At 40.7% G+C, this 288358-nt stretch overlaps 1 protein-coding gene across 2 annotated transcripts; it reads left to right on the top strand.

Annotated features, from left to right (window-relative positions):
- The first annotated feature begins 130408 nt into the window (after positions 1 to 130408).
- LOC126470180 (segment polarity protein dishevelled homolog DVL-3) lies at positions 130409 to 253117 on the top strand. Of its 2 annotated transcripts, XM_050097835.1 has the most exons (15): positions 130409 to 130985; positions 131238 to 131307; positions 137384 to 137490; positions 145836 to 145921; positions 159932 to 160000; positions 169339 to 169521; positions 181541 to 181784; positions 183771 to 183899; positions 186673 to 186800; positions 202911 to 202997; positions 229479 to 229613; positions 237767 to 237934; positions 238790 to 239020; positions 247037 to 247339; positions 252593 to 253117. In XM_050097835.1, the coding sequence occupies exons 1-15, from the start codon at positions 130825 to 130827 to the stop codon at positions 252601 to 252603; spliced, it is 2112 nt and encodes a 703-aa protein (XP_049953792.1). In that variant the 5' UTR covers positions 130409 to 130824; the 3' UTR covers positions 252604 to 253117. The 2 variants fall into 2 exon arrangements, with proteins under 2 accessions (XP_049953792.1, XP_049953791.1); XM_050097834.1 differs by lacking the exon at positions 252593 to 253117 and having other exon boundaries at positions 247037 to 250780.
- The last annotated feature ends 35241 nt before the right edge of the window (positions 253118 to 288358 follow it).

The following is a 288358-nucleotide window of genomic DNA, read 5'->3' as shown; positions in this document are numbered from 1 at the left end:
TCCGTGTGCTTGGGCGACACGGAGTGTTCTCGCATTAGTAGGATAAAGTCTGAGATTGACAGATCCTTCCCACATTTTCCTTGACCAATTCTCCACGTAACACGGTCGATAATTTAATCTGCAACTGATCAGAAGTATGAGGGTTGTACACCTACTACATTCCACGTCTCATGAAGGAAGCTGTGTCCATAACCGCTGTTCAGCGAAGACTGTTATACAAATCAGTCTTACCAACAGAACCCATCGAAATACACAAGATCTGTCCGAGTGCCTGAGTGTCATGGAGGGTAGCGCCTCTTATGGGTGTATAGCAGACGTGAGAGTGCTTTAACAGATGGTTAAGAAAAAACTTGTGGTTTATACATGTTGGGGCTCCAGATGATGGAGTTTGAAACATTTCACACAAATAAACTGTGCTATCAATTCTGAAACATTAGCTCACTGTCTAGAGTGAGTACCAGGAAAGTACCAGTATGAGAGAAATAAATGTACAGCGTAAGCACACACACTTATGGCTACACGGTTCTGAACCTAAAAATGCTATATTGATAAAGTCATATAGTTTCCAAAGTATTAGTCGTACAGAAGGAAACGTTTTTAATACTTTAATGCAGGATGTATTTGTCCAACATCAGACATACAACCACCCTGCAAGTATCCTACCCCAATCACTACGGCGACAAACTTTAAAATGATAAAACTACTTCCATCTACACTATTATGGTGTCCTAGGAAGGCATTTTCAGTGTATATATACAGACCGAGCTGCTTATAAACCAACTAGAATGAAGTTAGTAGACTGCTGTTCTGTTTCTTAGGAAATTAATGGTTTTTACGTGCCTTTTTAAGTCAGAAACGTATGTGGCCTCAATCACACTTGGCCATATCAGTTGTGCTTTTTATTTGTAGTAGTATCAGTTTAGATGGGTGCAGCTATGTGTCGCTAGGAAAAGCCGACATGAATGTTTCCGATAGCTGATAAATTGAGGCACCACCGACGCCCCACTGCACGAAAATGCGCACAAGGAAGCAGCAACTTCTTACGATCGAGTAAGCACAGTCTTTATTGCTGTTTACAGTAGCATCACCACGACTCTGGTAGCATTCCTCCTGCACAAAGAAGTCCCGGTTTGATGGTAGGTACTTTTGCTCATGTTTAGAATAATGTAGCAATTTCATCCTAACACCACGTCTCTCGATTACACCCCCATCACAAAATTAAAGATGATATATGTGACATCGGTCCTCTCTCCTACAGAACACTAGGGAATGGCTTAAGTCTGATAGATGCATTGATTCTTCTCCTTAATACTTAATGAATAACATTGCTTGTGAGGACCAACCATAATTCTGTAATATCTATATCCGACTGCATGTGTGAGAACACAGTTATGGATTGGGATACATATGTTTTGCCTGCTTTAATATAGCATCTCTGTGTAATACTTATGTGGCCTCTATTGAAGTATGTGTTACGAAAACCCATGTAGTTTATAGGGGGAGGTAGAGGGTTGAAACTGAATGCAGCCGGAGCATAATTTTTAAGCTTTTCTCGGTCTTGAGTGTCTAGGTACCCAACTCAGTTCCTTGCATTTCATGGCACTGTTTCTCTAATTTTATGTATTCTAGGTCAATTTACGTAATTTTGCAAAGTTTTTAGTGATTTTGCATATTTCGTCGTATTTCCGTCAATTTTACGTATTTACCATAAATTTGTCGTAATTATACCAGATTTTCCTCAATTTTTACCGGTTTTATGTCATTTTTCAAAATTTTTCGATATTTTTCCGTATGTACATGGTAATATTGCTCGCATACCGATGCGTTGTTTGATTTTATACAAGGATATTTGCGTGTCCTATAGACTAGCCTACTAAAAAATCCTAAGAATTCCCTTTTTACCGATGATCTACACGCATGCATTTTAGACAGGAATATCACGGAAAGTATAGTAACATTCGCCTTGTACCTAGATGAGACTCAATGAGTGGTGCAGATTGGAAACTCGCAGTCTGGGAAAAATCCATGTACTCTTTCGACAAACCAGAGAGCTTGTCTGCAGGCTAATGAGCAATGCACTTAATGGAAACTCGAAGTCTGGCACAGTTCTACACATTCATCTGACTTCCACTTTACTGTGCAGGTATCTGCAACAGAGAGCTGATAGGTGTACAGAGTTGATTTTTGCTGCTGATCTGATTTTTTCCCCATAAGTATATGCTATTATTACTTATCAGATGAGCTTCACTGCTTTTGCTTACATCTTCCAACTCTGATACACACCTACAACCATGCCAGGACATCTACAAACTATAGATTTTGGGTATTTTTTTATCCTAGTAATAAGTTATTCGTTGGTTGCCTGTGTTTCGATTGCAGTTAGCGTCCTGGAAAGTGAGAGTTTCCCTTTCCCATACTTACAGAATGCGCATGCATGGCAACACAACTTATAGACAAAACAGTCAGCAAGTTATGAATTCTAACCACAACCGTCTGCCGCTCACAGCTCTACACACATACATGTAGAAACTATGCATACATATTACCAATCCCGAAGTCTCGATTTCAACCACTTGTACGTTATTTTCGACAGTGCTGCAACACCGCAAATATCGGAAAACTCTTCGCAAAACGATTCTGTAGAGGATGTAAGCACATTTAAATTCGTACGCTAAAGAGCGTAACATCTGCAATGCAAGTTATATTATCAACATTTCGTAACTATATTGTCTAGTGATTCTTGAGTTTCTCCCGGCGTATTTGATAGTCAAAATATCCACGGGTGTGCTGCCGGTCAATAGTGTCCAACGGGCACAATATTTCGGCGATCATACATGTCGCCATCATCAGGTGAACTGACGGACTGAGCTCCTGTGAACGTGCCGGCACGGAGATCCGTATGCTATGGCTGCTCAGAGGCAACTGGGTTCGGTCGCTCTCGCTCTCGCTCTTTACCTAACGAACCTGCCCTGGTTCGTTGAGGATGCAGGCTAAGCACTTGGTGCTACTCCTGCTAGTCCTTTGGGTTAGAGATTTTTGCCTGTCTTTATGGTCTGTCCATTCTGGACGCTCTTGGCGTCCTGAGTGTGTTCCTATGTGTTACTCCCGTAACAGATCAGGCCAACGTGTAGTTGGCCTGTGGTGTATTTGTTGGCCCAGGTCCTTTACGAGCCGGTTATGCGAGGTTTCGGCCTTCGCATAGAACAGCCTGGCTGACTGTTGGAACCTATTTCTGAGGAGCGGAATGCCTGTTTGCTCGTGTAATTGAGCTGTGGAGTACCGCCTAGGGAGGCGCAGAGCGAGCTTCAGGGCTCGATTCTGCACCCTCTGTAGTGCACCGATGTGTACATCAGCTGCATTTCCCCACAGCACTGTCGCGTACTCGAGCACTGGTCGTATGAGTACCAGGTAGAGCGTGATGCCATGGTATGGGGGAAGGGTTGATGTGGGGTTTAACAGAGGGTACAGGACTCTTAGTCGTCCTATAGCTCTGTCCCGGACTTCCTGGACGTGTGGTCGCCATGTGAGCCTTTGGTCAAGAGTGACCCCGAGGTATTTTCCGGTCTTGCTCCATGGGATGGGGCCTCCCATGATGCTGACCGGTTGGAGATCGGGTGGCAGTGCTCTTCTTGTGAAGATCACTGCCTGGCTCTTTCCGGCATTGTACTTCAGCCGCCACTTTGTCGACTACGCGCCCAGGACGTCACAGCCTATCTGGAGTTGCCTCCTGGTCTCCGCTGCATTCATGCTCCGCACGAACAGCGCTGTATCGTCGGCGTATAGTGCCATCTTTACTCGCGCTGTCTGCGGGGCGTCTGCAGTGTAGGCTGTGTACAGTAGGGGGCCTAAAACAGATCCCTGCGGTACTCCTGCTCTGATTTGCCGTCGTGTTGATTTTCCGTCGTCTAATCTGACGTGGAAGGTCCTTGCGTCCAGATATGATTTGATCAGCACTCCGTGTGACGTCGGTACCCCGTGTACAAAGAGCTTGTACACGAGGCCGTCGTGCCACACGGAGTCGAAAGCTCTGGTGACGTCTAGGAATACCGCCCCTAGGTATTCCCTCGTCTCCAGAGCCCGCATGGCTTCCTCGACCAGTCTCAGGAGCTGGTGTGTTGTGGAGTGGCCGCTGCGGAAACCAAATTGTTCATCTGGGATGACACCTTCCTCTGTGAGGTGTTGGAGGAGCCGTTTGGCGTACAGACGCTCGAACACCTTCGAAAGTGAAGGGAGTAGGCTGATCGGTCTGTAGTTGGAGGCATGTCGTGGGTCCTTGTTTGCTTTGGGGAAGGCTACCACTTCTGCGTGTTTCCACTCAGAAGGGTAGTTCCCTGTACGAAGGACCCAGTTGAATAACGCTGCTAGTGGCTGGTGAGCCCCTGCAGGTAGGTTCTTAAGTAGCAGGTTGTCTACTCCGTCGCTGCCTCCTGCTTTCCTGGTGTTGAGCGTCTGTAGTTCCGCCGCGACTTCCTCTTCCGTGATTGGCTCTATTTCATCACCCTCCTCTCGCGATGTCAGGAAGATAGGCAGTTGCTCCTCTACTCTACGGATGTGTTCCAAATCGAGGTGGTCTTCGACAGGCGTGAAAGACGCCTCGAAGTGGTCAGCCAGGCTGCTTGCTTTTGCGTCAGGGCTACAGATGATGTCCTGTCCGGCATGTAGTGGGGGGACCCGTTGTCGTCGGCGCAGGAAGGACTTGACCGTGCGCCAGGCGCTGCCGTCCTCTGGGTTTAGTGTTTCCACTAGGTCGGCCCAGTTTTGGTTTCTGTATGCCTCAACTGCAGCCTTGATCTCTCGCTGCATGCGATTGAGGCGGTTTTTTTGTGGCTGGTTGGCGTGTGAGTTGCCATTCCCTGAACACTCGGTTTTTCTCCCTGATCGCTTCACGTATTTGAGGTGGGAGGCGGCGGGAGTGATCTGGCTGTTGTGGTGGTGGCGGTGGGGTAGCTGCTTCGGCTGCTTGTAGTAGCTGGCGGTTTAGTAACCGCAGGGCAGCTTCGGCGCCCACTTCGTCCACGTTTGGTGCGTCTACTAGAAGGTTGGTAACGCCCTCTTGGTACCTGTCTAGGTCCATGCGCCTGTAGTTTCGGCGACGCGGTGGTACTGCTGTGCCTACTATGTCTATATCGTAGACTACCGGCACATGGTCTGACAACAGGGCACATCGAGTACTAGCTGTTACGTGTTGCTCTATTCCCTTCATGAGGGCGATATCGAGCACGTCTGACTGTCTACGGCCCGGGAAGATGGTGTGCTCGTATGGCCCTAGGATGTAGGCGCCATTCCTAAGTGCGGCTCGGAGGAGTCGGCGGCCGCTGATGTTTGTGAGGCGCGAGTTCCATTGCGTGTGTTTCGCGTTGAGGTCACCCGCAATGAACACTCGCCTCCCCATGGTCAGCAGCTCGTCGAAGTCGGTCGGCTCCAGATTGCCCCTGGGTGGTCTATAGACCGACACGAACGTGATCTGCCTGATGGCAGTGTTCACGTTCACCCCGGTGGCCTCTAGGGTGTTGAGGTCTGGTAGGTGCGTCTGGTGGTGTTTGATTGTCCTTTTGACGTAAACAGCCGTGCCTCCTCCGGCCGTTGGCCTGTCGTAGCGGTAGCAGGAATAATTTGCTACTCTGACGTTTACGCCTGGCTTCAGATGAGTTTCGCAGACGAGGCAGATGTCAATTGCCTCGTCTTGCAGAAACTGTCTAAACTCGCCTTGCTGGCGGTACAGTCCGTTTGCATTAAAGCCACAAACGGTGAGTCCATGGATGAGGCCATTATCCATGGCAAGGCGTGGGGGGGACGGTACCGGCCTGGAGGGCCGCCGTGACTGCCGTGACCAATACTGGCAGTTGTTGTAGCAGAGTGCTGAGTGAGTGCAGGAGTGCACTTAGCTCGTTCGGCTCTGCTGGTATAGTATGGGTGGCCGCAGTTGCGGTCGGGGGTGCCTGTGTGGCAGAGTTTGGCTCTGCAGGCGTTTCTGGTGGTGGGTTGGCGCGGGATGGGCGCTCTGTGCGCTGTTCACGCCTTCCTGTCTCCGCCTGAGTGGCGGCTCGCTGGGCTGGGGGGGTGGCTTCGGCTGCTTCAGGTGTTGTGGTCGCGTTTGCTACCTGACGGGTTTGTTGGTTTGCCTTGGTTCCCCTGGTGGCCGAGGCGAAGCTGATACCTTGCTGTACCTTACGCGATGTCACAGCTTTCCCTCCTTTTCCTGTGTTCCGTCTGAAAGCAGGACAGCCCCTGTAGCTAGCCACGTGGGGCTCGCTGCAGTTACAGCACTGCGGTTTCTCCTCCAGTGGTTTTTTGCATTCTCTGCTCTGATGTGCTCCCGCGCATTTTACGCAGCGGGGCGGCATGGAGCAGAAACGGGACACATGGTCCATGCCCTGGCATGAAAAGCATTGCGCTCTTCTGCCTTTTGCTCTGAGTGGTTCCACCTCTACCCCCACTCGAGCAACCTCCTTAAGTTGGAAGATTTTTCTTGCTTCTATGTTGTCTGGCAATACAACCAGGAACAGGGGCATGTCTCTCCTGGTCCTGGGTGATTTCATGAGGGTGACTGACTGGGCACTGTAACCCAGCGTGTGCAGCTCCTCTTTGAGATGGTCTGGCTCCATCCTAATAGGAAGGCGCCGGAAAACCACCTTTAGGAGTTTAATGGGTTCTGCGTTATGCGTGTAACAGCATAACCCGTCTTCCTGGATTATAAGCATGGCCTTCCTGTATTCGGCCATGTTTGAGAGCGAGATCCTGTATAGATCGTTCCCTTGCCATCTTATTTTTGAAGAGGATGTCACCCTTTGAACTTCTCTAGCAAGAACCTGAAGGTGTCCTTCCAGAGTGGGACGATTGGCGGGGGGGGCAGGTAACTTTTTGGCTTGTGGTGCCTGCTGCTCCGCTTCCATGGTCTCTTCTTCAGGTGGCTCTGAAAAAGAGTTGTGCGTCCCTATTGGCTGCACCGGTTCGAGCTTTTTTGCCCGCGCCGTGTGCCGCCGTTTTGGGACGACAAATCCCTCTGCGTCTTCGTGGGCGGTCTCGTTGTCGTCAGTGGCGCCCTCTGGCGCGTGCGGCTTCTTCTTCTGTTGTAGCCTGTTAACGGAAGATGCGCATGCGGACGACTCATCGTCGTCAATCGCGTCTGCAGGTCTCTTTCGAGACGGTAGCGAGTGTTCCATGGCCTCTCCCTCCCGGATCAATTGTTCCAGGTTGGCCTCTGGAATGACCTCACTCGGGTGAGGCGCAGCTGGCAGAACAGCAGCCTCTTGATTGGCCTGTACCGTTGGGGGGGGCCAGCAGGGCCGATTTAAATACCCTCCGCCCGCGGCGCGCTCCCTCCGCCGTCCGCGCCCCGCGCCACGGTCGCGCGGTGGAACAAATTGCGACGGCGTCTGAGATGACGTCGGTGTGATGGCTCTGTCCGCCGTGGTCGTCACAACTATACGTTTGCTCGATTTACTCTTGATTAACCCAATCGCTGGTTCCCAAGCCTTGCTAAGATTATAGCCACAGTCACGGTTTATGAGGTCGTCATTGGTGCGAATTTCGATGGCCTCTCTAACAACGCTGTCCCAGTATCTCGACGTCTGTACCAGAATCCTCGTGCGGTCATACTCCATGGCGTGATTTTCCGACAAGCAATCTTCAGCGACCGCCGACTTGCTCGGATACATCAGTCGAGTGTGCCTCTGGTGTTCACGGCATCGATCCTCGACGGTACGCATCGTTTGACCAATATACGACTTGCCACATTGACACGGAATCTGGTACACGCCGGCCTTCCTCAAACCGAGGTCATCTTTGGCGCTCCCCACCAGTGCACGAGTTTTATTTGGAGGACAGAACACAGTTCCGACCCGGTGTTTCTTCAGAATGCGGGCGATTTTCCCCGAGAGTGCGCCTGTGTATGGAATAAATGCAGTGCCTACCTCCTCCCTCGTGACTTCATCCATCTCAACAGGTTGTGCTGCAGTGGTTGGGCGGAGAGCACGTTGAATCTGCCACTCTGAGTACCCATTTTTTCGAAATACAGTTCTCAGATGTTCCAATTCCTGGGGTAGACTCTCTGCGTCAGAAATAGTGCGCGCTCTACGTACTAGAGTTTTAAGTACCACATTCCTCTGTGAAGGGTGGTGGCAGCTGTCTGCGTGTAAATACAGATCAGTGTGCGTTGTCTTCCGATACACCCCATGACCTAGGGTGCCGTCAGCCCTTCTCTTCACCAAGACGTCAAGGAAAGGTAATTTACCCTCCGTTTCAGTCTCCATAGTGAATCTGATGTTGGGGTGTATGGAGTTTAGACGTGTAAGGAAGTCAAGGAGTTTATCCATACCATGTGGCCAGATGACGAACGTGTCGTCCACGTAACGGAAAAAACAAGTAGGTTTCCATACGGATGACGACAGGGCTTCCTCCTCGAAGTTCTCCATGTACAAATTCGCTACCACCGCTGAGAGTGGGCTACCCATGGCGACTCCCTCCGTTTGTTCGTAGTATTCTCCATGAAATTACGGAGCAAATGGTAAAACTCCTAAAACTGATCGCGCTACCAGCTGTGATGTGTATTACAGTGCATCATCCCACATCAGTGGTGTCTTTCCCATCCAATCCATCCACTGTTATGCTGTTGATTACTGCATAATGACTGACTGACACTGCTTGGTTGAGGTGGAAACATGGTAGAACCCTAGATATCTGGTATTTGACACTGTCGAGCATGGGATTAAATGTATATATCATCACCTTGAGACAGTTGTTTGGAAGTGTTCTTCGATGCTGCAGACTCGTCCTTTTTCCATGCACTGCTATGCCCTGCACTTTTTTTTTTTTTTTTTTTTGCATCCATAAGATAACAGTACCTCTGTTTATTTCCACTACCTCGCATTGGTTATGAACAGCATCTTCTGACGATGGTCGACACCAGAACAGCAATCATGTACATGATTTCAAAATGAGGAATATAGATCGTCACCTTTGGATAGCTCTTGAAAACGCTTTACAATGCAGCAAACACTTCCAGTTTCCACATGTTGCGATGTCTTCCACATTTTTGTCAATGAGAAACATCACCTCTATGTTTTATTTCTACCAATATGTGTGTTGTGGGAGCTGCATAGTTTACACCATGCGATGTACAGCTTTCTGTGAGAGTCAATGGATCGAACGTGTTAATGTCGGTTTAGCACCTGACACAGACCTTGAAGTCATGGTTGGAAAACAAAGTGTATTGTGGTGTACAAAGCTGTAGTCATACGCGGCTTGTATGTCTTACAGGCGAAAAAACATTGTATTAAACTGCTTATCAAGGAATAATACAGGAACCGACTCTTATGATAGTTAGTCTGTTGGATACGGTCTTCCTCCAGCGCAGTCAACAAAACTTTGCACAGATCTGTGCAAGTAACTTCGACTATTTGCCTCCAGTTCCAATGGAGCAATACGTGTATATGTAATACGCTCAATGTCACCATGCAGACAGCATTTATTTTTCTGCCGGCCGGTGTGGCCGTGCGGTTAAAGGCGCTTCAGTCTGGAACCGCGTGACCGCTACGGTCGCAGGTTCGAATCCTGCCTCGGGCATGGATGTGTGTGTTGTCTTTAGGTTAGTTAGGTTTAATTAGTTCTAAGTTCTAGGCGACTGATGACCTCAGAAGTTAAGTCGCATAGTTCTCAGAGCCATTTGAACCATTTATTTTTCTATATATTGGAAAAGAGAGAGGCGGTAAAATATTACAGGAGGTTCTATTAGAAGGAGTGGTCTAACTGGTTAAACTTTGGATGCATATACACTCCTGGAAATTGAAATAAGAACACCGTGAATTCATTGTCCCAGGAAGGGGAAACTTTATTGACACATTCCTGGGGTCAGATACGTCACATGATCACACTGACAGAACCACAGGCACATAGACACAGGCAACAGAGCATGCACAATGTCGGCACTAGTACAGTGTATATCCACCTTTCGCAGCAATGCAGGCTGCTATTCTCCCATGGAGACGATCGTAGAGATGCTGGATGTAGTCCTGTGGAACGGCTTGCCATGCCATTTCCACCTGGCGCCTCAGTTGGACCAGCGTTCGTGCTGGACGTGCAGACTGCGTGAGACGACGCTTCATTCAGTCCCAAACATGCTCAATGGGGGACAGATCCGGAGATCTTGTTGGCCAGGGTAGTTGACTTACACCATCTAGAGCACGTTGGGTGGCACGGGATACATGCGGACGTGCATTGTCCTGTTGGAACAGCAAGTTCCCTTGCCGGTCTAGGAATGGTAGAACGATGGGTTCGATGACGGTTTGGATGTACCGTGCACTATTCAGCGTCCCCTCGACGATCACCAGTGGTGTACGGCCAGTGTAGGAGATCGCTCCCCACACCATGATGCCGGGTGTTGGCCCTGTGTGCCTCGGTCGTATGCAGTCCTGATTGTGGCGCTCACCTGCACGGCGCCAAACACGCATACGACCATCATTGGCACCAAGGCAGAAGCGACTCTCATCGCTGAAGACGACACGTCTCCATTCGTCCCTCCATTCACGCCTGTCGCGACACCACTGGAGGCGGGCTGCACGATGTTGGGGCGTGAGCGGAAGACGGCCTAACGGTGTGCGGGACCGTAGCCCAGCTTCATGGAGACGGTTGCGAATGGTCCTCGCCGATACCCTAAGAGCAACAGTGTCCCTAATTTGCTGGGAAGTGGCGGTGCGGTCCCCTACGGCACTGCGTAGGATCCTACGGTCTTGGCGTGCATCCGTGCGTCGCTGCGGTCCGGTCCCAGGTCGACGGGCACGTGCACCTTCCGCCGACCACTGGCGACAACATCGATGTACTGTGGAGACCTCACGCCCCACGTGTTGAGCAATTCGGCGGTACGTCCACCCGGCCTCCCGCATGCCCACTATACGCCCTCGCTCAAAGTCCGTCAACTGCACATACGGTTCACGTCCACGCTGTCGCGGCATGCTACCAGTGTTAAAGACTGCGATGGAGCTCCGTATGCCACGGCAAACTGGCTGACACTGACGGCGGCGGTGCACAAATGCTGCGCAGCTAGCGCCATTCGACGGCCAACACCGCGGTTCCTGGTGTGTCCGCTGTGCCGTGCGTGTGATCATTGCTTGTACAGCCCTCTCGCAGTGTCCGGAGCAAGTATGGTGGGTCTGACACACCGGTGTCAATGTGTTCTTTTTTCCATTTCCAGGAGTGTAGTTCTATCAAAACTATACTGATTTTGCTTATAAAACTAATAGAAATCTGCTGTGTCTATTCTCGTGGAATCTTAACTGTTTTTATTATTATCATCATGATTGCACTTTAATTATAAGTGTTACCGCAAGTTGTATGTTATTTCATACTTCATCATGGCCGCGCGGGATTAGCCGAGCTGTCTATGGCGCTACGGTCATGGACTGTGCGGCTGGTCCCGGCGGAGGTTCGAGTTCTCACTTGTGCATAGGTGTGTGTGTTTGTCCTTAGGATAATTCAGGTTAAGTAGTGTGTAAGCTTGGGGACTGATGACCTTAGCAGTTAAGTCCTATAAGATTTCACACACATTTGAACATTTTTTGAACTTCATCATGTCTAATTATAAATGGGGGAATTAATTGATCAATTTTATTAATTTTCATATCAGGTTGCTATCAAAATAACGCCAGCACCCCTATCTCCCTACTAGTGGTGTGCTTCCTCATATCTGATTGATGCAGGCCCACCACTGCTAATGCACACAGGGGCAGAGTAAGAAGTGATTCCTCTGTAAATTCTGGTATATAAGCAAAAACTGCAGTAGCTGGACTCATTCTAGTATTAGATTGCTCACCTGAGACACGTAGAATGAAGCTATCATAGAGTCAGCCTGGTGCTGAGAGCAAGCGTTCATATCAGCCAGGGGATGTATTGAGTGTGCAATCCAGTACTACAGTCGATGCTGTGTGTACTCCATCGTCAGTACAGCCATTCGACAGTCCATGTAACGTGTGATTTTCTTTTCTCCAGCTTGTGTGTGTGTGTGTGTGTGTGTGTGTGTGTGTGTGTGTGTGTGTGTGTGTGTGTGTGTGTGTGTGCACTTGCAGCTTATAAATTGTTGCTTTTGTTTCAGAAATACCGAAAGAATCCTCATCCAGCATACACGGTAAGAGGCACTATATGGGTCACTACATTAAAGCTAGCCAAATATCATCCACTGACAATGACATGATGGATGATAATGACAATAACTTAAATATGTGAGAAAGGGTACAGGAAGCACCCGACAACTTTGAGCTGAGATCGCAATGTAGTGATACTGACATCAATGATCCTTAGGTAAGCCTGACACATCTACTGCCTGCTTGCCATGGCATCATTCATCACGTGAGCACTGGAGACCGACCTGCCAATGTCCTGAGACATCTCACTCGCCACAGCTTTCAACCTCTGCCACCTCTAGTTACAATGGTACTCTGGCTAGCAACAGATTTCTCTACCTGCCTACTAAAAATGTAGTCATGCTTCAGGTTAAAAAAAAATATTGTCAGGTTTCAAGCCACGTCAAGTGGTTAACAGCCCACGAGCTTTTGTCAGCGATCTTCGCTGCCATTGTCAAGTGGTTGACTGTCGTGTGAATGCCGCTGCCGTGCTTACACTGCACTCACACCATAAATGACAATGTTTTGGTTTTACTACCGCCGTACCCACTTAAATCCTCCTATTAGAGGATGCCAGGGCGTACTCAGCGGCAATCAACCGTCTTTATTAAGGGTGTTATCCGATATTATGATCTCTATTGCTTCCTTTAATACGCTATTGCAGAAGCCGTTGGCCTGTTTAATAACAGAAGTATCGTCCAATGTAATTAGATGTCCGTTCTCGAGTGCACGCTCCGCTGCATCTTATTTCTTTTATCGCTACGTCGACGATACCTTTGTTATATGGCCTCGCGGACTTGAAAAACTGGAAGAGTTCCTTCAACACATTAACAACATCCACAAGCACATAAAGTTCACAACGGAAGTAGAGAAAGATGGTTCCTTGCCATTCCTGGATGTCCTTGTCTGCCGTAAGCCCAGTGAGTGTCTCGGTCACAGCGTTTACTGCAAGCCCACCCACACGGATCGATATCTGCACGCCACCAGCCACCACCACCTAGCAGAGAAACCGTCTGTTCTGAGGGCCTTGATACACCGAGCTGAAACCGTTTCAGACGCCGACAATCAGCCGAGGGAACTGAGCCACTTACGGAAAGTTTTCAAGGAAAACGGCTACAACAGACAAATTTCGCAAGCAGTTTCTACATCTACCTCTACATTTATACTCCGCAAGCCACCCAACGGTGTGTGGCGGAGGGCACTTTACGTGCCACTGTCATTACCTCCCTTTTCTGTTCCAGTCGCGTATGGTTCGCGGGAAGAACGACTGTCTGAAAGCCTCCGTGTGCTCTCGAATCTCTCTGATTTTACATTCGTGATCTCCTCGGGAGGTGTAAGTAGGGAGAAGCAATATATTCGATACCTCATCCAGAAACGCACCCTCTCGAAACCTGGACAGCAAGCTACATCGCGATGCAGAGCGCCTCTCTTGCAGAGTCTGCCACTTGATTTTGCTAAACATCTCCGTAACGCTATCACGGTTACCAAATAACCCTGTGACGAAACGCGCCGCTCTTCTTTGGATATTCTCTATCTCTTCCGTCAACCCGATCTGGTACGGATCCCACACTGATGAGCAATACTCAAGTATAGGTCGAACGAGTGTTTTGTAAGGCACCTCCTTTGTTGATGGACTACATTTTCTAAGGACTCTCCCAATGAATCTCAACCTGGTACCCGCCTTACCAACAATTAATTTTATATGATCATTCAACTTCAAATCGTTCCGCACGCATACTCCCAGATATTTTACAGAAGTAACTGCTACCAGTGTTTGTTCTGCTATCATGTAATCATACAATAAAGGATCCTTCTTTCTATGTATTCGCAATATATTACATTTGTCTATGTTAAGGGTCAGTTGCCACTCCCTGCACCAAGTGCCTATCCGCTGCAGATCTTCCTGCATTTCGCTACAATTTCTCTGTATACTACAGCATCATCCGCGAAAAGCCGCATGGAACTTCCGACACTATCTACTAGGTCATTTATATATATTGTGAAAAGTAATGGTCCCATAACACTCCCCTGTGGCACGCCAGAGGTTACTTTAACGTCTGTAGACGTCTCTCCATTGATAACAACATGCTGTGTTCTGTTTGCTAAAAATTCTTCAATCCAGCCACACAGCTGGTCTGATATTCCGTAGGCTCTTACTTTATCAGGCGACAGTGCGGAACTGTATCGAACGCCTTCCGGAAGTCAAGGAAAATAGCATCTACCTGGGAGCCTGTATCTAATATTTTCTGGGTCTCATGAACAAATAAAGCGAGTTGGGTTTCACACGATCGCTGTTTCCGGAATCCATGTTGATTCCTACAGAGTAGATTCTGGGTTTCCAAAAGCGACATGATACTCGAGCAAAAAACATGTTCTAAAATTCTACAACAGATCGATGTCAGAGATATAGGTCTATAGTTTTGCGCATCTGCTCGACAACGCTTCTTGAAGACTGGGACTACCTGTGCTCTTTTCCAATCATTTGGAACCTTCCGTTCCTCTAGAGACTTGCGGTACACGGCTGTTAGAAGGGGGGCAAGTTCTTTCGCGTACTCTGTGTAGAATCGAATTGGTATCCCGTCAGGTCCAGTGGACTTTACTCTGTTGAGTGATTCCAGTTGCTTTTCTATTCCTTGGACACTATTTCGATGTCAGCCATTTTTTCGTTTGTGCGAAGATTTAGAGAAGGAACTGCAGTGCGGTCTTCCTCTGTGAAACAGCTTTGGAAAAAGTTGTTTAGTATTTCAGTTTTACGCGTGTCATCCTCTGTTTCAATGCCATCATCATCCCGGAGTGTCTGGATATGCTGTTTCGAGCCACTTACTGATTTAACGTAAGACCAGACCTTCCTAGGATTTTCTGTCAAGTCGGTACATAGAATTTTACTTTCGAATTCACTGAACGCTTCACGCATAGCCCTCCTTACGCTAACTTTGACATCGTTTAGCTTCTGTTTGTCTGAGAGGTTTTGGCTGCGTTTAAACTTGGAGTGAAGCTCTCTTTGCTTTCGCAGTAGTTTCCTAACTTTGTTGTTGTACCACGGTGGGTTTTTCCCGTCCCTCACAGTTTTACTCGGCACGTACCTGTCTAAAACGCATTTTACGATTGCCTTGAACTTTTTCCGTAAACACTCATTATTGTCAGTGTCGGAACAGAAATTTTCGTTTTGATCTGTTAGGTAGTCTGAAATCTGCCTTCTATTACTCTTGCTAAACAGATAAACCTTCCTCCCTTTTTTTCTATTCCTATTAACTTCCATATTCAGAGATGCTGCAACGGCCTTATGATCACTGATTCCCTGTGCTGCACTTACAGAGTCGAAAAGCTCGGGTCTGTTTGTTATCAGTAGGTCCAAGATGTTATCTTCACGAGTCGGTTCTCTGTTTAATTGCTCGAGGTAATTTTCGGATGTGCACTCAGTATAATGTCACTCGATGCTCTGTCCCTACCACCCGTCCTAAACATCTGAGTGTCCCAGTCTATATCTGGTAAATTGAAATCTCCACCTAAGACTATAACATGCTGAGAAAATTTATGTGAAATGTATTCCAAATTTTCTCTCAGTTGTTCTGCCACTAATGCTGCTGAGTCGGGATGTCGGTAAAAGGAGCCAATTATTAACCTAGCTCGGTTGTTGAGTGTAACCTCCACCCATAATAATTCACGGGAACTATCCACTTCTACTTCACTACAGGATAAACTACTACTAACAGCGACAAACACGCCACCACCCTTCGCATGCAATCTATCCTTTCTAAACACCACCTGTGCCTTTGTAAAAAATTCGGCAGAATTTATCTCTGGCTTCAGCCAGCTTACTTGCCCGAGGCCATCTAACCTAAAAAACCGCCCAGTCCACGCCACACAACCCCTGCTATCCGTGTAGCCGCTTGCTGCGTGTAGTGGACTCCTGACCTATCCAGCGGAACCCGAAACCCTACCACCCTATGCCGCAAGTCGAGGAATCTGCAGCCCACACGGTCGCAGAACCGTCTCAGTCTCTGATTCAGACCCTCCACTCGGCTCTGTACGAAAGGTCCGCAGTCAGTCCTGTCGACGATGTTGCAGATGGTGAGCTCTGCTTTCATCCCGCTAGCGAGACTGGCTGTCTTCACCAAATCAGATAGCTGCCGGAAGCCAGAGAGGATTTCGTCGGATCCATAGTGACACACATCATTGGTGCCGACATGAGCGACCACCTGCAGATGGGTGCACCCTGTACCCTTCATGGCATCCGGAAGGACCCTTTCCACATCTGGAACGACTCCCCCTGGTATGCACACGGAGTGAACATTGGTTTTCTTGCTGCCATATCCCTAAGGGGTCCCATTACGCGCCTGACGTTGGAGCTCCCAACTACCAGTAAGCCCACCCTCTGTGACCACCCGGATCTTGCAGACTGAGGGGCAACCTCTGGAACAAGACAAACAGCCATGTCCGGCCAAAGATCAGTATCAGCCTGAGACAGCGCCTGAAACCGGTTCGTCAGACAAACTGGAGGGGCCTTCTGTTCAGCCCTCCGGAATGTCTTTCGCCCCCTGCCACACCTCGAGACGACCTCCCACTCTACCACAGGTGAGGGATCAGTCTCAATGTGGGCAGTATCCCAGGCAGCCACAGTCGTAGCCCGATCGAGGGATGCGTGGGACGAGCTGGCCGTCCCCGACAAATCCCCATCCGGACCCCCACAGTGATGCCCATTGGCAACAGCCTCAAGCTGTGTGACCGAAGCCAACACTGCCTGAAGCTGGGAGCGAAGGGATGCCAACTCAGTCTGCATCCGAACACAGCAGTTGCAGTCCCTATCCATGCTAAAAACTGTAGTGCGAAGAACGTCTGAACTAATGTACAGAGAGCACAAACAAATCGACACAAAATTTAAACGGTTATTAAAATACAAGATTGCCTAGTATATGCAGTAATGCTGCTACTTGCGCACTGCTGACACACTGCTCGGCGGCGGAAGGAGACTACGCGATTTTACACTATTCAGGTACTAAAACGCGTTGCTACAACTCTCAAATACTATAATACGCCCGAAATTTATGAATTAAACAATGCAAGTACCAAAAACACGCAAAGAAATTAAGAATTAAACTATGTAACAAATAACTGAGCTAGGAGTATACGACTTTCTGCTGGCAGCTGCTTATCCAACGGCGGCAGAGAGAGTTTCATCTAACAAGGGGAGGCTGCCAATTGTGAAATTCAGATTCGATTCATACTGCGCATAATAAAAGCTCATGGCCAGAGGTGTAATGTGGCAAAGCACCAAGATGCACTTCTCAGCCGTTGTCGAGAAAATCGACAATTAAAAGAAACCGTTGCGCTGAAATACTTTCTACGATTAATTGTTTTCTACAGCGTCGTGGCGCAGCGGTAAGCGCTCGGGTTCGTAATCCGAAGGTCGCCGGATCGAATCTCGCGCCATGCAATTTTTTTTTTATTGTTAGTTTTTTGTAATTCAAATATATATATATATATATATATATATATATATATATATATATATATATAAACTATTAATGAATTGCTTATGCATGTTGGTGAAGGCGGATAGCTCTCCAATTGTACAGCCTCCATTTTTCCGCTTTTTAACAGGGTGTACCAAAACTCTCCCGTCCGCACTGATTTTCGACGATGTTATAAGTTGCGCTAGGGACCGCATCTACCTTCTTTCGAAGTTAGCAGGCAACTACGCTGTTATGCGGCGGCTCGTTTCTGCCCATTCAACATCTGTCCTTCAAGTGTAACGAGCGAGTAACGGAGTTTATATTTCATACCTGCCACAGCGAATTTGTGTTCGTGGGGTCTCATTTCTAATTCGAACGTTTGACTTACGTTATACGTATTCGTTTCGGAATATCGTTTCTACGTCTTCCGTTAACTATACGTGGTTAACATTATGAAGACAATTAATAACATTTGTGAAATACAACTTTGTTTGCGGAAAACATAATGATGTTCGAAGTCGCCAGTTTTTCCACGATAAACGACTTTCAACAACTTATTATATGCATAATTGTTGCAACTGATTGCCAAGAATATATATACATATATATATATATATATATATATATATATATATATATATATATATATATATCTGAATTACAAAAAACAAATACTAAAAAAAAAAAATTGCATGGTGTGAGATTTGATCCGGCGACCTTCGGATGACGAACCCGAGCGCTTACCGCTGCGCCATGACGCTGTGGAAAATTATTAACCGTTGAGAGTATTTCACCGCAACTGTTTCTTTTAACTGTCGATTTTCTCGACAACGGCTGAGAAGTGCATCTTGGTGCTTTGCCACATTACACATCTGGCCATGAGCTTTTATTATGCGCAGTATGAATCGAATCTGAATTTCACAATTGGCGGCCTCCCCTTGTAAGATGCGAAAGCAGAAGGTCTCTGAAGAAAACATAAAGAAGATTGCATTTTTACCCTTTTGTGGCTCAATAACAGGGAAGATTAGCCGGCTCCTGAAGAAACATAAAATCGACACAGTCTTCAGAACTCCAGCAAAGACCGGGCAACTAATGAAGCCTGTGAAAGACGGTATAGGCCCCAGAACACCTGGAATATACAAAATACCCTTTGAGTGTGGGCAGTTTTATGTCGGTCAGACTGTTCACACTATTTAACAGCCCCACATGGAACATGAAAGGTGTTTCCGCCTACGCTATTCCGAAAAATCGGATGTAGAGGAGCTTGCACTGGAGAACGGGCGCCGAATTGCATTCGACTATACTTTTGTCATTAATCGGACAATAGCTTCTGGAACAGAGTAATAAATGAAGCAACAGAGATCAAAATATCAGACAACACACTCGGTAAAGACGGTGGATTGCCGCTCAGTATGCCCAGGGCCCCTGTGATTGTGGAGTTGAAGTGGACTCGGCTGTAGCGCAACCAAAACATTGCCATATATGGTGCGGAACTGGGCACAAGTGACTTCACTGGCGGCGACGCGGCTGTATATGCACAGCAGTGGCATTCACACGACAGTCAACAACTTCACAGTGACAGAGAAGATCTCTGCCAAAATCTCGTGGACACTTAACCACTTGATGCGACTTGAAACCCGATAATATTTTATTAATGGATATCGCACTCGTGCATTACTCAGTGGTTGCAGGTGCATTTGAAGACCAGATTTCATTTGCTTGCATAGGTAACTCTACTGCTGGGTTCTGAGGTCCAATCCAATTCTCGAATGCATGTTTACCTATTCTGGGAAGGGAGCTTTCCAAAATCTTCAGCAATCTTTGGTATTCTGCCATTACGTGTGGTTTATTTATATACTGTGAACTGATGCAACCTGCAAAACAAGCTGATGGTTTTGAAGAGAAGACAATTGTCTATATTTAGGGGAAAATAGTATGATATTGCACGGGACCTCGTATTGCTGAGTGTGAAATTTTATTTTAGGTGTCACATAGGTTCATTTCTGTGAAGTGGAGCTAAGAAGATCCAGTAAGTCACTGAGCCGAGTACTCCCCCTCTACTTCCAGTCACATGTTTTTGATACATTAAATTGGGGGTTCACCTATATCCAGATTCCAGATGAGCAACAATGCCATTAGTAATTGGTCAAAGTCTGTAAGTTAAATTTGTTTGGTTTGATGTATCCAGGCTTGTGAGAGAAATTACTCTACTCATCCTGAGCATCTAGGAAAATACGATGTGTTAGACACATGTTGGCATCGAAATACTGACTGATGTTGGTCTGCAGCTCTATTTCAACGTACAATCCACAGGGGACTTTGTGAATGTATCCATAGGCATGCCACAGCAAATAAACCACAGGTGAGTGAGAAGTTCAGTGCATCTGAAGATTCGAGTTACATCCTGTATCTGAATGTAATAGACATATACAGGCATGCTATGCAACAATCTCTGCTGACTGGAGAGTTTTGATGACTGTCTGATGAATAAAACACTGGATTAGGTCAATTCAAGGATGTGGCTATGAATTATAGTGTGTGACATGTTGCTGAGGCAGAAATGACATATCCTAACCATTTGGATGATGCGCACAGCGGTTTGTCACAATGTCCAGAGCGACTAGTTCTGGAAGATAGTTCCCTGCCAAAACAGATGGCGACATTTAGGATAGAAAGGTATACATCATGCATTATAGAAACCTCCAGTAATGTCTTAGTTTGGAAATAGAACTGATTAGAGTCACCTGCACAACTGAATTCAAGCAGTCATGCTAGTTGTAGTAGTAGATTGATTTAAACACCAAACATAAGGGTTCCACAACATGAGATTATAAAAAAATCTTTTTAAATTTAATGATCTGCTTGTGATAGGAGCAAGCAGGATAGGAAAGTAGACTAGTTTTTTATTTGCATTTTCGGGGTCTATGGGATAGCATTTAAGGTAAAACTCATTTTTAACAAATACAAATTCCGATTTTCTTATTTATATTTTACAAGTAAATGTTGGTTTTTAACTAGTTATAGAGAAATGTGTTGTTTACTCGTTCCAGTATTCCTTGATGAATTATTTATAGCATCACATTGAAGTTACTACTGTGAGTGGTGAGCCAGTCCTTAAATGAATTTTTAGAAGTCAGCAATGCAAAGATGGTTGAAAAATTTTTCCATTATTCAGACACTTTACCCTATTTGGCTACTGAACAGCAGTGCTGGAAGGGGTGGCCTTCATGCTGATGCTGCTATTAAAAAAATATAACAAGCATAATTACACATCCCTCACCTCCACTGCTTGACCTTGGCACATGGCCAGATGTCATGATTCGTGCTATGGCCATGGAGATAAGTAAGTGCTGACAATGCTGTAAGCGAAATATGACAAGTGCAGTTGACAAAGTTTTATCATGACACTGTCAAAAAGTGCTGAAAGATGCTGAACCAGAATTTTCCGCCAGATTTCGTACTAGCCTACTACTGTAGTGTATGCAGTATCTTGCCCTCTGCATGACTTGTCCAGCAGATTAATCCCCTTATCACCTTATTATAACCATTTTGAAGTTCTGTTTTGTGCCCACAAGAGTTATATGTAGAGATGTATTGGACTTGTACCTTATACAAAATACTACTGCCATCTCTGATGCACATTCTATCACTCATGCTATAATACAGTATGGTATGAGGTTCATGTACTCTGTTGTATACCAAATCATGGGCATTCACCCACCTGTTGTCTGATGATTCCACAATACTTGCTTTGAAACTCTCCCCCATGGTCAATCTGAACATTGTCTGGGCATTAATTCATCCATGTCTGCATCAACTGTTCAAACATCTGTACAGTATCCTTTTTACAGATAATGCTTCAGCAAATTTTGAATATGTGTCAATAACCATGAAAGTAAATTTGAAACATTTATTTACCCTTGAATAGTGCATCATGATTGTAATATCACCCTACTACAGGCCATCTAGCCCATGTATTATAACATGACTATGAGGGAATGTTTTGTGTGCTGTTTTGTGTAGTTCTCGAACTACCATTTCCATAGTGTCTTTCCCTAAGCTTTGAAATGACTGATATAACTTCATTTGTATCAGTCATATTCTTGGCAGTGACTGATTCTGTGAACAGTCAAAGGAGCTCTATAATTTCATTGGAGTCACCATAACATATATACTCCAGAGATCGATTGTTCATTCTGTTATGCTGAATGTTGATACCATTATGTATGCTACCAGATAAATCCCTTTCATAATATTCCTGTATTTCCTACTGTTAGGGATTTTTTATTCATCTATTTTCGTATCTACATTAGCCATATGTATTATTTGACAATATTTATTGGATCTTTGGGTAAATAGTTGTCAGGGTTTGAGGTTTTCAAGAACATTAGCTTCAATTAATCCAGCATTCTTTCAGATTCTTTATTCCCAACATATATGTTCAAAATGGCTCTGAGCACTATGGGACTTAACTGCTGTGGTCATCAGTCCCCTAGAACTTAGAACTACTTAAACCTAACTAACCTAAGAACATCACACACATCCATGCCCGAGGCAGGATTCGAACCTGCGACCGTAGCAGTCACGCAGTTCCGGTCTGAGCGCCTAGAACCGCTAGACCACCGCGGCTGGCAAACATATATGTATTACATGCTTGGTTAAACTTATTGGCTGCATACTCAACATATACGGTTTTTCCCTGACAACCACTTATGCCTAGTCTATCTCGCTATCCCTGTAATGGCTAATGAAATCAGCAACTGTATATCCTTCTTCCTCTTCCTCTTCTCTGCCTCTTACTGAGTGCATGTGAGAGTCATTCAAGAGATTCAGCCACTGGTTTAAACGTTTCTCTGACTGACTGATGTCGTTCCAAATGCGCTACCCTTAGCAATCGCAATTTCTGTCGAATAGCCTTCTCTACCTTGATGATTTTTTTTGTTGACATTGTGATGCATACTAAACTGACTTCAGAATAAGTGCAGCTTATATAATTATTCATATATATATATAACTTGTTCAGTATCTTTAACTTTCGCATTCAGTACTTCGATTGACTTCAGAATCGCTCTAAAATCACTAATATTTTCAACTTCTAACTTTTTTTTTTCTCCAGTTCACAAACCTTTCAGTTTCCTTGTGGCGTCAATAGGTCGTATCGACCACGATTAACACCATCTTTGGACTCTTATTGCTCTGCCGAGCCTCCATGTTAGTTTTTAGTTCTGTTCTGTATCTCAAGCTGTGTACACGTTTATGACTAACTACAAAATATATCTCTATGTGGAATTCGACCGATAATCGTATCCCGTTCCAATACTGGTGACACTGAAGTTTCTACGTCTTCTGCGCCGGGTGTTGTAAATCAACAGGTTATGCACTGTAACGTTCCCTGGCAAACTCACACTATTAATAAACTAAAATTTAATTGTACCACATACGCCGCTATGAAGCAATTTGTATATACTGTAATTATTTAACAAAAAATTATTATTTAATTTTGTGTAAAGGACATTCGTTATTATTGTAATATTTTCTGTAGTAATATTCTCGATGTATTTATGATTGTAATATTTCTGTACTCATAATGTAATTGCGAAATGTGTCAATATCTGCGATAACAAAAATGTAAAATTCAGCCACAGAGGAAAATAATGTTGTAAGATTACAAAGAGATGTTAATGGTCAGCAGTAGTATAAAAACCACCATGTAGTGTGTATTCTTTGTCGTCTCCCTGTATAGCTGAAAGTGAGAGGAACCTGTGACGTAGCATTTTATGAATGGGTACACTTCTTTTGTCTGTATCTAGATTTAGCCGCCATTAGAGGAGAAATTACAAACTAATGTAAGTTGAATTATTGTTGTGGTCTAAATACATTATAATTTATCAAAAGTGTGTATTATTAATGTAAATTAGCTTGCCCATGTCATCTATAATATTTCTTTAAAGAATTTTCAGCATTTTTAGCGGTGTTGCTGGGCTGTGCCGCAACCGAACGATTTGCAGCGGCGGCACATTTAAAAAATTGTTCCACTAGGAAAAATTAACCAAACCCGTAAATCGGGAGCAGATAAAAATTAGCAGTGATTTAAGAAAATGTTTTTCTTTTACAGCGATCCTGAGACTGACGGAATTTATTACTAGTTTCACATTTGTGCATTCATAGGCGGATAGTTAACGTTGAAATTTAACAATTTTGGTTCTTTCAAATAACTTAAATGTATAGTGGAGTGTGTTTTATCAGTGATAATTAAACGTCGGCTTGGCAATATTTAACCATTTTCTGCTAATAGTGACAGTCTTGTGTTCCATGGCTAACGCTGGGAAAGAATTCAGTAAATATTTAAAAAAAACCACTGCATTTAGAAAATGTGTGCCAAGGCCGAATTATGTAAAGGATTTAATTCTCAACTAAATATTCTTAATCAGTTAATATGAATTCACGTAATTTTAAATGTACTTAATTCTGTGTAAATGAATTTTTATCACCACACGTAAATAAGGGGTTCTACAACAAAGTTCATACTGACTGAAAGAAAGAAAACAAAAGAGCAAATAACAAAAATAAATTTAAAAAAGGTAACTATTTATTTTTTTTAATTTTTTTTTATTTCATTAAATTGGCGCCCAACGTGGGGCACGAATATGCAGTGACCACACAATACCCATGAGATAACTGGGGAATTATTGTAGTCGAACTTTGTTGGAGAACAACTAATATTTTTTCATGTATTGTATGTATTGCCTAACCAATATTGTGTGGTAATACCTGTATATGATTTTTTGCATGACAACACTATATACCCAACGGCAAGCTGAAGAAGAGAGCTCATTATATCGAAAAATTAATTACCTACCACAATAACAGGGGGCAGCTGCACCCAAGATAGATCACCATAAGGTAAAGCTACAGTGTAGTTGTCCTGTGGGTCTCAGTGCAGTGTTCTCGGATCATTAGTGGTGTGCTTGTTGTTAGTGTTCTTTTTTAAAAATAACAGGACATTTGAGTAGTTAGTCATTGTAGTTTATAATAAGTGTGTTTCAACAAATGATCATTTCTTGTGTGATTATGTCAGTGAAACCTGAGTGTTAGGATATTTAGTTCAGATTTTGTTTCTTTTGTTGACTATGGTTAGATTGCGTAGTCTGAAAGATATAAACATGGATAATGAACAACAGTTAGCAAGCAGTGATACCGAGTTAGGAAGTGAGGCACTAAGTAATGTTAGTGGCGTAGTTCAGGAAGTACAATGTGAGAATCTGGTGGCAGAAGGGCAAGAAACGTTGCCACTGCCAGCCAGTGATTCAGTTGATAGTAGAAATACTGTGCCACCCACAAGCACTAGACACGGACCAGAGAGTGGTGAGGTGTCAGAAGTGCAGTCATTAGGGGTTATGTTCGAGCGCATGCTCAATTTCCAAGCTGAATTTGCACGTATGCAAGCAGAACGCGATAGAGAACGTGATGCTAAACAAGCAGAGCGTGATCGACGCCTGCATGAGAGAGACTTGCAGTTAATGCAATCTTTGGAAGCTATGCAAAGTGAGATTGTTAGTTTGAGACAAAACTATGAAACCATACCCAAAGCGGTGCAAGAACTGAGCGAAAGAGTAGATAGTATCCAAGTGGCTAACGCCAGTATCGTAGATGAAATTAGTGTACTGGCTAACAGGATAGAACAATTAGAAATTGACACAAGTCAAGTAATTGATCAGAAAATGTCCGAACAAGTGCACAAAATTGAAAACGAATGTATAAAAAAAATAGACGAGAAGGTGCACGCCGCGATTGAGGCCAAAGACGTGGGCTCCAATGCGGAAATGCAGGACCTAAAAAAGGCGGTGCACACTGACATTCCGCTGTGGCAGCGGAATGTCAGCCGTCGTCTTGCGGAGCTGGAAAACAGCTTGCTGCACGGCGACGCACAGGCGTGTGTCACGCCAGCCAGGTCCAACAATGATAGGCATATAAATACAGCAGTGAAAAATTGCGACTGCGAGACAGAACAGGCAACCAATGTTAGCGAAACAAACAAATGTCACTCAAAAATAGTGATTGAAGAAAGCCTGATTAGAAACCGACAGTTTGAGATCTTTACAACGGAGAGAAAATCTGTTCACCCTGTAGTATTTATCAAGGGATTTAGAAACATTTTGCCTTGCGTTTGGAGTCATACACAGAAAATACAGTTCGTTATGTCTTACATACAAGGAGATGATGCATTATGGGGAACCGAAGCAGCTGACAGTTGCGACACATATGAGCAATTTGAAAAGGCATTCTTTGGCCAAATATTGGTCAACTTGTATTCAGGAGAGATTAGGGAAAGAGGTATATAATCCAGAGCCGTATTCTCCACGATTAGGCAATTTGCGAGAATATTTTGAGAAATACATTAATAAGACCCGTTACTGGGACGAGCAGATTTCATCCCGGGATTTGATCAGACTTTTGAAATCACACTTGCCGATACACGTAAAGGAAAAACTTATACACGTACCGGAGAACGACATGGAACATTTCTTGTCTGTTCTGGACTCAATTGACCTGATTCAGGAGGATGTTAAGGCAGCCTCTGAACAGGCTAGAAGTAACGGAAACGGTTACAGAAATGGTCGAAATAACACGCCTCCACCAAATAACGGAAACGGCGGAGGTAACAATAGGAGACAAGATTATGTACAAAACGGGAATAGAGGTAGAGACCGGAACGGCAATAGTCCGCCGATGAATAATTACCGGAAAAGGAGGTCTGATGACCGATATGAAACAGGCCCACCAAGCAATAGTAGATGGAAAAATGCCAGGGGGCCGTGGAACACTAATACCTATAACGATGGAAACCGAACTTGGCCACAGAACCAGAGGCCCAGTCCGGACCGGCAAAACAGTGAATGATATGACAATAACCGACCGCCACCACAAAATGCGCCAATTGCGCAACCGTGGCGGCCGACGCAACACAACTTACACATAGTGGAGGTCAGCGACACAGAGCAGCCACACCCATCCACCAGTAATAATCCAACAAACTAAATTGAGCCGAGATACGCTCTCCATCGTCGGCTGAGGTTTGGAGTGAGAGCAGCCCAACACAGAACAAAACATCGGGAATCTGTATCCTCAGGTATAATGACGGGGTACAAATGGGACATGAATTAATAACTGAACCACCCACGTGCATAAAGGAGCAAAAGACAAAGTACAAGCGATAATAGAGATCAAAATTAACAATATTGATGTGCAAGCAATCGTAGATACAGGTGCTACTGTCAGTGTCATGAGTATGGACTTATTCAGAGTACTGAGGAAAGAAAAGCGTACGCTGACTTTTCCTGTGAACAATTGCAAAGTCGCTGGAGCCATCAGTGCACAGCGACAAATAATTAAACTCCAAGTGCGGGTAGAGATGTATATAGAGGGAGAAGCCATAGCGTGCTCATTCCTGGTAGTAAAGGGCTTAAAGGTTGCCTGCATTTTGGGGGTAGATTTTTTGAGAGAAAGGGACGTAGTAATCGACCTTTCTCGGGGAAAATTAAGTTTGATGAACGCGGGTAGGAGGATAGAATTGTCCATGCTCAGATCTGAAGAGGTAGCTGTGCCTAATTGTGATGCTATTAACATAAAATGTAGGAATCAGTGGATACTACATTTAGACAATCATTCTCTAGGACAAAATCTCTATTATCCAGACGTACAAAGTGATCAATTAAAAACAAATGTGGGCGCACTTGTGAACAAAGTATCACAGTCCGAAAATTTGAACTCAGTGCAACAGCAGGATTTGGTACAGTTATTATCTAACTATGCAGATGTATTTTCAGAGCGACCAGGAATTGTTAAGGGGTATCAATACAATATCGAGGTGAAGCCTCACAAAACCTACTGTCGAGCCTCATACTCCATTCCTTGGTCCAAGAAGGAAATAGTAGCTAAATAAATTAGAAAACTGATCGAGTGGGGAATAATAGAACCGTCTTTGTCCCCTTATAGTAGTCCTTTGGTGGCGGTAGCAAAAGCAGACGGACAGGTACGGTTAGTATTAGATGCGAGAGACATAAACGAAATTATTGTACCTGTCAGGACTCATCCGGAAAACTTAGATGAGCAAATTCAAAAATTCCATGGAGTGCAATATTTGACATCTGTTGATATGAAAAGTTCATTCTGGCAAATCCTGCTCACACCCGAATCGAGGAAATATACTGCATTTATATTTGGGGGAAGGAGCTACCAATTTAGGGTACTACCTTTTGGCCTAAATGTAAGTGCAGGAGTTTTCATAACAGCCCTCGACGCGGTTTTAGGTCCGGATTTGCTGCAAAGGGTAACAGTGTATGTAGACGATATGGTGATTGCTACTGCCACCTGGGAGGAGCACGTAGAACTACTGGGTAGAGTCTTAGAAAGGTTTAGGCAAGCGGGAGTAACAGCGAATCTTGAGAAATCCAAATTTGGACGTAATCAGATTAAATTTCTAGGTCACATAATAACACCACAAGGCATCAAACCTGACAGCAAAAAACTTGACGCAATTCGTGGGTTTCCTAGCCCGAGAACTAAGAGACAACTCAAAGCGTTTATAGGTCTTGCATCTTCTTTTAGACGGTTTGTTCCAAATCAATTAATGAATAACGAGTCGTTATTGAGCCTGTTGCGTAAAAATGCGCACTGGGTGTGGACAGAAGAATGTCAACGCGCATTTGACGCTATCAAAAACGCCTTGGTGAATGCAAACATACTGCGACACCCAGACATGACAAAAGATTTTTGCATAGCGACAGATTCGTGTTCATACGGTCTGGGCGCTTGTTTGTTTCAGTGGGACAGGAGCAACGACCACACAACAATCAATGTAATCGGATTTGCCAGCCGCACACTAAACAGCTGTGAGAGAGCATATTCCGCTACCGAGTTAGAGGCTCTTGCAGTGGATTGGGCAGTAAAGAAATTCAATTATTACATCTATGGCAAAGAAATCAAAGTATTCAGTGACCACCAGGCTCTGAGCTATTTAATGTCTTGCAAATTATACCATACCCGCTTTCTAAGATGGAGGTTAGCATTGCAGGAATATAAAATTAAGATTATGTACCTAAAAGGACAAGATAATGTTGTAGCTGACGCCTTGTCGAGGCTCCCACTAAGGCAATCCTCAGTGTCAAAGATTTTGGAACAATCGGAGGAATATCGAATACTCTTAGTACAAGATAAGGTACATAGGAGGGACTTTTTACATATGTCTAAGAGTATGTCTATATTGCAGGAAACTGATCCGATTTGGCGAGATGTCATTAGCAAAATTAAAGAAGGAACCAATCTTAAAAGTGTTCAAAATTTCAAAATAGTAGATAATATTCTGTATTATAAAACAGGTGTGTCAAATGACCATGGAGTCGTGTGTATACCGCAACAGGCTATCCCAGCTATAGTGTGGCACACGCATTTAGCGTGGGGTCACGCTGGGATAGGCAAAACAATAAGGATTTTATCCAGATACTGTTACTTTAAGGGAATAAGCCAGCAGACTCCCACCATTATCAGGACTTGTCCTCTGTGCCAAAAAGCTAAGTTTAAAAATAAGTCCACAAGGTTTGAACTGCATCCTATAGTGCCTCAGCGGCCACTTCAGTTAGTATCTATAGAGATAGCAGGACCCACCCTCGAGCCAGGGGTGGATTAAAGTACATTTTAGCGGTATATGACCTTTTCTCTAAATACTTAAAAATATACTGCCTTAAATCAGCCACCGCTCGTGGAATAGTTAAATGGTTAGGGAAAGAATATTTTACACAGGTGGGTAAACCTGAAGCGATAATATCGGATAATGCTTCCTATTTACATGAACAGGATATAAAGCACATACTAATATCCCGTTTTCACCCACAAGCAAGTTTAGTAGAGAGAACATTTGGAGAGTTATATAAATTTTTCAGGTTATACATTGCATGTAAGCACACAAGATGGCCAGATCTGATACCTAAGTTTTTGGAAATTCACAACGCAACCCCGCATGCTTCTACGGGGTATCCACCAAACGAGATTATAATGAATAATAATAGAGTTCTGAATGAGTGGCTGGCACCTTTGCCTAAGGTCCCAGTCATTCCTGAGCCTAAGGAAGAGAAGATAAGGAAAGTAGGGTGCAACCTTACCAGGTGCGCTCAGAAAAGGAAAGAAAAATACAATCGACATGTGACGAATAATCAAAAACTTAGTGTTGGGGACTTGGTGCTCTTACGCAATCATCCTAAGTCCTCGGCATCCTTGAAACAGAATAGCAAGTGGCAATTGGTGTACAATGGACCTTTTAGAATAGTAAGTGTGCCACATGAGTGTAGCTATCTCTTAGCAGATCCCCATTCATGGAGAGTACGGGGACTGTATCCGCATAAGGATGTAAAAATATTCCTACAGTAAATGACTAATAGTCCTATGTGTTATGTAAAAAAAAGGGACACCATTCTTTTGAAAATGAATGAACATTAATGATGTGTGATCTGTAGAGATAACGTACTAGTGTAGAAGTATTTAGTTATAAGAATATGATTGACTTTCTCTTTTGTTTATGAATATTTGTGTTATGTCTTTTTTTAATTAGTGTTAGCTTAAACATGCTCTAAATGTCTGCACAGATAACCTGATTAGTGCAATTATTTATAGTGTTAAATTGTGACAGAGTTCAGCCAGGAGGAACATTTTAGTAGTGATTAGTTTGTGTACTGCATAATATTCTATATGTGTGTCAAACTTGAAATATTTCTTGGTACAATCTTTTCTATTATAGATATATATGTATATATGTGTAGCTGTCAGATTGACAGATTCGAACCCAGAATAATATCAATAATATGAGACCCTGAGAACTTTATTTTCAAACCAGTGTTATCAAAGAGAATAATGCACCCAGTAGTGACCCGAGGGCACCATGGGAGGCAAACTTATTGCAAATTTAAGTAGCGCAAGGTTACGCACAAAGAAGCTTCAATTGAAGTATGTGCAGATCCAATCAGTAAAAAAGAGCTAGCCTGATACAGTCCAAGTCAATTTTAGCCTACAGAGACTACACTGTAGTTACGTAGGACCTTGCAAGTAAAGTGAGACATAATTTCAAAGGAATTATTGAACAATATGCCTGAATCCGGCTGGAATGCACAAATAAAATCTACTCGAACATAAATATAGATGATTTTTGGGCAAACTAATACGAAATTTTAATATTTGTTACCATGTACGCAAATATCACACACCTTGGTAAAGAGCGAACAAAGAAGTTACGAATGTGCTGTTACAAAAATTGCACAACGGACATTGTAAATGAAAAAAAACAACTTAAACAAAAGTGCAGTATTGTGTAGCAGAGACAGACAGTGACTGTTAAACTTGCAGCAATACGTCACGAGGTTGTTTTGAACAAGCAATATGAAACTGTATCATCGCCGTGTGTGCAAGTGGACAAGGAACTAGCACGACACGAACAGTGAGCCGATAACGGACGGTGGACCAAATTAGTGTCAAACTATAACTCTTTGTGTGTCAAGGGACGCTAGGAAAGCGCATTGACTACAGAGATACATTTTGTCCTAAGGTGAAAACTTGCGTGTGACTAATGACAAGTCATGACATGGTGAAAAAATATTGTGTGCCCATAAAACATGTTACTGTGACAACGAAACATTGTGCAAACCAGACTAGTGAAGGCCTACTGAATAATAACTGCCAATAACTGTGTGCGTTTTTTTCCCACAGCAGGAAAAATGCCCATAAGGATAGTACACTGTTTGTGAACTTGTTGCATGTTTGCTGGAGCACTGCAAGAAGATGTCACACGGGCGACCTGATATACTACGCGCATCCGGCTACCTCAGCCATGCAGCGGCCGCAGCAGCCCGTAGCAGACCTGACAGCCACACGCCTCTCCGCGCCGTAGCTGTCAACACCGGGGGCGGTGACCTACACGGAGCCGACGCGCCGCGACGAACGCCGCTCAACAATCACTCCGCACCGCTCACCAACTACAGCATTATTGACATATTCCAAAATATTTATACAAACTGCATAACATGTCGATGAACTCGATTTTTGATAAACATTGAACATATATTATGTAACCGTTAATGACAAACTGCTAAATCAATTCAAAAGAATGACTGTTAAAGAGACAAGATTAATCATGAACCAATTGGGATGGCTGGGCTCCGGCACAGTTTTGCCCAGGTTTCCTGTCTGCCTTCGCCCAAATGGGGGAGCTATGAACATATATAACCCTGGGACTAATTAAAAGAGCCATTCCATAAAAAAATACAGAATTGTAAAGAACGTTAGTGGCACCATTGTGTCAAAGTATAGAAACACTTAGCCAAATGCTGCTAGGAGGCAATGTAACGTTCCCTGGCAAACTCACACTATTAATAAACTAAAATTTAATTGTACCACATACGCCGCTATGAAGCAATTTGTATATACTGTAATTATTTAACAAAAAATTATTATTTAATTTTGTGTAAAGGACATTCGTTATTATTGTAATATTTTCTGTAGTAATATTCTCGATGTATTTATGATTGTAATATTTCTGTACTCATAATGTAATTGCGAAATGTGTCAATATCTGCGATAACAAAAATGTAAAATTCAGCCACAGAGGAAAATAATGTTGTAAGATTACAAAGAGATGTTAATGGTCAGCAGTAGTATAAAAACCACCATGTAGTGTGTATTCTTTGTCGTCTCCCTGTATAGCTGAAAGTGAGAGGAACCTGTGACGTAGCATTTTATGAATGGGTACACTTCTTTTGTCTGTATCTAGATTTAGCCGCCATTAGAGGAGAAATTACAAACTAATGTAAGTTGAATTATTGTTGTGGTCTAAATACATTATAATTTATCAAAAGTGTGTATTATTAATGTAAATTAGCTTGCCCATGTCATCTATAATATTTCTTTAAAGAATTTTCAGCATTTTTAGCTGTGTTGCTGGGCTGTGCCGCAACCGAACGATTTGCAGCGGCGGCACATTTAAAAAATTGTTCCGCTAGGAAAAATTAACCAAACCCGTAAATCGGGAGCAGATAAAAATTAGCAGTGATTTAAGAAAATGTTTTTCTTTTACAGCGATCCTGAGACTGACGGAATTTATTACTAGTTTCACATTTGTGCATTCATAGGCGGATAGTTAACGTTGAAATTTAACAATTTTGGTTCTTTCAAATAACTTAAATGTATAGTGGAGTGTGTTTTATCAGTGTTAATTAAACGTCGGCTTGGCAATATTTAACCATTTTCTGCTAATAGTGACAGTCTTGTGTTCCATAGCTAACGCTGGGAAAGAATTCAGTAAATATTTAAAAAAAACCACTGCATTTAGAAAATGTGTGCCAAGGCCGAATTATGTAAAGGATTTAATTCTCAACTAAATATTCTTAATCAGTTAATATGAATTCACGTAATTTTAAATGTACTTAATTCTGTGTAAATGAATTTTTATCACCACACGTAAATAAGGGGTTCTACAACAAAGTTCATACTGACTGAAAGAAAGAAAACAAACGAGCAAATAACAAAAAACAAATTTAAAAAGGTAACTATTTATTTTTTAATTTTTTTTTATTTTATTAAAGCACACAACACCATGGCTACTTCACCCAACACTTTGTTCAAAGATTTGGAAGCCCAACTACGACAACCATGCCACTCCAATCCTTCGCCAACGCCCAGCTCTCCACTAATCGACAGTGATTCACGATCTCCAACCAAGTTAACCTCAAACTTTGTTGTTCTGCAATGGTCGAGTGCTACACCGTTAACTCAAACAATGGACTCGGGTTTCATGTCGCCAGACTGAGCTCGCCAACATGTGAAATGTCAAGTGGATAATTTTCAGAACTGTGTAACTACCGATCAATCGTGTAATGTTCGAAGTGATCTACATTCGCACACACACTTTGACTCTCAACGGGCCGCAGCATCGGTTACTGTCGTGCCGTGCGCAACGCCGCCATTTATGCAAAAAGCACACGCTATCAACCGTTATCAACCTATTCCGGTTTTGCCTCACTCACAAACTAACGATGGATATTTTCATGCACCAAATTCCCCTTACTCACCCACCAGACCTGTTGCTCAGTTTTTTGATCATGTGGGCACGAGCACATCTTACAGCGCTTCACCTTCCAGGAACGTTTTACCGCAACAATGCGATCTTCAGCAAGTTTCACCAGTAATTTATAGTCCAACCACACGGGGTGTATTCCCGATGTGCACAGAAAACTCACACTTTTGTTGCAGGAAGTACCAACCCCCCCCCCCCCTTCCCTGCCCCTCCCACACGCACTCAGGGTCCCGATTCCGACCATTCAGCCGCTCGCCTCTCCCACAGTTCCACCTGTGTCTGCCGAGCCGGCCTCCGCGTCATTTCCGAGGTGGACAAATTCAAATCTGTACCTCTAACCTCAAGTCCAGTTTACAGGAGTGCCACACATGTTGCACAACCGCTCGTTCCAACAGTACCTCGTCGTTTTTTCGCTACACGTCAAGGTCAATGCAACCCGCCATTCCTTCAGACGTGCTTGCCAATAACACACCTACGCCTATGGTGCTGGGCTGCAGTACGGCCCCTCCTACCACAGACCAGCAGGCCTTCCAAGATACACCGAAGCTGCCTTCGTCTCCCCCTCCCCCCCCCTGGCCGTCTGCCAAAGCTGCCCCCTTTATACAAGTACAACCCCGTATCATGGTTTGTGCTTTTGGAGCATCTGTTCGAGTTACATCATGTGTCCAAGGACAACTCTAAACTCCTATGTCTCATAACACACCTCCATGATCACTCAAACTTAATTTGTGATCTACTCCTCTCACCACCACCTCCACCGAAGCACGAGTTCACAAAGAAAACAATATTGGACCGGCTCGCCTGCTCACTATAAGAATTAATCATCAAGATCTTGTATGAGGAACACCTGGGGGACCGAACTCAATCACAACTCTGGCGCCACCTTCCATTACTTGTGAGTGAACATACGATGCCGGACTTTACTCTGTGGCCAGTATGGTCCTCCAAGTTACCTACCGACCTACAGATTCAGCTGCTACCACACTCCTTTGAGTCAATCGCCTCTCGTATTCGCATCACAGACCAGCTGTATGCACTGCTACTACAACACCAACCAGCGCACCACTCACCACTGGTTGGCACAACTGCTCCTGTTTACCGTCCATCTGGCAGTGTCCGCTCTCTCTCACCTCCATCCGAGCACTCAAGAATCACCCGCACACACATACATGTCAGTATACATCCCGGAACAAATCAGTGAGGACAAGCCTCCTCTGCTGCCGCAGTCACCGCCACCACCACATCCGGCTCATCTGTATTGTTGGTACTACAAGATTTTCGGCAATGATGCCAAGAAGTGGCGATTACCTTGCCAACACACAAACGCTGACCGCAGGATCTAGAAGACGCTGAGTCCTGCGGGGAACCTCACAGGCGTCCTCACACATTGCACTCCATCCATACATCCACCCACCGAGCGGTCGTTTATACGTGACCGACATTTCGTCACGGCTTGTCTTCCTAGTCGACACAGGCGCTGATGTGTCTATCATACCCACACCATTGGCTCCTCCCACCTTTCACCGACGAGGTCACTTCTACGAGCTGTCAACGCATCAACATTTCAAACCTGGCTCTGTCTAAGTTACGGTGCACCTATTTCCTTCTCTGTGTTTTCCGTGGACTTTCTACATAGCTGACATTGATGAACCAATTCTTTGGTATTGATTTTTTGTCACATTACAAACTCTCTCCGAACGTGGTTCAGGGCTCAGTGCTACATCATCCCACTAACACTCAGATACTGTGCTCCCACACTTATGTTCCACATTCTGTTTCTATTGCAACATGTGAGTTAGTACACGAGTGTTCCGCCCTCGTGGGCGACATTGTGACCTGCGTCATTAACCTACTGTCAGAATACGACTCGGCGGCAAAACTCCGCTGGGAAAATGACGAGCTGAAACAAAGAATAGCACATACTTACAATGAGCTTGTTGTGGCTCGTACCTTGCTGCAGAAACTGCAGTCCACAGTGCTGCCACCTAATCATGTTTCTCCAGCAGAGGCCAGCTCGGACACTCCTCAGCAGGTTAGTCCAAAAACATTAATTGCGTGTGACAATTCGCGTCCGGTAGACACGGAATCTTCGACGCAGTCGCCACGTTCAGTGCCATGTGTTTCAAACAGTGCTTCTAATGACAGTCGTGCGTGCGATACGACCACTCCCACCGCACAGGCAGCCGCCCCACGTGTTGACAAACATTCCTTCTCTCTCGCTCACCAGCCACGTGCCTCGTCAGCCATCGCTGTTCCCCACGCGATGCCAACGCCTCTCTCGCCCGTGCCAGTTACCCAAGGCTAGGCTGACAACAGACAGTCGCCGCATGTCCCGACCCGCTCTGCGCTGCGTGCACAGCCGACCTCTCCAAGCAAGTGCACGCCATGGTCACATAATAGGCATGTGACATTCATGCCACCTTTTCCCATTCGCGCTAACGGTTCCGCCTCGTCGCACCCCACTCATCCAAAAACTTCACGTCACGACATTGGTCAGTCTCGTGTGCACTTCTCAGTTTCTCCCATCACTGACGGAATGACACACAAGATAGTTACCACTGCTGGCCCTACTATTAAGCACAAGGTTAGATGCCTCAACCCCATTAAGTTAAGCATGGCCCGGCAGCAAATTAACGAACTTTTGGAGGCAGTTATCCTGCAACCGTCATACAGCAACTGGTCTTCACCGATTCACCTCATCACCAAACACGACGGTTCTTTCTGAATGTGCGGTGACTACAGATGCTTAAACGCTCATACCGTCATGGACAATTACCCAGTGCTGAACATAAACGATTTCACTCATATGTTATCAGGCGCCACAGTCTTCAGTGCTATTGATTGTAAATGTGCCTACCACCAGATTCACGTAGCACCAGAAGATATTTCAAAGACAGCTATTATCACGCTGGTCGGTTTGTTCCAATACAAGTTCATGCAATTCAGCCTGAAAAACGTGGCACAAACATGGCAACATTTCATCGACTCAATCTTACGACAGTTCGAGTTTTGCTTTGCATATCTGGTTGACATACTCATTTTCAGCAACTCAGCTGAGGAACACGAAAATCATTTATCCAAGGTCCTCCAGACCTCGAACACCAACGGCGTTGGGGTCAACAAGAACAAATTCCAATTGCGCCAGTCTTCTGTCACATTATTAGGTTACACCGTCTCCACAGACGAAAAACAGCCTCCCAAATCCCGCATTCAGGCCATCACGTTACTGCCGCCTCTGGATACTCACAAAGAACTCCGACATCTCTTGGGCACAATAAATTACTACCGTCGGCATCTGCCTTCTGGCGCCGCCGTGAAGGCCCGCTGACAGACTCGCTGTCGGGCAAACAGACTTGAGGCCTTAAACCAGTTCGCTGGACTGGACCAATGCTGGAGGCCTTCAAGGACCTAAAAACTTCCTTAGCTCACGCCGTGACGCTCGCCCATCCCGACCCGTCGGCCGAGCTGTTCATCAGTACGGACGCCAGCGACATCGCGGTTGGAGCAGTACTACAGCAACGCAAAGGCGACATGGTTTCTCCCCTTCATCTCTTCCCTAAAAAACTGTCTACCGCTCAGAAGAAATATTCCGCTTTTGATAGGGAACTTCTGGTGGTCTATGAAGCCGTCAAACACTTTCGCCCCGATGTCGAGGGCTGTTCTTTCTTCATCCTTACTGATCACAAACCACTAGCGGACGCTTTCTGCAACCCTCCTAAGAAACCACCCCCTCGACGTTTCCGCCACTTTGATTTAGTCTCTCAGTTCACAATAGACGTTCGCTACATCAAAGGCACAGAAAACATCCCCACTGATTTTTTCTCACAGATCAATGCTGTCTCATGCATCATCGAATTATCCAACCCGGCCACTCTCCGGGCCTCTGACAAGGAATCTCAAGCTCTCCTCACAGATCCTCAAACATCTCTTGTGTTTACCAAAGCCAAGTTCCCTGGCGTTTTGGACGAGGTGTGATGTAATTCTTTTACCAGCATCCTGCGGCCGTTGCTCCTGCCCACATTGCGGTGGCAAGCCTTCGACGCCTTGCATAACCTCGCTCACCCTGGCGTCTGCGCCACCACATGGCTCACATCCGAGTGTGTCCTTTAGAAAAATATTAAATGGGACTGGCAGACCTGGGCATGCAGCTGCGTCTCCTGTCAACGCAACAAAATCGGCCGCCACACCTCCCCTCCGCTATTTTTCATACTATACTCGTTAAGCTACAATGGCTGCACGTCTCTGCCTGCTGTGGATACCCTACTTGATATGTAAGGCAGTTTAGATATAAAAGCATACATTTTGTTTCTTTTTTAATTTCAGCTAACATTGTAGTATATATGAACAAGCACAAATATGCACATATTTCTTTAGCATCACCAAGTAGTAGTGTTGAATCGTGCATAATGTGTACAGAAGCAGTTCACATATAGAAATTAGTAGTGAAAACGTCCTCTGAAGTGTTCCTATCAGACAGCTATCAAAGCACATACCATACATTTCCAAAAATCCATACACATACTCCTACCACCCAAGATGGTCATTCACAGCACACTGGATGGTTGAGCTAGCAAATATTAAACTTCGCAATGTTCTTTCTTGAATGTGAGTGCATTCTACAATATTCTAGATGTTTTATATTTTAATGGTTCTTTGGTAGTCCCCAACACATACTGTATGACATCCCAGTAACAGAGGGGCCATTTGAGATTTGATCTACATCTACATGTGTATGGATACTCTGCACACTTAAGTGCCTGGCAGAGGGTACACCATACTACCTTCACAATAATTCTCAATTACTTCAATCTCGAATGGCAAAACGAACATCTATAACTTTCTGTGTGAACTATGATTTCTCTTATTTCATTATAATGATTGCTTCTCCCTATGTAGATCGGCGTCAACAAAATACAAGAGTCCGCCAGAAAAATGTGTACAGTCTTTGTCAGGCACTATCTAGATATCGACACTGTCGTTCGATTTGAGTTACGAGTGTGTTGTAGTATGGCCTTTGGCTCAACAGATGTTGTTACTTTCATCTCAGTATTGAGAAAACAATTTGACTGGAGCACGCTTGACATTCGAACAACGAAAATGTATTGTGAAGTGATTTTTCAAGTTTGATAATGCCATTGAAGTGCAACATCAGTGGAGGCGGGAGTTTGTAACAGAACCGTCAACCCACCCAACAATGAAATGCGCCATTGATAAGTTTGAATTGCATGGAACGATTTGTGATATTGACAAAAGAAGATCAGGAAGACAGTGTACAGTTACAAGTCATGCTTCATCGGCTCTCGTGTTGGAAACGTTTGTTAATTCTCCACAGAAGTCTACAACACAATGTGCATGTAGAGTGGGGGTTAGCAATGCAAGTGTATGAAGTATTCTGAAAGCAGCAAACTGGAAAGTTTACATTCCACGATTACTGCATTAATGGCCATGATCCTGATCGCTAAATGCAATTTTGCGAATGGTACTAGCAAATGGTAAATGATGATGAACAATTTCTGATGAAGATAGTATGAAGTGACAAGGCACAATTTAAACTTAGTAGAACCGTGAATCGGCATAACAGTGTGTACTGGGCACCAGAAAATCCGCACGTTTATGTGGCTAAAGTGGTCAATCCACCAGGGCTTCAAGTGTGGTGTGGACTATCATCTAGGTGCTTAGTATTACCCTTTTTCTTTGATGGTACTGTCACTGGAGAAGTATACCTGGAAATGTTATGCACATCAAGTTTGCCAGGTATATGTCTGCTTTATGGAGCTGTTGAAAAGGTCTTCTACCAACAGGATGGGGTGCCACCACACTACCACCAAGCTGTATGAGCTTTCCTAGATGACAATTTTCCAGGACATGGGATTGGATAAAGAGGGCCCACAGAGTTCCCTCCACGGTCGCCAGATTTAACACCTATGGACTTTTAGTTGTGGGGAACTGTGAAAAATAACATCTATCGACGTAAGCCACACATGCTAGACGAACAATGCCAGGAGGTTACAGCGACGTGTGCAGCGATCTCCACTGTAACATTGACTGTCATAGTTGCAGGGATCGCTCGTCGTTCTGTTATGTGTATAGCAGAAAACAGTGAACATTTTGAACATTTAAAGTCGCCATGTGCTGAACTGGAGGTTGTACAACATGTGTGATCAATTATTAAATGCAAAATAAACACATAAGTAATACTTTTCGTTCCTGAAAGGATGTATAAGTTTCTCTGGCGGACTCTGTATTTTCACATTCTGAGGAGAATGTTGGTGATCGAAATGGTGCTTTAAACATTCCTCAACAGTTACTGAAAGATAAGAATCTTCCACACAATTTTATAAGTCCCAACCTTATGCTCTTCAGGCACTACCATTCCTTGATATAAGAATTGCTATCTGTTGCGCTTCAAACTAGTACGAATTTTACATGAGAACAAGTTTCATGTCTTCGAAATATTCAATTAGCAACTTAAGTGTTATGCAAATGCTAAAGTCTTTGCAATCATTTGTCGATTTTGTTTTCGTTCTTTCTTCTTTTTATGTTAAGCACCCTGCATTTTCTAAGCGATTTAGGTGCAATTTTAATATGGAAACATCTGTTTAAAGGATGATGTGATCCCTACATTTCTCATACAATTGAGTTCAATACCATTTAGTGGGCATGTTATTTCCTGAAACAGGAATGCAAAGAAGTTAAGTGTAAGATGGGATTTTGTTGTGGGGGTTCAGCTTAGAACTATTAAAGCAATCTAGTGCTTAATGACAATCCTAATCTCATCATTATTATTCAACTTTACAGATGTGAAATGCTTGTGCAAGAAATATTCCTGTGTACAACCCATTCAAGATAGTCAACTGGGACAGTTATATCGGTCAACATCATAGCATGGTTCCGAACCTAGTGATTTAAGAAAGTTGTAGTTCTTCAGTATTAACATGTTGCATTTCATCTGTGAAGTGGTTGTTTGTGTTGATTTTATACCATGCCTTCATAGTGCCCCAAGTGTAAATGTATTATGACTTCTTCACCATGAAAGTCAATGAGTTATCTGTCGTGGTGTACAGTATTCGCCTCAAGATTGTCTTATGTCTCTACAAGTCACTGGAAGGTGTACCATGTATTTCACAATTCTTATTACAAGCTCCTAGAGGTCGTAGAAAGGACTTAGTAGAGAAAGTTTTGGTAAGAAACCTATGTCTGGAAATGTAAAATAAGTTTGGAGATGAGATCACTTTCGAATATCCTGCTTTACAGAGTACACGCAGCAGACAATGAGTTCTGACATGAGTGTGGTAGAGCAGCCCATGGTAAAGCAGTGTTCCGAGAAGTAATCATTGGGTTATCTTCTACATGATAAAGGATGTCCTCATTGAGAAAACAACATGGTTCGCCCATGGAGAACCATAATCAACACTCCTAGAATGGACGTCATGAAATCAGGCACCTCAAGGTCACACATGTTCCCTGCAGCCTGCAAGCACAAAGTGCTGTTATTCGCTGACTTCATAGGTTTGTTACCACAAGCTCACTATTCACAGTGCAGTAGGTCAGCGCCAGCTGAATTTTCAGTGTCTGTCCGATATTGTTTGTTCTCCTGTCGTCTCAGTCTTCCTCGGAACATTGTACTGACGTGTGTTTGGTAATGAGCGAAATGCAGGAACAAGGGCCTACATATAGTGCTATTACTGGTGGTGTACATAAAGGGCGGAAAGCCATTCAAATACAATCTAAAATTGTCGTATCAAATCTTGTGAAGTTTTTTACTGATCTGACCAACAGCGACCAGGCCAGGAATAAAACAAATTTTCCACAAGTTCATAGAACGTAGGATGTTTCAATAGGTTCTGTCTCAGTTTCCATTTTCTAGCTCACTCACTCATTTCACTTGTTCACTCACTAGAAAGTGAACACTTACCCACTTCCTACTGAGACATCCTACTATAATCCACTTTACAGGTCTAACTCATTTAATTTCATTTAAATTACTCAGAAAAATTACTAAATATGAATATTTTTTCGTATCACATTCACCAACTTTCAAAATAAATATTTTTTCATACAAAATGTGAATATAATAAAATAAAATGTAATATTTTTATAAAAGTGAACTTAAAAAATTAAATTTAATACTGTTGTATAAAAGGTGAATGTAAGAAAGTAAATAAAATGAGTGTTAGAAAATTACTCATTACCCAAAATTTTCCTAATTCTTTCTTCTTGAGCAACCATGAGATTTTTATGAACTGTCGATTGTAAATGATTTTTCAGTGTTTTTTTATCTACAGTTCTACCACATTCACAAGTAAGTTTAATTTTCTGGTGTCATGATACACATTCTTTACAAATCCAACAAAATCCATCTTCTCGATACTTATGTTTATGAAATTCATTAATATTCTTTTCCTCTAGACAAAACCACACTGTTTTAGCTGTTTGCTATTGTCCGTTTAAAGATTATAAAATTTAATAGGAAAAATAAAAATGCATTCTCAAAAACTCCGAAACTTTTGTTATCGAAGACCTTCCACTCATTTAATCCTATAGACCCAGTTTCCAGCCTCTGACCTCCTGTACATCAGTGCTCACATAGATTTGCGTCTGAGTTAAGAGAGTACTCCATTATTTCAGCCTGAAATGCAACACGCACTCTTTAGGATAGGCCTCAAACCCATTGGTGGAATAGCGACAAATCGAACAGAAGAGAGGCTAGAAAACGTTTTTTCAGATGGCTAGCTCTCCTCCAACTACTGACGTTTTGATGACTCGATGAGATAATGGCCAAAAATCCTACAGTCTACCTACTCAGTTTAGAGGTCTGACAGTACAGTAGCTCTAAGATTGTATATATCATCAGTTTATTTTGGATGTAAATAAACTATTTTCTTCACATTTTCGTATTTTACCATATTTGAAATGATGAAATGTAAGTAAGATGTAAAAGTTAATATGAATACTGAAAACAACTTTAGAACATAAGTAATTTATGTTTAAATTGAAACATGTTCCCCTATTATTTTCAATCTATCGTACATCAGCGTCATCTCTGAATGAAGTTATGAATTGCTTAGGTTGGCGCGAGAGAATTCATACCATAAACAGCACAAGAGAATGTTAATGTAACTTCACTCATCACGCGACCTTGCTTATGGTGATGGAAAGTGTTGCAATGTCTTTATCTAGAGGCAACATACTGTAGATAATTAGGAATTGCAACCTCCCATTGATCTCACGCAAATATTAACAGATTTTGAAAATTCAAAAAGAGCTATTCAGAAAAATGAAAATTAGATATCATTTTCTAATTAACATACTAAATTCATCAGTTTTTATATGCTCTTTCTTCCTGAAAATACTTCTAAACGAAATGCAAAAAACTGTAAATATTTCTTTACTTTTTCTAATTTTTTTATTCATTTATGTAATTATTAATTTTCAGTAATTATTCTGTGCTTTGCATTGTAACTTAAATTATTCTTACCATACATTGTTACTTATGCTAAAGTATATGTAGCAATTCTTTCATTAAAAGTTGCATAAAGTCTCTTAGCCGTTTTCTGTGAAGATATAATGTTCATTCTATGAGTCATGTTAATCACATAGATGTGATAGTTCATTATGAAATTATATGGAGTTATGTTAGTGTTTAATTTGAGTAGTGTAACTCTGTTAAAATCTAGAAATGCATTGTATGTTTTGAGACAATTAGTTGGAGGATTAACATTCCACATTCCACATTTCGTTTCTTCTATTCTTCAAGTAAATACTCCATAGATTAATGTGGTCGAATAATGAAGAGTCAAGTAACTGATTATTTTTATGATTTGTCTGAATTGTAATGAATACAAAATATGGCATATCAGATTCCACTGAGTTATAGTAGTTCATTATATCTAGTTCGAAATTTTTCTTGACACTCATTACTGCAGCTTCTGCAGCTTGTATTTCATAAACAGAGATTGGAACCCTTTGGATTTTTCAGAATATTTTCTTGTTGTTCTAACCTGTAAGTTGGTTCATTGTTAACAATTGGCACACAAATTTCCATCGTTTCTAATACAGTTTTCCCCTCCTTAGGAATTGTATCTTAAATTTCATCTCTGTAATCAGGCCATCTAAGAACTGCATCTCCAAAACAAGGAGACCTAGTAAAAATTACTATTAAACCTCCTTCCCACATAATTTCTTTATAACCTTCAAAAAATCCACCAAGCATTGATAATGGATAAAGTCCTTTTTTTACTCCTTATGTCCCCATTATTAAGAATATGTCTTTCCAAGCTTACTTCATCAGTAACTGATGAAGTCAAATATAACATAGATGTTGATGAAATAAAAGGATGCTCGATTCTAGATAAAGTATAATTTCCTTTCTTTATGCTCACGAAATCGAACAGTTTCGCCACATAATTATAGATTAATTTTATTGGATTTTCTGTCATTTTCTGTTGGGTAATATGATTATGGTCCATCTGAATTAGCGATAACAATTCTAAAGTTCATGTATAATTGCGCATGATTCTGATTAAACATTCTATCTCCAATATTGATTTCAATCTCTTTACACTTGTTGGGTACATTTAAATCATTTTTGTTTTCTCATTCACACAGAATGAGTAAAACTGATAACTCTCAATTTTCTTCACGATTTATTAAGGATGAAATTTATTAAGACATTTTAAAAACAACTGTTACATAAGCACCATTTAAGTCAATCAAATTATCATTTTCATCAGTGACAGTAATTTATAAATATTGAGTAGGATTAAAAATTGGAATATCTATAGAATAATGCTGTTCATTAATTATTGGTCTTCCAAATTCAACGTTTGGTTTAAATGAAGCAATAACATTAGTTTCTCTATGAAAATGACCAGTATGTTTAACAAACATTCCATCAGAAAAATTAAAATTTATATTAGTTAATTCATTTAGAATAATTTGCAGAACATTTTTAGCAACAGTTTTTTCATTAGCTTCAATAATCTGATTATTAAATCTCAAAACTTGCCAAACACAAACTTCTTTATCCATAAATAATTTAACATCACTTTTAAAAAAAACTCCACTAAAAATTTCATCTACTTTAATATGCATATTTGGCTTTTTCGATTGAATAAATGTTTGTAAATTTTTCTAACTAATTGGCCAACAGGCATTTATATCATTGCTACATGAGTATATAGTTTATCTTTTGAAAGAATTTTTATTCCAGCTTCACATTAAAGTCCATTATTTTTCAGTGTAATATTTGGAGAAAAAAAGTTGAATAAAAACCAGCAAAACATTTTTATAAGTTTCTCTTACTGGAAAAGTTAATCTTTTTTTTTAAAGGTTAACTTACACTTAACTGAAACAATCTAGTCATTTACTATTTAAAAATTTTGTTAAATGAATGACAGAATGAGAACCAAAAATAAGAAATCCAGAAACGAATCGAAAATAAACATTCTAAATTTTTACCAAATTTTATTTGATGTTCAATCATAGAACCAAGTGGATGCAAAATAAGACATGAAGCTGATAAAAAACTTCAGTTTGCTGCAAAACAAAGAATTCATATATGTGATGCCCCCTCAAGACAAAAAATAGCTGCAACTACAGTTAAGGAAATAAAGCATTGAAAACGAATATTAGGAGTGGGCATCGATGTTGATGAAAATGCTTGGGTTCTAAAAATTTCAGTAGTGGTTAAACACTGCTATCGAAAACATATTAATCCTCATAAAGTTTTTTATAACTGAATGACCTCTTGATTAATTTTACTCTGCAACCAAGTGGCAAAAATAAACCAGAATCAATTAAATTCAAACTGAATAATGAACAATTAAGTAGTATTCAACCACATTTAACAGATGTACAAAAAAGAAAGGCAGAGGAAGCAACAAAGCGTCCAAAACTGGTGGAAATTTACATATTATGTTACTTATTCCTGTTGTGAAACGATTATTGAATATCTAACAACAAAGAAAGTAGGTAAAGGTCTAACACAACACGAAGGTGCATTTCTTCCCATTACTGTTAGCTGTATTACCATATCTAGCATCCAGTGGTTCACTCTCTGGTGGTTCTGAAGCAACTGCAAATGCAGTAATTGGCAAGAAAAAAGCTGATGCAGAATTGGAAGAACAAAAAAGTAAGATGACCAAATTTATGTTAAATGGTTGGGATTTGAAAATTTACGTAACATTTGGGTAAATGGAACTAATGTAATTTTTTAAAAATAAAATTTTTATATATTAAATGGTAGCCATGATTGAAACTTTAAATCAGTTTCATAGTGATTATAATATTCATTCCACTAAGTGTTTTATTAAAGCAGATAAATGGTAGCTAAAGCAGCCTTTGAGGTGCTCCCAAGTACATTTTGATATTCGAAAAAAGTTAACAAAACCAGGCAATGTCAGAATTTTTTAAGGATTCGGAATTGATGTAATTAATTGATACCTATAGTGAGTTTTGTTTACTAATCATATATAAAAAAAGTTATGAATGTTGTATGGAATTTTATTATAAAAAAGGAACTGAAAAGTTACTTTTATTGAGAAATAATTAATTTACATATTCGAAGATCCTTGTTCATTGTATTTCATTACCTACATAAAGTTAAAAATATCTTAACAAAAATGTACCACACAGTACAAATGAGAAAATTGGATCTTTCATTATTTCTGTCTATATGTGATCCTGATGACAATGAAGAAATAGTCTCTTAATTCATAAATCAATTAACAGATGAAAATGTGAATTACTTATACAATCTCAGTGGAGAAGAAATTTGTATTGTTAATGAATAATGTAAAAAAATGTTAGTGTATAAAGTTTATTCTTAAAATATCTCTTTTCTTTTCCCATATCTAAATCTTTACATTAATTTTATACCCCATTGACTATAGAAGTTCTTTGAATGTTCCTTTAAACAGACTATTTTTACCTGGTAATTCTTCAGACAATTCAGAAACAATAGAAGCCAGTTTCTCTTTAGGTAAATTATCTAGCACAATAGTTTTTATTTTATTTCTTTTGATCCAGTTGTCAACTGTACAATAATTTCTCTTTGAATAACAATTGGATCGAATTCTATCAGTTCTTTATTTTGAATATTTGAATAAATTGTTTCCCTATTCGAATTAATTAGATCAACGTATTTGCTAGTATCTTGACAAAATAAATTAAAACTATACTTCAAATCATCAAAATAAATTTTACGCATTTGGTTTTCTTTATTACCTTTATGAACATCTAGAAATGTTCCATCTGTGTTTTCAACTACTTTGTAATTATAACATTCTCAACTCTACCGACTTAAAAATAATTTTTTCTAGACTAAGGTTTAGTAGTGGCAACATAAAATATTTCGTCTTTTTTCATTTTAATGGTGTTATTTAGTACATCCTTTAAATATAAACATTCTTCCTCTTTTTCTTCTAGTTGTAGTTGTAGTTGTTTTTCTTGTACTAATTTTTTTTTATTTTGAAAATTAATAGCAAGTTGTTTTGTTAGAATATTTTCATATTATTTTGTGTAGTTAAACTAGTCAACTAATATATCCTCAGTCTTTTATTTCCTCAACAACTTCAGTTCTTAAACTCATTACAAGTTTTTTTTAATTTCTAACAAACTCCATGTTTTTTTAACTGAATTATTTGGTGTTAATGATTTGATCTCGTTTTGAATATCTTCATATTCTATATCTCGTGGACCATCATATTTTATTTTAATATGTTCTAGATTATAATTTGTAAAATATCTAATTAAATCTTGTTTGATATTTTTATAATTTTCGGGGCTGCTGCTCCACACCGCTGATTTAATCTTTCAAGTGCTAGCGGCATAGCTCCAGCAATTCCACAATGAATAAAACATAAAATATCATCAGTGATCAAAACATTTTTGTTCAAACTAATGAATCCAAATATCTTTAAACCAAGAACCTAAATTTAATTGATAATCTTACTTTTAATAAAGTTCAACTATATTCAGCATAGAAGATTCTGAATTAGATTTCGCTGCAATAGCTGCCATTTATTAAAAGCAATTTTAATTTGCCTTCTAATTTTTAATAAAATTATGGTTATTCTCAGTCTTATTTCAGTGGTAAATATTTGACTGCTGAGTTTTATGTAAATTATTTAGTGTTTCGTGTGTTAGTGTCAAATATTTGACAATATGAAAATATGTATTACTCCAGGTTCTGTAAATCTTGCCATATCTGAAAATGTTCATAAATAAGGTTTAAAATTTCCAGAGTCTGTGAGCCCAGACTCTGCATTTCAACAATGAGCAAAATTAAAACTTTTCACAGATATAGTTGGACTCCTCTGTAAAATAATAAAATCAGTTTTTATGTATATTTTTTGGTGTTATATTTTTGATTCGATTTTGAATATATTCATAGTCCTTAGTCTGAGGATCATCATGTTTGTTTTCTTTGTATTCAAAATTGTAAGTTTTTTAAAGATCGAATAAAATTTGATTTAATTTTATTATTTATTTCAGGTTCTCTACTCTGTATTACTGGATGAATTTTGAGGCCCTCTGCTGGGCTATTGGTTAAATTTCCCTTATTATTCTTTAAATTTTCAAGGTTGACGAATCTTGACTGTAGATTATTCATTAAATTTTCAGCTGACACCACCGCATTGGCTGAAATTCCATAATGAATAAAACAGAAAATTTCATTTGTAATTAATCCATTTTCTCTTTTACAGTTAGAATTTTATAAGATTAATCTATTCACAAACATCATCATCTTTATCAGTCTGAGGATCATAACCAATAAACTGATTTGTAATAGACTTTTCATTATATGTTTCAATAACACTTCTACATTGGACATTTTATGTGTCGTTTTAACCATTCATCTATACACTCTTTATGAAATATATGATTCCAGCATGTTTTTATAAACTGGTGATTTTCAGTGCTGAAGCATATAGAAAATTCATATTTTTTAAATTGTTCCATCAATATTTCATTATGTTTAATTATTTTTTCTAAAATTGTCTGATAGATTCTAAGTTCTTGAAATTATTCCCCATCAAACCTATCTTTAAATGCTATTAAAAATATTCCGACAATGTTTTTTCACCTGATATGCAATCTCAATTAAATTTATCTTGAAATTCTCTCACAAAATCTTCAGACGTTTCTTGTCCATCTGATATATCTCCCAGTTTCATTCACCTTGAAATTCTCTCATAAAATCTTATGATAATTCTTGTCTAAATTGTATATTCTGCCATTTTAATCTGTCCTTTAATTCTCTTATGTAATCTACAGATAATATCTGATATCTTGATACATACTTTATCTTTACATTCTCTTAGAAAATACTCTGATATCTTTTGTTCCCTCGATATATCTGTCCAATCAAATTTCTCTTGAAATTCTCTTGTGAGGTTTTCAGATAATTTATTGAACTTCAGTTACAGATGTTTCCATTCAGATTCACAGAATGGTTTTATTTTTTAATATAATCAACAACTATTAGACATTATGTTTCATTTGTTAAATACAATTTCTATCATTGTTTAAAAATGAATTTTCTACAAATGAGATGTACCATCTGAATAATTTATTGTTGGTTAGTTTTTATTCATTCACTATTTCATTGCACTGGCAAGAACTTACACTATACTCATTAATATTATTAATCATTCCTTCATTAATGACACCAGGACATTGTTGTTTTCTCATTTTAGAATAACGTGTAAGTCTTTATCCTTTTGGTCTAATTTTCAGTTCATTGGCTTTCAGAATATTTACGTTCAGCATTTATTAGAAATTCGTATTATTACATTTGTACAAAAATGAAAATTACAAATCTAAAAAATTAAAATCCTAATAAAAAAATTCTCTCTTAAATTGAATGGGTTATAGATCTGATAGACCACAAACCTATATATAACAATAAAAAGTATTTATGATTATTGGTGAAAAAATAATCAATGATTTTATGCAAATAAAGTTGCTGATCTTTTAAGGTATACTCATTCTCAAGATGCTATTAAACTCCAAGTTAAAGAATAGTATTGCAAAAAGGATAAAAATTTTACTAGAGATGAATCTACACTACCTAAATATATACAATATTCAACAAAATTTACAATCAAGCAGGTCTGTATTACTTACTTATGAGATCTAAAATTCTTTTTGCAGAAAATTTTCATGATTTGGATTATGAAGAAGTTTTACCATCTATAAGAAAACATGAAGGATATATAATTAATAAGAACTAATATCTTTTTGTAAAGGTCAGATCAATCATAAAAATTATTGTATAGAACAACTAGAAAAAAATAAACCGACTGAAAAATCATTAAAATAGAGAAGGAACAAATAGAAAATTTAAGAGAAATAATAAACAAAAGAAAAAAATAAATTTATTATCTCCAGTTGTACCTCAAACAGTTAAATTATTTGATGATGATTGTGAATGCATTTACTATGTTATTAAAACTGAGAAAAAAATTACGAAAATAGATAGCTATAAAAATTGTGAAGAAATGTTCAGACTCAATTAGAATCATAATTCAGTAAGTTTGTATTACAAATGAAAGAAACTTTAAAAATTATTTGTTGACGTAAACATTTTAATATTTTAGATGATTACACTCAACAAAAATTGATTAATGATATAATAAATTTAGGCACAGCCTTAGGGCTGCTTAAGCAGCTGCACAATATGGTAAATTGGATTTGTATTTCCTATATGGAATATTGTATGGAAAATTTACCCTTTGCAAGTTTGAAACAAATGAAAACAGATTTTATTGATTAACAAAGCTATTTTATCTTTTCGGTATGGAACTAAAGGACGTATGAGTATACCCCTACAAATTTTAAAATTTATTTGTTATATAAGAATAATCTTTTCTGTATGAAAATCCAGATGGAATAAACATCCTAGCTGAAGACTTTTAGGTCTCTAAAAATTTAGATAAATGGAGTAATATATACTTTCAGGGTTCAAAATTTTGACCTCCTACAATAATATACATTTTCATTATAATGAAATACATTATGAAACTTGTCCCCATAAAAAGTTTTGATTACAAATGATATTACAAAATTAATTCATTATTGAATTTCAGGATTATAGACTGGTGACCCTGGAAATAGAAAATAAATTAAATTTATCCTTTAATTATGAAGATTTCCAGGTGGCTAAAAGTTTGGCCACCTCTGAAAATAAAATTTTCATGTAATTTCCTGAGGTAAAAGTCTACCAATGTGTAAAAACACAAATTATCATGTAAATTTCCTGGTAGACAAAAATTTGACCACCTGTGAAAACAAAAATTTTCATGTAAGGTAGAGACCGTAATCTTATAATATTTTAATTGTATATAAATAAAAATAGTCTGGCTATTTTTGATTGTAATAACAATAGTTTCAGTAGCACCAGCTGTAGGCAATCAACCAGATGTTAAGATTAAAGCAATTAAATATTTGAACGATTCTGGTTACTTAGATATTCAGATGCATGAAACAACGGTCACTCAAGTGAATGAGGGTTTGTTAAGAGAATCAATATTGGTATTTCAACTAACACACAATCTTGGAATAACTTGTGAGTTAGTGAGGAAACTTTAAATTTTGTGAACAGACCTCAATGTGGTGAAAGAGATTTTTCGGTAGTTACAGAACTAGTATGTTACAATGTTACAAGATAAATATAAAATGGAATTATAGACGCACAAATTAAAAATGTTAGAAGTAACAGAGGCAGCATTTCGTTTATGTGTAAAATTTATAAATATTCAGTTTGTTCATGATATTAATAATCCTGATATTTTAATTACAAATAAATGATGAGTACATACACTTGAAATATCTAGTCATCTATGTTCAAAGGAACTAGATGAAAAAGGCGATGTGTAGGTGATGTATTTCCAAATAAGAATAATGATCCTGTAGACATACATATGGATAAAGATGAGAATTTGTGTATGTAAATTGATGATAATACACCAAAATATCAAACAAATTTATTTGAAATTTTAGTACATGAAGTTGGACACTCTTTAGGTGTATATCATTCATTGACTTATGAATGAATAATGTGTCCATTATATAATGGTTCACATTTAGAATAATTTCAAGATGCTACTGTTCATATTCAGTTTTTTATAGTAAAAAACTATCAACACAAATAACTATACCAAAGTCTACACGAGTTGTACCAACAGTTAATTTAAATGAATCAGATAGAGCACCAAGTGAAATTAACAAATTTTATCACTTATTAATTATGAATGGAGTTCTATATGTTTTTTTTCAGAAGTGGGTACAGTCAGGTGACAATATGAATTCACAGTTAATAACTAATTGGTTAAAACTTTTACCTCAAGATTTACAAAAAATACATGGAACGTATCAATCACCAAGTGGTGAAGTTATTTTGTCAATTGACAATATGATATATATTGCTAATTGACAAACATTACAATTATTCTGGGATATTTGAAGTCAATATCTGGTGCTGGCAAGCAAAATTTTTATTAAACAGTGTAGTCAGCATTTATTCAGGTAGAATATTTTTATTCCTTAATGAAGTTTTCTATGTGCTATTAGATAAGTGTAATTTTATATATAAATCACGAGGAGTTGTAACTAGAGAATTTTCAGGTATACCTACCAGAAAGAAATCTGAATTCAGATACTTAATGAATTGTTGCATTTTCAAGAACAATACCTTTTATGAATATAAAGAATTTATGAAAAAAGTAGTTAGAGCTCATACAATTGATTTAACTTCGTTTGGTATTAAATGTACAACATCAATCCGTAGTGTAATAAAATTATTAAAAGGTATAACATAAAAATTAAAGAATTTTGCTTTTTTACAATTCTAACAAATTTTTTCTATATAAATGGAGTAGGTTCCACAACAACCAGAATAGTTATCTGTGAAATCCAAATTTTGTAAATACTGTAAGGCTGAGAAGTCAAGTTATAATTTGACTTCACAGAAATTTACAAAAACAGATACATAGCGATGTATATACAATGTATAAATGAATATCATGTAAAAAATTACATCTATAATCAAATTCCTTGCATATGTGGAAAAATATTTCTAAATATTATTATGAAAATCATGTACAACAAATTCCTAGTGAAGAACATTTGAAAGTATTAAGTCAATCGAAAATAAGAAACCAATACAGCAGCAAAGAATTATAAAGCTTACCAAGATATGAAAAATTTATATTGTCTCTACGTTAATACATCACCTAAATATAACAACAATAATAAATGTAAATAATTTGTTTTATAATATGTGAAAAATAAGAAAGGGCAATCATCTCATACTTCATTTTAAATATCTATTAAATTAGAATTCTCACTGATCGAATTCTGAAAAATTAATGTTTATAAATCTAATGTATTTTATTTTCAATAATAGTATGAGCAAATGGAGCAGTTTGCATTTGTTCAACTTCATGATTACTGGAACAGAAACAATTTAAGAAGATATATAAAATTAAATTAGGCCAATCTAATTAGATTTATAAAAAGACATCAAGTCAGAAATTTAAACTGGAAACAATTACCTTTTTGTAAAATTAAAAATGATAATGATGTTTTCGAAACTAAAAAAGATAAAGCACTGAAAAAATATTTGCATTTTCTAATGACATCTTTGAGAAACAGAACTAGGACTAGTAATGAAGATATACCATTCCAAAATAAATTCCATTTTCTACCAATGTGTTTATGAAACAGAAAACTAGAACTAATGAAGAAATATTATTTCCTTTTTACACTAATTTCTTTGAGAAACCAGCAGAAGAAGAACAGTTAGACATTGTCTAGTTAATACAGCATTTAAAATCAGATTACAGACCACGAATATTGAAAATAATATAAACTCAAATGATCCTAATCTTTTCCTAACTGTGGTGAAACCAAAAAGTTTTTGTGAGTACCGAATGCAGACAAGCAGAATATTATGGAATTTCAGTTCCAAATAGATAATTGTAGGTTCACAAATCACCTTCGATTTCGAGGACACAAAGAAAATATGCAGTACAAACGGATTTTGGGACTCAGTAATCAAAGAGTCCATAGAAATACGGTTACACGACAACCAAATCAACCACAACAGTGGCTACCATCTCAGCAGTCTGGGAGCCTGCAATCAGGAATATCAGAGAAGAACGTTCCGTTCCACCAAAGGCCGCTGACGGAGCAGACAGAGACGGACGCCGGGACCCGAACCCCGCGTGCATGTCCCCCCCACCACCGGATGATCCATGCGTATCGGACGATTCCGCGGGCGCGTGAATGGCAGGCCGCGACAAGCGGAGAGTGGTCCAGCAGAGATATAAGCCCGCAACCGACGATATCCCGACACGTCGCCTGAAGATGATGGAGACGCATTCCATCGAAACGTTGCTATGAGATGACAATGCTACTCGGCTGACAACCCGTGAAGACTTCGTATATGAAATTCGCCGAGAGAGCCTTTACTCACATATAGATCCCTGGTAATTCAGTATAAAATGCTCATACACCATGGAAAAATAAAAGATACTTTTTTACATTCACCATAATGCATTTTATTTATTTTCTTACTTTCGCCTTTTATACAAAAAATTAAATTTTATTTTCTTATGTTCACCTTTTATAAAAAAATTAATTTTATTATTTTACATTTACCTTTTATAAAAAATATTAAATTGTATTTTCTTACTATCACCTTTTGTATGAACAAAATAATTGTTTCAAAAATTGGTGAACATGAAAAAAAAAATTCATTTTTATTAATTTTTCTAAGTAATTTAAATGAAATCGAATGAGTTAGACCTGAAAAGTGGATTATAGTAGGATGTTTCAGAAGGTTCTGTATAAGTTTTGATTTTCTAGTGAACAAGCAAATTAAACGAGTGAGTGGGCTAGAAAATGGAAACTGAGCCAGTGCCTACTGAAACTACCTACTTGAAATGACAACAAAACTTTGTGGTATTACAGAATTGACAGTATCCGTATTAACAGTGCAGTAACATCGACAGAAGGATGTTAGGACTTGTTCTGCTCTCCAAGTAAGAGATATACTGTAGATGAAAACAGGAATTACAGTATCTGACGATTTCGAGAAAAAGGTTAGTGTTCAGAAATGTACTTTAATAGTACAACATAGGACAGTATCCGACAGCTAGAAAAATACAGCGTGATCTCTGTCAAAAAATTTATTATTCTGGGTCAGAGACCTCCATTGTCTGTCTTCGCTGCTCACTTGGTGTGTTTGATTCAGAAAGTATAGTGATGGACAAAAAATTTTAATGCAATGCAAAAACACATTGCAGCAATAACAACGAAGTTGTGTGTAAAACGCACTTTCTGGGTACTGAGGAGAATAATCTTCTAGCATACTTCAGTAAAACTTACGCTTCACAAGATTACAAACTAAAATATATTTTTCTCGATTTCAGCGGAATTCTTGGCCTAAAAAAAGCGTAAGTTACTTTTATATAGTGTATATTGGCGATTCAGGTGCAGTGATGAAGTGTCAGTAAGGGAATATTCCGTCATATTAAGAGGAGCCATCGGAACTAAAATCTTGGTGGCCGCACAGGAGTTGCCTTGCTCTGTTGTACACGGAGTCTCTCGTAAATAAAATACGTTCATAGGTGACACGATACATTAATAACGTCTTGGATGTTACCAAAATCGGTTTCGTAGTTTTCTTAACAACTTTCTCACTGGAAGTTTCTACAAAGTCCAACAGAACGAAAATCCATCAGCGACGACATTTTTTGTTACAGAGGCCGAAGAGTTTCATACCTCTTACGGTATTCTACCTTTTACCCCAGAATTCTTCTGTGTCGTCGTGATAAAATATGTATCACATGCATCTATCTACTTTGAGAATGTACGTGTAATATTTTTAGTCCAAATATGACAGTGGTTCTGTTTTTTCCACAGTTTTAAGTAAATAATTACTTTCTTCAAAATTTCTTGTGTGTTAGGTTTTTTTCGTATCATCTGACAAGATTTTTCTTGTAGAAAGTACTCCATCATATTCTATAATATAAATAGAGATTCTAATTATTTCGCAGTTTTTACACATACTTGAAATTATCACTAACTGGAAATTCTGTAAGAAGGTGAGATGACCTTGAGGAGACTGTTTTTCTGATGATGTTGTAGTTGTGCACTTATCTGTTTCACGCAACCATTGGTTGTAGTTCGACAAAAAGGGTATGTGATGTCATTATCGCAAAAGGGACTGGTGAAAGTAGTCTGTGTTCAGTTTTATATATACCATGAAGTAGGAGATCTGAAAGTGATTCGATCTTAAAACTTATTTTATATAATTAAAGATTCCTCCATAACGCGTAGAAGCATACATTTGAAATTGTGATCAACTCTGTACAGCGTTTGCACCATATAGAGAAAAATGCTGGGCTGCAAATTAAATACGATGGCTTTCGTTGTCGTCACTGGGGATGATAAATTCGGCTATTCTTTCCCTTGCTCAATAGTAATTGAAATAATGAAATAAAATTTCTCCTCACGCTATTAACTAGTATGACAATTAATCACTAGGCATTTCCTAGATGAAAATTGAGTGAAGTGACGACCCACAACTACAGTGTTTCAATGTTCACTAATAAAAGTTTATTGTTTTTAAAATGTTCACAGTAACTCAAAGGCCAGTGAAATCGACTATTTCAGTAAGTGGTTAAAGTGACTCGAGTCCTCAGTATATTAACAGGACAGCTCGCTGTATAACGTTTAGGCAATTGAAAAGCGGCTAACAAACGTTTAACATGTTCACCGCTAATCATTAAAGGAGGATAAACCGCAGACTAACTCGTACCTAATTAGAGTCAAAACGACAAACAATTCTAAATTCTAAGTGGCGATTTGTGCTAAAAATCATCACAGTCCTAGCAGGTAAAACTGAAACAGTGTTCAACCTTAATGTTCAGAAACAAGGTCTTAACCAACTTCACACGAGAGTTCCAAGTCCAGACGGTAGCCTGACAGAAAATAATCGGACACCTAACTAGGTCATGAGATTTCTGTGTCCAGCTACTGGACTACCATAAAACTTTTACCGTCCTAAAGCATGCACAGCTGGAATCACCACTCAGCCTGACCTAGATGTTGCTTCAACTAGCTCACACAGAACACTCCCTGGCCAGCAAAGGTCCTGCCCTAACAAGGTCGAATGGAGCTCTCCCAATAATGATGCCCATCAACCGTATATAGCCTCGGTCCACCTTCTCTGTGAAATTACCATGTGCGTCACTTAACAATGTTCACAGGTTCACCAGCCTCACTTATAGGTTTGATACAGAGAACTTGTGAAATTGTGTGATTGCTGTATTAGCTGTGCGCTGAAATTCTAGTCTAAGATGATATGTTAATTAAATCCTACATTTAATAGTTTGCCCAATAATAAAGTTGAACAATTGCAAACTTTGCTGAAATACTCAAAAAGAGTTTGTTCTCTCTGCGCTGTCAAATATTATTACAATTTTTAATTTGGCAGCACTTCTGTGAAGGATTTTTACTATTCTTTACTCTCAATGCAAACTGTCAACCAAACAAGTAAACTGACAGATCAGCTGTCTCTGTACAAAATTTTAACACAACACAGAACTATCAAAATACACTTTATCAAACATTATTAAATCCACCAAAAGCCATTAAATCCAGTGGCACCACCACACATGAAGAAGTAATCCACAGTATTAATTTGAATACAATTTACCGCCATAATAAATATACATACAAAATAAAACTCCAAGAACTTAACTTCTATCTACATACAAACTGGCTACCAAGTTTTCACCAGAAAGTGATCCTTTGAAACGAATGTGCCTCCGTTTAGTACTGTCTTTGTAACTGATGTTACCAACATACTTGGACAGAAAGTCTGTGCCTAACAAAGCAATGCTTCAGAGATTCGGTACCTCAAAAAATCCGTGCACATAAGTGACTCCATCCACATGTACCTCAAAGATGGCTTCACTTTTAAACCGCCCATTGTGACTGCAGATAGCAGTCTCAATTTTCACACTACTAATAGGATACACATCATCTTCACTATTTACATGATTAAAAAATGACTCAGAAACACGACTCACGTCGCTTCCAGTGTCGAGCAGTCAGCCTACAGCTGCATTATTCACTATAACATTTATGATAGTTTGAACCTTTTCTATGTATTCTTTTATCAGCTCAGTCCCCGACAATAAATCGCTCTCAGTCTCCTTAAAACTGTCAATGAATATGGTGTTAATTACCAAGTCGCTTTGAGTTTTATCATCAAGATCACCATTAAATATGTAAGGGAAAGTAGTACGAAATTCTAGCTGAATTTCACTCAGTCTGCACAGTTTCCTCGCCACTTTAACTTCTCAGTTGCCCACTATTTTGGTAACAATCGATTTATAAATCTGGCCTGTGCAACATGATCATTCGGATGGAATCAATCCTCCTTTTTACTGGGCAAGTCGATATACATGTCATTAACGGTCACTTGCCCTTCGTCATTGACAATGATGAAAGCCTTTACATCATCTCGGGTGTCTTCAGTGCTGAAATTACTACCAAATTTGCACTCATCAGACTCCAGTGTGCCTCTCAATGTGTCTTTGATAGTACTGACTGCAGCTCCTCGCTGTTCAGTAAACAAAACGCCAGCATACACATGGCTCTTTCCGTGCCTGACCACCACTTCCTCTGCCGCCACAGGTTCCTTTTCCTGTATGCTAGCAGCACAAAATTCTAACACCGGAGTTATTTCAGCCCGATCTATTCCAAATTAACACTCCCTTTGCCGTTTGTCGCCGTTAATGATTCCTCCCTCCGACTGTCCCATTCTAGTACTGCCAAACCGACATGATCATCAGCCTCAAAAGATTCCAGATTGAATAACACATGCAAATCGACTTCTACAGATTCACTTCTCTGCATCTGTCTCTCTCTCAATTTACTATCGTGCTGCCTCCAGCCTCTCCACAATTCTTCGTTCCCCTATACCGCCTCCACGCCACCAGGCGTAATCAAGTAAATGCTGCTACAATTTGATTTGCACACCTCCGATCTCCCCACGATCATTACTATCATAAATTCATCTTCGGTCCTGTTTCCCTCATATCTAGTACTCAGTTTCTGGACCACAGTCGGGAGAAAATCTAGTTTCGCACTTGCTGTCGCTGATTATGCCCATTTTGCTGCCCATTACTGCAGTATCTAATGTTTTCCGGCGCATCTCTGCTCACTTGACCTCCACTATTGTGGAAATTAGGCTGAAAATTATTTATATCATGCTGGAAGCGCTCCCGATCAGAGCCCTCCCAGCTCCTATCTTCTCTACTATTCCCATAATATCTTGTAGCTCTGCTCCAGTAACACATTGCACCATCCTCCTGTTCCTCGAATTCAAGAAAACTCTCCATAGTTTCCGTGGGTTGTGTACCAAATCCCACTGTAAATAATGTGTCAAACGCCTTAACAGAGATGAAATCTCTGTCAGCATACCCAACGGTCTGTCCGAATGCAACAGTTTTTGCAGCTCAGACTCGCAAAATTCCCGCATACTGCCACGATTACTGCTGTACCATGCACCGTTCAGTAACACGTTCTGCAGTTGCAGTTGATTTCCAACACCCCAATACTTATTTAGCAGTAGCGTGTGAAACCCGGAATAATAAAGTAAATGCTGCTACAATTTGATATGCACACCTCTGTCAAGCTGCCGTTTTACGAACTTGTCCTTCACCTTGTCGGACATACCCTTCACAAAACGATCCTTACACGAGGAAAAGTCTACCACGTGGTATTTTCCTTCCCCAAAACGTGGATCAAATGGCTTTGAGCACTATGGGACTTAACATCTGTGGTCATCAGTCCCCTAGAACTTAGAACTACTTAAACCTAACTAACCTAACGACATCACACCATCCATGCCCGAGGTAGGATTCGAACCTGCGACCGTAGCGGTCACGCGGTTCCAGACTGAAGCGCCTAGAACCGCACGGCCACACCGGCCGGCTTCCTTCCCCACTAAAACATTTTATTTTGGGACTTGCCACGAAATGCGTAGTCCCTTCATGATTCATAACGTTACTTAATGTGTCCGTCAACCGGCCTGGGTGGCTGAGCGGTTCTAGGCGCTTCAGTCTGGAACCGCGCAACTGCTACGGTCGTAGGTTCGAATCCTGCCTCGGGCATGAATGTGTGTGATGGCCTTAGGTTAGTTAGGGTTAAGTAGTTCTAAGTTCTAGGAGACTGATGACCTCAGATGTTAAGTCCCATAGTACTCAGAGCCATTTGAACCATTTTTTTCGTGACCGTAAGAGACGCAATGTCAGTCTTTCTTACTTCTGCATCTTTCGGGACAGCAAATGATTGAAATGGCTCTGAGCACTATGGGACTTAACATCTGAGGTCATCAGTCCCCTAGAACTTAGAACTACTTAAACCTAACTAACCTAAGGACGTCACACACAACCATGCCCGAGGCAGGATTCGAACCTGCGACCGTAGCAGCCGCTCGGTTCCGGACTGAAGCGCCTAGAACCGCTTGGCCATCACGGCCAGTCGCGACAGCAGCCTACAGACCCCTCGTCTTCTATTTTACTCAGTCCAGCTCTGCCTTCGACTCTGTTTTGCACTTGACACATGGCCTATGCTGTATGTCATCGATTTCAGCACAGACTCCATCTCTTTCTTCTTTTCGTTGCACTCTGTCTGCACCGAATCTATTCCCTGTCCCAAATAATTCTCGACAACAGTTGTTCAAGCTGGCAGATTCTTCTCTACGTCACTAACTTGCGACTTAAAACCCTCTGAAATGTTTCGGGTTTCCTCATTTCGATCTTTTAAATCCTTTCTAAGTTATACATTTTGTTCTTTCAATTCATCAGTCCCCTTAACCTGATTTTTAATCTCATCAGTTACTCCCAGTTAATGCATAACTTGCAAATGCGCATGAGAATCTTCTGATACCAACATCCCATCTCCTTCCCTAAAAATTTTCTTCTCAGCAGCCTCAGACTTATTAGGGCTCGTCATATTGCTTTCCACTCGATCTGCCCCACATTCACTGGGAGACTGCTTGATACCATCTGCCATAGGTATCAAGCTGCAAACGAAATAAAGCAAACAACGAATGCTACTTACCTTAACTTTGATCAGCGACTGCCGTGCTGCTGCTGGTGTGAAGTTGATGGCTGCGTGCGTCGCGTTGGCTGCCCGGCGTGGAAAGGAGAGCCGCACTGGAAGCGAACCTTCATCGCCGAGATGCGCTACGGTGGGCCGGTGGGAGGCAACGACAGCATGGCTGCTGCCTTGGGGCCCTATTCTGTGTCGTTCATACCGATCGGTGAAGTCGGTTAGTCTCGGTAGTGACGTCATTTTCGGTTCTTTATCGAAATATCCTATTCAGTAGGCTTCTGAGACTAGTTACTGAACGGCCCTCCCATCGATTTTACGAAAATTGTACCGAGAGGTTTTGGATTTCGGTCTGGCCCTGTCGAAAGGTGAGCTGTGGTTTATGTACAACTATAATTTGTTATTTTAAACGTTTTAACGGTTTTAGCTTTGGATTTTGTGACTGTGTTACTAAAAATCACCAGAGGACGCATCTGGTTGGAAAGTGATTTCATAATAGACTATTTTCCTTTGTTAGAAATATGGTTAGGTTAGGTTGTTACTGCGAATGATTACATAAAAAAAAAGTTTTCGGTCAACATTCTCTCAAAATAGGTGTTATTTCTATGAAAATAAGAGTTTAAACATCATTAAATATCAAGATATCGGTTCTGCTTACGTATATTGCGTGAGTGTGAACTGACGTTACTAGTGCCTTTGTGTACTTTTTCCCAAAAATGGGTTGGTTAGTAATTATCGAAACGTGTTAACAACTTTCAAGTAACAATGGAAAGCAATTATGTGAAGCCTGATATTGGAAACCTTCCAAGCTATCACGCATTTATGACTTATGCAGCAACGTTTGGCCACGAAGTCAGCCTACGTGCCTCTACACAATACTACAAAAATTGAGTACTACATGTCTGTTGGTTGGCGTGGGGAATGCGATACGCAAGGTTATGGGTTCGCGCATGGGTGAATTCAAAGATTTTTTTTCCTCTTCACATATGCAGCATGTTCTGAGACATTGTTATTCGTGTAAGTTAAGATTTTTCTGCAATATTCGTTATACTTACATTTAAGAGCGCATTTCCTCAGTAATGATTTCATGATTTCTGTGTGTTTAAAATACGAAATATGAAGTTGCTGTGAATGAAACAACCGACAATGACCTTTATATTTTTTCTGGTCAGAAATATTCATCATTTTTCCCGAATATGCAGCGATTTCCGAGTATGTGGTTAGACAGGAATCTAAGAGCACAACTTAAATTATTGGGAATGTAACTAGCAGCAGTCATCTTTATAATCTTGCTTGTCACAAGCACTATCAGCGATCGAATCCTCAACCACAGTAGACAGAGATGAATGATCTCTGCCGTAATGTTTTTAGGCTGTAGCACCATATACGAAACATTTTCTGTTGTGTCTAGACAAGACAGCCTCGACACAATGAGAGGAAGCCGAAAGGCACGCGCTTAAACTCACGCAGGCTGGCGTGAGGTCTGAAACACGATACGTAATGAATGCTATAAAGAAAAGTACGTAGCTTCTGGAATACTTAACTTTAATCCACAATTGTAGAACATCGCTCTTGATGATACATGTTATAACCACAATATACACTCCTGGAAATGGAAAAAAGAACACATTGACACCGGTGTGTCAGACCCACCATACTTGCTCCGGACACTGCGAGAGGGCTGTACAAGCAATGATCACACGCACGGCACAGCGGACACACCAGGAACCGCGGTGTTGGCCGTCGAATGGCGCTAGCTGCGCAGCATTTGTGCACCGCCGCCGTCAGTGTCAGCCAGTTTGCCGTGGCAGACGGAGCTCCATCGCAGTCTTTAACACTGGTAGCATGCCGCGACAGCGTGGACGTGAACCGTATGTGCAGTTGACGGACTTTGAGCGAGGGCGTATAGTGGGCATGCGGGAGGCCGGGTGGACGTACCGCCGAATTGCTCAACACGTGGGGCGTGAGGTCTCCACAGTACATCGATGTTGTTGCCAGTGGTCGGCGGAAGGTGCACGTGCCCGTCGACCTGGGACCGGACCGCAGCGACGCACAGATGCACACCAAGACCGTAGGATCCTACGCAGTGTCGTAGGGGACCGCACCGCCACTTCCCAGCAAATTAGGGACACTGTTGCTCCTGGGGTATCGGCGAGGACCATTCGCAACCGTCTCCATGAAGCTGGGCTACGGTCCCGCACACCGTTAGGCCGTCTTCTGCTCAAGCCCCAACATCGTGCAGCCCGCCTCCAGTGGTGTCGCGACAGGCGTGAATGGAGGGACGAATGGAGACGTGTCGTCTTCAGTGATGAGAGTCGCTTCTGCCTTGGTGCCAATGATGGTCGTATGCGTGTTTGGCGCCGTGCAGGTGAGCGCCACAATCAGGACTGCATACGACCGAGGCACACAGGGCCAACACCCGGCATCATGGTGTGGGGAGCGATCTCCTACACTGGCCGTACACCACTGGTGATCGTCGAGGGGACACTGAATAGTGCACGGTACATCCAAACCGTCATCGAACCCATCGTTCTACCATTCCTAGACCGGCAAGGGAACTTGCTGTTCCAACAGGACAATGCACGTCCGCATGTATCCCGTGCCACCCAACGTGCTCTAGAAGGTGTAAGTCAACTACCATGGCCAGCAAGATCTCCGGATCTGTCCCCCATTGAGCATGTTTGGGACTGGATGAAGCGTCGTCTCACGCGGTCTGCACGTCCAGCACGAACGCTGGTCCAACTGAGGCGCCAGGTGGAAATGGCATGGCAAGCCGTTCCACAGGACTACATCCAGCATCTCTACGATCGTCTCCATGGGAGAATAGCAGCCTGCATTGCTGCGAAAGGTGGATATACACTGTACTAGTGCCGACATTGTGCATGCTCTGTTACCTGTGTCTATGTGCCTGTGGTTCTGTCAGTGTGATCATGTGATGTATCTGACCCCAGGAATGTGTCAATAAAGTTTCCCCTTCCTGGGACAATGAATTCACGGTGTTCTTATTTCAATTTCCAGGAGTGTATATAGCAAAGGATTATGGCGCCTTGCTAGGTCGTAGCAATTGTAGCTGAAGGCTACGCTAACTATCGTCTCGGCAAATGAGAGCGTAGTTGTCAGTGAACCATTGCTAAGAACGTCGGCTGTACAACTGGGGCGAGTGCTAGTACATCTCTCTAGACCTGCCGTGTGGTGGCGCTCGGTCTGCGGTCACTGACAGTGGCGACACGCGGGTCCGACGTATACTACCGGACCGCGGCCGATTTAAAAGCTACCACCTAGCAAGTGTGGTGTCTGGCGGTGATACCACATTCCTCCCCCGCAAATCGGCGTACGGTTGTGTTATAAGGCTTCCGCCCGCCGTGGGGAGGACCCCATGCTGACGTATGCGACGAGGTGGGGAGCCTAACAACAGGCGAGGCTGTGCCACCCGCACCCGGCCATTCGGTCCGAGGGGAGCTAGGAAACTCCTGAAAACCTAGTCCAGGGTGCACGCCAACATGCGGTGTATGCGCTCGGAAAGAGACAGGAGGGGCCGAAGATTCGACCTCCATCTGGTCGGGACACCCGACGGGCGAAGCCGACATCTGGTTCGGAGCGGGCAAGAGGTCCATGTCGGAGGACAGCTGGTCACGGGAAGCGATCGATGGCACGTGACCCAGGAAGGCGCTTGACGGCTGCAGCGAAGCGTCCACTGCGGCGGCGCCGGCAGGAGAACAGGCGGCGGCGGTGGCGCGTCGCCATGTGGCAAAATGGAAGGCAGCGTCGGTAACACCTGGGGATGAGGCGAGCCAGTAGATGGGTCCCCAGGGCGCTGACCGGACGGCACCGTCGCTGAAAGCAGACGGGGAGCGGCAGAACCCGTGCGACTACAGAGGCGCAGCTGATTGAGACGCCGACGCACCTCACCAGAGGCCCCCAAAACCAAATACATAGCGCGGCCGAGGCAGCGAAGAATGCGCCCTGCGAGCCAACGCCGTGAACCGCGATAGTTGCGATAGTATACAACGTCGCCTGGGACAAAAGCAGGTGACGGCCGCTGCACAGGAACCTGATGCTGCGGATGCAGCAAAGACATCAAGGTTCGATGAGGACGACCGTGGAGCAACTCAGCCAGCGAGCGACCATCTCGAGGCTGAGAGTGATACGAGGACAAAAAGAGCAATAACGCGTCCTCCCGAGAATGCGACTCTTTCAACTTCAACATCTGTGACTTGAAAGTCCGGACCAATCGTTCAGCGGCACCGTTTGACTGAGGCGAAAACGGCGCGGATGTCAGATGTTGAATACCATTGGCCTTGCAGAATGACTGAAATTCTGCAGACATGAATTGTGGGTCATTGTCGGAAACAATAGTCTGTGGAAGACCTTCTATCCAAAAGATAGCACATAACGCTTGGATGGTGGCTGAAGACGTCGTGGAAGGCATCCTGACAACTAAAGGAAAATTACTGAAGGAATCGACAACAACCAACCATCGAGCATTCCAGAATGGACCAGCAAAATCGATGTGTAAGCGTTCCCAAGGGGAAGTGGCTTTCGGCCATGCAAAGAATTTCCTCGGTGGTGCGGACTGTTGTTTGGCACACGCCATGCAAGAAGAGCACATATTCGTAATCGCAGCATCGATGCCGAACCAAGTACAGTGCTGACGAGCAAGTTGTTTCGTTCGCACTATACCCCAATGTCCTTGGTGGAGAAGCCGTAAGACGGAGGACTGTAACGAACGTGGGACCACGACCCGAGACTGATCATTATCAGAACGCAACAGCAAAACACCACGTCGTACAAAAAGTCTCTCCTTGTGAGCAAAAAATCGGCGAACCAACGGATCCTCGATCCGTGACTTTGACAAGGGCCATTGAGTAGCAACAAAACGCAAAACTGTAGCAAGGACAGGGCAGCAGCTGTGGCTGTAGCTATACGACGAAAATCAATCGGAAACGATTCGACCACGTCATCGGTTTCCGCATCAATGAACATGCAAGCACGTTCGGAAGAATCGAATGCTCTATCCTCAGCAACAGGCAAACGGGACAACGCATCGGCGTTTCCGTGCTTAGCAGTGGACCGATACAAGATATCGTAGCGGTACAGCGAGAGGAAAATAGACCAGCGAATGAATTTCTGCGCCGTACGTGGAGGTACAGGCTTGTTCGGATGAAAAAGCGACGTCAAAGGTTTGTGGTCTGTGGTGATGGTAAACTGACGACCATACAAGAAATCGTGAAACTTAGTAACACCAAACACGGAAGCCAAAGCTTCTTTCTCGATCTGTGAATAATTTCTTTGCGCAGACGAGAGCAATTGGGACGCAAAGGCTATAGGGCGATCAAGCGAGCCATCTTTGTGCGCAAGCACAGCACCGATCCCGAAATCCGATGCATCTACCATCAACAAAAGGGGTTTCTGGGGATCGAATGGCGTAAGGCATGTATTTGAAAGCAACGCCGATTTCAACTGGCGAAAGGCGCGTTCGCATTCCGTCATCCAGATGAACGGAACACCTTTACGGCGTAAGCGATGAAGTGGAGCTGAAATGGAAGAAGCGCGCGGCACAATTTTTTTATAATAATTAATTTTTCCCAGCACACTCTGTAGCTGCTTCAAATTCTGCGGCGAAGGGAAGTCTTGTATGGCACGGAGGTGCTCTGGAGTAGGATGTATGCCTTGGGCATTGATTACATGTCCCAGATATGGTAAATCACGAGCAAAAAACACACATTTGTCCTTCCGCAAGCGAAGACCATTTTGTCGCAAGACCTGAAATAATGTCCTGAGATTGGCTAAATGTTCTTCTTCCATCTTTCCGGAGATCACAATATCGTCCAGATAGTTTGTTGCAGTAGGGACCGAGGCACAAACAGTTTGCAGATATTGCTGAAACAATGCAGGGGCGGATGCACACCCGAATGGCAGTCTTTTGAATCGGTACAAACCAAGATGCATGTTAACCACCAAGACGCGCTGGGATTCGTCGTCCATTGGTATTTGCAAGTACGCATCTGCTAGGTCCAACTTCGAAAAATATTTACTCGGGCACAGTTTGTCAAAAAGATCTTCCGGGCGGGGTAAAGGAAAAGTTGCAATCACTAGTTGTGGATTCACCGTAGCCTTGAAGTCCACACAAAGTCTCAATTTACCGGAAGGTTTTGGCAAAATTACTAAGGGTGATGCCCACAGAGAAGCCTGCACACGTTCAATCACACCTTGTGATTCTAAATCGTTTAATGTTCTTGCGACCTCATCATGCAATGGGTGGGGAATATTGCGCGCTCTGAAAAATTTCGGTTGCGCGTTTACTTTCAGTTACAAATGTGCTTTATAGTTCTTAGCGCAACCAAGGCCCGGTGCAAAAATGTCTGCAAATTCTTCACATAGACTAGAAACACTGGCGGAAGGCACAGTCTGATTCACTGATAGGACCTGATGGACTATAGACAAGTTAAACAACTGAAATAAATCTAAACCAAACAAGTTCACAGCAGAAGAAGAACGAAGGACGTAAAATGACACAAGTTTTGTTTCTCCCTTGTATGTTGCAAGAAGGCTGCACTGTCCTAACACAGGGATATGCTGTCCTGAATATGTAGTTAGCTTAACATTCGTGGCACACAACGGAGGTGTGCCCAGTTGTTTGTACGTGTCTTTATTGATCAATGAAACTGCAGCTCCGGTATCGAGCTGGAATGGGACCACGTTGCCATGAATGTCCAAGTCTTCAAAAAGTTTATTGTCCTGCTGACGACAAGAGCGACTGTTTTGTGCAACGTGAACAGACACTGGTACAGAATCACTCGCGACTTGACGTGATTTCCGTCGATGTCGACGCACACCATGTGTGGGTCGAACACAGTCACTGTGAGAAAGAGCGGCACTGGGCGGAGTGGAATTAACGACATGAATGTCCATGGGCGAAGGTTCACGAGCCTGAGTATCCTTGGTTCGATTCCGGCACGAAGCAAAGGGCCTGGAATGGTTTTTAGTGTCCGATCTGAGCTTTTTCTGGCAAACACTTTGAACATGTCCTTTTTTATTACAGAAAAAGCAAATAGCCTGGCGTGACGGGCAATGCTCACGCGAATGTCTAGTAGCACACCACGGGCATGATTTCACTGCATTTGCTTGCAGCCGCGGGACACGTGGTTGAGATCGTGGTGGCAGCTGCGCGGACGGGCGCGAGGGCTGTTCACAGCTCCGTGCAGCTCGCCCGGCGGGCCGGTTAATGTGACACACGGCTGGCGAAGTTTCAAATGATTCCTAAGCAAAGACAAGTGTGTCTTGCCTATCCAATATGTCTATCACTTGTTGAAGGGAGGAATTGACTAGTTTCAAAATTTGCTCCCGTATAGGAACATCAGAAACGTTCTGTGCAATTGCATCACGTACCATAGTATCTGAATAAGGGAGTCCACATTCACACTCAAAAGCACAATCCCTGGTAAGGCCTTGCAAAGTTGCAACCCACTTCCTATTAGTCTGACCGGCCGTACGTTTTGTACGAAAGAATGTATACCGTTTTGCAACTACATTAACTGATTCCTTGAAATAGGCATCTAAAGCAGACAAAATTTCTTCGTAGGACAGAGTTGCTACGTCGCGTCGGGGAAATAATTTCACTATCACACGGTACGTTTGCACCCCTACACATGCCAATAAATGAGGCTGCCGCTCGTTACCTTGAATTCTGTAGGCGGCGAGATGAAATCCAAATTGGCGTGACCACTCCGTCCAGCTTTCCATCGCCGCATTGAATTGTCGAAAAGGTGGTGCAACTGCATGTTGTGGTTGCGGTAGTGGTGGAGCTGTGGCTGCTTCATCGGTTTGCATTGCACGTTGACCCTGGATGAGCTGTCCAAGGGCATCCAATAACGCCTGCGTCTGCTGATTCTGCAAGCGATAAAATTCGGACAGTACATCTGGAGATTGTGGCGAAGCCATGACACAAGTAATCTAAGCAAGTATAAAGAACAAGACCCTGTTTTTCTCGTCGCCAAATATGTTGTGTCTAGACAAGACAGCCTCGACACAATGAGAGGAAGCCGAAAGGCACGCGCTTAAACTCACACAGGCTGGCGTGAGATCTGAAACAGGATACGTAATGAATGCTATAAAGAAAAGTACGTAGCTTCTGGAATACTTAACTTTAATCCACAATTGTAGAACATCGCTCTTGATGATACATGTTATAACCACAATATATATAGCAAAGGATTATGGCGCCTTGCTAGGTCGTAGCAATTGTAGCTGAAGGCTATGCTAACTATTGTCTCGGCAAATGAGAGCGTAGTTGTCAGTGAACCATTCTAAGAACGTCGGCTGTACAACTGGGGCGAGTACTAGTACGTCTCTCTAGACCTGCCGTGTGGTGGCGCTCGGTCTGCGATCACTGACAGTGGCGACACGCGGGTCCGACGTATACTACCGGACCGCGGCCGATTTAAAAGCTACCACCTAGCAAGTGTGGTGTCTGGCGGTGACACCACATTTTCATTCATGAGATGCATGTTATAAACTTCGATGAACTGCAGGAGCTCTCGAAAATGCGTTTTTTTTTTTTCAATTTTGTTTTTAAGACCCAAATTGTTGACGCATCATATAGGGACGTGGGCTACTTAATCATTTGGATGTCTAGGAGCGTGTTGTAACCACATTCTGTTTATCTTGTTATTCTTTGAAACTCTCAGAATCAATTTTTCGGGTGTTTTTATAGATGTATTAGTACAACGTGGTACTACACACTATTCCTAACTCATTTTTCGAAACGTAAAATCCAAAATACGATGTCAGTGTGAATGAGAATAAGATGACATAATGCGGCATTTACGACAATCTGCAGAATACAGTTCAATACGCTATCGTTATTATGCATGCGTGGAAACATGCTGTCAGACAAACTGTAAAAATTTTTATGCATTTGAGCTGAGAATCATGGAAATGGATATACTGCGCCTGATACTGTTAAGGAGGAGGCAAGGGCGATGAAAGCGGGAACATCAGCTCGATGGAATGCGGCGTTATGCCTTATGGCGACGTAAACGCAATTTTCCGCACTTGGTAGAACAGCGCGCCCATGTCGTCTGCTAGAGGCTTTCTGTTCGTGGCGCTGTGCAAGCTGTGGTGCGCATGCGCGGATCTGCGGCCGCTTGCTTTTGATTGGCTTGCGTGACGCGAACCAACAACAGCGCTTCGGTTCTTTAGACCCGAATGGTATCGCTACCGAAATGCATAATGAATAACGCAGGGACTCTAATCCGAGTACTAGACCGTTCGGTGCTATTGAGTACCGAAACGATCGGCACAATGACGGAAAGATACAGAATTGGCACCCTGGCTAGAGCCCAGACTTTCGGTGTGTGTGGCTACGATGTGTTTATCGGACCGACATGGAGGAGACAACGAAGGTGATGGATGCATTGTCACGATGAAAACAAATTGAACATGTGTCTGTAGCTCGTTTGTTGCAGTTCGCACCTAGTAATCCTAGCCTTCGAGTCTAGTTGCCCAGCGGCCTAGATTCTGGACGAGCCCCCAGTTGTGACGGTACGGGGAGGAACATATGTTAGGCTGCAAATTAAATACGATGGCTCTTGTTCTCACTGGGAATGATAAACTCAGCTAACCTTTCCCATGTGCATTAGTAATAGAAATAATGTAATAAAATTGCTCCTGTTGCTGTTAACCAGTATGACAATTAATCATTAGGTACTGCAGACCTAGGTGCAAATTGTGTGAAATGACGACCCACAACAACAATGTTCAATTTTCACTAATAAAAGTTTATTGTCTCTAAAACGTTCACATAAACTCAAAGACTGGTGAAATCAACTATTTCAGTAAGTGGTTAAAGTGACTCGAGCCCCCAGTGTAGCAGCAGGTAAGCTCGCTATGTAAAATTTAATAAATTGAAAAACTGCTGACAAATTTTTAACTGTGTTCACTGCTGATCATTAAAGGAGAATAAACTGCAGACTAACTCGCACCTAATTAGAGTCAAACCGACACACAATGCTAAATTCTAGGTGTTGATTTGCCTTAAAAATCGTCGCAGTCCTAACAGGCAAAACTGAGACAGAGTCCAACTTTAATGTTCAGAAACATGGCCTGAAACAAACTTCACACTAGAATCACAAGTCCAGACGTTCACCTAGCAGAAAATAATCGGACGTCTAACTAGGTCTTGAGTTTTCTAAGTCCAGTTACTGGACTACCATAAAACGTTTATCTTCCTAAAGCGTGCACAGCTGAAATCACCACTCAGCCTGACCTAGCTGTTGATTCAACTAGCTCGCACAGAATAGTCCCGGACCAGCATAGGTACTGCCCCAACCATGTCGTATGGTTGGCTGACGCCCTTATATAGCCTCGGTCCTTCTCCTCCTCGAAATTCTCGTATGCATCACTTAATGAGGTTCACACTTTCACCAGCCTCACTTACATCTTTTGATACCGAGAACTTGTGAATGGTATGATTGCGTCATTAGCTGTGTGCTAAAATTCTAGTCTAATATGATATATTATATTAAATCCTACGTGTAATAGTTCGCCCATAAACAAACTTGAATAACTACAGACTTCATTGCAATGCTCAGAAATAGTTCTCTCTTTGTGCCATTAAATATTATTACAATTATTAATTTGGCACCACTTCCATAACAGATATTTATTGCTATTTTCGTTGCACTAGTCAGAATTCATATATCTTTAATAGTTCATTAGTCACGGACGAAACTAGGCAAAATTATAAACAAACAAAGGAAACACACGATAAAAATTATAAATCTTAATAACTAAAGATTTTAAACTGTGTGTTGCAACCTCCGCAATGCATACTGCCTTGCTGTATATGTACTTGGGTAGTAGATTTTATGTCAATTTTCAATTAATTCCAGTTAAAATGTGTCCCACTGCTAAATTAATTGTGCTATAAATCGTGTGAATGTACCAGTTGAAGCGTGTCGCTGTAAGCTATAAACAGATTTTTCGATTCATTCTTCATACAATAATAAAAAAAAACAACTTATTATACTTTTGCTGGTTGTCGTTACAGTGGTGTATCTTTCTATATACGATGATTGCAAATAGTATCTATGCGATGGCAGCTTCGTGGTGCTCTCCTCTTTCATATGACGTGTAGTCCTTCGTTGCATGGTTAACCAATGGCTTTGTATGATCTCAAACACGAAAATGGTTATCTGCCGTTGTGCGTTCAATGGCTGAGCTGCCGTCACGTTCATATACCTCAACTCTGACACAGACACATGGCCCAACCAAATGACAGCACAGCAATCAGCGTGGAAACGGGGCTAGCACTAGTTACTAGTTAGCGAACGGAGCAACTCAAGCGCAGCAGCCCCCCCCCCCCCCCACACACACACACAAACAAACAAGCCCAGTTTGCACCTCAGCTAGCACGTCATGGTGCAGGCGCCATTCAAACACCGCTCGCAAACAAACCCTCTATTATCGCAGTATTTCACTTGACAGGAATCGTGTTATTTGGCTGTATGTCTACCAACTGAGATGACTTATAAAATTTATCAGAAGTTGGTTTTTAACAATATTCCTTTGAAGAAACCCAATAGGGATCCTATAGACCCTTCTGTCCAAAGCCTTTTGTCTCTTTTGTTGTGAATTTTCAGTTTCAAGCTTGTTGGCGATTGCCTGTACTGGTAACATTCATATATACTGTTTTAAAAAATATGTTTAAGCTATTAATATCATATGCACCATAGGGTACTTGCACATATTTCCCACCACCTAACAATGTGATTTTAGGAATGCTGTTATGTATCTCCAAAGTAGTCAATGCAATATTCCAATCTCCTTTCCTTAAATCAATTGGTGTAAAGTAATTTGCATCTAGAACTGAAGATCATCCTCTTAAAGTCAGAGTGGGTGGCAGCACATGTAAAGCTTAACAGCTGAGCAGGGGTATAATGAATGATTGCTTTTATATATAATTCCTCTCTGCAACCATCAGATAGAACATGAGGCATAAATGTCTGCACACGTATGCATAGAAGTTTTGTTAGCCTCAAAAATTGTGGAACTCATGGCTGCTGATAAAGTGGTAATTTACTGTTTCATGTGGGTGTAATAGATGCTATTTGGATTTTTCTTAACATGTCACCCAGTGAGGAGCGTGTCTTCCCACAACATCTAAATTTATAATCCCACATTCTTTCGTTTTTTCAAATAGTCTTAGGCAACGTATTTTTCATAATGTTCCACAATATCTTTGGAATGCAGAACGTTCTGAAGAATTTATATAGACTGATAATCGTAAGTGGCCTGTTGAGTAGTATAGCTTAAAGCTTTTTTTTCACTAATGAACAATCTTGGTCCATGTTGACATGGTTTTAAGTAGAGTCTTTTTTCAATAATCACAGATTCCAACATTCTCTTTTATCCTTTAACTTTATCTAGCTGTCCTTGAACCCTTTTTACATTTTTGACTGTTCAGGCAATGGTTGCTGCTCCTTCATCTAATGAATCAGAAGCTGAAAGTCCTGCCAGTATGCGAATTATGAACTGCACCCAATGATGTCTGAGTTATCAGTATAACCTGTGGTGTCTAAACAAGTTTTTTTCGTCTTATTATTTTCTATTTCAGGGTGCATTTAGCTGCTAAAGATCATGATTGAATACATGATTTTAAACCTTCTTCGGTTTTCTTTAATAGACGACGAGTGGCATTCGTAACTTGCCAAAAATTTATCCCAGTACCCAGCTGAAGTTTGGCACACATTGTTTTATCAATGCAAAATGCAGTAATATGTTGTCCTATACAACACGACTTTCAGTGTCACGTTCTGCTTTATTTTTATTTGAGGCAAATGCGAGATCATGTTCTCTGCAAGTTTCACCCAACAGACTAACTTCTTTATCTGCACATGCTAACCATTACTTCAGTTTTGTTCCTAGCCAGCAACAGTGATATGTACAAATGTGTAATTTTACAGTCATTGTCTCGAAAATACAACCACTATCATTTATAATGCACTTCTTGTAGTAACCACAACCAACAGCGGGAACGCCTTGGGCTGCGGATCGGAGCCGCCAGGCGGGGAAGCCGCCGGCGGTGGAGCACGCACCACCGGGTAAACACAGGACGAGTCGGACGACAGACCAACGACAACTGACAACAACCGACCATGACCGACTATGAGCGACACAACAAGGAAGAGATAAACAACGGAGGCTTGTGGAAACCACAACACCAAACACCAAACGTAAATCCACTTGGAACCAGAGCCAGGCAAATGTCAACAACGAGCAACGACCAGAACGCAGTACCGCCGAGATAGAAACGAAATCCAGAGCGAGTACCAGAATGGCTGGACTAGGGCAGAGCGGATCCCTATATGCGAAACCGGAGGGAGCGGCTATTGGGCGCTGTCTGCACGTGGCTTAGCGGTGGCGCCCTCGCTGCGCGAGAGCCGCTGCGCGGAATAGCCGCCGCGGAGGCGGAGCCCTCTATGGGCTGACCACGTCCATTTGTTCTACCGCGTGTTCGGCTTCCACGGCGGAAGGTACCAGATCCCCCCCCCCCCCCCACGAAATTGGTGCATAGGGGCGGAAATGCCCCAGACGATGCCGAGGCGGGTGGAACGAGGGCACGGGTTGTGAGACGTCCGGAGGGACCACTGGGAGAGGGGAGGGCAGACTGTCTGCGGCATCCATCAAGGTGTCACCAGAGGGCAGGGGGTCAGTGGTCGTCTCTATACCCCGGCGAGGCGGAAGGGGTGTCTGCAGAGCCGGTGAGGAGATGGAGGTTGAAGGGAAAGGCATTGATGGCTGCGACATTGCGGTCCAAAGGGCGAATGCCATCTTTACTGAGCCAATGTCCTAAGTACTCCACTTCCGGTTAAAAAAAACTGTACTTCTCTAGTCGACAACGTAAACCCGCAGCCTGCAGGGCGTGAAATAAGGTACTGAGGTTGCCCAGATGTTCCTGGCGCATGCGCCCCGTGACTAAGATATCATCGAGGTAATTGACACAAGCCAGAATTGGTTGCGTAAGTTGCTCGAGATACCGCTGGAAAATCGCAGGGGCAGAGGAAATGCCAAACGGAAGACGTTTGTATTTATAGAGATCGAAAGGCGTGTTGATGACGACGATGGCCTGCGATTCCTCATCCAACGGCAATTGGTGACAGGCTTCTGCCAGATCAATCTTAGAAAAGTACTCGCCACCTGCCAGTTTAGCGAGAAGGTCTTCCTGTCGAGGAATGGGATAAGTTTCGACCAAAGACTGAGCGTTGGCCGTAGCCCCAAAATCCCCACAAAGACGAAGCGATCCATTGGGTTTCATGATGACCACTAAGGGCGTTGCCCAGGCACTCGATTGTACTGGCTCGGTAACCCCCGCAGCCTGGAGCCGATCGAGTTCCTGCTTGACGGCCGCACGCAAAGCTACCGGAATAGGCCGAGCCCGACAAAAGCGAGGCCGTGCGTTCGGCAGTAAAGTGATGTGTGCCTGGAAATCAGAAACGCAGCCCAAGTCTGCCGAAAACAGGGAGGAAAAGGACGCACACAGATCGTCTAGGTCCTGAAATGGAACTGTAGTTGAAACGAACTGCACGTCGTCTTGAATGGAAAAGTCAAACCGTGTAAACGCATGTAGTCCAAAAATGTCCGAAGCCGACGGGTGGTCCACCACAAATAGGGTAAGGGGCCGGGGAACGTTTTTGTAGATGGCCAAGGCAGAAAACTGCCCACGGAGAGGGATGGAACCGTCGCCGTAGCGATCAACCTACGAGAGGGTGGGGACAATTCTGGAGACCCGAGACGTGCATACGTCGTCAGATTGACCAAAGAAACTGTGGCCCCCGTATCGACCTGGAAACGGATGTCCTCGTTAAAGATGCGTAGGGTGAGGAATAACTTTTGAGCCAATGTGTCGGTCCGAGAGGCGACTGCGTGTAAAGCATGGACGGCCTCCTGTTGGCCCGCAGGGGCGGGACGGGGGCGGGTCGAGTGGCTACGACAGACTGATCGAAGGTGGCCTTCTTTCTTACAGAGCGAACAGGTCTTCCAGCGATGGGGACAGTCAGCTCGAGTGTGGGCCGAGAAGCACTGGGGGCACGACAGGAGGGGACCACGCGGCCGACGTCGAGGGGCGACCGGCGGTTCGGACGCCATAGAGACGTCAGGCGGCGAGGAATCTCGACGGCGGTGCCCTCTGGAGACTGCGCCGCGCCGACGGCGGGAAGGAGTGGATCGGGAAGTGGACTCGACCGCTGCCACCTGGGGCCGCGCCATGAGACGTTCGTTCGCCGCTTGAGCAATTTCGAAGGAATGGGCAATACGCAGAATGTCTTCCAACGAGGGGTTGTCCAACTTTAACGCCGCAGTGCGGACCTCTGGATCGGGCGCCAGTTGAACGACCACATCCCGAATTAACGAATCTGCATATGACTCCTTGCACTGCTGATTGGTGCACGTGAAGTTGCATTTGCGGCTGAGGCCTTGCAAATCCGTCACCCAGGAACAATAGGACTGACCCGGCTGCTTGTAGTATTGATGGAATTCCAAGCGAGACGCAACCACGTGGTATCGCTGAGAATAATAGTTAGTTAGCAACACACAGATCTCATGAAAGAAGAGAGCCACGGAGTCGGCCAACAGTGCCAACTTGCGGAGCAAGAAAAACGTGTCCGGTGAGGCCCAAGACAAGAACAACGACCGCTGCAGAGAGTCATCCGACACCTGAAAGGCCGTGAAATGTTGCTTCAGACGATGCAGGTACGTTTCCCAATCCTCTTTTGCGTCGTTGAACGGTGGGAACGTGTCTGAAAGCGGGGCACCTGGGGAAAGAGGTGGGAGGGAATCCCGCTTATTGACCCTGTCCGAGAGCAACTGCAGTGAGGTCTGTAAGACCTCCAACTGCTGCTGCTGCTGTCGCATGAGCTGCTGCTGTTGCTCTAAGAGAGTGAGTAATTTCTCTTCCATATTCCTATGTTCCGTTAACCTCGTCACCAAATGTAGTAACCACAACCAAAAGCGGGAACGCCTTGGGCTGCGGATCGGAGCCGCCAGGCGGGGAAGCCGCCGGCGGTGGAGCACGCACCACCGGGTAAACACAGGACGAGTCGGACGACAGACCAACGACAACTGACAACAACCGACCACGACCGACTATGAGCGACACAACAAGGAAGAGATAAACAACGGAGGCTTGTGGAAACCACAACACCAAACACCAAACGTAAATCCACTCGGAACCAGAGCCAGGCAAATGTCAACAGCGAGCAACGACCAGAACGCAGTACCGCCGAGATAGAAACGAAATCCAGAGCGAGTACCAGACTGGCTGGACTAGGTTTTTTTTTCTTTATTGTGATTTCATTCCCCTGCCCCATATGGGCAGGGGAGGGCTGTCAGCGGCACAATCCGCCGCTCTTCAGCGAGTGACACGACAACTAAAACAAGAATAAAATGATACATATATAAGGAGATAAAAAAGGGGAACATAAAACAGAGTAAGGGGAGAAAATGGAGGTAAAAATACACTGACATGTAGACGGTCATGGGGAACAGTTAAAAAAGTCACCAGAAAGTTAAAAAACACAGTTGGCGATTCTTAAAACACAGAGAAGACACTGAATGCGCATGTACAGGTTAAAAGATGGCCACAGTATTAAAAACACTCCGAAATAACACACTTAAAACCCACTTGGAGCACACACGATGAAGAATAAATCTACCAGGTGGGACCTGCCAAGGGAAAGGTCAGAGAGGATGGAAAAGGGGAAAAGGAGTGGAGAGCATGGGGCAGCTGGGGAAGCGGCGGGATGAAGAGAGGAGGGGCAACCGTGGGTTCACGAAGAGGCAGGAGACACATGGGGCGGGAGAGGAAAAGGGATGACGGCAGGAGGGAGTACAGAGACACTGAAAGGAGGCACAAGAGATGGAGGGGGGAGTAGGAGGGGAAAGCCGCTCAGAAGGAGGGAGGGGAAGGAGAGGGAGCCTTGAGGAGGAGGCAGGAAGAGGGGGTTAGAGTTGGTAGGAAGGGTAGATGTCAGGGCAAAGCTCATCATCCGGGAGGGGTAGACGGTGGAAGTTGTGTTGAGAAAGGAGATGGAGGGTGTGGAGATGGAGAGAGGGAGGGACACAACGGTAAAGGCGCGGCAACTGGTTGGGGGGTGCAGAGGAAGGGATACACCAGGGGTGAGGGGGATCAACGCGGTGGACAATATATAGTGTGCGGATGTGTTCAAGGAAAAGTAGAAGGTGGAGGAAGGGGATGAGGTCATAGAGGATGTTCATGGGGGACAGAAGGCGGATGCGGAAGGCGAGGCGGAGTGCATGGTGTTCGAGGATTTGGAGGGCTTTATAGAACTGGGGAGGGGCGGAAATCCAAGCGATGCTGGCATAACAAAAGATGGGGCGGATAATGGATTTGTAGGTGTGAAGGATGGTGGAAGGATGCAGACCCCACGTCCAGCCGGACAGGAGTTTCAGGAGGCGGAGGCGGTTGGAGCTTTGTTTTGGATGGTAAGGAGATGGGGAGTCCAGGTGAGGTGGCGGTCGAGTGTGAGGCCAAGGTATTTGAGGGTAGGAGTGAGGTGGATAGGACGGCCATAAATGGTGAGGCAGAAATCATGGAGGCGGAAGGAGCGGGTGGTGCGGCCTATGATGATCGCCTGGGTCTTGGAGGGATTAACACGGAGGAACCACTGGTTGCACCAAGTGGTGAATTGGTGAAGGTGGGTTTGGAGGGTATGTTGGGACCATTGAAGGGTAGGATAAAGGGCTAGGAAGGCGGTGTCATCAGCGAACTGGAGAAGATGAACAGGAGGGGGAGGTTTCGGCATATGAGCAGAGTACAGGAGATAGAGGAGAGGGGAAAGAACAGAACCTTGGGGCACGCTGGCAGAGGGGTAGAAAGTACGGGAGCTGGAATTGTGGATAGTCACATAGGAGGGACGATGGTAGAGGAAGGAAGCAACGAGACCGGCGAAGTTGATGGGGAGAGCATAGGTCTGGAGTTTGAAGAGGAGCCCGGGATGCCAGACACGGTCATAGTCGTTCTGGAGATCAAGGGAAACAAAGATAGCGGAGTGACGGGAGTTAAGTTGGTGGGAAAGGAGAGTGGTAAGGTTAAGGAGCTGGTCGTCGGCAGAGAAGGAAGGCCGGAAGCCACATTGGGTAAGAGGAAGGAGGCGGTGCTGGTTAAGGTGGCGGTGAATACGGCGAGAGAGGATGGCCTCAAAGACCTTACTGAACACGCAGGTGAGGCAGATTGGACGATAGGAAGAGGTAGCAGAGGGGGGTTTGTTAGGTTTAGGGAACAGCAGGACACGAGAAGTCTTCCACAGGTCAGGGTAAAATCCAGTGGAGAGTAGGACATTGTACAGGGTAGCAAGGACCGACAGGAAGGATGGGGGGCATTCCTCAAGGTGACGGTAGGTGACGCCATCATGACCAGGGGCGGTGTTGCGTTTGGAGTGGAGGACGAGTGTGATGTCTTGTGTGGTGATGGGAGTGTTGATGTCTGAGGGGGGTAACCGATCCAAATACTGGAAGCTAGGGGCGAGCGGGGGGACAGAGGTGTCAGTGCGGTCAAGGACGGTGCGGAAGAGGGAGTAATCAAAATGGGGATCGTCAGGAATGGAGAAGACCTCGGATAGGTGGGAAGCAAAATGGTTAGCCTTACTGAGGTTGTCAGGAAAGGGTCGATCATCATGGAGGATGGGGTTGTGGTGTCACCGCCAGACACCACACTTGCTAGGTGGTAGCTTAAATCGGCCGCGGTCCATTTAGTACATGTCGGACCCGCGTGTCGCCACTGTGTAATCGCAGACCTAGCGCCACCACCAAGGCAGGTCTCGTGATACGAGAGAGCACTCGCCCCAGTTGTACGAGAACCTAGCTACCGACCAGATGTACGAAGCCTTTCTCTCTCATTAGCCGAGAGACAGAATAGCCATCAGCTAAGTTAATGGCTACGAACTAGCAAGGCGCCATTAGCCATACAGTGATTGTACTTAAAGTCTCCTGTGTATCGTCAAGATCGATGTACCACCATGATTGAGTAAAGTTAAGTATTAAACCTGCTCCGTACTTTATTCCTAACATTAATTACGTATCCTGTTCCAGTACTTCACGCCCATCTGCGTTAGTCTAGCTTGCCTTTTCAGCCATCTCAACTTCACGGTGTCGGCCCAGATACCGACACAACAGGGGTAATGTGGGGTGGGATGGCTACCAGTAAGGCGGTGGAAGGCTGACCAGTACTTGGAGGAGTTGACAGGGAGGGTGGAGTAGAGGTGTGTGCATGTCTGGCGCCAGTCCCGGCATTTCTTTGCTGTAAGGAGGTTCTGGATATGTCGCTGTAATTGCCAGTGGCGGGTGAGAGTATCCCGGTCAGGAGTGTGGAGGAAGGAGCGGTAGAGCCAGCGGGATTCACGCAGAAGAAGGACGGCCTGTGGAGGAAGCATAGGGCGGTGAGAGTGGACGAGTTTGGTAGGGACATGAGCCTCCACAGCGTCAGTGATGGTTTTCTGAAGGAAGGAAGAGGCATGGGTGATGTCATCAGGGTGGTGAAAGGTGAGGGGGTGGCTTTCGACCTGTAAGGCAATGGATTCCCGGTAGGCATCCCAATTGGCACGGTGGTAGTCATGGACAGACTTTGGAGGGGCAGCTGGGCGGGTGGCTGCAGCAGCGGGACGTGTAGAGGAGATGGTGAGAAGGGCAGGGAGATGGTCACTACCGATGGGATCGAGGACATCAACGGCAATGCGACCAAGGAGGTTGGGAGAAGCGAGGATAACATCAGGGGTGGAGTTACTTTCAGGGCGGGTGTGCTGTGGGAGAGGAACAAGGTCACCATGGAGGGTGGCAAGGAATTGATGCCACCGCCGAAGGGTGGCAGGGTCACGGCTGTGGATGTTGAGGTCAGTGGCGATCACATAGGTGGAGGAGGTATGGTCAACATGGGAAATGAAGTCAAAGGGGAGAGGAGCTGCGGGGTGTATATAGATAGTGGCACAGGTGACGGTGAGGGAGGGAAAAAATAGGCTGAGGAGAAGGTGTTGGGTCAGGTCATTCAGGAGGGGTTGTGGCCGGACAGGGAGATGCCTCAGGTGGCCTATAGCGACCCCGCCTCAGGCTAGGGGAAGGGGATTGTCAGTGTGGTGAAGGAGATCTACATCTACATCTACATCTATACTCCGCGAGCCACCTTACGGTGTGTGGCGGAGGGTACTTATTGTACCACTATCTGATCCCCCCTTCCCTGTTCCATTCACGAATTGTGCGTGGGAAGAACGACTGCTTGTAAGTCTCCGTATTTGCTCTAATTTCTCGGATCTTTTCGTTGTGATCATTACGCGAGATATATGTGGGCGGTAGTAATATGTTGCCCATCTCTTCCCAGAATGTGCTCTCTCGTAATTTCGATAATAAACCTCTCCGTATTGCGTAACGCCTTTCTTGAAGTGTCCGCCACTGGAGCTTGTTCAGCATCTCCGTAACGCTCTCGCGCTGACTAAATGTCCCCATGACGAATCGCGCTGCTTTTCGCTGGATCATGTCTATCTCTTCTATTAATCCAACCTGGTAAGGGTCCCATACTGATGAGCAATACTCAAGAAGCGGACGAACAAGCGTTTTGTAAGCTACTTCTTTCGTCGATGAGTCACATTTTCTTAGAATTCTTCCTATGAATCTCAACCTGGCGCCTGCTTTTCCGCAGATGCGGACAACATGGTGAGGTTGGAGGAAGGTTTCATTAAGGATGAAGGAGTCAACCTGGTGCTGGGAGAGGGTATGCATGAAGAGATATTTGTTCGCAGGGAGGGAGCGAATGTTGAGGTAGAGGAGACGATACTGTTGACGCGCCATGAGGTTGGGGGTGGGAAGGGTGCAGGAAGGGGAGAGAGGGGCTTAAACGAGGGTGTCTAGGCGGGTGAAGGTAAAGTGGGCCTGGTTGTGGGAGTATGTGGCGTAGGTGTTTAAGTGGAAAACTGAGCAGGTGGCAAGGGAAATCTGATGGAGTGTGTGGGGGCGCTGGAAGGGGTGGATGTTCTGCAGGACAACGGTACGGAACCGGATGATGTCTTCTGCTGTAGGGGGAGGGTGGAGGGAATTTTTAGGGTGGATGGGTGGGTCAATGGGGCGAACGGGGACAGTGAGTTCAGGATTGGTGGGAGTGGGCTTGGCTTTGCATTTGGAGGAATAGGTGGGGTGAGGTTCATGACAGGTGTTGCAGGACGGGGGGGGGGGGGGGGGGGGTTAGACGAGGTTGGGACACTGTTTGAGGAAATGGAAGGCTTTACAATGGGGGCAGGTGGGTGGGTTCTTGCAGTTTTGGGTGAGGTGGTCATTGTACAGAAGACAACACTGGCAGCGGTAGGATGAGGGAGTAGAGGTGAGGTCGCCACTGGGCCGTTTGGAAGATTTTTTGGCGGGTGTTGCCTGGGAGGAGGGATGAGGGACTGGATGGATGGGGAGGTGGTGGGAGGCAGGGCCCTCCTGTGAGGCAGTAGCACTGGATGAGAGGGTAAGGCGCTCTGTGGCGGCGACTGTGGCGCGGCGGGCGGAGACTCTGCCAGGGGAAGCAGTGGTAGTCGCAGGGGGGAGAGGGGGAAGTCATCTCGGCGGGCGACAGGAGCAGGATGGGGGTTCGGAGCAGGAACAGAGGCAGGAGCAGGAGCAGCAGCAGGTGCAGTAGCAGGGGTAGGATCAGGAGTGACGTACAGGTGGGGATATAGCGATGGAGAGGTGATAGATGGGGAGGAGACTGTGAGTAGGGGAGGCGGATGAGACGGGTTAATCCCAGAGGAAGCACTCCATGACGTTACAGTGGGGGCAGGTGAAGGGGAGGTGTAGATGATGGTGGTAGTTGGGGCGTCCATGATTGCAGGCGGCAGCGAACACCGAGAGATGGCGGCAGCGGCGGCGGCAGAAGCGGCGAGCACCAAGAGACGGCGGGGGCGGCGGCGGCGGCGGTGGCAGAAGAAGCGGCTACCAGGCGGCGTCGGCGGCAGAAGAAGCGGCGAGCATCGAGAGACGGCGAGCAGGCGGCGGCGGCGGCGGCGGCGGCAAGCACCGGGCGACGGCGACCAGACGACGGCGGCGGCAGCAGCAGCAGCGGCGGCGGAGGCGGCGGCGGCGGCGGCGGCGGCGGGCAGCAGTGACGGCGTGCAGACGGGCAACAACGCGACAAGCACGGTTGGGGCTCTTCCACATCGAAGCGGTGGCGCCCTCGCTGTGCGAGAGCCGCTGTGCGGAATAGCCGCCGCAGAGGCGGAGCCCTCTATGGGCTGACCACGTCCATTTGTTCTGCCGCGTGTTCGACTTCCGCGGCGGAAGGTACTAGACTTCTTACCATGCATGCTATTCTACTGTATGGTTTGAGAGTTTTCAAGCCTTGTTATGTACCACATCTTTGACATCCATTCTATAGTTACGTGACGAAGGAAAACCAAGCCATCAAAACAACATCTTGTTGCTCAACATCTCATGGCACACTCTACAAGAAACACATCAAGTCTAATGCTCCTTCATAATTAATTAGTGTAAAAACTTCCAGCTGTTTCGTTACCTCTACTGTCCTTTAGAATGTGTATTCTCAGATTCGTCTGCTGCTCCTTGCGTACTATAAATATCATTGTTCACCAGTTTGGTAAGTATGATTTCTCAATGAAGCTTTGTATTTTGAAATATGTACCATGTCACCTATGTTAAATTTATGTTTGCGAAGATCTGCCATTTTAATATGACTGTATACAGTACTTAGGTGCTCATTATCATGAATGTCACTTGGTTTCATGTTTGTTATTCATTGTACTGTTATTTTATACTGCTTAATTGTTTGTTAAATGGTCATCAGTTTATTTGTGTGATACATAAAGATTAAAATGCATCCACATATGGGTCCTTGTCATTCTGTTCAAATGTTCCTCGATACTTGCTTTCATCTGCAAGAATGTTGATTAATGTTCTATGTGGTACCACTCCATTACTGCCTTGAAATATCTATTACAAAACTCACTGCCATAATCGGTTTAAATGTTTGCTAGACAGCAAAGCGTCCCTGCCTGCAGCAGATGGCGCACTGCCTATGTAGTTGCCTTCCTCATCTTCTTGTATAAATCCCAAGCAAATTTGAAATAAATATCGATAGGCACTAAAATATTTATTTACCCAAGTATTATCCTTCATATCTAAAATATCACCGTGCCATAAGCCGTACAAGCTACATATTGTTACACAGCACGTTATGGAAAGCAGAACAAACCAGGAAGATACTGCTTCACCTCTCACAAGCGAGGGGCTTGGATCGTAAACACTGCAACATGACCTCAATAAGGAAAAGATATCACGTCATTGCGACAGCGCAGTTTGATTTCGTAAGATATGGCGGAAAAACAACAAGTTGAAGCCCTGAAAGCCATTCTTGCGAAATAGAGGGATGGTGAAGACCACAGATGAGCCCAGAAAAGTAGGCTACATTTGATCATTGTTGGCCAGACATAACGTCATTGCCTCAAACAAACAGTAATAAATACTCCGACTTCTGAGCATTGGTATCCATCTTTATTTGCAGTACACCAGCTTAGAGGCCGAACCTGTGATGTGCTGCTACTGTTTGCCAAGATGACTTCTTCTTTCGACACTGCTACCTGTCTGCCCTACCACAATCAGTCGCTGTGAGCTGACAACCTTGCAAAGACTGATGAGAAGAATTGGAGACTTCTACCTCCATCTTGATCAGCCAGACTGATGGTGTCTGGCATAATATCCACCTGTCGCAGTAATCAGGAGGTCCACTAACTATTGCTGTGCCTGACTAGCGCTTGTAAGCAGGCATCAACACCGTCAGCCTTTCTTGGTGGAAATATTGTGCTTTTGCTCATTTCCACACTGTGCAGAGCTGCTGAGAGATTACCAGAGCACACACCTTCGATGTCTACGAGAGTCCTCTAGTAAAGCACAGTCTCCATCCTGGACAGAAAGGTCTGTTGTGCGGCCAAGCACCGAGCGAGGTGGCGCAGTGGTTAGCACACTGGACTCGCATTCGGGAGGACGACGATTCAATCCCGTCTCCGGCCATCCTGATTTAGGTTTTCCGTGATTTCCCTAAATCGCTTCAGGCAAATGCCGGGATGGTTCCTTTGAAAGGGCACGCCCGATTTCCTTCCCCATCCTTCCCTCACCCGAGCTTGCGCTCCGTCTCTAATGACTTCGTTGTCGACGGGACGTTAAACACTAATATCCTCCTCCTCCTTGTGCGGCCTAAGCTGATCACCAACACAGCCTACTGCCCGCCCGACACTGCGGCTAGGTGAGACAGACGCCGCAGGGCAACATCTGCCACAGATTTCTGAGACAGAGTCATCATGTTATCAAGTCCCTAGCCCACGCACTGCACTGCTGCCAGCCTTGGTGCCAACACAGAGAAGATTACATGACTGTAAACTTTTATGTAGTAAATTCTTGCCCCGTTAACGTTGTGTCATTAGTGCCCAGCGCGCTGACCGGCCTGCTCCACCACACTTCACGCTCCTTCATCCCATCACAGTAGGATCCTCAATCCTGCCCCTACAAAATTGGCGTCAGAAGGATTTACGTCAGTGACAGTGGAGCCCCGCTGCATCATCGTCATCACCATCTGGACTTTCATCCTGATATAATGCCGTACGATGAGTGAGCATTTTTCTATTTGTCCTTCTGACTGCGTTCTTGTTTGTTGGCATGTCAAAGCACAGAGACATTAATTCCACTCTCACAGGGTCGTTTGTGAAACTGCAGGAACCTGCAGGCTTATCATTGTTTATAGGAAATACCGGGGACACTTAATTAAAGCCAGTGAGGTGCAAATTTTGTAATTTGTCAGGCCATCAGTTCCCACACACTAAGTCAGTACCATTTATGTGTGATATTTGTAGAAAGTTTTGACAGGAGCATGGGTCTACTCAGAGTTACAGTTGGCTATGTTCCGGCGTAGGAAGTCATTTATTATATTGTTGTATGTGGTATAAATGTAGCTTTCCCATACCTTTCTTTTGTAATGGCAGTAGTAGAATTCCCAAAATCGTGGAAACACGTGCTGCTACTGTGGGTAAAACTATCACTGCTTTAACAGAGATAGTAAAAACGAGCATTCAGGAAAATGAAGACCTGAATAAGCAAGTCAAAACCCTACAGGCTGCGGTACAGCAGTTGCAAACCAAGTCAGAAAAGGCTAAGATCGTATTAAGTCCACCCTCTCCTCCTCTGGATCCGTCAGCACCAAATTTAATAACGCCATTTTCCGGAAAACAACAGTGAATATCATTGTGTTCATTAGAGATGTATTAGCTACCACTGACTTGTGCAACTAGACGAATGAAACACGTTTACATATTGCTAACTTACAGTTAATGGGCAAATGTGTAATGAGGTACTTAGCAAAGCAGAAAAGTTCCAGGTGTTGGCTCTTCGTTTGCACCTGCGCTACCGGAAGCTGAGTAACTCGAGATTTTTTACAGAGAAACTGAGTAGCTTAAAGAAGAAGACGAATGAGTAAGTGGAATCTTTTTCGGATAGAATCAGGAAAATTAATGCGTAAACATAAGAACCGACACAAAGGGCAGAACCTGATGCAGTTACTTTGCTTGAAGCTGATTATAAGCCTCTCAGAATTTTCTTATAGGGTACCTCTGTTTGATATGCCACCCAGAGGACGGAGAATTCATCTGAGATGGCATTAAGATCGCCACACGATTAGAAAAATAGATATTGCTTCAGCAGGGCATAATGACCATAATAGAGCTAGGAGTTTTCGAGAATAGATATAAGTGTTACAAAATGTTGATGAATGTTATTCTGCGTTTCTCCGACTAGACTTTTTGAATAAGCATCATGTCCAAATCGATCTTTCACCGTATACAAGTGAACTCAGTGGAATTTTGTTTCTGTCAGGAACAACAACTGCAAGAGAGGAAATGTCGCAAGGGGCACAAAACATGAAGGTACTACCAATTGAATTGTGAACACAGACACTAGAAACGGGTTCCTATGATAACATACCACCAGGTACAGGAAAGCTGCTTTGAATCATTGTAGATGCCGATGTACCCAAAAAGTGTTGTGTGTAGAAGAACCACAACAAAGTAACGAAGAGTTAGACCAAATGCACTGTTTTGTACACTGACGTATAACATGCATTATGGTTCCTTTTAGCCTAGGCAATGTTTGCATGGACAGGGTCAGTCTACCAAAAGGCTAGGACAATCTGGGTCAATGCAAATACTTTTCAACGATGGACGTAAGAAGTGGGTATCACCAGCTAGAAGTACTTCCAGGAGATAGTCTGAAAACTACATTCACAACGCCGTCAGGCTCCACCACTACCATAGAATACCATTTGGACTTAAAACTGCACTGACTACATTCCAGAGAATGTTGGATGGCGCACTTAGCAGATTGAAACCTAAAAAAATTATAGTGTACTTACATTACAACGTATTTTCGAGAACACGGAAGAAAACGTAAAACATTTGAAAGTAGTGTAGTGGGAACTTCTGCCACCGAATGTATCAGGATGACCAAATGTAGCGGGAAGAGGTAGAGGGCACCTTATGAAGACTCGTCTGAGCTTTCCAAGTGATTTATTGTTTCCAAATAGAGTGCCATGTTCCCCTTGGTCTGCGTCACCGGGTCTCACAATGCTGAGGTCACCACTTCACTGTCTTCAAAACGGCTTGGCATAGAATGGCTCCCTCACCGACCCGTGCATGCACTATGTGTCGGCCTTGTATGCCAGCAGAATTGTGGCACCGTCAGGATGCCGGCAGTCGACTCAGCGGTCTGCGTCTCTGTCGACTCAGCACCGCTCGGTGTGAACTACAGGTGGCCAGCAGCGTGCCTCTCGCTGGCGTGGCTGAGATCATGGCGACAACCAGTGCCCGTGATCCGGCGTCCGAATCTGCGGCCCTCGCCTCGGGATGCCTCCAGCGTGTGTTGCAAGCCAGGATAGCTGACCGCAGTAGCGAACCGTGGAGTGGCCTGCCACTGACTGGCTACCGACGCTGCATTGGCCTCATAGGGTCGAACCAGTGACCCGCTGTGGACTGGAACACTGGCGCCCCTTCTGCTGCTGCGTGGAGCTGGTGGTGTGACACACCCCACCGTCCAGGAGAGCTGCCACACTTGAATGAATCTCGTTAGAAACCCACACCTATTTATACACGGCTGTGCGCCTCTGTTTTGCCATATGTGCCGCTTCGCGTCACATACTCATAACATGCTAGGTTGGCCAGTGGGTCCTTCTGCCTGTGATTTGCGACATGCAGCACCGCTTCATATACTCTTTCAGCAATTTCACGCCCCTGTGGCCTCTATTCTACTTCGCAACTGTTGCTATGCGTAACTCACTGCAATTTGGCCCACACCTGGCTGTAACTTGTGCTCAGAATATTGCACATAACTAACTTTCCCTGTCCTAAACGGTCGTGCCACTACATTATTCCCCTCTTTCGAAAGACCCAGTCCCTGTGTCGACCCTTAACTAGCTCTTAACTTGTTTGGCGCGGAACCTATGGCATATTTCCTTACTATCAGAAAACTTGAATGTGGTCTAGTGCCCCTTAAAACCATGACATCAAACAAAACGCAAAAATTCCTTACTGGACGACCACTGCTCGATCAACCCCTTACCTACTCGTCTCACGCCCTCGGTACCCGATCCACTGGGACTTGGACTACCCTTGGTTCCCTCTTGGAATTAGCTCTCCACCTGATCAGAAAGAACACAATACATAATAAAGTTAAGGCTGCTATGACACTTGGCACAGTGGTGCTCAAAATGATCGTTATTTGCCGTTGCCTTTCCCTAGACTGAGCGACATGTTGCACAGGCTGTTCAGCTGATATGCGCCCCTCTTGCTCTAAAACGAACTGGTTTAAGGATGTCAACAGATCTGGCTCCAGAGTTTGATTTAACAAGGTCAGATTCTGCCTTGGCTTCTGGCCAGTACAGCTGTGGCTGTGTAACATTCAATTGCGTGGCTCCTGAAATTGACGCTGGCAGGTGGAAGGGTGGTCCTATTATGTTGAAAGGGTACAGTACCGCCCGACATTGAAAATAGGTACAACATACTTCATTATTTTTGTCAGAACAACACTTTTTTTTGTAAAATAACTCAATTTCAATTAATACAGCGAAGCCGGATACCAGTGTGGGAAAGAATGACAATTTATTTATTTAATTGATCACATGTGCACTCCCACAAAGTAAATCCCTACATCCAGTTTGGTGAGATCTGTGAAATGAATGAATGTATGGTCGTCTGCTAACCGCAGATAGTGAATGTGAATATATGATCATCTTTGAGACTATCCTTTAGCCACCTTTGGTGGGACCAAATAGATGAAATTTACATGAGCTTTAAGCGCCTGAAATGTGGCTGACCAATACGGTAGCAAGGTGCTCCCCAACCTCGACAGAGATGGGAGATGACCTGGAGAACGGCCATGTTTCGGCACTCTGCCGCTGGATCTTGTGCTGTTAAGACCTGTTTTAGTTGTGCTCCGTAATGACAAAACAGTGGAGACATGGTATGCATGTGGAATATTTAAGAGTAGCTTGAAATAATAATTTCTCTATTTCAGGAACTTTTGTGGGGAGAATTAAATGTCAGGCAGGTAATATTAATGGGATTGTAGTAATCTTCAGAAGTGACCAACGGTCACAATGAAACCATGTGTAGCAATAAGTTGAAATACTTCCGTGTGCTTAAGTTAAGCTGAATTACTAGCGTGTGTACAATAAGTTGAAATATTTAAGAAATAGCGTGTGTACCATAAGTTGAAATATTTAAGAAATGGCGTGTGCAGGACTTGAAATTAGAGACGAGTACTTCCACGTGGTGAGTACTGTGTGAGTCTCAATCTGTGTATGAGACAAAAGATAAAGAGAAGTACTCGTCCATGGTATCAGTTGAGGAATCGCGTGTGTGATGAATATGTTCTTAATATTACTTTGTGTGATATGATTCCGTGTGACGCTAGATTCAAACTCTGAGAGAGACGCAAGGTGAGTCGGCCGTCTATCCAGCAACGCCACTTGGCATGCATTGCACAGGAAGACGTGCATATATCTCCAGAGTTCATAGTAGGAAAGTAGAATTACGAAGTGGGGCAGTGTCGTGTGAAACTGGGATAAATATTAATTGAAGTGGGAAAGCTGAAAGTGATAGTGTTGTGACTATTTAGTGTTTTATATTTCTTATTGCAGTGTGATGTATGTCATGTAATTTGGATATGTGTGGTTTGCATGGGAGAGTAGCAAGGTAGTTTCAAAAGATTAGTGGGTTATGCTTGTTCCTTCTGTATCGCTCGATCTGGAGGAAAGTTTCGTGATGATGATTGTGAGAGTCGAAGTGTGAGATATAATAAAAGATCCACCATCCTATCCAGAAGGTGCACTGTAGGGTTAAATAATTACGAGACCATAATATAGAGATTCACCAATGTAAAGCCATGCCCACTGGGCGGAATTTCTCATGTGTAATTGTTGTAGGTTATAGAATTTGTGTGCTTAGTTTATAGAATTTATCGGAATAAATAAGATAGTGAAAAGAAAAAGATTGGTGGACTTTTCCTTCGAATTGTATGTTGTCATGATGTCCCGAATTTATAATGTGTGCGCCATTTGTATTCAGTGCGGTGGCCACGTGTTGATAAAAGCCGTTAAATAAAAGACAAAAAGAAAATGTGGTATTGCCAGTGCATAGTGAACAGTCAGAGTTCTGTAAATCACTGATAGTCAGATGCGTGTTTCCATTGCGTATTAATCATATAGGAGGATAACTTGTAACTTAAGTGTGAGTACTAGAGTTCATGTTACTCGATAAATAAGAATGAATCCACTCGCTTGGCAGACCACTCATCTTGCAGGCCTGACTGCTTCATGCCACAGTATGAGCAAGGCATGTGGGTGACTCTCATAATTTAGACCCTGCCAGGATATTTTTTCCCAGGATATTTTTTGCCAGGATATATTTTGCCAGGATATTTTGCTGTTAGGGTTTGCTGTTAAGATTTTTTTTATTTTGATGGAACATATTGTGATAGCGCTAAGAAGTAAAATTTTTTCTGTTTGCAATTTCTTTCTGGATTGGTGAGGATCTTTATTTTATGTAATTAATTGCTATATCGTCCAAGGCTGGACGATCGCTGCATAATTTTTTTTTTTTTTGCGTAATGTCCTTAGTAACTAGGTCGCAGTCGAAAAGTGTAGTCACCATGGAGAATAGTGATTCTAGGGTGAACGTAGCAGTGCAGCAGGAAGTAGCTGTTGACCATGGGCTAATGAGCGAGAACGACAAACACTCGGAAGGGGCTGAATTGTTCAGCGGACCGCGGCTAGGTGATCCTTTATGCGGCGGGCTTTGTCAACAAATGGGGGCTTTTCCTGACGACGCGGGCGAGCCGGGAGTAGGTCAGGTATGCAGTGAAAGTGCAGCTACCCTTAGCGAAGCAACGGTTTCTCAGGCAAACAATGTGAGCGCACCAAAAGTAGCAAATTACAGTGTGCTACTGCAGTTTTTACAGAGGATGGATAGAGATAATAAGGAAAGATTAGAAGCGATGAATAGAGATAATAAGGAGAGAGATAGGGAGAATAAGGAGAGAGATAGGGAGAATAAGGAAAGATTTGTAGCAACTAAGGAAAGATTGGAAGCAAATAAGGAAAGACTGGAGGCAATGGATAAGGGAAATAAAGAGGCAATGAGGAAGCTACACACAGTTATCGATGAGCGTCTGCCCGCAGTTAATAATCGGTTAAATGAGGAGGAGAAGAATCTGGGTGTGTTGAAGCAAGTATGTGACGCCGTGAAAGAAAAAGCCAATAATTTGGAGGTACGAATAAGTGCAATAGAGAGCGATATTACAGAACGTAGGGACATGTTGCCGGATGAGCGAATCAAAGAAGTAGTGGTCAGAATGAATACGATTAGTGCAGAGGTAGAAAAGATAAGTATAAGAGGCGAGACAGGCTCTGACAGTACGCAGCGAGAGGTTTATGCCAACCAAGGGGAGATACAATCGCTATTACAGCTTAAAGAGGCGCAATTAGAAATAAGTAGGAAACCTGGGGAGTTCATTAGGATCTGTATAACGAAGTTGCCAGTGAAATTGCGCAGAGATATAGCGATAGCAGGGAGAGGCGTAGACGATTCTGCGTCATTTGAACAATTGTCACAGGAACTGGGTAATGAGAGCAACATTGTGAACGGAGACACGACTCATAGGTCACATAGTGTCGAGGATAGGAACGGCAGAAACTATCAGAATGACAGGAGAGCATGGAATCCAGGCATTTCTTTCTTGTCGTAATGGATTGAAGGATAGGAGAAACTAATCCAACATATCAGCCCTTAGCATCTTGCCTTAAAACACATGCAGCTGGTACTGAAAATTGTCTATGTAGCAGACATACTCTACTGATATGTAGGAATGCAAATACCATACTTCTGATCAGAGAATAAAACACCAGTAATGGCATCTGTTAGACTGGTTCTCAGAGCAAAATTTGCAAATTTTTATTTCTAACAGTAAAGTAAAAGAACTGTTTCTTCAAAGAAACCAGTTGCTAAAATGTTATGTAATAATGCCAATGTGTCCAGTTTAATTAGTGCGGTTTGACTATTGCAGGTACTTAACACGTAATGTAAAAAGTCAACATTGTGACCGAAGTTTTTAGATTAGCTGCCATCTGATCGGTAGTATGTCATTGTCATAGTGACAGTTATGAGGTGCTGCGTATGGTTGTTCGGAATCTGGTGTTAGTGGAAGAGGCCACTAGCACCAAAGTTTCTAACACTTGGACTGCCCATTTCTCCCAGCTTGTATATTCTTGGCACACATTTAATTTTCATGTAAGCTTAGATTCCTAACCAGCAAATCTTTTACTGTGTATAGTGGACCATTCAGAGTGAGGCGGATTGTCCATGAAAATGCTGTACTGATTGAGACGATCAAGGGAAAACAATCTTGTGGGCTTCATCACATTTCTAACATCAAATTATGGAAAAGTTAAGGATAGATCGAAAGTAGGCAATTTATGGTAGATAGTCAGTGTATTTATTTGTGGTGTGAACGTTGAGCAGGGTCAAATCGAACATAAGAATTTTCAGGCGGGATGTCAGGAAGTATGACGGAATAGACTGGTTGAATGAGTCATGAACAGGAGTCGACAGAGTGGTGTATGTACGTATTTTTTGTCATATGAATAAGGATCAAGCAGAAACGACGTGATGATTAATGAGTGGATAAAGATGGTAGATAGAGGAGCGACGTGATAAATAGTAGTGGACAAAGGTGATATTTAAGGAGAGAAGCGACGAGAAGCAGTGTGATTAATAAAGAGAGATTCGACGTGATGAAACAGTGGTAAATAAAGGTGAGTAGAATTAATAATGTGGAGATGTCTTAGAGAGATGTTACAGAGAGGCCTGTGTATGCTGCAATAGAGATTGATGCCAATGGCGAAGGAAGACCAGGAAATGATGGAGTAATGGACAGACGGAGAGCCGAAATACGAAAGAAGAGATGAGGACAACTGCACAATGTGAAAGGACATAAAGGGAATATGAGATCCAGATGGTGAACGTTGTGGAATACTGACGTAGGATGTAATATAAGTGTAAATCTAATTCTTACCATAAGATTTGCAATTTGGCAAAAATAATTTTTTCGTTGCTGTTGAAGCCTGGTACCAGTATAACTAATCAAAACGGTACCAAGAATGTGTACAGTTATTTTACAGGATGAATAATTCGTGTATTTTTTGTTCTTAGATGAAATGTCGCAATTCTAAAGTGATATTTAGCAGGAGGAATAATCGGTAAAGTGAATGCAGAGGTAAGCCGATGGAGAGAGGTGCCAGAGTGAAAGGACGAATTCGGAGACTGGAATGCTATCTCCGAAACAGCTTCATGTGTTATGTGGTTGAGTATAAGGGAGCAAAGGTATGGTATGTTGCCGTGAGTGTGGTGGTGTTATGAGTATAAGGGAGCAAAGGTATGGTATGTTGTCGTGAGTGTGGTGGTGTTAAGGTTAGCTGACTTCTAGACCTATTCTGTTAGTGTATTAATGGATTGAATGAGAAGTAAAATGTGATGTCTGGTGAGTGAGATTCGTAGAGTAGTGTGATCAATGCTACCGATCCATAACTAAAACATTATTGTGTTTTATTGTTTGATTGGGATGAACCTCGATGTCAGGTCAGCATCTGACATGTGGAAGGCACATACGTGTCCTAGAAATGTTGTTATATATAATAAAATGTAAAATGTATAAAGAGATACTAATTTCAGTCTGTCACAAGCACAACGGTGCATTGTGTGTTGTAGATTTAGAGTCACCAGTTTCAAAAATGTTTATTGTGTTAGGATGTTAAAGTAGTTTACTATTTAATAACATGTGGTAGGTAATTGAAAGCTGTGTAGATTGTTTCTTATTTTTTTGTTAGAACACTTTCAAGGGGTATTAATTTCAGTCTGTCACAAGCACAAAGGTTCACTGTATACTGTAGTTTTAGAATAAACAGTTTCTAATATTTTCACTGTGATAGGATGTTAGAGTAGCCTACTATTTGATATTGTAATTATGAGCTGTATAGATTGTTTATTATTCCTTTTGTTTTTTTTTATACTTTCATGTTTTTCATGAGGGACGACAGGTTCAATCAATAGCACAAGTGTGGGCTGTATATAGAAAAGGGATAAATGTTGATGTGGTATGTGTAGAAAACTAGGGTGTATGATTTTATGTTTTTCAGAACAAAGATTCTTTTATTACCAATGTATCTAATAGACCAACATGTAATCAATGAGTATTTAAATATTGTAAGAATATCCTTTTGTCTGTAATGTTGCGAGGTGCGTGGAAGGGTCTGACTGATTGGGTGTCGTAGCACTGAGGGCTACACCGAACGCGCCCATACCACATAAGCCAAGCAGACGTCGGCAACAGAGCTGGTGCGCTCCCCACTCCACTGCCGGTCGGGGTACACTCCACGCGCCCGCGTACAGCAGGTCAACGGCCTGGGGCGACACGCCCGTACCAATGGCCATTCATAAATTCCGCCACCCTTACGACTGGGGAAAGTATCCCGCGGAGGCAACAGCAGGTGGTTTCCTCTGCTCAACGGCGGAGCGACGGCAGAATGAACGACGCGGCGCAGAGTCCGGCGGGCATTTGTTACCAGCAACTATTAACTAGTACTGGACTGTGGAGCCGTGAAGCAAGATGACTGCTCGTTACGTCTCCATAAGGTGGAAAGTGAAGGACTGGTGTTTCCACGTTGTGAGTGGTGGAAAAGATTTTGTCTTTAGCAGACAGGACGATCATTTTGTTTTGTCTTGACCGCTGAACGGTGGGATCCATAAACTTTTGGCAGTGACTTGTTAAGTGTGCTTTGTGAATTGCATGTGGGACGCTTGGTATACTTGAAGAGGACAGTTGTCGTTTGGTGACTAATTATTGTATGAACGCAAGAAACTAGAGTGAGACATTGACATTTGCGTTTGTAGTGGGAGACATTTCTTTAATTGGTGCGGGAATAAGAGTTGTTTGTTGAAACTTACGACTTTTAATTACACCATGAACTGAAAGGACAGAACCGTGGGTAATAGTAGTTGTAGGGCCATTTCGGGACGACCAGATTCGTGTGGATGGTACTCTGAGAGTGACTATGACATTTGTGTTTAATGTGAGATACAGTTTACTGTTCAGTGCGTGTTCAAAATGCTGATTTGAGTGGCTTAAAGACTTTCGTCCGGGTAACCATGGGAGAGCTTTGACACCAAGACAGTGTTTCTAGGGAACCTGTCAGCAACTTTTTAGATCCCAAGAAAATCACAGAATGAAATGATTCCGTGTGACTCGCAAGACAGGGAATAATGTATTTGTACTTGTAATTGTGTAAATTTTTTTATATGTTTCATTCCTGAAGGGACAGCAAGTGTAATTGTATTTCATTAACATTTGTGTTTAGAATAGTTAGTGTTTGTTTTTTGTTTGTTCTGGGTTATCAAGTTCACGTAGCATGTTTATTACAATATTTGGTACAATGATGCTTTAATTATTAGCCAGTGGCGGAATACTAACGTAGCGGCTCTTGTAGCATTGATCAGTAAGGTTGTCACAGGGGAGAAGAGTTTGCATTGCACAACAAATATCGGAATTAATTGATGCATTTTGATGTCATGGACAGTAATGATCTTGTTGGTGTGTTCGACTGAAGCCACTTATTTTCATTATCACATTGGTGATATTTCACATTAAAGTGTAACGAAGGCTAGTCGAAATGCAAGTTCTTGTCGTCTAAATGTGTAACAATAGAGAAATGAGCAGTAGAGTAAGATACAAGAGCTACTGGTGGATTCAAGCACTTATTGCTAACTATTTATTGCGTGTATTGATATGGAGCCTGACTTCTACGTGTAACTAGTGTACGCAATTTTTTTTCTTTTGTTGATTTTGTTTTGTATTTAGACATTGCCGTGTAAAGATTATTACAACGCTATTTATGAATGTCAGATTACTTGTTCTGAATTTGGACGGTGAGCTATTTAAAATTTCATGAGTACAATTAGTATTTTGTATTTGTTTTAGAATTAGTGAAGTTTGGATTACTCAAAAAAATAACGAAGATCCCAGTAACTAAGCAAATTTGTATCTCAACATTATTTTTTATTCATTTGATGTAATATTTTATTTGTCATGTGGATTGTTGTAAATTTGTATGTGTACGTTACTCCGTATTGTGGAGAGTACAATAATGCAACAACTGTGTCAATAATTTGGTAAAGTAACAGCATTTGGTCGTCTGATTGAGGTCACCAGGGGCTAAGGTCTCCTCCTGGTTATTTTGATGACTTGCTACGTTTGTTCTAATACAGTTTTCTTAAAAAAATGTTCGGAACTACCCTCGCATTGCAAGGATAGTACCGTGCCATTTTTTTCTGCATGGGTAGCCGGTGGTGAAAGGGTACAGTACCACCCAACATTGAAAATAGGTACAACACACTTCATTATTTTTGTCAGAACAACACTTTTTTTTGTAAAATAACTCAATTTCAATTAATACAGCGAAGCCGGATACCAGTGTGGGAAAGAATGACAATTTATTTATTTAATTGATCACATGTGCACTCCCACAAAGTAAATCCCTACATCCAGTTTGGTGAGATCTGTGAAATGAATGAATGTGTGGTCGTCTGCTAACCGCAGATAGTGAATGTGAATATATGATCATCTTTGAGACGATCCTTTGGCCACCTTTGGTGGGACCAAAGAGATGAAATTTACCTGAGCTTTGAGCGCCTGAAATGTGGCTGACCAATACGGTAGCAAGGTGCTCCCCAACCTCGACAGAGATGGGAGATGACCTGGAGAACGGCCATGTTTCGGCACTCTGCCGCTGGATTTTGTGCTGTTAAGACCTGCTTTAGTTGTGCTCCGTAATGATGAAAGAGTGGAGACATGGTATGCATGTGGAATATTTAAGAGTAGCTTGAAATAATAATTTCTCTATTTCAGGAACTTCTGTGGGGAGAATTGAATGTCAGGCAGGTAATATTAATGGGATTGTAGTAATCTTCGGAAGTGACCAACGGTCACAATGAAACCACGTGTAGCAATAAGTTGAAATACTTCTGTGTGCTTAAGTTAAGCTGAATTACTAGCGTGTGTACAATAAGTTGAAATATTTAAGAAATAGCGTGTGTACCATAAGTTGAAATATTTAAGAAATGGCGTGTGCAGGACTTGAAATTAGAGACGAGTACTTCCACGTGGTGAGTACTGTGTGAGTCTCAATCTGTGTATGAGACAAAAGATAAAGAGAAGTACTCGTCCATGGTATCAGTTGAGGAATCACGTGTGTGATGAATACGTTCTTAATATTACTTTGCGTGATATGATTCCGTGTGACGCTAGATTCAAACTCTGAGAGAGACGCAAGGTGAGTCGGCCGTCTATCCAGTAACGCCACTTGGCTTGCATTGCACAGGAAGACGTGCATATATCTCCAGAGTTCATAGTAGGAAAGTAGAATTACGAAGTGGGGCAGTGTCGTGTGAAACTGGGATAAATATTAATTGAAGTGGGAAAGCTGAAAGTGATAGTGTTGTGACTATTTAGTGTTTTATATTTCTTATTGCAGTGTGATGTATGTCATGTAATTTGGATATGTGTGGTTTGCATGGGAGAGTAGCAAGGTAGTTTCAAAAGATTAGTGGGTTATGCTTGTTCCTTCTGTATCGCTCGATTTGGAGGAAAGTTTCGTGATGATGATTGTGAGAGTCGAAGTGTGAGATATAATAAAAGATCCACCATCCTATCCAGAAGGTGCACTGTAGGGTTAAATAATTACGAGACCATAATATAGAGATTCACCAATGTAAAGCCATGCCTACTGGGCGGAATTTCTCATGTGTAATTGTTGTAGGTTATAGAATTTGTGTGCTTAGGTTATAGAATTTATCAGAATAAATAAGATAGTGAAAAGAAAAAGATTGGTGGACTTTTCCTTCGAATTGTATGTTGTCATGATGTCCCGAATTTATAATGTGTGCGCCATTCATATTCAATGCGGTGGCCACGTGTTGATAAAAGCCGTTAAATAAAAGGCAAAAAGAAAATGTGGTATTGCCAGTGCGTAGTGAACAGTCAGAGTTCTGTAAATCACTGATAGTCAGATGCATGTTTCCGTTGCGTATTAATCATATAGGAGGATAACTTGTAACTTAAGTGTGAGTACTAGAGTTCATGTTACTCGATAAATAAGAATGAATCCACTCTCTTGGCAGACCACTCATCTTGCAGGCCTGACTGCTTCATGCCACAGTATGAGCAAGGCATGTGGGTGCCTCTCAATGTTACACTTAGTTCCATTGATTAAAATTCCGCTCTCCTCGAGCTCTCTATGTTTCGCTTCTGCAAATACTCCCCGCTCAAGACAACTTGCTACTACCACCAAATTCTCATAGGTAGAGAAATGGTTCAAATGGCTCTGAGCACTATGGGACTTAACATCTATGGTCATCAGTCCCCTAGAACTTAGAACTACTTAAACCTAACTAACCTAAGGACAGTACACAACACCCAGCCATCACGAGGCAGAGAAAATCCCTGACCCCACCGGGAATCGAACCCGGGAACCCGGGCGTGGGAAGCGAGAACGCTACCGCACGACCACGAGATGCGGGCATAGGTAGAGAAGATCCAATGCATCCCGGCCCGTTGCAAGCTCAATTTTGGCTCCACGATGTCCCTTGGACAGTCTATTCCTTTCCCCCAGTCTAAACATAACTGCACCATTCGGGTGTCCGAATTGGTACTTACTACCCTAGCTGGACGTACCGTTAACTTCCCTCTATGGCAGCTTCGTAATTCCTCCCTTGCCATCTCAGCATACCGGTTTCTAGTTGCCGAGATCAGCAATACCTCTTCAGTTTTCACTTCTACAAACTTGCTCAATGCTCTCCTTTTCAGTCACCTGAGGACAGTGATCACCATCAGCCTTCCTCCCTCTTCAAAAGACTGTTGCCCCAGCAGGCTCACAATACTCGAAAACACATATACGAAAATACAATGCCTAATTAATCTACGGATACCCGATGATATACAACAAGAAAACAAAAAAACTACAAATACGCTACTCCTTTCTGGATGGCAAAGCATATGCTACTTCATGCTGTACTCTACCTTCCTGGTTTTCTCTATGCTTAGCACCTCTCCACTCTCTCTTTCTTCCTCTTTCCTTCCTGTGACACGCCTGGTATCACATCCAGGCAACCTTTAAATGGCTGCAACCGCCTAATGTGTACTATCGTTGTTCTATTTGGCAGTTGAAGCTTAACATTAACGGGGGATGTGGCTTCAACAACTTGGTATGGCCCTTGATACCTCGTGAGGAACTTCTTCATTTTCCCTTTTTGGGTATAGAGGCTGGACAGCATTACACATTGCCCCACTCTATACTGCGATAAACTTCCTTTCCCCTTTACTGCGTCTTCTTGCCTTTCCTAAGCCTTTGCATTCGCCTTTTGTACCTATTTCAAAACATCCCAATTTGTCCTTGCAAACTGACGTACAGACTCACCAGCCCTTCCTTTCTGTAGCTTCACTAAATCAAACGGTAACAGCATTTTTCGCCAGTACCCTACCTCGGTATTTGTATGGACTTTTGCATTATATGCACATACAGCATGCTTCAAATACTCGTCCCACTGATGGTGATGAGAATCCACATAAAAACTCAACATCTTCCCGATTGTTCTGTGTACCCGTTCTGTCCTCCTGTTGGCCTGTGGATGCAATGCGCTCGTCCTCAACTTCTTTACGTTCAACAATTCACACAGTTCCTTCATTAAATCCGACATGAAGTTGGTCCCTTGGTCAGTAATTACTGTCTTTGGTACACCAAACTTGAAAATCCAGTTGCTTACTACCGCTTGCGCGACCATTGTTGCCTGTTGATTTGGCATAACCACCATCTCCACATACCTCGAAAAATGGTCTGTTATTGTCAGAACAAATCTGTTCCCTGATGGCGTTCGCCTGAAAGGTCCTAAGACATCAATCCACAACAAAGAAAACCCTTCCGGTAATCGTTTTAGCTTTATCCGTTTCCGACTCAGATCTGCTCTCTGCGCACATGGTATACAATTCTTGACATACTGATGCACATCTCCTTTCCTACCTCTCCACCAATACCTCTCCACCACTCTCCTATTCGTCGCTCTACACCATGACCAGATAACACGTGATTATATGCTTCCTTTAAAACCTCATCTCTGTGCTTCGCTTGCACTACCACCCTTGTCCCTAACTTAGTTTCCCTCCACAAAAGACCGTCGTACATATTAAATTGTGGCTGTGTCCAATACAATTTAAAATCGTTGTCCACGTCCTGTAATTCTTGCCATACCGATAGGTCGTAACCTATGACTTCTATTTTTGCCACCTTCTTACTTAGTGCATATGCATTACCGTGCTTCTTCCCAGGCTTGTGCACCACTTCATAGTCGAATTCACTGAGCCTCACAGATTATCTAGCTAGTCTAGTGGACGGATCCTTCAACCCCAACAGCCACTTTAAAGCAGCATGATCTGTCACTGCCCGAAATCTTCTCCCATATAAATAACATTTAAAATATGTGATTCCATAGATTACGCTAAGCATCTCCCTCTCAGTTGTTGAGTAATACCTCTCCGCTGCATTTAACTGCCTTGACGCATAGGTCACAGGGTGTTCTTTCCCGTCTATTTCCTGACTAAGAACACGCCCTAATTACTGATTCGGTGCATCGCATGCTAGTATAAGCTCCTTTTCAAAATCTGGAAACACAATAACCGGACTTGATGTTAACACTTCTTTCAGTTTGTCAAACGCTTTCTGGCACTCTTCTGTCCACTCAAATTTCACACCCTTCCGTAACAATAGCGTCAACTGCTGTGCTAAATCTGCAAAACCCTTCACGAACTTTCGACAGAAATTGCAAATTCCGATGAATGACTGTACTTCCTTAACTGTTTTCGGTTCTCGAAAATCCCTTACAGCCTGCACCAACCTCGGATCTGTTCGCACTCCGTCCTTACTGATAATGTGAGCCAAATATTTTACTTCTTCTAATGCAAAATGACACTTCTCCAGGCTCAACGTCAAACAAGCTGCTCTTAACCTCATAAAGACTTCCCTTAACCGCTGTCTATGTTCCTCCATACTACTTGAAAACACTATAATGTCATCCAAATAGATCAGACACTGCCGTGGTTTCAAATCCCCTAAAAAATACTGTCTAGCAACCTCTGAAACGTTGCCGGAGCGTTTTTCAAACTGAATGACATTCTAATGTACTGGTAATGGCTTCCAGGAGTAGAGAACGCAGTTTTTGGACGATCCTCTGGAGCCACCTCTAACTGATTATAACCACTTCTCAAGTCCATCATAGAAAAGTATTGGCACTGTCCTAAGTAATCCAAAGTCTACGATATGTTTGGAATGGGGTATGCGTCCGTTATTGTCATATTATTGAGGTATCAGCAGTCACAGCAGAACCTGTATTTCTTAGTTCCATCCACAGATTTTTTAGGCACAACGACAATGCCCACTCCCCAGCAACCATTACTATGCTCTATAATACCATCCGCAAGCTGCTGATCAATGAAATCCTCCACAGTCAGCTGCAAATACCCCGGTATTCTGTATGGTTTACGGTAAACAGGTGCTTCCTTCCCTGTTGGTATCCTATGTTGAACTAATGGAGTTGCTGGTAACGGCCCTTGTGGAAAAAACAAATCCTTAAATTCCCACAATAATTCTTCCATATGCTCTCTTTCTCCTCCTTTCAAATGCTTAATTTTGTCACGCAATGCAGTTCTATCGGCAGTTTGTGGTTGATCGCTTTATCTACCTCTCGAACACCAGTCTTCGTCATCTGGCACATCCAAATTTGCTACTAAAACTCCTTTCCTCAAATCTGCGTCTACAGCGCTAAAATTATCCACGTTCAAGTGAACTACTCGCCTGTCGTTCCCCTCCTGTATGCGTACAACACAGTTTCACAAAACAACCTGTGCGGCTGGTCCCAGCGAACGTTCGAGTCCTCCCTAGGTCATGGGTGTGTGTGTTTGTCCTTAGGACAATTTAGGTTATGTAGTGTGTAAGCTTAGAGACTGATGACCTTAGCAGTTAAGTCCCATAAGATTTCACACACACACACACACACACACAAAACAACTCAATGGACCCAAAACTTCATTATCCTCCAATGGTTCAAAAAGACATACTGTACCCACAGGTAGATTTGACTCCACACTTACCAAAAGCAAGGTTTATCGTACACTGGTTGCAGATTACATACACCCCTTTATGACGATCATTTTCCCGACGGCAGTGGCCTTTTTCGACAAGATAATACGCCATGTTACAAGGCCATGAGTGTGATGGAGTGTTTCGAGGAGCACAGTGGCAACTTCCGATTGATGTGCTGGCCCCCTAAATCGGCAGATCCGAACCCAATCAAACACATTTGGGATGTGATTGAACATGATGTCAGAGCTCATCATCTCCGTCCCCAGAATTTATGTGAATTAGGTGACTTGTCTGTGAAGATGTGGTGACAACTCCCTCCAGCGACGTAGTAAGGCCTTATTTCTTCCATGACACAATGCCTCGCACTTGTTATCGAAGCCAACGGTGAACGTACAGGTTATTAGATAGGTAGTCATAACATTCTGGCTGGTCAGTGTTAATCACATATTAACAATACTAAATCACTTTTCCTAATACATTGAAACGGTAGCAGTCCCAGACAAACAAGCCTTAGTAAACATTTGTATCCTCAAGTTCAGAATATCAGATATCATAATAAAAGACCAAAGCACAAACTTCATATCGAGTTTAATAAAATAGTTCACACATGCAAGTTAATAACAAGCCCTTTCCATCCACAAGCAAATGAATGAACAGAAAGCGTTCACAGGACGATTTTCAAAAACTGGAGCCATATGTTAAAAGCCCACACAATAATTGGAACATGCACCTAGCATTCATAATACGTTCACACCAGTAGCAACGTTTCACCATATGAGGTGGAATATGGCAGACAAATACTATCTCCTTTTGACATGATAAAATCCAAGCTTGGAGCTAACAGTGAGTCAGTAACAGAATTCACTAAACGTTCGCATGGAGTCTGTAAAAGAGTAAAACGAGCCATTACAAAATCTGTCGAATGTCAGGAACAAATAGGTCAACGAATAGGGAAACTGCCACAATTCACAGTTGGTCAGTGGATACTGTCAACCAATACATGTACACCAAAAGGCCAAATCTAAAAGTTTCACTGCTGTTCCCAAGTCACTGAAATGACATCAGCAGTAAATGTTAAGTTGCAGTTGCCACCGAAAACATCTGTTCACATAAGCAAGCAGAAAACATTCAAATGAAGTATTGATGCTTTACTACGAGTTTCATCAGTTGCACCAGACTCGAGAAAAACGTCCAAAAACGACAAGAAGCAGGTATCTAATGACGATCGAGAGACACTATATGCGTTACACAGCGAGATTGTAGCAGCAAGTAACATTTATCAGTAGACAGATATGGCAGTGATATGTTTCACTGTGTTTTATCTTTATGTATGTACTTCTTTGTTCTATTGTTCTGGTGCTCACTCTAAAGATGTTTTGGAACTAACTTGCCATGTTGTGCTTTACTGTAAATATATTAAGTTATCTTGCAAGTACCGTACTTATTCTTTCTGGCCATCAGTTCTTTTTGCTTAAGGTAGATAGCTAAAGTGGTGACTTCAACTGCAATTTCACCATGCAAATCTGCTAAGAGATTACCTGAGCACGCCACCCTTTCGAGGACTACAAGAGTGCTCTGGTAAAAATGCAGTCTCCATCCTGGTCAGCGAGGTCTATTGTATGGGAGGTGCCGAACGGCAATGCAGCCTCCCTGGCACTGAGGTTATGCGAGCCAGATGCCTCAGGGTGATGTCCCCCAGAGATTGCTGAGATAGCTTTAACAAGTCCTGAAGTAATAAGCTGCACTGCCGCTGGTATGGGCGCCTACATGGAGAAGAATACATGACAGTTAGCTTTAATGTAACAAATTCTTATTCCTGTAATGTTGTGTTATTAACATCCAGCATGCCGACTGGTCTGCTTCACCACACTGCATGTTCTGTCATCCCAGTGCCTAGGGGCTTAGACTCAGGACAGTACAAAATTAGAACACGTGTATGCAGTAATGTTTCACATGGTTTGTAGAGTTCTGTAACTACCACTTTCATAATTACTTGATAATGCGTCTTTCTCCAAGCCCTGAAGTGACTAACATGAATTCATTCACATGACCAGGATTTCCTATGGTCACTGAGTCTGTGAACAGTCTTAATCATTCTACTAATTCATTGGGATAAATATAACATATGTACTGCAGAGATCGACTTTTAATGCTGAATGTCAACAACAGCACCTCATTCACATGCCTCTAATGATGGTTAAGTAACGTTTTTGTATTTCTTACTATGTGGCCTTTTTATCTGTCTTGCCGAAAGATGGTTCTTGCTATGTAGATCAGTCGTATGTAATATTCCCACATACATTTTAATTCTTTCGTCAAATATTCGTCATGTTTCGAAATCTTTAAGACTATTAGATTCAGTAAACCAGGTATTCTTTCAAACTCTCTGTTACCAACCCTTATTGTGTACTTCCCAAGTGATTCTGTATCTTCCATCCATCTCGTTATTGCAGTAACGTTTAATGAAATCACCACTAGTACCTTATTCTTCTCCTCCCTTTCATTATTGGTTGTTTGCAAAAGCGAGCCAAGAGTTTCAGTAACAGGCTTAAAATTGTCTCTGAGAGACTGGTCTCTCCTACTATGTCAGTCTTAGCAAATCTAATTTCTGTCATATCGCCTTATATGCTTCAATGACATTGCATTTTATCTACATGTTGTTGTGCACCAAAAAGACTCTGAGACAGTAAGTAACTAACATACTCTCAGACTATTTGTGACATTTTTACATCATTGTTTTCAATTATAGAACCCTTGTAGCTACCCTATTTATTGTATTACAAGATTTCTTGAATTTATGTTAATTTGTTGATCATTTGTCTTGGATTTTGTATTAATGCTCGTAGTATGTCTCTCTGCTTGGACATTTATGTTCTGAAACTTTCACTGATTATTTCAATTTTCGAGTCAACATACAAATGGATGTTCCGTCTGTGCAGCCTCTCAGGCCGAATGTGTGTGACATGTGAATTTGTCCATAGCCCATTGTGTAATAGTACCATTAAGTCTTTACATTCCCATTTCATCCGCTAGTTTAATTTCAAGATCTATCTTCCAGTCTCTTAACGTTTTAAGTTCTTCTGTGGTGTTCCAACCTTTCCAATGCGGATTTCATGCTTTATATCATCGTATTAAATACTTTTGTACAGGTCTATATGAATATTGATTTATACAGGTTGGAGGGTTACAAACAGCCACTTGGAGGGATGCATAATGTTATGATGCTTCTATGAAGCACTTCAAAAATAAATATCCTTTTCTTTTTGAAACATGCCTGGTATCCACCTTTAGCACTATAAAGACCGATTTTGTGGTACATTAATTATTAAATTATGTAGTTGACACATTGGATTATATTTTTCGCCTGTTTATTTCTACACAGAAATACATTGATTCATCATCACTAATTCTCGCCCAAGACTGACATGAAACCAAGTCAATGTGGCTACCGCCACTGTTGCTTGTATGGCATCCTATGACATCCAACAATTACAAAAGGTTCCTATGTATTGTTTGAATTGTACTTAATTAAACTTACAGTCAAAATCTGTGTGCTCTCGTAGAACTGATCACAGGGTTTAGTTTTAAATATTGTGGCAAAAAGTTGAAATAAATCGGGTTTTGCACCGAAATTACATGAAATATGCACTGTTGATAATTGATTGACTACATATTTTAATTACCTTGCAGTTATACTATGACTTTTGGTACCAACATGATTTCAGTGACTTTACATTTAGTGCTATTATTATTAGTACTACTTTTTTGTATTCTGTCCTTACAAATGATATTCTCAGTATTTATTTACATCTAGTTTAACATACTTGAGTTTTCAGTACAACATTTCCATAAGTAGTTGAATTTGTATACTATGCACCTAATTTTGTCAAAAGTTAATTAATTATCATAGATATGTCAAGTGTACGACAGCTGATGGTTCTGTATGTATATAATATCACATAAACATCGTGTAATAATACCATAATCCCTTAAACGCTTGGTATCAAGCTATTAGTTATATACTGTCTACTACATTACGATACCACTGTTTCTGTCGATAATGTGTTGTGTGTTGACGTGCTTACATATTGGTACATTACCTTTAAGAAAAACCCCTGGAAGGTTCGTCTGTATCATCCATCATTTAATTGTAATTTTTATCAATAACTTAAAACCCATACTGTGTGTGATCCAGCGAGCCCCACACAGAGTTCTAAATTCAGTTCCTACATGTGTTTAATAAATGTTTTAAATTGATATTATGTCGTTTGAAAACGATAATGGGGTTTGCATTACACTTTACCAGCTGTTTTGGAATCCTGGAGTGGGTCTGAAACAAATAAAAAGCGTCTCCCCCATGTAATGATCAAAACAGAACTTATGAGGTAGACAAATATATGGAAACACTGAAAACACAACAGATTGCTGTGTCTAATATGTTGCAGGAAAACCGTTAGCATTTAAAACAGCTTCCAGTCATCTCAGAATGGATTAATACAGGTGTTATATTGTTTTAAGGGGAATGTATTACCATTCTTTCTGCAAAGTATTGGCAAGTTCGGGTAAATATGGTGGAGATGGATAGCAATCATATGACCTTCTCTCCAAAGTCGACCATAAAGGCTCAAGAATATTTAGATATGATGACTGTGGTGGTGAAGAAAAATGCAATAATCCATTCTTGTGCTTACCAGCACTGGACGAAGCAAGCTGTGTGAACAGGAGCAATGTCGTCTTGGAATTGGGGAACAAACATTGTACCATGGGATGGATATGGTCAGCCAAAAATTGTCACGTAATTCTTGACACTAATACGATCTTGTGGAGTAACCTCAGGGCACATGGGATATCATGATATGGCTCCCCAAATAACCACCAAACCCATGCTCTTGCTCATAAATTTGAGCACAAGTTGGAAATAGTCTGAAACAAAATTCATAGTACCAAATTACATTCTTCCATTGCTCCATAGTCTAGGTTTTATGGCTTTAGCTCCACATTTTCCTGTTATGGGCATTTGCATCACTGATGATTTGTTTTGGAATTCCAGGTCGCTCTGCAATTCCCTGCTTATAGAGTTACCTTATATTGTTTTGGTGCTGACAGGGTTTGTGAGTGCAACATTCAGTCTTGTAGTGACTTTTTCAGTTGTCGTCCTGTTATTTTTCGTCACAGTCCTCTTCAGTGACCATCTATCACCATTACTCAACACACACTTTCGTCCATGTTGTGCCTCAACAGGCGTTGTTTTTCCACTATCTCTGTATATAGCATAAATCTTCGATATGGTGCCTCTTGAAATACCAAAACATGGTTCGAATGCATTGAACTGAGATGTACGGCACCCAAAACTACACAGAGCATTGGTCTGATACATGACTGACACTTGCAGTGTATTGAGAACATTGCATAGGTGCTATTCATGGTCAAATACAACAGCACAACCTGCACGTTTGGCTAGCATCTGCATTTATGTTCAAGCATGCATTTTTACTGGTATTTCTATAGTTCAGTCCCTCTCCTGTATTTTCATATCTGTCCATGGTTGTCAAACACTGAATCATCAGATATAAGCACAGTACTAAGCTTTGGCCTCTTTAGTGATGGAACAGCATTATTTTCACAGAATGTTCCGTATGTTACACATTAATACCTGACAGAATCTCTCGTAATAGCTGGTTCTTGGACTGAAATAACGTTTTTGATAATACATGTACCTGTATTACATCTATATGTATACTTTGCAAACCACCGTGAGGTGCGTGGCCGAGGGTACGTCACATTGTAACAGTTATTAGGTTTTTTTTCCTGTTCCATTCAGGTATGGAGCACAGGAAGAATGATTGTTTGAATAACCTTGTGTGTGCAGTAATTATTCTAATCTTATCCTCACGATCCTTATGAGAGTGACACATAAGGAGTTGTGGTATATGCCTAGAGTACTCATTTAAAGTCGGTTCTTGAAACTTTGTTAATAGACTTTCTCGGGATAGCTTTGTCTTCAAGAGTCTGACTGTTCCCAGTTGCTTCAGTATCTCTGTGACACCCTCCCACGTATTAAACAAACCTGTGATCATTCGTGCTGTCCTTGTCTGTATACAATAAATATCCCCTGTTAGTCCTATCTGGTATGGATCCTACACACTTGAGCAATATTCTAGAACTGGTCACACGAATGATTTGTAAGCAGTCTCTTTCGTAAACTGATTGCACTTCCCCAGTATTCTACCAATAAACTGAAGTCTACCGCTTGCTTTACTCACGACTCAATGGGAACTCCATCAGGATATCTAAGCAACAACATGATAACGTTCGCCTTGGCACAATGTGATGGGTCCATAAGTATACGCTGTATATTGTGTGGCAGAAGTGGACTATTCTTCTTTTTTATGTGGTCACGTACTACGAACTTCCTGTGAAGAGGATGTTTCATCGATCCAGTCGTGATGTTAATCATGTGACTACTGTGCCACATGCTCATCCCATCTCTGTATTGTGCTGTCATCTAGCGAAAAGTACGTGGTACTACATCCAAATGTACGTTCCTGCCGTTTTAGACGTATTATCTCTCTTTGTTGATTATTGGTCTGTTGAGGACGTTTTAAGTGCTGTTATCGTGACTTTTGTAATATCTACATCATCATCTACATGCACTATGTGATCAAAAGTATCCGGAATACTCCCAAAAACATACGTTTATCATATCAGGCGCATTGTGCTGTCACCTACTGTCAGGTACTTCATATCAGCGACCTCACTAGTCATTAGACATCGTGAGAGAGCAGAATGGGGCGCTCTGCGGAACTCACGTGGTCAGGTGATTGGGTGTCACTTTTGTCATACGTCTGTACACGAGATTTCCCCACTCCTGATCATCCCTAGGTCCACTGTTTCCGGTGTGATAGTGAAGTGGAAACGTGAAGGGACACATACAGAAGAAAAGGGTGCATGCCGACCTCGTTTGTTGACTGACGGAGGCCTCAGACAGTTGAAGAGGGTCGTAATGTGTAATAGACAGACATCTATCCAGACCATCACATAGGAATTTCAAACTGCATCATGATCCACTGCAAGTACTGTGACAGTTAGGCGCGAGGTGAGAAAACATGGATTTCATGGTCGCTGCTCATAAGCCACACATCACACCGGTAAATTCCAAACGACGCCTCGCTTGGTGTAAGAAGCGTAAACATTGTACGATTGAACAGTGGAAAAACGTTGTGTGGAGTGACGAATCACGGTACGCAATGTGGTGATGCGATGGCAGGGCGTGGGATGGCGAATGCCCGGTGAACGTCACCTGCCAGCATATGTAGTGCCAAGAGTAAAATTCGGAGGCGGTGGTGTTATGGTATGGTCGTGTTATTCATGGAGGGGAGCTTGCATCCTTTGTTGTTTTCCGTAGCGCTATCACAGCACAGGCCTACATTGATGTTTTAAGCACCTTCTTGCTTCCCCTGTTGAAGAGCTACTTGGGGATGGCTATTGCATCTTTCAACACGATCGAGCACCTGTTCACAATGCACGCCCTGTGGCGGAGTGGTTACAAGATAATAACATCCCTGTAATAGACTGGCCTGCACAGAGTCCTGACCAGAATCCTACAGAACACCTTTGGGATGTTTTGGAAAGCCGACTTCGTGCCAGGTCTCACCGACCGACATCGATACCTCTCCTCAGTACAGCACTCTTTGAAGAATGGGCTGCCATTCCCCAAGAAACCTTCCAGCACCTGACTGAAAGTATGCCTGCGAGAGCGGAAGCTGTCATCAAGGCTAAGTGTGGGCCAACACCGTATTGAATTCCGGCATTACCGATGGAGGGCGCCACGAACTTGTAAGTTATTTTCAGCAAGCTGTCCGGATTTTTTTGATCACACAGTGTAGATATTGCGCAAGTCACCATACGGCGCGTGGTGGAGGGTACCCTGTCCTCCTAATAGTCATTTTCTTTCCTGTTCTACTCGCAAATAGAGCGAGGGGAAAACGAGTGTCTATATGCCTCTATATGAGGTCTAATTTATCATATCTCATCTTCGAGGTCCTTATGCGCCATGTATGTTGGCGGTAGTAGAATCGTTCGGCAGTCAGCTTCAAATGCCGGTTCTCTAAATTTTCTCAATAGTGTTTCTCGAAAAGAAAGTCGCCTTCATTCCAGGGATTCCCATTTGAGTTACCGAAGCATCTCCGCAACACTTACGTGTTGTTTGAACCTACCGGTAACAAATCTAACAGCCTACCTCTGAATTGCTTTGATTTCTTCCTTTAATCCGAGCTGTACTCAAGAACAGGTAACACCAGCGTCCTATATGCTGTCTCCTTTACAGGTGAACCACTCTTTCCTAAAATTCTTCCAATAAACCGAAGTCGACCACTAGTAATAATGTATCTGACATTACAGGTTTGATTTTCCTACTCATCCGCATTTAGTTACATTTTTCCACATTTAGAGCTAGCTGACATTCATCACACCTACTGGAAATTTTTTCTAAGTCGTCTTGTCTCTGCCTACAGTCACTAAACTTTGACACTTTATCGTGTACCACGCCATCATCAACAAACAACCGCAGACTACTGCCCACCCTGTCCACCAAATCATTTATGTATATAGAGAACAACAGCGGTCCTATCACACCTCCATGGGGAACTCCTGATGTTACCCTTGTCTCTGATGAACAGTCGCCATCAAGGACAACCTACTTCTAATCACTTTAGTCTAAGTTAAATATTTTCTATTTTTGTTGTGTTATTTTACTATCAGGAATATCATATTTTCGTAAAATGTTCTTTTTATTTCCAGTACTTGTTGACACGACTTGCAGTGTTCCATTTTGTTGGTAGGAAGTGTCCTTCCAACCGTCTTTTTGGACGCATATTGTTTTCAAGTCTGTACAACAAATATTTCTCTATTTTTATACATTTATTTGGGAATTTTTAATTAGCAGATTTTAGAAATAATATACAGATCATAATGTTAGTAAAGAATGTCAAGTTTATCCTACCAAATCAATCACTTGCTTGCATTACCCCTACAAGTCTCCTTTTTCTGCATTGCTTTCCTTTCAGGTAGCTCATTCTCTAAGTTTCAATAAACCAAAACATGGTGAAGAAATTTTTAATGTGTATTAGTTTTTTACCTGGGGAAGGCGATTCAGTAAATGATGGAGATAAAGTTGCTGTCAGTGAACTGAATGCTTTAGATGACTCATTTGCAGGTGATTCAAATCATTTTTCTGTGAAGCAAAGCACTTTTGGTGGTGAACTTGACACTGAATAATTTTTGTTTCCTGTACTGATACGTTGGACAGTGATAGTGAAGACGAATGGAACCACGATTGTTCTTTCTTTGACAATGTGAAGAACAACTTTCAAGTAAGAAAAGAAGGAAAAGAAAATTTCTTTTTAGTCAGTGATCAAGAGCTTAATTAATTTTCTAAGGTCTTTGATGATGATATTAACGCTCTCATTGTAAATGAAACAAAATTATATGGAAAACAAAATTATAATAGTAGAAGCCCATCAAAACGTGAGTGAATATAACTATTCAAGAAAGAAAAGCTATTATTGGATACATCATTGTAATGGACATTCAACAACTTCCTACCCTCCCTAATTTTTCAAGTTCGCCCCCAATACTAAAAGTAAATCCAATCGCTGATGTATTCACGAACAAGAGATTTAAAAACATTGTAGAGAATATTTACTATAATAACAGTGAACCTGCAAAGCCTAGAAACCTTGCATAATATGATTAATTGCATAAACTGCAGCCACTGTCAAAAAGCTTCTGCAGAACTGCAGGAACAGTTACGAGCAATCAATATTTTTGTCAGCAGATGAATCGATGACTCCCTTCAAAGAAAGATCATCAGTGAAGCAATACATGCCAACGTAGCAAGTGAAACAAGGCTATGTAGTGTGATGCTTGTCAGGTTCACTCACTGAATACATAATTCCCCAGTATGCTCATTCAGGCAAGTATTAAACAAATAGGCACATGACATTGGGTGAAAGGGTTGTTGCAGAGGTAACGAAGTAAAAAAAACACTAAAAATAATGCAGTTGCTTTTGATAGATTATTCACTATTCTAAAATTAATGGAAACACTTTTGAAGAAGAGTGTGTCTGCATGCAGAACTGTGAAGACCAACAAGAAATTTTCACCGAAAACTATAAGGGAAAACAAAATTGGCAAGAGGAGAATTCCAATTTGAGATGAAAGGAGCCATTTCTGCTGTGAAGCGTACAGATAACCAGAATATTATAATTTCTGGTTGATGTTGCCATAGTAAACAGCTTTATACATTGAAAATAAGTAAAAGAGAATGTGGACTGCTGCTTAGCTCACACACAAAACCTATATAGCCAGGCAACTGATGACTGGTTTCTCATCCCAGAAAAGATGAGACCAGAAATCTGTTTTTCTTACATAAAGTGCTAAAATATGTAACGATTTTCGTCTTGTGGCTGTAGGGGAACACCAAGCTATTTTAGGAGAAACCTACAGTAGATGCCATCATTTTAGTACCAGGGCAGCAGAAAAGTTCACTTGTTGTGTTTGTGCAAAAAAGCAAATACCGCTTTGCACAGACCCATATTTAAGAAAATTTAATAGCAAGTAATTAATAACAATAATTGTAACAAAACAAGTAACTTTTCCAAACAAATATGAAAGACATTCAAAATTATGCCTTCATCATTTAACTCCATAAAAGGGCAGTACAAAGAATACTTCCCACTTCATTGTATGGACACCATTTTATAACTGCAGGAAATCTGCCTATTAACTACTGCCTGCTTTTCATTTATTAAAAACAACTTCTCAGTAAATCTATGACAGTTCTGTGCATATATCTAGAGTGGTGGTGTCATATATGTTATTATGTACTAACATACAGCATGTATCAAAACGGTGAGTAATATCCTCTTCTGTTGGCTGCATATTCTGACAAGCAAGCTGCACCAAATTCATATATAACTTCTCACAGAAGCTGTCTGCATATGGTTGCCAGCTGATGCATTCATCAACAGCACACTGGACTTCATAGCTCACATATGTTAAATCCTTAAATACATGTTCTTGAAAATGCATGCATTCTGTGTCATTAGATACTTTCACTGTTCATGAGAATTACTGTTGCAGACAGTACGATCATCTAGCACAACTCAGGGAGTCTGAGTATTTCTGATGAACATGCCTGCAATTAGCATGAAATTATTGAACAGGTAGAACAACTCATTTCTAGATAATGTCATTTTACCACCACAATATTGAGAAATTCTGAAAATCATCACTGGATTGAAGAGGTGTTCTTATATCATTCTGACAAGAACTCGTTTACTCTCCCTGACATTCAAACCCTATGTTCTATGAAACAGCGATACTTTTGCCACTGAAGGTTCAGACTATGGTTTCACTAGAGGATATTAAATGTCACCTGCAACGACGTCAACAAAGCGTTAAATACATGTGTGTGCATGACCACACACACAGTAAGTGGTTGGTTTTTTGTTGTGTTGTGGCAGGTCGTGCATGTTACATGTTTACAGTTTAGCAGTTCATACATAACTGAAAACGTGTTTACTGTGGCACTGTATGCAGCCCATCAAAAAGTTCAGTGCAGTGTAACAAACCAGTCTATTGGAACATCTCATTAACACACACATCGCAATGGCTCATGACACACAGCGCTATCCCCCACGGTACCATTCATCTTCTTTAAGATCATGGAAGTGTGTTGCTCATGAGGACTTGTGACAAAAATTGCAGGTGTGCAGCACAGTCGTAGTTCATTGCCCTGACCCTGGAAGGAATGGTAGTGGCAAACAAGTCGATACTTGTAGGTGGCTGCATGAAAAAAAAAATACAAGTGTGTTCCAGGTCTTTTCACCTTGTGACACAGTCGTAGATCATCTCCCAGAATCTGGTCATGGAGTGAGGAGGTGCACATGAGGGTTCCTCTGCTACCCCCACTCCTGGCCCCAGTCAAAAGACAGTTCAGCAATTCCCAGTGCAAGCAAATGGCTCTGAGCACTATGGGACACAACATCTTAGGTCATAAGTCCCCTACAACTTAGAACTACTTAAACCTAACCAACCCAAGGACACCACACACACCCACGTCCGAGGCAGGATTCGAACCTGCGACCATAGCGGTCTGCAAGCACTTTGTGGGTGGATGCTGCCTGCTCCAGTCCTCATGACGCAGGCTGTTCCATCATAATTGTGTATCTATATATATATGGCTGCAGATAGCTGTGTGATGCCTTTTCAGGGAGTGTTTCTTGTACCACGACTTGGGTCCACTCGTTCAGATAACTATGAACATGAACTATCATGTTTATGTCAACATTTTAGGTTACGAGATATTACCTTTTTTCCTGCATCTTCATGGTGATTATGCTGCGTATACTTCTGTGTTCCAAGATGCAAACAACCCTGTTCACAGGGGTCCACACATACATCACAGGTTTGGAGAACATTCATGTATCCAGAGTTGTCTAGACTCGCCCTCTAAATCATCTAATCTTAATCACACAGAAAATGTCTGAGATTATTTGGAACAATGAATGAAATGTAACACTCATCATGCATGCAGTTTGGTAGTCCTATGGGATGTAAACATTAATGAGTGGCTTCCACTGGATATGGCATACTATTATAAGCTTATGGACTATTTCCCTTGGCGAACTCAGGCAGTTATCAATGTTAGAGGAGGCGTTACATACGATAAACATATTTTCTTTTGGACAATGGATAACATTTTGTGTGGCGTCCTTATAAAGTTTTTCATGGTTCGAGATCAACCCAACATGCACAGCTCATATATGTTACAGGCACGCCAAAAACCGAGCACTTGAAATGAAATGCCCAAATTACTTTTCCAATATGTATACAAGACGATTCTTACTAACGTTTTCGAACCCCCAAAGGACTGTAGACGACACTGAGACAACTAATTTAATATTTATTTATTTGTCGGTGGATCATTTCTTATAATGATATTGGACACTTCATTTTTACATAAATCTTGCATATACATAGCTAGTTACAAAAAGGTAGTACCTATACATATATTTCATAGAATATTCACAGAAAATGTCATTAAAGTACATTACAAAAAATGTATACATACACACTCTTTAATTTTTTATTTCAAGATATTCTTTTACACTGTAGGGGCAGATATTGATCAGATGTCTTTTTAATTTTCTTTTAAAAAGAGACATACCTTCTACCATCTTTATACATCGTGGTAAACTGTTGTACAGTATGCGCCCAGCTTTTACAGGTTCTTTGTATGTTAATTTTAGCCTGCTTCCATCTATATGATAGTCATTTTTTTTTCTTGTAATATGTTCGTGATATTCACCATTTGGCAATGCAGTGCAGCTAGTTTTTAAGTAGATAATTGTTTCATATATATATATATATATATAGACACTACTGTTATATATATATATATATATATATATATATATATATATATATATATATATATATATATATATTGACACTACTGTTAAAATTTGTAGCTCCCTGAATTTATTTCTGCAGGGTTCTTTTGGTGATACTTTTGCAATGCATCGTACGGCTCTCTTTTGTAATCTTTGTGTGTGTACATTTGCAGCATTTCCTCATGCCAAGATCCCATATGAGATGTGTTAATGGACTAGTCGATAGTACATTGTTTGTAGAGTGTGTCTGTTTACTAACTTTGACATTTTTCTCATGAGAACTGTTTACTAACTTTGACATTTTTCTCATGAGAAATATGCTTGAACCTATTTTGCTGCACAAGTTATTTATGTGATTCTCCCATATCATATACCTATCCACTGTTACACATAGAAATTTGTAGCTGTCCGTCTCCTTTAGTTCTAGGTCTCCAAGCCTGACTGTCATGTTGCCCAAAGTGTGTTGGTTTGTTTGCATGTATCTGTAAATATGTTGTTTTGGTTCCATTTATAAAGAGATTGTTTTCCCTGAAGTAGTTGTTTCCACTTTTCATACTTAGACTTCTCTTGCAGGTCATCTGTTGTAGAACTGGTAACAACAGTTGAAGTGACATCTGCATACATGACTACACTATCGGATACTGATTTGGTCACATCAAAAGTAGTGGACCAAGAACGGATCCTTGGGGAACTCCATATTTAACAATTTTATAATTTGAAAAGACACTTGTAATATTATTTTTCACTTTTTGCTTTATTTCTACACACTACTTTCCAGTTTCCAAAAACGATTTAATGATGCCTGCTGCTTTCCCCCTTATACCATAAAGATAAAGCTTGTCTATTAGGATGTCATGACATACACAATCAAATGCTTTAGATAGGTCCAGGAACATACCACAGACTTTCTTCTGTTCATCAAGTGCTTTAGTTACCAGTGTTATGAATTTAGCTATTGCTGTTTTGGTCGATTTGCCCTTTCTGAATCCATGTTGTTCATCATTTAGAATATTGCATGTGTATAAAATTTAATACACTGTCTTTATTATGGTTTATATTATTTTAGAGAGTACATATGTAATGGTTATAGGTCTGTAGTCTCCTGGGTCTTTTTTGCAGCCTCCTTTATGTATAGGGATTACTTTACTCTTTTTCAGGCTCATTGGAATTATCCCTTTTTCTATAGATTAGTTTATCAGACAGGTTAATGGCTTTACTACCCACTGTGAGCAGCATTTAATTGGTTTATTGGATATACCATCAAGTCCCTCAGTGTTTTTTTGTTTTTAGGCTATGTATTACTTTTACAATTTCTGATTTATTAGTTGGGGTCAGGAATAAGCAGTTTGTCTCATGTGGAATTTTTATTGTGTTTATTTTGGAAATATTATTTTGAGTTATTAATTTGTCCACAACTTCGATATAGTGTTTGTTTACAATATTGCTGACATTTTGTGCATCCCTCAGTAAGACACATGTGGCAGCAACTGTTGGAAAATATCCCAAAAGTAGCAGACAAGTGTTGAACATGTGACATCACCACATGACGTGCTTGGCCAAACATGGAATGGCTGGGCTTGTCGATCTTACACTCACTAGTAGGGGAAGTGCAAATATCAGTGCTCTAGGCTACTCTGTTTTCGTTCTTGCATTATCTGATGTGATGGAGTTTGGGGTAGTGGTAATGAGCCTGTAGACATTCACCTCTGTTACGGTGCTGCTAATTCCAATGAACGTGCAGAAAGACATATTTGCAAAGAATGTTTCCCACATTATATTTTACCTTCACATGTATTGTTTGCTACTACGGATCATCGAATATGTGAAAAGGGGGCTCTGCACATAAGTAAACACTGAAGCCAAAAAATTTATTGAGGAAGGTAACGAATTGGTCAGACATGCGGTGTTCTCCAGTCAGTGTTAATTAACAAACAAAATTAATGGATGAAATTATTTCTAGTTAGTTGCTGTTTGGGTTTTAAAGTGAATGCTGAAAAAGCATGTATTGTACATATGTGCAGTAGTGTGAAATCTCGTTTTTGTTTTGAATGTTTCAACATAAGTGTCACTACAACTTTTCCACTCGTACTGTATTTCAAGATGTTCCTGTCATGTGTGGATGTTTATCATTAATTTCAAGGTACCAAGGTTTGGAACTTGCCAGCAATTGTGGGCCTCACCTACATCTGAGAGACCAAATGGTGAAAGCTGCTTTGGTGTGAGTACAGCAGGACTTTGAAACGAGTACACAACAAGGTGTAGGCCAATTGAGTGTTCTTTAAATTAGGTATATCCAGGTAGGTGGACTGAACAATGTGAACCAATTTGCTGCCCGTCAAGATCGCTGGATTTAAACCCACTACAATATGGTAAGTTTTTAGTCTACTGTACTTTACAATAAACCAGCGGATATCGCAAGACTGGTAAATTGTCTAATGCAATGAAAATAGTAATAACCTGACAGACACAAGATTCCCATGCACTAAAGTTGCACATGTACATCCAGAGCCACACCGACATGAATACTTGACCTGGATTGGGATGATCAGATGTAACAGACCATATGGTGAGGTACATCGTCTGGTGACCTCACATGTTCAACGTTTGTCATCCACTTTTGGGGTATTTCCGACATTTGCGGCCCCATGTGTCGTATGTTAAGTTACTTGTCTCACTGTCATCTAAGTCAGTTTGGAGGTTTTTAAACATTAATAAGTATCGCATCACATATATAAACACCACAGATGTCCTTTCTGTAGACGTCCACTCACACACCCATAAGGGTAAATTGGATGTACGCATGTCAGCCTGACTTATAGTCCTCACACATACATACAGTTTCGTCAAAAGACATGATTTACTTTTATGAATGTTTGATGAATGATATCAAGGTAATGGCATATTGTTAAACTGACCCACATAGATAGCTAAATGCGTTAAAGTGGCGCTTCCGGTATATGGGGAGGCGAACCTGCCCCGGATCGAATCTGTCTCATGGATTAATGATGAGCGCTGGTGAGCCAGCCATCCTGGACTTCTTTTTCAAGCAGGTTTCCATAGCCAACTACATAAATACCATGCTGGTAGCCATGTCCCACCTCAGATACACACTACACAAACGTTTAAAAAACGTTCTCACAGTTGCATATAGGTTTACTCAAAATGCAGACAGATGGGTTGCTCAGATTCCATGCCAGGGGAATGGCGACATCAGGGACGGCATTCAGCCACCAACTCAAATACTTTTAAAGTAATAGAACCCACTATGTTGTCCTCTGCAGTGAGTGTTCATCGATACAAGAGTATCATCAAGAGTGACCCAGGAAAGTATAATAGAACCTAACTTATTCTCTGTGTACATAAATGATCTTATAGACAGGGTGAGCAGCAATTTACACTTGTTTTCTAATGGCGCTGGTGTGTATGGGAAGGTGTCACTGTGGAGTGACTGTAGGATGATGCAAAATGACTTAGACAGAATTTCTAGTTGGTGTGATGACTGGAAAAATGCTATAAAAGTAGAAAGTGTAAGTTAATGAGGATGAGCAGGAAAAACAATCATATACAGCATTAGTAGTGTGCAGTTTGACACAGTCACATCGATGACTAGTGGTGGTATGTTGAACCCTCTGCCATGCACAGTATGGTGTCTTGCGGAGTATGTATGTAGAACTACCTCTTACTATTACTCTAACCCACATAACACAGTTGACCCCACAGGAGAAACAGGAAAAGGTAAAGATCGAAAATGCTGTTTTGCACTTTGGGATTAATATGTGATGTTAACTGTTCTTAGTGATCAGTAGATCAGAATACAGCTAGTAATGCCCACTACAAATGTTGCCTCATGTAACTGTCCATCTCAGTCATATACTACTTTCGTGAACTATTCTGTTGTGCACAGCACTCCATTACATCATCCTTCTGGTGGAGCAGCGAGTGCAGGTCATAGCCATAAGTGAGTTATCAGCCTTTTACTTTGGAACATTACACTAAATACCACTCGTAGGCCTTGCTTTCATTGGAAGGTTCTTCGGATGCTGAACGCCACATTAAAAATGTTTGCCACAATCAATGAAATTGAGAAGGACGGAAGATTAGCAAATTAGCCCCTCTGTTTGACTCTTAGCTGTCTACAACCTTCCAATGATCCTCCAACACAGGTCAGTCATTAACTGATTCTAGAGAGCGATTCGATCAAGATGGTGATCCCAGTTACTTTTTGTTTATTTCTAACACTAACAGCTTTCGTCCTCATAATTATGTAGTTGTCTGCTATGTATAGCCTTTGACAAAAACCTGATAGCCGCAGAGATCAAGTCCAAGTAATTCACTTAAGGTGGTAATAAAATTGGCTAACCACTCAGTATCCTAAGCGCAGCTGTTGGCATTAATTGGCAACGCTCTAGCATGCAAAAGTCTTGGAGTAAATGTTGTTTTCCATTCGAGCTGTTCTAATGCTGAATCATCTCGTGGTACAGTGGTAAACGTCACGCAGTGTAAGCACAAAGTAGAGAATTAGAGCCCACTCCATCTTCCACTTTTAAATCGGATTTAGTCTGTCTCCTAAAAGTACAAGTCTGATGGAAGGGCAAAGATAAATTACTTCACTTTCTATCCCACCAATAATATCAAGAACTTCCAAAAACATTTGAGTGAAAGAGTTCATGGCTCTCTGTCCAGATCAGTACAATACCTGCTTGAGAGTTTCCTCTCGAGGCAGTGACGTCTGCAAACGGCCACCTAACGCCAGCTGCCATCTACTTAGGTGATACGACACATCTCTGCAGTTGCCTTATATTCCGTAGTGCATGTTTATGCACTCACATTAGCAATCGTAAAATTATTTATCATAGAAGTTCGGTATTCTGTTCAAAATATCTTTACAAAATCGATGTTAGTAGATGGTTCCATTATTCTAATTATTGCAGACTGAATGAGAGTTTCACTTTAGGATGACAAGTTCAAGGACATACTGCCAGCATTTTGTGCTACTTTTCATATGTTATGATAACTGCTTATAGGAGGCTGAAATCGAATTTTCGCTGCACACTTTCGTTGGTTTCATTTCTTCACGAGCTTGTAAGCACACTTCTTTTGCCATTACACATAGTTTTCAAGTACAGTTCACTTCTCTGATTTGAAATGTTATGTTATCCACAGCTTTCGGTATAGCTCCAACGACAGCAGTCTTTACAAAAAAATGTTGTTAAGTATATAATAATCAAACGAACAAAATGTCTTAGGTACTCAAGATGTTTATGGTATAACCACTGATGATTGTCCTGCTCATTTCTTATCTTGACCCTCGCATGTTTTAAGTTGAAACTGGATTTACCAAGTGCGAGACTCTCAGGAAACAGATCAGCTATGAAAGAGTATTCTTCTTTCGACTGCTGTAATTGACACATAGCAGTATCACACAATATGTTTAAGACTCTGTGACAGTCAGCATACTTGCTCGAGCGGCTCACAATGACCTTGCTGTATTCACTTGATATTTTCTTGTCATTTCAGTTAAATATTCTGCATTGTCCTAATTTAACGTGCGACATCGAGATAGTAAATTTAAGTTTATGAGTCCAGCCTATGTTTATGAGTCCAGAAGGGTCGTTACACACAGAAGCTACAACTAAACTCATCTTTAACGTTGCATATTATCTGTCACAGCTATCAATGGTTCAGTGAGGGAAATGAATGCCATTTCTGTGTCCTGTATGAGTGCTAAAGTGGTCGCACAGTAAACTGAAAGCTGTGTTAGCTGTCATTTCTAGTCTTTCTGGAGAAGTCCCAGTCTTACTGGAGAAAAGCGTTTTACCTCATCTGTGACAGAGCTACGAAGAGACAGGTCGAAAGTCAGTAAGGAATCTTAAGGAATCTTGGTTCAGTACCCAACAGATCTAAAGGTGAAGGTTTATGACAATACACAATTGCAGTCTTGTTAATACCTGCTTAATATCTGCTTATGCTGATATAATCTTTAGTTTCTTTTGAATACATAATTTTATTGATGAAATTGTAGCGGTGAAAAGTTTGGTTATTGAGTTTCATTACGGGTCTCCTCCTACTGCCGCATTTCAGTACTGTCATGGTAATCCTGTAATGTGACTACAGTATGACACAGGACTGCATGAAGACACAGGCAATTTCTAGATCAACCGTGCGTAGTATTCTATTAATTTATGACGATATGGGCACGCTCATGCTACAGGTGCCTTACGTTTTATTAAAATCATCTTTCATCATAAGGTTATCAAAATAAGATGTAATTCATTTGCGCTAGCACAGTGCAAATATTACAGTGTTTTTCGTTTGTTGAGACAAAAGAGAAACATAAGAAAGAAATTAATAATCAGCAATAAATTCTCTTATATTATTTAAAACAATCTGACAATACTCAAGTAGTTTTTCAATTTCCCACCTGTACAGACCATGTGGTTCAGAGTTAATAACGTCATCAAGCGAAGTCTGAAGCGCATTTTTGCTCCAAAACGAATTTTCCTTGTGGTTCTTGTAGCAAGCTGCATGACAACATCCCAAGCAGAAACGCCACAAATTTTTACACCAATTTGTTTTTTACAATAAATTTTTCCAACAGAGTTAAATTATATACGATACTTCACTATTAATCACGTCACGTGGTGCATGAGCAATGGTTATACCACTGTGTTAGCCCACAGTTATTGCCCGGTTTTTCGTGCGGAAAAGCAAACTATAGTAAAAATAACTTCGTGAGTGGCATTTTGAGTGCAGAAACATGCACTGCACATTATAGGCAACAAGTGTAATGCATTGTGATAAGATAAACAGACAAAACCTGCTGTAAGGAGACCTGTGACCAGCGTCCACTGCACACAAAGGAAACTCTTGAGCAGAAATTGTTCTGACCGAGACAGACAGCCACGAGCTCGTTAACAGAAATGTTTTTGAAAGATTTTCATACTACTGGTTGTTAGAAAATGAAGTAATTTATTTTTTCGCTTCCATCAGACTGACATATTTGGGAAACACACGAAGTGCAATTTAAAAACTAGAGGAAGGAGTTGAGCTCAAACTTTCTAATTTGCGTTTTCATTCTGTGATGTTTAGTTATAAATCATGATTTTATGCAGCACCAAAACAGCGTCAGTGGATGAGAACACTTCCTCCAGAAACTACCATATCCTGCAGCACTGCCAGTTCATGAGTGTGACGAGAATTGGAACTCCGAGCGACAGCCAATTTTATTGTCATCTTAAGTGAATGATTCGCATTTGATCTCCATGGTGGCGAGGCTTTATGCCAACGACTATATGTACAATGCAAGACAACTGCAGGGACTCTAGTTTGCTTGTAGATGTTTTCTTCAGCCCTGTTGTAGGAACAGCTGTCCATTATCAACAACTGTTTTTGTGATTTTTCCTGATTCATGGAACTATTTTAGCTCAAAAGTTTCTGGGCAACAGCTTTCATGTGGCATGTGGGCGATGGTACGAAGATCTAGTTGCTGGAAAACTGGATGTCACAATAAGACTCATTTAAAAAATTATTGGAAAATGGAACTCATCTAAGGAGATTATTTGGCACAACCAATGGTGGACACGTTTATGAACAATATTCCTCTTTCTGAGTATCAGTATTTTACTCCACTTGTGAGTCATATACAGGGACAGTTGCCTGTACATACTAAGTGAAGGACACACTGGTTGAGGTGCTTAATTCATATCCAACTAGAACATGGTGTAAGTACAAATCGAACCATTCTGATTTAGCTTTCATATCTCTTCAAGAGAAAGCCAGAATGATGTCTTTGTGCAGGCCACAGCTGTTTTCATGCCCCATTCATTTACAATCCCTGCTTGTACCCAGTCTCTAATGATCCTGTCATGAACTGAGTGTAAAATCTGAATCATTCTTTTGCCTGTATGTCAAGGCCTGATATGTGTGCAGGATGTAGTACTTTTACTCGGAAAGTGGATTCACAGAATGTTAAATGAATTCTTTCTCTCACTGATTTACGTCTATATTGCGATGACTAACATGAATATTTTTAATGCAGCTGTATTTTAAATCTTTCCTGTCTATTCTTTTGTGCTGAACTAGAGAGTGTATCAGACAGAGAAACATCTCTCAGAAACGAGCCCACAATAGGTTGTAACCAGTATCTTCCTTAGATGAGTTCCACTTTCTGATAATCCTTGAAACGAGTCTTGCCCGACATTCAGTTTCCCAGTAAATAGACCTGTGTAGTCAAGCCATTGTAAGCCACTGAAGATGGCAACACTTAGATATTTTACTCTCTTGATAGGACCAAAGGACATACTGCACAACCAGATGGGGTGGCCGAGCGGTTCTAGGCGCTACAGTCTGGAACCGCCCGACCACTACGGTTGCAGGTTCGAATCCTGCCTCGGACATGGATGTGTGCGATGTCCTTAGGTTGATTGAAGATGAATGTCGTGTTAAGGTGAGACAAGCTATGTTTTCAAGATTTAGAACTGGTCAGCTGATCCAGTTAATCAGCGAGTAAGTCAGTGTTCTAAGTGGAGTGCTCCCACCATTTATCTCCAGTATTATCATAGGAGCTGACAAGCAATCAGACCCTGGCTGGAGAAACCAGCGATGAATGGAGTACAATCAGTTTGTGGATCTGGTTAGCTGGCGGGCAGATTGGAGCTTCTGAATAGTTCACTACAGTTCAGTGATCATAGGACACTAAAATGCCAAAATAAATGAAGAAATTTGAGCACCTTATATTTGTGAGATGACTGGTGTCCTCTCACAGAATAGAACACACGTAAACAACTTTTCAGATAAGAACATAGATGAAGGAACCATTTTGACCCTGAATAGACTACTGAATTCCGCTCTTACTCCATCCACAGCACCTGTTGTGGATGTTATTTAGTGGCAAGAACTCAGAAAATATTGTACACAAGTTTCTGATGCGTTGGCCATTAAACTTGAGTTGTGACTGAGATCCTGCATGGTGTTTATTGCCCTTCTGATCCCACTGATTCCACATTTGGATGTCAGCCACGGGATTCCACATACACGAAAGCAATATCTTGGAACAATAAACTGCAGTCCCAATGGGCGAAGACCTTGCTGCTGTCAGATGTCGGATGCTGGCAGACATTTCGCCTTCTTATCTGTGGTATAAATAAATTTTCCCACAAATAAACTACATTCAAATACGGTTACTAAATGAGAAGTTCAGTGCATAAGCTATGCCTATAAACAGAATTTTGATAGTGTTACTCCTATTTGCATTCTGCTGTTGTGCTGGAATGCTAATCATTTGCATATATCTAAAAATTCAGCCAGTGAGTAGAAGGAGTTGTCTTCTAGAAATTCTTTTAATTTATTTTTAAATGTTAGTTGGCTATCTGTCAGGCTTTTGATGCTGTTTGGTAGGTGACCAAAGACTTTTGTGGCAGCATAATTTACCCCTTTCTGTGCCAAAGTCAGATTGAACCCTTCATAGTGAAGATCATCCTTTCTCCTGGTGTTATAGCTATACACACTGCCATTACTTTTGAACTGGGTTGGATTATTAACAACAAATTTCATAAGTGAATATGTATACTGTGAGGATCCCTAGATCCTTAAATAGATGTCTGCAGGATGACTGTGGGTGGGCTCCAGCAATTATTCTGATTACACGTCTTTGAGCAATGAATACTTTCCTACTCAACGATGAATTACCCCAGAATATGATGCCATACGAAAGCAGTGAATGAAAGTAGGCATAGTAAGCTAATTTACTGAGATTCTTATCAGCAAAATTTGCAATAACCCTAATAGCATATGTAGCTGAACTCAGACGTTTCAGCAGACCATCAATGATTTGCTTCCAGTTTAACCTCTCATCAATGGACACACCCAAAAATTTTGAAAATTCTACCTTAGCTACAGACTTCTGTTCAAAGTCTATATTTATTACTTGAGTTATGCCATTAACTGTATGGAACTGTATATGTTGTGTTTTATCAAAATTTAAAGAGTTTGCTGGGAACCACTTAATAATTTTGTGAAAAACATCATTTACAATTACATCACTTAGCTCTTGGTTTTTAGATGTTATTACTATACTTGTATCATCAGCAAAAAGAACTAACTTTGCATCTTCATCAATGTGGAATGGTAAGTCATTAATGTATATCAAGAACAGTAAAGGACCTAAGACCGAACCCTGTGGGACCCCGTTCTTGATAGCCCCCCAGTTTGAGGAATCAGCTGTTGTTTTAACATTACATGAACCACTTATTTCAACTTTCTGCATTCTTCCAGTTAAGTATGAATTAAACCGTTTGTGCACTGCCCCACTCAAACCACAATGATTTAGCTTATCTAAAAGAATTCCATGATTTACACAATCAAAGGCCTTCGAGAGGTCACAAAAAATACCAATGGGTGATGTCCGGTTATTCAGAGCATTTAACATTTGATCAGTGAAAGCGTATATAGCATTTTCTGTTGAAAAGCCTTTCTGAAAACCAAACTGACATTTTGTCAGTACTTTATTTTAACTAATATGGGAGGCTACTCTTGAATACATTACTTTCTCAAAAATTTTTGATAGAGCTGTCAGAATGGAGATTGGGCGGTAGTAGTTTTTATGCAATGGTTTTACAATGGCATATTTCAGTCTATTGGGGAAAACACCCTGCTCCAAAGAGTTATTACATATGTGTCTGAGAATCCTACTTATCTGTGGGGAACAAGCTTTAAGTACCTTGCTGGAAATGCCATCAATTCCGTAAGAGCTTTTACTTTTCAGTGAGTTTATTATTTTACTGATTTGAGATGAAGAGGTTGGTGGAATTACAGTTGTTTCAAACTGCACAGGCATGGCCTCTTCTATTAGTAGCCTTACCTCTTCTAGTGAAGATCTAGATCCTATTTTCTCCACAACATTTAAAAAATGATTATTGAAAATATTTTCAATTTCTGATTGTTTGTTAGAACACTTGTCATTCAGTTTTATGGCACTAAAGTCTTCCTGTGCTCTTGGTTGCCCTGTTTCCCTTTCAATAATATTCCAAATTGCTTTAATTTTATTATCAGAGTTACTGATCTCAGACATGATACACATGCTTCTGGACTTTATAATAACTTTTCTTAGTACCGCACAATAGTTTTTATAATATTGAACAATTTCAGGGTCAGTACTCCCTCTTGCTGTTAGATATAGTTCTCTTTTACAGTTGCAAGATATTCTTATTCCTTTAGTTAGCCAAGGTTTTTTATATGTTTTCTTGGAATTATGTTTAACTATTTTCTTGGAAAAACAATTTTCAAATACCCTTAAAAATGTATCATGAAATAAATTATGTTTCAAGTTTGCATCAGGTTCGTTATACACTTCATCCCAGTCTAGCTGCTGTAGGCTTTTCCTAAAGTTTGCAATATTTATATTGTTAATTGAATGCATCGCTTTGAAAGTCTGATTTGATATACTGCATGGAGCTATGTCATGTACTGTAACTAGCTGTGCACCATGATCTGAAAGACCATTCTCAACAGGATAAGCATTTATGTCCTTAAACTTATCTTGGTCTATAAAAAAGTTATCTATCAATGTACTGCTGCTCTTTGTTATCCGAGTAGCAAAATCAATGACAGAGCTCAAATGGAAAGAACTGAGTAATACTACAAGGTCATTCTTCCTATTACACTCTTTCAGGGAATCAACATTGAAATCCCCACAAATGATAATTTGCTTCCCCCTGTCTGACAGATAGCACAACAAAGCATCCAAGTTATCTAGAAATTCCCAAAAATTCCCTGAGGGGGACCTATACACTGTTACAATTATGAAAGTGCCATCATTTGGTTTAAGTTCAGGGGCACATGCTTCCATATGTTGCTCTACACAAAATTGTTTAGTTTCTAAATTTTTTACATTGTGGAAGCTTTTGACATATATGGCAACTCCTCCTGTCATCATATTATCTCTACTTACATGTGCAGCTAATTTGTACCCATTGATGCTAACCTTTAGCATATCAGTTACAATGTGATGCTCAGACAGGCATAGTACATCTATTACATTCTCAGTTTCTATATCTTCTAAACAAAGCAGACGCTCATCAATTTTATTCTTCAATCCCCCAATATTTTGATGAAATATACTAACATCATTTTTCACATTACTTTTGTGAGTATCTTGAACTTTTTTAACATCTCTAGTACTTGCCTGGCTGAGTTTCCCACTGGACACTGATCTTACATTAAAAAAGAGTTTTCACCATGAGATGTAGTTCCTCCCCCCTTTAAATTTCCTGCTATCAGCCCAGCCAGTTTACCCTTCCCTTTCTTGTTGAGGAGTAGGCCAAGTCTAGTATAGTCCCACCTACAGAGTGAATCAACAGGAACCACACCAATGTGTGACCCTGTACCAGATCCAAGTAGCCGTTCCAACTCCAAGTTAACTCTCCTGACAGAAGAGCTCAAATGAGGTCAGTCGTGGCGCTCCAGAACCGACACAAACCCAACACTGGCATGACTCGATGTTGATGCAATCTTTGCCAGGTCACACTCTATACTGTACCCCAGGTCTCTGTCAATATATAGCAAACTGAAAGGGGCCACATAGATGCCGCTATCTGTGGCTAGAGCGGTTGATAGCAGATCCATTCAGCAGTCCGCAGCACCCATATGTAAATACGGCCAGAGAAGCCGATAAAAGAGACGCTTTGCACCAAGATATCAATCTGTCCCTGTCAGTCAGACGCGTGTGTGCTCTGTGCCTCAGATGACATCACACCCGGTCATCTAGCAAACGCGTTTTCAGTAAAAGCAGGAAGTCATCTCTCGAGGACTGTACACCGACCTGGATCACTTACATTTCATGAAAGTAAGTGTTTGTGTGCCGCCTGTAATGTTGAGAAAACTGCACGGCAAGTGGTGAGATCATTTTACACTTTTAAGACAAACAATAACTTGAGGTGAATGGAAGTCAGGGCGATAGACCATTTTATCTGGTACTTCCCGTAGAGATCGTCTCTGAACTGTTAATAGTGCTGTTTCCGATAGGGACATTACTATTATTATCAGGAATATTATTATGTTTTGTGTGTGTGATCTTTTACTGAATGTATGAATTAGTTAAAACTCAAACAGTTATTCATATTCATAGTTCCTGAGCCAGCTTAGTAAATAGGAAGTAAGAATATTATCTTTCAGTGAGCACAATGACTAATGTGGACTTGTGGACTAGAAATTATGGTCAGTATATTCTCCATCACTTTCTGGCTGACTGCAAAAATAGTTTCCAGGCACTTGTAAACGGCGCAGATTTTATTTGCCCACCACCCCATTGTGCGTGTATGTGTGTTTGCTTTGAAACTGGTTTTTTGCTCAGAAAACTGAGTCTGTGGAAAGTCTTACATCAAGATTGCTTGATTACTATAATCGCTTTCTAATGCAGTAACAGGATATCATGAATATGATTAGAGTTGCCAACACCATACGATACAATTCTTTGAGAAATAGAAAACAAGGTTTTCTAATAGGAACTTCAGTTGCCCTATTCGTAAGACATATTAACAAATAAATTTGCCATTAATATATTTTACACATCAGACCGATGATTATTTATCTTCTAAACATACATGCAAGGACATGACACATGTAGGGTCATCAGAGGTAAGTTTGATTCTGAAACTAAAAACAACCTGCAGTGATGTATTGTCATGAAACAAAATTCCATTCACTCTAAATCAATAAGCTTTTTACAGAGTGTACTGTCAAGAGAATTTTTGCAGATTGTTGAGGCCAGTACCACAATGAGTGAAGAACATATCGTCTGCATGTACTGCGTCGAATCTGATGAACGAGGAACTAGTCATTAATAGTTACCAGAAACAAAAGATTGCAACACATATCCTTGTGGGTTCAGTGACTGACGGTATGTGGTATGTACCAATATTTTGGGAATTGATTTGCAATTAGAAAGACTTTTATCCCTTTTTATATATTCTATTCACTCTAGACAATTTACGCTCTTCGGGTGAATATCTTGTTTGTATACTCTTACATATGCAATACGTTGAAGTTTAGACAATACAGTCCATTTACCGCAGGAATTTGGAAGATATGTCAACGATATCTGTCTAACGCAAATTATTTCATTTTGAACAATAATCACGTCGGTAATGCAACGATATGGTGAATCACATCAAGTTCTATCCAAAATTCGGGTTAAACTGACGTGGCAAAGTAGACCGTCGCGTGTAAGCTTGTATTACATGGTTGCCTACCGATCACTTACGAAAGTTATCTCTGAAATTAAATCACAGATCGTATGTGTTTCAGAAGTTATTGTAGTGTTAGACCTTACTGTCGTATAGGATGCAAACAATAATCAGATTCGTTTAGTTTGTATTTCGAGTGTAATTTTATTTTAGAACAAGTTGACGCTTGTAAAATAATAAATAAATAATGCTGCTCTGGATAGACTGAACAAGTGACTCACAGATCTTGTGAATTCGAAAAACGCGGTTAGTGATCTCGGGAACTTTGTAATGCTTTCGCTTCGAAGAGAACGTTTAGGCCAAGAAAATTTCGTATACCAACTTTTAGACGATTGTCGCAATATTAAACGCAACATAGAAAGCTGTTCTTAATATAGTATCGTAGACACAAGTTGACTTCAGTTGTGGATTGATTCATGCCTGCCATATTGAAGTCTTCATGAAGGTTATTGCCTGTGTATACGTTTGTCCCTGATATGGAAGAAACCAAAATTATATATCACATTGATGACGAGGAAACGCCATACCTAGTGAAACTTAATATTGCCCCTGAACGTGTTACGCTTGCTGACTTTAAAAATGTACTTAATCGCCCCAACTATAAATTCTTCTTCAAGTCAATGGACGATGATTTTGGGTAAGCAACTTAAGTGAAGTATATGCGTGTGTGAATAAATAAAAATTGATAGACGTGTGTCATCGTGCTGTTGTTACCTTGACGCTGTTTGTAAAATGCTAAAATGAGGTTTTGAAAGTTTGTTGAAGTGTACGTGTAGCTATGGTTGCAGGAAGGAATGTTTGTTGACAACACACAAGAAATTGCTTGCCCTGCTGTAATGTGTTACATATATTTCGTGAGTGTTACATTGACCTACGCCTTTATTTTCAGTGTCGTGAAAGAAGAAATAATAGATGATGATGCACACCTCCCATGTTTTAATGGAAGAGTTGTTTCCTGGGTAAGTGAACCCGAAACTCTTTATTTCTTAGCTCGCTCAACAGAATAGCAACGCAGCTTGTGATATTTTCCTCATATGTCTGTACTACCTATGTTATGGACTTTCGGAAAAGAGAGATGACATTACGCAAAGGTCTCGGTGGAAGCGGTGACTTGACAGTTACTTGGCCTTCAGTGTTTCCCAGTTCATCCTGTGGTAATGGCTATTAATTGAGCCCGGTGAGAAACTTTCACTACGGTCAGTTTCCTCTTAACATTCGTTTGTTTGTAATTAGCAACCAACCAGCCAGCTGTTACTAAATAATAACTGTAGATGTGATGACAACCTTATAAACTTCCTTGCAGTTACTTTCTGGCTCAAAACCTAATTTTTTAAGCCAAGTACTTTGTGTATGTAGCAGTTCTTGTAATTTAACCAATATTAGAATCGTTTACAAAATTATGTATCAAACACTTAACACAGAATCATATGGATGTAATTCCAACAATATTGCGATTTACTGCAATAAGAAACACAATTTTGCGCTTATTACCTTGATCCACTTTTAGTTTAAAATATATCATTCAGAAATTTGGTACATTGGCTACATGAATGTACTGAAACACAAGCAGCAGAAACATTAATATACAAAAACACACAATTTACGTTTTAAACATGTCCTGCATGCTTATGTAGGTGTACTTTCTTATAATATTTTTGGAAAAAAAATCCCCCACTAAACTTGTTACTAAATACATTTACACCATATGACAGGCCCAGAGTAAATAAACTTTCATTTTTGAATGTTCTCAGTCATTTGTTTGCTTTGTAATGTGGATGTACTTAGAATTTATATGGTCCTTTCCAGTTAATCTAAGGTATTTAATTCCAAGGTTCTAATCACACTCCTATTTCATTTGTTGTGGCAAACTGTATGTATACATTTGTTCAACAAGACTGCACTGTTCTTTTCAATTGTTGTGTAAACCTACATGGATTATACCCTCAATAATTTGCATTTCAAAATGTAGCCTGTAGTAAAACCTCTGGAATAAGTTTTTAAGCATCTGATACCCTTTTTCTTTGACATCACTGATCTCTATATTTTTGTGGAGGCTGCATATGACTTTGAGTTGCTAAGAAAAGTGTAAGTAGATTAGGCTATAGTAGATTATGAAAAGTGTGTCTGCATTTACTGTTTGGATACTTCCCTCATAAGAAATATGCTGGTGCTTGTTTTAGAGCAAATTTAATCAATACTCCCATATAAGATGATTTTCAGTAATAACCAGTAATTTGAGTTCCCGATTTCTTGTACATCTGTATTTCTGGGCTTACGGCAGACTTCGTTTGGCTCTACTGATGTTTTTGATGAAATTGAGTATTAATGAAAGAAAAGATGACAATTACTGTACAGGGGTAGAGGTAACACCTTGTTGAAGAATGTTAATACTAGCACAGCTATCTGCAGTAGATTTGCAGTATGTGTCTATCTTTCTATAATCAGGTATTGAACATAACAGTGGCAGTGTTTCTTTTGGCCTCGATATTATTTTGTAGACAAAAGTTTGTGACGACACAGCAATGTCAAGTATAGCTCAAGGTTTATAATAGGTTAGAAGGGGATAGTTTGATTGTAAGTGAAGCCAGCAGTTATCATGTCACAAGTATTTGTTTGGCTACAGTTACTGAACAGGTTACTTTAAATTGTAAATTCAGCGTTATATTTTTTTTCTACGAAATTCTGTTTGTTGTATGGTGAATACTCCCAAACTCTTTTGATTTGGCTATTCATTGGTGTTGCATCATTTTACTTACAACATAACAACAATAATATTGATTGCTTCCAATTCTGACATTGTTTGTCATATGAACTATTTAGGCAGCTTCTCAATTTTTCCTTGAAAAAAGAATTCTTAATTCAAATATCTTAGTATCTACATTGATACTTCCAGAAACTCTTAATTCTATTTCTTCTCTTAGTAGAAGTGTAGAGTCACCTGCAAACATGTCAACGTAGACATCTGCTACTGAAAACAGTATTATTCGCACAGAAACTGAAGAGCAGCAGTCCCAGCAGTGATCCCTGAAAGATACTGTACTTAACCAGCTAAGATTTCAGCATGCATTCACCCATTTTAGGATTCATTTTGACACACTGCCTTTTTTCTGTGTATTTCTACAGATTATATTGTATCAATTGAGTAATTGTGTTAATTTCTTGTGGCAAATACAATAATGTGACTTTCAAAGATTGAGAAACAAATCATTCCTCACAAAGTAAAAAATTGATTCTGGTACACTCCATTACAATCTTCTGTACTTCAGTCACAGTGTTTGTAGTTTGTCACGTTTTACTGTTAATTAGTATTGTTAATAAGTCTTTCATGTGTAACATTTGTTGAAAAATGCCAATTGAGTTGGTGTATTTTGACTTCTATCTTTTAATGCTTCGTTTAATTGGGAAGCATTATTTGGTATTACTCAACATGGTGAATTGGTTATCTGGCTGTAGCAAAAACTAAAGTGGTCACCTGACTCGGTACATTCTCGTTCCAATTCAAAGGAGCATGTATTGTTACCGCACAGTATGTACACCAAAAAGTGATTACAGGAAGCATCTTCACAGGATACTGTCACAACTCCCTTTTAATGCCATTAATTTTAGTGAGAATGTGAAGAGTGTGATAGTGTTCAAGAGAATGTGTTGGAAGGTGCTACTGCATGTTAACAAGCAAAAAATGGTGACATTATGTCAGATGGAGCAGGATTCAAGTATCTGCCAGAAAGTGGAAAAGTAAAGAGACCGACAACACTGCAAGTGATCTGGCAGTGCTCTCTTATTCTACTTGGATTGACTGGTATCTTCTTCCCTTCCAGATTCTCAGTCAGAGTTTCAGCTGTGTACAGCGATCTTATGATTTTTGAGATCACCATCAGTGATGATGTGTTTTTGTTATGCCATCAAGTTTTGTGGTTAACTTGGAAAATCCGCAAGTGTGGCCGTTGAAAAGTTGAATCTGGTGTATGGGGCACATTTCTTATCAAGAGCACAAGTGTTTCATTGGCACGATTCATTTTTGGTATACCGAGAACACGTTGAAGGTGAAGTTCACACAGGGAGACCTTCGACTTTAAAAGCCGATAAAAATGTCAATCACATGCATGCGTTTTTGTGATCAGAACAATGATTAACAATAAGAGTGATACACTTTCACAGCACTACAAATTTTGACTGAGGTTTTGTGCATGTGAAAGATTTTTGCCGAAATGAGGGCAAAAAGAAATCACAACTGAGCAAAAGGGCAATCAAAGAAATGTTTGCACGTTTGCATTGATCTTGAGAGGATTGCCAATAATCAAGAATGGTTGTCATGTGATAAAAGATGATGAATACTGGATTTCTTAGTACAATCCAGAGACAAAGCTGCAAAGTGAGGAATGGCACACAGAGACATCTCTTCGACCAAAAAAAGCTGGAATGAGCAAATCCAAGATCAAAACAATCCTGATTTGCTCTTTTGACAATAGTGGTATCAGGCATAAAGAATTTGTTCCTTTGAGACAAACCTTCAACCAAGTGTTTTACAAAAATGTTCTTGAAATTATTAGGAAAAAGGTGAGTCAAGTGAAACTGGATATTGCAGACAAGTTTATGCTGCATCATAACATCCAAAGTTTCACAGACACTTCTATCACAGAAATTTTGATCTTAGAAAGCATTCCTATTATTCCACAGCCCCCCTATTCAACTGATGAGTCCTTTTGACTCTTTCTTTACCTGAAATTGAAAAAGTCTTAAAAGGGTGTCATTTTGTGACTCTGGTGAACATTCAAAAGAATTTGGTCAACGTGTTAAAGGCCCTACCATTTGATGATTTTCAGTGCTGCTACCAAGACTGGTAACAACTACTTTGTCAGTGTATTGATGCCAGAGGGAACTACTTCGAAGAGGACAATATTATAGTTTGAAAAAAAAGTAATAAATTAAGAAAATAAGAGCTTTGGTAGATCGAAAATAAATCTTATTACTTTTCTCACATCTCTCGTATATTATAGGTAGATGTGTTATTAGACAACAGTGTCTTGTGATGTAATGAACAATACAAGGAAATACCATTTTCTGCAAAAACTTAGCTTTTGACACCCAGATCTGGACCTCCAGGCTAGCAAAAAAAAACCCCAAGGAAAACTGTTCCCTCTGTGGGCTATGATTTTAAAATGTACCAGAATGAATTTCATTATGTGTGGACTAGTGAACATAATTGACAAAAGAGGGTATTGCATTATTTTTTATGAAAAAAAATGAAGCGTCAAAATGAAAGTGGCCAGTGGTTTATTTAAATGAACCATGCATTTGCCCACACTATACTGAATAACTGTTGCAAAATGAAAGTGTGTTAAAGACTATTGTCAAACAACAGTGCCAGGCAACGTTTGATTGTGGGTACAAAGTTTCATTTTTATTCACTTCTGCTCTCTGAATATCATGTAGAAATGGACAGATAAAATCAAAAATATGTGGAGGAAAGGTAAGCCAAAATTTTGCCATTAATTAAGGAGTGTCAGCCTTCTTCTTTTTATCCCATTGACAAACTTTTGTTAGAAAAGGCTCGCTTACAAATAATGCTGTACCATTGAGACCTAAATGCTGTAGAACTCGTATGGAATCTTGCAAAGGATAAGACCAGTAGTTGTAAAACATCAGTCATCTGAAGTGGAAAAAAATATTTCCTGGTGGTTTTGCTGCTAATAAATAGTACGTCTTGCCTTGCCTGATTCAGGTCTTTCAGTGCAATGCTGATTCAGTGATTTGCATATCAGTCTTGTTGCTTTTATACCCAAAAAACTTTTTAGTTCACCTCACAGGGCTGAGGAGAGCTCCTTCGACCTTTTCAACAAAGAAAAAGTTGATATGGTCCTGAGGAACAAGACCTAGGACTTCAGCATTACTAGCCAAAAATGCTAACCTTCAGGACATACCATTAGTTTTCTTTTGATTTTGTGTTATTGTTACTGCTATGACATCAAAAGACTAGAAAGGCCATGTATCGTGCCAAAAAAGTCTGTGATTACAATGGAGGAAACACTTTGGATGGGCAGGAAAGCTGAAAATATAACAATCAGACAGCATAGATTAGAACAGTGTGTCTGCTGTTATCTGGAACTTAAACAGCAGATTACAAATAGAGGGACACAGCTGTGGAAAGCTGCAGTAGTTGCAAGGAATGTAGTTTTACGGATTCTGCAAGCGAACTTTGTGAGCAGCCAACGTGAGAGACACTGTTAATCCTGATTCTGTTCTTTTTGTAAATGGGAACTCCATTCAGTGACACACAAAGGTGTGTAGTATGGGACAGTGCTTCACTTGTAAGAGCACTGGAATGTATGGTAGTACTGCCTCCCCCTTCTGCTTCTCGTGCCTGCCATCCTGGCTAGGTAACCAGTTTGGCTTGCCGAGTAATAATTAGCAACTGGTTTTATCGTCATTATCCGACATGACAGCTTTTAGGCCTTATGCTCCTTAACCATTTTCTACCCTCCCCCCCCCTAACCCCACCCCCCCCACCCCGCCCCGTTCCAGTGTAAGCGCTTTATCTCCTTCCTTCTTAGGAGAAAATAAAATGCTGTAGCAAGATGCCTTTGTTTATTTGTAATGAAATAGAAAATACTGCGGTTCTAGGCGCTTCAGTTTGGAACCGCATGACTGCTACGGTTGCAGGTTCGAATCCTGCCTCGGGCATGGATGTGTGTGATGTCCTTAGGTTAGTTAGGTTTAAGTAGTTCTAAGTTCTAGGGGACTGATGACCTCAGAAGTTAAGTCCCATAGTACTCAGAGTCATTTGAACCATTTTAGAAAGTACTGATCAGAGAAATGAATGAAACGTCGAGAGGCAGGGGTAAAAACGATAAATGTTGTAAGGAAAGTGACTTTAGAGTAGTAACAAATAAGATTGTTCCATAAGCTAGTGTCAGATTTTCAGTAATTGTTTTTATTGCGTATAGTACAATACGTTTGCATGTAGACTTGTATACATGATTTCAGATCTTTGGCATATGTAAAAGTTTTATTTTAGTGTTGTTCTTGTTCCTGTAGCTGGTGTCTGCCGAGGGTAGTAACATTTCTGATGGAACCTCTCAGTGCACTGAAAGTGTTGCCCCATCAGACATCAAAGTTCCTTTGGAAAGATCAGCTGACATCCAGTGAGTAAATGCACTTCAAATATATATATATATATATATATATATATATATATATATACCTATATTTAATATAAAACAAAACTTCATGATGTGTGATTGGTGCCATTAACTGCTGACATGTAAACAGGCACTGACAGTCCTTAAAAATCTGTTTTTTTTGTTGACTTGATAAATGGTTCGTAATGTTGTATTTAACAAGATAATGCCAATGTCTCTCATTTGTAAATTCACTTTAGCACATTGAGGGATATTGGCTGAGATTGATGAGATGATAGTGAGTTCTTTTGTTTTCAGGATTTATTCTGTCCATTCATAAAATGTACACTCACATTGCTTGTGAGAGGTACTGATGTTCAAGGAAAGAGACTATAAAGTTTACATTATTAAACATGACCAATAGAAACTTGCAACATATTCTTTTACTAGTAACAGTATTATCATTGGGTGTAATTACCGTGATTTTAGAATACCCAAATGCTGTTACTTGTAACAATAGTGAAACAAAAATAATAGTCGTATCAGTGCTAATTGGCGAGTAAAAAAAATTAGTGCGCACTAACATTTTGACATGTTTTCTCGCCAACAGAGTAAATGAACTAAGATTATTAATTACAGACCTGAAGTCCACTATGGGCACCATCAAATATTAGATGCTGAGTTTCCACATGTTTATTAATTCAGCATACGACATGTAAATCTAAGTAATAATTTTGTACATGTCCCATTGTGGTGTGGTGTGTAATAGTGATGTCATAACTCTGCTTTATCGATATTGTGTTTATCCTACCAAACAGTATTAGGACAGTCTGTGCAACTTTGTCTGACTCGCTCATTATTGTCAACCCACCCCAGCTGGGCACACAGCTTAAATTCCCTTCTCGTAATTGTGATACTAGATTCTAGAAAGATCTACACTACAATTTTTATAGATACTTCTCTGGGCTGGTATCTTACTATACCTACAGCCTTGCACATGTACCATTAGGTTAATTTTATTTATTTAGTCATGTGTCCAGGGATCACTTTACAGTGAAACTAGATTTGTCATTATAATACAGTGACAAATAGACATACTCGCTGTCATAATTGTATGTTTATTAACTTCTATACCATTGGTCTTTTTAACAACCAGAATTTGGTTAATATATGTGGTATTGTGAAATTTTTGTGTTGTGCAGTTTTGTAAACAACAGGTAGCAAAATATATATTTGATTATACCATTATACAAATATGAGCCTTCATTCTGTTTTGTTAAATGTTTTGGCATTTCCTGTGAAGAATTTGTCATAAAATTTCACATTCAGAACTACGATCCATCTAATATTAAGCAAAATTAAGGGAAAAAGTCACATAGCTCAGGCTGTAGACATTTTTTTAGAACTTCAGTTTCTGAGAGATGTTTCTGTATTGTGCATAGTACATCTGGAAACATATGTGTGACTTCATTATGTAATAAGACATAAATGTTTTGCAATGGGTGTAATTGTGTACATGCTGCTTATTAGCTTCTGTTTCACTCACAATACCTTGTTTCATCTTTTTCCCTTTACATTAAAATCATGTCTAGTTCATGGATTAAAATTATAGTGGCAGTTTAAAGGCACTGTTTCCCTTTAATGATATTTGTAGCAGTTGCTCACCCATGAGTGATTCAGTCTTTCCTATTGAGCAAACAAGACTGGTATCTATTACACGTGGGTGGCAAAGTTTTACAAAGGGCCATCGGTGCTCTTACCTTGAAGTGTATGTTGGTAACCAACTCCTGCTGCAAGCAATGGTAGGAAACTCAGGTTACAGAATAGTTGATCTTGATAGCCAATAACAACGATATTTCAATTTCAATCGCTGGAGAAGCATGTACAGCATTTTGACATAACATCCTTTAGCGTAGTACATATCATTGTGCAATGCAACTGAGATTTTGCAGAAAAACATTTATATGCACAAGCACATAATAAATGATTTAACACAAGTGTTATCATTATTATATTCTTGCAGATGGGGTCAATCCATGCAACTAAATAAGACTATATTTTTGTTCTACATGCATTTCACTTCTTATGACCTTTTGTTTAGTTACACGGATGGACCACATCCTCAAAAAAAATATGGAAACAACTAAGGAATATCAAAAAATATAAAAATGATAAAAACACCAGAGTTTTATTAAAATGAACGTATTGCACAAGGGCTTGTACACTGGTGATGCATACCCCATAAAATGCATAAATAAATTCTGCTGCACCACATACATATTCAGATAAATAGCTGCCAAAAGTTTTTTGCCCTGTCTATTTACATGCAGTGATCGTATTGTTGACCAAGCGCCTTCGATACTGTTTCTGTTTGCACCTGTTTCAAGATCTTTAAATGTCACTCTGTGATTAATAGTGAAGTGCTTGGAACCTTCATCATTCAAACTTTTGTATTGCCTAAAACTGTTGGAAATTTCTGTGGTTCCTGGAAGTATGCACTCTTTGATTACACTCAGCAGCATCTTCTTTCAGTGTCTTTGGAACAACTTTGAAAAAACACTTGTGTGTTCCTCTTTAGAGTCCTCTGAATATTTACCTTCCTCTTTTTTTTAGTGTCTTTGCCAACTCTTCTCCTTTGAAACATTGCAGTATTGATTTTGACAATAACTCTTTCACCACCAAGTTTCTCACTTTCCTTAAAATACATTTCTGTGCACACATCTGTGCAGAAGCTTCTCTAGTCTGCAACTGTCTTCTCAGATAATTGCAGCTCAGCAGGAATAAAAAAAAGTTCCAGCACCTTAAGCAAAAATTTTTGCGAATGTTGTAACTCACTCTATAACCACTCCTTTTGCAGCTCTACTGCACCCCATCTGTACTTTTCGTATGAGAAATAAGATTCATATCTCCACCACACTTCAGATGTATTCCGTGTGACATTAACCACTTGATATCATTTCCTTTGTGTTCCTTAAGGGCAAGGTCCAGATGACAGTGTTTTTTGGAGGCCACAGCTCAAAACTCAATAGAGTGATAACAAATTGTCCCCATGAAAGAGTGCACTTTCTCAGGCTGAAGTTATGTTTCGTTATTTCTCATTTAATGTTTACGAGAATACCAAAAATGCAGCATGAACATCTATGGTTGCCTTCTAAGGTGATTAAAGACTGACAAAGTTGGCTTAGAAAATTAAAAGTTAATATCTGTAAAAATACACACACTTTCAGTAGAATCTTTGCTTGGGTTGCTAGGATGTAACACCCACGAGACAGCCTCATTCCCTTTCGATCTTTTCTGATGAGAAAGATCTATGCAGCACATAAGGAATTTATTAATGGAACTTAAATTAAAACCTATTCATCACTGCAAATAGTGTGTCAGGTTGAGAGACATCACACTTACATAGGCCTTGGACTATGCTACAGGTCATTCTGGGACCTCCACCTTCATTTCGTATTCACATTCTTTGACTTCACCAACTCATAACCTGTTGCCTTCTGGTGTGACATAGACTTTGGGCTACAGCACAGATTGGTCTGTTACCACAACCAGTGTTTTTGATTTCACAGTCGTTGACTTCACCAAATCCCAACCAAACTGTTTCCTTTAAACTTAACCTAGACCTTGGACCATTCGCCATGTCATAATAGAAATCCCAGCCATTTTGCAATAGTGGGAAATAAACAAATGACTGTCCATTTGACAGGATTATTTCAGACAGTCTGTCATCAATATCAGAATTGCGTATTTTATACGAATTACTTGAGATCAGTCTGTATCAAAACAAAAATTTCCATAATTTAGACAGATCCCATAATAATTACTTCGACATAAAAATTGCCTAACTGCTACCTACATCTATAATAGAAATGCCAAGATGAAGTGAAATTAGAAAAGACCACCCATATCGTAAGTTATATTTCAGCACACATGTTTGTAGATATATGAATAATAGAAATTCCAATATGCGGCAATAGCAAAAGCTGAAGAAAGGACCATCTGCACAACATGAGTAATTCATTTGTCTCTGTCGTCACAAGTAAAAGTACATATTTCGTATCAATTAAATAGTATCAGCCTATCACCACTACAGGTATTCTTTAGTTTGTATGTATGCATTAATATCTATTTCAATAAAAATTGTTAAAGTCATACACATCAACAGAAATGCCCAGAAGGAATCTTTATTTATTTCATAACCATGAATATCCAGCCAAACCAGTATTTGAAGAAATAATGTGAGTAATTCATATTTTCTGGAAACAGCTTATAATTTGCTCTGCAAACAGTTGCCTCCAATTAGCTGCCACCGACCATAAAAGCACAGGCGTTGCCAACATTTGTGCTACACTGCAAACAAGAGCAGTGTGTGGACGACACACAGTAATGTTTGCTCATGTGGACTATTGACATGTGGCAATTGTCATTTGGAACAGAACAATTATTTTCAGAAAAAAAAATATGGAATGGCAAACTCTGTGCTTTGAAATTGTCTTCAGTAACTAAATTAGCATCTTGATATGTGGCTCCCAAGTAGGTTCATACCATATGACTGAATGACTTTTTTGTTTTCTGGGCGCAAATTTCCTGCCTATTTCCTCTCACAAATTCTCCGTGGCCTCACAAGACTGAGAGGACTATATTGTAGATTTTCGAGGCACAGACAAATTTGATTTTCTCTGGGAATCAAGTTCAGGAGGGAGTATCTCCCCGGAGTTTCACAAATTTCATTATATGTGTAACTATTTGCTGACAGACACTGTATCTGCAAGGAAAGAAAGGCTCATCTATTTGGAGGTGGTCAAACATATGTAAGAGGACACAGAGTAACAACTGAAAAAAAGCTTCCCATGGTTTCCCTGAAAGGCCAATTAACTTGGGTTATTTGTAAACAGGTGACTGGGCACCTGTTCAAATTCAAGAAATGTGCTGCTTCTTGCAACATAATGGCTGGTTATAATTAAACTGACAGTATTTCAAGTGCTGCAGTGTGGGCTGTATACATTGCAGAAGCTAAAACATCGTAGAGAGGGTCATTAATCAGTGTGCTTGTGGAGTACGCTGAAAATAATAGTTCCACTTTTTGCCGCCAGGTGAAGATAATGGCACTGTAGGCATTCAGAACATGAAATGAAATGTTTCCTGCTTTGACATCAAAGTGTGCTGTTTGTCGTTCGGCAACGTGTGTTGATTTCTTTAGTGAAATGACAGTTGTGTAAAAAGTTAAGAAGGTTGAAGTTTTCCAACAAAACACATTAGCTATTGAGAAGAAAGACCATGCTTTGGTGGTAAAGTTGTTTTGTCAGAACGGCAACAATAGCAGTACCGCATTGCAGGAATATTGCTGACAGTAACAGCTGCAAAGAAGCCCCATGTCAATAAATGGGCTAAAGAATGTGACCAGGAAGTCTGAAGAAACAAGTGAATTAGGTGGTGCAGTAGGGAGAGAGAAGTGGCACATTCCCATGGCATTTGTTGATTAAGTTGATTTAGCTATAACCAGACGTGCAGCACATACCTCAAATTCTGCTGCCAGTGATCGAGCTGCATCACAAGAATTCTCTCCCCCGTGGTCAGTAGTTCCCAAGAGCTTTCAGCAAACTTTACAGTGGTATCCCCACAAGATTCAAAATGTGTACCAAATGAAACTGCAAGATAGGCTACAACACAGTGACTTTGCCCTATGTTTTTTGGCATGCGTAGAAATGGATGACAGGTGGCTGGAGAATATTCTTTGCACAGGCGAGGCACATTTTACTCTGCACAGTGCCGTGGATTGTACAGAACTTTCATGTGTGGGGTTCTACTCCACAATATGTGCAGGAACATCCACTGCACTCAGCTTATGCGACTGTGTGGTGTGGTTTCACAGGCTCCTTCATTCTTGGTCCATTTTTCGTAGAGGAGATGACAGCTTGTGATCCTGTTAGGTGTACAGTGGCATCTGCACATTATTAAGGACCTCCTTGTGCAACATGAGAGTCCAGCTTTGCAAGAACACAACTGTGTCAACACTACTATTCTCATGCAAAATGGGGAAACACCGCATGTTGCTTGCCAGGTGAAAGATTTGCTTCAAGAAATCTTTGGTAATAACCACTTCATCTCTGGGCAATTTCAACATGCGTGTCTTTCCAAATCCCCCAACCCAAATCCATTTGACTTCTGATTGTGGGGATATCTGAAAGATCGTGTCCATCAGGGATGTATCTGGGCTCCTCCTGCTCGGAAGGATGGCTTATGACAACATATTGCCCTGATTACAGTGAATATGCTGTGAGCAACTGTCGACCATGCCATGTTAACGGATGCAGCAAATTGCTGAGTAAGGAGACCATTTTGAACTCGTGTTGTAACTTGTAACCACGTCTTAATACATGTGTCAGAACCACTGTTGCTATGTGTTTGATCGTTCCTCCCCTTTTCCTGCATTCACATCGCGTTCCAACTGCTTACAGCACCATATTTTCACTCGGTAGCAGAAAGTGGAACTATTACATTTTTCAGCATACTCCGCAGGGAAGGGTCGTACTTGGGAGTTTCAGCATCCTGTGATGTATGCAGCCCACACAGCCACACTTGGAACACCATCAGTATAATTATAACCATCCAGTATCTCACATAATAAACATGAGAGGAAAATTGGAGAAATTTGTGTGTGCAAAGAGGAATACTAACAATCTCACTTGCCTCAAACCATCAATGAATAGAACAGAAAGGACAGAAATGATTCTGTTACACCATATATTCTCTGCCACAAGCTATAAGATGGCCTGTGAAATACAGATGTATATATAGCTCTTAAACTGGAGTAGGTAGGTTTATATATAATACTGGTACTACCTGTCCTCCACAATTCAATGTACTGGAATATGAAAGCAAATGTAGGTAATCCAGTAAGCATGTTTAAGCTCTTATTACCTATTAGTAGACATGCAATATTGCATATGATGATTGTTACTTGTTTCTTAATTTGCTATGTATAATTGTCTGCCAGCCCCCCCCCCCCCCTCCCCCCATCCACTTAGTGGCGAATGCTTGAAAAATGTATGCACTTGTGATTGTATATAGGATAGCAGTGGGAAGTATTGTGATAACTGACTGCTTGGCATTCCTGGGTTAATGACTCACGTAAATGCAGGTTTTCTGGCAGATCCCTCAATTAACTGAGGCCAATATTTCAGCAGTCCACCCAGTCATCATCATCATCTGTGGAATAGCAAGCAGCAACCAAATCATTCACACTGTCCAGTACAGATAAGTGGAACACATTAGTCATCCAAAATACCAGGCCACTTGGATTGTCGGGGACAGATATGTGGACCACCTTCATCATACAATATTACAATAATCTGAGAAATCACTGATGGTGGAGCACTGACTAACTGAGGGACATTACATGAAATATGATGAAATATGATGAAACACGAACTGTTGCTGCATTTCTAATTATTAGGACCCGGTGCTTAAAGAGTTTATTGACAATAGTTTGGTTGAGAATTCTAATAATAGAAGCAGAGGTTCTCCATGGTGTTATGATATTGGGGAGCACTGCTGGCATGGAATTTGGTGTGTTCAGAATCCTTTGCTTGGTCTGAAGGTGGTGGCTGGCGTATGGCATTCCGTTGGTGAGCTACAGCACTGTTTAATCAGAGCATGGTGATGAGGTGGGCCACTAAAATATGTTTAGTTAAATACAGAAGAATAAAAATGTCATAACTAGTGGGATCCCTTCTTAGAAAACTGTTTGCTTGTAAAATTGAATAATGCATTAAAAGAAACAAGAAAAGTAATTTTTTAAAGAAATCTGGAAAGATAAACTATAAGAAGGAACTACAGGGTGTACATAAAGTCCAGTAACACTTTCAATTATTTATTGCACAAGAACTAAACATTGTACAGATGTCATGCATATTGCATTTTGAAGAGAAACTCTGAAAGTTTTTTGATATGCAAACCATGAGTGACCCGGTAGATGTCAATATGGTAATCGAATTCTTGCCATACCTGTCCCAGCATGGCATCATTTCGAACTCCAACACACAGAAATCTCTCTCCGCACCTGAACTCGCCATGTTTGCAACTAGTGCTGACTATTGGCAAATTAAATTACCAAACTATGCTGTGGCAGTATACATGGGGAGGGGGGGGGGGGGACCCTTCAGGTTCTCTCTTCAAAATGACATATGTATAATATCTGTAAAATGTTTGCTTCTTTTGCAGTAAATAATTGAGTGTGTTCGTGGATCTTATGCACACCCTGTATTTGTACCTCTTTTCTTTCTTTCTCCACTGTGTAGGTAGCATTGTTCATTTGCAGTAGTATCATTATCGAGAACAGTTGTTGATGACCGACACCTCATTTTCAGTATCATTAACCCAGTTCATGGTGGGAGAACCAACATAGAAGACACTACATGCACAGAAACAGAGTCCATCATTAGCTCCAGACAAGGTATGTACAACAACTTAAACCAACATAAGTTCTTTCAGTGTGGACCTCATAAGAAGTTCAATCAAGTTACAAATTTGAGAGTAGTTTATATACAAACATGAAACCATTTTACATTATGTAATTTGTTTCATGGTTTTCTGTGATACATATTTAAGAGCAAACATGATGTGTGTGCAAACAGCAGCATTGTGCTCTTAGGGAGAGAAGTTACAGAGGATGGGCCATGGTATGAGACACTTCTCCTACATTTTGATGAAACTGTGATGGCGATACCTCACACAGTTGTCACACTGTGTGCACAAAGAATACAGGCAAAGGCAGAAATTCTCAGTGCATTTTTGTGAAATGGAATTTGCATAGTTTTTGAGTATGTGGTTTTCATTGGTGATAGTGTGAAAATTAAAAAGTGTGATTGTGTGTAATTTTTAGAAATGAATAGTTTATTAGAAAGGAAAAAAGTTAATGTTGCCTTACCTTGCTTATTTCACCACAGACTGCTGAAGGAAAACATTCAGGAAGGTTTAACTGTAATACTGTCATTAAATTACTGAAGAACTGATACAGAAATTTAAGTATTACTTTATAGAAGCTTTTTTTTCTTGTTGAAGTTTTCTTTTTATTTGTGAAGATTGGAATACCTATCATACAATGTTCCCACCTTTTCCTCTACAATAAGATTTCGGCATATTTCTTAAGTGTGTGGAACAATTAGTCATAGATGTAATAACCATTTCATTAGCAATAAAGCACAATGAAAATACTATGAAATTTGAATCTGGCACCATGGGCTATAAACTCTTTCAAAAAATACAACTACGTAGAAGAAATAGACGAAGCATTGAGTTGTCGAGACACGACTGAGAATGTTACTTTTTCTAAGCTTTAGTACGAATCCTCCTTCGGAAGTATCAGAAAAGAGAGATGCAGAATCATTTGTCTGCCAAAAGGGCAATGCGTGAACCCTTAGATGATAACACTAGATGTGTCACAAAACTTAAAATAAATTCTACTCGTATGTGAAGGCTGTCAGCGGGACCAAAGCTACTATCCAGACACTCTTGGGTGGCACAGGAAATGAAACCAAGGTTAGGAAAGCAAAATCTATAAATCTGGACTCAGTTTTCAGATGTTTCTTTACAAAGGAAACTCTGGGAGCAATGTCCCAGTTTAATTCTCATATCACTGGAAGCATGAACATTACAGATACTAGGGTCAGTGGCACAGAGAAATACCCGAAATCACTAAAATTGAACAAATGTCCAGCGCTTGATAGGATAGGATCCCTGTCAGATTCTGAACATAATTTGTGAAACCAAAATCATATCTCTCTCTCTCTCTCTCTCTCTCTCTCACACACACACACACACACACACACACACACACACACACACACACACACACACACACGACACCCTCAAAGCAATGACTCAAGGCATCCAGATGGATACAGTATTTCTTGACTTCTGAAAAACATGCTTACTGTCAATTGTTTGATGGTATTATTCTCAAGTGAAATTTGTGATTGGATTAAGGAGTTCTTGATAGGGAGGATACAGCATGTTACGAGGGTGATTTGAAAAGTTCTCGGAATGGAATAGAAGACACTTTTTTTTCCAATTTAGTTTCCTTGTAGATTAATGCACTTGGTCCAATGACATCCCAGTGCCTTGATCCCATCTCAAAAATGAGTTTCATCCAGGCCTGCAAAATAGTTCTCAAATCCGGCTATCAGTTCTTCATTTGAAGTGAATCTTCATCCACCAAGAAAAAGTTTCAGCTTTGGCAAGAGATGGAAGTCTGACAGAACCATATCGGGTGAATAAGGCAGGTGTGGCAACAATTCAACCATAGTTCATGTAATTTTGTCATGCCGACTGCACACGTGTGCAGGCACGTGTCAAGAGTCGCAGCACCCATCTTGTAGATAGTTTTTTCATTTCCAATTCTTCAGTTAAAATGTGATAAACCCTTTCATATGACATCTGGCAAGTGTGAGCAATTTCACGCACTTTCAATTGCCAGTCCTCTGTGACCATTTTGTGCACTTTTGCAATGATTTCTGGAGTAGTGACACATCTTGACACAATGCTGTGCGGATCATCATCTAAGCTCTCATGACAAAATTTAAATTCATTTGTCCACTTGGCAACAGTTGAATATGAAGGAGCAGAGTCTCTCAGTGTATTCTGGAAATAGACATGAATTTCCTTTGCTGTCATACCTTTCTTTATGAAGTGCTTAATCACTGCTCAAATCTCGATTGTTTTTCCATCTCTGCAAATCACTACACTGGAACAACAGTAGAGCCACGTTACTGCCACAGCTCTCTTCCAAGAGCACTGACGGGGCATGTTTTTACAGACAACAGTCCAATAAATATCACATGAACAACTCATTACGCTAGTGCTGACCTCTCGTGGTGATTCAGAGAACTTTTCAAGCTACCCTCATATTTTGGATAGAGGTAGAATTGGCTACAGTAGTACCCCTACGAAGTGTACTGGGACCCTTGCTGTTCACGTTGTATATTAACATCTTACTAGACAATATTAATTGTAACCTTAGATTTTAGTAGATGAAACATTTATCTATAATGAAGTGTTATCTGAGAAAAACTGTACAAATAGTCAGTCAGACTGTGATATCCAGAATGAGATTTTCACTCTGCAGCGGAGTGTGTGCTGATATGAAACTTCCTGGCAGATTAAAACTGTGTGCCCGACCGAGACTCGAACTCGAGTTCGAGTCGGGCACACAGTTTTAATCTGCCAGGAAGTTTCATATCAGCGCACACTCCGCTGCAGAGTGAAAATCTCATTCTGGAAACATCCCCCAGGCTGTGGCTAAGCCATGTCTCCGCAATATCCTTTCTTTCAGGAGTGCTAGTTCTGCAAGGTTCGCAGGAGAGCTTCTGTAAAGTTTGGAAGGTGGGAGACGAGGTACTGGCAGAAGTAAAGCTGTGAGTACCGGGCGTGAGTCGTGCTTCGGTAGCTCAGTTGGTAGAGCACTTGCCCGCGAAGGCAAAGGTCCCGAGTTCGAGTCTCGGTCGGGCACACAGTTTTAATCTGCCAGGAAGTTTCAGACTGTGATATGTTTTCCAAGTGATGCAAAGATTGGCAATTTGCTTTAAATATTCAGAAATGAAAACTTTTGCACATCAGGAAATGAAAGAACGTAATATTCTAGAACTACAGTTTTGATGATAATGTACGGAAAGTTGTAGGTGAGAATTACGAATTATTTATGAATAAAGGAGACGACTCACAAAAAGGCAGAATCGCTGCGTCGTCAAGAGTTACACAAACAAAAGGTACAGGTCTCTGCTAGCTTTCGAAATGAAATTCCTTTTTCAAGCTTGCAGGAAGACCATGTGCACGCGCATGTGCCGCCCCCCCCCCCCCCCCCCTCCACACACACACACACACACACACCTCTACACCTACACCTGTCTTCCTACATTGTGCTTAGTCGACTGCCATCACTTTCCTGGGCCCTGATGACTGTACTGGGGTGGGGTGAGGGATGGCGAGGTGGGTGGCAGGGAGGGGGTTGGTGGGAAGTGTCTGCAGTGGGACTGGAGTTGGAGGTGCTGAATGGGTGGATTGGGCAGGTCTTTCACCTGGGTCTTCCATAAGGATATGATCCCTGTTGCAGGGAATTGGGGCTGGGAGTGGCATAGGGATGGACTAGGATGTTGTGAAGGTTGGGTTGGTGGCTGAACACTACTTTGAGAGGGAATGGAAGTATCTTGAGCAGGATGTCCCTCATTTCAGGGCATGATGATAGATAATCAAAGCCCTGATGGTTCAGCCGTTCCAGTCCCAGGTGGTATTGGGTGACAAGGTGTTCATTAGCTTCTTTATGGTTGGTTCTTGGGATGTATGGGAGGATCAGGTGTGTGGAGGGGGTTATGGCATGGGAGATCTATTTGTGTATTAGGTCTGTAGGCTATTGCCGTCTGCGAAGGCCTTTGTGAGGCGTTCTGCATACTGGGCAAGGGAGTTCTCATCACTGCGGATGCGTCTGCCGTGGGTTGCCAGACTGTATGGGAGGGATTTTTGTGTGTGGAATGGGTGGCAGCTGTCAAATTGCAGGTACTGTTGGTGATTTATGGGTTTGCTGTGGACTGAGGTGTGGATGGAGCCATCTGAGAGGAGGAGATCGACATCTAGAAAGATGGCACAATGGGTGGAGGGTTTGAGGAGGATCAGGTGAAGTGAATGGGAGAGAAGGTGTTGAGATTTTGGAGGAATACGGATAGGGTAACAGCAATGAGGATAAGGTGTCCTGGCTTTGGGTCCAGATTATAAAGATGTCATCAACAAACCTGAATCAGACCAGGGTTTGGGATTTTGGGAAGCTAGGAATGTTTGCTCTAGGTGGCCCATGAAGTTTGCATAGGAGGGTGCCATGCAGGTGGCAGAGTTTGTAGGTGGAGGTGTTGGACAACTGGCAGAGGCCCCCTGCAGGTGGTCACTTCCGTCCATCACAACAGTGGTGGAACCTTTGTTTGCCAGGAGGATGATCAGGTCAGGATACGTTTTTAGGTTTTGTAGGACAGTCCTTTCTTCTGCTAAAGGGAGAGACCTGGAGAAGGATGGTGATGCCAGGTTGGAAGTTAGGATTTCGTGAAAGGTGACCAGGGGTGGTTAGGTGGGAGGGTTACGGTTGGATGATGGTATGAATTGGGACAGGCAGGGTTTGATGTTATGATTGGATTGGCTTTGGTTGGAGGGGTTGGTGGCAAAGAAGTGTTTCCACTGTAGAGAGCGGGAGAGAAGGTCTTTGACAAGCCCATCATGGTTCAACCTAGGAGGGGGGCTGAATGTAAGGCCTTTGGATAGGACTGAAACTTCTTTGGGGCTGAAGATTTTGGTGGAGAGGTTAACAACAGTGTTCTGGGATTGTTTCAGTTCTAGATTGCGTGGAGTGTTGGTAGGCGATTTTGGAGGATGTGGTAGGCTGAAAAGGTCAGCTAGGCAGTGTCTTGGTGCTGCGAAGTGTTGACAAAGAGGAACACTGGGAATAGGGTTGTGGTTGGATAGTGGTGCCCCAAGGCAGATCTAGAATTTCAGCAGGCTGGATAACTTGTGGAGGTGGTCTTTGGAATGTTCCTCTAGGTGTTAGAGTGCCAGGTTTTCAATTTGGGTGATGAGGTGTAGGTAGTGGGGATTGCATAGTTACAATATTTTATGGAGGGAGTGAAGGTGTTTCATGGGCCATGGACAGATGTCTTTGTAGTACCAGGTTTGTGAGGAAAAGGGACTGGTGGAATCTGAAAAGGTGGAGGTCGACTATCCCATGAAGTCCTACTTACAAAGTTTCAAGAATCAGCATTAAGTGAGAAATCTAGGAATAATAGTGGTATATGTGCAGTCTAACTTGAAACCCTAGGTGAGGAACGGTGAGAGGTGAGGAGTAGAGTAAACTGTTTGTGGTTGAACCCAGCATCTCCCACAAATAGTCAAGTGAGATTGCTCCCTATGTATCACTCCTCCAGGGATCATGAAGACTATTTTTAACCATTTACAGCACTCGCAGAAGCGTTAAACGATCATACAGGAAGAAGCCCTAATAACTGGTAGACTGGGAAATTCCCTCTGCCATGCTCTTCACAGCAGTTTGAGGACTATATAGATTGTTGATTAGAATCGAAGGAGCAGTGTGGCCTTGTGGACTTCCATACATCTACATTTGTATTCCACAAGCCACCATATGGTGTGTGGCAGAGAGAAATTTGTTGTATTTTCAGTTGGAGTAAACAGTGTAATGGTTGAAACAGTATATAAGGATGCTACTTTCTGGGATGAGTGGCCTTTGTGCTTCAGGAATGGTTGATTGTTGCTTGCAAGCCTGGGAATTCCTGGACTGCTGAGAACATTTGATAATGTGAGAACTTACCTTAAAGGAGCATCATGAAACAATTCACGGACTTCTTCATTTGTGAGATGTCAATAGATTTCCGCAAGAATTTGCGCTAATGTTTGTACATTCTGTGCTCACAGATAATAAGAAGCTGTCAGTATTGCACATTTTGAATTGAATGAATACTTCAGATTGCAACAGATGGACATCACTTTGAAGAAGATTCATTGTGTAACACAGAAATTTCATAACATATTATGAAGTCATTCGTTAAGATAGTTGTGAATAAAAATAAGGTTTTTTGTTATGCAGATGTAATTCTAGTGTAACAATGTTCCATTGTTACAATTCATGAAAGGAAAGATGACTGAACAATTCCTGGTGCTGCTACACACTGGGACTTACTCTCAAGTTCTTTCCCCTTTTTCTTTTCTGTATCCATACATTAAGAAATAGATACAAAATTCCCTTGAACATAAACTGTTTTAGTCTCCACATCACAAAATTTTATAGCAGTGTTAAACATGTGTTCATTGTGTTTTATTTGTCATTCACCTGTGCTGGGTGAATTGCCATTTCCAAACAGCCTCCTTAAGACTAAAGGCATAGTGCCACATATTTCCATCCCATATTAAACTGAAAATTATGTAGCTTTAAACTTTAATTCAAAGTAAGTGGAATGGCAATGATACTGTTGGTCCCAAGTATACATCTTAATATGGGTAAAGTAATGGCACTGCAGTTATTTGCTTTTTAAATTCCCTCTTCAATGTAAAACTTATAGACCTACATGTAGAAAAATGCAGACTTGATGTTGAGTTGTTGAACACCTGAAGTGCCAAAATTAATGATAGTAAAGGTGAACATTCCAGATATGGTTTGGTTAAATTCTTTCACCTAGTAGTAAGACAGTAATAAAGTTTGTTTCACTGCCACCTTCTAGTAAAAACTGGATGTTCACTTGTATGTTTAGAGGCATGCCACTCAGGGTAGTCAACAGCTTAGGCAGCCCACACATTGATCCTTAACTATGGCAGATATCTAGCTTGGATGCTATATTTTTTTCCATATTAAGAGACTTGTTGCCTAGCATTTTAAAACAGGTCATATATTTCACAGTTTTTCATATGACATAATTTGTTCTATTATTCCAAGCAAACATTGTATTCAGCAATAAAAATCAAATTATTAATAATGAGTTACAAAAAATTAAATTAATGGAAACAGAGGGTATTATAAAAGATTATTAACAAATTGATGAAATTGAAAGAAGTTTAAAGATAACAGGAAAGGTTAGAGAGGAGCTGTAGATTCCTGCTATCGAAGTCCAGCAGTGGGGAGTACCCTGGAAAGACATCTGCTGGTTCTTATTGTTACTAGGCTATGTGCCAATATCTGCTGTATAGGTTTTACATGACTGTAGGTACAATAACCTGTCACAACTTATATTCTAAGTGATTTGGCCAGTGAAGTTATCATCATTTGCGCCCCCCCCCCCCCCCCCCCCCCCCCCCCCCCCCCCCCCCCCCCCCCCCCCGGGAGCTAGTTTCGCCATCCTCCCTCGAAGTGTCTGTCCTGTTGATAGTTTTCTGTGTCCTGGGTATCATGTCAGGTCTTTTGTGTCATTTGCTTACATGTTGAAGGTGCAGGGCCTTTGAGATAGAGCTTGCTATGCTGTTGATGTATTTATATGCTGTTTTGTCTCTAATTGCATTGTACAAGTCCTCTTGTGTGTGTCTGTCGTCTAGCCCATGTGAGGAATGTACAGTGTATTACAACATGCTATGGGGAATCTCTCTACACAAGTACGTTCTTCCCTTTCACCGAGATGCATGTGGTGTAAATGCATTAGGAAAGGGCTATGTCCAGTCAGGAAGTGGACCATCCCTCTGCGTTCCCTGATGTTGGAAAATAGGGTATAAACTCTCCAGCTCTTATCACTGCTATGCTATTCCTGTTGCTAGCCACCTCTTTAAGTGGTGTTTGTCTCTATTTCTTCCTCTGTTATGGTAATTATCTTGTCAAGTCTTCCAATCTTGAAACAGTATGCTGTGGCCCAATTTCCGAGGGCGTAGTCTATTGGGTAGATTCCCAATATCACACACGGAGCTTCAAGTGGTGTGGTCCAGTCCTGAATAGCATGAGCAGCACACTTCTTTGCGATCAACTAACAGCTGTTCTGTTAGTAACAAAATGCAGATTGTGTGCCCATACTGACTGCAAAGCAATGATTAACTCAGAGATCGTGCAGTGGTATGTACAAAGTGTGATCTTTGGTAATCTTAAGTGTTAATTGTTCACTGGCGAGTTGGTGTAATAGTCACTCAACCTTGTCAGAAACTTTTGTTTGTGGTTACGAAATTTTAGTCATTCATCAGTGTGTATGCGATGGTTGCTGTATTATCCGCTACGGAAGTGTTACATAGTTGGATCATGGGATTTCTTTGTAGTTTGCCTTTTAAGATTGTTTAGACTGTTTTGTTGGCTGCTATGTTTAGTTTATTGTTTTTACACCAGTTGTTTGTCTGTTTTAAAATGTTGTTTGATTTATGTACTGGATTTGCTCTCAAGTTGGCTGCTACTATCATCAGTAAATTTTCTGCGTATGCAGTGACCCCAGTGGTGTGTTCACTTTGCTCTACCAGTTGTAGTAGTGATTCAGAGGCAATGTCCCACAAAATTGACCCACAGATAGTGCCCTGTGACTATCCATGTAGAAATTTTCTTCAAGACCGTGCGATCTCCAGCACGCCACTTTACTGTTCTGTCTTTACAGTAGTTAAGGAGACTTAATGTATAGCATTGAAGGTACCTGAAAATCTCTAAGGCGTGTAAACATTACAGGCCACCATTGATCATCAAATGCACCTGTGGTGTCTGTTAGGATTGCCATAATGTATTTATGTACTGAATCTCGAACTAAGTGAAGAGAACAGTTGATTGCATCATCTGTTGGTTTATTTATTCTAAAGCCATATTGATGTTGACTTAGGCCCCTGAGTTGCCTGTGTGCCTGTAAGTGATTGCACAGGAGCTGTTCTTGGACCGTAGCTAGTACATTTAGTAGACATATTGGTCTATATTGTCTGGCTACAGATTTTGGGTGAAATAGTATGTTCTACAATTCCTTTTGAATGTTGCTTCATCTGCGAAGAAACCAAACACTGAAACAGAAGTATAATGGTGAAAACACCACTCAAAGTTTACAGATTTTGAGTAATTGTTTGTTCAAGAGCCTGTTTACACTGAAGGGAATAGGGTCACATAGACAGTCCATTAAGTCCCTACCACGTAGTACTATGGCTTGCTGTTAATTCAGCAGACAGTTTTCTTGTATTATTTCATGGATTATTGACAACAGGCTGTGTGATACCCTTCTCCAGTCAGGTATAAATGTAATAAGGCACATTTTCACAGTTTATAATGTTAGAGACCCTGCCTCTGCAAGTTGCCTGTAAACAATAGCAAATTGATGTGTCCAGTGGTCTGGTGCACATGGAGTAATCTGAGCTCCTAAGTAGACAAGGATACTCTTTATTGGGAATAACGTAACATTGGAAACGTAGAAACTTCAGCATGTAGCATAATTAGGCTACTGTGACACTACTGTCTGTCATCATTTAAGAGATGAGATAACACTTGGTAAGTAACTGCCCAGTTCTTTAGTGAGTTACAAGAAGTGATAACACTTGCAAGTAACCGCAGTTGTTTAGAGCATTACAAGAAGAAATAACACATGCCTAGTACCCACAGTTCTTTAGGGAGTTACAAGAAGAGAGAACACCTGGCAGATAACTCTGTTGGAATTCTGAAACCCTGGCTGGTGTCTGGATAGGTGTTGGAACTACTACTGGGTGAGTGCTGCTGCAACCTGTGCTCATGCTCAGACAGGTGGGTTGCTGGGTGCAGCCATCACAAGGCCCAGAATGAGAGTTCTCTCATATGCTGAAGGAGGTAACAGAATACTATACAATACTCCATATTCTCGACATCTAAGACCTGAAGAAAGTGCTTTCCACACTTGGTATCTTATTACACAGCTGGCTGTTACTGTCAAAGTTTCCTGTTCCTGTAACTGAAGGTGGCTGGGTTCTGCTGCTGCTCTAATGTGGGTAAATATTGACCTGTGCATCATGATGAGCATTGCTATTCAAATTTACTATTGTCTGCTGCAGTCTATAAGGGCATTGATAATACAACCACACCTACCAGATGCTTTGCTAGATTACTTCCATATCAATTCTTGGCTTGTGTTTGTGAACTTGGTACTAAATCACCACCTGCTGAACAAAGGCACATCCACTAGGGCAGAAGATGTGGACAGGCTATGACCGTTGGTTGTACAGGCAGTGCACATCATGTCCTTTGGACTTAAATCAGCTGAACCTCAATGTGTCAGAAGTACTAGGAGATGACACACTTTGGTACTTGTCCACATTTTTCTTTGCTAGTTATTCCAACTGCACTCTTATCCTCACTGCTGTATGCTGCCCACTGGTAAATAGTGATTGAGTTATAATATAGATGCTTTTTCCCAATATACACTTCTGTTTGTGAAAATGTAAAACATTAAGAAACAGTGGTCAGCAACATGCCACAATAGGAGAACATGTAGAACAGCGAAATCATAATAAGTGATTTAAATGGCAGAGAGGTGGTGTACACGCAGTCTGAACAGTGCCTTTTTTTTTTTTTTTTTTTTGATCGGACAGGTCAGTGGCAGGCAACATTCAGTCAGTGCAGACCCATCATACAAAGTGGAAACATGTAACCAAGTGCCACAGTGCCTTCACCAACATCGTAGGGTGGAATATCGGCATGTGAGTGTGCTTGAATGGGGCAGATGATTTGTCTCTGGGAAGAGGGGCTGTCATTCTGTGACAGTGCGGCTCATAACAGGGCATGCTGCTTTTACAGTGTGGTGTATGTGGAGCCAGTGGAGAGAAGAGGGTCATACACAGTGCCAACAGGGTACCGAATGACACCATGTGACCACAGCAAGAGATGACTGCCATCTTGTCCGCTACACCGTAACAGACAGAATAGCATCATCCACAGTGTTGGAGCGATGTTAGAGCACTGCAACAGGTGCCAACAAGTCAGTGGCTCAACACCATCTTCTGTGAGCTGAACTGGTGGCACACATGCCATTGTATCTGCTTTCATGGACCAGGAACACAATTGGGCAGCATAACAGACAAATGTCAAGTGTGATGATTTGGGCTAACATTGCGATCTCACCTACCATGTCTTGAGGGCAATCTGAAGAGTTACCACCGCATTAGAGAGGTTTTACGGCCCTAGACACTACCCCTCCTGCAGGTTGTTCCACTTGCCATATTTCAGCAGGACAACACCCAGAAACATGTAGCAAGGAATGTGCAAGCATTCTTGAAAGAATGACAGGTACCACTGCTTCCCTGACCAGCCCATTCCCCTGACATGTCACCCATCGAACATGGCTGGGATATGCTCAGTCACCAGTTTGTTCATTCAGGTCCTCCTGCAGCCATAGTTGATGCTTTGTGAACACTCCTACAAACCGCGTGGTAGAGTATTTCCCGGCAGCATATTCAGGCACACTTTGATTCCACGCCACAGTCTCTGGCAGCTCCAATTGCAGCATGTCGTGGTGCTACCCCATACTGAATGTCCGTAGTCGCAGTGCATGTACATGTCGGTAATGCAAATCATTTGTGTCGTGTCATGTCCATAATCAGTGGAGTTGTGTCAGTGATCACATCTCTCAGGCTTAGCGTTTAACTTTTTTCCAAACAGTAGTGTAGCTATTATGTTGTCTTTTGGTCCACGACAGCATTCTGTGTTGTTCAACTTCAGTAACCACACACAGCTTATCTGCATGCATCTCGATGTCCACTGGTGGGGATACTATAGCAGCCTTGCATAATGATTACTAGATCTTCACCTTTTTTTGGTGTTAGCGAAGCCACACTTGTGCATCACTTGGCTACGATGATTAGGCAACTAAGTCAGTCACCTGCATTGGCCTGACACAGCTGCAACATTTCTTGTGGTACTTTGTCGTGGTGGTTATTTTAAGTTGTGAATACTCGGAGAACCCAGTGGGTGGTGACCTTTGTCATGTGCAAAATTTTATGCAAGATACTGAAAACTGATCCATGACTTTTGTTCACTTCTTCCACTGTTGATTCAGTAGTAACATCATTGAGCACCAGGGCCTCCACTTACTTGTGATTATCAGTTCTTCCTGTAGAGATGGTCTGCCACTTGATAGACTACATCGAAAGTGTCTGTGCCACCTAGTCAGTCATATGATGCTGCAGTGTTGCCGTCCAATTATCTCTCAGTATTCCACTTCATCAATGAGCAGCACCTTTTTTTATGGTATAGAGGCACACTGTGGTACAGTGGCAGAGGATTTCAATCTTTACTAGGACTGCAGATAATTACCTGCAAAGAGACTAAAAATTAATTACATAACTTCATTGTTTTGAGGTTATCATGCAAACTGTACTGCGCCTCATTCAAAGCCCGTGCACATGATCTACAAATAGCATTATTACTAAATCTGCTGCATTATCACTACCTTGAGCACAATAGTATGTTTTTGATTTGACCCCGAAATATTTGAGGAAGTATCATATGTTAGTGGATCTTTGTTCTTTTGTTTGGCCGTCCATCAGTTTTGTAGTTTTCACTGTCAGTATTCATTATTGATTGTGTTTGTCTTGTTACTGCCTGCAATGGTTCTATTGTGGTAACAATTTCACTGTCTACAAAAGCGGCATATGTAGTATACTGGATGCACAGTATCTGCATTGGAACAAGAAAGCCCTTTCCAACTTTGCACATATGCTCCCTGTAGAGCTCTCCACCTAGTACTGGATTAGCAGCATGCTGAGGGAAAACTGGTGACATTGCAAAGTAGTTTCCCTCTAACTAACTCTGGTTGTTGCAGCGATCCCCAAATCGTGATATTAAACACTCTTTATAAAATGGCATGTAGAAAGCCCTGTGCTTGTAAATGCTTTGGCCAGTACTTTGAATACAGACACCGAGAATCCACTCATGGCAATGATAGGATCCACTGCAGTCATTTCCAGTTCAATTGTTCAAGAGTGTACTTACATCTACATCTACATTTATACTCCGCAATCCACCCAACGGTGTGTGGTGGAGGGCACTTCACGTGCCAATGTCATTACCTCCCTTTCCTGTTCCACTCGCGTATGGTTCGCGGGAAGAACGACTGCTGGAAAGTCTCCGTGCGCGCTCAAATCTCTCTAATTTTACATTCGTGATCTTCTCGGGAGGTATAAGTAGGGGGAAACATCCAGAAACGCACCCTCTCGAAACCTGGACAGCAAGCTACATCGTGATGCAGAGCGCCTCTCTTGAAGAGTCTGCCACTTGAGTTTGCTAAACATCTCTGTAATGCTATCACACTTACCAAATAACCTTGTGACGAAACGCGCCGCTCTTCTTTGGATCTTCTCTATCTCCTCCGTCAATCCGACTCTGTACGGATCCCACACTGATGAACAATACTCAAGTATAGGCCGAACGAGTGTTTTGTAAGCCACCTCCTTTGTTGATGGACTACATTTTCTAATGACTCTCCCAATGAATCTCAACCTGGCACCCGTCTTACCAACAATTAATTTTATATGATCGTTCCACTTCAAATCGTTCCGTACGCATACTCCCAGATATTTTACAGAAGTAACTGCTACCAGTGTTTGTTCCGCTATCATATAATCATACAATAAAGGATCCTTCTTTCTAAGTATTCGCAATACATTACATTTGTCTATGTTAAGGGTCAATAAATTAACTGCAGCCACAGATTCAGTTGTGCTTTGGTAAGTTGTTACCTAAACTTCTCTTTGTGTTGTTTTGATCCTTGGTTCATTTATTTGCTTGATTTAATAACTTCTGCTATTCATTATACTTGTATTGTAAAAAGACAAATAATTTCAGTGCACATACTGAAAATTTGTTCTTTACACATTTTTTAGAGAATTTATTTGCATATTTATTCTTTTGAATGTTTATTTTTATGACTTACTTTAGACATGCTTCATATATTTTGATTGCATTATTTTTATTGTTCAATATTTCTAATTACTGCTGTTATTTATTTTTTATTTTTTATTATTATAGGCCATCATAACATTCATAAAGGCTCTAGACATCATGGCGATAAATATGAAAAATACAATAAATACAATGGTAAGTGCATGGAACATGGAACACATTTTTTTAGGCTTTACTTAGGCTGTTTGTGTGTATAAAATGTCTTTGCCTTTCCATTACAACACTGCTTTTGTCCCTGTCCACCCTCCCACGCCTTTCTCTCACCCCTACCCTTCCCTCTCACACTTCAAGGGGCTCACAACTGTTTTGTGAGTATGTGTGGTGAGCATGGGACCACAAGCAATTGCAGTACTACTTCTTTTTCTGTTTTGCAATTTTATTCTACCGAGCGAGGTGGTACAGTGGTTAGCACACTGGACTCTCATTTGGGAGGATGATGGTTCAAACCTGAATCTGGTCATCCTGATTTAGGTTTTCCATGATTTCCCTAAATTGCTTCAGGCACATGCCGTGATGGTCCCTTTGAAAGGGCATGGCTGACTCCCATCCCAATCCTTCCCTAATCTGATGGGACCTATGACCTTGCTCTTTGGTCCCCTCCCCCCAAATCAACCAACCAATTCTATTCTCTGGCTATATCTTTCCTCTGGCTTATTCTCAAGGACAGACTTCCTGCTAACAACCTAGATCGATCGTAGGATTTCATTTGTGGCTTCTCCTACATTATTTGCACCAAATATTTTGGTTAACTTTATTTTGGCCCCACGTCTGGATTTGATCTCCACCTTCACAAATACTTTACAGATTGTTCGAGCTGTGCGAGGAATGTGACCCAATACCAAGTATGGTAACCAGTCCACCATATTTGCTCCCAGAAAAGGTCAAAATCGTGTGTTACCGCAGTGATGTGAAGCTGTATTTCCCTACCGTCAATGCCTTGTTTTAAATGCCGGCATTTAGTGCATATATCTCTCCGGTGTACATTTGACTCAATTTGTCGAGAGTGTGGTTGGTCACTTCATCAAAACTCACCATGTGTGCTACCACTTGTCTGTGTCAGTTGCGTGAACAACCACCATACCCAATCATCAGAGTGTGCTAACCTATTCAAGGAATGTAAAATCCAGCAACTGAAGGTCACAGATTGTCTCTCATATTTTGAAGCCAGAAAAAAGTTATTTTTTGTATCCAGTGTCAATGATATTGACATTTGCAAGTGCTGTGGCCTGGTAGTTGGCAGTACATGGTGTATTTACTGTTTTAATGTGGACACCTGGTAGTTTTACCAATAAATTTGACTATAGGGTTCTTTCTTGGGAACCCTCTCCCTGGAAATCCGTAAATCAGAGGCCCAACCCCAACCCCAACCAGTGGCCGAAGGAGCCAGGAACTGTGGTCTCATGGCTACCCACTCCTCTTCTTTTCCTACACCTACTGTGGGTAGGCCCTCACAAGAATTTCAGCTATGGCCCTGGAGGTGCCAGATCCCCCCATACCGTTGAGAATTGGAACCGATGTTTGATGATGATCCACCCCCACCAGTGACAGGCAGTGATCTTGGGATACGACCTGTCCTGGCCGCTTGAAGCCTAACCAGGACACCCTCAACAGTGTGATCCAATGGAACTGCAGTGACTATTACTGTCACCTGTCGGAACTACAGGAACAAATTTCCTTTTATTCTGTGATATGTGTTGCTTTCCGAGAAACACACTTCACTTGTGACTACTCCTCAACTCTTCATTGTTACCATGAAATCTGTCAGAACCATAGTGGGTCCAAAAGAGTGTCTGGTGGGGTATGTACATTGGTTCGCACAGATGTCGTCAGTGAGTGGGATCCCCTCCATACCGTATTGGAAGTAGTAGCAGTACAGTTGTAAATGACCCTCGCGATCAGCATTTGCAACATTTATTTGTGCCCATATAGGGTACGTACATAACTTATGACTACCATAATCCAAAAACTCTCCCAATTTTTCTCCTACTTTGGAATTTCAATGCGCACCACCCACTGTGAGGAAGTACTACTTCATGTGGTTGGCCGCCTTTGATTGACCACCTTCGTTATGATCTTTATCTGTGTCTTCTTAGTGGGCAGTACTTTTACCCACTTCAGAGGTGGCTATGCACTGTATCAGCTGTAGACCTTATGATCTCTTCCTCCAATCGTGTGGCTTTACTACAAGGACCACTACACAACGATCTTTGTGACAGTGACCACTTTTCAGTGATACCGTATTATCACCGCCCAACACACCAATGATCACTTTGAGCTCTTTGAAGAGCCAGTTGGTAGTTCTGTACCTGTGTTGTCACCTTTGCACCCTCTGTCAGATTGCATCAACAAGATTATGCGGGTCAGTCACCAGTGAGATCACCCATGCCTCTGGAACTGCTATTCCCCTTCCTGCAGTGCCACTTCCACCACTGGCTCATGTCATGGCGGACAAAACACTTTGCAAGCATTATTCAGGATTGTCAGAGAATCTTGTAATGTCTCAAGTGACACCCTCCTCACCTTTAAGTGGCTTTGTGCTAAGGCTCACCATCTGATTAAACGCAGTAGGACTGAATGCTTGAGGCACTAGATTCCGCCGGCCGGAGTGGCCGAGCGGTTCTAGGCTCTACAGTCTGGAACCGCACGACCGCTACGGTTGCAGGTTCGAATCCTGCCTTGGGCATGGATGTGTGTGATGTCCTTAGGTTAGTTAGGTTTAAGTAGTTCTAAGTTCTAGAGGACTGATGACCTCAGAAGTTACGTCCCATAGTGCTCAGAGCCATTTGAACCACTAGATTCTTTTCTTGGGAACATATACCTCTTCGCCTCAGAGGTGGTCCAATCTCTGTAGTCCTGTGGACCACCCAAGATCAATGACTAGTTTGGTTGCTTCTTTCATTGTGATATTTGTACTAGTGCATCAGATCTTGCTGAACACCCTGCAACCCACTTTGTGACAGCTACAGCACCTATTTCTTAGCTGTCTTATCTGTCAAATGAACAAATGACAAGTAAGAGACATCTCCCTGTATGAACCTTTCACTGACAGGAAACTACTTCAGGCTGTTGACTCATCACATACCACCACCTCGGGCCCCTATTCAATTCATAATCCAATGATACATCATCAGAATGTTATTCAAAGATTCTACTCAGGATCTTCAATTGTATTTGGTTAGAATCTGTTTTCTGTTTGTAATGATGAGATATCATCATCCAAATCCATAACCAGTCAAAAGTCAACGTCCATTGACAGCTACCACTCAGTTAACCTCGCCAACATGTGCTGCAAACTGCTTGAAAGGATGGAGGTCTGACAATTGTGCTGGGTTCTTGAATCATCGATTGTTGTCCCTCAATCATCATGGTTTCGAGGAGGGATGTTCCAGAATCAATCATCTATTTGGGTTGGAAATAACGATCTGGCAAATCTTTCCTAAATGCGACCACCTCATTACAGTCTTAGGGCATGCAACACAGTTTGGTGCAATCACATTTTACTTGACATCAATGGCGGGGGCCTTTGAGGCTCCATATCAATTATTATTCATCAGTTTTTATCTCACCAGTTGTTTTCGGTTAAAGTTGATATATCACTCAGCTCCACTAGAGTCCAAGAGAACGGTGTCCCATAGGGCCCTAGTGACCTATTTTGGACCACTGGTCATCCCTGTGTTGTATGTCGACGACTTTCACAGTTGGTTCAGCTCCCAATCTGTAACCTCGGTTGAACATTTGCTCTGAGGTGCCTTTGGGCTTGGATACTACCCCATCGCTGCCATATATCTTGTGTGAAAACATATGTCGTGCATTTGTCGTCTTACCACAGTATTAGTTGACCACAGTATTATTGCACCTGGGAGTGAGGGAGCTTTGGTCAGCTTACCATGAGGCAGCAGGTAATTGAATTTGATAGTATATGCACAGCTGACCTGACTGGAACTGAAAGAAGCATTGACATTGTGATAAGCTTTACTTAATCACTATTTTACTTGTTTACTGTAATATCACTGCATGTTTCCAATAACGGTAAAGTGCAGTAATGTTGTGGTTGAGTAGTTCATACTGACCCAGAACACTACTTGGGCACCCAGCACTTGGACTTTGTTGCAAAGTCCAGATGTTTAGGATTCCTCTTTGATAAAAAAAATGACATAGCTGTTCTGTATTTGTAAACTAACGATAGCTGCATGTGAAAGCTTAACACTATCTGCTTCCTTGCCCACACCTCGTAGGGTGAGGATTGTGCTACTTTCCTCCATATTTACTGGCCCCTGATCTCATCCTAACTGGACTGTGGTAATTAGGTTTATGACTCTGTGGTGTCTTCAGCTTTAAAAATGTTGGACTCAGTCCATCATCTGGCCACTGATGCCTTCTGGACTAGTCCAGTAGACAGTCTCATCAGTGAAGCAGGGATTTTTCCCTCTTCATTTCAGATGGTACCAGCTCATACTGACTGTTGCAATTGCCAACTGAAAATTTCCTAATCATCCAACTTACCAAATTCTTTTCACATAGGAAGGACATTGACCTCAAATTGTCTGATCTTCTTCAAGGAGCTATAGTTTGTCACCCTCAGACATTTCGGCATCTGTTCCTTTCAGTTCTTCTTCAAGAGTTTCAAGGAGTTAGTGACATTTACACTGTTTGTTCTAAAACCACATTTACTCCGGTTGTTCTAACACCACGGATAATATGGGAGATGCTGTTACATCTCCCACTGATCAGAAACATTTGTTGCTGGGAACATATAGAGTGTTTATAGTAGAGCTGATTGCCATTAAAAGAGCCCAGTATTTTGTCAGTAACCTGCCCCAACCATTTCTTAATTTGTAGTGACTCTGTGAGCAGTCTCCAGGCTATTGATCAGTGTTACTCTTGTCACCCTGTGATAACTGCTGTTCATGACCTTAGTCATACTGCCTGCTCATTTGTCTTTCTCTGGATCCCAAATCATGTGGATATCCCATGGAGTGAATAGGCCAGCCATTTAGCTACTGAACCAATTACTCGTCCAACATTCGTTTTGGCAGTCCCGGATGTAAATAAGACCTCTCCTCACTCGAATGTGGAACATCATTTCCTAGGCTACTGCTGCCACTAATATCAAGGAGACTACTGATGCATGTTGCTTCTCCTCCAGTTTCTCCCAAAAGGAACCCACCATCCTAAATCATACTGGGTTAACATGGTGTTTCATCGTGTATAATGAGCCGCCGGTGGCGTCCCCTTCTCCGGTGGCGTCCCCTTCTCCGGTGGCGTCCCCTTCTCCGGTGGTGTCCCCTTCTCCGGTGGCTTCCCCTTCTCCGGTGGCTTCCCTCTCTCATTCCTTCCCCTTTCCCTCCCACTCTCTCATTCCTTCCCCACTCTCTCTCTCTCTCTCTCTCTCTCTCTCTCTCTCTCTCTCTCTCTCTCTCTGGATGAGTATTGTGAAATGTAATTATTAAAGTCTTCTTTACAATTTGGGAACTTTATTTGTTAGATGCTCTTTCTCTTTTTGTCACCTCTCATGTAAAATCGTGTTTTAATTGATAAACTTTATTAGCATGTGTACTAATTTATTGATTAACTGTTCGCTGTTCAGTGCTTCATGTATAAGATTTTATCAATTTATACAAAAATATATTAGAAATCTAATACTTTCTTAACTTTTATTTGTCTGTTCTTGTTGAAATTCATAGTCCTTACGTGTATTTGGAATAAACTGCCTTCAACTATTTACATCAGATTTTAAAATTTTATTGAAATATTTTTATTTGCAGGAAAAGTTTGCTATTGTTTTCCATTTTAGCTCCCCCCCTCCCTTCCCTTTTTTTCCGCATATGGTCTCTTGGCATGTGTTGTATTAAACTGTTCGAAGTTCAAGGTTTTTACTGTCCTCTGGAGAGAAAATATTATTATTATTAATGTGTGTGTGTGTGTGTGTGTGTGTGTGTGTGTGTGTGTGTGTGTGTGTTTAATCTTAGAAAGGTAGCTATTAAACAAAATTCTACACCCATATGTACAACTGACATTCAGTGCCCTATCTGTATGCTGCATGGTAGGTTATAATCAGAGAAAATGTATGCAATAATTGATTTTATGAAATTATTATTATTATTGCTGCTATATTCTAATCTCTCTCTCTCTCTCTCTCTCTCTTTTCTAATTGTGTCTCAATCTCTCTGTTTACTATTACTGAGAACTGTAATTTAACAGATGTTAATAAAAACCATGTCTTTTTTTTTACATGAACAATGGAAATGATTTTGGTACAGCTTGTTACTTGGTATATATCTTTATTTGTAAAAAAATATGGTTTTTTTGATGATTAAAATACTCTGTTTAATATTGGTCCCTGATTGAGAATAAAACTACAGTGTTATTCGAGATTGTAACAAATTTTGGTTTTTGTTTTGAATTGTTCATTACATGTGCATACACTTTACTTGGGTCTTCTCTTGCTTCCAGTATGTGTACATAACAAAAACTTCACGTGTTATCAAACTTGCTGAATGTCTTCCGATCTTGGATCTTCAGGCAATTTCCATTAGGATTATAGGGCCTTGTTGTTGACATCATACACATATACCCATGTTCCATCACCTGTTATATTCTTCTTTAGAAGCTCTTGATCATTGTCAGCTTCATTCAGCAATGCCTTAGCGATGTCTGCCGAGTCATTTTTGGTCGAAATTCAACAATTTCAGAACAAATTTTGCTGATACATGTTTCATGCCCAAAACATCTGAAAAAAATACTTGGCATGAACCAAATAATATGTCAACATCATCAGCAACCTTTCTAATGATGATTCAGTGATTTTCCAGAACCTTTTCCTTCAATTCTTCCATACTGTCATTAGTAATTTATGTGCTAGGGCGTCCGGGACAGTCATCATCTCCAACATCTTTTAGACCCTCCTTGAAATGTTTTTCTCCCTTGTAACTCTTATCTTACTCATAGCGGATTCACCAAGAGCCACAATCAACATTTCGAGTGTGGTGCTGCACTTAATTCCATTTTTTTGAGCAAAATTTAATGCTAATTCTTTGATCCACCTTTATCTAAAGTAAAAATTTGCATAGTGCTTGAAAAGTTTATAACCTTTTCAAGTGTGAACAATAAACTAAATTGAAAACAGCTGAAAATACAAACATACATTAGGAACATGTGTACCAACAAGATAAAAAATTTGAAGATCAAATGCATAAAGCCTGCAAGCTTAGAAAACTTTCTTTACTTTTTGATCGTACCTCGTATAGTAGAAATTAATTATGATAATAGTTTTAAAATATTTTCGTGATTAATTTTGGTCTGTATGTTTAAAACAACCAAGTCAGAAAGCAACTTTAACTGAAAACAATCAAATATTTTGCTTGTTGGATTGTTCAATGTTCACATTACCCGTGAAGTCTTCAGTGCTTGACAAGATGTCTACCATGAAATTGTTTAATGCTGTGTTACTACTGTCTCACTTTAAGAGACTGAAAGTGATTTGTGATGTCATTTAGATGTATACATGTCCTGGACACTGTCATATAGTATACTTAAAACACACAGACAGCTTTCCAAAGTAAAAACTGTCAGTTATTGTGCAACAGTGTAATTTTACCAGATGAATAAGTTGAGTCTTTGCAGAGTGAATGTAATTGTGTATTGCTCACAAAGTGGTGGTGGTGTTTATTTTATGATTTTACACAGAAATCCATCATTTGTTATCACCTTGCTGCTTAATTATAAAGGTCCAATTTATGGAAAAATCATAAAACTTGTTATTTTTCTTCATAAGATGTGACTTTGTTAAATTCAGTCTCACAGGAGCTGCTTGGTGGTTTACTTTTTTTTTAGCTGGATTAGCTGTGTTCGAAGGGTTGGAAGCTCAAGATCATCATCTGTGAAACAGATTTTTGGAAAAATTAATTTTATATCATGTAAGAAATGAGGAAGGGACAATTGGCAATGTGCACAGGATTTTTTGTGTGTCTTTACAATAACTGCACCATGACTGGATTCTATAACTCTTCTCAATTCCTTTGAAGCATCAAATTTCACAGGATACATACATGTCCTCAGGTTGGGAGGCGATATTCAAAAGCTGTTACCCAGCTCAGCACATTTGTGAGACATTGCCATTATTACAGACATAGATGGAAAGACAGATAATAAATGTGGCACCATAGTTTTGGCACTGCATTTATATTCAAGAAGAATATGGCTCAAATATTTTCAGGCTATTGTAATTACACTGTTGGCCATCAGAATTGCAATGCCATGAAAGTGATCTGCAGCAAATGCCAAATTGGTATTAAGTATACTACGTGCTTGGGTATGCAGGTGATCAGTATTTCACTGCAACCACACACAGTAGATAGGAATAATGCCTTCTACATTCTGTATTTAAGGAAAGATTACAAAGCAACTTCCTCATTCAAAAATCTTATTTGTATGTTGCTGGTTTGTGACAAGATTGTGTTATTCCCTGTGTAAGGAAGAGAGATTTTGACGATCGTGTTGCAGTTGGACAGCAGCTTTATTGTAGTGTATTGTGAATATGATTTATCATTCCACAATATTACTCACTTTCCTCCAACTGGTGAACTGATCTATCCACACAGCTATAGAGGGACATACAGTTAAATGAGGACTCCGAACTAAGGTGTAACTTCATATTTTCACATTGACAAAAATTACCAGAATGTAAGATGTTTCAAGTAACATGTAAAAATCCTAGGCCAAAGAAGGAAACATAGGGTCCGTTATCTGGCACATTGCCACTGAGTCACTGATTGGATATTATATTTATTTTCCTCTGTCCTATAAACGTGCATACCCAGTGAATTTCTTTATACCTGTTGTGCAATCTCTAATCCAAACCATGGTTCAGTTTGCCATTTTTCACATGTACAAAGTAGTGCATAGTTTTATTTTGTACCCATAATGTTGCTTCTGAAAGTGTTCTCTAGCAGAGTAATTAGTATACCTTTTTGATATGAGGAAACTTATAATAATTTGCTAGAGTAGCATTTGTGTTGTGATGAAATAGTATTAGTTTTATTACCATTTTGATATGAGGAAACTTATAGAAATTTGCTAGAGTAGCATTTTTGTTGCTATGAAATAGTATTAGTTTTATACTTTTTTTAAACTTTGAAGGTGTTTAAACTTAACTTTCTGTATTATTTTCTTTCTGACGTGTTCTATTAATTGTACTCTTCTGTTTCTTCTGTGATGTAATCATCTGTAATATCACTCTGCATATTTCTTCTCTTCTCTCTCTCTCTCTCTCTCTCTCTCTCTCTCTCTCTCTCTCTCTCTCGTCAGCTTAAACTTTTTTTGAATTCTTATAAAATTAATATATGCTGTTAGCTTTGCAAGTAAATATGTATTACATTGTTTATGAACAGTAAATGTTACGAGGATTGCAGAATTTTGTAAGTATTGTAAAATTTTTCAAATAAAGTATGTGGATCTGTTATTTCGCATTGCAGGACTCCGCATAAATGGCCACTCAAAACATCGTTCTGGGCACGGATATGAGTCATCATCAATGCTCAGTTCTGACTTGGAATCCACTAGTTTCTTGGAATCTGAGGATGATGTATCCAGTAGAATTACGACAACAACAGGAAGAGCAACGAATCTGTCGGTTGACAGGCAAACTCTTGGAACAGGTAAGTGCATTAAACCCGTTTTGAGCTGTTTATGTTTGAACTCTTATAATTTGTCACGATCAAGAATTGCATGTATATGTTGATGTCTTCAGCTGGTGTAATATAATTCTCTCTCTGATGGAGAAGTTTCTGCTCATCAATTTGACACATAATTAGCCTGAGAAGCAAGTGGCTAACATTTTGAATCTTTGGAGTTGTTGTGATTTAATTTTTTGTGCTTACTCTAAAGCACAAAAGCTAATTTCTTGATGGTTTATAAAATGAGAATTCATCAGTTTTTTCTCTTTGTCCATTTGTAAAATGAGTAAGTGCTCCATGTCAATAAGGGCAATTAAACCCAAACAGAGAAATCTGAAGAGCCTTGCTTTGTGTGATAGTCTGGTGGTGGTGGTGGTGGTGTGTGTGTGTGTGTGTGGGGGGGGGGGGGGTGCATGAGCGTGCGTGCATTTTTTCAAGAACCATTAATATAGTCTGCATTAAAGCATTAATTGATAGTCCCTCTCATCTTTTTCTTAACAAGTTATTGTTCAGGAAAAAGACAAAGATATTGTACATTAAAAAGAAATATTTAAGTTTACTACAAAAAAAGAGTTCACTAACTGTTTAAATTTTCTCACCATTATTTCATAGGGCATTTTGCAATGTAAATGAACAAAGCAGCCCTGAAGGATAGTTATTGACTGCCTAAATATAATATCCAGCTATGAAAATAAACTTATCACTATTTAACTGTAAAGGATACTGCTGATTTATTGAACACTTACTAAATTCAGTAGCTAATCAAGGAGAAATTTGGAACAGAAATTGAAGTTTTAGGGTTTGTCACTGGAATTCTGTGAGACAGATCAAAATAATTGGAAGATAAGTTGAATGGTATGGGGTCGCAAAATGAACTCCGACAAAAGTAAAACAAGGGTAATGGAATGTAGTCAAATAAATAGAGACGCTGGAGGCATAAGATTCTGGAATGAGACACTAAAAGTAGTAGATGAGTTTTGTTATTTTGACAGCAAACTAACTGATCATGACAGAAGTAAAGAGAATAAGTGCAGACTGGAAATAACAATAAAACATATCTTGGAAAAGAAAAATATGTTACCATCTAATATAAATCGAAATGGTATGAAGTATCTTCTGAAAGTATTGTGTGCAAGTGAAATGTGGACAATGAACAGTACAGGCAATAAGAGAATAACATTTGGCATGTGTCATTTACAGAGGAGTGTTGTAAATGATATGAATAAGGTGAGTTAATTATTAAGAGGTAATAAGAGTCAAGCTCTCATCAACCTCGACATTGGTTTGAACACTACAGTGCAGTCCTATTGGGGGGGGGGGGGGGGTGATATGCTCTTGCCATCCTCTGGCCTTTGAACTGACTTCTTCAGCCAGTTATAAAGAGGCTACAGTTTATTGTGGACTCTGAACCTTGATGAAGCTTCAGTTTTTTCACATTAATAAACATTGTCATAGGCAAAAGAAGTAATAAGTAACAGATAAAATCTTTAGATTGGTTCAAGAATCAAACCTCCAGACCTTTGGATCCATAGTCTAGCAGCATGGGAGGAGCGGGAGGAAAATTTGACTAAAAGAAGGAATATGCAGGAGTCATCCTGAGGTAACAAAGTGCAGTTAATTTGATAATGTAAGAAAGTTAGGGGTAAAAAATTATCGAGGTAGACTGAGACTTGTCTGTTATAAGTAGTTTCAAGATCATGTAGGTTACTGAAGTTATGCAGTGATGACAAGACTGGTACAGGATAGACTAGCTTGGCACCACCTCCTCCTCCTCCTCCTCCTCCTCCTCCTCCTCCTCATTAAAGTCTGGGCATTATATGTGTTGTGATGTTTCTAAACACAGGAAGCAAGTGTGCTGGCATGAATTTGTTGTTGTCTATTATGAACCATATTAATACATGTTATAACAATGTTCAAAGTGAAATTTTGACAGTAGCATTCAATCTCTTAGTAAATTTGGAGACCAATGGGCCTAAAGAGGCTCTAAGAATTCTCTCTCTTTGACAAAGTATCCAACTTTTGTTTTATGTTAGTTTAGTTTTTTTTTTAATTTTATTGGTAATTCCTTGAAAGTAACACACCTACATGTAAGCTGTTTGTCCATCCTTGCCTAACTCAAGGTGAAACAGTCTGATTTATCTAGGATAATATCCTTTGGTTTTGGATTACTGTAGTTCATTGTCGTGCATTTATTCCAGAATGTAAGAGATGCATCTGAAAAGTTTGGTGAATGGTCTCATAAAATATGTGAAACAAGTGTTACAAATAAAATACTTTTACTGACCTTGAAAGTAATCACCATTTGCTACAGCACCGTTCTGACATCGGTTGTAAAGCTGTTAGAAACTGTCAGTAAACACTTCTTGTGGAATCGGTTGAAGCACCATGGTCACCTATTGTTGGAGATGTACAATGTCTGCGAATGTTAGTGAAAGTATTCACGGTCTCTACGTACCTTCAGCCCTTCTGCTTTCATTATCAAAGACAACCGTTGATTGTCTGCAAGTGTCTGTCATACATTTGTGTCATCGTAAAATGGAGCAATGCATTAACATGAAGTTTTGTTCCAAATTACAGAAAAAGCAATGGAGACTCGAGGACTGTATCTGCAAGTGTATGGTGTTGAAGCAGTGAGTAAAAATGGCGATTTTGAGTGGTTTAAGAACTTTACAGGTGAAAATGATGGTGTCGAGGGTGAGCCACATTCAGGTCAACGCACACGATCCCAGAAAACATTAGACTAGTGCGACAGATGCTTGCAGATGATTGGCAGCTGTCTTTCTGAATAACAGCAGAGGTGTTGAAGATAAACAAAGACATTGTAAGCACTATTGTTCATGAACATTTGCAGACAATTCAGATATCTAACAACAGATGACCATGGTGCTGAGAGCTATTCTACAGGAAGCATTTGCTGACAGTTTCCAACAGCTTTACAACCGATGTTAGAACTGTGTTGTAGCTAATGACGAGTGCTAGGAAGGCCAGTAAAAGTATTTCGTTTCTAATTCTTGTTTCCTTCATTTTGTGATACCATTCACCAAACTATTCAGATGCACCTTGTAGTTTGATAAGTTTTGTTTCCGATTGTATGTAACTCTTCAGAAGCACAAGATGTAGGACACAATTTGACTAAGAACAAAAAGAAATTGGGCTGAAATGAAATGTCCTCAGTTACACATTCACAAAATCCAGTTGCACCAGCTGTAATGATTTGTCTTGCAGCTTGTAACACCAGAATGAACTTAACTGAATGGCCTCTTATGTGGCCAGGGGGAAAGGTTTCATCAGACATGATCATTTCTTTGAATTGTGTAAAGTATTGAGTTCTACCACACCACATTCACAGTCGTGTTGCTGTGGTTATCCTAGGAGTCTCTCACATGTCCTAAGAAACGTCAGGCTTACGTTGTAATAATGCTTGGTGATATACAGAGAATGAGCTTAAGATAGTGTTGCTTCAGAACTAAGATATTAATTCTAGTGTGTTCCTGTAATACAGCCACAGAGTAAAGGGAATGGTTTAAGTTATGGAAGTTTTAAGATCTTAAAATTTGTATTTATCACTGACAATGGGACTGCACTTAATTGTCATGACCAATTTCGCCCAAATTTGTAGTATATGCAGGGCTTGGCCAGAAATGAAAGTAGCATAAGTGGGAGCTCCAGATAGCCAAGCATTTAGAAAAAACACATTTTTGGTGTGGGTCGGGTGAGATGTCGGCCACTAATGTCAGCTTAATTTATAGCCAACAGTTGGTGCAGTGAAAAGAGCACAGAACGGTAGTCCAAGGGTCGTGGGGGCAATTTCAAATTGACATTTGAAGGACACTGCAAAAAGTAAGTCGTAGTGAACATATCTGTGGAAACTTAGGCAGAACCCCTCATGGTGATTGCCCATGTGAAAAACTTTCACTCTCCACAAACTGCCCAGACCTACACCATCCCAAGTTGTAAGTATGCTTGATTTTTAAAGATAAGACCTTTAAGTGCTGTCATACTTTGAATCCTAAATAATACGAGCAAAAGTTTTGCTAAATGTAATAGTAGCAATTTCTCTGTTCAAATTCAATGACAATTCCATAAATTAGTATGCTGTTTGAGGGAGAAGTTACCACATCCCTGGAACATTTCCAATACCTTATCAGTGGAAACCACTCTGCTGATGCGGCTGGTGGCTCTCCATCCTTCTCCAATGTCAGTGGAGGGGTGGTGTATCCGCCCCCTCTCCCCAATATCCCCATAGCAGTCTTCCTCAATTATTTTAACTGCCTCACACATAGTCAGTGGCAGAAAGGAGTAAGAGCTTTGGGCCATATAATAATACCAATGTATTCATGCCCAGATGTACAACCAGACAAGCCCCCAAAAGAATTAAAATCTTTGAACGAAATTGAAAATGTAAAGGAAAAGAAAAGAAGTAAGTCAAGAACCTGTGTGACAATACCATTATATCTTGAGTCTTTCCCTACAGACCAACTATCTGTAGATATTGCTGTTCCACTAGTCGTACAGGAAGCCTGGGAAGCAACAGTGATTTGAGAGGGGATTTTGGGCAAGGCAATTTGTTTAACGATGAGACAATGGAGCTGTAACAGCTATTATCAACATCTGGCTAAAATCAAGCAGTTAGTGTGTGTTTTCCCCATAATATGTGTTGCTGTGCAAGAATCTTTGTTATTGGAGGGTCACCTGCCTACATTCAGGAACAACCATGTTTTTAGTAACAGTAGAGATATCGCAATGAGGGCTTAGAAGGTATTTGCACATTGGTACAGTCATCCACTTTTAGTAAGAAAGTACTACAGAATACTGCTTTTGAGGTCGTAGTTGTTAGAATCTACCTACCTTGGTAATGATTTGCAACTTGTACCTCCAACCCAGATAGATATATACACTAGGCTGACAAGTCATGGGATACCTCCTAATATTGTGTAGAACCTTCTTTAGGCCATCATAGTGTGGCAACTCGACATGGCATGGACTCAACCCAAGTCCTTGGAAGCCCCCTGCAGAAATATTGAACCACGCTGTCTATGTAGTTGTCCATAATTCGGAAGTCTTGTCGGTGCAGCATTTTGTTCACCAACTAACCTCTCAGTTATGTCTCATAAATGTTTGACGAGATTCATATTGGGTGAAGTGATGGGCCAAATCATTCACTCGCATTGCCCAGAATGTCCTTCAAACCAGTCGCGAACAAATATGGCCTGGTGACATGTTTGGGAACATGAAGTTCATGAATGGCAGCAAATGGTTTACCAGTAGCTGAACATAACCATTTCCAGCCAATGATTGGTTCATTTGGACCAGAGGACCCGGTCCATTCCATGTAAACGCAGCCCATTTCATTATGGAGCCACCACCAATGTGTACAGTATCTTGTTGACAACTTGGGTCCATGGCTTTGTGGGATCTGCATCAGCCTCGAACCCTATCACCAGCTCTTACCAACTGAAATTGGGACTTGTCTGACCAGGCCACAATTTCCCAATTGTATAGGGTCCAACTGATATGATCACAAGCCCAGGAGAGGTGCTGCAGGCGATGTGCTATAAGCAAAGGCACTCACGTCAGTCATCTGCTGCCATAGCCCATTACTGCTAAATTTCACTGCACTGTCCTAAAGGATACATTCGTTTACATCTCAAATTGATATTTGTGGTTATTTCACACAGTGTTGCTTGTCTGTTGGCGCTGACAACTCTCCTGCAAACACCACTGCTCTTGGTCATTAAGTGAAGCCAATCGGCCACTGTATTGTCTGTGGTGAGAGGTAATGCCTGAAATTCGGTATTCTCGGCACTCTCTTGACACTGTGGATTTCGGAATATTGAATTCGCTAATGATGTCCGAAATGGGATGTCCCATGCATCTGGCTCCAAGTACCATTCTGTGTTCAAAGTCTGTTAATTCCTTACGTGCTGCCATAATCACATTGGAATCCTATCCACATAAATCACCTGAGTACAAATGACAGCTCCGCTAATGCCCTGCTCTTTTATAACCTGTGGACACAATTCTACTGCCATCTGTGTATGTAGATATCTCTATTCCATGACTTTTGTCTCCTCACCTACACTAAAACCCTGTATTTACAAATATTCTTTTAAGGAATCCACACTTTTCATGAGTATTCTGCCAGTTCCTATTACATTTCCATAAGAACATAGTTACTGACATATGGGTTTAACAAACTCTGCTTTAAGAGAAACTCTGTTTTCAAAAATTATATATTAAACAGTTCTCAAACTGAAACCCAGTTATGACATTCTTAACATTTTTTAACAAGTTTTGTGAAATTACTGTTACAGAAAATGTAATTCACAATTTTTCCCCCATCAGATGTTATAGTTTAGATTGATAATTTCAAACATGTCGATTTCCGCGCATAGGTCACTTTACTCAACATCCCAGAAAATGTTTCTATCTATTTCTCACATTGTGTTATTTATTGGAATGTTGAATTCTACACTGCAAAGTTTGCGTAGTTGTGGCTTTCAAATGCCACTACGCAGATTCAGCAGAAGCTGACAAGCATTTGTGATGTTGAAGACAATTAGAATGTTAAACTTGTCGACTTTTTAAATAAATATGATTTGGCACCATCTTCTCTGTAGGCCATGAAATGAAAAAAAGAAGGCATTCCTGAATGCTGAAAATCACTGTCCTCCTACACTTAAAAAAGAGAGAACATTCATGCTTCAGATTTTAAATGAACCTACATACTTTTCAGTTAAACTGCATAGTTACCTATTAAAATCAAAATTTTTGTGGTTATCTGGTATAAAGCTACATTCAGTTTTCCCTCAGTTCTGCCATATCCACGACGCTAAAGTAACAATGGAGAACAGAGAAAGAATAGCTGCAGTTTGTTGTGTGGTTGAAGCTGTGTTGCTTCTTTATTTATTTCTGGATAGCAGATCAAAAGTTGTTTATTTTCTGCAGTACAACTTCATGTCAGCCTACAGAAAGTTCTAGTTTTTGTATTAAAATTTCTTATACAGCTGCTTTTTTCCCCACACAATTGGAATATGAAATACATAGTCATGAACATTCCAGAAGCTTTCAGTAAAATCCAAAAGCTCATCTTTTTTTCTATGGAGTTAATGATGATAACAGGATAGGTTCAGGTGACAGACAACAGTAAGTGTAAAAAGTGTGGAATTACTGGAGGGAACTGAGTAGTTGACAGTCACTAAAGACTAGTCTCTCGCCCAAGCAGATAACCAGTTAGATCTGATAATTTTACAGTTTATTACTTAGGTGTGACACCATACGTGATAAACTGCCCGGCTTAAATGTAGATGTGCAGGCTCCTTAAGGACTTAAAAACCATCCTCTTAAAATAAATAAAATTAAAATAAAAAAGAAACTGCCATAACCTTTCTTACCAAAATATAAGTGTAGAAAGGTAAGCAGTAGACTTGAAAAGTAGCGAACATTGGAAAATGAATATTTTGATACAGTTAGTATCGGATTTGGGTCTAGAAAATTTTTGTTGCTGATGGAACTGTGGTTTACTGTAATTTACAGGATGTTTTAAAAATTGCTTTCACAAACTTTAGGGGCACCGTGTTTCTTCCTGCTAACTGTACAAGTCACCTGTAGATGTGGGCGTAATTCATCCTGTGTAAGCTAAATACAGAGAGAAGAGATGATTATTATTATTATACTTCTGCATGCTGTTGCAGATATTCGAGCAAGTGTGGCATTACAGGACTTGGTTGCGATGATGACATCCTAGCTTTTGCACATCGGATTTATATAAGTGACTGTATGATGCTTGTGGAAAGAGCAAATCAGAGATAGGTGAATGGGGGGGAGGGAGTGGTGGTGATTGTGATGATGATGAAGAGGCAAAGAAGAGGAGTATTCAGTTGCACTAAGCTTTTACACATTCCATGTAGATGAGTTGGCTCTAGCCAGTGTCAACCACCTACAGCAACACTCCGTGTCAGTACGTTATTCTGACACGGAAAAGGAAATTACACTTACTGACAAATGCCTATTGAGTTTGTGAAAAATGTGTGGTATTAAAATATATTTTAGAACTTGCTAGGATTAAGTCATGTGCATTTATGATTAAATAGTGCTACCTATATGTCTTAGAAATCTCCAAATTATGTTTATGAGTCACTTAATTAGCGTACTGTAGCTAAATCCAAATTTAACTGAAAAATATTTTAGTCCCCAGAGATTTGTTAAAAAGTGGTTGTACTGTATTCATACGTATTATAAAAATGGATCTATGTATACATGTACATATGTTCCACCTCTCCTCCTAAACCGTTTGACCAATTTCAACCAAACTTGGTATACCTATCACTTACTGTCTGGAAAGAATCACTGTGGGGATACAAGAACCTCCTACCTGTCAAGGGGATGGGTGTGGGTGTGAAAAAGCAGTATAGCCTACCACACGTGAATACCCATACTTTAATCAACCATTAATTGAGGCTGAGAGCACTTGGTGAATTGCCACAAACTTTACACACTACTGTAATTTCAAACAATCGTGAAACTTTTTCTCACAGACAACCTCCAAAAAATGATAAAAGGAAAAAAGTTTATCGCTTACTACATTTTCACTGTTTGTACAGTAAAACTGCAAAATGAAGAATGATATTTTAATTTATTACTTCTTTACTGCTAATTACATTTGACACACAATTGCAGACAGTATTTTCATATACCACTGAATGTACCTGCGAAATTATATCATTGTATGATATACAGTTCAGAAGATATGGCATCATAGACATTGACCAGTATGAAAATGAAACTACAGAGTAAAATTCACTAAAAATACCAGTGAAATATGTGTGGTACATGTTAAATATGTGTGAGGTATATTTGGATGTGCATATGTGGGCAAAGGCCCAGGGGGAAAGCTCATCTCAAACCCCTGGAATTATTTCAACCAAATTTGGTACACACATGAGTTATACTCTGCAAAGAAATATTGTTGGGGAAGAACCACCAGCCTCCTGTTGGAGAGGGGGTGGTGATGCAGAGAGAGAAGGAAGAGGAGGAGGTTGGACACAGATGGGAAGAGGAGGGATTGACAGAGATGGGAGGCAGGAGGAGATGGACAGAGAGGAGTAGGAGGAGATAAGAGATAGGGGAAAGAGGAGATGGATCAATAGAAGATTAGAGTAAATACATACCTGGGCAACACTGAGTACTCAGCTAGTATTTAGTAAAGACATGGAAGAACTATATAATAGTTACCCCTTCCCTGGTGGGTGATTTCAAGGAGACCTCACACCACTAGTAATCTAATTTTAAATGAATGACAGAGAGCAAAACTAAATCATTTAATCAAACAACAGAAGCAGAATTATTGAAACAGTATGAAGTGTCGATTAATGGATGTAAAAAAGATGCCAAAGTGTGGACAAAATTGTGACATATTGACAGACCTTCTATCCCTGCAGGAATATCTGCAGTGTTAGCTTCAGGAGTATTTCATACTAATCTTTTCAACATAGCCAAACTACTGGTGAGTTGTTATGCTGAAATGCCATCTCAAAAAAACCAAAGATTTTACTTGGAATCAAATTTTAGCAGGACATAGTATTGTATCTTTTAACACCTGACAGATAGAGATGTATAATGCCCTTTTACAGACTTCACCACCTTTGTGATGATTTTTGACAACATTTGGCATGGGGAAATTTTTCCCAACCAGTGGGCTGAAAGTACAATTGTACCATTGGACCAAGATTGAAAATTGGTAAATCAATCACTCACTCACTATAGACAACTTCAGACCAATCATTTCAGTGATGACCAAATGTAAAGCCGTGGAATGAATGAATGATTGGTTGGTCATAGATTTCTTTGGTGTCTGGAAAAAAGAAACCTGCCTTTTACATTTCAGTGCAGATTTTGAAGGTTTAGATCCACAACCAACCAACTTTTATTACTGGAGTTTGCTGTCAAAGTGGCCTTCACACTTGGGTGACACCAGCTTGTAAGGCAACTTACCATCTGTTGTTAAAAATTTTTCATCCCATTGGCATTTCTGAGTTAAAGTTGGTGCAGCCATTATTTATCAACATGTACAGGATTCTACAGGGTTCAGTCTTAAGTGTTACAGTCTTCGCAGTTACCATAAATAGAATTTCTACTGTTTCGGGATGAAATATGTTGGCATCCATGTATGTCAACAACTTGTGTGTGTACTACAGTTACACTTTAGTATTCTCAGTGGAATATCATCTTCTGACAGCCTTTCAGAAGACATAGGCATGTGCCCAAAATCAAGGGTATAGTTTTTCGCCTACAAAATCCTCAGTCATTCACTTTTGCAGAATTTGATCAGCCCACCCGCACCTTGTCAGCTTACCTCAGTCCAGACAGTAATGACAAATCATACCTCACTATACTTGAAGTCTTATGTTATTAGTCTTTATCACCTGTTTTACAAGGTTGGCTTGATATGTCTGGTAAATTTCTGTGAAAGAATTGAACATTTTTGTTGCGACTTCATGATTGGTAAGCTTGATTATTCCTGGGAACATATAAAGAATTTCAACAATGTACAGCATTCAGTTCATTGTTGACAGCCATCTGAATTGATCAGTATGTCGACTGCGATTGAAAATGGAGGAAACAGAGTTTCATGCCATTATTGAACATTTTCATTTGAAGAGTTGCATGCTGTGGCTTTCCAGTTATGGTCACCGCAAAGGAAACTAGTGACAGAATCCCTGATATGGTAGTGAAAGACCACCAGATGAAAATTCATGAGGTTGCTGAGACTGTAGGCATCTCAACTGAGGGATGCATAATATCCTGCTTGGAGAATTGGCTATGAAGAAGTGTGAGGGGTAGGTGCCGTGATTGCTCAGTCAACCAAAAGCAGATCCAGCACAATGTTTCAACACAATGTCTGTTGATGTTTTATCACAATTCGCAAGGCTTTTTGTGCCAGTTTGTGACGTTTGATGAAACCTGGATCCATCATTACACACTAGATCAAAACTGCAGTCAAAACACTGGACAGAGGCTGGTGAAATTGCACTGAAGAAGGCAAAGGCCATTTTGTCAGCTGATAAGGTGATGGTCAATTTTTTTGGGATTCCCAAGGAATAATCCTCATAGATTACTTGGAAAAAGGCAGATCTATAACTGGACCGTATTATCCATCATTGTTGGAGCATTTGAAACTTGTGGTGGCTGAAAAAAGACCAAGTTTGACATACAAAAAAGTGTTCTTTCACCAGGATACTGCATCATCTCTCACATCAGTGATGACAACCTCAAAAGTGCATGAATTGGGCTTTGAATTGGTTCCTCGTCCACTCTATTCACCAGACTGAGGCCCAGGTGACTTCTTCCTGTTCCCTAATTTGAAACTTTGTCTTGCTGGGAAGAAATTTTCGTCAGATTAGGAAGCGATAGTTGCAATCAAAGAGTATTTTGTAAAGTTTGACAGAACCAATTTTTCCAAGGGAATGAAAAAGCTGAAGGGCCACTGGACAAAGTTTATATCTCTCAAAGGAGACCATGTCAAGAAATAAGGTGAGTTGTTTATGAAACCATCATTTTTCTTGCTTTTTTATCAGACTTATCAAATCACCCTTGTATATCAAATTATTTTTCCTGTGTGTGTGATGCCTCTCTTAGTGTCATTTCAGAAGAAGGAAGGAGGTATAGTTGGGGCTGTAGGCTATAGTGCTGAAGAAATAAAAATATGAATTTACCATAGGATATGTTTTGATTATATTGAAAATGTTTTTGTTGTTGGTGGAAGCATGTAATACCATGAAACCTGTATACTGCATGTCTCTTATTCTGTACTCAAAAAAATTATCATCTTTTGTGTCAGAGTGCAGTCAATAGTTACTGCTTTTTTTACTGTATAGTGAATGTTAATTGTTGTACATTCCCTTATAGGCTCTCTTACAACCCCAATTGAAGAGTATAGTAGGTAGTATGTTTACAGCATGTGTCTTAGGATTTAACTTTATTTTTCTTCTCATTTTGATAGATCACAGTAGTGTTTCAAGACTGCATTTGGGACGAAGGCGGCCTCAGCGTAGGAGAAGACATAGAGCTCCACCAGCTGTTTCCAGAACGTCATCATTTTCGTCCATCACAGATTCTACAATGTCCCTGAACATCATCACTGTTACACTCAATATGGACACTGTAAATTTCCTGGGAATAAGTATTGTTGGCCAGAGTAACAAAGGAGGTGATGGAGGCATTTATGTTGGCTCTATTATGAAAGGGTAGGTCATCATTTTCTTATTGTTGTGAGTAACTACTACTTTCTATAAACACAGTCTTGTGGCTTTTAAGAATTCTTGACAAATTTAACAATTTGTGCTGTTTAATTTCTGGAAAGAATTAGATAATGTGAAGTTACGTATTTCTCACAGCTTCAGTGACAGTGACCCTTGCGTTGGGATTGTAAATAAACGTTTCTCCATGAAAAATGGCCTTAAGATGGGAGTTCAGTTACTCATAGTAAATGTCATAAAGTATCACACTAGCTAGTAAACCAGAGTAAATTTTGTTAGGAATGAGTAAGGCATGATTTTTTTTTCATGCAACCAACCCTACCACTGATATATGCATGATGCTTTTGTGACTGTGATGCATGCCACTTATGTGACTGTAATCACTTTCACACTTTGTGTGCATTTTAGAATTGTTCTCAGATTTTGAAAATAGTGAATTACTCAATCATATTTCCAATTAGACATGGATTTGCCCACTCCTTCCTTATTACTTCTTTTGTGTTTCACACCATTGGCCCCATGTGATGACAAAACATAGTTTACAGTGTCCTTACTCAGTCCTTATACTTCTACCACTGTGGACGTTTATTGTCCTTTGCCATGTAGCCCTTAATTTCAGACCTTATAAGCTGTGCGATTAAAAGGAAACCATGACAATCTTGGAATACTGGGACCATATTTTTTAACTAGTTCATCTGTAACCTATTAGAGGCAACTATTGTTTATTGTAAGACAAGAAATATAATAAATTACCTTTTCTGCAGTTTTCTGATATTGGTTTTTTTCTGTTGCAGCAAGTTTTGCTGTAACTATTTGAGTGTATATTATCAGTATACTCCTTTTTTTTCCCCATGAGCTATTGAAAGCCATTAGAAAAAATGTTTTATACTGTTGAAAAATATAGTTATTTCTGAATCTCAGTAGATAATAAAAGTGTTGTGTGTTAACTGTGTACTATCACTTACCAATGCAGTGCACTCAAAACATATTTCCTCCAGGTTGGAATGAGATATGCTGCCCATCCAGCGTTAAAAATAATTTTGGTATGTTAGCCACATTCTGTACACAGAAACATACTACTAGGTGTGCATTGAACGCAAGTACTCAAATAATATGTGCAACTGGGGGAGGAGAGGGGCCCTCAAATGTTTGGTTGTGATCTCTCCACCACCACCCTTGCCCTTCTCATACCATTACACTCTGCCCTACATGACAGGGCTCTTCATGTGTTCAGTATTCAGTTTCAGTATATTCACCATTGACTACTTACAGCGGAATAGGTCTGAACATTAAATATGCAATTAACAATAACTTTACAGCAAAGTTTTTACAGTTTAATTCCACTTCTTTTAGGAATATTCTTATATACTAATGTCAATGATTATTTCAAAATATTCTGTTATCTCATAAAATGGGTGTTTGAGTAACCAGTCATAAATCTTACGTTTGAAAATATTCCTGGTCAGTGACCGAGCAGATGCTGTAAGTTTATTGAAGAGTTTTAAACTTATTATTTTGTGTGTGTTTGCAGTCTTTGTGAGTCTGTGTCTTGGTTTGTCGAAGTCAAGTTTGCCTCTGGTGTTGTGGGGATGTATGTTCTCTCTGGTCTCGAACTCGTTTAAGTTGCTTTTGACATAAAGCAGTGCTGTGTAGATGTATAGATTCACAACAGTTAATATCATGCAAGACAAGCAAAACACAGCATGTGGCACACAAGTAAGAACTGCAGTTAGTTACTGCATTACGCATATCATTTTATGCAGTGAAATAGCAGCCACAAAGATATTTTAATTGGAGTTTAATCTTCCTTTGTTCCTTTCAAGATAGTTTTTTTATATTTTTTTATTTCAGAGCAACATAGACAAGTTAGTGCTACTATGAGAAAATGTAATCTCTCTCTCTCTCTCTCTCTCTCTCTCTCTCTCTCTCTCTCTCTCTCTCTCTCTCTCTAATAAATAATTTGAATTGTTTTAGGGGTGCAGTAGCCTTAGATGGTCGAATTGAACCTGGTGATATGATACTTCAAGTTAATGATATTAATTTTGAGAACATGTCCAATGATGAGGCAGTTCGTGTACTTAGAGAAGTTGTTCAGAAACCAGGGTAAGCCAAATATTTGTACTACACTAATATAGTATATATTACCATTTAGTTTCATGATAATATGTAGTGAAAATTAAGAGCTGCATTAAATTTGTTTTTGTGTGATGTTTTTTTTAATCTAATGCAATTGAATAAACAGAGTGGAACTGTTATACATAAATCATACTCGGTGAAAAAGTATTACAGCTGTCGATCACTACATACCATTATGCATTGTGTGTATCATTTTACTAATATTGTATTTGTCTTTAGAGTCAATGGCAGTGGTTGGATTTGTAACCATGATACAGTCAAATTTATTTTTATTTTGTAGACTTACTCAAGACAAGAATGTCAGTAAAATGTGTAATGACAACACTGGGCACAGTGCAACAGCAGGAATATGCACCAATAATATTGTTTCCAATGTAGGAAAAAGAAATGCATGATTTACATATTACAAAAGATAATTTTATACTTGCATAAAGATTTGAACAAAGAAAAAAAACTGTATATACATTTTCTCTTTGATTTCCTGTTGCAATTTAAAGAAATCTTATCAACAGCAATGGAATGAATCATACCAAATATTAGACAGAACTGGCCCCCCCCCCCCCCCCCTCCCCCATGTTACACAAAACAGGTCGGAACACTGTTGCAGAAGCAATGAAAAAAACATGCCAAATTTAAAAGAACGCATCGTTACAGAAGCTCAAAATTCAGTGTGAACTTTAATGTGAGATGCTTTTAATAGTTTCCACAGTGAAATTCTGGCAGAAAATTCAGAGAGATTCTGGTCATATGTGAAGTTAAGTAGTGGCAATACAATCAATACATTCACTGCGCTGTAATGGTGGTAATGTTACCAACGAAGTGCCACTAAAGCGGCGTTATTAAAAACTATTATTGGAAATTCCTTCATCAAAGATGATAAGTAAATATTCCAGCATTCAAATCAAGAATTGCTGCCGATATGAGTGACTAAACTAGAGATCCTCAGTGTAGCAAAGCAGCATAAATCACTTAAAAAAAGTCAAGTCCTCTGCTCCAGATTGTATATCAGTTAGATTCCTTTCATAGTATGCTGGCACAATAATCCATACTTGTCAACCATACACAACCACTTGCTTGACAGAAGATCTGTACCTAAAGACAATGTTGCACTGGCAACACCAGTACTCAAGAAAGGAAGTAGAAGTTATCCAATCAGTTACAGACCCGTAGCATTGCTGGTGATTTGCCGTGAGATTTTGGAACATACCCTCTATTCAAACATTATCAATTACCTCAAGAGTAAAAAAAAAATAAAATAAAATAAAAAATAAACTGTTGACACACAGTCAGCCTAGATTCAGAAAATGTTATTCTTGTGAAACACAATTAGCCCTTCATTCTCACAAAGCAGTGTGTGCTATTGATGGGGGATCTCGGATTGATTATGTATTTCTAGATTTCCAAAATGCTTCTGATATTGTTCCTCACAAGTGGCTTCTAATGAAATTGCATGCCTATGATGTATCATTTCAGTTATCCAACTGGATTTGTGATTTCCTGTCAGAAAGGTTACAGTTTGTAGTAACAAACAGAAAATTGTCAAGTAAAACAGAAGTGATACCTGACATTCCCCAAGGAAGTGTTGTAAGTCCTCTGCTGCCCTAATCTATCTAAATGATTTAGAAGACAATCTGAGCTGCCCTCTTTGATGGTTTGCAGATGATACTGTTATTTACCATATATGTAGTAAAGTCATTGGAAGAGCAAAACCAATTGCAAGATGACTTGAGACACGATACCTGTATGGTGTGAAAAGTGGCAGTTGACTCTAAATAAGGTAAAGTGTGTTGTTATCCACATGAATACTAATAGGAATCCATTACATTTCACAATAAATCACACAAATCTAAAGGCTGTTAATTCAGCTAAATACATAGGAATTACAGTTATGAACAACTTAAATTGGAACGATCACATAGATAATTTTCTAGAGAAGACAAACCAAAGACTGTGTTTTATTGGCAGAACACGTACAAGATGCAACTGGTCCACTAGAGTGTGTCTATATACCATGCTTGTCAGTCCTTTGGTAGAGTATTACTGTGCAGTATGGGATCCTTGCCTCCTTCAAAGGAGGACATCTCATTTTCTATTATAGCAAAATTGAGGAGAGAGCATCACAGGTATGATATGCGAAATGGGGTGGGAATCATTAAAACAAAGATGTTTTTCAGTGTGGTGAGATCTTTTCATACAGTGTCAGTCTACAATGTTCTCTGAATGTGAAAATTTTTTAGTGACGCCCACCCCTACATAGGGAGGAATGATTGTTGTAATAAAATAAGAGAAATAAGAGCTCACATGGAAAGCTTTAGATGTTTATTTTTCCTGTGTGCTGTCTGAGAGTGGAATGGTAGAAATACAGCATTAAAGTATACCCCTTGGCATACACTCAAGTGTGAATTGCAGAATAGTCATGTATATGTAGAAGGATAGTGTCAGAAAGTGGGAATAGAATTTGTTTATGGTACATTTTATAACAAAGTATTGATTCAGAGTATGTGTGCATTAATTGTAAAACCTGTATGAGAAAGACTAAAAAGATAGTACTTAAACAATTACATGTGTGTTATGCTTTAGGACATGCATACTTAGAATTAGTATTTATTCCCTTATGTTACTTGCAGTCACATGCAGTGTTAAATTATTGTTTCACTTGTAAATTTTTGTTTTGCTTTTATATTAACTCAAAGACTTTAAGTTACATTATTAATTTGTGTTTAAAATTTGTCTCTTTCAGTCCTATAAAACTAGTGGTTGCGAAGTGTTGGGATCCAAATCCAAAAGGTTATTTTACAATTCCAAGGACAGAACCAGTACGACCAATTGATCCTGGTGCCTGGGTTGCCCACACAGCAGCAATAAGAGGTTGGTGTTCACATACCATAGGATATCTCATGCTGACAGAAACATGTACAGGGTATCCCAGAAGGAATGGTGGAGATTCTGGGATATGACAGGAACAATCATTTGAAGCAAAAAAAGTCTAGTAAGCATGGGTTGTAAAATACATACCTTAAGAGCTATGAGCAGTTCTTCATCTTCACTACCGTGAAACACATTTCTTCTACTGAACAAGTGCTCATAGCACTTAAGGTATGTGTTTTAGACCTCATGATTTCTAGACTTTTTTTCTGTTTTCGTCCATACTTTCTAAAAAATGGAAAACAAAGCGCTTGCAGGAGAGAGATGTCTCACAGTATCGAAGATTTAGTATTGCTCATGGCTCTTAAGGTATGCATTTTAAAGTCCGTGTTCATCAGACTTTTTTGCTTCAAATGACCGTTCCTTTTTTATTCCCAATACTGATCATTGGGCCTGTGACACCCTGCATATACAAGATAGTCACAAAAATTGTTTGTGATAATAGTGTCATTGACACTGTGTGCAGAGTTGATTTGTAATTTTTGTTAATGAAACCTAAAATTTAATTCTTATGAATATTTTAGTATGACATTCTGAAATAATCCTGCTGTCAGATTGGAAAATCACATGAACATTTGTCAGTCTCATAATTATGTAGTTCTTGTCAGATCTTAGTACCTGTTATATTTTTAACTGATTTCTCTGAGTATGTAATGTGGGGTAGTTGTTAAAATACTTAAATTCATGGTCAGGAGTACCGGTTCCCTATTGGGCCATCCAGATTAAGGTATTATTTGGTTTCCATAAATTGATTGACAACTCCTTCGAAAAGGGCACAGGTGATTCATTTCCCAGTCTGTTATGATATCACCAAGGGAATATTAAATCCCAGTCTTCATTTGTTAATTTCTGTAAATGTTTCTCACTTTGCGTAGTGGGAATGATCATAAAAAAAACTATTTCTGCTTCCTGTGGTTGCTCAAATTGTGTTGTCTTTTGTGCCAATTTCTGTTGCTTTGTTAGGTATGGTTATCTGCTATCCATATTATTATTCAGTATTGGGATGTCATCGACAGCTAAGAATGGCTCCATTATTTCTCATTTCTTCATACATGTGCCTCAAATATAAAAATGACAGATAGAAGTTTGGCTCAGTTTCTCTTTAAAAAGACTGTCTGTCAAGGACAGAATAGGAAGCATTATTTTTGAGGGATCAACCACTTAATTATATACCTATAGCTATTTATGACAATTTTACAAATTTCAAAAGTTTACTTCAGTATTCATACAGTTTTTATATTCTGTTTTGTTTGCTTCCAGCTTGATTTTTTTTTACAGCCTTTGGCTATTTTGTTATGAATCCTTTCATAGACTTGTAATGCATATAGTATTGGAGTAATTTCTGTGTTAATTACATATCCTCCCTGAATATAAGCACATGTATTTCACTTCACCATTTTATGGTGTATTCATGTTCCTAAAATTGCTTAAATGTTTTACTTAACCAACTGACATCTGGATGTTGAGCTTAATTTACCCATTTTGCTAAATGTTACATCCATTATTAATGTTTTCTCATTGCTCATTTCTTTTAACACATTTTTGTACATCAAGCATGATTTTTCCATTAGTGTGGTCTACTCCCATTTCTGTTCGTATTTTCCTCCTGACATTAAGTGTGGTGGTCTCTCCCCTCCCCCATTACAGATGGAAATTAAGTCACCTTACTGCTTCTGTCAGGTTATGGAATTGTGGTTGGTGATGTTGGCTCCTGCCCCCCCTCTCCCCGGGCCACATCTTACTCCTTACTCCTTACCCATGTTGAATAAGCTTTGACCAAAATTAATGTCTGCATGTCTGTCATCTTTATTTTACCCACATTGCATTGTGGAATTGTAATATCCTTCCTCTTACATCTTACTTGTATTGTTGTTTGTTTATTTATTTTTCACTCCACATATTTTGATCCTCCCCCCCCCCCCCCCCCCCCCCCCCCATGAACCATGGACCTTGCCGTTGGTGGGGAGGCTTGCGTGCCTCAGCGATACAGATAGCCGTACCGTAGGTACAACCACAACGGAGGGGTATCTGTTGAGAGGCCAGACAAACGTGTGGTTCCTGAAGAGGGGCAGCAGCCTTTTCAGTAGTTGCAAGGGCAACAGTCTGGATGATTGACTGATCTGACCTTGTAACAATAACCAAAACGGCCTTGCTGTGCTGGTACTGCGAACGGCTGAAAGCAAGGGGAAACTACGGCCGTAATTTTTCCCGAGGGCATGCAGCTTTACTGTATGATTAAATGATGATGCCGTCCTCTTGGGTAAAATATTCCGGAGGTAAAATAGTCCCCCATTCGGATCTCCGGGCGGGGACTACTCAAGAGGATGTCGTTATCAGGAGAAAGAAAACTGGCGTTCTACGGATCGGAGCGTGGAATGTCAGATCCCTTAATCGGGCAGGTAGGTTAGAAAATTTAAAAAGGGAAATGGATAGATTAAAGTTAGATATTGTGGGAATTAGTGAAGTTCGGTGGCAGGAGGAACAAGACTTTTGGTCAGGTGACTACAGGGTTATAAACACAAAGTCAAATAGGGGTAATGCAGGAGTAGGTTTAATAATGAATAGGAAAATAGGAATGCGGGTAAGCTACTACAAACAGCATAGTGAACGCATTATTGTGGCCAAGATAGATACGAAGCCCACACCTACTACAGTAGTACAAGTTTATATGCCAACTAGCTCTGCAGATGACGAAGAAATTGAAGAAATGTATGATGAAATAAAAGAAATTATTCAGATAGTGAAGGGAGACAAAAATTTAATAGTCATAGGTGACTGGAATTCGAGTGTAGGAAAAGGGAGAGAAGGAAACGTAGTAGGTGAATATGGATTGGGGCTAAGAAATGAAAGAGGAAGCAGCCTGATAGAATTTTGCACAGAGCATAACTTAATCATAGCTAACACTTGGTTTAAGAATCATGATAGAAGGTTGTATACATGGAAGAATCCTGGAGATACTAAAAGGTATCAGATAGATTATATAATGGTAAGACAGAGATTTAGGAACCAGGTTTTAAATTGTAAGACATTTCCAGGGGCAGATGTGGACTCTGACCACAATCTATTGGTTATGACCTGTAGATTAAAACTGAAGAAACTGCAAAAAGGTGGGAATTTAAGGAGATGGGACCTGGATAAACTGAAAGAACCAGAGGTTGTACAGAGTTTCAGGGAGAGCATAAGGGAACAATCGAAAGGAATGGGGGAAAGAAATACAGTAGAAGAAGAATGGGTAGCTCTGAGGGATGAAGTAGTGAAGGCAGCAGACGATCAAGTAGGTAAAAAGAAGAGGGTTAGTAGAAATCCTTGGGTAACAGAAGAAATATTGAATTTAATTGATGAAAGGAGAAAATATAAAAATGCAGTAAATGAAGCAGGCAAAAAGGAATACAAACGTCTCAAAAATGAAATCGACAGGAAGTGCAAAATGGCTAAGCAGGGATGGCTAGAGGACAAATGTAAGGATGTAGAGGCTTATCTCACTAGGGGTAAGATAGATACTGCCTACAGGAAAATTAAAGAGACTTTTGGAGATAAGAGAACCACATGTATGAACACCAAGAGCTCAGATGGAAACCCAGTTCTAAGCAAAGAAGGGAAAGCAGAAAGGTGGAAGGAGTATATAGAGAGTCTATACAAGGGCGATGCACTTGAGGACAATATTATGGAAATGGAAGAGGATGTAGATGAAGATGAAATGGGAGATACGATACTGCGTGAAGAGTTTGACAGAGCACTGAAGGACCTGAGTCGAAACAAGGCCCCCGGAGTAGACAACATTCCATTGGAACTACTGACGGCCTTGGGAGAGCCAGTCCTGACAAAACTCTACCATCTGGTGAGCAAGATGTATGAAACAGGCGAAATACCCTCAGACTTCAAGAAGAATATAATAATTCCAATCCCAAAGAAAGCAGGTGTTGACAGATGTGAAAATTACCGAACAATCAGTTTAATAAGCCACAGTTGCAAAGTACTAACACGAATTCTTTACAGACGAATGGAAAAACTAGTAGAAGCCGACCTCGGGGAAGATCAGTTTGGTTTCCGTAGAAATATTGGAACACGTGAGGCAATACTGACCTTACGACTTATCTTAGAAGAAAGATTAAGGAAAGGCAAACCTACGTTTCTAGCATTTGTAGACCTAGAGAAAGCTTTTGACAATGTTGACTGGAATACTCTCTTTCAAATTCTAAAGGTGGCAGGGGTAAAATACAGGGAGCGAAAGGCTATTTACAACTTGTACAGAAACCAGATAGCAGTTATAAGAGTTGAGGGACATGAAAGGGAAGCAGTGGTTGGGAAGGGAGTAAGACAGGGTTGTAGCCTCTCCCCGATGTTATTCAATCTCTATATTGAGCAAGCAGTAAAGGAAACAAAAGAAAAATTTGGAGTAGGTATTAAAATCCATGGAGAAGAAATAAAAACTTTGAGGTTCGCCGATGACATTGTAATTCTGTCAGAGACAGCAAAGGACTTGGAAGAGCAGTTGAACGGAATGGATGGTGTCTTGAAGGGAGGATATAAGATGAACATCAACAAAAGCAAAACGAGGATAATGGAATGTAGTCGAGTTAAGTCGGGTGATGCTGAGGGTATTAGATTAGGAAATGAGACACTTAAAGTAGTAAAGGAGTTTTGCTATTTAGGGAGCAAAATAACTGATGATGGACGAAGTAGAGAGGATATAAAATGTAGACTGGCAATGGCAAGGAAAGCGTTTCTGAAGAAGAGAAATTTGTTAACATCGAGTATAGATTTAAGTGTCAGGAAGTTATTTCTGAAAGTATTTGTATGGAGTGTAGCCATGTATGGAAGTGAAACATGGATGGTAAATAGTTTGGACAAGAAGAGAATAGAAGCTTTTGAAATGTGGTGCTACAGAAGAATGCTGAAGATTAGATGGGTAGATCACATAACTAATGAGGAAGTATTGAATAGGATTGGGGAGAAGAGAAGTTTGTGGCACAACTTGACCAGAAGAAGGGATCGGTTGGTAGGACATGTTCTGAGGCATCAAGGGATCACCAATTTAGTATTGGAGGGCAGTGTGGAGGGTAAAAATCATAGGGGGAGACCAAGAGATGAATACACTAAGCAGATTCAGAAGGATGTAGGTTGCAGTAGGTACTGGGAGATGAAGAAGCTTGCACAGGATAGAGTAGCATGGAGAGCTGCATCAAACCAGTCTCAGGACTGAAGACCACAACAACAACAACAACATTTTGATCCCCAGATCCAGCTTAGATATTCACTGTTCATCCCCCCAGATTAATCTTGCCAGGCCGGGTGGTCTAGCAGTATGGCATCTGCCTCGAAACCAAGAGGTTACGGGGTAATATTGTAGTCGAGCCACAGAAATTTTCATTGTGCATTTGATCTACTCTTCACAACTCAGTGACATGATGAGCCACCAGATGTGACACATGGTTCAGATTCCATGTTAAACAGTAGGTCTTGTTTCCCAAGTTGGTGAACCGGGATAGATTAGGGACATGCAATTCGCTGAAGCGGCGTCCAATTAAAGGTATTGCATGTGGCCATTGTGCCACATGAAATTAATAAAATGGAATCTTGCACAGACCTTCATAAATGGGTCTTCTGATATCTTTCTGGTGTTCATATTATTTACATCTATTTGTGGAAGTTTTATTTAATCTCTCCTGGTTTCCTGTCCTTCCCACCATTTCATAACTTTATATTTAATCTCTGAATTTACATTTATTGTAGGCCTTAATATTGCAGTCACTGCGCTGAGAGCAGCGCAACTTGTATTCTTCAACATTGCTGCCCCATCCAGTATCAGTCCTCCTCTTTTTTCTTCACAATATAGTTTTATTGTATAATAGACTTTCCTGGCTATCAGTTTCCTGTTGCTAGCTCATTAGTCCAATAAAAATATAATTTAAGACAGGTAACTTGTGAATCAGTGAGTAGAGCCGTTGGAATCAGTAACAAATGTAGAATTTTTTAAAGGTTTCAGCTTGGTACGTAAACAGTAATATCCCACTTTTAAAAATATTTGTCTCTATAAAGATACTCTCTCAATTAAAAATGTAGGATTCAATCATAGAAGTATAGTGTTAAAGAAATGGTCCACATTTGTAGTTTGCCCAAATTGGCTGCATATTTACAAATATATATCTGAAAGCAGTGCAAGTATCAAATTTGGAAGGAAGTTAGAAGATCAAAATTTGGAGAATTTAGCCAGAAGATGTAAAATTCATGTGTTGTTTCGAATTTCTGCTGGTCTGTAGTAAATGAAGACAGAGAGTATGCTAACAACAAATTATTGGTTGCATTTATGCATCAGCTCTGGAGGATCACACAGAGGTACAAGACTCCTCTTCTGTTGGATTCTATTTCCTGCTTTCTGCCACCAATTACTTGTGCTTGTTTGCAGCAAGTCCTCGGGAGTCTGTTTAAACACCTTTTCTTTTATCTGTGCTGGTGGTATTCTTCTGCGGGAAATAAAATCCAAGGATTTCTAAGGCCATCAAAGTTTGTCCATTTATAGTAGTAAATTAATTATTATTATTTACAATTTATGGCCTTCATTGGGCCACTCTAGCCAACTTTATACAAGGAATTTTTCAGTTTCCTGTCAGCCCAGCACTTCTTCATTGTTTTGGATCTCATCCTTCTTTCTTCATCAGAAATCACCCTTCCTATGGTCTGTTTGTTGATTCTTGTTTGCAGTCTGGTTTGATTGTTTGTGAGTTTCCTGATTTTGTCAGTTTTGTTTCTTAGGTCTTCCAATGTAATCTGTAGCTCATCCATATCTTCGAGTTCTGTAATCCACTTAATGTTGCACTTACTGTTCCACAATTTTTCTATTATTCTCCTGATGATCCTGTTCTCTGGTGTTCTGATTAGATGTCGAAAAACGAAATGTGTTTCTTCCTGATTGTACTCATTACTGGTTCTATTTCTTTGTAGACTGTTTCATTTGTAGCTACTCTCCAGTGTCCATCTTTCTGGTACGATTTGCTGATGCACGCTCTGATGATTCTTCTCTTTATTTTGAGTATTTTGTCTATTTGTGCAGTGTTAGTTGTTTTGAAGATGGTTTTAGTTGCGTATGTTATTTCTGGTTGAGTGGCTGTTTTGTAGTGTTTTAATTTTGTTGCTATTGACAGGCTCTTTTTGTTGTAGGTGTTCTTGGTGATATATTGTGCTCTAGTCAATTTGTTTATTCTGTTACGCCATTTTGACTTTTCATTGAGGTTATATAGTATGATTTCTCCCAGATATTTAAATTTATATACAATTTTGATTTCTTGGTTTCCTATGGCAATTTTGTTTATGAGTGGTGGGTCAGTTAATGTGATGACTGTTTTTTCAAAGGATATTCCAAGACCAATTTTTTGTGCTATTTCCTGTAGTGAGATAACTTGTTGTTTGGTTTCCTGAATACTGTTGGACAAGAGAGCAAGGTCAGCAGCAAATCCTAGTAAATTTAAACTTATGTTGTCTTTGGGTCTTCCAGTTTGGATGTTCTTTGGGTTAGTCTTGTACCATTCCCTCATTATGTATTCTAAAGCATAGTTGAACAGCAGAGGTGTCAAGTGATCTGCTTGTCCTAAACCTGTTTTTATGATAAATGTCGTAGAGAGTTTCCCCCCAGAACTTGACTTTTGGATACAGTGTTGGTTAAGGTGAGTTCTATCAATTTGATAAATTTTGTATAGAGCCCGAAATTTCTTAAGAGTTTTAATATTGAAGATCTATGGATACAATCATATGCCTTTTTAAAGTCCACGAAGGTTATTACAAGAGGTTTATTTCGTTTCTTGTAATATGCTATGGCTAGTTTTAAAGTGATGATCTGTTCTGCACAGCTTCTCCAAGGTCTGAAGCCTCCTTGGCATTCATCTAATTCTTCCTCTAGTTGTTCTTTGATCCTTTTGTATATGATTCTGGAGAAAATCTTGTATGTGCAGTCTATGAGAGAGAGACCTCTGTAATTATCTGGGTTGCTTTTATCTCCTTGTCTGTGGAGTGGGTGGATTATGGCTGTGGATCAATGTTCGGGAAACTTGTCTGTTATCCAGATTTTTGTTAGGGCTATGTGTAAGTATGTTCGAACTGTATCTCTGGCATATTTCCACATTTCTCCGCATGCCTTATAATTTTTTATCTCTCTGAGTGCTGTTTCCACCTCTTGGATTGTTGGAGGATTTATGAGATCAGATGGAGTCTTGATGGGTGTGTCTGTATTAATTGCTAAAAGTTCCTGGGATTACTAAATGCTTTTGCCATGATTTTGGCATTTTCCTTGTCATTATGTGCCATTTTTCCATCTTCCCTTTTCAGCATTAACGTGGGAGGGGCAAGTTTTTGTGATTGTCTTACAAACATTTTGTAGAAGTCTCTGGAACTGGTTTGGTGGTAATTTTCTTCTATTGAGTCAATTAGATCTTTCTGTGATTGTCTCTTGGTTTGGCTGATAATTTGTGTGAACTTTTTCCTGATATTTTTGAGGTTGGTTGCATTTTCTTCTGTGTTGTGTGTTTGAAATTTGTAACCATGCATGATGTCTTTCTTCATTAATTTTGTCACATTCAGAGTTCCACCAGATATGTCATTTACGTGGCTTGGATGGGGCTCAATTTTCTGCTTGTTGCCTGAGAATTTGAACCTGTCCTTCTAAATTATCTGTCAGTTTTATGTTTTGTATGACTTCACTATATTTAGCATTTCTAATTAATTGGTGGGAATCGAAGTTACTCTTTCGTTTATTGCACTTTGGTTTCTTTTTTAGTGGTGTGAACTTAATTTTGATTTTGATAATGTAATGATCTGAACGTGTATCTACCCCTCTTAATACTTTAGCACCGTAGACTTCTCCGTGGAAGAATTTGTCCATAAATACATGATCCAGCTGCCATTCTCCTTTATCTCCAATCAGGATGTTTCCAAGTTTAAAGTTTGTTTGGCCTCCTTTTGAAGTATGTGGACTTTGAGATCAGTTTGTGTTCCCTACAGAGTTCAACAAGTCTTTGACCATTCGTATTTGTTTGTTTATGTTTAACCGATTTCCCAATGATATCCCGGTATTTCTTTTCTCTTCCGAGTTGGTCATTGAAGTCCCCTAACAGGATCTCAACATTGTTAATATTTACTTGGTTTTTTGTTTGGCCAATGAGATCCCAAAACTTTTGCACTTCTTTCCTAGTCTTTGTTAGAAAATTCTTCTCGTTAGTAGGGGCATGGACCTTAATGATGGTATAAATTTTGTTGGATGCTTTTAAACTCAAAGTTGCATTTCTCAGAAAGATGGCTTGAAAATCGATAATTGAATCTATTATTTTCACATTGACTAGAAACCCAGTTCCAAATTGGGGACATTCTTTCATAACCCTTATTCTAGGTTTCCCATTGTAAATTCTGTAACCTTATGATTCGAATGGTTCTTCTGTAGTATTTCTCATTTCCTGGAGTCCTGCTACCAAAATTTCTGTTTATCTAATTCACCCGTCAACTAATTTAGTTTTCCTGCTTTAATTAGAGAATTAATATTATGAGTAGCAATGTAGTTGACCTGATCTTGTTTGATCCTGTTCTTATGAACTGGCATAAGAATGGATGATTGCTAATGCTCCGACTCATTGACGCCTTCTAGATGGCTACCCACTGAATCCGATGTAGCCTTCTCCTGCATTCTTGGACAGGACGGTGGAAATTTTTTTCGTAAAAGACCATTACATGGTTGACTTTTGAAGGTAGTTAACCTTGGGTGGAGCAAGCTCCGATTTACAACTATGGTTGTCAACTGCAGAAGCACAATCCTAGATTTCCTCCTAACTCACTAAGGTATCATTTTCCCGCCAATACTCAGGTGACTGATTGCAGTGGTTTCCCATTGGGTGATTGGGTCGCCATGTTCCTATGTCAAGTAAATTAATTATTAATAATAGTCATATTTCTGAACCTTTTCTTGATAACAGTCCCCTAAATTGTAATTTATTGATGTTACTGAAGCTAGAGTTTGTATGAAACAAGAAAGGACAAAATTAATATGAAAAATTACAAGGAGACAGTATGTCTGGCCAGTACTTATCCTTCTGGAGACAGAGTTGCTGTATTGCTGATGTACACATTAAAAGTAGAAAAAACCTGTAACTAACTTTCGGCACTGTCATTTCACTCATTGAGAGTCTTCTAGGACATAAAAGGGGTGTACACACCCTGGGAGATCCCAGTAGAAACTAGGATTTTTTTAGAATTCTATGAAGTTTTCATTGTTTTAGTTTTCAGGTAAATTTTTGTAATTTTGACTTACAAGAACGGATACTGTAATTAAGAATTTTACTCTAGCCCGCTATTGCAGAATAATACTGCAGTGATAAAACATCAATGAGAGAGTAACACCAAAATAAAACTTTGCTTTTGATGAGTGTGATGTTACAACTGTTTACAATTTTAACAGGCTGTGGGAAAATGTTGCAAATGATGATTTGAGAAGCGTTAATTAGAAAATTTTCTTTTACGCAAGATGAGTTATGTTACATGTGAGAATGTGTGATGAATTACTTAAATAGCGGAGTGTTTGACTGTCATTCAAAACTGAACATTTTGAGGACCACCCACTTAGAAAAAATTAGGGCCTAGAAGACCAGGGTTTATGCCATTTTTTAAAATTTTTTCTGGGTCAATTGTGTTTGGCATATCTTAAAAGGTAACACACACTATAAATGACCAAGGCCCAAGGTTAATTTTTCATATTTATTTTAGTTCTTTCGTAGATAACAAATTATGCAATAACGATGACAAAAAATATAATACTCCTTAAAAAAAAGTGGGGGGGGGGGGGAGGGGAGTGGAGTGAGATCTTGAGAAGTTTCACACATAATTGGCTTTTTTATGGAAAGGTCAAAGTGCTCTACTTGACAATTCAGCTAGGTAACCCACAAAATGTTCTGTTCACAGGAGTGAAGTTTGTAATCGTGCTTGTCAGAAACATTCAGCTGCTGCAATTTAAGCTGTGCTCTTAGGATCCTGCCTAACCACACTCTCGGAAGAAAATATCAAAAAAAATTTTACGACCATTATTATATGTGAAAGCTTAGCTTTTCGTGTAGCTACATTGACTTTGATTATTTGCATGTTTGCGCTATTTAACAGGGATTTTGCTTGCCTGACTACATCATATGTCCTATGCTGTGAATTTCTGTTGTCATTGGCTGACAAAAGTGCATTTTGCAGTGCATTCACAATTTTGGTGCATCGGAAGCCACTATGCTGTATTGTGCTTCAGAAGCCACTATGCTGTATTTGGTAGAATTCGTATTTATACTGTCGAAAAATATGCAATGTATGTGTTGCTGCATATTGGAGATCTTTCCAACACACATCGTTTTGTTGCTGGGTTGCATTTCCTAAAGTGCTGGGAAGTTCAATGTTGGTGTATAAAACTTTTTATCATACAAAGGATTGGTAAGTTTTACAACTCTGAGGGAAAGTATATTATCACTTAACATTGAAAAAACTGCACTTTCACCTGGGAAAATATGTATTTTCACCCCAGAAAAAGTGTGTTTTTAGCTGTGAAATCTGGGAAAAGTTGTGATGATCCCCCCCTCTCTCTGCATGTACCCGCTGGAAAAACGAAAGAAAGAAAAATATCTGTAGGGTTTTATTTTGAAGAAAATTAAATAGGAGTTAGCAGCACCACAAATTCACCTAATAAGTTGTGTTCTAGAAGAAGTTACTTTCCCTGGCTAACTGAAACTGAGCAAGATAGTGAAGCATTTAGCGCACTGGACTTGTATTCATGGCAATGATGGTTCTGATCCCCACTCAGATCTAAGTTTTACATACATACATAGGACATATACCAGCATGATTTCATTGAAATGGGCACTGCCTGTTTCTGTTCTTATCATTCCTGAGTCAAATGTTGTGCTCTGTCTAATAACTTTGTTGTTGTTGCAACTTCACATCTTAATCTACCTTCTTTTCAAGCCTTAGTTTGAAAAAAGACACGTGATGGTGTTCAGAACAACAGATCTGTTGCATCACTGTGGCTCTCAGTAAATTAATAATAAAATAATGTTGAAAAGTCTCTTGGAACACTAAGTGATGATGGATAATGCAATTTTACAACATGCTTTAATAAGAGGCCGAAGTATTACCTCAGAAGCTGCACAGTTTGTCTGTAGTCCACTTAAAAAGACGAAGTACCAAGCAACTAGAATGTCTTAAGTTCCTCCAGAGGCCTTGAATTGGTTACATCATGGTATACTTTTATCAGAACTTGCAAATTGCAGTGCCAGTGAAGAATTTGTACCATTACTATAATCATTCATAAAAGACAGAAAATAAACTATGGTCAGAAATAATATAATAAAGAAGAAGTAGTAGAAAGAGAAATATCCATAACATGATGCATAAATGTTGATTTCCCCCCCCCCCCCCCCCTCTCATGTGGGAATAATTTAAATCTTCCATTAGCATAATCTTGTTTGCTTCCTCATCAAGTTAGATTGTAGATAAATCTATTCAGAGTACCTTTGTACCTACTGAATGCGTGTGGAGCTGTATGAATTGCATTGGTTCTCTGTCTGGCTTACAGGGACTGTAATATGTAGTGCCAGCTTCTGTCAAAATTCGCATTTATTTTTGTCAAAAACATTTTTGCACAAGTTTAAAAGGCTGGCACACTACACGAGTGAAGACAAAGCTGTAGTGCTTTGAAATTGACAGTTTACAAAAGTGCTGATTGGGGAACTTTTTGATCGGAATGTTTGCTTTTGCAAAAAGTGTAACGGTTCTCTTCTGAAATGGCCTTTGTTTTTTTTTTTTTTTTTTTTTTTCTGTATTCAAGCTTTCAACAAATGAGTGTTCTGTTGAGAAGCAGCAGCATTTTCTGACTGATGAACTGAATTAAAGTGTTTCTTGACATTATTTTTCTTTTCTAACCTGATTAAATGATTACATAATCTGAAAAATATTGGTTTCAACCTTTCATGGGCATTCATACTCGTGACCCTATACTTGACAACGCTACAAATAGAACTGACAAGGCACTTAGCATAGAATTAGAACTGGAAATAAATCTATTCAAATTTTAGGAGAAGAATTTCAGTTTGGTTGAAATACATGGGAAGTTCTGTTTTCCAATCACGATAATGCTGAGTGCAGACATTATATACTGGCAGACAGCCACGAGCATAAACAAACTAGAATTCTGTCTTCCAGAGGGGACAGGAGCAATGTGAGGGAAATGAGCCCCACCTCCCTCTCGTGGTCTACACCCATATTCTGTGAAACCAAAACTGACACATTGTCACAGGGACCACTGATTCCTTCTAATGTCATGAGTTTCATAATCAAAATCCATGATGGACCAGGGTCAGTCCTTTCACTCATTCCAAAATAAGAAAAGAAAACGAGCAAAGCACAACACAACACATTTGGGAACAGCTACCATGCAGTTGCTTGTTGAGGTTGGCAGCATATTGTTAAAGGCCTGACCTCTAGTGTTATTTGCTGCAACCACAGTTCATGACACCCACCACTTCAAACTGGCACATTAAAAGTGACCACATTATACCTACTTTTGAACTTGAGCTAGCAAACAAATGTAGTCATTTCTTTGTTCCAAGAAGCTAGGTCCAACAGCCAAGTACTATGTTGAATTATGTGACATATTTTACAAACCATTCAGCCACCCATAATTGCCATTGCAGTATAGCGTGGAGTGCACTGATACATTACTACGTTCATGCACTTTTTATTTTGCAGATACATTATTATGAACATTATCTATCCAAATTAGGTTTCACCAGCTTATATTCAATACCAGTAACCAAAAATTGGTTATGTTTTCAATATTTGTGTGCAAGAAAATAGTTATTTAAAACACTCTCTTTGAAGCGGGGGTGGCACGCACGAGGGAGAAACTGGCCATACAGGTGAAGGTGCTGTTCGAACTGTGCAAGTCTGTCACACTTTTGGTAGTCCCTCCATTGCAGTAGGTAGTGCAGGCCATTGGCTCATTGCACTGATGGGTCTGCAAATTGTGAAATCATACAAAGATGAGTCTGACAAGAAACAGACTATTTGCTTTTAAACAGCATCACAAATCACTTTAAGGATACCACATGTTTATTGGTGGGTGGTAATCCAAGTGTACTCCAGACTTCATTGTACATAGCTGTTGCACCAGTTGCCACAATCTACCCCATAAGTTAAACAGTGTATTGAGATCGTGCAATCACTAATACACCGTTGCGACTGATTCTCTTGACGTTATTGTGATTTCATTGCCATTTATTGTGTCATCTTTTAATATTTAACTGTTCTTTAGAAGTTTGTAATGATTGCATTCAGCATGCGTCCATCAACATCGGATGCCCAGTCAGAATCTGGCATTCACTTCATTTCCATATATGGTAGGGCTCCTCTCAGCCAATGAGACATGAATACTACAATTCACGTCACCTGGCTGTCGTGTTTACAGTGCCACGTCACTGAAAATTACGAGCCCCACCTGCAATAACCCCAGTTGGGCACTGGTGCACAATGTTACGCAGTCTTATCCATAGAATATTGTATGCTGCATATATTGTATAGGTATTACACTCTGATCAAATAGTTTATTTGGATACAATTCATTAAGAAATAGTGTGTATTAGGTAATATTAAATTTCCTCATATTGAGGCAGAATTCCTATGTATATTAGCATTTACCACAAAATGCTAATTTCTCAGGTCCCTAGTTAACCCTGTAACTGCTCTGGATGTGTTAACGCATGCCTTTGTACCTGTCCCTGTGTGCTCTGATGAACGTGTTTACGCTCACCACCAGTCCTCCTACCTAAACGTTTCTACGTGTAGACACGTTTAGAGTACCAGGTAGAAGGACTGGTGGCACGCGTACACACATTCAGAGCACACAGGGACAGGTACAAAGGCGCATGTTAACGCGTCCAGAACAGTTAAAGGGTTAAAAGACTGTTTTTGTATTAAACACCAAATACAGTACACTATACTTCAAGAGTTGTTCTTTTTCAGTTTATATTTATATTTGCTACCACTTAATGAGAGTTTGAACCTCTTAATTATTTTCTCCTTTTACCCAACTATTTTCCATAAAATGTATGTAGTTACAGAATTCTAGTGTGTGTCTGCATTAGGTTTCAATGTACTCATTTGGATGCAGTGGGCAAGATATATACTCTCTAATCAGTAAGGGCAACTTAACAATATCCTTATGCAGCTTAGGACTTACTTCCAAGAGTTACACCAAAGTACAAAGGAGTCAGAAATGCCCAATAATTTTTCGTATTTTCAGTTGATATGTTGTGGGAAGTTCCAGATTTGATGCCATAGACTTCACTACAATCGAAATCTTCTTGTGCTTTTTAATTGTTTATGCAGATTATGCAATAAAAAATTATTAAAATTTCAGGGAAGTCACAGGCATATGTCTGTGGTGTGAAGAAGTTGGACTGTGTGCAATACTGCTGCCAGAAGCTCCTGTTCATGCCTTAATAAGGCTAGTGATATTTTGTAGATTCCTAAGCTCATCCTCCACCCAACTATTCAGTTCCCTCATCTCCTACTACAGATCCATCCTAGTGGTGCCTGTTGACAACTTTTTGAATGAATGCTCTTTATTTACAGTAAACAATTATAGCTAATGAATATTCCCATATCCACAACCTGACTCATATTCAGGTGGTGATGAATTTCGTATTTCCATACACAATTTTAACTGTAAAGTCCATAAATCAATTGATGCAAATGTGGGAACAGCTCCTTAAATAGGGTCACATCCAATTTCCATCCCCATCCTTGTCCAGTCAGTGTTGATAATCTCCCTTTTCATCAGACATTAAAGTTTAACTTTTCTGCCTTAGTACACACTCGGTTTTTGGTAGTTAGGTTTACACTTTTTTTTTTTTTACAAGCTTTGATGCACTGTTCAGTGTAAGTTTTATGAGTATTGGATGCTAGGTTACAGAAGTTCTGCAACTACAATATTCACATATGTGTCAGTATGGTTTAACAATGTTACAAATACTTCAAATTTATTTTCAGGAGAATCATTCCCTGTGCGACCACCATCAGTGACTACCCTGACTTCAACCAGCTCATCCATCACATCGAGTATGCCCGACACTGAACGTAAGGCTTTTTGTGTAATTCTTTATCCTACAGGACACTGAAACTAATAATAATAAATAAAAAATTAAAAAAAACTACACGGTTCTATAAAAGAACGTTGACATGTACTTGTGTCAAGGTTCTCCAATTATAAATACAGATTTTTGGCATAATGCTTTTGTTTGCTGTTGTGACGGTGTGGGATTCAGTGTCACCGTGTACACTATTTATTGTTCATGAAACTTTGAGGCACTTTAAAAGAATAGTCAAAATGAATAAAGCTGAGTTTCCTAGTTACTGCCATGGAAAACTGAAAAATTAGAATTTTGTGAATCTGTCATGTGAACAATACGATTATCAACTCATTGTGGCATCAGATGTGCATCCAAGCAGTTGCATTCCAGATTACGTATGAATCTAAAGCTCAGTTGAAGACATAACTAGCCAATTATCAAAAGTAAATAGCTCACTGAAAAAATCGTAGATAGGCAATGGAATACCACTCTGGGAGGAATTTTTTGTAGGAAATTCCTCATTTCGAGGAAAGATGATAAGTAAAATAAGGGACTTACCTGTAAGTGATTGGTGCATAGCATACAGAAATATGTAATAGGAAACAATTAACCAAGTTTTTGAGCTCTTCCTCTTTTTCTAGTGAGCGCCCACACACACACACACACACACACACACACACACACACACACACTCTCTACACACGAAAGGACACACTCGAGGTAGCAAAAAGACAGATTATTAAATATCAATTATCAAAAGTAGTTATTTGGATAAATGGAGGTGAAAGAGTAGTTTGGGAAGGGCGTATGAGGGGAGGATGAGGTACCAGGGTAGTGCAAGGCATGTCTTTTGTCAGATGACTAAACAACTGCACAGCAAGACAAAAAGTGGTAAGGAGGGGAAAAAAGGAGAGGAAGGTGGTAGTGAAAAGAGAGACAGCGAGGAGATAGAGAAAGAGGGGGGGGGGGGGGGGGGAGAGAGAGAGAGGGGGGGGGGGGGGTTGGTGGGAGAAGGAAGTACATGATCTGGATGTGGAAGGAATGGTGTGTACAAAAGGGAAAAGCTAAGTGAGGAAGTGGGAAACAAGTTATCAGAGATTTAGGCCAGGTGGGATTGCAAGAGCACATGATATGCTGAAGAGACAGTATAGGAATATAGTTAAGTAATTCCCCTGTGGAGTGATATTGGGTAATAACGCGGACAGAGTATTCATTTTCAGTTGGTTCATGAGGATTTAATCATGTTTTATCTGTCGTCTGCTTACACAAAAGCAAAGCAGCAAGTATTCAACTTTTTTTGTGTTTTTCTTTGTAGTTAACTCCATGTGTGTTCTGCTATTTAAGAGGTGTAGTGTCACGTTTTTGTAACTGTCAAGTGCAAATTCAGGCAGTCTCTAGCAAAGTTGTCATTTTTTTATTTTTATTTTTATTTATTTATTTTTTTTTTTTTTGAACGGCTAGCTCAGTAAGCCATCAGCCTCCATTGGTGACAGATCAGGAAGGCAGCAAGTTCCTTGTTTAGGTTTTCTTGTATGCTTTAGCATTTAACTTCTTAAGTTGTTATGCTAGGATGGATAGTACGTGCTAGGATGGATAAGATGTTTGTATAGTGGGTGCAGATAGAGTAGGAGCTGGTCACAGTTTGCGAACTGCAGAAGGCAATTTTGGCTATGGCCCTAGGTCTTCAAGCTGCTGCCTCAGGGTGTGGGGGGTGGTGGAGAATCCTGCACTTCGCATGGAACACCTCAGGTATCACTTGTTTAACCCATGGAACGTACAGTCGTCTGCAAGAAGTGGCTCACGTCGGCACCAGTAACATCTGTCACTTGGATTCTGATGCCATTGTCATGTAAGCAGAGTTCACAATTTGCAGCATTGTTCTTAGAATTGATCTGAATCCTTTGGCTTGGAGCAGAGTGGAGTGGAGGGTCTTAAGAAAAACTTCATCAATGCTGCAGATTTCTGGACTTGCGTTGTTGAGGATATGTGTACCAGAGTAGTGGAGTGCTCATTGCAGATTTTTTAGGCTAGGCAGTAGTTTGAGGTACTCTGATGAATACCTGCCATTCATCATACAGATAAAGAAATCAGACTGTGTTGAGAGTAAAGGTGCTTGGATTGTCAAAATTTTATCAATAAACTGTCGAAATATTCGTAACAAAAGTTCCCAAATTTTCTGCCGTCCAGGAAATTTGTTGTGCTCAGTTTATTCTCAGGACCAAGTGCGCTGGCCGCTGTGGCGAAGCGGTTCTAGGTGCTTCAGTCTGGAACTGCGCTGCTGCTACGGTCGCAGGTTTGAATCCTGCCTCAGGCATGGATGTGTGTGATGTCCTTAGGTTAGTTAAGTTTAAGTAGTTCTAAGTCTAGGGGACTGATGACCTCAGATGTTAAGTCCCATAGTGCTTAGAGCTATTTGAACCATTTGGTGCAAGTGCTGACTAAAACACATATAGAAAGCTCTGAAATAATTAGCAAGTCATGTACATCAGAAGGACAGATTGGACAAGATAGGAGGGGGGGGGGGGGGGGGTTCATTGCAGTCAAGAAAAATATTCTCTCTATTGAGATCGAATTTGAGTGCGACTGTGAAGTTATCTGGATGCATATAACTGCTTTAGGTGAAATCAGATTAATTGATGTGTGCTTTTTAACGGCAACCCAATTCTGCAGTGACAGTTCTAGAGTCATTCAAAGAAAGTCTAAGCTCAGTAGTGCAGAAATATCCAGATCATTCCATATTAGTTTCGAGCAACTTCAACCCACTGACTATAGGCTGGGATGTCTATGGAACCATTGCAGGCATACAGTCAGCCAGTCTTGTGAAGTGCTTTTGAACACAGTTTGCTGAAAACTGTCTTGGGCAGTTAATTCAACAGCCCACATGCAACGGAAATATTTTAGACCTTGCAGCTACAATCAAGCCTCACTGTATCAGTGTCAGTAGACGCAGGGACTAGTGACCATGGTGTCATCACAGCAATGATGGTTACTAAGGCTAATGAATTGGTCAAGAGGGCGAGGAGAATATTTTTGCTAGAAAGAGCAGATAAGCAGTTATTAGCATCCCGATTAGAAAATGAATGGATATAATTTAGCTCCATTATATGATGGATGTAGAGGAAGTACGGGGAAAGATTAAACAGACAAATGTTAATTAGAGGATATCACCAGGAGAGCCCCAGGAAAGTGTGGAAGGACTGCTCTTGTTTTCTATATATGTAAACGATCTGACAAACAGGGTGAGCAGTGTTCTGTGATGGTTTGTTTATGAGACTGTAGTACACGAGGTATGATCAAACAGTAACAACAATTTTTGTTTTTCTTAAAGAATCTTTATTTATTCATCATCATCAACATCAACTTTGTCCCCTTCAAAGGAAACCCCCTCAGATATAATACTTTTGTGCCAGTGCTTCTTTTAATCTTGGAAGGACTTGTGGAACTCACTTTTCGTTATGGTTTTCACCTCCTTCAGTGATTCTGTTTTTATCTCATAAGTGGTGGCCAAACGACGTCTGTTCATGGTTCTCTTCAGCTTGCTGTGGCAGTTTGAGTCATTCAAAAACACCTGTGGTCAGTAGTGTGCTGATACCAAGATCATGCATTACTAGTTGGAGATGACTTTAACCTACTTGTTATAGACTAGGATGTCTATGGATTCATTGCGGATGGCACAGACAGACAGTCGTGCAAACTACTTTTGATCGCTTTTCTGAAAACTGTCTTGAGCAGCTACTTCTGCAGCCCTCATGCAATGGAAATATCTTAAACCTTGTAGCTACAAACAGGCCGGACCTTATCGACATCATCAGTGTAGAAACAGCGATTAGTGATCATGATGTCATTATAGCAACTATGGTTATGAAAGTTAATAAAGAAGTTAAGAAGGCTAGGAGAGATTTTCTGTTAGAAAGAGCAGATAAGCAATGTTAGCATCTCACACAGACTGTGAAATGACATCACTTGGTTCCAATAATATGAATGTAGAGGAATTATGGGCAAAGTTTAACCAGATTGTAAATTGTGGTCTGGAGAATTATCTGCCTAGTAAGTGGATTAAGGACGGAAAAGACATATCATGGTTTAATAACAGATTCGGAAAATGCTGAGGAAGCAGAGGCTGTTGCAGTCTTGGTTCAAAAGAGAACACGCGAATGACAGCAAGAAAAGGTTAATAGAGATCTGTGCATCTGGGGAAAGATCTGTGTGTGAAGGATACAACTACAACTACCTTTGCAAAAGACCTGATAGAGAATCTGAAAAAATTGTGGTCCTATGTAAAATTGCTAAGTAGGTCTAAGGCTTCCATCCAGTCACTTGTTGACCAGTCTGGTGTGACAGTTGAAGATAGCAAGATGAAAGCCAAAGTCATAAATTTCACGTTCATGCAGGATAATCTTACAAACATACTATCGGATGTTGAAAACAAATAAGTCAGCAGGTCCAGATGGAATACCAATTCGATTTTTTAAAGAGCAATGTACGGCATTGGCTCCTTACCTAGCTTGCATTTATCGCAAATCTCTCACCCAGTACAGAGTCCCAAATGACTGGGAAAAAAGCACGGATCAGTCTTGTGTATAAGAAGGGCAAAAGAACAGACCAGCAAAATTACAGACCAATATCCATAACATCAGTTTGCTGCAGAATCCATGAACATGTTCACAATTCAGATATTATAACTTTGCTTGAGACTGAGAAGCTTATGTCCATGAATTTTAGAAAGTGTTGCTTATACAAAATTCAGCTTGCCCTTTTCTCATACGATATACTGCAAACTAATGATGATGGGCAACAGGCTGGTTCCATATTTCTAGATTTCTGGAAAGTGTTTGACGCAGTGCCGTATTGCGGGCTGTACAAGCATATGGAGTAGGTTTACAGATATGTGAATGGCTCGAAGATGTCTTAAGTTATAGAACCCAATATGTTGTCCTCAATTGTGAGTGTTCATCAGAGACAAGGATATGGTCGGGAGTGCCCCAGGAAAGTGTGATACAACCAATTTTATTCTCTATGTGCATAAATGACCTTACAGACAGGGTGAGCAGCTGTTTGATGATGATGCTGAAAGGTGTTGAAGTTGGGTGACTCTAACTGGAAACAAGACTACTTAGACAAAATTTCTAATTGGTGCGATGAATGGCAGCTAGCTTTAAATGTAGAAAAATGTAAGTTAATGAGGATGAGAAGGAAAAACAAACCTCTAGTGTTCGAAACAGCATTAGTAGTGTCCTGCTTGATGCAGTCACACCATTTAAATATCTGGGTGTAACGTTGCAAATTGATGTGAAATGGAACAAGCATGTGAGGTTTGTGATAGGAAAGGCAAATGGTCAACTTTAGTTTATAGGAAGGTGTGGTTCATCTGTAAAAGAATCGCATATAGGATGATAGTGCGGACCTATTCTCAGGTACTGCTTGAGCGTTTGGAGTCTGTGCTTGAGCGTTTGGAGTCTGTACCCAGTTGGTTTAAAGGAAGGCATTGAAGCAGCTCAGAGGTGGGCTGCTTGATTTGTTACTGGTATGTTCGAAGATCACACGTGTTGCGGAGATGCTTCAGGAACTCAAATTAGAATCCCTGGAGGGGAGGCGACAGTCTATTTGAGGACCACTGTTGAGAAAATTTAGAGAACCAGCATTTAAACATGACTGTAGAATGATTCTACTGCTTCCAACATACATTGCGCGTAAGGACTGCTAAGATAAGACACGAGAAAGTAGAGCTCATTGCGAGGTATATAGACATTCGTTTTTTCCCTTGTTCAGTTTGTGAGTAGAACAGGAAAGGATATGACTAGTAGCGGTATGGGGTGTCCTCTGCCATGTGCCATATGGTGGATTGCGTAGTGTCGATGTAGATGTAGATCTGATGTAAAAAGAAGTCACAGGGACCATGTCTGGCAAATACGGTGGCTGAGACATCATAACACTTTCGTTTTTTGCCAAAAAATCATGCACAACCATTTAGGTGTGAGCGGGTGCATTATTGTGATGCAATTTCCACGAGTGGTTTTGCCACAGATCTGGCCATTTTCTTTTGGATTGCTTCATGCAAATGGTGTGTAACTTCAAGGTAATATTCCTTATTGACCACACGACCATATGACAAAAACTCATGATGCACTGTGCCTTTGTAATCGAAGAAAACTATGAAAAGAACCTTCACATGTGATTGAACTTGTTGAAATTTTTTCAGTCTTTGCTCTTCAGGCAGTTTTCATTGGAATTATTGGACCTTGGTTTCGATGTCATACCTGTATACCCATGTTTTGTCACCTGTTATAATCTTCTTTAGAAGTTCTGGATCATTGTCGACATCATTCAGCAATTCCTGAGTGTACGCAATGTTGTTTTTGTCAAAATTCAACAATTTCAGAACAGGTTTCACTGCTACACGTTTCATGTCCACAACATCTAAAAAAATTGTTTGGCATGAGCCAAGTTATATGCCGACATCATCAGCAACCTCTCTGATGGTCATTTGGCAATTTTCTGGAACCATTTTCTTTACTTCTTCCCCATTTTCATCAGTAATAGATGTGCTAGGGCATCCAGGGCGGTCGCTGTCTTCAATGTATTCTCCAGCCCCTTTGAAAATTTTATACCACTAGTAAACTCTTGTCCTACTCATAGTAGATTCGCCAATAACCACAAAGAGCATTTTGGATGTGATGCTGCGGTTTGTTCCATTTTTCAATCAAAATTTAATGCAAATTCTTTGATACATCTTTTTCTAAAGTAAAAATTCACCAAGCACTCGAAAAGACACGCGACCTCTTAGACTGTCACAATAAACAAAATATTCAAAATGGCTGAAAATGCAAATATCTGATGTATAAAGCTCGCGAAATTAAGAAATCCCTGTTACTTTTTCATTACATCTTGTATGACAAAGTGTTGTCATTGAGTGTAGAAGGATACAGGATGACAGAATTTCTATTTTGTGTGATGAGTCATAGCTTGCTCTGTCTGTAGAAAAATGGGAGGTAATGTACAGATGGATAGGAAAAACAATCCTGTAATGTTAGAGTACAGTGTTTGTGGTGTGCTACTTGAAACAGTCACCTTGATTAAATACTTAGTTGTAACATTGCAAAGCTGTACAATATGGAACTACCATGTAAGGACGGTGGTAGAGAATGCTTGACTTCAATTTATTGGGAAAGTTTTAGGAAAGTGTAGATAATCTGCAAAGGAGACTGCATGTAGAACATTAGTGTGATCCCTTCGCAAATGCTGCTTGAGTGTTTGGGACCCCCACCAGGTCGGATTAAAGGAAGACATTGAAGCAATTCAAAGGTGTGCTGCTAGATTTGTTACTGTTAGGTTTGATCAGCACAACTATTACAGAGATGCTTCGGGAACAGGAATGGAAATGCCTGATGGGAAGGCAGTGTTCTTGTCAAGGAGTCCTATTGAGAAAATTTGGGGTCATTCCGTGTTAACTCACGAAGGCCTCCCTGCTCGGCCACCACAGATTTCATAGAAATTTTATGTGAACGTTTGCACTTGTCCCCAATGAACATTGGTCAAGTTTAACATTCGACGAAGCAATACTGGCTGAAATATAGTCACTTGCTTGGCTCCGTGCATGATATTGTGCAGAGTGAACAAGAATTCCTGCAACTGTGGATGTTACATCTCAGACAGTATTTTGTTGAAAAGATATGAAATTTAGCCATCTTGTACAACTTTATGCATTCTCTTAAGAATAATAATGAAAAGATTTTTACGAGCCATATTTAGTCACAAAATTTTAGGTTTAAGCACCCAAAAAACTTTCGAAGTTCAGCTTCTTATATCTCAGGGGCTAAAGGTATGATAAATGTGAAACTTGTCATGGAGTAACCTAACAACACAAGGTTCTCAAAGGTAAAGATTCATTTATTTACCACTTTCCAATACTGAATAAATTAGTGCAAAGTTGAAGATTTTGTAAAAGATAAAATTACAATACTTTCGACCTGATTTTGCAAAACGCTGTGTTCTGTATAAACTAGGCTCATTAGAAAGGCCATGTTTTTAACTGGGAAGAAAAGTATATTTGATTATCCAACATGGGCCAACAATGCTGGATAATTTGAATCAAAGTTGGGCACAAAAACAACAGCACGAAAAATATAAACTTTGGGTTCTTGTATTTCGTAGAGTAAATGTGCGCTGAATATGAAGCTTAATACACAATAACTCCGTAGCACAAGGATGTGGAATACAAAATTTCATTTGCCTACTGTTTTCCAGGAGCCTACAAATTTGTCAATAATGTGACGATTTTTGTGAAAAGGTGAAAATAAGGTATGTTCGGCATTTCTTTTACAAATATCATTTGATTATTATTAAAGCTTCAAAACCACACTCATTCGAAACATGTTTAAGCCCCCCTTCCCACAACATTGGGTTAGCTTACAACTTGGGCTAACAATATTACATAAGTTGAGGCAAAGTATCTGGAAAAATTGTGCTGCAAATGAAATTTTAACTTGGTGTCTTATACCTCTTTGAGTAAAGGCACAATAAACATGAAACTTTGAACACAACTTCGCATCGTAAGGTCTTCCAGTATAAAATATCATTCTCGTTCTGCTTCCCAAACTACTGCAAAATCAGTTCATACGTAATTTTCGTGAAAATTACAAAAATAGATCACATTCACTTTGCTTTTAGAATATATGTTTTCCATAATTAATTTCAAACTAATCATAGTTGGAAAGAGGGTTCCTAAAATGGGTTGATGCTCCCCTACAGCCACATGACAAAAATCTTCAGGTACTTTACCCCTTTTTGCCAGAACGACAGGTTTTTGTCCATGCCTTTTTTGGGATGAGAAGCCAGCGATCAGTTGTCTGGCTAGTTGGATCCTGTATGTGAGCTGATCATGCTGTCCACTTTCTCTTTTACTTATTTTCCACAGGATAAAACTGTTCACTGCAGTAACGTCTACCAGGAAATAAAATATTGGCTCTGAGCACTATGGGACTTAACATCTGAGGTCATCAGTCCCCTAGAACTTAGAACTACTTAAACCTAACTAACTTAAGGACATCACACACATCCATGCCAGAGGCAGGATTCGAACCTGCGACCGCAGCGATCGCGCAGTTCCAGACTGAAGTGCCTAGAACCGGTCGGGCACTCCGGCCGGCAAATAAAATATTCTGTGCCACCATTTTACAGAATGTCTGCCAATAGCATACCTTTCTCGTAATTGATCAAACTTATCGACACCACCCATTATTTTGTTGTATTCTGCCACAACTTCAGGACAAGAAATCTGTACTAGTACTATCCTTGTTTTTCCTTTTCACTGTGGATGTTTCTCATGGGTCATGAATTGAGGACAGGAAAATGACTGGACGGTTATCCATCCATTTTACTGCAGAAATGGCTCGTTTTGTTTCAAACTGGAATTCTCCTCGTTCCAGTTTTACATTTTCCTTCATAAATTTGGGTAAATCAAAAGTATTTACCTTATACTATAGCTTTGAGGAAAAAAATCACAAAATGTCACGCAAACAGCACTGAAAGGCTCCTCTACAGAGCAACACTCAGCTATACAATGCCTCTGCGCGAAGGTACAGCAAAAACGGTGGGAACTTCCGATTGGAAGTAGTACCCTATACTGTTCACTAGGTCATAGCACCTTACAGAGGTGGGAACTGTGAATCCCATGGCACTAGGAGCGAGTTCATTGCAATGCTGGGAGTGTCACTCGAAGACTGACGTGACACACTATTCCCCGTGTTAAACAAACAGTGAAATACACACTTTACACTGAATCCCGTGAGTCTACAGGCCGCCGCATCATGTAGGCAAATGATAAGAATTTTCACAGTGAACGAGGGATGTTTTGTGGGCCAGCTGGCAGGAAGAGAGGTGCATACCTGCAAACTAGTCAGTTCAGATGCAGAAGGGCTGGCCAAAGGCAAAGTTAATGCAAGGCGGCAGGATGAGGGTGGTCACAGGAAATTAGTTCCGTGGTTGATTCTATGTTACTTCCTGGAAGAATATTGATTATCTACTGTGGCCATTTCTGCAGGTGGCGGCACACAAGATACAATCATGACTAAAAGATAAAGGCGACAGAACACGGTCAACAGGTTCGTGAAATGTAGCCTGTTGTCGTGGTACATTCCCTCTAATACCCCGTTGATTTTCAGGTATTGTTAGCGCATGTTGGAAAATCGAACATTATTTTCTGAATGGGTCATTCCATGCCAAAGGGACCAATATTAAAAAGTGTCCCCACTCAACCATCTCCATATCTAACATTTGGTGTGAAATTTCCATATGGTCTTCAATGGTTATATACCAAATTTCACTCCAGTTTCTTCGGTGGTTGAAGTTTTAGGGGCATTTAAAGTGAGGCTACTCATCTTTGCATCACATACGTAGGTGCAAATGTGCCAAGTTTGCTACGCTTTTTTAAAAGTTCTAGCAAACATTTGGTCATTTGCAGTAATATACAAAGACAACTTTTTATGTCAAGTCTCACCATGACAAAACTAGCAATTTAGCCACATCTAAATATAGATACAAGACTCTAAAGTGGTTAAAAAAATTCATCACACTATTCTGAGAGTCAAGGTTTGACTGACCACTGCTAATTTTCATATGAACCAGTCACACCTGTGATGTCTGTACATGGATCAAATGTAATTGACATTTGATGCCTAGATGAAAAGATACGGATCTGCAAAGTTGGCCAAAATTTTCTATGTGCAAATTTGGGTATTTTTGGGGGGCAATATCTCAGTTGTGTGTTGTTCAATTCTTTTTTTTTTCTTCCCACAGCTGGAAAGAGCATGCTTTAAGCTTTCTGTTTAATTTGTGGATCTTGCCTGTTGATGAGTAAGAATATCTATCAAAAGTAGAGAAAATGGATTATCAATAAATACAAAAAATTAATACAATTTGAAGTGGTATATAAAAAATGTGTAATTGCACATTGTACAATCTTCGTGTTGAGTGTTTGAATAATCAGTATTGTTGTTGTAGCTGAAGGTAAGCACTCAAACAATATGTTTTGATAGGCTAATTTGTATATTTTATATACAAACAAGTTTGAATCTGCTATGCTTCAAGCCAGGATATTCATGAGCTTTCAAAATTGCTTGTTATAAGTTAATAAACTATTGTATAAAAGCATAAGATTTGCCAGTGGTTTAGGGAATGTAACTATGCTAATAAGAAATATTTTTACATTATTTTACAGTATAAAATATATACAAATATAATAAAACCACAGAAAATGCTCGTATGATTATAAAATCTAGATCATCGTAATGGAATGCTATGTTGCTTTAGAAGGTTTAACCCCGCAATGCATGTTGGTGCATATATCCATTGTCGCCCAGTTTCCATCGTCATTATAAAGCAACAGTAGTTTTTTAAGGCTCTATCTTTGCAGCAGTGATACATTGCTGAATCGCCACTTTCAATTGTTGCTGTCATTATTGGCAATTTTCACAGTGTCAGTCTTCTGTGATGACATTGTACAATCTTCGTGTTGAGTGTTTGAATAATCAATATTGTTGTTGTAGCTGAAGGTAAGCACTCAAACAATATATTTTGATAGGCTAATTTGTATATTTTATATACAAACAAGTCTGAATCTGCTATGCTTCAAGCCAGGATATTCATGAGCTTTCAAAATTGCTTGTTATAGGTTATTACATTATTGTATAAAATGAACTAAGTGACCATTGCACCCTGCTACTTTGGTGGATCAGATGGAGCTGTTGTTGTTGTTGTTGTTGTTGTGGTCTTCAGTCCTGAGACTGGTTTGATGCAGCTCTCCATGCTACTCTATCCTGTGCAAGCTTTTTCATCCCAGTACCTACTGCAACCTACATCCTTCTGAATCTGCTTAGTGTATTCATCTCTTGGTCTCCCTCTACGATTTTTACCCTCCATGCTGCCCTCCAATACTAAATTGGTGATCCCTTGATGCCTCAGAACATGTCCTACCAACCGATCCCTTCTTCTGGTCAAGTTGTGCCACAAACTTCTCTTCTCCCCAATCCTATTCAATACTTCCTCATTAGTTATGTGATCTACCCATCTAATCTTCAGCATTCCTCTGTAGCACCACATTTCGAAAGCTTCTATTCTCTTCTTGTCCAAACTATTTATCGTCCATGTTTCACTTCCATACATGGCTACACTCCATACAAATACTTTCAGAAATGAATTCCTTACAGTTAAATCAATACTGGATGTTAACAAATTTCTCTTCTTCAGAAATGCTTTCCTTGCCATTGCCAGCCTAAATCATCACCAGCCATTCTATTAAGACAAAAGTCAACTGCAATCAGTTAAGGAAATGTCACAAATGGACAAGGAGCTTCTACAACTTAGGTCTGGGCATGATTTTACTGAAGATGCCCAAATTTGTTCATACCATAATACCTTGTTGATAACAAAATTTAAGTTCCTGCAGAAGACTTGCTGCACCCGTTTGGTAAAGAAAAACTCGTAATGAAGAAGGCTTTAACACCAGTAATCATTTGAAATGTCTGATAGGTTGAAGTTATTGACTAATGAAGCTTTTCAACCTCATCAGAACATTTGTACCAAATGTAGATGATAAATGGCCCAAAAAGAATCATCCCACCAGGATAAGCAAGAATCATCCACTGAAGACATGGATGTTGTTGTTGCTAGCTTTACTGCTAATACTTCATCGTCGTCATCAACTGGAGAGCCAAAATTTAAGCTTCAACATATCAGCAAAAGGGATTCAATGGGATACATTAAGCGCAAAGTTCTGAAAGCCCAAGTCAAGATTTCTAAGGTAATTGCCACAGCTGCTGGTGTGAGCTAAGTAGATATTGCTCAAATACAAACAGAAGAATGCCAAAAATGTAAAGATATGGACATCTTAATTCAAGAACTTAAGATTAAGCTTCAGACTTAAAGCAATTGCAGTAAATTTCAAATTTTGACCCTGGCCCCAAATTGCTAGACTATTGAAAAATGGCCAAGGAATTTGCTGCTTCAACTAAAATGGTGAAGAAGGCTAGGAAACTAAGAATGGTACATGGGGTTTTGGTGACATCTGCAAACCGGAGAGGGGAAAAGGTCAATTACGAAGTAAAACAAAATGTACCCACTTTATTTTTAATTATATGCGAGTTTTATCATTTATGCTCAGGCAACAAATGATTGTGTTTCAGTAAGAATAAATGGGGTAAAGATTCACAAGCAGAAATGCCTGCTCCTTTGTAACCTGTAAGAAATGTTCATTGCTTGTAAGCATCATGGAAATCAACTGAGCCTCTGAAAATGTTGCAAGCTGAGGTCGAAATGATGTACTACAGTTGGTGCTTCTGGATCACATTCAGTATGTGTATGTGCAATTCATCAGAATGTCAAATTAATGTTGGCTTCAGCAACATCCATCCAAGATGACTACAAGGATTTGATAAAAAAAAAAAAAAAAAACTGTATGCAGTTTGGAATCAAAAGATTTTATGCCGCAACATTGTGAAGAATGTCCAGAAAAAATGTAACTAGAGGCTTTTCTTGAACGCGCTTTTAAAGACAGTGACCCTGAAGAAACACTGGTATACAAGCCATGGGTCTATACCAAAGAAACACATTATTAGACATGTCAGAGTGGGATTTTGCTGAAAATTCCCCCCCCCCCCCCCCCCCTCCCTGCAAGATGCTGTGCAAGGATTTTATTGGGAGAATAGTTAGGCCACATTACATCCATTTGTTTTCTATTTTGGTGGCAAAGAATGTCACAGTATTAGTGTTTGTATGATCAGCAACTGTGTCCGTCAAGATGCCATTGCTGTCCATGCCTTTCAAATAAAGTTAATTCCTTGTTTAAAGACAAAGATTGAAAACATTAAGAACATATATTACTTTAGTGATGGTTCAGCTGCTCAATATAAGAATTTCAGAAATTTCATCAATTTACGTGTGCACGAAAAGGATTTTGGCATCACTGCCAAATGAAATTTTTTTTTTTTTAACAAGCCATGGTAAATCACCATGGGAAGGCACTGGAGGAACATAAGAAAGACTAGCAGCCCATGCTAGTATGCAGAGACCCTTAGACAACCAAATATTGACTCCATATGATCTGTTAAAATTTTGTGGTGATAATATTCCAGCATAAAGCTTTTTTTGTGTACTAAAACAAGAAATTGAAAAAATTCAGTCTAATAAGAAACAAGGTTTGCCATGGGACATATAATCTCTGGAAAAAGAGAAATCATCAATTTAAGCCATTAAATTGTAATCACCTCAGAGTAAGCAGAGTTTCCAATGATGCTACAGCATTCACAGTTAATGCCGTCGGTGCAGAAGAAGAAATTTCAGCAATCTCAATTGCAAGTTAACAACCACGACTGTATGTTGCATGTATGTATGAGAATTTTTGGTGATTTGGAAACGTGTTAAGTCTGACATGAACAACAAGATGTCCTCATCAGCTTTATGAACCCACAAGGTTCTGCTCTTTCCTTCCACTGGCCAACTGCTAAAGACACCTGCTGGATTCCTGAGCAACATATTTTCATGACTTTAGAAGCACCATCAACACCACCATCAGGAAGACAATACAGTTATCCACTATCTGTCCTTGACAAAATTGTAGAACTGTTAAACAAAAAAGGAACTGACCCTTTAGTATTTTTGTTTTGCAAATTTGCTGTTTTGTGTATTATTCTTGCTTTTATGGCATGTGTTAAATTAATGTTTGAAACTGATTTATATACTCAAATAAAATAAATTAATTATGGGACTTAATGAGCAAAATATTTCAATTTTCTCAAAATGCTGAAATAATAACTTCTGAATCATATTCTTATTCATCGATATGCAAGATCCAGAAATTAAACAGTATAACTTTGAAGTCTTAAAGCATGCTCTTTCCAGCAGTATCAAGAAAAAAGACACAGTTGAGATATTGCCCCCCAAAAATACCCTAAAATTTGCACGTAGAAAATTTTGGCCAAATTTGCAGAATCATATATTTTTATCGAGGCACCCAGTGTTAATTAAATTTGCTCCATATACAGACATCATAGGTAGGAATAACCCTCTGAAGTTTTGGTGTGATTGGTTCATATGAAGAGTAGCAGCGGTCACTCAAACCTTGGCTCTCAGAATAGCGTGATGAATTTTTTAGCCACTTAAGAGGCTTGTATCTATATTTAGCTGTGACTAAATCCCTAATTTTTGCCACGGTGTGAGTCAGCATAAAAAGTTGTCTTTGTATATTAAAGCAAATGACCAAATGTTTGCTAGAACTTTTAAAAAAGCGTAGCAAACTTGCTGCATTTGCACCTTCGTATGTGATGCAAAGATGAGTAGCCTCTCTTTAAAAGCCCCTAAAAATTCAGCCACCAAAGAAACTAGAGTGAAATTTGGTATACAACCATCAAAGACCATCTAGAATCTTCACACCAAATTTCATTAGATTTGGAGATGGCAGAGTGGGGCCCTGGTTCCCTTGATGTGGAGTGACCCGTATGCTATTTCCAACTATGATTATTTTGTAATGAGTTATGATAACAGATTTTCTAAAAGTTGACTGAATGTGATCCAGTTTTTGGTATTTTTACGAAATTCAAGTCGCGTGCTGCAGATTTGTTTGTATGTCTTCCCATCAAAGGGTAAGTGTTAATGTGTAAGGATGTAGTTTGTCAGGTGCATGAAGAATGAGGTGATGGGTCTGGTGTCTGTAGGACATTGGAAGGTAATTTTCAACTCTGTCTTAAAGCTTAGCGACACATACAGTCTTGTTAACCCTGTGGTGAGGAAGGTCATGGGATACCTCCTAATATTGTGTTGGAAATCCGCTGCAGAAATATTGAGCCATGCTGCCTCTATAGCCGTCCATAATTCAGAAAGTGTTGCTGGTGCAGGATTTTGTGCACGATCTGACCTGTCAGTTATGTCTCGTAAACGTTCGATGGATTCATTTCAGGCAATGTGGGTGGCCAAATTATTCACTCAAATTGCCCAGAATGTTCTTCAAACCAATTGCAAATGTTTGGGGCTCTATGACATGGCACATTGTCATCCATAAAAATTCCCTGATTGTTTAGGAGTGTTAAGTCCGTGAATGGCTGCAAATGGTCTACATGTATCCGAACGTCTACATCTACATTGGTACTCTGCAAATCCACTTAAGTGCCTTGCAGATGGTTCATTGAACCACCTTCACACTAATTCTCGGTTTTTCCACTCTTGAATAGCGCGCAAAAAAAGTGAATAACTATATCTCTCTGTGCTCTGATTTCCCTTATTTTATTATGATGATTGTTTCTTCCTATGTAGGTCTGCATCAGCAAAATATTTTCACTTTCAGAGGAGAATGTTGGTGATTGAAATTTCGTGAGAAGATCCTGCCATACTGAAAAACATCCATTTTTTAACAATTTCCACCCCCAAATCTTTCCATTCAATGATTGGTTCAGCTGGACCAGAGGACCCAGTCCATTCCATGTAAACACAGCCCACACCATTATGGAGCCACCACCACCAGCTTGCACAGTGCCTTCTTGACAACTTCGTTCCATGGCTTGGTGGGTTCTGTGCTGCACTTGAACCGTACCGAGAGGTACTGTGGGCAGTGTTATGCTGCTAGCAAAGGCTCAGGCTCTTGCGTCAGTTGTCTGCTGCCATAGTCCGTTAACGCCAAATTTCGCCTCATTGCCATAACGGATACATTTGTTGTACATCCCAAACTGATTTCTGCAGTTATTTCACGCATTGTTGCTTGCCTGTTAGCACTAACAACTCTCCCGCAAATGCTGCTGCTCTTGGTCAATTACATGAAGGCCGTCAGCCGCTACGTTGTCTGTGGTGAGAGGTAATGCCTGAAATTTGGTATTCTCAGCACTCTCTCGACACTGTGTACCTCGGAACATTGAATTCTCTAACAATTTCTGAAATGGAATATTCCATGCTTCTAGCTCCAACTACCATTCCAGGTTCAAAGTCTGTAAATTCCCGCTGTTCAATCATAATCATGTCAGAAACTTTTTCACGTGTATCACCTGTGAACAAATGAGAGCTTCCATCCATGCACCGCCCTTTTATAGCTTGTGTACGCAACACTACTGTGCATATTGCTATCCCATGACTTTTGTCACCTCAATCTATGTCCTTATCGCTGTCTCAGCACCTCATCTATACGGTGAGCTGCTACCTTTATAACTTTCATTTAATTATTCACCACCAGTGACTGTCTATTATCAAATTAATGAGAGTGGTAGGTATCTGCAGTGGTGAATATGAATAAATAATGCATAGCAACAAAGGTGCTAAACTATTGCAAGGATGTGAGGGTACCACAAGGATGTCATTAAACTTGAATTAAAAATGTGAAGTTTATCCCTCATATTTTTCAGTTGCATTGGAAATGTGTTTATTGATGCAGTACTTATTGATTTAACACATGTGATGTGGTTAAAAAAGTGTCACCAAATTGCAAATACTTTTGTGATCAGTGTTCAGGTCATTCTTTTGGAACAAGCTGATGTTATTAGGTACACATCCCACTAGCAAATATAAGTTACAGGATTACACAGTTAGAATACAGTGTCATATAAACAATCTCCCGAAGTTGTTATACTGATGTAGCAGATCGTACAGATTATGTTTTCTAATTTAAGAATATTATTTGTGAATACGGATCTATTACAAAAGGGCATATAGATTTAAAATAGGTGAAGTAAACAAGCTTCACATTGATGCATAGTGATGATTGAAATTTTTCTTATTGTACAGGTAGTAACACTAAGTTTTGAAGAACAATGTAAATGTGATACATCCAAGTTATCTTATCATCGTTCTTCAGTTCTAAAAATTTCAAGCATTTAGTGTAGCTGATCATTTGATCATCCCATGATGATAAATTTGCACTTAATCCAGAGTTTTGTTTTGTAAACTGTACACATCTTATTTTGTTACAACTGTGCAATGAAATGTTCTGTGTAAGTCACAAGTTGATATTTGGCACTATCCTATATGCTAGATCATTTATATTCCACTCCACATCTTTCACAGTGACACTTGTAAATAGAAAACTTTTTAATTTTTTGTCACACTTAACTGTATATAATTGATACAGACGAAACAAAAAAAAAGTGTCAGGCTTAGAACAAAACCCTGTAGTACCTGTCTCTGTCCCTCACCCTCCCTGAACTTTACAATAGCCGTTAAGAGCAAGCATGTTTCTTTATGTCGACTCTCGAAGGTATCTTTTTGCTTCTTATTTTCTAAATAGGAATAGATTCATTGGTGAGCATTTCCTATTTCGTACAGAAGTGTATCACAACCCACCAAATATGTGCTTTTAACAAATTGAAAAAGAAATAAACTGTCTTCATTTCACTGTTTATACACTGTGTTCTCAGACCCCTTTGGAAACAGTGTTAGCAAGAAAATTAGTCTATAATGGTCTGCATTACCTCTGTTTCTGTTTATAAAATGGTTTTGATTTTTTAACATGTATGGTAATTAAATGCTTCAGAAAGACACATTGGACAAGGGACGTTGTATCCCATTAATGTATGGTGTATTGATCTTTTTAAGCCTAGTTATGGTATTTTATCATAGCCATGTGAATGTCTACTCTTCAGTGATTTATGAATTGATTAGATTTCCTTCTTTCTTGTTCCCTTAAACTGTTTGATACATAACTACATGTAACATTACCTTATAAAAGTGCTGCATACTTTTCTATACCAGTAATATTTATATTCAACTCACCAGCTGCTTGAAAAAGAGTGGTTAGTGGAACTCTTTGTTCTGGTCTTTCCTGCGGGCAAGGGTAAACAGTGAGGAAGTCCAAGCATATGTGATAAGCTGGCAAGAGGAAATGGCAATGTGATTGGAAGACTCTGATGTGACAGCACTCATTCATCAGGTTCTCAACAGTTCAGGCAAATAGAATTAAACTACCTAATGGGGATTTTGGGCATATTCAAGAAACTGGTGAACTCGCTTGCCTTGAGGCTGCCAGAAAGACATTTGCTTTACTAAAGTATTATACGTCTAGAGGCAGTAACAGATATTTTTTAGTCGCTCTCCCTCCTTACTATCCTCACTTCCCCACCCTCCCAGGTGAAAAGGATTGTGTTACTTGCCGTATGATTTAAGGTACTCTCGACTAGGGGCATGGTGAGTAGAAGAGAGAGTGTGCTGACTCCACTAGTCCACCGGTTCTGTTGCTAGATGTCAGTTGCTCCGCTTGTGATTCACGGAAGTACATGTTACCATGGCAAAGGTAGCACACGAACTAATTCATTCATGAAATTTATGTAATGAAATGAAAAGTGCCTGGATTTGATTAACTGTCCTCAGTGGGCATCAGTTCTCAGCTAGTTTAGAAAGTTTTTGAAGAGTATTGGACATTTTCAAAGACTTCAGCTCCTTCTGAATTTGTGAAAAACTGGCATTGGATATAATGAAGAATCAACTTAGGAACATTGTCCATCCTATGATCTTCACACTGTCCAGTGTTTGATATTTCAACACTAATGTCAATTAGGTTCAAACTATGTAAACATTCTTTTAAAAAAGTCACCACATAAACTGCCCACATGAAGTTTTTTATCATGACAATATTCATTTTCCATCCGGATAAGAAATTGAAAACACCTTTCGATGGGCACATAAACAACGTCTTTCCTGTAGAAGAGCCATAATCTCTAAAGAGAGTGGCTTGTCAGACAAATTCCCATTTAGAAGGCACAAACACTTTGGCCATTTTGTGACTCTTCTTGCTTGATGCACCGTGTAACCTGCCAAATAATAAACTGAACATTCTTTTCCTGAGGTGGTTTCAAGACTCTGGCATGTGTGATGGATCAAGACTCTGGTGTATGTGTTGGATCAAGTTGAGCCTCTGCGAAGTTATGTGATACATGCAACATTTTTTAAATTATGTCTTCCAGTTTCAGAACTCTTTATCTGTTCTTTTGCTCCAAATCTCTTAGCTAACATCAACATCTGGCTTACATATGGTTTCAAAGAACATTCACATTTATGTTCAGTTTCTATCAGAAGATAATGCAAGTTTAAAACACACTGTAACATGTACAAGTTGAAGAAGTCTATTTACTGCCGGAAGATCATTGTGTCTCGGAGACCTTATGATACCAAAATGACATTCAAGTGAACCCTTATTCAATTTTGCTATCAGAACATAGCTGAAACCTCTTTTCCACGAGTATTCAGATATTTCTAAGATACTTTCAGTGGTTACTCTTGGAGACTGGAAAGTTCTTTTGGAATCAAATCCCTTGCTTCTGCCTGCAAGGATGTCACCATTTCATTAATATTTTGCGAGCCTCTTTTCATACATGTTGCGAATGATTCGATTGATTCACTGCCTTTGAATCCTGTCGCTTCATTTTCGCTGAACGGTTTTTTATTCTGTTGCCTACTGAGTTGCTGAATAATGCAGAGCTAATCGTATGTTCTTACGTTGAAATCACTTCGGATTGGCGTGGGTGGAAGTTAATTTGTGGCAAAGTTTTAATCCTGCGAACTCTGGAGAATTATCTTATTCATAAACTTTTCAATAGAAATTACAGTTGATCTCATTTTTGAAAAGTAGCTCACCTTTATCACAAAAATTATTTTGTGTTCATTTTTATTACATGAAGAGTGTCTGAAAGTGCCCAGATTATTCTCGTTTCCTTAACTGGATTTGATATAAATCAAGTAACTTTATTTCTTGTACCACTAATTCCTAGACATTGCAATTAGAAGTGAATGCAGTAAATTGCATTGCAACTTGCATACACCACAACAGGTTGTATCCATTTGTGGAGCAGAGGAACCAACATAAACACCAGAGCCTGATTTACAGCTTTATTCATACAGTCATATGTAATATATTCCACTAACTTTGTGAAACCATCAATTTTGAATGAAGATGTTTTTGAAATGGGGTTGTTCTTGAAGCTTAACTTCATCAAAAATCGGAACACTTGAGTTTTTCTTTTCATCTTGTTCTTCCTGAAAATAATTTTTAATTGCTTCCACAGCGTGCGTATTGCTTCCATATGAGCGTTTGAGACTTTCAATAAATTTCGGAGGTGGTTTTCGGAAGGAAGTGGCAACAGTCCATGCTTACAACAATGTCTGTATCTTTGGGCAACTTAATTTTAAAAGCACACTGTTCAGAAGAAACTCATTATCATACTACATTCCCTTATTGTTTTCCAACTGACATTTCTTTATTACAGTGTCTTCTGTGTTTTTCTGTTTCTTACTAAGTTTAGAATGATGAGATGTGATGGAGCCATCTTACACTTCATGTGAGAGCTGCTTTCACAGAAGTATGATTTCAGCATTCACTTTTCATTTATTACGTAGTCACACGACTTCCTGTTTCTTACACTTCTATGTTCTTTTTATTGAAATTACTGGTGTGTCCAGTATGATTTTATTCCGTAAATTTTCCTTGACTGGAGAAACACTGAGAGACATTGTCACTTTTTGTTCAATGTTTCCTTTTCTGTAGCTTCTCTTTTGCAAGTATTTTACTGGTGATTTTATTTTGTGTAATGTTTTTGGTAGATATTTTGGTAAATTGGGAAATAAATGAGGGACCACTCCTGGTTTTAGAGATCACCTTTGTCGTAGAATTGTAATTTGTTTACCATCGGTGACAAACTTGTTTGGCTTTGTGATAAATTCCTCGCCACAATATTAATCTCTCACAATTGTGAGTCAGATTTTTGTTTTTCGTAGGTATTGCTCTCACCCGTTTGGAAAATTATGTTTCTTTTCTCTTTTTTTGGGGGGGGGGGGATGTCTAAAATAATGTTTATTTTTATTTTCCCTGATGGCAGATCTGCACATTGGAGTGAAACACGTGGGCATTTCTTCTTCTTCTTCTTCTTCTTCTTCTTCTTCTTTATGGCCACCACCTTCAACTGTGCAACATTCACTCACACCACCATAAAGAAACTCACAAAATAAGCACAGTTACTAGCAGCATACATCTTCCGATACAGCAAAATCACATCAACTTGAATCTCAAGTGACAGTGTTGATCATAGTTCACAGACACTGTACTGAAATTGCAGTCCTATGCACCTATGTTGGAATGTTAGCACACTTTCTGTTCTACTTGTTACGCTAGGGGTTGTATCTTATAGTCTAGACAAGGCATCAAGCACATTCTCGAGTGCATTGTCATGTAAAACTGAAATGCTTATGGTTTGATTCAGTGTGATATAAATTATATTTACCATTAAAAGCACAACTGGATCATTTGTGTGGAGTTGAAAATGATTAACTTTCTAAATGGACTACAGAGATGCTACCTGTGCATAATGCCTGTTGTTAAATAACTTTTCATACTTCTTTTAGTAAAGGAAAAATATTTTTGTTTGGAGGGGTGAGGATGAATTGAAGGTAGTACTAAATTGTCAGTATTGAGAAACCTAACATGTTACATTGTAAAAAAATTGCAGTGTATAGAGGGAAACCAACTTCATATCTGAAATCCGTATACCAAATTTTGTGTTAAAGAAGTCTCGGATGACAGTGAAACACAACTTCTGTCCCCCAGTAAGCAGTTTCATTACAATGTTTTCAGCATACCTGAAGAGAGAGAGAGAGAGAGAGAGAGAGAGAGAGAGAGAGAGAGAGAGAGAGAGAGAGAGAGGGGGGGGGGGGGGGGGGAAGAGAGAGAGAGAGAGAGAGATTTAATGTGTGGAATGTGAATGAACAGATGTTTCTATAGTTGGATTACAAATTTTGATGGATAATGCAATGGAGAATTGCATCAGATACATACCCGAGACCTAAAAAAGCCTTGGTTGAAATTTAATAACTTTAATTAAAATATGTTAATGTTACTTAAAAGTAGTAACAAAAAGTTCAGAAAGGTACCACTGTAGGTACTGACGAGTTAAATATTTATTTCAAATACATGAAAAATACACTGATGAGCCAAAACATTATGACCACTTGCTTAATAGCCTGGTAGTCCACCTTTGAAATGTAATGTAGCAGTGATTCTGTGTAGCATGGATTCTAGAAGTTCTTGATATGTTTCCAGAGGTAAGTGGCTCCAGATGTCCTTGCACGTCTCGAAGTTCCAGTAAATTGTGGTCCAGTGGTTTGTGTATGTGGAGCTGGCATCTGATGGTGTCCCAGATGTGTTTCATATTGTTCAGCTCAGGTGAATGTAGTGGCCAAGACATGAACATGAGTTCACTATTATGCTCCCCAAACCTCTGTAGCACGATTCTGGTGATGTGACATCGACAAGGAAACATCATGTATGAAGGGATGCAGTTGATCCACAATAATGTTTATGTAGTCCACAGTTGACATAATGCCTTCAGTTACTACCATAGGTCATCTAGAAGCCCAGGTGATTGTCCACCATTGCATAATACTACCACTATCTACCACCATCCACCATGGTGCATGTTTCAAGCAGCTGTTTGCCTGGATGACAGTGTATCGAGACACGACTGATTACTTGATGTGAGAAGAAACACAATTCGTCTGAACAGGTGATATGTTTCAAATGATCCATTGTCCAGTCTAAATGATCATGTGCCCACTACAGTCATAACTGAAGATATGATTTGCTCAACGTACAGGGATTGTCTGCTGTGGAGCCCCACATTCAGCAATGTGCACTGAATAGTGTACTCTGAAACACTTGCACAGGCACCATCATTCCTCTCTGTTATAAGATATGCCACAAATTGTCACCTGTCCTGTTTTACAGAGCAGGCAAGCTGCTGACCTCCACATTCTGTAAAGAGGCATAGGCATCCAACACCTTGTCACCTACTTTTGGTTTCTCCATCCTTAACCAGTTTCTATAGATGCTCAGGACACCAGAATACAAACAGCTTCACTGTTTTTGAGACGCTTGTTCCCACATGCCAAGTCACACCAATCTGCCCTTTGTCAGTCAGTTATCAGTGGATTTCCCTGTTTGTGGCCTGTATTGTCACCAGAATAATTCCTAATTTGCCTCTGCTCCCTTTATATACTTCCCTAAACATGTCATGTGCCTGCAACACCACCAGGCAGCATTTTGGTTCATCCGTGTATATTATCATTGTACCTGTAGAGTTTACAGGTGACCATCTGGAGTTGCTGTCATAAGTTATTTGATGCTCATGTTTACACATAATTTCAGAATGAGTTTTCCTCTGCAGTGGAGAGTATTCTGTATTTAAACTTCCTGACAGATTGCGTGACAGGCCTTTACTTGAACATTAAAGACTGACTTTGGTGAGCAGTGCTATTCAGGCATGACTTGTGATCTGCCCTCACAGCCTTAATCCTTCAAGCGTCCAACTTGAATGCCTTAGAAGCATTTTATGTGTTACTCAGAATTATTTCTAATTTTGTGTTACACTGAGATAAATTTTTCCTCAGATTCATGTTTGTTACAGTGTTTTTAAACAGTGGAAAGTTCAGGTTGGAATATTGACAATTATGAAAAGGATAAGTTGCTACTCACCTTTCAGATGACATGTTGAGTTGCAGATGGCGGCAACAAATAGACTGTTACATACTGAGCTTTTGGCCAAAGCCTTCTTCAGAAAAGAAGAGAAAACACACACAGGCACAAGCAGGCACATTTACTGCACACATGACCACTATCTGTGCCCACTCTGGATAGCGGTCGTGTGTGCGTGAGGTTTGCCTTCTTTATGTGTCCATATGTGTGTGAACTTGCGAAAGAACTTGCCCCCCTTCTAACAGCCGTGTACCGCAAGTCTCTAGAGGAACGGAGTGTTCCAAATGATTGGAAAAGAGCACAGATAGTCCCAGTCTTCAAGAAGGGTCGTCGAGCAGATGCGCAAAACTATAGACCTATATCTCTGACGTCGATCTGTTGTAGAATTTTAGAACATGTTTTTTGCTCGCGTATCATGTCATTTCTGGAAACCCAGAATCTACTATGTAGGAATCAACATGGATTCCGGAAACAGCGATCGTGTGAGACCCAACTCGCTTTATTTGTTCGTGAGACCCAGAAAATATTAGATACAGGCTCCCAGGTAGATGCTATTTTTCTTGACTTCCAGAAGGCATTCGATACAGTTCCGCACTGTCGCCTGATAAACAAAGTAAGAGCCTACGGAATATCAGACCAGCTGTGTGGCTGGATTGAAGAGTTTTTAGCAAACAGAACACAGCATGTTGTTATCAATGGAGAGACGTCTACAGACGTTAAAGTAACCTCTGGCGTGCCGCAGGGGAGTGTTATGGGACCATTGCTTTTCACAATATATATAATTGACCTAGTAGATAGTGTCGGAAGTTCCATGCGGCTTTTCGCGGATGATGCTGTAGTATACAGAGAAGTTGCAGCATTAGAAAATTGTAGTGCAATACAGGAAGATCTGCAGCGGATAGGCACTTGGTGCAGGGAGTGGCAACTGACCCTTAACATAGACAAATGTAATGTATTGCGAATACATAGAAAGAAGGATCCTTTATTGTATGATTATATGATAGCGGAACAAACACTGGTAGCAGTTACTTCTGTAAAATATCTGGGAGTATGCGTGCGGAACGATTTGAAGTGGAATGATCATATAAAATTAATTGTTGGTAAGGCGGGTACCAGGTTGAGATTCATTGGGAGAGTGCTTAGAAAATGTAGTCCATCAACAAAGGAGGTGGCTTACAAAACACTCGTTCGACCTATACTTGAGTATTGCTCATCAGTGTGGGATCCGTACCAGATCGGTTTGACGGAGGAGATAGAAAAGATCCAAAGAAGAGCGGCGCGTTTCGTCACAGGGTTATTTGGTAACCGTGATAGCGTTACGGAGATGTTTAATAAACTCAAGTGGCAGACTCTGCAAGAGAGGCGCTCTGCATCGCGGTGTAGCTTGCTCGCCAGGTTTCGAGAGGGTGCGTTTCTGGATGAGGTATCGAATATATTGCTTCCCCCTACTTATACCTCCCGAGGAGATCACGAATGTAAAATTAGAGAGATTAGAGCGCGCACGGAGGCTTTCAGACAGTCGTTCTTCCTGCGAACCATACGCGACTGGAACAGGAAAGGGAGGTAATGACAGTGGCACGTAAAGTGCCCTCCACCACACACCGTTGGGTGGCTTGCGGAGTATCAATGTAGATGTAGAAAGCTAATTTTCTTTTTGATAGAATTATGATTGCCCTTGAACTTTATTTAGGTCGGCATTTTAATTGCTGATTTTCCTGTTTTCTATTTTATTGGTGCAACTCTGTATGCATTCCATTTTCTTGTGTATTTAAATGTTTTCGAGGAGTCCTGGAAAAAAGGCTTTTGTACATTCTGATCATAAATAGGGAATAGGTGCACAGTGCAGTTTCATTTTGGGCCCTGAATTCTAACACTATAACCAAATTATGGCTGCCTACCTCCCCTGTGTGCAAGTCTGTGTAAAGCACCATAATGGAAACCATTTGCCTGGTGTGTAAGCTCTCATAAATCTGTGTTTCTTTTATCGAATAAATTTTATATTTGCAGGCCCTTTTGAGGATCTTCAGCTCTCAGTTAACACAGACATGTCAGTAATTGTCAGAGCAATGGCACGACCTGATTCTGGCCTGGAAATTAGAGACAGGATGTGGCTGAAAATTACAATACCCAATGCATTCATAGGTTTGTATGAAATACTTTATTTTAATGTATCTGTAGTGAAAGTAAAAATAACACTTTTAATCTTTGTAATAGATGAGAGGTGTTCATTTCTCAGCTGCCAAAAAAAAGGAGCATTTACAGCAGGAAAGTCTGTCAGACTATAGAATTATTTGTGTGTCATTCAAACTCAGCAGTGTTTATTGTCTCTCTCATAAATATTATGAAGACCTTATATATATGTATCAGGTTTTCTTTCCTGTGACAAGCAGTTTAAGAAAATGTGTTTGCACAATCAATAAATAAAGTTTTAATTGTGCTTTTAAGTATATAGTGTTGTAAAGTTTTGTTTGAGGCTTGCGTTTTCTAAACAACTGGCTAGTGAAAACATTCAATGAAGCTACATCTCTGAAGTCATTGACTATTAGCTCTAAAATATTAGAGGTATGTATAAAAGCTAAATGAAACCAGTCTACATCCATGAACTTCAGGCTATAGACCATCCCTAGTCACGGTTTTTCATTTATTACCTCATGTGTTCAGATCTTGAGAGACTGCTACAGTATACGTCAAATTGTAGAGATCACAGGGAAGGTGGACATGTTGCTACCTATGTTAAAAACTTTGTCAAATGTAACACATTTGATTGGAGGTTTTGTGTTTGGAGCAATGTTTTGAAGCATGTGCCTTTGGGTTGTCTGTAAATAGTTCTAGCTATGTAATTGTAACAATGTATGAATACTGTTGGGGAATCTTGATCTGTTTGTTTAAATCTAAGATAAATGTCATTGCTTGGAAACTTTACAGTAAATTTCCCCACACATTCCAGTTGCTAGACAGAACAGGTTCTTATAGTCAATTTTCCCTCTGGAATAACTCCAGGTATAAGCACTCTAATTGACAGTGGATTTATAGGCCAAAACAAAATAAATATCACCATTAATAAAGTTCTGAGTGCTCTCTCTCTGTGATAAACTGAGGCTCACTGTTAACAACACAAATATTTGACAGAATAAAACTGTATCCCATTGATGACACTTCAAATCATGTGTCCAAAATGTAGACTAGAAACTTGGTTGTAATGAAAGAGATGTCAGTTACTGTACCAATTATTTAGTGAAGAAATTGCAACATCATTTGAAGGAGCTTTCCCGTAATGGACTAATAGGAAAGAACCCAAAGAATAGTAAAAAGAAAAGGTAAGTGTGTCTTACATAACTGAAAGTGGAGTAAGGAAAACTTTTAAAGCATTATAAAGCAAAGGATTAAAAAGTGTAGATAATATTTCTAGCCAAAATGAAAAGCCTGATCAGAAAAATTAAGTAACTTCTTGGAACACACATTTAACACTTCCTCATGTTAGTGCATATTCAGATACAGAATTAAATTTACGGTAGCATAGCACCGTAAAAATAAAAAAAAAAAATAAAAAAAAGGACGATGACGCAGATCACAAACTAATGTTCCACTTTTCTTCTCATTACATGTTCTAAAGCCCATGGGGAAAGTACTGTATTTGAAAATTTGGAAGCACTTTGACATGTTCAGCAAAAGAAAGTTTAAGTATATACAGGGTGTATCATAATTAATGGTGTAAACGCATACAGTTGAAAGTATACAATACTAGAAACAAAAATGTCTCAGTAAACATATGGTCGAAAACGCATACCTTCAGAACTACGAGCAACTTCTCATCTTCGATACTGTGAAACAAATCTTTTCTACTGGAAGTTGTTTGCTTTCCATATTTTGGGAACTGGTAGTATGGACCAAAGCAAGAAAGAAGAAAAAAGTCCAGTAAACATGTGCTCTAAAATGCATTCCTTAAGAGCTATGAGCACTTGTTCATCCTTGCTACTTTGAAACACAACTCTTCTAATGATAAAGTGCTCGTAACTTGTAAGGTATGTGTTTTAGAGCACATGTTTGCTGTGCATTTTTTTCTTATTTTGGTCCATACTACCACTTCCCAAAATATGGAAAGCAAAGAACTTGCAATAGAAGAGATTTGTTTCATAATATCGAAGATGAAAAATTGCTCGTAGCTCTTAAGGTATGCATTTTCGACTCCATGTTTACTGAGACTTTTTTGCTTCTAGTATCATACTTTCAACTTATGCATTTATGTCATTAATTATGATACACCCTGTATATTCTTATTCACTTACAGTTTCATAGTTTTTATGTCATGTGGTCAGTTGTCTCAAAGTATTGAGCACATGGAAGTTCATTGCTGGAAGAACCCAGTGTTGAAGATGGCTTGTTATTTTTTTGAAAAATTGTGCATAAAAATGAAAACATTTATTTGGCCAAACATCCAAAACTACACCAAGCATGTGGTGTCGGGTATCTTGTCTTGTGTTCAGCAGTACTAATGTGGTAGTGACAGTTGACTGAAGAACACAGGAGTTTTGCATTTTGCGTGCTCGTGTACGCAAAATACACAATGGATTGTATTCAGATTTCCCTAGCAAAACATGACCAATCAGGGCTACCAGCTGTGACAATAAGTAGACAGTTGCTGGCTGGAAGTTTTAACTAGATACAATCCAGAAGTAATGTTGCTTTTTTGTGAGGGTGTGTGTTATGCTTGCTATTTTTCAAGTAAATATTGAATTGGTAGTGAAGCGAGTAAGAGGATGTCTAATTGTACAGTTTCTCGTAGCGCAACTTTGCTTACAAAGTTGGGGATATGGTTTAAAATCAGTGTTATTCTTAAAAATGTAAGTATCTCACTGAAAACAACTGATAAATTAAATTGATAGTACAAGAATATGCACAGGACGTTTCATTCCAGAGAAACATGAGGTGTGTGTGTGTGTGTGTGTGTGTGTGTGTGTGTGTGTGTCTCTATCAACATACCAACACTTTCGTTTGGTAAGTTACATCATCTTTGTTTTTAGATATATTTTTCCCATGTGGAATGTTTCCCTCTATCATATTCTTGTTATATACTTTGTAATTTCAACACGGTGCAATTTTCATGTATAATGTGCACCACTGATATTGGATACTCAATAACGAATGTACCCTCCTCTGGCACTAATGCACATTTTGCACCTGTTATTCATGCTGGCTACTAAACTGGTGAAGAGTTCTCGGGGGATATTGTCCCATTTCTCTCTTAAGGCAGTTTTCAGTTCCTGCACTGTTCAGGGAGTAGATGTTCATTAAGAAACACGTCTGACAAGAGCTTCACACCTGTGCTCTATAGCATTTAGGTCCAGGGAGTATGAAGGCCATTCCTTATGTTGAATTTCTTTACTTTCCTATGTGTTCAACACCTCAGTGGTCCTGTTTGGGTGGGCATTGCCATCCATAAGCAGAAAGTCACTACCTGCCACACCCCTAAATAGACAGACACAATCACTGCAATAGTGCGGTGCTATAATGGTATCTCATGTAAAGATACGCATCAGCATTTGGCCATTATGCATAAAGCCTGCAACCACACTTCAAGGCCTAGGCCGTAGCGATGAGGTTCAATAACGTTCTGTGGTTTGTAACAGCTTTCCTTCTCTCCCCACACTAACTGGTGGCCAGAATCACTTGCCACAGTGAAGCAGGATTCGTTGGAGAACATTACTCTGGACCATTGTTGCTGACCCCCGAACAACATGGTCCCTTCACTGACAAACTCTTTCACGATGGTGTGGTTGAAGTGGGATGCATTTATCAGGCTTCTGAGCATACAAACCAGTCTGATTTAATCACTATGAAATAGTTCTGGCAGAGACATATGTACCAGTAGCAGCTGCAAGGTCTGCACCTATCTGCATAGGAGTGAAATGTCTGTTCCTTTTTGCCACTAGGGCTACATATCGATTGTCTGATGATGTAGTGGTCCATCTGCAACCACCAACATGCTTTCTAATAGCATTTCCACCTTCAGCAGCTGTTTTTAATTGTAAGAAGACATTGGACACACTCATTACCATGGCCACAGTAGTGACACTTTGGCTGGCTGCAGACTGTCCAACTGCTCATCCCACAGTTGTAAGCAATCAACTGATGTCAAACTATTCGTTCCCACAACAACCTTCATCAAACACCGTACTGCGTGACGTGCGAATGCGTGCAATGTGTCTGTGTACAGTCTTTGCTGCAGTTACCATGTCCCACCCTGTACAGTTCCTTTTACTGTCATTGGTCAGGTGTTATGTAGCAATTATTGGTTGTTCTGTAGAAATTGTCAAACAGTGTATTAGCCACCATGTTTCAGGAAGTCGTTCTGCCATGGTCTGGAAAGCCAGAGAGTTCATTAAAGTTTTGTAACCTGCACAATTGCTGAATTTCACTTTGAGATCATGCCTGCTGTGTGCTCAGAGTATAAATGCACACACACATCTCAAAAATAGATTGAAGATTGGTCCATCTGTAATGACATCAATGTCAATGGGACATTAAACCCTAATCTTCCTTCCTCCTTGAAGATTAGTGTACACATTCTAACATACCTTCTGTAACTGTGCTGTGTTTTGTGTACATTTCTGTATTTGTTCACTTGTGTAATAAAGCTTTTTCCGTCCAAGTTCTCCATGGCATATACCTTAAGTCATATGATATTCCAAGAATTTTGTGACGATGGAGAAGCCCAACAGTGGCTTCCATCATCATACTTTGTAACATTTCTCAAATGTCAGGAGCATAAATTTGTAGGTTTTTGTTGTGACAGAAAACTTAGTTGTTGGATGGAATGTACACTAAATTCTCTTTTTGTATGAGTATTATAAAGTAAATGATTCAGTTTTTGATAGTTGCAATATGCATTGCTCCAATAATTTTTTTTCTAGAAATTTTAAGTGAAGTGTGCTTTCACGTTAGAAAGTGTGAATTACAGACAGAAATGCCTGTAACTTCATGTGAGCAATTCAAATTATAATAGGAGCTGTCTGTATGCAAAGTAAAAGTTGCAAAGTACTCCAATCTTGATATGCTTTTAAAATGGGTAGTCTTTTTGCAAAGTGGGACCTATATAATGAGCGGATGATAAACTAATTCAGGAGAAAGCTAAGTTAGCAAGGCAGTGCCTTGGTAATAATTTCATAATAAACTTACGATCATCCAGCAACTTCACTGTATATTAAACAGACTGGGTGGTTTAGGTTGTAAAGTACCTGATCCGCGAGTCTGAGTTTACATAACTGATCCACATAACACACAGTTTATTTCACTTATTTCAAATTTGAATATAAAATTAAGGATATGTTACATGTAATTTGTTTTTATATGAACTTTTTCTAGAAAGTTTTTCTCTTAATTCTGTTCTCTGTGGGTTACATATGTCTCTAACTGATTTTGGAATTTTTCTGTGTTGGATTTGTTTTATTTATAGTGAAGGGTGTATTAAACTACACAAAGACTGATCTTAAAGTGCATTTCCCAGACTATATCTTCTTATGCTGACATTACTGGTGGTAATTTCACTTCTTCTTGTAACTGCTAGAAATGAACAACTGGAAATTGTCTAGGTATTTGACACATTACCTGTATCCTGGTTTTGACAGCTTAAAAATGGAGGGTTGTTCAGTTAGCTTCACTGTTGTCACAGTGTTGTCTCTCTTTGGTAATCGCTTGACTGGTGACATGTGGCCAGAAAATATATAGGAAGTGCTGTTTTTGAAAGATTGTGTTCATACATACGGTGCAATTATAGTTCCTCAAATTAATCACAGATGTGTTAGTGCTTTATATCCCCAGACTACAGCTGTACATTTCATCAGTCTAATGACTGTCATGTTTGTGAACCTCGTCACCCAGTCAGTCAGTGTCCTATGCCTATTCAGTATTACTAGGGGCATTCAAATTAAACCTGGTCACTAGTGTAAAGCAACGGTAACGATTTTATTAACTCAAAAATGTAGTTATACACTATACACATTCTCAAAAAAAACTGTGAAAACTGTTGGCACATTTATCCCAATGTGACACTAGCCAGTCGATTCCATCCTTGACGAAGCTAGTAGGCTGCCGTCGGATCCAGGCCTGGACCCAGTCACACACTTCATCATCCATTGTGAATCGATGTCCGTGAATAGCTTGTTTTAGAGGCCCAAACACATGAAAGTCACTCGGTGAAATGTCAGGTCTGTACAGTGGATACTCCAGCAGTTTCCCACTAAAACTGCTGCATTGTCGTCTTCACCGCATTGGCCATGTGTGGGCGGGCATTATCATGCAGGAGGATAATGCCATTGCTCAACATGCCTTGGTGTTTAGACTTGATTGCTTGTCTAAGGTTCTGTAAACTGGCTTGATAACGCTGGGCATTGATGGTGGTTCCCCTTTCCAGGAACTTGACAAGCAGTGGGTCCTTGTGGTCAAAAAAGGACTACATCATGACCTTCCCAGAACTGGTGTGCACAGCCTTTGGTTTCTTTGCGGGTGGTGAAGTTGCATGTTACCACTGCTTGCTTGGACACTTGCTTTCCGGTTCAAAATTGGGACACTGTGTTTCGTCACCTGCGACAGAATCCGACAGAAAGCTGTATTCCTCCTCCTGGTAATGTTGCAGATGACTCAAATACAGCGCAATTCGAGTATTGCACTGCTCGGCGGTCAGTTGGTGGGAAACCCACTGTGCACAGATTTTTCAAAACTTCAAGTGTTGATGCATTATGGTGTGGGTGTGCACACGCTAATACCTAGTAACCGATGGATCTCATCCATGGTGATTCTGTGGTTGTCAAAGACTAAAGCATTCACTTCCACAACCATTTCGTGTGTGATGACACGATGCATCTCTCCAAGATCATCATCGTCTTCCAGTGACTCTCGCCCCTCAAGGAATCGTTTGCGACATTCCACAACACTTGAAGGAATCGGACTGTACTCACCATACACAGCCTTCATCCGTCGATACATTTCAAGGCATCCAACTCCCTCCGCCACCAAAAATCGAATCACTCCTCGTTGTTCCTGCTTACGCGCCTGCATGTTCGATATTGGACGATAACTTGTGTGACTACCTGCACTTCGGCGTGTAGCCACAGTGGTGCCACCTTACGTGTAAGTCAGAGGTAGATGCTCTGACCAGGTTTCATTTGAATGAACCTCATAGATAAATTCATATGGTGTGGGATGTGCCATCATAACTGAATTAGAGATGGATTTTTTTTTGGGGGGGGGGGGGGCAGTGGTCTTATGAGGGAGAGGAAGGTGGACTCCCAATCATCACTAAGAATGGAATGTCACATTCTGGCATAACATCAGCTCTTGTACTGGCTGTCTATGTGACACAGTTGCTCATAGGGATGTCAAGATACACGATATCAATGTACGTGTTCACATTCAGGCCGTAAGTGCCCAACACAGGAGACACTCAATCTGAAGCTGAGGAGACACTGTGGTTTTCAGATGACATGTCAAGAGTGCACCACAAATACCTCAATTTGGGGAAAACTGCCGCTGCCAGAGTCGTCTGCTGGGCCCTAAAGGGTCAGCAATAGGTTGGCATTGGCTATCATGATCAAATGGCACACGGATTAACATGGTCACAAGAACATTGCCACTGGGTGCTCAAAGTATGAAAATTGTGTTCGTGCGTGTGTGTGTGTGTGTGTGTGTGTGTGTGTGTGTGTGTGTGTGTGTGTGTGTTGCCTAATTGCAGTCCTATTGAACACATCTGGTATGTCATTGAGTGAGATGTGCAAGGTTAAGGCAACTGTGTGTTTGAAACTCACAAGATATCACAATGATTCACTGATGCTCCAGCAGCAAGGTAATGTATTTGCTTACACATTGGTTGCTCTGATGTCAAAAAATTGCATGAAGCAGACTTTTATATTAGTGCCCTACTCACTCTATTCCTCACGTTTGTACCATTTCACCGTTTTTAGTAGCCTAACTATAAGAAAAAGGCTGTGTGGAAGCAAATTCTGCCAAATGAAACCTCATATGTGGTGTGAACGAATATGAAGCAAAATTGGAAACAATTTTTTGAAAGAAGATATAATGTCCCATTACACCAAATTCCTTGAACTCAATGGGGATTATTTTCCAGTTGCTGTAGTGACATTTACAAACAGCTCCTAAAATAGACAGATTTAATTAGAAAGTTTTTCAGGATTCATGAGAGAAACAATTATTGGAATTATGAATTTGGTGTTCATTTGTATGTTGTCATAATCAATAGAATCTGTTTACTGCAAATGTAAGGAAAACATTTTTTGTTTCAGGTTGTGACGTCGTTGATTGGCTTCATAGTCATGTAGAGGGTTTCATTGATAGACGAGATGCTCGTAAATATGCATCTCAAATGCTCAAAGCTGGATACATAAGGCATACTGTTAACAAGATTACGTTTTCAGAACAATGTTACTATGTTTTTGGTGATGTCTGTACAGGTTGGTATTCCTGATAGTCTTGAAATTTAGTTAACCACCACTTCTCCATCAACATTATTTTGTTGTTGTTCTCATGAGTTATGTGAAAATTAATGTTTGTTTTGCAATACATGTGAGTAAGTAGCTTTTACCTTCATGTCACGAAAGATCAAATTTTACTTCGAGAATATAATTCATGTGCTGCATACATTTCTCCTTACCATTTGAGATAATACATAGGATAAAGACTTAAGTTTAATGTGGAATTTAGATTTGCCATGTCATTATTAATCATATTTGTACACCTTTAATGTGTGGTATCATAAGATTAATTTTCACCTTGAAATATTTGCGACTTTGTGCATCATCTCTCACTTTACCACACACTGGCTATTCACAGTCAACCACTTACAACATATCAAAATATTTGACTCCCCAAATCTATTTTTCTCACAGTACTACAATGTTGCTCATGTAGAAGCCTTAAAACATTTATTATATTGAGCATTTAATAAATAAATTTTCACAAAGTCTTACACTTGAGTAGTTTGTGTTCCTCTTTCATAGTTTGGTTGTAAAAATTAAAGAACAACAGATTTTCCTGCTGAATGTAACACTTACCTGTGAAAGCCTTCTCTTGTATTTTCGTGTCATATTAGTGCTATCACCATGAAATTGGTGTAGAGCTCCGGTGAGAAACAGCAAAAGTCATGTGGCAATGGAAGTTTTAAAGTAGAGCATCAAAAATGTAGACAGTAGATTACTGAATGTATTGACTCACATCTGCAGTATGATTGCCCCCAGATCTCATTGTATATGATTTAATTAATTTGTGCCTTATAAGTAATCGTAATTATTCTTTCCTGCTTCCAACAGCCATGTCGTCATTGAAAATACATGAAGACTGCGTATCTTTGGACCATGATACTGTTGGTCCACTTCCACCTCCAAATACAATGCCTGCTTCATGGGGTGGCTCCCATATGCCTTATTCGGGTACTTACCTCCCGCACACTGCCTCTGGATATGCACCTATGCCATTCAACTATACCAATGAACCATCTGTGTATGGATACACGAGAGAAGACAGTGTACACAGTGGCTCAGGTAAGACCAAATTAGTTTTATCTCTAGTACAAAACAAGTGTGTACAAGACCATTGGCACAAATTTGGTTCCTAAGAAAATAGGGTATATACAACAGTTGCTTTTTAGATTATGTACTAAACTAAATTCACAGCCCAATAGTGAGAACAATAATCTCTCTCTCTCTCTCTCTCTCTCTCTCTCTCTCTCTCTCTCTCTCTCTCTCTCTCTCTCTCTCTCATGTAATTCAGTGACGAGTGACGTGAATTTCAGAGAAGCAGATAATCAGCTGGTTGTATATACTGAATACTGGTTATTATTATGTGTACATAGTTAAAGCTCACTACTCGCATGGATAGATTAATAGCAAGTGTGGTAAAAGGACTGTGTGTGTGTGTGTGTGTGTGTGTGTGTGTGTGTGTGTGTGTAGGGGGGGTTGTATTTTTATGTTCCTGTTAGTCATCTGCGAATGTACATGTGTATGCTATAGTACAGTTATATGCACTATATAGCTGTAACAAGTGGTGACTGAGGAAAATTGTGTCGTGGTCAAATGACCCTTGCATTCAGGACAAGTGGGGTTCAGATTTCCATCCAAGCAGCCAGATTTATCATTTGTAATTACCTTAAATTTCTTCAGGTAAATTCTGGAATGTTTCATGTTAAAAGAACAGAGCCAATAATCTTCACTGACCTTGTCCGTGCCCTGCATTGAGTTAATCTCTAATTACTTCTACATAAGTGAAACATTAAATCATCATTAAGAAACTGTCTTATGATCAACCAGGAATGCATATTTTATACATTGTAATGAGGGATGCTCATTATGCTACCTAAGAGAAAAAATTATTTCGTGGTTGTAGGTTTAATACTTGCCATAACCAGCTTAATTTTCTGAAATCCACTAAGGAGACGAAATACCTCATGGCATGATTGTGCGTTCATTTACAGAACTATGTGAGGAATGTTGTCTTATCAGAATGTGGCTGCAGACATTAATTAATAGGGACTCCTAGTAGCAATGTATTTTTAATCTTTCTCACATTTTGTGGTTTGCAACAAAGGCAAAAAAAATTTCTCCTTGCACGTCTGAATCAGCTTCAGACTTCTTGAGTCATCTTGATGGAAATATCAGTGATTTCTTTTGTTGAATTATGCCATTTTTCTGTGTATTGCATTAAAACACTGAAATAAGGTATGTTGTCCCTAAGTAAAACATTTCAGTCTAATGCTCTATAAACATATTTCTTGTGTACTTCAAGGGGCATTTTGCAGGTGTGAAGATTCATAAGTTCGTGCTAAGTAGAAGATACTTTTTCATTTGATGCCCGTTTATTGGTGCACTTACATTTTGTCACGGTGCTCTACTGGACATGACATTGTCATAATTTAAAAACTGTTGATATTTCGGTTTGCTGTAGGGGAAGGAGTGAGGAAACTTTTATTTAGTTGGTTTTCTGTGGTGGAAGGGAATCATTCTTGTCATTTGGCAACTATCAAGGCCAATGGGTTGTATGCTCCTCATGTGGGACATCAATTGCACCATGGCAATTTCTGACTATTGTGACTCCCATCTCAAGCTGTTAAAGTGGCCTGTTAGACTCTGATGGGTGGCAGCCAGGTTGCACAAGCCTATAGCCATGTTATGTATTCATGTTGTTAGGATTTTTTTTAATATTTCAGTGGCCTCCTGGCCTCCTTGATCTTGTACTTCACCTCTTCTTGGTGCTCAGAAAGTATGCAAGTCTCAACAAATTTTATTTTTGTACAGTAATCATTCTGGTATTCAGCTGTCTGTGATTTGTGGTGCTGCCAGAGTCGAATGTAGCCCTCAAACTTCTGAATGCATACGCTACTGGCCTGCCAGTTTCACTTGTATCTACTTCTCCACATTCACAGTGCAGTGTGTAGAGCATTTACCTTGTCTTTGGTGGACCCTAACATATCCTGGATCTTACGGGTACTGTAAAAAATGGGCTGAACACCATCTCAGCATAGATGCTGTCCTGTTTAGTTACTGGAATCCGTCACATAAAGTAAGCACACTGCTGGCTGCTATTTATCTGCATCCTAGCTGCCTTTTGGCTCTGCTTATCAGTGTGAGTTATAACCATTCATCAAGAAAGTTGTTCACAACATTTTAAGTTCAGATTTTATATTGTATCACTTGGGCGCAATGTGCATTTAGTCAGCGAGCTGATGGCTGAATTCTGTGCTGTGTAGTGGTTTGATTCAGCATGTTAATAATAACTTTGTGTGTGTGTGTGTGTGTGTGTGTGTTTGTTGGCTTCAGGTGTACTCTATGCCCTGGATGTGCCTTACTTCCACATCTATGAATGGAATTGCATCCTGTTTCTCTGCCTCAAGCACAAAAAGGAATCTTCTTGTGCAGGCTGTTCATATAGTCCTGTGTAGCTCTGACTCGCCATGTGACGACTGTGTTATCTACGTATCTAAACCAGCAGTGTAAGTGTAACAGAGAAAAATTAAGTTTCATTGCTTCAAAGGCCTCCACGAATGCATCAGCTGCTAATGGGGATGATAGATAACCCATTGCTATGCTGTCTGTATACTCATGTTTTCTCTGACATTTGTAGTAATTTGTTGACAAACATAGCTGAACCGGGTTGCAATTGTCTGGTGGGATAGGCTCCTGTAGGATGTAGAGTTTCATCTGCTGGCATATAGGTAAAGAGGGACTTTACATCATTGCTAACTGTCAGATCTGTTAGTAAAATTCTCTCCCCATTGTGTGTTCTGTAACATACATAAAGTTCTTCATGTAACAATCTCTTATGCCAACAAGATTTTGTAATTTCAAGGCTTCCTTTGCCAAGTTGTACATAAGTGAGTTGATGTCATTTAGTGTTGGTCTTAAATGGTGGCCTTCACATATTCTTGTACTCCATAAGTTTTAGGTTGAATTGTAGTTTTGGGCACAAATCTTTGGCTGTGTCGGTATTAATTCTCAAGTCTTTGATTGAGATCTACACCATTGGAACTATCTTGGTCTTGAAGTCTGCCTTAGTTCTTTGTAAATGGGTTCATTTAACAAGCCTTTTTCATCTTGTCTTGGTATTGTGTGCTGTTCAGAATGACAATAGCCTTGCCTTTATCTGCTTGCAGTATCACAATTTCCTTGTTCACATACGTTCTGTGAAGATGTTCCTTTTCTCACAGCTAAGGTTGTGCTTTGGTGGTGTGCCAAATGGTAAAATCTGTACAGTTTCCTGTCTACACTCCTCTGCTTCAATCGCAGATGTGTGGTGGAGTGCTGCTTCATTTCTTCGGTAGTGAAGTCTAATTCTCTTGCCCGTGTTTCCATGGCCGAGTTGCTAAAGGAATAAAAGGAAAGATTTACCACTGTTCGAGAAGTATCCAGTTGGGGTTTTATGAGGGTAGGCTGAAAAGTAACGCACTTACGCTTGAGGAAATTGGCTTAAAGGACTGATAAACACACCAGGTGGAAGGTAACTTTGTCATCTGTATGCATGCACAGTTTGAATGTGTTGTGTTCATCCAGTGTACTTAGAGTATCGTAAGTATGGAAATGTGTTCAAGTGTGCTATGTCTATTCAGAGTTAAACAGCATTATGTTAGTGAATATTTAACTGTTGCAAGAGTTACTCCTAGTTAGTCATCTTCAGTTAAATGGTGTTCATGGCGACAGTGCCATTGATGTATGTACTGTAAATCAGTGGGTAATGAAATTTTGTGGTTGCCTTGGAAAAGGCATAATTGTTGTTGAAATGTGCAGTGTACGTCCAATTGTTACCACAGGCGATAAACATTGAAAATTTGTTGATGATTTGATTCAAAATGACTGGTGAATCACTCAGTATCACAAACCATATTACAATAGCCAAGGAATGTTTCGACTTCATTGTTGAACAATTAGGATTCCATGAAATCTGGGTACAGTGGGTGCCACACTGTCTCAAAGACAGAAACAACTGTTGTCAATTGTAATGCTCCGAGCAACTTATGTAGCACTACCATGACGAAGCACAAGACTCTCCTATTTTTAAATATTGTGACGGGGGACAAGTCATGGGTCCAAAATTGTGACCCAGAAGAAAAAAGACTGGGCGCTTCTTCTCAGGCAAAGAAGTTCAAAATACAGCTGTCCACAAAAAATTCTTTCACTGTGTTTTGGGATGCTCGCTTATTTTATGTGACCGATCATCTGGTACGAAGGGCACTGGAAAATTCTTCTCAGTACATTGAGACTCTAAAACACCTCTGACATAGAGTTTGTCATGGTAAGAGGCAGCCTGGCACCCTTAATCTTGCAACATGAAAACACTCATCCACACAACTCGCATCCAACTGGAGGGGCTCTGCGAAACATGAAGTTTGAACCAGTTCCACACCTTCCCAAATCCCCCGATGTTGCACCTTGTGATTTTCTCTCCCTCTCTCCTCCCTCCCTCTCTCCTCCCTCCCTCTCTCCTCCCTCCCTCTCTCCTCCCTCCCTCTCTCCTCCCTCCCTCTCTCCTCCCTCCCTCTCTCCTCCCTCCCTCTCTCCTCCCTCCCTCTCTCCTCCCTCCCTCTCTCCTCCCTCCCTCTCTCCTCCCTCCCTCTCTCCTCCCTCCCTCTCTCCTCCCTCCCTCTCTCCTCCCTCCCTCTCTCCTCCCTCCCTCTCTCCTCCCTCCCTCTCTCCTCCCTCCCTCTCTCCTCCCTCCCTCTCTCCTCCCTCCCTCTCTCCTCCCTCCCTCTCTCCTCCCTCCCTCTCTCCTCCCTCCCTCTCTCCTCCCTCCCTCTCTCCTCCCTCCCTCTCTCCTCCCTCCCTCTCTCCTCCCTCCCTCTCTCCTCCCTCCCTCCCTCCTCCCTCCCTCTCTCCTCCCTCCCTCTCTCCTCCCTCCCTCCCTCCCTCCCTCCCTCCCTCTCTCCCTCCTCCCTCCCTCCTCCCTCCCTCCTCCCTCCCTCCTCCCTCCCTCCTCCCACCCTCCTCCCTCCCTCCTCCCTCCCTCCTCCTCCCACCCTCCTCCCTCCCTCCTCCCTCCCTCTCTCCCTCCACCCTCCCTCCTCCTCCCACCCTCCCTCTCTCCTCTCTCCCTCCCTCTCTCCTCTCTCCCTCCCTCTCTCCTCTCTCCCTCCCTCTCTCCTCTCTCCCTCCCTCTCTCCTCTCTCCCTCCCTCTCTCCTCTCTCCCTCCCTCTCTCCTCCCTCCCTCCCTCTCTCCTCCCTCCCTCCCTCTCTCCTCCCTCCCTCCCTCTCTCCTCCCTCCCTCCCTCCCTCTCTCCTCCCTCCCTCTCTCCTCCCTCCCTCTCTCCTCCCTCCCTCTCTCCTCCCTCCCTCTCTCCTCCCTCCCTCTCTCCTCCCTCCCTCCTCCTCCCTCCCTCCTCCTCCCTCCCTCCTCCATCCCTCCTCCTCCCACCCTCCTCCCTCCCTCCTCCCTTCCTCTCTCCCTCCACCCTCCCTCCTCCTCCCACCCTCCCTCTCTCCTCTCTCCCTCCCTCTCTCCTCTCTCCCTCCCTCTCTCCCTCCCTCTCTCCTCTCTCCCTCCCTCTCTCCTCTCTCCCTCCCTCTCTCCTCTCTCCCTCCCTCTCTCCTCTCTCCCTCCCTCTCTCCTCTCTCCCTCCCTCTCTCCTCTCTCCCTCCCTCTCTCCTCTCTCCCTCCCTCTCTCCTCCCTCCCTCCCTCTCTCCTCCCTCCCTCCCTCTCTCCTCCCTCCCTCCCTCTCTCCTCCCTCCCTCCCTCTCTCCTCCCTCCCTCCCTCTCTCCTCCCTCCCTCCCTCTCTCCTCCCTCCCTCCCTCTCTCCTCCCTCCCTCCCTCTCTCCTCCCTCCCTCCCTCTCTCCTCCCTCCCTCCCTCTCTCCTCCCTCCCTCTCTCCTCCCTCCCTCTCTCCTCCCTCCCTCTCTCCTTCCTCCCTCCCTCTCTCCTCCCTCCCTCTCTCCTCCCTCCCTCTCTCCTCCCTCCCTCCCTCTCTCCTCCCTCCCTCCCTCTCTCCTCCCTCCCTCCCTCTCTTCTCCCTCCCCCCTCCCTCTCTCCTCCCTCATCGCTCCTACCCCCTCCCCCTCGCTCCTACCCCTCCCTCCCCCCTCGCTCCTACCCCTCCCTCCCCCCGCTCCTCCCCCCTCGCTCCTCTCACCTTGCCTCTTCCCCCCTTGCTCCTCCCCTCTCCCCCCTTGCTCCTCCCCCTCCCCCTTGCTCCTCCCCCCTCCCCCTTGCTCCACCCCCTCCCCCCTTGCTCCTCCCCCCTTGCTCCTCCCCCCTTGCTCCACCCCCTCCCCCCGTCCCCCCTTGCTCATCCCCCCTCCCCCTCGCTCCTCCCCCCCTCCCCCCTCGCTCCTCCCCCCCTCCCCCCTCGCTCCTCTCCTATCTGGCCATAGATTTAAATATTTTCTGTGAACTATTCAATTGAATGGTGGTGGGATGGTTTCTTTAAAGAGGATGCAAATGGTTTCCTACTGGATTCTTTGTGGTTGAGTATAATGGTCTTGATGTGATGTTAAAGTTTCAAAAATATTTCAGTAGTTGCTGGTCAGAACTTCATATTCACATTTCGGTTTCTGAAGACATCTAAAGATAACTGCAGTTACGATGGTGTAACCGATTATATGGTAACATGTTCCATTAAGTTGTTAAGGAACTTGGCAAAATATTGATATACTGTTTGATATGTGAAGCAACATTAGTATAGTTATGCTCCATTAAAGTTACAAAACCATGGGCAAATGGAAACTGGCTTTTTTTCTAGTTTAGTTTTTAGTTTTTGTGGTTCTACTTTTCTTAGGCTTAATGTTGACTCCAATAAAGGTGGTTTAGTGGTGGCCACAGCTAATCAAAATACTACAGATAAAATCTCAATTTTTCTGTTATTACCTCAGTGTAAAACTCATTCTGTTAATACTAAGCTGTTGTCCATGCAGAAGTCATTAAGTCTTTTCAGCAACACTCAGCTTTACTGAATACTAAATGTTACAGAATTTACAGAAACAATTGAGAGAGAGAGAGAGAGAGAGAGATTCCCCAGTTTCTTCAGTACATATAAAGAGCTTTAAAAAACATAAAAATTGAGTACGCACATTCTTCTTTTTGCCTCCCAACACTTCAGTCCTGAGTCAGATGAAACTAGCACGAATATGTCCAAATTAGTTGTTTGCCAACATTTGTCCGTGTTTTTGAATCTGTATCTGTTGGGTGAAAACAAATGACCCGTTATTCTTGCTGCTGTTACCATATGAATCTGCACTCAGTGCGTCTCCTGCTGAAAGCTGTAAAGAAAATACATTTGGTTTTACGTTTTCAGAGGTATCGGATGATTTGCCATATTCTTTTGAGTAAATTAAGAAAAGGATGTAACATCCTGTTGGTTACGAGGTCATTAGAAGCAGGTAAACTGAGCAAAGGATTTACAGCTTTTTACGTAAGAGCAGTATTTTGGTCATTAACATTGTATTCTTTACTTGTCCTGATAGTTCTAATATTTTTTATTCAATGAATTTCATATTACTTAACATGTAACAGTAGTTCTGTGTGTCAAATGTAACCCCAAAATTTACTTAAACATTGTTTCTTCAGTTGATGTGTTATTCTTAATGATGATCTTCAGATGGTACAGTTTCAAAATCTCCAGAATGATTGTGAGAACCTATCAAATACTTCACGATAGAAATGGAGGAGAAAGATGACGATGATGATCTGAAAATTTTATTCATTTCCTCTCTGCTCTCTGTGTTACACTTATTAAGGATAAACTTAGAATCTTATAACTTGTTATACATGATCAAAATTACTATTACCCTCAATTGTGAAATTCAAAGTGTTTGCTATTTTTTCATAATCACAAACATCTGTTAACCGTTACTGCATTTATTGATGCCCGTTTTGGAAAAAAGATGAGATTCCTACTGTGTGCTCTGTGGAGGTGTATGCAACAGTGGGGTAATAGGAAAAAACTGACATAGACTGTCAATCCTTATTTTGGTGTGATCACTAACAAACCTTATTTCCTTATTATTAAAATGGCACAATATTTATTACTTTTCACTTTTATTATAATAACCTTAGTAAATGCCATTCTATGTCCATAGGTGGTAGCAGCAACGATTCGGAAGCTGCATGCAAGGAAGGCAGTGGAGGTGAAGCAGCTGTAGGGGGAGGAGGAGGAGGAGGAGGTGGTGGGGGAGGAGGCAGCAGTGGCGTCGGGGGAACTGGAAAGTCAGCGGGCAGCTCTGGCGGCAGCGAGGGCGAAGGCGGCGGTGGTAAAGGTCGTCGATCCGGAGGGTCTCGCTCACGTTCCAGTGGCTCAGAGCGCTCTGTGGCCACGGCTTCCACAGCAGGACCACCACCTTCCCAACATCGTCATCCCCTCCAGCACGCTCAGGACCTCTCTGGTAGTAGGCAGTCTTTTCGTATCGCTATGGGCAACCCTTGTGAATTCTTTGTGGACGTGATGTAGCTCATCCACAGTGTGCCTGCACATGATTAAGCTGCAGAATCCCCAAAACTGATGTCATTGGGTGGACTGAAATTATTCTTCTGTAATGTAGCACTATGTGCAAGAAAGAAATATTGCTGCATGTATGTGTACAAAGAGATGGGCAGTTACTGGTGGAATTATAATACAGCTCAGTTATAATCTCGTCAATTCTGTTGTATATATTATAACATTGTGCCTGTCTTCGACTTATTTTCAGGCATGTATGTCTTTTTGTGGTTGATAGACAGTCGGTATAGCTTCAGGAAGTATAGCGAAACAGCTTTACTAACTTGTACATGAAGAACTGTGATTATATTTTATGAGTTTGTTGGCCAGATACTTTCGAAAGTAAGTGATTTCATGTGCGAGGTCATTTAAATTTTTGGCTGTCATAAACTGAGGGTGTTTTGTATGCTTTTCTTTAGTATATTCTTGTCAGTTTGCATTAGGCAGATTCAGTGGAACAGTGATTGTTGTAATTGGAGATGATTTATGAAAACTTTGTGATAAAGTCGTACTTACTCCTCATTTTTATAGGGGACAGACCTTGCATATTTTGATTAGACATTTGTTGTTCATCCATCCGTTCATTGTTTCACACTTACCATACATTTGTAGGTGTGTGCCATTGGATAAATTTGCATTTTACATTGAAAGTAATTTTTTTTTAAAGTCTGTGTACTAAGACTTCATTTGATGACTTTGAAATCATTTCAAGTTGTGTGTGTGTGTGTGTGTGTGTGTGTGTGTGTGTGTGTGTGTGTGTGTGTGTGTGTGTGTGTGTGTGTGTTCTACCATTTACTTAAAGTGGCAGTTTGATTTGGTACATTCCATCTTTCAAGAAGTTGGTTATTTTTTTCTGAAATAGGCCTACTGAGTTACACCTCATACAACAACAACTGAAGAAGTTATTACTTTAGTACGTAGCAGTTTTCTACACAATATATGTGTACTCTGTCTCATTTTAAGTCATTTTAATGAGATTCTCCTGCAACTAAATTTTTATCATCAATTTTCCACAACAGAATTTTGTTCTTGTGTGTGTATCATCATAGAGTGTAATTTATTTTTCATATCATCAGCCTTTTGTTGGGCTGTGTATGAGGGATTCAAGATAATGTGAACAATTGCCAGAAACCATAATACTTCAGCCTTTTTTGGAAATTGTGTATTATTTATCTACACATTTCCTCATCTTGTTACCCATCTGTAGTTCACAGGACAGATTCACAGACAGATGTTGTAGTTGAACTTAATATTGTGAGATTTCCATCACAATGAACACGAGTCAGAAATGTTTATTAACTTAACAATAAAATCAGAACTTTTCACTGTTTTGGAACCCTTTATGTGTGCTTTGCTTGGACTTCTGTGTCATTATCATACCATTTGGCTTCTTCTGAGAGCTGCATTTGCCTTTTTTATGCTTGGAACTTCATACTGCAGTGGTTATTGTCATTTATCTGTCAGTTTGTTCTGTATTGTTGTTATCAAATTTTTAAGGTGTCATTGGGGACAGAAATTGTTTCCTGAACTTTGATCATTCCATTTTTCACAGGTGGGAAAAGACTAAATTCTAAATGATTTTTTTAAAAAGTGTGTAATTTGAGTCAGTTTTCAGAATAGAGATTTTTGTCATTTTTACTTATTTGATTTGTGACATTGTTGTATTGTAATATGTACTTACGATGTATTTAATTTTGATACTGCCAGTGTATTGTGTTAACCTAATGGATGCAATGAAATCACTTATGATATCTGTCTTATCAACAATAGAAAGACTTTCTTATGAAGTGGCAGTCTTGTACAGAGAAGAGTGTTCTTTGATCTTCACTCTCTGAATATTTTCTGAACATAAAATTTTTCTTCTACATTGCGTAATTTAATGCATGTGAATTAGTTGCCTTTGAACTATGGGTTACTTTTCCTTGCTGTTACCGTATCTCTTGGTTTTAGTCAGAAAAGAAACAAGGTATCCTATTTTTCCCATTAAAATCATGTACAGCCTGACAAATCTTGTTTAGGATAAGAAAGAAAAAGTGTTGTTGCTATTGTAGTGTTTGTTCAGTTTCTTCTTTTGTAATGTCAATAATTGACAGCATTTTCTTTCTGTCATCAAATTTTTCATCTTGGTTACGTTTCTTTGTGAAAAGTTGATTGACTTAAAATGAATTGTCATGATTTTTCAGACTCCAAAATTTGATCCATCCCAATAAGTAGCTGTAGACAACAGTTTCAGCATGATGATTTACTTATAATGTCTTAACCTTTGACCATAAGTACAAAATGCACTTACCATAATACAGCACTTAAGATGTTGTTGTACTTACATTTACATTTTATTTCATGAAGTACCATCATGAAATTTTGTTGAGTACTTAAGACTTCCTTGTATTTCATATACATTATAAGTATCACCTTCTTCAAGGTGTCATTGGAATCTACTGTGAAGGGCAGAAATTTGTAGAATTCTTCATAACAGCTATGAACACTTTTGAAATCTGATACTTAATATGCAGTTGTGATAAAAGGATGATGATATTTCGCAGAAAGAGAGGTGCAGCGAATTTTTTGCCATTTGTACATGATGATGTAAGATTTGAGGAGATATCTGGCAGCAAGGGATAAAACGTGAAGTGTAATATCAGTTACTGTGATAATAAAACATGTAGATTATTTCATAACAGTGGCATATTTGAAACATTAAAATTTGACTGCACAGAGCATGTGTAAAAATTGTTTTAACATTTATATTTTTACATTCAAATTTGAGCACGCTTCTTGTAATATCATCATGCAGGATAACATGAATGGTATAACATGGAGTTCATAACAACATTTCACAATCACTTAAATTCTACTTTGTGATGAATTAATACAGCATAAACTTTGTTATTAAAAAGGTAATTTTTGGATGATGATGATGATGATGACGATGATGAATAGTAGATGCCACAACCATTAAGTTTCAGGTGTTCCAGTGCTATGTTTTTGCTTTAATCAACTGTTTGTGTCCTGTTCATGCATGTATAGATACCCATATGAAGTCTGTTATGAATGTTCCTTTGAAGTTCATGGGAGCTATTTGAGTTTTCATGTTCTTCTACATGTCTACAGAAGCACAATTGTCAAAATCTCTTGAATCATAAAGAGATGATGTGGTAAATGTACCACCTAAATAATCATATGTTGCATTAAGAAATGCTCGTTAGACTTTTTAATGTAACTAAAAGGTTCAGGACTGTGAGTGATTTTTAGTTAGAGCTATTTGACTGTCTTCTCAGGAGCAGATTTCCTGAAACAGCTGGGACAAAAATGATGATACACTGATGTAAATAAAGTCATAATACATAAATTTGCTTTTGTTTCTTTTTATTTTACATTGGCCCGACATCAATAATGAGAAATACATTTCATCATACCGAAATTGTGCATGCCTGCTTCCTCATCCTTTTGCCTGGTCCTCATTTATAATTGACACCAACAACAAAATTGTTTTCTTTGACTCAGTGTTAAATTGTTTTGGATTTGCTGTATAATTCAACTTGCCAACTCACTAGGAGGCAGCTTAACCGTGTGAGTACTAACAGACCATATTTCATTACTCACTTTACCACAACCTTTCCAACTGTTGAAATGAATTTTCTTCATGGGTGTGAAATTTTCACAAACTGATTTCCTGAAATGATCTGTCATTGTGCATAGTCGGCACACAGTTTGGGTCTTCCCTTGTATACATTTACTTTTACAACTGTGATCAACATTATTAATAGTTATGATAGTTTTGTTGATACTGATGTTTGTGTGCTGGGAATATAGAAATTTTCTTTGTCAGTTAAACAGAGGAGATAGCATTCAAGTCATGCTAAGGAACTTGTACACAATCAGATAAGTTGCGGGCAATATAAATACCTGCTGTGAAGTCATAAAGTGATCATACTTGTTCAGTGAGTGTGCAATAGCATGTGAGTAAACACTAAAATAGTAATAATATCATCATATAAACATCACAGGTTACTGAAAAATTTGTTCCAAAATTTCTGTTTAAAGTCATTATGTTAAATGAAATAATGTTGAGCTCAACAGGGAACAACAAGAGTCAGGTCTTCTGAGGCTAGTTCTGTAGACAAGCAGAGCTTACTCAAAGCCAAAAAAAAAAAAAAAAAAAAAAACTGAGGCAGTGCCTATAATTACATCAAACAAAAAGCATGATGTTTTGGAGTGTGAAAAAATTGTAGTAAACTGGCAGAGAGAACATGAAGGAACTATTGAACAGTTCTGGAATTTAATTTTGTTATCAAATGCAGTGCCTTTTTCCCCAGAATGTACTCTTCATCTCTTACAACCCATAGTTGTTGATGAAATAGTCATCTCAGTTACATAATTATAACCTTGGTTCTGATTTTCTCTTTCTCTGCCATCTCCATGTAAATAAATTTTACTTCAAAAAGCTCTGTACGTCTCATAAGCATTTTGTTGGCAGTGTCCAACTGTGAGTATGAGCTTTACCAGGTGAGTGAGTGGTGGTCCAAACTCACATTCTTTGCATCATGTTTGTGTTCTGTGTTAATCAGTTTTTTTTCTTTAGGTCTCATGTTGCTGTGTAGCTGGGTACCCTGACTTGCATTAAAATTGTGTCATGTTTAATCCAAATATATAATGCACACACACCCCTCATCCTTTTAAATGAGTCGTACAGTATATTATATTTGGCTAATTATTCATTTCTATGTTTTTTTTTTTACCATTCTCAGTAGTCTGTTACTTGCTTCCCAAGACACATGTATGCATGCAACTTGTGCACTTGCAAATGTTCTTAAAAAACCACACACACACACACACACACACACACACACACTTGGATAGCTATAAATTATTTACTAGTGATCATTTTTTGTCTGGGTTAGGTGTATTCATGAATTTTCCCTGTCTCAGATATTTAAAATACTTTGGGTATGTACTTGCTTGGAAGTGTGATGTGCTGCCACATTCACTGTCTAAAGAATAGACAAAGAAGACAAAACATAAAGAAATATACATTATTGACTCCATACTTAACCGTTACCACTGCGGATTTAATAAGATTGCTATAGTCTTATAGTAATTTCTCCTGCTCAGCATGGGACTGTAAAAATCCTAGAATCTTAAATTGCTGAACCTTTTTCAGGTGGACGATGACACCATTCCCAAGAGTAAAAATTCCAGAATTTGTTGTGGGCTTATGGGTTGAGAAGATATGTGAAACGCACAAGATGGTGCAAATTTTGTGGGGCTAGTGAAATGTGGTGAAACTAATATCTTAGTGACAACTGTGAGTCATCTCAACAGTGTGATAGGGACAGGAGAGTGCAGGTCAGATTAAAGTTTTTCCATGTTTTGTATAAAACTACAGAAGAGTACAATCATCCTTTCAAAGTGGAAAATGAAATTTCAGGTGCCCACTGCTCATCGAGAACAGTTACTGAATTTTGTACAAAATTACATGACTTAAATAGAAAACAATGTCATGACAGTGTCTTCTAATAAGTTAATGTAATAAGTGTAATGTTTCATGTATAACTGTAAGAGCTATTGATGTGATATTGTCATGAAGCAGTTTATAGTGTTGGCGTCATTTTCTAGTCCATTTATTCTAAACATGTTGCATTTACACTTATATTTGGTAGACCTTCTGATGTGATGTTTTTGCAGTTTCCAGGACAGTTACTTACAAGAATTTGCTATGCAGCATTTCAAATTTATTTTATGCCAAATATGTGATTTTCTTTGACTACATTGATATTTAAGGTGGTGTTCAAACAAACTTTTTTTTGCATAGACTTAGAAATAATGCTTTTTTGAGCATTTAGTGACATGACCTGAGTTTTAATGAGCCTGTGCAATATGAAAACATTTGTTGGTGCAAATGGTATTTTATGCTGTACTCGTTTTTCTATAAAATTACTGAATTTATCATTAAAACATTTTAAAAATTGTTTAAAATGAGGTAGGTGCTCAAGACGTACTTACCTATGTTTATCTTCTGATAATTAGCCTTTGATAGGTGTGCAGTTAAACTCAGGTTGAAAGATCACTTCCATGTTATAACCACATTCTGTAAAGTGCAATTAATTATTGCTTATTTTACTTTAGTCAATAGGAAACATTTTGTAGTTTGTGATGGTTACTATATTGTACCCCCCCCCCCCCCCACTGCCCCCCCCTCCGGTGACAAGTTAAACATTTGATGAAAACATGACATTGCTTCGGGCTTGAGAATTGTGAAAGTAATTCAGTAGATTTTCACAATTTTTTGTGGGGCATTGCATAAATTCTGCAGCTTCTGTTTGCTAATACCTGTCTGTTAAGAATTGGCATGTACCCCCAAAAAAGTAATCTTGTAAGCAGTTCAGTACTCTGCAACAGAAAATTTCGTTTCTTTTGAGTTTAGTGATGTGTAGCTCCATATGTGCAAACTTAACGTACATTGTAGAGTGAGTAGGCAAAACAAGTCAGTTTGTTGGTACTGAACATCATGAAATTTAAATAATGCCGCCCCCCCCCCCCCCCCCGGCCCCCCTGCCCTTTTCCCCGAGTTCATACCCTCATGATTGCAAGTTCAAACAAAATATTTTGTACATGTCTGTGTGCAAAATCTATGTGAGAGGTATCACTAATGCTGCATCTCTCAACAAGATACGGATTAAGATGGTATTTTAAATGTAATATGCAGACAAAGTTGATGATTGCATCATTACTGGACTGATGTATCACAGAGAATATATTAGGAGTATGGTTCTTCAGAAAAATATACGACGAAGAGACAATGCCGTGAAAATACATGTTGTGCATGGGTGTTTTGTGGAAGTGGACTGCATATTGTTTGAAATTCTGCATGTCTTTCGAATGTGCATGTTGTCGCATGTCTTGCCAATTTGTAAAGTTTCGTGGCAATTTTAGCCAAGTCATTGGTTCTTCAGAGTTGAGTGGAAATGAATAGATTGCTGAGGGAAAGAGACACAAGTGAAATCTAATAATAATAATAATTATTATTATTATTAATTTTATTATTGGTATACAAATTTCTAAATGATAAATGTAACAGCGGTATTAGTACTTAGGCAGGTACAGTAATTGGAGATCATATTCTATAAGACACCCACAACTTAAATCACTCATGCCCTTTTTGTGATGAACTCACCATAAATTATTATTTAATTTGGTATAACTGCCAATAAACAGTACTTAATTTTGTGTTGCAGGAGTTGAACATAGTAAATACCTAAAAATGATATATTGCTTCGTCAGCACGCTCGTGTGTGTGTGTGTGTGTGTGTGTGTGTGTGTGTGTGTGTGTGTGCGTGCGTGCGTGCAGGCGTGCGGGCGTGCGTGCGTGCGTGCGTGCGCGCGCGCGCACGCACGCACGCACGCACGCACACTTACTTCTGCATGCATTGAGGGAAATATTTTATCATGTTGGGAATGTAGGCTGCTTGCTGTAGCATTTCTGGGATAAGACAAACATGGTTAGCATGCATAATGTTGTGATACTGACATTCATTTCTTGCCATGAAATTGCTGTGTGTAATTGCATCAAAGTTAATGCTTTCCATTGTTAAATGTGCCTTATGATACAGATGTGAGCAAGGAATTAACAAAAGATAATTTATACGTAACTTACTCGGATGTACTGTAGGCACATCTGACTTGTAATATCAAAACATTCAGATCACCAACGTCAGATTTAGTGTGGTACATTCCGTGAGCTTAGTGTGAAACATGAGTTCATTCATCTCAAGCCAAGATAATATAGCAACATTTAAAATCTACAGTGGCTGATTTTTTTGTATAGATTTGTGTATATGCTTGAGTTAATTAACCAGGTAAATTTGTTATAGTGGTTACTTGGTTTAATAACAGCTTGTGATGAGTGTGTATTATCATAAGAAAATATGGTGCCTTATTTTGAAGCTGTTTACAATTTCAACAGTACATGTTTGTAATGGACAGTGACTGTTTTGTGTTCTAGTCAGTCATTTGGCATTTACCAGCTTCCCTGTACTGTTCAGATATGAAATAAGATCACACCTGTGGAACAGTTAGGTAAAATGTAACTAACACTGTTAATTGTTTCCATACTTTTTATAGAATTTTCTATCTGTGCAAGTTAAATTGGGCAAGATAAGTATTATTAGTCTTGCAATTTGCCAACATAAGCAAACCACACTTAGTTTATAAATAATGCCTGTGTGCAACAATAAAATGCAAAATGACCAGTACACAAGTAAATAAAATGAACCATGGATCACACTGTAAATTAAACCGATTTGCAACAAAACAATATAAGTGTTCTTGGGAAGAATGGCTTCAGAGAGAATTTCTCATACTGGTAGCTGTTACAGGTACTTAGTGAAATGTTTTTATAAAATGAATTCCTTAACTATTTTGGTTTGTACAGTTAACACACTGCTATGTCATCCCAAATTTTCTCAGTGGCATCATCTCCTACTGATTCAGCTAAGTATTTGTTAGATCTGTATTCTGACACACACTTTTCATTCAAACCAATAACCCTGGAATATTACAATATGACCTTATAAATGTACACTCCAACAGCTTCATTGGAAAGTTTCAAAAATATTACCACTCACAGACTTCCCATTGGGCTTCGTATGAGGGAATGCTGAAAAGTTATGCTACAGAATTTTGTTAGTCAAAACTCTTAAATCTTTCTAAATAAAACAAAGTCTGTTAACATTCTATAACTTTATTTATGTCTACATATTTAATTCTCAACATAATCACCCTGACAATGAACATATTGCTCCCAACAAGAGACCAGTTTGTTGATACCATCACTGTAGAATGTTTGATTTTGTTGACAGAGTTACAACCCCACCTCTGGTTCTACCACTTCATCGCTACCAAAGTGAAGTATGTGAATGTGTTGTTTAAGTTTTGGAAATGATGACAGTGAACCCAAGGCATTGCATTGTTGCAGATGTCACAGCACTTATATGTGCTCTGGTGTTGTCATGCTGAAGGAGAAGGTGCTCTGTGTGTGGACAAACTCGTCAGATTTGTGCTTTCAGTTTCCTTAAGGGCTCTCACACACCAACTTAATTATGTTACACACTGCCACATGACACACTACAGTTTGGAGCCCACTAGTGGCAGAAGGTTGCACCTTGCGTCAGTGAAGTGGAAAAGTCAATGGAGTAATATGCATGAGATGGAATACCTCAACCAATGTTGAAAACAGAATAAAAAATTTGGAGTCATTACTTATCGGCATCCCCTCAGAACTGTTATTCACTGTTAGTTCATCTTGTCTTTACCGACCTCTGCTGGTTTTCCATAGACCAAATAACAGTACTTAATAAGTGAAATCTCCTGAGGTTCAGAGGTTGTGTGTGATATGAGTATTGGAGAACCTACTTAAGAAAAATGTTGAAGTTACTTGAGGCATGTGTAGCCACTTCTTTAATAGAATCTGTTGTTGCTTCAGTATCTGAGTTGTAATCAACTTTCCATTGCTTGAAATGTATTTGTTGGTAAACTTCCATATCTCAGAATCTACTGATGTGATTTCTGATCAGCTGACAATAAGTACACTTGTCCTCCACTCTGTTGTAAAATATATGTCAAGTTTGTGCATGTTAGGTATGTGTTGTTCGAAATAAGAGTGAAAATTAAAGGGAGGGAAAAATAGTGAGACCTAGTATTATCGTAACTTGCTTGCTGTAGAAAGCTGAAAGAAAAAGCCCATCAATTTGCCATCTGGTTGACAGATCATCATCAAAATTGTTTCTTCATTCCACAATGTCAAGTTTGGGACTTAACCCAAGATACTAGTACATAATACAGCAGTTGTGAACTGTGTGCTACCACTTTTCGTGTTCTACCAAAAATTCTTCCCAGTGCTTGAATCAACTTACATTTTGTCACCTGTCATCAGCTTTCCAACAAGAAGTAACATTGAAATAGATGTGTGTAGAATACACACCTAAACTTTGTAGTAAAATGATACTGTCGCAAAATACAGAATTAGAGAAGAAATATGAAGGAATTGAAACCAAAATCTGAGTAAAGAAATTATCATAATAGGATGTTATTGGCTTTAAAAGGGGATAAACAGTTTGTAGTGTGATTAAATTACCTTGCGACTCTGGATTGAGAGGTGTTGGTAATATTGTTGCTTACATGTACAGAGCCCACTACATATAAGCCACTGATGCTCTACATCATATGCTGCCATTTACTGGCAACATGGTTTCAGAGTACACTACATCAACCAAACTGTTGGTGGTGTGAGAGGGAGAGATTTGTACACTACTGTTATTATCAGGGCAGTGGTGTCTTCCACCCTTCAGCCCCCTCCTCACCTGTTAACTAAGCATCTCAAGAAACAGGTTATTTTAATCACACTGTAAGTATTGTGGATGTAATTTGCATCATTAATCTGCTTATTAGGATAATTTTTGCATGTTTTGTTTCTGTTAGTGTATGTATTGTGTAGATGAGGCAAACAAAGATAGACCCGGCCCAGTGTTTGTTTAGATGGCCATTTATTGACCTCATGTTTGGCATGCTATATCTTTTTGTTATTCCAACAGATAAACTTAATGATTATTATCTTTCTTGGTTTTGGGGAAAAGCACGACCCCCTCTGCAATAACCAACTTACTGGTGCAAATAAAATGCAATCTCATCTGAATTAAATCCATGTAGTGTTGTGAAGTGTGTCGTTGAGAAATTGTGGCTAATACAGTATTATGTAAGTTTTTCTGTAAATTCTGTCCTTCTATTTTTATGCAGAGTTAACGGAATGGAAACTCCAAAACTTTTGTGATTATATCTCACATATACTTAGAAAGATGGACACAGCAAAGTGGAGAACAAAATCAAATTTGAAGTTGGTCTCCTAGTATCAGATTTCAAAGTAATAAGCCTATAAACAGGGCATGCACTAAGTTTATATTATTTCGACTAAAGATTATAACTTTCCCCATCTATCCCTCTCTCAATTAAAGCTGAGAAATAATACTTTTAAACTTTTTGTAATGTTACGTAAGAGTAAAATTTGGAAGCAATTCATAGGTTGCCTTTAACAGAACCTATAGTAGTATGTAAGTAGAATAATGCAATACTATGGTGTGATGGTTGGGCTTGTTGACTGATTACAAGCTCAAAGTGACTATGTCATGTCAGATAATTATTTATTAATTATGATTACAGTTCCTATTGTTTATGACAGTATTAGGCTTTAACAGCTTAAAAATGCGACGAGTTTTGAGAGGGTTCTGACCATTGCCAAGTGTATAACATACAGTCTATATCTTATCATAAACTAAAGCTTAACCTAAACATTGGTCTCATGTGGCAATAGATTAAACTTGAGTTCTTGAGATATGTATTTTTATGTAATATGCCTAATGAATGGAACTCACTCAAAGTGTTTCACATTTTGTAATTGTAACTCAATATTGTCATAATCAATAATTGTTTAATATATTGTTTAATAATATGATATGATTACCTGTTACAAATTCTCTGATCATAGCCTACCTTCTGCACAGGATAAAGTATTCAGTATAACACTAAATTCCTCATTTAATGCTCTATTGCCTTGCTTGCCAAATGAAGCAGGAACATTCCAGATCCTGACTAATGAGGGTGTTCTAAAATTTTTATCTTTATTGACAATTGAAGTTGAACTTAGACAATGTGTCAAGAAAGACTAAGTGTCCATGTACTCTTCCAGTTAGTGCAGCCTAAGCCAGTTGTAATGAGCTGAATTTCACTACTAAACCTGCAGCTGCATTCCTAAAGAAATTGTTTGGGATTTGATCCTCTTTATCACTGCCTTGCTGGACAATTCGAGAGATTCTAATGAGGATGCATAAATGCTTTAACAACATGTGTATGTGAATGTAGACATTCCGGGCATATACTACTGATGGGAAAACTCTTGAGTTTCGAGCCAGGTGATAATGTTGAGATATCACAATGTTTAAAGAAGTGACATGCTCCTCTTCTTCCAGATGTGTATTGCACCTTCCAAAACATCAAGGTGTCTCAGAACTGTCACCCGACTCAAAATACGAGGGTGTTTTTTTTATAGCACTGTGGTTGCTCCAAGTGTTGATAAAATTTGGAAGCACACAGGTGTAACCCAGAACAGCATGAATATTTCATTCTAAATACTTTTCTATTAAATACAACTAATTAGCTAAATACTTCTCTTTGGTTATTCTTATATTGAGAGCCAAGTTACTGAAATGGTGTGCACCAACTTGGTTCTTGTTTTAGTTCAAAACTTGACCTGATCTATATAGTATGAGGGATCCAGATGGCTGCCTTCATAGGTACACTGGGAATTGTTGCAATTCATATAACAGCCAGGAAACATTCCCAAATCTGCTTTCTCATACAAATTGCAACTGCATCATATTCTGTATTTAAATTAGATTAATTAACAAAAAGTTTTGGGTCTTAAAAAAAATGAACCATCAAAGGATTCCATTTACAGAACAGTTTACATGCTGAGTTGTTACTTTAGTCATGCAAAGGAAAGTATCAGTTAGCACAGTTGTACTGAAAGTTTAATTTGCTGGTTATTGTTATTGAACAGTCATTAACAAAAGTGCTACTAACACCATATTTGTAAATAAATGTTAATATGAACAGATTGCATGCTTATGTGCTGTTTACTTACAGTGTAGCACTCAGTGAGTATTTTAGTTCTCTTAATACATTTTGCCTTATGATGTGGTGTCTAAGATGTCTTCAATAGCCAGTTTTCACACAAGAAAGACAACTTTCAGTAGGTAATTTTCTCATATATCAGGAGTGTCAGATTTAATGCAATGGATGAGATTTCAGTGAATGTGTAATATGGACTTAACAGTACTTTTTCTGTTACACCAAAAATTAAAACTCTTAGAAAGAAAATCAAATCAGTAATTGCCAGCCCTAAGTTCCATATTCTTTATTGTATAAGCTGAAACTGACTGACATCACAATGGATTGTACAGGCATATGTGAAATTCAAAATACAATTTTTGCTGTTTGATGTGTATGAAATATTCTTAAGTTTCTCATAAAAGTAAATGTTAAAATTAGTCAGAGTATAAAAATGCAATCAAAACACTGTTTGAGACTATTGCAAAGTTTGTACTTTTTGTTGCTGGAGTCCTCCTTACATGTATATGAGAGCAAGTTCAAGTGTAACATTAACATAAAATTGTTGCTCTTCCAGTAGTTTTTCGTACCAGTTACAAACTTAACTGTGTATTTGTTTATATGTGATAAAGTATACAGGATCAGCTGAGGAAATTTAGTGTACTTATGTTTCAATATACTCCTGATTTGTGGGTGGAAGTTACGTTAGTCATTGCAAACTGGCTTTTATTTTCTTGGAAAGAAGGATTTGTAAAGAGAGAGAGAGAGAGAGAATGAATTTGTATGCCTGTGGGTTGCTAATGGAGTATAGCCAAAAACTAAACTTAGAGTAGAGGCAAATATTGATTGTACATGTCATGGACTGCCACAGTCTAATACTTTGATGCTCACAAGAATTTAATACAGAGCAATAATTTTCAAGAATATGATATACAGTTGTTTCTTTAACTTACCAGAACTTCAAACTGATAAAACTTGAAGTAGACTTTAAAATTATCTTCCATATATAAATACTGTAAATTTTTCAACAATGACACAGATGGATACCACAAAGATTCCTTAGTGTTCATATTTTCCATGGATCTAGATGAGAAATGTAGCTGTTGGTGATACTGGTAATGGTTGATTTTTGTTTATTTACACTTTCCTTGTATGAGGTGCATTAATCTCATGCTTTTGCTACTATGAAAAGATCCTATTTATGTACATAATTATATATATATATATAAAAAATAAATATATTAAATTGTTTTGTATGTTGTCTTGTTTTTTCTGTCACATCTAAAGTAACGTAACTCTGAAAATGCTAGATAACTAATAGGAAAATGATGTATTATTAGCTAGACCATTTAATATTTTTAGGGAATTTCACACATAATTAAGTAAACATGTTGTACATTTCACTTGCATAAAAAAAATATACTGTCAAATTGTAGTCAAGAGATTGGCAGTGAGGTAACTAGGAGTTAATTGATAATGTTCTAGCACAAAACAGTATTTTTCTCGGCTTTACAGTATGCTTTAACTTTGCAGTAACATTCCAAATGTAATTCGATTATATATACTGAGACCAAAATTGTTCCTGGAGAGAGATGATATTTACAGGAAAACTAAGTAAGTTTCTATCATACAAGCCATGATAAGGAGCAAAACAGTAACATACACAATTCTTACTTAATGCCATTTGGTCTAATTAGCACTGATTGTCACATGATGTGGTTTCCTATTCAGTTTGGTGCATGCACTTCACACTTTCAGTGACACAAGGAACATATGCGTTTTGAGTGTGCATCAGTTGTGGAAAATTGAACCCATGTGTATAGGTACGGAGTTACCTATATTCAGCGGGAATCATTTACAGTTTTTGGTCAGTGACATCTGCTGCTTATCAGCTGTATCATCCATATAGTCTGGAACATATTTTATATGTTTTGACATGTGTTTTTTTTAGGGGTGATGTCTTTTGGGAACATAAGGAATGGACGTTTAAGTGTATTTGGGGGCTAGAGGTAAAGGGCTGTGTGTAGAACTGCAGTCTTATTATTATTGTTACTATTTCAGCAAAATAATTTAATTCCATAACAACATAGTTACTAACAACGTTCCTTATGCTTTTCTTAATTTCAGGAACAACCACTAAAATGCTATGTTTGAAAACAATATATAAATAACTCAAACTTGCATTTCAACACTAGTTACCAGGGAACAAAACTTCCTACTTGTGTTATCTCTGATGACATTGCATTTTGCATAACTATATCTTACCTATGGTAAGGAAAGTTCTGGCAGAATGTAAATAATTTTGGAGTAAATGAGGCATCTTGCCGAATAGTAGAAGTATTGAATCGTTGACAGGTGCACAAAAAAAGAATGAAAAATTCACGAACTTTCAGATTAATAATCCTGTTTGTGGACCATCAAGAGGAAACCTTCCTAGCCCCCCCCCCCCCCCCCCCCTACGCCCCCCCCCCCCCCCCACACACACACACACACACCTGTGCAGCTACATTGTGCTGGCTGAACACACAAAGCTGAGACTGCAGAACGGCAAGTACACTGGATTTGAGGGGTGTTGGACGGGGTTGTAGAGGGAGAAAAGGGGTGGGAGGAGGCGTTGAGCAAGTGTGGCTGACAGCTGACAGGGAGGCAGCAAGTGTTTAGGGTAGAAATGTAGGTGGGAGAGGCATTCGATGCACAGAATAGAAATGCAACACACAGACACAGGAGCTGGCGAGTTTGTACAGCACATGATGATGAAGTGGAAGAGTGGAATGGGAGGGGTGACAGTACGGAGGACAGGGAGACTGTTGGGTAGAGGGTGTGGATGCACTGCATTAGTGGAAACAGAGGCCAGTAAGATTAAGGGATCAAAGGACATGTTATGATAACTCCCATCTATACAGTCTGAAATGCTGGTGTTGGGGACAAGGACCCAGATGGCATGGGTTGTAAAACAGCCATTGAATTTTATCATATGGCTCAGCAGTATTTTCCACCACTGGGTATTCGAATCTGTTCTTATCCACAGTTTGGCAGTGACCAATCATTCTGGTGGACAACTGGTTGGTGGTCATGCCCACATAAAATTATGAGCAGAAATTGTAGCAGAGAAGGTATATGACCTAGCTGCTTTCATGGGTCACCCTTCCTCTGATGAGATAGGGTGAGTCTGTGAACATGACTAGGGCAGGATGTGCCGGGTTGGTGAATTAGGCAGATCTTGCTAATGGGCCTTCCACTGCTGTGGCCATAGACTGGCACATGGAGTGGCATAGTGAAGGACCTCAATGTGTGGGTTGGGTAGGTGTCAGAATACCACTTGAGAGAGAGGGGTGGGGGGAAAGGATCGTGGGTGGCAGAACCCTCATTTCTAGGCATGATAATAGAAAGTCTTTGCCTTCTAAGGGCATTATTCATTTGCTTCAGTCTGGGATGATATTGGGCAATTGGAGTGAGGGGGTGCTATTTTGCAGGTGGTTCTTGGGGGTGAGAGGAAGTTTATGGTTATGAGGATATGGTACAGGAAATCTCTTTGTGCTCTAGGTTTGGGTGATAATGTGTGTCTGTGAAGCTCTTTGTGACACCTCCAGCATTCTGAGCAAAGGAATTTCTTTTGCTGCTTGTATGCTGTCCACAGGTGGCCAGGATATGTGCAATTACTGTTTATGGTTAGTGGGTTTGAAGCAAATGGAGGTGTGGAGCGCCATTAGAGAGGTGGAGGCCAATGTCCCGGAAGGTGGCACATTGGGTTGAGGAAGAGAACCAGGTGAAGCAGATTAGAGATGATGAGGAGGAGGAGGAGGCTGTGGAGGAATGAGACAGGGTGCCTTGGTCCTGGGTTCAGGTCATCAGTAAAACTGAACCAGACAAAGGGTTTGGGAGTCTAGGAAGGTTTCCTCTTGGTGGTTCACAAACAGATAGGCATAGGAGGGTGCCCATGACTGTGCCAAGGATTTGTTGATATACCTTACCCTCAAAGGAGAAGTAGTTGTTTGTGATGATGTGATAGGTTAGATGTACACTCTGTGATCAAAAGTATCCAGACACCTGGCTGAATATGACTTACAAGTTCGTGGCACCCTCCATCAGTAATGCTGGAATTTAATATGGTGTTGACCCACCCTTAGACTTGATGACAGCTTCCACTCTCGCAGGCATACATTCAATCAGGTGCTGGAGGGTTTCTTGGGGAATGGCAGCCCATTCTTCACGGATTGCTGCACTGAGGAGAGATGTGATGTCGGTTGGTGAGGTGTTCCAAAAATGTCCCAAAGTTGGTCTATATGATTCATGTCAGGACTCTGTCCAGGCCAGTCCATTACAGGGATGTTATTGTTGTGTAACCATTCTGCCACAGGCCATGCATTATGAACAGGTGCTCGATCATGTTGAAGGATGCAATTGCCATTCCCGAATTGCTCTTCAACAGTGGGAAGCAAGAAGGTGCTTAAAACATCACTGTAGGCCTGTGCTGTGATAGTGCCATGCAAAAAAACAAGGGGTGCAAGCCCCTTCCATGAAAAACAAGACCACACCATAACACCACCGCCTCTGAATTTTACTGTTGTAACTGCTCACACTGGCAGATGACGTTCACCAGGCATTCGCCATACGCACACCCTGCCATTGGGTCGCCACATTGTGTACCGTGATTCATCACTCCACACTACGTTTTTCCACTGTTCAATCGTCCAATGTTTACGCTCCTTACACAAAGCGAGGCATCGTTTGGCATTTACCGGAATGATATGTGGCTTATGAGCAGCCGCTCAACCATGAAATCCAAGTTTTCTCACCTCCGCCTAACTCTCATAGTACTTGCAGTGGATCCTGATGCAGTTTGGAATTCCTGTGTGATGATCTGGATAGATGTCTGCCTATTACACATTATGACCCTCTTCAACTGTTGGCAGTCTGTGTCAGTCAACAGACGAGGTAGGCCCATACGCTTTTGTGCTGTACGTGTCCCTTCACGTTTTCAATTCACTATCACATTGGAAACAGTGGACCTAGGGATGTTTAGGGGTGTGGAAATCTCATGTACAGACATGTGACACAAGTGACACCAAATGACCTGACCATGTTTGAAGTTCGTGAGTTCCACGGAGTGCCCCATTCTGCTATCTCATGATGTATAATGACTATTGAGGTCACTGATATGGAGTACCTGGCAGTAGGTGGCAGCACAATGCTCCTAATATGAAAAACATGTGTTTTTGAGGGTGTCCGGATACTTTTGATCACATAGTGTACAAGGAATTGGGTTTGGAGTAAGAAGGGCATTGGGGAAGTAGTGTTTGATAGCAGCAGGTCATGGGCATGGGGAATGTTTGTGTATAGGAAGGTGGCTTCAGCAGTGACGAGTAGGACCTATGTGGTAACTGGGTCAAGAAAGGAAGTGGTTTGTACACGTGTGTTCAGAAAAGACAGAACACCTGAACGACTAGAGATAGGATGTTCATATTCACGGGATGTGTACAATAGTATATTCTGCAGAAATGATTAGCATTTCAGTCACCTCAGTTCAGCGTGTGCCCTGTTGCCTAGTAAACATAGGGTCTGCCATGGGCCCTGATAACTTATTCCACGTGTGATAGCATCAACGCATATAAGGTGTGAATGGCATCCTTTGGTGTAGCCAACTGTGCTGCATTCAACTGGTTCCGCAGAGGCTGACACTGGGTCACAGCACTGCACCTATTGTTTTGACATATCCCACACAAGTCTGGTGATCTGATAGGCCAGGGCAAAAGGCTGACATCCTGCGACACCAAGAAAGCACACGTGTTTGTGCAGCAACATCTGGTCATACATTGCCTTGCTGAAAAATGGCTTCTGGGGTGTTGTGCAGAAAGGGTATGGCTATGGGTCACAAAATGAGATTCACGTAGGTCACACTGCTTGCAGTGGCCTGGAAACGCACCAACTGTGATTTGTGGTTGCACCAGATAGCACCCCCACACCATAAGACCGTGAGTTGGCACTGTATGTCGTGTGAGAATGCATCAATGTGATGCCGCTCCCCATGTCTACAGCAAACCGAAATGCGGCCTTGATTTTCAAACAAACAGCACTTTGATTCATCTGAAAACATTATCTGATGTCATTCCTGTCCCCCATGATGTCATTCCATACACCATTGTCGTCTAGCATGTTTCTGCATATTTGTGAAAGGTAAGTGGAGAAGTGGATGACGTGCATGTAACACATGCCATAATGAACGGCTATGGATTGTCACCCTTGATAGTATACGATGTGTTACACTGTTGCGTCAGAGCTGAGGAGGATGCAGATCTGTCTTGTAATGCCATTCGGATGAGGTGTCTGTCTTCTAGGGGGGGGGGGGGGGGGGGTCTGGGTGCTGCCACCTGACCCATCTCGTTGTGTTCTACAGCCTTCTGTGAACCATTATTTAAGATATTTAAAAAAACTATTTAGGAATTTACCAAAATTTTCATTACTTGGGAACACAAGTCCATTCTACCGTGCTATAGTGTTATTAAACACCTCAGTTTTTTTATATGCTGAAAAAACACTTCTGTGCTTAAAATATACTACTTTGTTTATATCATATTTTTAATCATCTTTTGAAGAAGCAGCAGTAGTATGTATATCATATCATTTTTCTTCTCTTACAGTATGGGATTACAGTGCAGCTCCTGTCACCTGAGTAATGTAAAGGTTTCCACAAGTAACCAAGAGGATTCATGACAGAACTACAGCTATTATTTGGTACAATCCCTCCATTCGTAACTTGTTAAAACTGTGGTCTTTCTGATCCATTTGAATTTTCACTATTGAACTGGCAAATAATACACAGTGTGGTGTCCAGTACAACAACAACTCAAATGTTGAAATGAGACTTAAATTCTTGCTTCAGAGTAAAGCCCCAGTAGTGATTAAAGCTGATGTGTTCCAAACCACAACCTCTCCCACAGCTCCTGAATTTCTTCTCTGATAGTACACGCATCAAAAAAAGTTTTGCATCACCTCGGTTCCGAGAGTTCCAGAACCTGTACAGAAAACCGGAATAAAGATCAACATAAACCTAATTTCCGCCCTTTTTATTGCTCATGAAAACCACACATTGCATGTTGTACCACCATATAGCGAGACCTTCAGAGTTGGTGGTCCAGATTGCTGTACACACCGATACCTCTAATGCCTAGTAGCACATCCTCTTGCATTGATTCATGCCTGTATTCATCGTGGCATATTATCCACAAGTTAATCAATACGCTCTAGGTCCAGAGTGTCCCACTCCTCAACGGCGATTCGACATAAGTCACGTCGTTCATAAACAGCCCTTTTCAATCTGTCCCAGGCATGTTTGATAGGGTTGGTGTCTGGAGAACATGCTGGCCACTCTAGTCGAACGATATCATTATCCTGAAGGAAGTCATTCACAAGATGTTCAAGACAGGGGCACGAATTGTCATCCATGAAGGCAAATGTCTCACCAATATGCTGCCGATATGGTTGCAGCACTATCAGTCGGAGGGTGGCATTCAAGTATAGTACAGCCGTTGCAGCACCTTCCATGACCACCAGCAGCGTACGTCGGCCCCACATAATGCCACCCCAAAACAGCAGGGAACCTCTACCTTTCTGCACTCGCTGGACAATGTGTCTAAGGTGTTCAGCCTGACTGCGTTGCCTCCAAACACATCTCTGACAATTGTCTGGATCAAGGCATATGCAATACTCATTGGTGAAGAGAATGTGATGCCAATCCTGATTGGTCCATTCGGCATGCTGTTGGGCCCATCTGCACAGGGAAGCATGGTGTCGTGGTTGCAAAGATGGACCTCGCCATGGATGTCGGGAGTGAAGTTGTGCATCATGCAGCCTCTTGTGCACAGTTTGAGTCATAACACAGTGTGCTTTGGCTGTACAAAAAGCGTTATTCAATATGGTGGCATTGCTGTCAGTGCTCCTTTGAGCCATAATCTGTAGATAGCTGTCATCCACTGCAGTAGTAGCCCTTCGGCGGTCTGAGCGAGGCATGTCATCGACACTTCCTGTCTTTCTCTATCTCCTCCATGTCCAAACAACATCGCTTTGGTTCACCCCGAGGCACCTGGACACTTCCCTTGTTGAGAGTCCTTCCTGGCACAAAGTAACAACGCGGACATGATCAAGCTGCGGTACTGACCGTCTAGGCATGGATGAACTACAGACAACATGAGCCGTGTAACTCTTTCCTGGTGGAATGACTGCAACTGATTGGCTTTCAAACCCCCTCCATCTAATAGGCGCTGCTCATGCATGGTTGTTTACATCTTTGGGCAGGGTTAGTGACATACCTGAACAGTCCAAAGAACTGTGTCTGTGACACAATATCCACAGTCAACGTCTATCTTCAGGAGTTGTGGGAACCGGGTTGATGCAAAACTTTTTTTGGTGTGTGTTTAGGTACAGGGAATATTCTCTCTCATTCTGATTTCACATCTTCATATTTCCTGTTCTTGAGCTGTAACAGTTGAAATACAAGTGGCTGTGATGGTATGTAAGAAATTTTCTTGATAAGTTGTGGTCTCATGAAGATATACAGACAGTTTTCTGAGATTATCTTATACATCATTAATGTAATTCTCTCTCATCAAAACCTCTTCTTGAAAAGATGTCTCCAATTCTTCAAGTTCCTCGTATTTTCTTTAGATTTTAGATGACTTGAATTCCTTATCATTATCACACACAACTTTTCTCTCAAAATCTTCTGAATGTTTTCTGTGCATTGCTTTCATGAAGGAAAGATTCCTTGACATCTTATTGTGATTTTCTCTGAAGAATGTAGCCTTTCTTAATTGTGGACTCTCGTGCCTGTTATTGGACATGGCTCTCTCTTTCCTGGTTGCTGAAGTGTCCTGTAGTTTTAACTCTGTTTGTTCTCCAAGAAATGGAATGTTTCTGCCCCCCCCCCTTGGGGGCTAACGGTCCTTTTGTATGTATGTGCATGGCGAGTATGGGGCCCCGAGCTATTGCAGCCTTCTTTCCCGGGCTGCATTTCCTTGCCCTTCCCCTCCTTTCCTGTCTTTGCTACTTCCCCTTCGCCCTCTCCCCTCCCTCTCTTTGTGTCCTTGTTTATGCTGGCCCTGCCATCCTCCTGGTTATGTTGGCTTTGCAATTTGGTTTTGTTGTGTAATTACCTCATTCATTTGACATTCTCTGGTCCTACTCTGGGGTTTGACCTCCATTACTAAATTTCTATTCCATGTTGTTGTTGTGGTCTTCAGTCCTGAGACTGGTTTGATGCAGCTCTCCATGCTACGCTATCCTGTGCAAGCTTCTTCATCTCCCAGTACCTACTGCAACCTACATCCTTCTGAATCTGCTTAGTGTATTGATCTCTTGGTCTCCCTCTACGATTTTTACTCTCCATGCTGCCCTCCAATGCTAAATTTGTGATCCCTTGATGCCTCAAAACATGTCCTACCAACCGATCCCTTCTTCTAGTCAAGTTGTGCCACAAACTTCTCTTCTCCCCAATCCTATTCAATACCTCCTCATTAGTTACGTGATCTACCCATCTAATCTTCAGCATTCTTCTGTAGCACCACATTTCAAAAGCTTCTATTCTCTTCTTGTCCAAACTATTTACCATCCATGTTTCACTTCCATACATGGCTACACTCCATACAAATACTTTCAGAAACGACTTCCTGACACTTAAATCTATACTCGATGTTAACAAATTTCTCTTCTTCAGAAACGATTTCCTTGCCATTGCCAGTCTACATTTTATATCCTCTCTACTTCGACCATCATCAGTTATTTTACTCCCTAAATAGCAAAACTCCTTTACTACTTTAAGTGTCTCATTTCCTAATCTAATCCCCTCAGCATCACCCGATTTAATTTGACTACATTCCATTATCCTCGTTTTGCTTTTGTTGATGTTCATCTTATATCCTTCTTTCAAGACGCTGTCCATTCCGTTCAACTGCTCTTCCAAGTCCTTTGCTGTCTCTGACAGAATTACAATGTCATTGGCGAACCTCAAAGTTTTTACTTCTTCTCCATGAATTTTAATACCTACTCCGAATTTTTCTTTTGTTTCCTTTACTGCTTGCTCAATATACAGATTAAATAACATCGGGGAGAGGCTACAACCCTGTCTCACTCCTTTCCCAACCACTGCTTCTCTTTCATGCCCCTCGACTCTTATAAGTGCCATCTGGTTTCTGTACAAATTATAAATAGCCTTTCGCTCCCTGTATTTTACCCCTGCCACCTTCAGAATTTGAAAGAGAGTATTCCAGTTAACGTTGTCAAAAGCTTTCTCTAAGTCTACAAATGCTAGAAACGTAGGTTTGCCTTTTCTTAATCTTTCTTCTAAGATAAGTCGTAAGGTTAGTATTGCCTCACGTGTTCCAACATTTCTACGGAATCCAAACTGATCTTCCCCGAGGTCCTCTTCTACCAGTTTTTCCATTCGTCTGTAAAGAATTCGCGTTAGTATTTTGCAGCTGTGACTTATTAAACTGATAGTTCGGTAATTTTCACATCTGTCAACACCTGCTTTCTTTGGGATTGGAATTATTATATTCTTCTTGAAGTCTGTGGGTATTTCACCTGTCTCATACATCTTGCTCACCAGATGGTAGAGTTTTGTCATGACTGGCTCTCCCAAGGCCATCAGTAGTTCTAATGGAATGTTGTCTACTCCCAGGGCCTTGTTTCGACTCAGGTCTTTCAGTGCTCTGTCAAACTCTTCACGCAGTATCTTCATCTACATCCTCTTCCATTTCCATAATATTGTCCTCAAGTACATCGCCCTTGTATAAACCCTCTATATACTCCTTCCACCTTTCTGCCTTCCCTTCTTTGCTTAGAACTGGGTTGCCATCTGAGCTCTTGATATTCATACAAGTGGTTCTCTTCTCTCCAAAGGTCTCTTTAATTTTCCTGTAGGCAGTATCTATCTTACCCCTAGTGAGACAAGCCTCTACATCCTTACATTTGTCCTCTAGCCATCCCTGTTTAGCCATTTTGCACTTCCTGTCGATCTCATTTTTGAGACGTTTGTATTCCTTTTTGCCTGCTTCATTTACTGCATTTTTATATTTTCTCCTTTCATCAATTAAATTCAATATTTCTTCTGTTACCCAAGGATTTCTATTAGCCCTCGTCTTTTTACCTACTTGATCCTCTGCTGCCTTCACTACTTCATCCCTCAGAGCTACCCATTCTTCTTCTACTGTATTTCTTTCCCCCATTCCTGTCAATTGTTCCCTTATGCTCTCCCTGAAACTCCCTACAACCTCTGGTTCTTTCAGTTTATCCAGGTCCTATCTCCTTAAATTCCCGCCTTTTTGCAGTTTCTTCAGTTTCAATCTGCAGTTCATAACCAATAGATTGTGGTCAGAATCCACATCTGCCCCTGGAAATGTCTTACAATTTAAAACCTGGTTCCTAAATCTCTGTCTTACCATTATGTAATCTATCTGATACCTTTTAGTATCTCCAGGATTCTTCCAGGTATACAACCTTCTTTCATGATTCTTGAACCAAGTGTTAGCTATGATTAAGTTATGCTCTGTGCAAAATTCTACAAGGCGGCTTCCTCTTTCATTTCTTCCCCCCAATCCATATCCACCTACTATGTTTCCTTCTCTCCCTTTTCCTACTGACGAATTCCAGTCACCCATGACTATTAAATTTTCGTCTCCCTTCACTACCTGAATAATTTCTTTTATCTCGTCATACATTTCATCAATTTCTTCATCATCTGCAGAGCTAGTTGGCATATAAACTTGTACTACTGTAGTAGGCATGGGCTTTGTGTCTATCTTGGCCACAATAATGCGTTCACTATGCTGTTTGTAGTAGCTAACCCGCACTCCTATTTTTTTATTCATTATTAAACCTACTCCTGCATTACCCCTATTTGATTTTGTATTTATAACCCTGTAATCACCTGACCAAAAGTCTTGTTCCTCCTGCCCCCGAAATTCACTAATTCCCACTATATCTAACTTTAACCTATCCATTTCCCTTTTTAAATTTTCTAACCTACCTGCCCGATTAAGGGATCTGACATTCCACGCTCCGATCCGTAGAATGCCAGTTTTCTTTCTCCTGATAACGACGTCCTCTTGAGTAGTCCCCGCCTGGAGATCCGAATGGGGGACTATTTTACCTCCGGAATATTTTACCCAAGAGGACGCCATCATCATTTAATCATACAGTAAAGCTGCATGTCCTCGGGAAAAATTACGGCTGTAGTTTCCCCTTGCTTTCAGCCGTTCGCAGTACCAGCACAGCAAGGCCCTTTTGGTTAATGTTACAAGGCCAGATCAGTCAATCATCCAGACTGTTGCCCCTGCAACTACTGAAAAGGCTGCTGCCCCTCTTCAGGAACCACATGTTTGTCTGGCCTCTCAACAGATACCCCTCCGTTGTGGTTGCACCTACGGTACGGCCCTCTGTATCGCTGAGGCACGCAAGCCTCCCCACCAACGGCAAGGTCCATGGTTCATGGGGCCATTTGGAGAAGAGCACCTTACCTAGTGTCTCCGACGTGTGCCCTCCTATTTCCTTCCACCTTTTCCTTCATGTCGTTGTCTGATGCTAGGATGCATAGCCAGCACGGTAGCCAGCCCGTGTGGTGGGGTCGCTATGCTTTCGGTTGAGCCCCCTGAAAACACAAGGATCACACTTCTGATACCTGAGCTGTGACCACCTCATGTAGGCCTAGGAGTGGTTGCTTGTAATCCTGGAGCATCGGAACTCCAGGCAATGGTTGCCATGCCAGATGGCCCTTGGTGTGGTTTGGTGGTGCCCGTGGGGAGAGCCCCTGATCGGAGTGGGTGGTATCAGGGTGGACACTATGCAAATGAAATGCATACGGGTCTAGAACTCTGGCCGTTCTTCTACAGCTTTCTCTTTGAATTGAAATGATTCTTTAAGTGCTGCTTCTTCTGCCCCTTCAGCCTTCCCTTCCATGGGTACCTGCTGGGAGGAGGGTCAGGCTCGTCCGCTAGGGGCGAAACCTATCCCCCACTATCTGGTTTGCACCAGGACTGATGGGGATTCTTTCACTAATACCAAACCTTTATTTTTTGTGGAACACATTGAAGACAAGTTTGGTGAAGTGGACTCTCTGAGTAAGATGCGGTCAGTTTCGTTGTTGATCAAAAGTGCTTCAGGTGCCCAGTCTGCGGCCCTTCGTGCCTGTAACCATCTTGGCACAATTCCTGTGTCCATTACCCCCCCTCCCCCCATCAGTCTCTGAATATGGTTCAAGGTGTAATTTTTCACAGTGACTTCATCCTTCAAACTGATGAGGAACTTCGGGACAGTCTCGGACGGCGGGGTGTTCACTTTGGCGTGTTCAGAAGGGTCCGAAGGACAATCGCATTGATACTGGTGCCTTTATCCTGGCCTTTGAAGGGGATGCTCTCCCTGAGAAGCCGTACATCCCACCACCTATGAGATGTTTTAAGTGTTCGCGATTTGGGCACATGTCTTCCCGCTGTTCGCAGGCTCCTCTCTGTGGTGACTGCGGACATCCAGTCCAAGAGGGAAGTTCCTGTGTTCCCCCTCCTGTGTGTCTTAATTGTCATGGCAATCATTCTCCACGTTCACCAGATTGCCCAGTATATAAGAAGGTAAAGAAGATACAGGAGTATAAGTCCCTTGATCATCTAACCTACACTGAGGCTTGTAAGAAGTATGCACATCTTCATCCTGTGTCCATAACGTCTAGCTATGCTTTAGTTACATCTTCGCCCCTTCCTTCCCCTAGTCCCGAACCCCTCTCCTCCCCCCTCCCCTGCGGCTCCCACACCCTCCTCTCTGGGCACCGCTCCTCCTCCTCAGCTGGAGAAGTGTCCCACTTCTTTGGCGTCTGCCGGTCAAAGGCGCCCCTCCCGGGATCCCCCTTCCCAGCAGCTTCCAGGCCAAAGGTCTGCTGCCACACGAGAATCACGGTCTTGGGGGCCCCAGGTTGCTCGATCTCATTCAGTTCCAGATCTTGCTGCAGCTGGCTCCTTTTTGCTGCACAGCCCTCCTCAATCTCAAACAGAAAAGAAGAAGAAACATAAGTCCCGGGACAAGGAACCTCTGGTGTCACCAGAGGTCCCTTCACAACCTGATTCTGACCTGTTGTTCATGGATGTCGCCCCCTCCTTGTCGGTGACGGGTGGTAGCCCAGCGGCATGACTGGCTTTAACCTGTTCACCCCCCATTTGAATCATCGTCCTGTGGTTATCCAATGGAATTGTAATGAGTATTACCGTCACCTTCCAGAGTTGCAATCCCTTATTTCCCTTCATTCTGCAGCTTGTGTAGTTCTACAGGAATCTCATTTTACTGATGATCACTTACCAACTCTCTGTGGGTTCCGTGTTTTCTGTCGAAATTTGGTCGGCCCCCTGCGGGCCTCTGGTGGTGTTTCTACGTTGGTGCATATGGATGTTGGTAGCATGTTGATTCCTCTTCAAAGTACATTGGAAGCAGTTGCTGTTGGGGTCCACCTGGACTCTGAGGTCACGGTTTGCAATCTTTATCTTCCTCCTGACAGGACTCTTACACCTGCTGCATTCGCTGCCCTTCTTCAGCAACTTCCTCCTCCCTTCCTCCTTCTAAGGGATTTTAGTGCTCATCATCCCTTGTGGGGCAGTGCATTTCCATCTAGTCAGGGTCTTCTCATAGACCAGTTTCTTGCAGACCACAAGGTGTGCCTTCTTCATGATGGCTCCCCTACTCATTTCAGTGCCGGTCATGGAACCTTTTCTGCCATTGATCTTTTTCTTTCTTCTCTCTCCCTCCTCCCTTCATTACACTGGTCGTCTCATGATGACCTTTGTGATAGTGACCATTTCCCGTTGATTCTCTCGCTCCCTTCCCACTCCCCGATGGACACGTTACCTCGTTGGTCTTTCCAACATGCCGATTGGCCTCTATATGCTGCACAGGTCGTTTTTTTCTCCCTCTTTGTTGGGTTGTATTGATGGCATCCTATGTGACGTGTCTGACATGATTGTTCACGCTGCTAGCCGTGCTATCCCGCGCTCATCTGGACCATTTCGCCACCGACAAGTCTCGTGGTGGAATGTGGCCGTTGACATTGCCATCCGTGATCACCGTCGAGCTTTGCAATACCTTAAGAGGCTCCCATCCATTGCCAACCTTATTACTTTTAAACACCTTCACGCTAAAGCCCGTTACTTAATCAAACAGAGCAAACGGATGTGTTAGGAACACTTTGTTTCTCCTCTCGGTTCTACTGTCCCTATGTCACAGGTATGGGCATGCCTCTGCATGGACCCTCTCACGCGGTTTTCAATTCTTTCCTTTAAAATCACGGGTGGTCCACTTCTGTCGCCGTACTATGGTCCACCCCAATCCGGAGCTCTACCTCGATGGACAATTACCTGTGGTCCCACAGTTTCGTTTCCTGGGTCTTCTTTTCAACAACAAGCTCACTTGGCTGCCTCCAAGGTTGCCATCGGCAGTCTACCCTCCCAGGCCTTCACCTCCCAGATGGCATTTGCACGGACCCGTTGATTCTTGCGGAACATCTTGCGACCCATTTTGCAACAGCATCAGCATCAGCCTTCTATCCGGCTGCTTTCCTTCACAAGAAACAGCGGGCCAAAGCTTTTGCCTATATGTTTTACCCATTGTCAGTCAGAATCTTACAACGAACCTTTTACTGAATGAATGGGAACTTCTTTCCGCCCTTTCTTTTTCTCATGATATGGCCCCTAGCACTGCTTCAACATCTCAGTGCTTCATAAGGGCAACATCTTCTCCAGGTGTTTAACAGTATTTGACTCCAGGGTGACATCCCTTCTCAGTGGAGGAATAGCATCATGGTTCCTGTCCTTAAGCCTGGTAAGAACCCACTGTTTGTTGAAAGCTATCGGCCAATTAGTCTGACAAACGTTGTTTGCAAGTTACTTGAACGGATGGTAGCCCATCGGCTCAATTGGGTCCTTGAATCTCGGGATATATTGTCCCCTTACCAGTGTGGCTTCCGAGAGGAACGATCTCTGATTGATAATTTTCTTTGCTTGGAATCTGCAGTTCGGCAGGCTTTTTCCCAGCACCGCCATTTGGTTGCCATTTTTCGATGTTCGCAAGGCCTGTGACACGGCTTGGCGCCATCACATGTTACTTACCCTTCATGAGTGGGGTCTTCGGTGCCCACTCCCAATTTTTATCTGCCAGTTCCTGTTCCATCGGTCGTTCAGGGTTCGGGTTGGTACTGTTTTTAGTTCTCCACAGACCCAGGAGAATGGCATCCCACAGGGTTCCGTGTTTAGTGTACTTCTTTTCCTCATTGGTATAGGTGGACTTGTGGCGTCTGTCGGTCCTTTGGTCACCCCTGCTCTGTATGTGGATGATTTCTGTATTTGGGTTAGTTCCTCTTCGATGGCCTCTGCAGAGCGGCAGCTCCAGGGAGCTATATGGCATGCCTCTGCATGGACCCTCTCACGCGAGCTACAATTCTCTCCTTTAAAATCACGACTGATCCACTGCTGTCGCCATACTATGGTCCACCCCAATCCGGAGCTCTACCTCAATGCACAACAATTACTTGTGGCCCCACAGTTTCTTTTCCTGGGCCTTCTTTTTGACAAGAAGCTCACTTGGCTGCCTCATATCGGACTTCTGAAGGTAGGATGTTTCCGTAAACTCAATGTCCTTCGCTTCCCTGCACACACCTCTTGGGGTGTGGAGTGTTCCATCGTTCTCCACATTTATCGGGCTTTAGTGCTGCCTTGCTTTGACTATGGTTGTCAAGTTTATGGTTCGGCTGCTCCTTCCACACTGCACCTCCTTGGTCCGGTCCACCATCATGGTATCTGGTAGGCCACCAGTGCCTTCCCTACTAGCCCTGTTGATAGTCTCCTGATTGAAGCTGGGATCCCCCCCCCCCCTTTCTGTTCGGCAGTCCCAGCTTCTGGTTTCTTATGCAATCACTGTCCATTCCTCTCCCACTTATCCTTCCTATTCTATCCTGTTCCCAGACCAAGGACGTCGCCCACCTGATTCCCACCCTCCTCGGGTGGGTTTACTGGTTGGGCTCCGCCTTGCGTCTCTTCACCGTGATTTTCAACTTCGTTCTTTGTCCTGTCTGCCACATTCCCTCCCCAACACCCCCCCCCCCCCCCCGCCCTGGTTAGTTCCTCGGTCCCGGATTCGGATGGATCTCCGCCGAGGTTCGAAAGTATCCGTTGCCCCGATGGTGTTCCCTCGTTTTTTCTGCCGAATTTTATGGGAGTTTTGGGATGCTGTTGTTTTTTACACTGATGGCTCTAAATCTGCTGATTGTGTGGGATATGCCTTCACGTCCTCTGTTGGCATGGAAAATCATCTCCTGCCAACTACATGTGGGGTGTTTACTGCAGAATTGATGGCAATTTCCCAGGCCCATACCTTTATTAAACAGTCCCAACTCCACTACATTTTGCTATGTACGGACTCAATGAGTGGCCTTCAGGCTATTGACCAGTGTTCTTCCCGCCATCCCTTGGTCTCAGCCATCCATGACCATCTCGCTGATCTTCACCATGCTGCTGGTTCCGTTTACTTCCTTTGGGTCCCTGGCCATGTGGTTATCCCAGGTAATGAGCTTGCTGAACGTTTGGCTGGGGGAGCAGTCACTTACCTCCCTTGTCTGTAACCCCTCCTGCGGCACATTTACGGGTTCATATCAAATCCCACTTCGCACAATTCTGGGCCAACTCTTGGGAGGCTACCTCCCTGTTTAATAACTTCATGCACTTAAGGTGACACCTGTCCTGTGGCATTCTTCCTTCCCCCTCTCGCGAAAGGACTCTACCACCCTGTGTCATCTCCGCATCGGCCATACCAGGCTGACTCATGGTTTTCTTTTGTGTAATGAGCCACCCCCACTTTGTGGTTGTGGAGCCTTCCAGTCAGTAGCCCACATTTTGGTGGAATGCCCCTTTCTTTCGGCTCTGTGTACTAAGTACAGACTTCCCCGCACTTTACCTTTAATATTGGCAGACAATTCCCGAATGATCGAACTGCTTCTCAGTTTTCTCAGTGAAAGTGGTTTTTATTTTCAGTTCTAAGATTTTTAATCTCCCTCTGAAGTAGGGGCAGGGCGGTGAGGGTTGAGGGTTGGGGTGTCTCCCACTGTAAGCTGTGTTTGGAGATTCCTGACTCCCCTTCCTGGCGAAGATCCTGTTTTCTTTCCCTTTTACTCTGTTTTTATCACTTTTTAGAACTGGATAGTCTCCTTTCACAATACACACATCTACATTCTAGCGGTTGAACGCTTTTGAATAGCAGATGGTCTTGCCTGTACTGCATCAGAGGTGGGATATTTCCTGCCTCTGGCATAGCCTTGAGGTTGCTCACTTCTTGACTTCCCTCATTTTGTTTTCACCATTGACAACACGGCTGCACTTTTATGCTTTTTAGCCTTTTACCTTTTATCGTTTTGACTTTTCTAGGATGTCAATCTGTCTGAAAGAACCACATTTGAAACAAGGGCTTGATGACCTTGCTTTTTGGTCCCTTCAACCCCAACCAACCAACCAACCAATACTTCTGCCACTTTCAACCAATACTTCTGCCATTTCTTTTCCAATCTTGAACATTTCTTTCTTGAGTGTACACTCCTTCTCTTGAAGTCTGTTGTTTCACACTCATTTCTAGTGAGAGCTTCACATAAAAGTACTATGGCATACAATGTAGAATAAAAATTAATGTCTTCTTTACTTAAGGGGAGTTTTAACAATTTTTTGAAACAAAAATTTCAGTTTTTTATCTCATTATAAAATTTGCAATTTTCCAAATAAACTCACTTATAAACTCACATGGGAAGTATTTTATTTTATTTTTTTTAAATATAATCTACACTCATCAATATCTAGAGAAACACCCATTAGTGCTTTGAAGATTAAAATAAAATGTTGTGATACAGTTTTCTCAAAAGTGATGTTAATGGTAGGTTAGGTTATATTCTGATAGATTTACACATCCTAACAAGGGTGTTAGGTGAATGTGTGTGTTGTAAAATATGTGGAGGGCCAGTTAGTTTACATGAAGACAGTGAGGTTTCAAATGGAGTAGCCAGGAAACTTATCATCAATTGTGCCAGTTATAAATATTGTCACATAGAGGAAGGTGTAATTAGATGAATTACGAACACTAACTTCACTTAAGAAGGGTTTATTCAGGACCTGCACATACAAGAGCGCAGGGTGAACTGCCTCTGGCCAGAACACATACGGTATATATACAGCTACAGTACATTCCAGTACAATGATTCTTGCCATTTGTGGATACTTCTAGAATGTACTAAAACCAAATATAGAAATTAATTTCCCAGTTCAGGTGAGTTTTGAACTCACGATCCTCCATGCAATAATCTAGTATCGTAACCACTACACTACAGCGACTGCATTACTTGGTTTCTTCTGCGACATTGCTCCCTCCTTAAGATAACAGCGCCTCGGTGGTACATCCTCCTAGTCCGGGAATGAGTCATCGGTCCTGCATACTCCGACTCCCGATGACTGATGTTCGCCTTGGCTATGATCTTCTTAGAACTTCCCTTGCCACTACATTCTTCATTACCTTTCCGCTTGTTGCCTGTCGCTGGAGCTTTACCCTGGGTTGCAGGAACCTTTTGGGCTTCATTCGAAGGACGTGGACCGTATCTCTGATCTTTCATTGTCTTTGTGTTGGTGTCGAAATCTTCAACTTCATAAGTAACATCAGACAACTATCTTACAACCTTATAAAGTCCACAGTAGCACATGAGGAGCTTCTCAGAGAGACCAACCTTCTGAACAGGAGTGAAGATCCAGACGAGGTCACCAGGCTGGTAGACAACAGGACTGTGGCTCGTGTCATACCTTCGGCGATCGTTTTCTTGAGCCTGCAGCGTTCCGAAGTTGAGCTAACTGCCGAGCTTCCTCAGCTCTGGTTAACAGCTGACCAAAGTAGTTGTCATCCACATCATCAGGATGTAACGGAAACACAATGTCTATCGTCGGTGTCACCTCATGCTCATGCGCCAAGAAAAATGGCATAAATCCTGTGGTGTCTTGTTTGGTGGTGTAGGCAAACGTCACGAAAGGTAGCACCTCATTCCAGTTGCTCTGCTCAACATTGATGAACATTGATAGCATGTCGGCCTTATCTCTGTCACAGGATTGATTGAAAAACTTTCCCTCGATCCGTAATTAACGACCTTCGGGCACTGTGTTTTTATACAATGTCTTCTACGATAAATTTGGCTACCTCGCATGCTTCGGATGTTTTCACGGCTTTTGTAATGGCATAGCGCATCAGATAATCAGTGCAAACAATAATCCATGTATTGCCCCTAGAAGATGTTCGAAATTATCCGAGGAGGTCAATCCCAACATGCTGGAAAGGCGTTTTGGCTGGTGGAATTGGTATGAGTCGGCCAGGTGGTTTCTGAGGAACTGACTTTCTCCTCTGGCACTCTCAACGGTGCGACATACAGTGATGGACACACGTAAATAAACCTAGCCAGAAAAATCTCTTGCAGATTCTATCATACGTCTTAATAAATCCTAAATGTCCGGCCTCAGATGTGTCATGGATTTTCTGTAGAACATCTAAGCGCATGTGTTTAGGAATCACTGGTAGCCACCTCTTTCCAAATGGATCAAAGTTTTTCTTGCAAAGTAATCCATTAACTACCTTAAATTGTCCTTTCACATCCTCTGACCGATTTAATGCAAGTATAATTTGAGATATCTTGGCATCGTCCTGCTCAGCAGAGAGATCCTGGAGTGCAGCGAGACAGTCACTACCTTCATCAAAGTCTTGATGGTCTTGCACAGGGTTTCTTGAGAGACAGTCGGCATCTTGGTGTTTTCTTCCACTTCTGTACACTATGGTAATGTTATGCTCTTGAAGATGTGGTGCCCACCTGGTGAGCCGTCCTGTTGGATCCTTGAGACCTGTCAGCCAACAAATTGAATGATGGTCTGTAACAACTGTGAATGGCCTTCCATAGAGATACTGTCAAAATCTCCACATGGCCCAGATCACAGCAAGACATTCCCTTTCTTTAGTTGAGTATTTTCTCTTGGCTTTTGTAAGTGTCCTAGAAGCATAGGCTATAACCTTCTCTTTTCCATCTGAAATTTGCACCAGAACAGCACCCATTCCATACCCACTGGCATCTGTGTGTAGTTATGTAGGTGATCTCTCATCATATAGACCAAATACAGGATCAGTCGTCAGAGCTTTTTGCAGCACAACGAAAGAATCTCGTTGAGCACCACCCCAGATAAATTTAGCATCAGCTTTTAACAACTCTTGGAGTTGCCTGGCTTTGATACAGAAGTCTTCGACAAAATGACAGTAATAAGAACACAATCCAACGAAGATTCTCATATCTCTAATACTTTTAGGAATAGGAAATTCCATTATAGCTCTCACCTTTTCTGGGTCTGGCTGCACCCCTTCATTTTACACAAGGTGCCCAAGTATTTTCATTTCTTTTGCTCCAGAGGGACACTTTCTTAGATTAAGTTTCAGTCTGGCTTGTTGGAGACACTTAAGAATGGCCCTCAAGTCTTTCGTGTTCATCAAATGTCTCTGAGAACACTATGATGTCATCTAAATAACAAAGACACATCGTCCACTTCAGGTGCCTTAGAAGATTATCCGTCATTCATTCAAAAGTTGCTGGTGCATTACACAAACCACAGCATTACCTTAAACTCATACAGGCCCTCAGGGGTGCTGAATGGACTTTTCTCATGATCAGCCTCATCTACTTCGATTTTCCAGTATCCCAAGTACATGTCCATGGTTGAGAAAAACTTAGCCCCCTTCAGACAATCTAGTGTATTGTCAAGACAATCTAGTGTATTGTCAATTCGTGGAAGAGGGTAAACATCCTTTTTAGTTATCTTATTAAGCTTCCTGTAATCAACACAAAAGTGCCAACTGCCAACCTTCTTCTTGACGAGAACCATTGGTGACGACCATGGGCTCTGCGAAGGCTGAATGATGACATTCTTCATCATTTTCTCTACCTTGTCGCAAATTATTTGACGTTCCATTGCTGAAATGCGGTATGCTCTCTGGCTTATTGGTTGATGGTCTCCAGTGCTAATCCGGTGCTTCACCCTCGATTTGTCTAATTTGCTCTTCACCTGTGCATTCAGAGAACTCTTGAAGAATGGCAAGTAGCTTCTTCTGTTGTTCCTTCGTGACATCTAGTAATAGTCGAGCTAGAAGATCTTGTCTCGTAGTGGTAGGGCTAATTTCGCCCACAGATTCGGCCTGGGAGGTTTCTATGATGCTCAGCTGTTCTTCAGTTAACGGATCAGCGTTTGCTGTGCACATGCGTCTTGGAAGGATCTGTGGTTCTCGGCGACGGTTAACTATCCACAATTCGCCGAATCTGTTCTTAAACGAGACAACAGAGGCTGGGATGACCAAGTTATTCTTCAGTGGTATGCTTCTCTTACATTCCACTACAAGATCCATGGGTTTATGCATGGCATGACACGTGACAGTTACCTTTCTAGTGCTGACTGCAGGAATGATCACTTCATCCAGCACACATAGTCTCCACACACTCGGATGCACGTCTTCCTGTCTACAGTCTCTCATCTCGTCTAGCATAATCTTCGAGTGACCACAATCTATAATTGCTTGAGAAGCTTTCAAAAAGTCCCATCCGAGAATGACGTCAAGACTACACTCTTGTAAGACGACGAATTCTAAGGGCTGAGTATGGCCACTTATACCCACATGAATATACATCTTCCTGTAGGTTTTACATATTTCTCATTAGCCATCTTCAGCAGAGATGTTTTGCTGTTGATGAATACAGTTTTCTGCAACTGGCAACGGTACTTTTCCGAAATGACTGAATATGATGCTCCAGAGTCCACAAGAAATTGAGCTGGTTGGCCATCCATGAGGATATTGACATAGTTTCCTATCATTTTTGTAGTGATCGACTGCGTAGGATTTTTCTCTTCAGCGTCCTTACCTCCAAGGAAGGTCATGCCCTTTAGTTTTCCGGGTTGCAATGGCGAGGTGATCGGCTGGAGCTTCTAAATCGTGATGGAGACCTTGATCGGCGTGTTGGGGAGTGTCCTCTCCAGCGGCTAGCTTGTGGCAATGGTGACCTACGTCGTCCTGCACCCACATCTTGTTCATCTTCATCGTCCCGGAGTTGGCGTCAGCTAAGATCGGTCTGCTGTCATCTGGCGCAGGTGTCATCAAATATCCGCCACCTTTCTTGACAATAGCGCACCACATGTCCCAGTCATCCACAGTGGAAACATACTGGTTGGTTATCCTGGGTTCTCCAGATGTAAGTCTTCCTTAGTGCCCAAACAGGTTCCTCATGCGGCATTGCAGGAACATAACCCCGCCTAGGTCTCGACTTTTTTACCGTTTTAAAGGGAAATGAAGGACGAGAGATTGGGTTCAATGCCTGTTCCAGTTTCTCCCTTATGACCTCTTGAAGCGCCTCGGTTTTTTGCTCACCGTGCGATCCAAGTGCCTTCTGAACTTCCACTCTGATGAAGAACACTTGTGAAATCAGTTTTTTCCTCCATCACAGACATCAATACAACGTTTGGAAGCTGTTCAAACTTCTTGTGTGTAATTCTTTTTTGATGCATTGTCTCGATATATTGGCACCATTTTATGAAGTCATCTGCTGTCGAAACCTTCTTCAGGAGTAGGTCTTGATACATGTCCTCAGCAACACCTCTCATGAGATGTACAACCTTATCTTCCTCCTTCATTCGAGAATCCACTATTTTACACAGCTCCAAGATGCCTTGAATGCAGGATGCTGTCATTTCTCCTGGACACTGTGCCTTGCACTTTAATTTATCTTCAGCCTTGCACTTCTGTTGTTGTGAGTCGCCGAAATACTTGCGCAGTTCCACGTGGAATACTTCCGAGGTTGTGAACTTTTCCTTATTGTTCTCCTACCATTGCTTGGCAGTGCCCTCCAAGTAGAAAAATACATTAGCCAAACACACAGTGTCACCCCATGTGTTAAATTTGGCTATACGCTCATATACCTTCAGCTACTTGTTGGATCTCGGCCATCATCACCAGAGAACCTGAAAGGATGTCTCATGTGGTGGCACACAGTTGCTGACATCGTGACATCCTCTTCTTCTTCTGTATCCGATAGATTGCAATCTGTTGAATATGGCTTGAACTCGGGTTTCTCGCCTCGTAAACGGCGGCTCTGTCGTTGCCTCATGGGAGACACTGTGTTGTCAATAATGTGCGGTATAACAGGTTCCAATACCCGGTGCCTTCACCAGAATAATGTCACTTAGAGGCAGATGAATGACAAACACTAACTTCACTTAATGAAGGTTTATTCAGCACTTGCACATACAAGAGCGCGGAGTGAACTGCTTCCGGCCAGAACACGTACAGTATGTATACAGTTACAGTACATTCCAGTACAATGATTCTTGCCATTTGTGGATACTTCTATAATGTACTCGAACCAAATATAGAAATTAAAATTTGCCAGTTCAGGTGAGTTTTGAACTCACGTTCCTCCATGCAATAATCTAGTATCGTAACCACTACACTACGGCAGCTGCACTACTCAGCTTCTTCTGAGACGATATACTCATTCATTTTGGAATTCTGACAAGTGTAAAGATAAATATTTTGAAGTAAATATGTGGTTTTATGGATTGGCAGCTATTGGCAAAGGACACACTGCAGCAGAAAAAATGTGTGCTGTGATAAATATGCCATGCCCATATTGTAAAATCGACAAGTATGCAGTACGAAGTGCATTCAATTTCTAAGGCCTCCGATTTTTTTTCTAATTAACTACTCACCCAAAATCGATGAAACTGGCGTTACTTCTCGACGTAATCGCCCTGCAGATGTACACATTTTTCACAACGCTGACGCCATGATTCCATGGCAGCGGTGAAGGCTTCTTTAGGAGTCTGTTTTGACCACTGGAAAATCGCTGAGGCAATAGCAGCACGGCTGGTGAATGTGCGGCCACGGAGAGTGTCTTTCATTGTTGGAAAAAGCCAAAAGTCACTAGGAGCCAGGTCAGGTGAGTAGGGAGCATGTCCTCATCACTTCAAAGTTGTTATCACAAAGAAACTATTGCGTAACGTTAGCTCGATGTGCGGGTGCATTGTCTTGGTGAAACAGCACACGCGCAACCCTTCCCGGACGTTTTTGTTGCAGTGCAGTAAGGAATTGGTTCTTCAAAACATTTTCGTAGGATGCACCTGTTACCGTAGTGCCCTTTGGAACGCAATGGGTAAGGATTACGCCCTTGTTGTCCCAGAACATGGGCGGCACCATTTTTTCAGCACTGGCGGTTACCCGAAATTTTTTTGGTGGCGGTGAACCTGTGTGCTTCCATTGAGCTGACTGGCGCTTTGTTTCTAGATTGAAAAATGGCATCCACGTCTCATCCATTGTCACAACTGACGAAAAGAAAGTCCCATTAATGCTGTTGTTGCGCGTCAACATTGCTTGGCAACATGCCACACGGGCAGCCATGTGGTTGTCCATCAGCATTCGTGGCACCCACCTGGATGACACTTTTCGCATTTTCAGGTTGTCATGCAGGATCGTGTGCACAGAACCCACAGAAATGCCAACTCTGGAGGCAATCTGTTCAACAGTCATTCGGCGATCCCCCGAAACAATTCTCTCCACTTTCTCGATCATGTCGTCAGACCGGCTTGTGCGAGCCCGAGGTTGTTTCGGTTTGTTGTCACACGATGTTCTGCCTTCATTAAATTGTCGCACCCACGAATGCACTTTCGACACATCCATAACTGCATCACCACATGTCTCCTTCAACTGTCGATGAATTTCAATTGGTTTCACACCACACAAATTCAGAAAACGAATGATTGCACGCTGTTCAAGTAAGGAAAACGTTGCCATTTTAAGTATTTAAAACAGTTCTCATCCTCGCTGCTGGCGGTAAAATTCCATCTGCCGTATGGTGCTGCCATCTCTGGGACGTATTGACAATGAACGCGGCCTCATTTTAAAACAATGCGCATGTTTCTATCTCTTTCCAGTCTGGAGAAAAAAAATTGGAGGCCTTAGAACTTGAATGCACCTCGTATTTATTGGTGCTGCTGTGGAATCTGTTGCATGTGAGTCAATGAAGGGTGCTGCAAACAAAGCTGCAGAAATAAATGATGGTATGACTGACATACCAGTAGCTTTTGATGGTGCTTGGCACAAGCGCAGCAACAGTTCTAAGAATTCTATTGTTACGGTGACCAGTTTGGATGCTGGAAAGGTAATAGATTTTCAGATTTTAACCAAACATTGCTATAAGTGTAAATCAGGGAATGAAGAAGGGCATATCTGTGACCGTAATTATGAAGGAACAAGTGGTGGTATGGAGGCATCTGCAGCTATTGAAATTTTTAGTCAATCGGTGAATGAAAGGGGAGTGTGTTACAATAAGTTCTTAGGTGAAGGAGACTCAAAAGCATATACCAGTGTAATAGCCACTCAGCCTTATGGTGAGAAGATTATTACAAAACTGGAATGTGTTGGTCATGTCCAGAAGAGGATGGGCACCAGGTTGAGGAAGTTGAAACAAAGGTTGAGAGATGAGAAACTTTCTGATGGTAAAACCATAAGAGGAAGGTTGACAGACAAAATGATTGATGAACTACAGCAGTATTATGGGATAGCCATTAGAAATAATACTGAGGATTTGAAGCATGTAGTATGGGCTACCTTCTTCCACAGACTGTCAACTGATGAAAAATCAGTACATCACCGTTACCCTCCTGGACCTGATTCATTGTGCAAATACTGCAGTGCCCAATAATCAAACAGTTCATACAGCTATAAAAATTCCATCCCATCAGCAGTCATGGATATCATAAAACCTATTTACAGAGACCTGGCAAATCCTGAATTACTGAAGAAGTGTCTGCATGGTCAGACTCAACATCCCAATGAGTCGTTCATTAATCTTATATGGACTCACTAACCAAAAATGTTTCTCTTGGAATGAAGACACTAAAGTGGGGGGGTCAGTGATGCTGTTATTGGTTTTAATGATGGCAACATTGGTAGGGTGAAAATGTTACAGCATATGGGAATTAATCCTGGAGCAAACTGTATCAGAGAACTTGAAGATATGGACAATATTCGCATTGATAAAGCAGAGTATGCAGCACAGTTGACCACTAAGGAGTCCAGAAAGAAGAAAAGAAGGAAAAAAACTTGGAAAAAGATCAAGAAGATGATATACAGTATGGTGCAGCGTGCTTCTGAGTGACCTAAAGTAAAATATTAAGCATATATTAAGTTAGTTACAGCCTTTTGAAACTTTAGAAGCCTTTCCTCAAAATTTACATTTTCTGTTGCATTTTTCCCTAAATCTCAGAAACCACTTGATATAGAGTATTCAAATTTTCAGGGAGTAATAACATACATATCCTGAGTCTACTGAACAAAGAGGAGAACATAATGTTATGTATAATTAAAATTATTTAGGATAATGTACAAAAAAAGTACACAAAATTTTAACTGTGTAATTAAAAAATTGAATTTCTGAAAGCAGTGGCTGAAATGCAATTATTGCAGTTCAGTGGACTCAGAACACACAGTTTAATGTCCTGTATAAGTTTCACATCAATGGTTACAGTGGTTCCTGAAATACAGGGAAGCCAAGTCATTAAATTTAAAATTGTCGGGATAAGGTGTTCCAACTCCCCTTAATTTACCCTCCTCATGTACTCAACAACTCAGACATTTGAAGATCTCCTTTTCCTTATTGTGTTATCTAGAAATAATCTGCTGAATGTACTATTCAGTTTCTTCCTTAACTACATCACCTCATTGTACAACACCCTCTGCATTAAAACTGCATTCTTCACACAGTCTCTTAAGATGTTAGAATATGGCTCCATTAGAAATGACTCCCACTCAGTAATCTGCCGCCATATTAATCAAAATCCTCAAACTAGAAAGAAACATAAACCACTGTCTCTTTTTTTGAAAAAATGTTGTTTGCTTAAAATCAGTGAGTGTGGTAGCAAATATGGCCCATATAATGTTACATTACTTTCAGTTATACTTGTGTCTTTTTCTCTTTCATAATTATACTCGTACATATTTTACTACATAAGCAGAGCTCTCTTACGGTTACTAATTATTGCATTAATGTTTATGAGTGATTGATACAATTAGTTTCTTGATTAAAGCTTGTAATGTGGCCTCAACAAATCATCATGGTTCTTATCTTGTGATAATGTTTGGAGTTCTGGAAATAAAAATA

This window comes from Schistocerca serialis, chromosome 3 (assembly GCF_023864345.2).
Source record: "Schistocerca serialis cubense isolate TAMUIC-IGC-003099 chromosome 3, iqSchSeri2.2, whole genome shotgun sequence".
Classification (NCBI taxonomy): Eukaryota; Metazoa; Arthropoda; class Insecta; order Orthoptera; family Acrididae; genus Schistocerca; species Schistocerca serialis.
This window is presented reverse-complemented; position numbering and strand designations above follow the sequence as displayed.

Coding starts and splice junctions, on each gene's coding strand:
- LOC126470180 (XM_050097834.1), top strand. CDS start 130,825: ATGGAAGAAACCAAAATTATATATCACATTGATGACGAGGAAACGCCA. Junction 131,308..137,383: donor ATGGAAGAGTTGTTTCCTGG/GTAAGTGAACCC, acceptor TTGTTCCTGTAG/CTGGTGTCTGCCGAGGGTAG. Junction 169,522..181,540: donor CAGGCAAACTCTTGGAACAG/GTAAGTGCATTA, acceptor TCATTTTGATAG/ATCACAGTAGTGTTTCAAGA.